Source organism: Urocampus carinirostris, chromosome 1, assembly GCF_059441175.1.
Source record: "Urocampus carinirostris isolate Australia breed hairy pipefish chromosome 1, RoL_Ucar_1.0, whole genome shotgun sequence".
Lineage (NCBI taxonomy): Eukaryota > Metazoa > Chordata > Actinopteri > Syngnathiformes > Syngnathidae > Urocampus > Urocampus carinirostris.
In genome coordinates this window covers 58,502,223-58,790,580 of record NC_142349.1, presented here as the reverse complement: position 1 = coordinate 58,790,580, position 288,358 = coordinate 58,502,223, and the positions used below count along the sequence as shown (strand labels likewise).

Sequence of the window (288,358 nt, the reverse complement as noted above, 5' to 3'; positions counted from 1 at the left end):
CAATATCAGCTTCCACTGCTACGCAAACGACACTCAACTATATCTTCCGTTGGAGGAATCTCCCACACTAAACTGTGGAAATTTGGAGGCCTGCCTCATTGAGATAAAAGTGGATGTCACTCAATTTCTTGCGTCTTAACTCTGAAAAGACCGAAATGTTAGTCATTGGTCCATCTAAATGCCGTGATTTATTCTCAAAAACTGCTGTGAACATTGACAAATGTAACATCACACAGAGTGACTCAGTTAAAAATGTAGGTGTCATATTTGACCCTGATCTAGCCTTTGAAACGCATGTAAAGAAAATTACTAGAACCGCTTTCTTCCATCTTCGTAACATTGCTAAAATCCGTTCAATACTGTCTCAGTCGGATGCGGAAATTATAATTCATGCGTTTGTTACCTCCCGTCTCGATTACTGTAATGCACTACTCTCTGGTCTCCCGAAATCTAGAGTCAAGTCTCTTCAGCTGGTACAAAATGCCGCAGCGAGGCTTTTAACTAGGACAAAAAAAGTCCGATCACATAACACCGATTTTGGCTAACCTGCATTGGCTCCCAGTTAGCCTTAGATGTGATTTCAAGGTTCTCTTAGTATTATACAAAATCATACATGGACTTGCTCCCTCTTATCTTTCAGATCTGATTTCCCCCTACGTCCCAGTCCGAAGCCTACGATCTGAGAGTGCCGGTCTTCTGGTGATCCCAAGAGCAAAGAAGTGTTCTGCTGGTTCGAGAGCGTTCTCCATCCGGGCACCGGTGCTGTGGAATGCTCTTCCCCGTGAGATCCGATCTGCAACCTCAGTGGAAATGTTTAAATCTAAGCTTAAAACTCACTTCCACTCCATAGCATCTGAATAACCTACTCTTCCCGTCAGCTGAAAAATAGTCTGTGTAATATAGTGTAATAATCTGTGAAACCATTTGAGACTCTTCGTGATTTAGGGCTATACAAATAAAAATGACTTGACTTGACTTGACTAACTCTGTTAAATACAAATTTTTATTTTTTTTAAATTGACATACAATTCAATACTCTACCATAGATTTAAACCAGACCCTTTTAAAAGGCACAATCACTTATTTTTCAAACTAATAAAAGCTCGGTGGCCTTGGGGTTAGGGAGCCCACACCGAAATTGGGAGGTTGTGGTTCAAGCCTCGACCGAGTCATACCTAAGACTTACAACATTGGTACCCATTGCCTCCCTGCTTGGCGCTCGGCAATAGGGGTTGGAATTGGGGGGTTTGCTCACCTAATGACTCCCAACACATCAGTTGGGTTGAGCGAGGGGGCTGGGAATCCCCTCCTCTGTATTAATCTCCCAGAAAGAGTCAGAAATGACTCTAGCCACCTCCCACTAGGGAGATATGGCTCCGTTATGTATGTAATAAAAGTATGGTAGACATTTTTTAAAATTATTTATTTGTTAAAAAAACCTAATGTAATGTAAAATGATAAGAAATGGAGAGACTGTTGAGCCAATCAGAATGCAGAACACAATGCTGGATTCAAATCCGTGAAGTAGCAAAACCGTGAAAAGTGAACCACATTATAGCGAGGGATCACTGTACATAGATTCCTGCACCACATTTTAGCAGTCCACCACAAGACTCCATTGAGAATGAAGTAAAACTGATTTTGTTGGTCATTATGACAATTCAATACACTTTTACAACCACAAGGGACGAGCACCTCATTAACTTGTGATTGAGTTTTCAAGTAGGAAATATTAGACCTTCGAGTTGACACAATTAAAATAATTGCTTTCCTAATGCATTTAAGCTTAGTGGCCTTGTGCAGTGTCCATTCCTGTAATTGCCAGGTCAGGGGGTTCTATCTATACCAAAGAAGAATTGCCCAGTGATCGTCGGTGATATTCGTGTCTAGTGAGGCACAGTCAGATTTACAAATAAATGAAACTAAATCTTATTCATCATTCAATTAGAGGAGCGTGGAAGCAATATACAAACTGTAGCATTGAAAAAAAGATTGTATTGTCTGACTTTAACTTACAATTGAAGCCCCTCTGGCCAGAGAAAGATATTTTTTAAGTGAAACCCAGCAGTCTATTCTTGTAAGAAATGAAGGCTATTCCATGTGAGAAATTGCCAAGAAACTGGAGATCTTCAATAACTTTAACCAAAGTAGAAAGAGAAATGGGAGGAACAACAAAGCAAGGGAATAAGTACATTTGAGTCTCTGGTTTGGGAAACAGATACATTTCAGGTCCTTAGGTGGCAGCTTGGTTAAACAGTACCTGCAAAACACCAGCGCAAACATCTACAGTAAACAGGTGACTCCGTGATGCTTGCCTTCAAGTCAAAGTGGCAAAAAAAAGCAATATCTGAGACTAGCCAACAAAAGGAAGACATTGATAATGGCATAAGAACCCAGACATCTGAAAAGTAGTTTGATTACTATTTTTGCACCAAATGCAAAATTGCACGAACCCTTACGATATCAACTGTATTACGATACCCCTACATGCCGACATTTCTTGTGTAAATATCGTGTAAATTATAACTATTATCTTATTACTAATTATCTTCTCTGTTCCTTTATCTTCTTGACTTTTTACCTCTCTGTGAATGTGCGAAACTGGAGTGGCATGCCCAATTTCGTTGTCACAATATGTGAACCAATTTTGTAACAATGACAATAAAGGTATATTCTATTCTATATTCTATTGATTAATAAAAGTGTCACTTTTTCTCCCTACCCGTCTGTCAACCCGCCTGTCTGTCTGTGTCATGAACCAGAACGGACTCTCGGATCCAATAGCGTTAGTTTCAGAGTTTTTATTTGAAAGAGTTGTTGGAGCTGGCTTGGGACGTCGGCGCTTGTTGTTCGTCAGCCTCTTTGGGCGGAACGGCAGCTCTGTGACGGATAGACGGAAGGTTCAGCTTAGTAGGTAAGTCGATGGCCGGGGCGGGAGAGTAGGTTGCAAAACGTGGAACAGAAATAGGTCAAAAACGAGAGGCAAGAGGAGTCGTGGGTACCTTGTAGTCTGGCGAAGCACTCAGGGGTACAAAGAGTATACCCGGACATCCATCTCTGGACGCAGACCGCTTAAGTGGAGAACATCAGCCAATCAGGAAGTGCGCTCCAGCGTGCCAAACAATTGCCCCAGGTGACTTCACTTAGGCAATCACGACAGTCTGTCTGTGTGTCTGTCTGTCCATCTATCTATCTAATATGATTTCATCATGACTTTCAAAACTCTTTGTATATGGATGCTATATTCCTTTATTTGATTAAAAATCTTACCTCGTAGAAGTGTCTTCCGGCGCCCTGAGGGGTACTGTCTATGTATCCTGATTTGAATACCACTGGTCTTAGACACTGAGTGGAGGAGCCAGCTTATGTTTTCATTACCATTCTCAACATCTCCTGGAGTCATAGCATGTGCCATTGTACCTTCCTGTTTCAAGTCCTCCACCATTGTCCGTGTTCCCAGAGCCCGCGGGCGTGCATTTGGGATTAGAGGTGACCCTACTAAACCTGCACACAGCCTGTTCAACAACATCCAATGTTTATGTTTTCTTGCAGGCAATGTTCGAATCAAAGTCAGAATTTGGCTATCTGAATCAATTAGAATAACCTGTTTAAAGTATTTCAGATTCAGATTCAGATCTACTTTATTGTCATTCTAGTACACGTGTTTACAGAACCAAATGTCGATACATCTGACCAGCACAGAGAGGAATGGGGTACTCCCATTTCAATGTTTTTGTTTTTAATGAGTTTGTTTATCAAAAGCATGATGTCATTACCTCGAAAAACATTACAATCAATTAAAAAAATCATTTATTTATGTCAGTCACAGTATATACCACATGGTTGCCCTTTACTTCAATAACGTTGCCACATGTGCCAAAAACACCGACTAAAATAACGTCTGTATATATACTGATAAGTTTATAGTTTACGTAACAATCAAATAGTGAGAAAATACGTCAATTATCATTGAACTTGCAAGGAGAACAGGTATGGACTGTACAAAAATCCTCAAGATGAAAATTTCTAACCTGTTCAAAAGGTTCTCCCCCCAGTCTTTTTTTTAATTCAATCTCCTAGGTTACAAAGACCACATCAGTCCTAAAAACAGCTAAATATGTCCAATAGTGTCGATGATTTAATCAGTGCCTACTAGCAGTGTTTGAAATAACGTCTGCCCGGGGCGTGTATCTTTTACATTGGGCGTACAACTTACACAATGTCTCGGCCCGGCTGGCCGACACCTTATTCAAGAAAAACAAAAAACAAAAAAAACAAAAATATATATTTTTTCCAAATCAAACGTTTGTTTTATTCCGATCTTCGTTCGATTTGGAAATTTCAGTTCGTTTGGCAATTTGCATGCTTAGCAGCCAATCAGAAGACTGCATCGAATAACTTCGTGCTTCCGGACTTTCCTGAGCATTATAAGGTCATGCATTTGCATATCATTTTCCAAAGTAGACGCACAAAGAACACAAAAAAAATGGAGAAGTGGGTAGGAATTGTTAAGATTTGTCAATTTAATAGCGCTCTGACTCGTGGTACTGAGGTAAGACGTTTTCCATTGTGTGACGTCATTACGCACGCACTATATTTCGTTTTGCTATTTGTTGATTGCCATGTTGTATTGAATAGAGCTGTGTTCTTGTTTGCATGCTGTTGAGGAATAAATATGCTTAAAGGCTGAACCACAATGTCCTGCTTATCTTCACACGCATGAGGAAACTGCACACTCTGATATATCCTTACCAAGAATCAAGCCAAAACCTCAGCCCCAGAAGAAAGATCCAAAAGAAGCTAACAAAATTGATGACGCTACAAAACGTAAACGTACATTAAAAGCATCGTGGAAAAAGGAGTTCACGTAGCTTGTAGCAGACAACCCAAAGCAAACATTGCATGAATGAAGATGAGTAAATACAGGTACATACTGATGGCAGATGGAAAACAGCGTCATATACATGCAAAGGATGTTATAAGTAGTTTTATAATAAATTAAATTTTAAAGTGTTGTTCTGTTATGTATTCTGATTAGCAATCCTTAATACTTTGCAACAGTGGTATTTTTTTGCGATTAGTCGTCTTATTGTGTTTCAAGTTGTGAAAAATGGGGCAGGCAACTTTATGGCTGGGCAGGCAACTTTTCAGAGTTGTCTGCCCTGGCGTCTGGTAACTTTTTGTCATGAGTTTCAGACACTGCTACTAGTAAAAACAACGAACAGCAGTGAGTCAAATTAAGGAACAACGCTGGCATCCTTCGCAATCTTATTTGCAGGCGTCCAATAGTAAAAACAGAACTACATTCTTTATCGTAAGGAAGCTGAATAAAAACAAATCCGAACAAGCATTAAATGATTCACTTGTTATGTTCAAATATCCCAAAGTCGCTTTGTTTTTTTAATGCATCTTAGTTGATCCCACTTGATGGTTGAGACGAGGGGAACATTCAAATTGGCTCAGCTCTCGCTCAAATTTGCACTCATCCATTGTCAAACTTTCCTGTCCTTCACTGCCACAAAAGTAGTTGCAACGCTTTCAATGTCTTTTTCTGTTGTCATAATTTGTATTTGTGCTCTGGCTTTTGTTTTTCCGTTGCACACTGTTGCCCAACATATGTAGCTCTCTTCAAAAGCTCTTCACTCGCTCCCAGAATGCCAACTGAGAATTCACAGCTTTGACAAGTGTTCTCCTCTAGTATCTATTTTGTACCTCTTGTTAGATTGTGATAAATTCGAATTTTGCATGAGATCACGTACGACATGATTTAAGTAGGCCAACTGAGAGCATAGTTTCATACTTAAGTGTCTTTGTAGTTCTATAGGGATAATTGTTTCGGCTTAATAAATTAATTTGTATCACGCTTCTTTGTAGTTCATTAATATCTGTGGGATTTCTACTTACCGCTATGAGTTATACTCTTGAAAAGGATCGACACTTGAAAGGTTCGTCAGAGGTACACGTTTTTTAGAAAATTTCCAATTCTCTCTGCTCATAAAACAACTAGTTTGCTGCAGAGAGTTGGGTTTTAAGTTAAGTTTTGACTGATTGATTTTAAAATACTTTCAGTATAAACTGAGACTTTTTTAGATATATCAAGTCAAGTCATGTTTATTTGTATAGCCCTTAATCACAAAGAGTCTCAAAGGGCTGCACAGACTACAGATTATTGCAAAACACTGTCTCATTATTACACCAACCCCCTGATCTAAAACCTACACGAGGGCAAGGAAAAATTCAAAAACCTCAACATGGGGAAAATGAAGAAAAACCTTGAGAAGTGACTGCACAAGAGGTAATCGCCCTTCCAGGAAGACCAGGCTGAAACAGGTGTTGCAATAACAAAGTATACACAGATATTGTCAACATTTTTGTTTTTCATAAAGCACTCGTAAGTTTTAAGGGGAAATACCTGAATATATTTGACAAAAATATAATTTTATAATGAAAAAAACAACATGATCTTGGTCAAGGTTCTTGTTTTAACATGTTTTTCAAATACTTTTGGAAGTATTGAAGATCATATACTGTATGTCACAAAACAAGGAAAACATTTTTATGAAATAGGCAAACTAGATCTTAAAAGAGCAAAATGATGTGACAAAAGATCGATAACATTGCACGAATAAATAGGGTGTGGTTAGCTGGCTGATAAGAGCAGGGCTTTTAAATCCTCCTTTCAGTCGTGAACTGCCATTCCTGTCGGTGTGGAAAATAGTTCTTCAGATCCCTTTCCTCACATGGTTGGTCTGTGCTTTCCCATAATTTATCTTATTTATTTATTTGTATTTATTTGTATTTGGCATTCTGTGTTGTCTGATCAGGAAAATGGGAGATTTCATTTTTTAATTGTGCATGGAATGTTCGTATAGCAGGTCATCATGGACATATACAATTACAAATATATTAAATGGTTAAATTGATTCACTGTTAAAGTTCTTTTGCATTCAACTTAAAAATTGTTGATTGTCCCATTATATTATGATTATTAGTAATACAACTAGCACGTAACATGTTACCGTGCTGAGTGTGTTTAAATGCACAGCGAGGCACGCAATTCTCTTGCCTCCTGACAGAGGGCGATAGTGAAACCAATGGTTATGATTTGGCGCACCCCTCAGTCTTAGTATTAGCAAACAAAGAGCAAGACAATACATCAATTTCTTGTGCATGGACTTTTTTTCTTTACACTTTAGAGGATTACCTATTGCATACCTGTCAACCGGTACGTTTTAACTTCATTAATGTCGAGCAACTCAGTATCTCACAACAAAATGTTAATTAACAATATATATGATATAACGAAACACATGTACAATATAACATGTTAAACTACATAAATAAACACGTTTGAAAAAAAAATATGGTGTGAGATTATTTTGTATTCTGTAAGGGAAAATACGACAGTTTGTAAGGGCATGGAGCCGTGGAGGTTGACAGGTACGCCATTGATGCCTTTATTCAAAAGGGGCAGCACATAGACATCATTTATAAGTGAATATAGGACAGTAAAATGATTTTTTTCTATGCTTCAGTGTATACATTACTTCCATGCTTGTCCATTCAATTGATGACTACGATGAAGGTTCACTTATTTGTAAATCACCAGACATGACCTCATCGAACCTTATTGCTAAAATTAACCCCCCAAAATGGATCTACTCTTTGTATTCTTATAATAGAACCAAAGAGTTGATAAAACATACCTGTCAACCTGTACGTTTTTGCCGTACAAAGTACATTTATTATGCATTTCAAGACGTGTACGACGTACAAGAGAATCTGTACGGAAAAACGCAAATTTGTCAATCATGGATACCATCCGGTATACACCAACTATCACAAAACGGCACATCAATCAAGACAAACGAGTTTGCCGCGGTAGCCTCTATCTCTGTATCGTTAACCCTAACCCTAGCGGTTTGATGCTACTGTGAGTATGCGTCTGCCACCTGAGGATTTCCCATCATGCATCATTCCGTGGTAGTTGTGTAGTGAAAGGAAGTCCGTCTCTTTTTAGAGAACCGGCTTTTTCGGCTCAACTCATTAAAGAGAGCCGGCTCTCAAACGGCTCACATGCTTTGATGCATTATATTACGAATTATTATGTTGTGTAAAGAAGTTAAGAAAAAAAGGAAGTATAAAAGGAGAAAATGGAAAAATACAGGTTTGTGGTTATCCCTTTAATCAGTATATTACCAACAATAATTTAATGCAGAAAATGAATTAATAATTTAAATAAGAAAATGTATGATTCTACAAAATTATATTTGCATGTATTTTTTTCCTTCTACAGTGAATGTCCAATCTACTTCATTTTTGAACTTTTTTTTATGAAAAACCTCATTCATGTCGAGCAACTCAGTATCTCACAACAAAATGTTAATTAACAATATATATGATATAACGAAACACATGTACAATATAACATGTTAAACTACATAAATAAACACGTTTGAAAAAAAATATGGTGTAAGATTTGTTTTTATTTTGTAAGGGAAAATACGACAGTTTGTAAGGGCATAGAGCCGTGGAGGTTGACAAGTTCACTTATTTGTAAACCACCAGACATGACCTCATCGAACGTTATTGCTGAGCGCTACACAAATAATTTAAACCCCCAAAATGGATCTACTCTTTGTATTCTTGTATTAGAACCAAAAAGTTGATAAAAACTAACAAGTTGATGACAGTTTCTCTTGATTTAACGACGTGTCACGTGACTTGGCTGGCACCTCCCACTCGTATTACCTTTACGTAACATCCTGAAGTAGCCGCTTACGCTACCCGAGGCTATATAAACAAACGGTTCTTAAAGTCATCGTAAACCTCCTAAAGTTTGCCATTCCCAACCGTCCTCGCTGTTCAAACATACACGGTAGGTTCAAAACTACACTAACTTTTGCGTTAAGTGTTTTTTTTGTGTTATTTCGACTTGTGAGACATCAGACTCGTTTGCAATACGTAACTCGTTAAATGACTAACGGGAATACGGGAAAGAAGATCTCTGGTAGGGATGATTATCAGGAAGATGTTGCCGAGCTAGCATCTAAAGCGTATTTTAATATTTTTAACTCCTCTTGTCCCATTACACACATTAAACTCGTCTTTTGTTTATTTAGGTTTACAATCAAATAAAATGCGTTATTTCTTCATTTTAAAGGTGCGGTGCGTTGTTTTAAGTGTACCTAAAAAAGTAGATAGTAGAATCTTTTTTCTTTAAGTGTATGTCAACAATCCCCAACTGAGTTCAAAGAGCCCTTATCCCCCCGCACTTATCTGCTTACCGGTTTTATCTTACTTTTGGCAAAGCTGTTCAGGGCAGAACACAGGAGACAGTAGAATTGGCTGTTGGGCGGGAGTGTTGGAGAGTGACTTCTTTCTACTCCTTGAATTTTTTTGTTAGTGTCTATTTGTTAGTATAGCATCAAAATGGTGAAAGTAAGAAAAGTTCTGATTCAGGTAAAGTCCAAACACCAACCCAAAAGATGAAAAACACGCGTTTACTTGAACATTTCTGTCTTAAGTAATGCATGTACTTGCACGTGCATCATGAACGACTAAGGTTGCAATGATGACATGAGGCAGAAGATGGCAGCAGCGAGTAAAAAAGTTCAAAATTCCATACAGGTCCAAGTTGTGAGCACTGTTTTATTGGCTGCAACTAACTCTTATTTCAATAATCAATTTTTCAAATTATTGATGAATTGGAGAGGAAAAAAACATGATTATTTTCCTCTTTTTTTATTCAAATACTGAAATTTTGTGGACAAACAAGAAAATGATACACAAAACAGAATATTTTACTATATTAAACTATAAAAAAATCTGTGTTCGTCAAATAATAAACAAAATATATACACATGAATGCTATACACGACCAAAGATATACTTTTTTATAAAAAAGGTGCAAAAAGGCATCTTTGTTGTTTAAGGGACATATTTTGGAAGAAGAAATGAATGCAAATCAAAAACCCAGTGACACGTATCGACATTAATAAGTGTTTGTCGAATAACTTGGCAAGAAACAAAAATACATACAAATCAATAGTGTTAATCTGCAAATGTATAAGATAGTCTTTTAAAAAGTTTAAAAAAATAGGTATTTTTGTTGTTTAAAAGCACATGAGCTTTTGAAACAAGAAAAAAATGCAAAAGTGAAAACCCAATGACACGATTTTCAACATTAACCAGCAAAAAGTAACCACTATCACTCTTGCTCACTAACTCACTCGCTCTTCCTTCTTTGAAAACTTTGCATTTGAATGCAAAAATATGACCTTGTCAATGATGTCAAGGATGCTCTCAGTGATCACAGCTGCTTGCTGTGGCGTGAATAATGTCTTAATCATCATGAAGCTTGTCATTGTTTGCTCTTTTCTAATGAGATAAGAACATATAGTATGAGTATTATCATGGCACAATTTACAAGTACACAATAATCACTCAGTTTAGGCCAGAAGAGTAAAACTTGATGCTTAATCTTAAACTCGTTAACACCATTGTGTGCAAGTAGAACTTTTTTATAAAACACAATTAAACACTGGCTACCCCCTTTGGGCGCATGTTTATGATCATAATGCATTTTTTGTGTTTTCGGTGCAAATAATTTTTTGTAGCTTTTTGTTGTGCTTTGCCCAAATAAACCTCATTCTTTCATTTAACTGAAAGCTCACATGCATGCAGTCACTATTAAGCTAACAAGCAAACGCTAGCACATGTCAAGTCAAGTCATGTTTATTTGTATAGCCCTTAATCACAAAGAGTCTCAAAGGGCTGCACAGATCAAAGACTATTGCAAACTATTATTACCGACTATTATTACACCATCCCCTGATATTGTCAACATAAAATATAGCACATCAAGCGAGCAACCAGACACTAACGTTACGTTTCCTCACTTAATCACTCAAACTTTTGCAGAAAATAAAAAAAAATTAAGACTTGATGCTTAATACTGCCACCATTGTGTGAAAGTGGAGATTTTTAAGGAGCACAATTATAAGTTGCTTAAGATAATTTAACTGAAATAAAAAGTATCTCACACACACACGAGCGCAGTCATTAATTAGCTGAAAAGCAAACTCTACCATCAGCTAGCTACTAGAGACCAAAGTTACGTTTCCACACTTAAAAACGCAAAGAAAGAAAAACAAAAAAATGTAATGGCGTACCCCTCTTCTGAGCTCCCTTCATCCTCGTCGGTGACTCCATGTTTTGGTTTTGATTGCTGCCTCACCATTGTGGTGCTCCCATGCCATATTACTTTTTTTGTTTTGTGAAGTGCTCCCACACTTTTGCGGATTTTGGTCGAACTGTTTTCTCCGTGTCCGTCATGTTTCATAAGTTGAATTTACCGAAGCCTTTGAAAATAGCGCCTTAGTTCGCACTCCACCTCGCTCTGTTATGCTCGCTGCGTGTGATGTCACTGGCTCCGCGACATGCCGAGTTACTCGTAAATCGCGCGACACAACGAATCAATGAACTAATTCGTTGCCAGCGCTTTTAATCACGATTTTATCTAATCGGTTTTGTCGATTAGTTGCTGCAGCTCTAATTGTTTTAACGTGTTGTACTTTTCCATCTGTGTTTTAGACCAGTCCATCCCAGAACCATGTATTTTCTCTTGGAAACCATACAAGTCATCCTGTTGTCCATCTGGTACAACCTGGAGTCCTTGATTTACTGCATCATACCCAAGAAACGGAAGAACATATCTAATGAGGTAGTTCTAATCACAGGAGCAGGCAGTGGAATTGGCCGCCTCATGGCTCAGAAGTTTGCAGCTCTCAGTACTACTGTGGTGCTGTGGGACATTAACCAGGAGGGTGTGAAGGAAACTGCCAAATTGGCCAAGCAGAACGGAGCTGTTCGTGTTCACTACTATGTTTGTGACTGTAGTGACAGAAATGAGGTTTACAGAGTGGCAGACCAGGTAAGGATTGCAGCGTTCATTTTTCTTGTTCTAGTATCCGGTCACTTAAATTCTGATGATTATCTGAAGCAGGCATGACAAACTCTGTTTGGCTCGCAGGCCGGATCCACACTTTGTTCTCAGGTGGGGCGAAACGGTAAAAACAAAAAAGTAAACGCCCAATATCTAGGTTTATCTTTCAGTACTTTGCTTTAACATTCAGCCTACATTTTTAGCCCACACTACAAATTTTAATTACTGATCAAAAGGGATCTTTTCCAAGCACGTACGTATTCACAAACAATGGAAAAATGTTTGTCATTGAATTAATCAACAATCTTATTTTAACGGTTGAGTAAATTCAGATTTACATCTGAACCAACTCACCACGAACATAAACAAACTTAAGTGGAAGCTATGAATAAAATATTCTTGCCTCAATTGTTATACAGCTTTGAAATAAATAAAATAGAGGTAAAAAAATAAATGTTTAAACTGTGGATGGGCAATAAAATCTAATCAAACTAATAGGTTGGGCCTACTGAAGCGGAGAAAATATTGGACAATAATGTCTTTAACTTGAGACCAGACTGGACGTAAGCGCATTTATACCTTATCTGCCCTCGAGCAGTGGGAATGAGCATTTAGTTTGCATTTATATACTAAAGAATTATAACTTGATGAGAGTAGCTTTTTTTTTTTTTTTCTTTTTTTTTAAATATTTATTTACTCTGAAAAATCCTGCTGGCTGAACTAAATCCACCAATTGGTCGGAACCGGCCTGCGAGCCAAATGTTTGACAAGCCTCATCTAAAGTATGGAGTGTTTGTATGATAACAGAAAATAGACATGGGTATTTCATACCTTTATGCATAAAATTATTATATATATATATATATATATATATATATATATATATATATATATATATATATATATATATGCTTAACTAGCTTTGAAATGAGCAAATTATCAGGTAATCATCCTTAAAATGAGCAATCATTTCATATTACTATTATCATATTTTTTGACATATACAACAACAAAAAGCAAAACTGCCAGGGGCTCATTATTTCTTTTTCTTTGCAGTGTATTTGGGAACTAAGTTCTGTGAAATTGTACTGATGCTTATTGAAAAGATATACAGGATTTTAAAATCCCAAGTACCCCTCAAAGTGCCTTGTACTGCTGCTGGCAAATGGCGTTACGTATTCCTACACCTGAGGTTTCAAACTTATTTTCACCAAGGGCCACAGAAGCGTAATCACAGTTGTCTGTTGTAAGTTATAAATGTAACTAACTATAATTGAATGGTAAGTAAAATAAATGTAACTACTCCTTCATGTAACAAATGTTAAATGTTTGAATCAGGGGTCGGCAACCTATGACAGGGGTTATTTTCTTCCTTTCATAAACTAATTATCTGCTTATGAGGTAGTACAGTGAAATATTTGACAACTTCATTTTCAAACATTTTTGACGGACGGTGTGCCTCTGACCTTGTTTATAAATAAAAGTGTACCTTGGTTCAAAAAGGGTTGAAAAACACTAGGTTATACGATTACAATGTATATCCATGTTGTATATTTGGACTGGTGTAAAATTACAGCTGTGTTGGATATTTAAAAAAATGTGCGAGTCATTGATCTTTGTGGCACACCGATTTACAAGGACATTTGAAAGTGGCACTCTACACCAAAAGGTTGCTGACCCCAGGTATAAATTATTATGTCACACACATTACAGTTGCATTGAAAAAAATGTACATATATAATATTTTATAAACTAAATATACCAAAATGTTCTTGGATACATCTCTATTCCACTGATTGCCATTGATATGGTAACACTGCCCTAAAGTGATGCTGAGCAGTAACTTAGGTGGGGATCACAGTCGACGGGCATTGTGGCAAATGTAGTTTTTGGTCAAAACACTTTCAACCCGTTTGGACGACTGACACTTTAAACTCTCGCGGGCCACATTTGTCCCCCGAGTCATGAGTTTGACACATGTGCCTTATACTAAGTTGTAGTTTACTCAAACACAAAGGTCATATTTATAGCCTCAGGCAATTTTCCAAAACATGCTTGAGTTTGAGATATGCCTTCTTGGCATGACAGTTTGTCTTGAAAATACACTGAGGGATGTGTACATCCAATAGTCAGTTTGGCATTCTAAACACTCTTTTGGGCTGTTACAAGCTACCTGAAATGACAGCTGGTCACATCTGACCAGCAAGCCGTGAATTTGACAAATGTGCGAAAACTACAGGTACAGATGTTGCCTACGGGACAAAGCTAGAGCAACACACTGCTGTCAAATTCGGGCCATCACAAATTTGTTTGCTAAAGAGGCTAGAAAATGCTGAATATTGAGACTTTTCAAATCTTTAGTAGATTGCATCTAATTGTATGACTTTACAAAGGTTTACGCTTTTGCACTATGCAGTCACTTGCTAACATGAAATTAAATATTTTTTGAGGGACCAAGGTTAAACAGGAGTGCTTTTAGGTTTAATGAACCAAATTACCCATCTTTACATTTCATACATTTCATATTTTAGGTTTTTATGGGTGTTCCTTAGGAACTCAGTTGAATTTGCCTCAGTATTTGTCTGGGACCGCTTCCATATGATTGCAAGCGCTGGGTGTGTTCTGCACAATACTTTAAAATAGTAATTATTAAGAGATGAACATGTCATCTTTGTTTTTCTTTTAAAATAGCACATGCTTTCGTACATATAATAGCTAAAAATGTAGAGAGCACATTTCCTGTTTGTAATTCTATAAGAACACAGTTGATTGAAAATAAATACAGCATTTATTTCTCCTATTCTTTTCACAGGTAAAGCGGGAGGTAGGTGACATCAGCATTTTGGTAAATAATGCTGGAATTGTTACTGGAAAAAAGTTCATGGATGCTCCGGATTCATTAATTGACAAAACAATGGAGGTCAACACAATGGCACACTTCTGGGTCAGTCATGAATTTCACTTTTTTTTAATGCAGTAGTAAAGTTTCTTTGGCTGCACTTATTGACAAGCGGCACTCATAATCTATATAGTAATTAATTGGTCATAAAATTGTTGATTGATAATTTATAGTTGGATTTGTGTTTTTTTTCTGCCTAGACCTACAAGGCCTTTCTTCCTGCTATGATTGCAAATAATCATGGCCATCTTGTTAGCATTGCTAGCTCGGCAGGACTTGTAGGAGTCAATGGATTAGCAGGTGCAGTATGTTTCCCTTTAATTTTCTTTTGCAATTGGGCCATATTTCATTTTCATTTTTACAACTTGTGAAAAAATCTTTTGCAAAGAGTTCTAGTCATTGTAATAACCCACTATAAAAAACGCAATTCCATGACCAGGCTTGCTAACATTTAAAAGTGTTGTTACAAACTACATGTTGGCATAATGCATAATTTTAAAAAAGGTGACATGTCTTTTCTTAAGAGGTGGGTAGTAAACGGAGTACATTTACTTAAGTAAGTTTTGGAAAATGTTGTACTTCTAGGGGTATTCTTAAATCCCTATCATTTTACTTTGACTTGATAAAGTTGTGAAAAAAAAGGGTACTTTTACTCCGTTACATTAGGCAACATTGAAGTCGTTTATTCGTTACTTAATAAATCCCCTTCACGTAAGTACGCGTCTGTCTCCGCTAAGGCGCATATATTATGATGGAGACCTCCGGCAGGCGCTACCATGTTAAACCTATCAAATGTAGCAGCCTTTTCACTTGACTATATTCTGATTGGTTGTTTTTTAAAAAAAAAATGCTACAAGTACTTGAGTATTTTTTTTCACCAAGTACTTTTTTACCTTTTACTCAAGTATCTGAATGACTGTTTTTACTTTTACTTGAGTATAATTATTCTGAAGTAACGGTACTTTTGGGTACAACTTTTGGCTACTCTACCCACCTCTGCCTATTTTTAAGTTATTCCTATTCCTTTTGATGGCTGTGCTCATCGTCTCACGCCAACTTCTGACATTGTGTACATTTGATGTCACTGCTCACACAAACTCTGGCTTTGCACTTTGCTCTCAAGTTTATCTATCAATGTGTCATCAGATACTTTGGCATTGTATATTTGGATAGGTATGCTCTTTCAGTTGATTTCTTTAATTCATAAAAAATTTAATTGACTCAGCCGTCATACAACTTTTTTAGAAAGAAATTGGTCAATGACACTCAATATTTAATTTACTTCCCCAAATTTATGGAATTATAATTTCATGGTTTTCTTGCTTGAAAGTATTTTGTAAAAATTACAGCAGCAGAAGGATGTCCTCATGTGGGTTTGGAACAATTGCTTAGTGTAATGGTCTATTTTTATTTATTTATTTTAAAATCAGGCCTGAGAGAGGTACTGCTACATAACTGTTCCAGAACACAGATGTTGCTATTAAAGATGAGCGTTGGTAACTGTGGCTGCTCATCAAACAGCAAGTGGCATTGGGCGATGGTGATGCAAATTGTCTGTTCAAATCAGCTAATCATTGGCACTGTAAATTTGTTGCGCTTGTCCATTGACCAGCATTTATTAAAAAAAAATCATTTTTTCCTTCCTGGAAACATTTAACCAAATTCCTTAATGTTGAATCTGAGATCAAGACAACTGATTGAGCCATGTAGTATGGAAGTCCAAGATTGCCAAAAGGCATGGTTAACGACATTTTGAAATAAAGTGCGTTTTGCTAAATAACCTAGGAACTATGTACTAAGGCTATTCGTTTTTTAAAAAACTGTGTCATTTTTATGGAATATGTACTTGGTTTTCTTGAATCTATTGCTTAAAAATTTCATGTCTTTGAATTGACTTTTTATGGCTTTAAAACGATTTTTTTTTACATTACACTAACCTTTTTTTTTTTTTTTACGTAAAAATTACTCCTGTGTTGTGTGTAAAAACTGTGAAAAGATGTTTTTGGGTTGTTTAAATGATATTTTTGAAATGCTGATCTTGATGCAGGCATCGATGACTGCACTTAACACATTTTGCTAACAATTAATCAATGGGTACATGTGGAATATGGACATGTGCAACTGGAACTGCTGATCATATCCTGTATTTTCATTGCTTCCATGAATGATTTTTCCATAATCCGGCATTCTGAAATTAAATAACCTCAGTGGAGAAGATGTTTAAAATATATGTTTTTTTTTTTTTTTTGTTACACTAAAAAAAACCATGGAAGTTGAAACATTGTTATGTACCGAAGTTTAAATGATAAAATGGAAAAATGGATGATATATTTATCTGAATTGTTATTTATGAAGTATTTAATGTATTAATGCTATATGTATCTGTAAGTACATATTCGATGATAATTCCTAGTTCTTTAGCAAAATGTGTTTTTAATTCAAAGGTTTGTTAGTATTGCATTTCCTCACTTTTGGAATTTCCTGCTGTTACAATTTTTTTACTGTGGTTATCATAATTTGAATGTACATTATTTAATATTGAAGTGTGGGATTCTGCACTCTTTGTGTCAAGACTATTAATTGTTTATAAAGTCCAACCTGTTAGATCTGCTCATTATTTTAAGTGATTTTTTTCACATATTCCAACCAATTTTGTTTAATCTCCCGTCCCACTCAGACTACTGTGCCAGCAAGTTTGCAGCAGTAGGTTTTGCAGAATCCATCGGACTGGAGCTCCTGGCAATTGGGAAGGATGGAATCAAGACCACTATAGTGTGCCCCTTTTTCATTAATACTGGAATGTTCGACGGGTGTCAAACAAAGTAGGTTTTCTCAATCTCAATAAGGCTAATATGTTAACATGTTCTTTCTTCCTCGATCATTTATTATTGGGTACACTTTCACTTCTTGATTAAGTAAATGCAATGGGCTCCACTTAGTATGGAGATAAAAATGGTAAATTTTTACTGTATGTACAATTAAACCACATTATTTAATTTTATGATAAATAATATTCCAAAACCTATTTGGTATATTGATAATTGTAATGGTGTTCACATTCTTGTGGCCGTCAAACTTTGTGATGATAAAGTTCCGACATCCTCTCAAAGAAAACAACATTTGGACTGAACAGTTGTCCTCAATCAGTATACACCAATTTCAAAACTGCCCTAGGTGTCTGTGTTGATCTTTAGTCTATTTGACACGTCACACTTCAGCTACCATCAAAGTAAACCACCTGAAACAGGATGAGACATTTGTTTGGATATGTGTCAAATTGTATATCTTGTAGTTTGGCAGAAACTTTTAGAAAAACGGTTCATCAGCTAATGTCGTTCATAAAAATATGCGGCGCGTCTTCTTTATTCAAACTCTTGGGTGTGTCTGTTCTTGTCTTTTGATGAAAATATTGAGTCCTTCATTGATGTCTATGGGTCATACCTCCAAATGGTTTTTCTACTTAGTGACTGACTCAATGGAATGAATGGATTTGGAACATTTTAAAGCAGACTATGCGTTAAGTACATATTCAAGTAAAACATCATATATATGCCATAATTTCCCAATTGGATTGTTTTCAACAGATGGCCAAGACTGCTGCCCATTCTTGAGCCAGATTATGCTGTCAAGAAGATCATACAAGCTGTCCTCACTGACCAGGTCTTTCTCCTAATGCCCAAGAGCATGTATATCATAATTGCTCTCAAGAAGTAAGTCTACTACCATGTTTTCCAGACTATAAGTCGGCATTTATATTTACATATATATATATATATATATATATATATATATATATATATTGGTCGGGGGTCCGACAAATTCCTGGGTGAGACCCATCTGTGAAACTATTGACACTTTTTACTGGGTATATAATTTCACATAATGTTTTCACACTAAAAATGCAAAAGGGCGCTCTTAGCCTATGTTAATAATTAAAACCTTGTCGTGACGAAAAAAGAACTCCTGAGTGAAACTCGTCAAACACTGCCCCCACTCCAGCATACGCCCCTCGCGCAAATGTTGCTAAAATGACTTTGTATCTCATTTTTGAGGTGAAATGTAATACTAAAAGTAATCTGCACCTTGTATCGAAATCACTTTTGAGCAAGTTGAAAATATTTACTTTGGCGAAATGACACCACCTTTTCTTGCTTATCAGGACTCGAATGTAAGGTGTCATTTCGCCAAATTAAATATTTTCAACTTGCTCAAAAGAGATTTGTAAAAACAATTTATATTCTGCGGATTGCAAGCTGTAAATAGTGATATGCAGCAGAAAACAAAAGTGACGGTGTGTCTGACGTAAGTGATGCCAAAGCGGAAGGCGTAAGCGGTCGGATGGCTTCTCGTGACATCATTGGATTTAGTAATTCGGAGTGAAACTGATAGTTTGGTAAGCATTATATTTATGCTAAAATTAGCTGAATAACTCTTAATATGTTGAGTTGTTACTGACATATATGAGGATGTCTAAGATATGCATATATAGGTAACATTAGTATACTGTGTTGTTGTTTTTTTTTTTAATTGCCTTGCAAGATGACAACTACGTTTTTGGTGGTTGATTTTCAAATACATTTCCCCCCAAAATGTGACTTCTTAATTATGGATTTTTGCAATTTTACTCCAGCGAGACTTATAGTCCGAAAATACAGTTTATTTTTACAATTACTTGATTATTTAGTTATTTATATTATTTTACTTTGCACTATTCACCAAGGGGCGTATTAGCCACTTAGCCCTTACATATATTCCTTACTTGCCTGTTGCCCACTTTGAATAACATGATTCTCCCATGCATAAACTAAAAATATGTGCGTAACCACCCAAGAGGCATGAATCACTAAAGTGTGAGGAAACATAACAATTCCATTGAGATCTTTATTTTTGACAAAATGTCACTCTGATTCTGAACTTGACTTGCTTGGTTGATCTGGAAACGATCAGTAATGAGCATGCAGCTCATTTGCAAATTACTTAGAAGGCTTTTTCATCCATTTCTTATTAAACCAATTTCATCAGAATACCATGCCCTTAATGGGATGCTTAGAAGACTGCACAAATTGAAAAATATTTTACAAAGCAATCGTCTGTGCCTGTACATCAACTCCTCCTCATCTAGTAGGGAAATATATTGAAACAATGTTAGTTTATGATAAAAAAAACACTAACAATAACACAGGTGTTATCTATATTGACGGGCTGACATTTGATCCTGCACCTCTTTTGCTCTATTTTTTAATCACTTCAAGACTCGTCATACATTTTATAATCCAATATTTACAGACCACGCTCATTCGTTGTATACTGCAGTCGCTCTCAGGTTGCGTAATTTACATATATTTCCCTATTTATATTTCGGTCATAAATATAATGTTAGACTTTATCATTGCAAAATAGATTGCCATCTTTCTTTCAACATTCCTCTCTCCAATGGCACCAAATTTACCCATCACCTCGCCATTATCCCCTTTAAGAAAATTCCCTTGTAAGGTCTGTTCCAATCATCTCTCTTTGTAGTGTCTCTACAATATCCCCTAGCCCACTCCTGAAATTCAGCTCTCATCGCATCAGTGGTGTATTACCTCTGAGAATATTCAATGTCACACTTAGAATAATAATCATATCATACTCTTCCTCGCTTATGCTTAAACTTGTCAATATCGTTTGGATAGTCCTTCTGAAACATTTTTTTAAATTGTATTGTTGTGTTTTCAAGGATTTAAAAGTGCTTGAATTTTGGGTGAAGTGCCTGTAATTCTTGAAATTGTTGCCATGGTTCTCAATAAGTCTGCTTAAAAATGATGCCGACTCTGCCCTCTGGTGGCTTGCCTATGCCATTGCATTTCTTCTTCCCTTGTGATTTACGGCAGCTGGCATTAGTTCGTATGGCATTGTCTTTTGAAGCGTCATCGCTCCCTAGGGGTAGTGCCCAAGAGGACAAGTACAAGCTGCAACTAAACAGAGCGCTATGAAATGAACACATTTGATACGTAATCCTTGCACAAATATACATTTATCATGGGCGTTTCCCAGTGATAATTTGTAATGGGAAGAACTTCCTGCAACTGAAAATTTAAATTACTTATTACAATCATTTTTACCCAAAACCCATATGGGGAGAGATTTTTCTCAAAAATATTTACACATGTATTGTTCTGATCCACAAATATGTTCAAAAAGAAGAGCTAAAAATCATCATTCTTGTCAAAGGCCCTCGCAAGATTAAAAATCATATTACAATTACAGAAATATTTGTGGCTCTGCAGAGTACATGGTTCATACCAGGTTTCTTTTTTTGATACTGGGGAAATTGGGAACATTATCTTTGAAAAATCATTTAAAAATTGCTTGAATTTGGCCATAAAAAAGGTGTACGAACCCTGTGATTAATTAACATTTTTACACCTCCCGTTCATCCAAATAAAGGGTTACAATTAGTTCAAAATCAATTACTCTAAGAAACAATTGAGAAAGCAAAGAATATTGGGCTGCAAGAAAAAAGCCGTAGACTATTTTGACAGTCCAAGCACTTTTCAGAATAATTAAATTATGAAACTAAATTCTCATAACACAGTAGTATGTCCAGTATATACAGTATATTTTAAGAAATTTACACATGGCTTAATATGAAGTCAGATGATAAATGTAAAGATTATAATTCCTCATCACAACAACAAATTCAAGACAACCACGCACAAAATTAGACTAAAACAATTTCGATATATGGATGGAACTATTTTTTCTACGTTCCTTTGCGCCCCAAACTTTGCAATTTCCTCATTTCAGACCTTGTCTCCATTTTGTCTCTGTTTTTGTTACTAGAAGAATGAAAAAGAAGAGTTAATCAGCATCCAATGAACCTAGTGAGCTAGGTTGTCAACCACTGTTTTCCATTTTGACCTCAAAGTTCAGATTAGATAAGATTAGATTTTGTTGTCGATGTCAGCTTTCAGCTCGTGTATGTGACTGTCATTTTTTGGAAACATTTCCTCTGTTAGCCTGTGTTTTTTAATGTCCAACCTTCTTTTGTCGCTCCAATTCCCTGTGAAAGATTTTTGTCAAGTCACGTCTCATAGTCTCGAAGGGCTGCACAGGCCGCAATTACATCTCCTGATCTGAAACTGACATGAGGACAAGGAAAAACTAAGTAAAAAAAACGCATGAGGACATTGGAAAAACTGGAAAAGTACTTAGTTAGTTGAAATTTCAAGATGAATAATTTTGACAATTTTTAAGTCATTTTTTTCACCCTACGAAAATCCTGCAATTTGATATGTTTGGGTAGATTGTTTACATCCGCAGTAGCTTGGTTTCAAGGGCATAAAATGCATCCATCAAAACACATGTCTATTATTCTCTTTTGACTGTCAGGGCCACGTCACTTTTGGCGCAAAATATTATCCATTACCACCCACACACATATATGGTGAACCTCAAAAGGATTAGAAATTATCAAGGTTCTAACCCTAGCTGGTTTCATCCTCAGTAATGGATGACTCATTGAAGCTAATTAGGGATCAGCATTGTGAAGCTATAATTGGTGGAGTAATGGCGGCCATACCTGTGAAATTGTCCTGTTCATAATGCCCACAGAGGGGTTACAGTGAAGTGATCTCAGGGCATTGGTCACTTTTGCTTTGCCATTGCTGTAGATTTTTCTTTTTTCTTTTCGGAAAACAAGACTGTCATTTTGTTACCTTTTCGCCATCCCACATTGTTGTTAATGCGTCATTAAGTGATCATGTGTTTAAATGTAACAGCTTTTACATTTTCTGATTATTGTCAACCATTGTGTCACAGGTTCAACTAAAGACTTTGGCCACATAGTGGGTTTGTACCATAGATGGGAGAGTGTTATTTTCCCTTTACCCAAATTAGCTAGCACATTTATAATCTCATATATTCGTCATTTACAATGTCAATTCTGATAGAAAATTCATTTGTCACAGTCTCCCTTATAACAGCGATTTAAAAGCGGTAAGTCAGCTGTAGCTTTTGAGAAGAGACACATAAGGGAGCCTGCTATTTTTTCAAATTTTGATAATCACTCAAGCCTTGGTACTTTTTTAGATTTTTGTGATTATATTCGTCAATGGAGGGATTCACATGAACGTTTTATTTATTTTTTGCGACTTTTTTATTTTTCATGTACTCTCATCCTCTTACACATCATATTCAGTGCTGTGTAGTGGAAGGTGACCCCACCTCTTGGCTCATACCTGGGATTTTCAGTGGGTGTAGATTGCTACAATCGCAGCCCTTGTATCAGAATGCACTAGGAGCCGATCACGATTACTTGACAACCAATCTAGTACAATGTTGGATCATCCCTCCTTATCCGGTCAAATGCTGCTCTGTTCATGGGTCATGGGGTACTTGACTTATTCTCTCAAGTTTCTGTATTCGAACACTTCCGAATGAATCTCTGGAATGGAAAATATAGCATTTATAAGGTGTATTTTTTAGTAGTAGTGTAACTCTTCCAAAGTGATGGGTCATGTGCTTGTTTGCAGAAATGTTTTGGTGGGTCTGACAAGAACCAGCTAAGATGGTTCCAGCAATATTTGGCATTTCAGGATTAGTTACCTAACATAAACAATACAATACAATTATCTTTCAACTTTAAAACTGTTTTACTGTGCACAATGAAATTATTTATTAGTATATATTGAAAGGTGTAGTAGCATTTTACTACAAGTGACCTGGTACCCCATAAGTAAATCATAGTTTAACATTAAAATGTGCAACAGGTCATTGGTCACAAATTGAGTTGATGAGCAAATTTGCAATAAGCAATGTTTTCATATCTAAAGTGTGGAATTATTTCAAGTTTTTTTTCTCCAAGGATTCTGAAAACAATTAGAAACTACAACTCATACATCATATATTGATGTAAAGAAAGTGTAGCTTTTAACATTAACATAAGTGTCGCTTTGATTATCACCACTCTTCTAGTACGTTTAATATTTTGGTTTACCAGTTATTGAACACAAATGTTTGGCGAGTTAAGAGGGTAGCACCATCAGATAATTGAAATGGGCTTGTTGGTCATCTATGGCACTTTAACATTATAGCATAAGTATATTTACAATTTAAAAAAATGTGTTGTCAAAGTGACTGAATGCCTGTTGTTCTCTTGTGTACAGTTCAGCAGCGTTATCTTCACTATCTGAAAGCTACACCAGTGTCACAATTGGATTGAGCCTGTGTCGATTCGTCATGCCCGTAGAGTGGGGCGAGGCACTATTTATTATTATTCACTCTTAATCCAGCTGTTGATATATTAGGCTTCCAGGTTGTGTTTTCAGTTTTCAAACAAAGTGGTTATAACCTTGTAGTCAAGGAATTAAAGACGCCATAACAAAGTCGATAATGCAGTATTTGCCTACGTGTTTAGGGATAACTGGCTTGGCCATTTAAAAGGTTCTTCTTGCTTGAAAATAAGGTTGAGGGTGAGTCCTAGAGCACACAGAGCCAGGTGGCATGGAATCTATTTTTATTCACCCTTTTATTACTTTAAAACTTGTGCAGCCAGCCTCCAGTCATTTGTAGATTTCTCTTACAGACACAATTCAAAAATTATCTGTATGGCAACCTTTGGAAAATAGACATTGTGAGTGAAAGCTACACAATGATTGTTTCTGGCTTTCTCATTTTAATGGAGTTATTTGCCATGTTTAATGGAGGCTGTAGGGTTTGCAAAGGTTTGGGAAGCTGACACATAGGATTATTTATTTGATCAGAAAATAAAACAAAAGTCTTAAAACCCTTTTTATATGAAAATAAGAGGTTTCAGATTAAATGCTGCAATGAAAGATGAACTAGACTTCATGTGTGGTCTCAGGTTTCTTCATTTTCCTCATGTTGAGGTTTTTGAGTTTTTCCTTGCCTTCATTTAGGTTTTAGATCAGGGGATGGTGTAGCAATAGTCTGTAGTTTGCAATAATCTGTGGTCTGTGCAGCCCTTTGAGACTTCCTGTGATGAAGGGCTATACAAATTAACATGACTTGACTTGGCTGCAGCTTAGTTTCACCAAATATACTAGCGACACAATTTGTCCATCACCAAACGCTAGATTAAGTGCTGGGTTTACAAATCCTGTTTGTCAACAGTGTGTGATATGAGAGAGTGCTGAACAAAGTCCATATGTCCCAAAGACACCACCTACCACTCGTTCCAAAGGTGAATGGATATGTAACAGCAGTCGATTGGTCAAGTGTGATATCTGCAATTCCTGTGCTCGACAAAATAATGACAATTACAGTATTTTCCTGACCACAAGACACGCCCCAATCCCCCGAAATATTTGAACGTGCGATTTATAATTTGGTGCGCCTTATATGCGGACAAAATTGGAAATGTGTGACCATATTTTCACAATTATTAAACAATTGATCGCTGACCACAATTGCATAACAATAACAAAGCACTGAATCCTAACCACCAAGCCGCTAAGGATAAGGATGGTTGTTGGCAATTGCAAACATTGAATGTAGAGGTAAGATCTTAGGCCCGAATTTTGGACTGTGTTTGGGCTTAAAATGTCAATCATTAAGCCGGGCCGGTCGGGCTTCACTCCCGCCGGTTTTCTTTTTTTTTTTTTTCCCCTCCTTCGCTGAACATCGACACCGCATGCACTTACTTTTACTGAAGCAGTTATTTAGATAAAGAAAATGCTTACCAAACTATCAGTTTAACTCAAAATCACTATATCCAAAGAGATTTTCCTCCTCGGTGTTGGGGTAAAAAACACGCGGCTTCCTCTTTCTGCCTCCCTTACATCAGATATCATTTCTGCTCCTCGCCAATAGCTTACAGGTTTTACAAACTTTCTGCTTTTGGGCCAAATCTTTCACTATTTGTATCTTGTAATCTGCATAATTTTATTTTATTTTCAGTGCCATTTTGTTCAGTTCCACTTTCGTTCGTTGAACGTCACAGAGATGTGCACTTTGCGCCAAACCGTTCATTTTAGACACTGCAGTCGCAGTGCACACTTGATTGAAGGGAATCACCCCCAAGATGCGTAGTTCAGCTGAAACGCACAGTTCGGCGCTGAAGTACGCACGGCCCGAAGTAAAGCCTCGTGTTTACTTCGGGGGCAAATTAAAGCTTCGGGTTTATTTCGGGCTCGTTTATCAAATCAAGTTAATCAGTCGGTTTCGGGCGGGTTTGGGTTTGTATACCCGCGACTCGGGTTGGGCTGATTTTTTTTTTTCAGGCCCGATCTTTTTAGGCCTCTAATTGGATGCAACTGGAATCCAACCCGATTGCGGCGTGAGAGCGCTGGATGCTATAAACTGGACTACTAAAGATATAAACAACACATGAAAATGCCTTTAGTCTTATCATCTCATCACACCATTTTTAGTCACTGTACCAAATATGATCGAGAAATGAAAAAACAAAGAGATTAAAAATCAGTATAAATTTTTGTTTCCTACTTTCTCAGCTAAAACTAAGCATTGTAAGTGACAGACGTTTTCAAATATGTGCAGCCATGTATATGTATCTGTCAGGACAGACGAATTACTTCCCACAATGCCTTCCTCTTCATTCAGTTCTGAATTTTGTGCACTTCGCAAAGACTTAGCAAGTTGACTAAACAATCCTATATTTTAGTGGTCCCCAACCTTTTCTATACCACGGACGGTCTAATGTCAGACTATATACTTGCAGTCCGGCCCAATAATTGCCTCGACAATTTGGTACCGAACCTTGAAATAGTGTGATTATGATATTAAAGCTAATGCTTTTTCATTTGTCGTCCATATCCCTTAATGATCCAGCGGATAGGATCTGGCATTTTGCAATCCGGAGAAGGAATAAGAGCTTGCTCTGTCCACTCCACGCATCGGCCCGGTATTGCAGTACCTCCGGGAACAATGATCGCAGCAAGGCTTTAGGGCTAGGACCTTAGCTTGGCCTTTTGGCTGAGAGTAAGTGTCCCGGCTCCTAGGCTTTGTAGCGTATTATGAACTGACCGATAACTGATAATGGATAATGAATTACGAAGATAGAATAATAACCCTTAAAAACCCCACACTTCCCACCGTGATCAGGGTTCAATTCCCGTTGCATTCAATGTTATGCAATAGTGATCAGTGATGGATTCCAACTGATCACTCAATGAACAAATTCACCACTTTTTGTTTTTTCTGAAACCCTAGACCTTACTGTAGTTTTGATTCCATGCGCCTTATTGTCTGGACTGCCTTATTTATGAAGGGAGGGGAAATAAAAAGACTTTTTTGTGGGGTGTGCCATAATCTGGTTTACCTAATAAAAAAAGTAATTTCTGTTTATTGTGCTTAGTAACTGATTCTACAAATAGCCAACGCGTGTGGATAAACAGACTGTTGCTTTGAGAAACTTGATGTCTGTTCATTTTAGTTGTTTATCCACTGCATTACACATGATAAGAACACTTTCTCAAGTTATCAACTCGCCTTGTTCTTGTTTTCTTTATTTGGTCCATTTGTCTGAGGACAGAGCCATTATTCTACATTAGAAAGCTTTCCTCTCTGGAACACAGCTCATACAAATGGATGTAGTGCCTCGCCTGTCACCTCTGTTAATTTCACATAAAAGCCATTGTATTCAGCCGTCTAATAATGTGTTGTTGTATTAACCATTATTGTCTTTCTTCACTTTGAAGGAACTCATTGTTAGTCAGAGCATGTCAGTCATCCAAAAGCTGCAAGCATAGAGTGTTAGAAGCAAGATGTTCTTCTGCCATGAGCAGCACCTTTCAGAAATTCTTTTGATGCTCCGCCACAAAGTCTTAACTGAATTATATTGGAGTTATTGGGTAAACCCAACAGCTGCATAATCCAAAACAAAAATGAAGATTGGTGGGGAAAACATTTTCAATTGGGGCTCTTTTGATCTAGGATGGGTGGGCAAACTACAGCCCATGGGCTACATCAGGACTGTCACTTTTTAATCCGACCGTCCAATCGAAAATTGTTTAGATAAAATGAGGGTAAATAACTTACTACTAATAAAACACTTGTTTGGTTGCTACCTTTGTCCCCAGTGTCCATCGATGTCCCCCTTCCCTGAAATTAAGCTTTAGTGTGTGTACTGCCTTCAAAGCCCACATTCAAATGGCTGACTTTCTGCCCTTGTTTTTTTCAATAGGGTGTAGCTTCAAACCTTTGAATAGCTGTAAACTGTGAAAAGTTTAAGTTGTATAATTGAGCAGAAACTCAAAATAAGGAGAAGACATAAAACAACTTGCAAGGAGAAGAGGAAAGGACTGTACAAAAATCCTCTCTGCGCTAAATTTCAAGTATATTTAAATTAACTCTCCAAGGTTAGAAAATTAAAGGGTGTGGTAATAATAGAAAAAAACAGCAACATTATTGGTTAATGGAAACAAACAAGATGTGCTTAAGAGTCAAAATAAAATTAGTGACAAATGTTGGTCAAAATAACGGACAACCCTGGCATCCTATGCAACCTCCCCTGAAGGCATCCAATATTAAAAACAGACTAAACATTTTAAAAGTTTAGTTGATGGAAAGATTTTCAAACCACACATTAAATAAAAAAAAGAGGTCATTAAATTCTGTGTTGATATTACAGAGCTACCAAAATACCAAGAATGTTCCATAGTTTGGGATTCCAGTTTACAGCAAATTACAAAATATGCATTTTATATGAAAACTATGACAATCGAGCAATGTTCATTCAATTTTGTATTGAAAATGTGGATATGTTTCAAATACCAAACCGTTATATTCATTAAAAAAATGTATATGATAGAGATTATTGATTGCTACATTACTTGCTGTTATTTTTTTTTATTAATTTGTAATAAATGTATGAAGTTCATTACATTGTCTAAAAAACATTTTCAACCTAAAAATGGATGGCACTTTTCAGTGCAACTAGGAAAAAGTTTTCCAAATCTGAAATGTTTGTCTCCTCTGATAGTAGTATCAAACAGTGTTTTAAACAATCATGATTGTTTACTTTTCACTGATCCGATAACTGCAAACGCTGTCGGGATACTACTTCCTGTGGTGTGTTTTCGGCAAGTACAGCCTGGTGGCGCCCATCCTTATCCAAGTATTTTTGGTTAGGGGTTTGCTCCCCCACATGAAACCGATTGTACTGATTCCCATTGATACTCGGAGAAACCTCCTGATTATTGTTGGTGTAAAGCAGCCATGTCAAACATACAGCCTGCAGTAGCTCATTTCAAAGGATTTTTTTATTTTTTATTTTTTTAAAGTCAAGTCAAGTCATTTTTATTTGTATAGCCCTTAATCACAATTAGTCTCTAAGGGCTTCACAAGTTATTACATATAAGAAGTTTAGGTTATTTGTATGCTATAGAGTAGAAGTGAGTTTTTAGCCTAGATTTAAACATTTCCACCGAGGTTGCAGATCGGATCTCAGGGGGAAGAGCATTCCACAACACCGGTGCCCGGAAAATAAAATAAATAAATAGAAGCACCTTGCCGCTAGAGGTTAGTAAAGGTGTAATAGAGCTGATGTCCTGCAAAGGTTCTAGCATATTCTCTGCTTTACTAGGCCCTGTCTGGTAGTTGTGGCTGTTATTTGCCCGTTTACTTCTACAACTCTTATTTTGTTTTTTGTTTTTTTTCAATATAATTCAAAGCATCTAAATTGAGGAAGGTGTATATTCATTTGTAGCTCCCAATTGAGTTTGTTCAGTGTGGTGAGTTGGTTCAAATGTCGAGCAGCATTAATCTAACTGGTAAACAATTTTCAAACACATTCAATGCCAAACACAAAATATTTTTTTCCAAATGGTTTGTGAAGAAATGTTGTGCTTCATAAAGCTTCCTTCTCATCAGTGATTATAATTTGTAGGCTAGGCTACAAATGTAGGCTGAATGATGAAGCATAGTACTGAAAAATCAAAGGTAAATATTTGCCGTTGACATTTTTTACTGATCCGGCCCACCTGAGAACATAAAGTTTGGATCCGGGCCCCCAAGGCAAACTGAGATTGATGTTTCTGGTGTTTTTGTTTTGTCTGTTTGATTTTTATTACCCAACTTTTATTTCAGTAATCATTAAAACTTATTTTATAAATTTGTAAAAACAAATAAATGAATAAAAAATGGTAAATGAGAAAATACAATAGTTAATATTAAAAATATATGACAAAAAATGCAGACAAAGTGTTCATTCATTCACTTACATTTGAGGGTGTTCATGCATTGCAGCTGTAATCTCAAGAACGGTATTTATTACCAAATTGCTGATAACGGTCGAGGCTAGCCAACTCAAAAAGCTGTAAAGCAAAGTACAGAACAACTCCGATAAAAATTAGCAAACAAAAATAAGCACAACGCTTGTTACATATGACAATGAAACCGTTAACATTGGACTAAGTTTGAGTATAAAAACAGGAATTGCAAACAGACTGACGAGAAAACAAGGCCAATAGAACATTCGGCGATAGTAGGTTTACACAGATCCGAGGTAAAATTTTAAGCCCAAATCCGAGCATGAAACAAATTCGGGGAGGGCCTAAAATGGCAATTATTAGTTCAGCCTGGGCTTCTGTCGCTGACTAAAAGAAAAAATCATTATCCACCCGTCATTGTTCCTAGTGTATTTTTCTTTGTGGAGGATTGCAATGGATTCTGTCCCTCTTCCATGCAATGCAGCTCACGTCCGCATGCTCGGCGGATCATTCACAAAAAAATTAACTAAGAATTAAGACGCCTTCCTCTGTCTCACAAAGTACAAAAAAAGGTCTTCACAAAAAACATGAAATTTGGGTTGTATTCAGGCTCGATCTCTTAAATCAAGTAAACAGGGTTTAGGCTGGTTCAGGCTCCAAAAATCGTAGGGTGGATTATTTTGGATTGTTTTTACCTCTAACACAGCCATCCATCCATTATCTGCACCGCCTACCTTTAATAGGGTCGCAGGGGTGCTGAATCCTATCCCAGCTATCCTCGGGCAGTGGGCAGGGGACACCTTTAACTGGCCAGCCAGTCACAAGGCACACAGAGATGGACAACTTGCTCACTCATTCACACCTTGGGACAATTTGGACTGGCCAATTAACTTGACATGCATGATTTTGGAATGTAGGTGGAAACTCACGTAAACAAGGGGAGCACATGCAAACTCTGCACAGGAAGGCAAACCCATGAAACTGCGCTAACCACTCCGCTGCCGTGCCGCCACCTCTAACACAGATTAATACAAAGCATTCGCCAAAATTTGAAGTTGCTGCATGAAGCAACACATTATATTGTAATCCTGTTCTGTGATGATGTGAATATTTATATATTTTTAGATTTTGTCAGTCAATGTATCATTGTAATCGTTGAACCTCTCTCATATTAGCATCCCATCTGTTCTTTATACTCCATTAACTCCTAATTGGTCTTCTAACAAACACATTCTCACCCAACAAAATGTGAGCCAAAGTTTAAATCCTGGACCTCTCAACTTTAATGCTACTGACACAAAATATAACGTAAAGAACAAATAATAGTTTTACATTAACAGTTGATCTCATTTTTATCAAATGAATGACACCTGCAAGTATTAGCACTACTATATTCAATTCTGTCCATCTAAAACTGAAATCCCTTTTTTCTCTTTCTTGTTTGCTCCATCCACGCAGTTTCCTGCCCATGAAACTGGGTATTCTTCTCGGTCACTACTTGGGAGTCTTCAACATGATGGATTCATTCCAGGGAAGAAATAGGAAACAAGACTGAGGACAGAGAAAAGTGAAGACAAGGAGAACCAAAATGAAAAAAAATCCCCGGAATTATCTCCTATAGTGTGCCTGATTTTTACCCAGTAACTCCTTATCTGTGGTTTCAATTTTTGGTCCGCATGAACTCTTATTTCCTTCACTTAGTATGCTGTACATTTTACCCGTGTATAATTTTACTTTTCAAGTGTACATGAGGGGTGTTTTATTATGTATTTAAACATTACCATTTAATAGAAATATGTTTTATACCGTCCATTCTCACAAATTACGATACAATAGGGTCCAAACGGTGTGTGAGGATAAAGTCGATATGCACATATTTTTGTAACAATCGCTTTTCAAAAAAAGCGTTCTGTTATTTTTCTATATGTTTGAGGGGCCACATTATTTTATTTCTTTAAAGCAGTGTTTCTCAATTATTTTCTGCCACGTCCCCCTTCCCCCCCTGGAAGAAGAAATCCTCTCGCACCTCCCCAAGATTGTTTTTTTTTTTTCTTGTAAATCCTCACATTATATTGGTGGGGGAAAAAAAACAATATTGATGGTAACACGTAACCTCCGTCTATGTCAAATCTTTACCCCTCGGCAGATTTTGCTAAAGAAAAATGCAACCGTATTATCAGCATTATTAGGTTGAAATGTATTTAAATGACAGCTTAATTTATATAGCTAAGTGCTGTGTGCTGTCAACATTTTTACATAGAAAGCACACTAGTCTTTGCTAAGGTCCATTTGGTAGGCCGCAGTGAAGTTTTCCGGGAGGAGAATTTTGTTTTTCTCTCGACCTGGTCTATCTTTGCCTATCTCCATCTCCGTGGTAAATATTTTTTTAATGGGGACATTTGAGGGCGTGCTACACTTCATGTTTACACTTCATACTCAATGCTTATACTATGTGCTTAATGCACTGTGTGGAGGATGAATGTAAACAGAACACCCCTGCCCCCTAGTGTAGTGGAAGTACAATTGCTCTTGATTCTGGGGGAAAAAAGAAAGTTTTTCTAAGTAAAACGCACCCCCTTGACAAAGACCCGCGCCCTATCCAAGTGTAGCCCGCCCTATTATCTGAGAACTACTGCTTTAAATAGACAGTGTGTATTATTTGACCACTAGATGACATATTGTGCTGCTAAGCTGCAAACGAGTGCTAAAAACACAAGAATACAAACTACGGAGTCTCAAAGTGACCAAACCACACCATTTTACTCTATATTTTTTTTATCCAGCCTTTCACAGGGTTTTTAGGTGGCGGGGGGGCACCCGTAGCAGCAAGATGGTCGACAAATCATGTGATATCCCTCTAGGTGAGCCTCACCTTGTGTAAAATAAACAACGTACAAATTTCTCAAACTCCAAGTATTTAAAGAAGCGCCCGTTTGTATAATGGACCATGTATTTTGGCCAATTATTTATATTAAGTTTTTTTTTTTTTTAATTAATGACATTGTTCTTTACCTCTAGGAGGCGCTAAATAATACACACTGTCCCTTTTTTAAAAATCCACTCTTCTATTGTTGTTTGGGTGTGTTTCTCTATTGGTCCTATGCCTTATACCCAAGTGCAATTTGTAGACTTGCTTGTTTAGGGGCTTGGCAAATATTTTTGGGACATTACAGTGAACCCTCGCTATAACGCGTTCACTTTTTATGGTCTCTTCATAACGCAGAATGTATTGTGTTCTCCATTCTAATTGGTTAAAAGGACTTTATTCTTTCAGTCCACATTGATGATTAGACTTCTTATATAAAGGTACAGACGCTGCCCTATTTATGAACGAGATTCTGGACTATCGTAAGTTGAATTTGTTTGTAAGTTGCTTCAGTGCTATATTTTGTATGCTTAGGCTTGTATAAGTAACCTGCATTGTTTTTGAAACTGAAAAATAAATGATAAAATAACGTGCTCTGTAACGTTGCAAAGCAGGCTGAATGATGAAGCATAGCACTGGAAAAACAAAGCTACACATTAGGCGTTGACATTCTATGGTCTGTGAAGCCCTTTGAGACTCCCTGTGATTAGATCTATACTGATAAACAGGATTTGACTATAAGGATAAAGTTAAATTTAACTTAACTTTTGGAAGAGTTAGGCGACTTCCTCCTTCGCGGTAAAAAGTGGATGAAACATAAAGCGATCCAACCATTTTCTCAACCGCATCAAGCTTTCTTATTTTTCATTTCAAAAGAAACTGCTCGCCTCTTCTTTACACTTTACACCAATTCGATATGGATGGATGGATGCTAGATATTAAACAATAAAAATGCCAAAGTACTTAGCGCACTAGAGATACAGTACACACAAACTAGGAAGTAGAGGCTGAATTTCTTCGGGGTGGATGCTGGGTGACCTCTCACAGCGCCACCACGCGGCGGAAAGAAGCACTACAGCACGATCCTCTACTTGGATAATTGTGCACACAATACAAAATCCAATTTACAGCAAAGTCCAGATATTTTCCGACATCCCAGAAATAATGTTCGTATCTATCGTTGTGCGCAAGTCCAATTGTCGTAGGCGGCAGTAGCTCAGGAGGTAGAGCGATCGTTTAAGGATTAAGGGATCCCAGTTCGAATCCCGGCTTGTCCGTGTTACATGTCGAAGTGTCCTTGGGTAAGACATTGAACCCCCAATTACCCCCAATAAGCAGGTTAGCGCCTTACATGGCTGCACAGATCACGGCCGCTATTGGGAAATGTGAAGCACAATGTAAAGCGCTTTGGGAAGTCATTGACTTGAAAAGCGCTATAGAAATGCAGATCATTTCATTTCATTTTCGTAAGTAGGGAAGCGTCTGTATAGTAGTTATTTAAAAAAAAAACCTTTATACAGTCAATGTGATTAGCAAACCTGTGAAATCTTTGTTTTTTCTTTGTTTTCACTGTATAGTAGAGTATTTAATTGTATAACTTTAAAAAAAACGTATATAAGTTAATGGACCAGTTTTGATAGAGCCTAACCAAGGGTGTACCGTACTTCCGTTTACCACAAGGTTGAAGGCAAAACATTGGGTTATGGCGCCCATCTTCAGGGCCACTCTGACTTGCACTTGAAAACACCCATCTGAGTTTGTAATGAATGAAATATAAATCGGTGAACTTTTAATGGATTTTTGAATGCACAGATACTTGAGGACAAGGTACTTTTACTGTGAGTTTCAAAGCTTCATGGATCTTTGACAGTAGAACACATTTCTGCCCAAAAATGCCACTTATACATTGAAACCACTTTTTTTTTCTTTGATACATTTCAACACATTATTTCAATTACTTTGTTTTACTTGGGACGATGTACTAAGTTACTTATTACCACTGAGAATAAAAAAACAGTAATGAAATTAAGGATATCCAATTAAGAGGATGTTACCTTACCCTTCTTGCTGTTGTATTGGATTGCCTGCTTAATCAAACGTTATTTTGAGTGTAATTACAATGCATGTTATTCAATTGTAGAAGCCATTAAGAGAGGTTCCCATTGGCAACCAAAAATTTCATTTTAGATTGCTTTCAACAGTTTCGTTTCCTGTTGCAGAGAGTGAACTGCATGAGCGTTTCCTATTTGATGAGGCACAGTTAACACTTTTTTTCACATTTTGAGATTGTGAAAGAAAAATACGTTTTGTTACTACATAATTTGTGACTGTTTTAGTAGACCAAGCGGGTACCTGAGAGGCAAATGTGGAATTCTCAAATACTTTGAACTTAATACCGAAAAACAATTTCCTCCCCAAAAGTAGGATTTTTTGTTTTTAATTGAAGTACTCTGATACATTTTGTGCTTTTATCAACATATAACTTTTAAAGTTGTATGAATGCACCTTTACAGCTGTATGTAATCTATTATAATACATTTTAATAAATGCATGTAACATTCATGGTTCACGACTTTTGCATTTCCTTGTATAGTTTCCTTTACATCAGTGGTCAGAAGCCTATGGCCTGCAATCCATATATGGCTCTTTTCACGAGGACGCCTGGCTCAGAGATGAAATGGAACATGTCTTTATACATGGTTAGCATGTGTGCCTTGTCTAATATTGTTGTAGATAATGCCCACTAGGTTGTGTTAGATTATTCAAATAGGTCACGGAGTATGTTGTCACCATAACATGAGTTTTCCATCGATATTAAGTTTTTTATTTAATAATCATAGCATTACTTCAATCATAGCATTACTCCTTTAGTTGTTATAGATGCACTTATGTTCATCCACACATTTGAATGAAGTATTTACTTGTTGTATCCTTTCATATCAGTACTTTCCCAGCAATGGTCCTCCGATGAGTCGGCCCATATCATACAACCTTCAAAATCCAGCTGTGTGCAGTTTTAACAAAGGGCTTTTGAATTTGACGTGAGTTCCTTACTTTGCCTTTCTTGGAATGCCTTTCCATCCATTGGTCCAGATCTGGCTCTGATTTTGTCTTTTTGTTTGAAATTTTGTAATAAATGTCCTCAACTGCATTGCTTCTCCCCAGCTCTACTTTTTCAAAGTCCAAATACTCTGTCTGGTACCGGAAAAGAACACACGGCGAGACACCAGAATGTCTTTTCGCCTTTAGTTGTCATCAAAGATACTTTGAATTTAAATTATTTAAAATCCCTAATCTTCTGTTGTATCATTAAATAGGAGAATCAACCGGATAAGTAACATGATTTTGATTCAGTCATATGAATCCGGAATTATAAGTGGGCCTCTTTAAACCCACTTTCTCGGGATGGCTTCTAATGAAACTTTGCTTATATCTTATTCGATCTTATTGTATTTTATTGTTTTTATTTTGGTTTGGTTTTTAATAATTGCTTCAGTTTAATTGTTATCTAGCACTTTGGTATACCATGAGAACTGTTGTAAAAGGCTTTATCAATAAAGTGCGTTTACATTTGTAAATAATGAATTGGTGGAATTCAGATTAACAAGCGAAATCTACCTTTTTTGTCTTATTGTATTGCCATTTTAGGAGGCAGACATTTTTTGCCAACTGTTTGCTGAATATGAAACAAACCATCACTTCAACTGTCATTACTTGAGTCCTGCACAACTGGATTTATAAAGGTGGATTTCATTTTCCCCAATAACTATTCATTCCAATTCCTTGTTTATATGAGGGGAAACCTACAACATTTTGTTTGAAAGAATAGCTATTGAATAAATGAAAGGAACACAAGGACATTACATCTCCCTTCCCATTTAATTTATTCTACTTTTTCAAAATTCTCTTTTAGTCTATCGGTATCATAATCTTTGTGCCGTTTCCTGCAGTCGCCTCCTGAAACGCTTACCTGACTTGATTTCACGTCTTTCAGCTCCATCAATGTGCTCGTTACACCACACAAAGATAATCAAAGGGTCAGTATTGTTTCAATGTCTTTATTGACTTTGGTTGATTTCCATTTTTCTTTAATCGGCATTCATCCAGTCATTCTCTGTAAGCTTTTCATTTCCCACGGGTGAGCTCGTGCCTATCCTATTTCGTCTGACTAGGATTGAGAGACTGGGTGCATTCTTAATTGGTACAGAACCACTCCAAAAAATCTATAAAATTATATATAGCACTTAGGTACACCGAAAGAACTGTTGTAAAGGGCTGTATAAATATACTGTAATCTGAGAAGAACCTTTTTTTTTTTTTTGGGACCCTAACCCTAACCCATCCTCCATTTCATCGAACCGTTTTGTTGTAGTCAATAAACCTTCTTTTGTTCGAATCTGAAAAACTGACTTTTGGATGCGAGTTTTCTGGTGGCTTTTTGGGACTCCCCAGGGGCTTTGGCAGACCACGGTCCCAACAACCTCGCCTAAGGAAAATGCCCGGCAACGCTGGGCTATTTCGCGTGTGTGTAAATATAGATGATTTTATATATATATATATATATATATATATATATAAAATTTGCACCGCTTTTCCTCTGTAGGGTCGGAAGGGTGACGGAGCCCATCCCAGCAGTCTTCGGGCAGGGGACACCCTGAACTGGTTGCCAGCCATTTGCAGGGCACACAAAGACAGATAATTCACTGGCTTATTTACACCTAAGGACAATTTGCTCCAGACAATTAATCTGAAATGCGGGAGGAAACTTGAGTGTCCAGAGCAAACCCACGCAAGCGCGGGGAGATCACTCTGCCCAGAAAGGCTTGTAGCTGGATTTAAGCCCATGACCTCAGAACTGTGCCGCGGACGTGCTAACCACTCAGTTACCGAGTCAGCAATGAGTCGGCAGCCTATTTACATTTATATTAATATAATTTATTTGTAATTTGCAATCCCTCGTCTATCGCTGTAAATAGGGGTCAAAGTACCCCAGTGTTAATATCTGCAGAAGAGGAGACACACACACACACATTGTTAAATTGCACTTTGACGGCCTCTGCTTGCAGCAATAGTCAACTGGGGATAATGGATCGCGGCCACACCGGTCTCAATCAGAACGTGAAAACAGCCGCAAGGCACAATACAAATTTGTTTTTTTGGGCCTCTATTTTAGCAGCAGGGGACTGGAAATTGTGGATTGTGGCAAAAACAGTGCAGTGCAGTTCACTTTAGGTGGTCTGCAATAGCACACATTAGTGGCTTGAAAACAATGCGCTCTGGCAGCCCGTGCACTAAGCAATAGCCAACTGCGGATAATGGATCTCGCTCACAACCGTGTTTTTAATTTTACTTGAGCCAGAAAGGCAAGTCTCCTGGAATGAGTGCCTTCTGCCAGCCCACTCGCAGCGATATGAAATTGGGAATAATAAATTGCGGCCGCACAAGTGCAGTTCGTTTAAAGGGGAAATAACAATAAAAGAGCTGCCAGGCCTGACAAATTTGCTCTCTGTTGGTCACACGTTGCATCATTATGCGATCGGGGATAACGCAGCTCCACGAGTGCAGTTATGATATCACATATATTATACTTATTGGTATAGGAATTGCATATTTTTTGATACATGGATGTTTTAACTCATTAACAATTATGGAAAACGAATTTTGAATATTTAGCTTACTTTCTACTGGCATAGTTTGGCCTATAATAAAATGGCAGATTCATTTCGGTAGATTTTAGCTCGTAAACTGGATGTTAAGCAGAAACCCGATAAATAGTCCCATGCTAACATGAGCAAACAATGATTTCCACACTTTATTATCCTGCAGAGCTGAAGTCATAAATGCAATAATGGGACAGATGGCTAACTCGCATGATTAGTTCCTGCAATATTTCACTCCTGAATTAACAGCCAACTGAACTTGATTATGTATACTTTCCAAACTGCATTTTGGGATAACAGAAGTAATAGGACCTTGCAGATTCAACAAGAGAGACATTGTAGGGACACAGTGAGCAACATATGCCAGCTTAGTTGAATAGATTAAAACTCAGCTGGATTCGGAAATGTTCCAACTCATGACTGCAGCTCCACAGGATTTCGCTGACTGATATGTTACATAAAATCATTCAGACAATGGTTGTTTTAGGTGAGACCAGTACAGCCTACTTGCATTTAAAGGAAAGTGTGACTGACATACAGTAGACTTAATTTACATGCAGGGATCAGAATTTGGATTTTTGGAACATTCTTAATGAATTGTTTGCATGCCTTGGGAGAAAAGAATAACCCGGTATTGACCCTTTACACACACGGGACAATGCCACGACTGATGAAAATAACCATGATAAACAGTAACCCCCGTGGGTAAGGCCAGTAGACAAAAACAACAAAACTATACTATTCAACACCATTGTCAATGACTAGTCAAATGAATATTAGTCAGCTGTTGGGTGAGGTGGCTCACCCTAAGAGTGGTATTTTAGAGAAACTGAGGATAGCATGGCTAGTGAAGAAATGTGGTAGATTTCTATCTTGTCCTTTTTTGGCATTGTATAGGTCAACAGGAATCCGCAACGTTTGTTTTCTGCTTGCCCCTTGTTCTTGTGGTTTCTTGACATCAGGTTGAACTTTGCTCTTTTGCTTAAGGTTCCAGACAATAATTTGAACTTATAGCTTGCATTGAAAATATCCATTTATAATAAAACTGATACACTTCATGTAAAATAGGTCTACACTAGCTACCGACCCATAGTGACTTCCTTTTTCACAGATCTAACCAAATCCAGTCTGCCTGACTTCAGTCCACACTATATTATAAATGGTGTATCCCTATACACCGACGCTGTTCCAAAAGGGTATAAAAGTCTGGATGCTTACCCGGTTTTCGTAGCTGGTACGTGTTGCTGCGCGAAAAGGGAGTTTGTTTCAACACTGGCATCTCAATGTTAGCTGTGTATGCTTTTGTTTTTAAATGATTGTAAGCTGTTTTAAAAGTGCACTTGTGATCAACACCTTGTTCTGTACCCACAAGCCCAGAATATTCTGTTTTATTGGTCTTGTTTTATGGTAATGAAAACCTCAACAGAACTGCTCCTCCAGCACTTATGTTTACCCGTCTCCCGACATGGATATTGATTCCAGCAAGCGGATGAAGGAATAGTTTGTCCTCTTTCAATAGGAAAGATAAAGTACTAACCCAACCAATTAAATCTGATGACTCGCAGTAGAGCCTATTGCTTCATTGGTAATCTGTGATCCTTTACATGGCTTTGTAGAACTGGAATAAGGGATATGTTCAATTTTATAAACTTAAAGAACACAGGCAAACAATTACTTGCATGTTAACGGACCTGAAGTCGCAATTTACACATTAAAAGTATTTAGCTTTTAGCTATATTTATGTCTTCTTACTCAATATTTTCCTTAAATTACAATGTGAAATGATATAACATGTTCAAATAATATATATGAGTTAAAGTCAGGCCAAATATACCAGAAAAGAGGATCTTATTCAGTAAAACCATGTCATGATATTTTTATCTTTCAGGCAATCAGCCCCCCCCTGCGAGTATATGCTGGTTCTACATTTCATCAGACAGCCTCTCATTTTCATGTGTGGGGTGCTACTGCCACCACATGTCATTTTCTTGAAAAACAGTCAGTTGCTTTGTCCGTTTGCCTTCATAACATTCAATATAACACGGACTTGGAATGAGTAAGGATGGAATCAACGTATAATGTTTCATTTTGGGGGCTGGATAAAAATATCGCTAATCTGAGGCGGGCGGGCAGACAGAAAGCATGTCTGCTTGTCTGACGGACACACATGTAGACAGGCAGACAGACAGCCTGCTTGTCTGGCAGACAGACAGATATGCATGTCTGATTGTCTTACAGACATGCAGACAGACAGGTATGCATGTGTAATTGTCTCACAGACAGAGAGCATGTCTGATTGTCTGACAGACAGAACGCCTTTCTGATTGTCAAACAGACAGACAGACAAACAGCATGTCTGATTGTCAGACGGACAGACAGACAGAAAAAACAGAAAGACAGACTTCATGTCTGATTGTCTGTCAGACAGAAAAACAGAAATACAGACAGCATGTCTGTTTGTCTAACAGGCAGATATGCAGACAGACAAACAACATGTCTGTTTGTCTGACATGGAGAAGGACATGTTTTCTTGTCTGACAGACAGACATCCAGACAGACCGACTGACAAACAGAAAGCCTACCTGTCTGCTTGTCTGACACAGACAGGCAGACCTCCTGCATATCTGCTTGTCTGACAAACGGACGGACGGATAGACTTCTCGCATCTTACATTTTAACAAATGATTTTTGTCGCTTTCATCATTTCTTACTTACTTGTCTGCTTGTTTAATCACTTTCTTACTTACTTAAAGACACAAACATATAGGTAGACAGACAGACAAATCTGTAAACAGACTGATGGACGGATGGACGGACAGATAAATGGATATTTTTTTCCTTTCATCTGAATCTTTTGTCCGCAGCATTAGACTAATTACCGTATCGAGGCCAGTCGGAGGACAGCGTGTTTAAGAAGTTTGCAGGTTTTTGGTAGTTGGCTGCGACGGCCATTTTTGGAAGGTGGCCATCTTGTCTGTATTCGCGCTTACAGGTGGAAGGTTATCCTGGAATTGTTTTTGTTTTTTAACAGAGCAAGATAAAGACAATACTTTTTATTTTTGATTTGATTCTGAGTACCCTGCCAGTTTTGGGGGGGATTTTCATTTGAATGTTTATATTTATTAGTTGTATGTTAACAAACATTGAATGACAATAATGCAACACTTTAAGAAAATATACTGTTACTCATACTATTTATAACTAGTAATCATGATTTTATAAATTAAATAAATAAATAAAATATTTTCACTGAACTGAAGTTTCTTGTCATTTAAAGGTAATCTAAATTTCAACAACGTGATTTGTGCTGAAGAGGTCTAGTCTAGTGTAATGGACGCGGATGAGTAAAGTACGTAGTTTTCAGATTATTTTTTTTAGATAAAACAGGGGAGATGCGTTTTTTCTTCTACATCTGCTCTGCATCTTTTATTTTCGTTTTTATGATTCATGGTAACAACAATATTAATGGTGATTATAATTTTAGCCATGTGTTGTTAGAAAAATAAAAATGTTATTCATTCACAGCTACGAGACTAAAAAAGGTATAATTTTTACTGTCTTTTTAATTGAATACTTTATTGAACAGAACACATACAGATTTTGATTTTTAAGCAGTTGTTCATGTTGCAACCACTTGAGTTGCGTCGAGGAAAGTACGTCCAAACGCGATGACGTAAGAGAAGTATGCGGAAGTTTATTCCTTACAATTTCTAACAGAGGAAGAGGAAGATAATATCTTAGGGTTTTTTTTTTATTGAGAATGGTCAACAATTGTTATGTATACTGTATTGAATTTGTTTTCCTTTGGTAAACCTTTTCCCAATTACTGTATTTATTTTTTATAAGTGTGTGGGCTGTCGCCACCGTTAGATGGCAATAAAGGACAAATGGAAGACGTCAAAGTTAACCGATCCGGGGAACCTGATCCAGAATGAAAGTTATTCAATGATTTCACAAAATATACTTGTACTACTATTATGGTCTCTATTCTATTTTGAGTGATCTACCATTTGTTTTAATATTTATATTTTATTCACTTTTTTTAACTGCGTGTTCTTGCCACCGTTAGATGGCAATAGTGGACCAACAACAACTAACCAACTATTTTAGGCTTGACATTCTCTTTAGCTCGGGGGTCACATGGTAGGAAAAGGATTCTTACATGGGCCGGGAGAGTAGATGAAAGAAAACGAAAGAGAGGGAGCGTGAAAAAAAGAGAAAAATGGAGGTAAGAAAGGGATAGAAGGAGTGTGATAAAGGAAGAGAGGAGAGAGAGAAAAATACAGCAATCGTGTCTTTGTGAGTGGCGCCTGGATTTGGCGGCATGGAGTAGAAATTTTTAAAACTCCAGAAACACAAAGAAAGACAAAGAAAGAAACAAAGAGACAGACAGACATAAAGAGAGACAAAGAGAGAACAAGAGACATAAAGAGAGTCATAAAGAGAAAAAGAGAGACATAAAGAGTAAGAGAGAGAAAAAGAGACATAGAGAAAAACAGTACCAGAAAGAGAGAGTGGCAGGAAGAGATGTAGTTACAGAAAGAGAGAGGGAAAGAAAGAAAGAGAGGGAAGAGAAAAGGAGAAAAAGAGTGACAATGAGAGGAACGGAGAGTGGGAAAGAAAATTTTGAGAGAGAGAGAGAGAAAACGACAGTATTTGTGTCTTTGTGAGTGGTGCCTGGCTTTGGCGACATGGAACAGACATTTTTAAAACTCCAGCTTCTTACGGCATTGTCTCGCAGGCCAGATTTAATCTGTCGGCGGGCCTGATCCGACCCGCGGGCTGCATGTTTGACACAGCTGAACTAGTGAACTAGGCAAAACCATACAGTTTGACAGGTATGGAGTAACCAAACACATCTAAGATCCTCATGCATTTGCATACCTGTCAACCTGTACGTTTTTTTGCCGTAAAAAGATAGATAGATAGATACTTTGTTCATCCCTGCAGGGAAATTCACATTTCCAGCAGCATCCCTTCGTTGAGAACAATACAATAATAAAGCAAAATGAATACAATATACAAATACCCAATGTGACGTGCTGATACCCACTGTAGCGTGTTGTATAGACTATTTAAATAGTGCTACATAAAATACACACTGCAATAAAAGTACAGTAATATGCAATGTAGGGGGTGTGGTTTAATGTGGGCCTTTACTCTAGCATGAGGAAGAAAAAATCTCTTCAGTCTGTCCGTGGTACAAGACAGTGACAGCAGTCTGTCACTGAAGCTGCTCTTCTGTCTGGAGATAATGCTGTGTAGTGGATGTGATGAATTGTCCATGATTGACCGCAGCTTTTTCAGTGCCCGTCTCTCAGCTACTGTTGTCAGGCTGTCCAGCTCTGTGTCCACAACAGAGCTCGCTTTCCTCGCCAGTTTATTGAGACGAAAGGCATCCTTCTTCATGACGCTGCCTCCCCAACACGCTGCCGCATAGAAGAGGGCGCTTGCCACAACTGTCTCATAGAATATTTTCAGGAGCTTTTTGCAGATGTTGAAGGAGGCCAGCCATCTGAGGAAGTAAAGTCGGCTTTGACCTTTCCTACATAGAGCTTCTGTGTTGGCAGTCCAGTCCAGTTTGTTGTCCAGCTGCACACCCAGGTATTTGTAGGTCTGGACAAATTCTACACCTTCTCCCTGAATGGTTACAGGAACCGGGTGAGTTTTAGTTCTCCTGAAGTTCACCACCATCTCCCTGGTCTTGGTTGTGTTCAGGTGCAAGTGGTTCGCGTCGCTCCATTGGACAAAGTCCTGAATCAATTTCCTGTACTCCTCCTCCTGCCCACTTCTGATACTTCCCACGATCGCAGTGTCATCAGCAAACTTTTGCACGTGGCAGGACTCAGAGTTGTACTGAAAGTCCGATGTATACAGAGTGAATAGGAACGGGGAGAGCACGGTCCTCTGCGGAGATCCTGTGCTGCTAACCACAGTGTCCGATGTACAGCCCCCCTGTTTCACATACTGGGGTCTGCCTGTCAGGTAGTCCGTAACCCATTCTACAAGGTGTAAGCTAATTCCCATCTCTGTCAGTTTCCTACTCAGTAGCAGAGGCTGTATGGTATTGAAGTCACTGGAGAAGTCCAAAAATGTAATCCTCACAGCGCCCTTAGCCCTATCCAGGTGAGAGAGGGATCGGTGTAGCATGTAGACTATAGCATCCTCCACTCCCACCTTCTCCTGGTAAGCAAATTGCAGAGGGTCGATGGTACGTTTATTATGCTGTTTAAGGCGTGTACGACGTACGTACGAGAAAATCTGTACGGAAAAACGCAAATTTGTCAGTTATGGGTACCATCCGGTATACACCCACTATCACGAAACAGCAAATCAAACAAGTACGCCGCTATCGCGGTATCGTTTTTTTTTTCCGTTGCAAACAAAGCGAGCGGTTTGATGCTACTGTGCGCATTTGTCTGCCGCCTGTGGATTTCCCATTATGCATCATTCCGTAGTAGTTGTGTAGTGAAAGGAAGTCCGTCTCTTTTTAGAGAACCGGCTTTTTCGGCTCCACTCTTTAAAAAGAGCCGGCTCTCAAACGGCTCACTTGCTTTGATGCATTATATTACGAATTATTATGATGTATAAAGAAGTTAAGAAAAAAAGGATGTATAAAAGGAGAAAATGAAAAAAGACAGGTTTGTGGTTATCCCTTTAATCAGTATATTACCAATTTAATGCAGACAATGAATTAATAATTTGAATAAGAAAATGTATCATTCTAATCAATTACATTTGCATGTATTTTTTACGGTGAACGTCCAAACTACTTAATTTTTGAACTTTTTTATAATAAACCTCATTCATGTCGAGCAACTCAGTATCTCACAACAAAATGTTAATTAACAATATGTATGATATAACGAAACACATGTACAATACAACATGTTAAATTACATCAATAAACACGTTTGGAAAAAAATATGGTGTAAGATTATTTTGTATTTTGTAAGGGAAAATACGACTGTTTGTAAGGGCATGGAGCCCTGGAGCTTGACAGGTATGCATTTGTGCTTTCCTCAAGTGTGTCTTTAATCCCAACAACAATGCGCCTCAGATTGAATTTAATCCCTTCTGTCTGGTGCGTAAAGCGGGGCGGCGGCCCACACACGGACTAGCATCGGATTGGACGCGGACCAGGGAGGCCAGGCAGGCCCCTCCCGGTTATTTATGGAAGATGCCGGTGCAGGCTTGAGCCCATACATGGTGGGCCTCAATCTTGGGTGACTAAGAACGCTGAACGACACTCCCCACCGGGTTCACCTCTCCTGCTCGCTCCCTACAACATTTCCCGATTTAATTCGTAGAGTATGGATTATTTTTCATTTTGCGACCATCCTGCAACATTTCTTTGCATGCGACATTTTTGGGAGGGATAATTTTACGTGCACTCGCTAGGATCTTCTGAACCGCTGAGAAAAGTTTGCCCTGATTTTTGTCTGGCGGATACAAGTGAGTACAGTAACTTCTTTTGATAAATATCCATTTGATAACCAAAACAATCGTAAAAATATTCACATACCTGTCAACCTCCAGGGCTCCATGCCCTTACAAACTGTCGTATTTTCCCTTACAAAATACAAAATAATCTTACACCATATTATTTTTCAAACGTGTTTATTTATTTAGTTTAACATGTTATATTGTACATGGGTTTTGTAATATCATATATATTGTTAATTAACATGTTGTGAGATACTGAGTTGCTCGACATGAATGAGGTTTATTCTAAAAAAAAAGTTCAAAAATTAAGTAGCTTGGACGTTCACTGTAGAAGGAAAACATACATGAAAATATAATTAAGTAGAATAATACATTTTCTTATTCAAATTATCAATTCATTTTCTGCATTAAATTATTGTTGGTAATATACTGATTAAAGGGATAACCACAAACCTCTCTTTTTGTCATTTTCCTCTTTTATACTTCCTTTTTTTCTTAACTTCTTTATACAACAATAATGATTCGTAATATAATGCATCAAAGCAAGTGAGCCGTTTAATGAGTTGAGCCGAAAAAGCCAGTTCTCTAAAAAGAGAAGGACTTTCTTTCACTACACAACTACCACATGAAATCTGATGTTGAATGATGCATGATGGGAAATCCCAGGCAGACGCATGCGCACAGTAGCATCAAACCGCTCGTTTCGTTTGCAACGGAAAAAAACAATCCCGAGATAGAGGCTACAGCGGCGAACTCGTTTGAGTTGATTGATTTGCGGTTTCGTGATAGTGGGTGTAAATTGATAAATTTGCGTTTTTCCGTACAGATTTTCTTGTACGTCGTACACATCTTAAATTGCATAATAAACTTACTTTGTACTGCAAAAACGCACAGGTTGACAGGTATGCATTCAATTGTTATATCATGTACCCAAACCAATTGGCTTACTGTCAAGTCATTTTGTGCCTTCCATAAATACAGTATTTTTTAACCATGTATTGTAAACAATGCCAATAACAAAACAATGGAGGTAAGTTTCTTTCACATGACAATTAACAATTTGTTTGTTGATATAGCATTCAAAACAAAGCCAAATGTAGCAGATTTCTTTCTTAAAAATCGAATCAGTTTGTATCGTTCAAATTTACCGATTTGATTGTAAAAAATGTTTTTTGCTTATCACTTCAATCAATATTCATAATTTTGATGAATTACGTTTTTTTAACATTTGGATGCGCTTATTAATATACACTCTCCATATGTAATCATTTAGCAGTGCATAAAATACACGAATTCCTTCATTTTACTACAAGAGTTTACTTTAAAAGTATGGGAAATTTTCACAACAAAATATGCAGTTAAAAAGGGAATAAAACAAAGTATATAAACTTGTATAAAATGTAAAAAAAAAAAGAAAAAGAAAAAAAATCATATATTTCTTGTTTTTTTTTAACAATGGACTATATCATTCGTTTTATTCTTTCTCTTCTTCCCTAGAAAAATTATATAAATGAATGACATATTTTCTAACATTGGGCATCTTTTTCTTTGTTTTTTTATACTGTCAAGTGATTTTTTTTTCCTATGCAATACTGTTTTATTCTTTGTTCTCCCCTAAAAAATAAATGTAAAACGTATCCTTAACATTATCTGTTTTGTTTTTTAAAAACACTAGACTTAAAAAGTCATATTTTTCCTTGATAATCTAAGACATTTCTGTAATATTACATTCTTTTGCTCACTGTCAAATATGTTTTTGGAGGCATTCTTTGTAAGTGTATCGTTTCCTAAAAAACATGATAAAAAAAGAATGAAACAAGAAAAACAATTTGGCTCAAGTATTTGTTTAACAAATAAAAGTACTGTGCTTTATAAACACTTTATTGTTTTACGAATAACTTCTGTTCTGTCAATTTTAATTTCAAAAATAATTTTGCTGCTGTATTGCACAACTTTATGAATTAAATACCCGATCCACTTCACTTTACATGATACTTTTGCAAAAACTATATATATATACATGTATTGTATCTTTCCAGTGAGTATCTTTACATTTTGGAAAAAGCATCAGGGATCCGCTAGGGAGCTCCAAAGACCCGCATGTGCCTCCTGAGCTGATTTAACGGCTGGGGAGGTCCACTTTTGTTGTTGATAGAAAGCATCTCCCTTTGTTTAGCCAATCAGAATGCAGAACCCAATGCACAATGAAAATAAAGGATAGCTGTAGAGCGAAGTAGTGAGGTCTGTCTGTATGTATAAAGAAAAGTATCCTGAAAAAAATAAAGTTCTCGTAAATCCAGTACTATTTCCCTAAAATACATTTTAAAAATCAAAGAAATAATACTAACATTTGCAACTTCATCCCGGCAACGAATAACCATGAACCTTTACTGACAAGTTGCTTGTTGTCGTCGTGGAAATATGATGCGTTTATTTTGTTGCATGTATTTTTTTCCCCACATGGCTTTTTGAGAGGCCAGCTTGCATGACACACTTGTGGTGTGTTTGTGGGGCAATTTGTTCTTAACGTGGCAGGGTTGCAGCATCTTAATACAACCGTCACAAAACACAGGAGCACACGTGAGAACACGGATTGGCACACAGAATACGTGTGTGGCGATTCACCAAGCATTTCCTTATTGCTTGTATAAAAGAGGTGGAATTATTTTTCAGGCAGAGTGTCTTCTAATTAATATTTTTCTTTTATAGCAGGGTTTTCTTTTGGGTTAGATAAGTGCCTAAATTCCATCTATCATAGTAGGATGGACTTAAAGTTTCCTCCGCGTGTTTGAATGACATCCGACGGGTAAAACAAGCGATGGAGTTGAGCAGTTCAATTGAGGTTTTTCATTACGATAAAACCATAAAAACAAACAAAACATCATATTGTAAAGTAAGCTACTTTTAGTTGTGTATTTCTCAGACTCCTATGCTATGAAATTAACCTGTTTTTTCTATTTTTAATATACAAGTAATCATCTCACACACACATAGTCACGTTTCAAAGATCCATGTTTTCAGTCAGTCTATTTCCATTGTTTGTAATGTAACACGCATGCGCGACTCCATTCATTTACTGTGCATGCGTGACCTTTCAATAATTACGCCTACTGAAACCGGATGTAGTCAGAGCGATCCAGCTAGCCAGACAAGATGGCTGCCGGGTCGACCTCCTACACGTGCAGTAGTAAAAACCCTATTTTTCCTGCCTCTACCTGAAAACTATGGTCAGCAATGGGTTTATATCTTTATAGACTCGACACATATTCTGGCCTTGTGAGTACAGAACAATGCTGTGATGCCTTCACAAATGCGCCTTAATAATGGCTTACATTCAGGCCATGACAAAAATGAAACATAAGTCAGTGGAATATTCCCAAAATACCAGCCTCAAACTAATCCTTTGTCTGGACTGAATCCTGTAGGTTTCTTGATAAAACACCTCGTAGAACAATGTAGAAAACTGTATAACAAGTAAATGAATAGATACTTTGAGATAAAGCAAATACATACATTTGTTTATTTGGATAATCACAAAGTACATTAATTACCCCTTAATTATCAACCTGACAAAAATATTGATGTGATGATTAAAAGAATAAAAAGGATACAACAGGAAATATATCAAAGGCTGGAACATGACAGGCTATGAAAAAAACAACATGAGTCAATGAAAAATTCCCAAAATCTCAGCCTCACACAAGTCTTTTGTCTATCAAGTCAAGTCACATTTATTTGTATAGCCCCTAATCACAAAAATGTCTCAAAGGACTGCACAGGATTACAATTACACCATCGCCTGATCTTAAACCAACATGCGGGCAAGGAAAAACTCAAAACCTCAGCGTGAGGAAAAAAAGAAACCTTGAGAAGGGGCCTCACAAGTGGTAATCCCCCTTCCAGGATGACCAGGGTGGAATAGATTTAGCATTGAGTCGCAGTGCACGAACATAGTAAACATCAATAAAAGAGAACATTAGGTCTGGACTGAATCCTGCAGATGGTTTCCTGAGACTCATGGCCACCCTCCGAACAGTAACTCAGAACACCACTTGGAACAATGTAGAGACTGTATAACAAGTATCTCAATTGATATTTTGAAATTAAGTAATGACCACCCTTGAATGCTTGGATAATTATGAGGGGCATTAATTACCACAAAATGATTAACTTACTTAATATATCGATGCACCGATTTAAAAAAAATAAGGATATAACTAGAAAACTCATAAATAAGACTACAGTATGCAGTATATGCGGTTACACATTTTTAGTATTACAACAGTCTAAAATGGTGTTTCATTAGTGCCACATTTCTGCTGACATGTAGTTTTACGATGTCATGCGGCGTCTGTTATGTTTCTGTGTGCACATGTCAAGTGTCGTTGGTCATGTCAATGGCAGCTGCCGTTGTATATGTGAAAGTTGTAACGTGTACTATAGGGTTCCATTATTGGCCAAATTCTGTCTACAACGACAGCTGACATCGACAAGAGCAATGATAATTGACATATGCACAGTGCAACAAAACAGACGCCAAATGACATTGTCAAACTACACTTTGGCATCAATTGGAATGTCATTTTATATAGACAGATAAATGGCACAAATTGAATGTCATTTTATACATAGATATTGGGCACTAATGGAACCTTATAGTACACGTTAAAGATGTACATATACAATGACAGCTGACATTGACATGAGAAACAACTTGACATAGACACACAGCAACAAACATATGCTGCTCGACATTGTTTAACTACACATCGGCAGAATTTTGGCACTAATGGAACCCCTTATTTTTTTCACCCAAATAAGAACAGAATTTTGGGACTAATGGAACTGTCGTTTTATACATAGACAGAATTTGACCACTAATGGAACCCCACAGTGTCAAGACCAGAACGGAGACAGGACCCACTTGCGTGCATTTCTCTTAGTTCTATTGGGAAGAAGGGAAAGGATAGTACACACGATCCGTAGATCACTGGTCGCGGGGAGCAGGTAGCTCAGACGTGGAAGTGGTATTTCCGTGGCGAGCGATGGCGGTGTCGAGAGCGGAAAAAACAGAACAGTAGCCGGGACGGGGGAGCATAATCGTGGTCGAGATCAGAAAAGGGGTCAGAGCCGGGAAACAGACGGGAGAGAGTCAGGGTCAAAAAGCTTGCCTAGCGTAAGCTGACGTTCGCAGACGGACTGAGAACCGGTGACAGGAAGACGGGGGTATAACAAGTGACAGGTAACCAATCAGTGTCCAAGGCAGTTGGCGTCAAAGGAGCAGGCTCAGGTGCCTCACATCGGTAATCATGACACAAAGTACATGTTACAGATGCACATCTATAACAGGACCTGACATTGACATGAGCAACGACACATGACATATGCAGACAGTAACATAACAGATGTCACATGAGATCTGCAAACTACTCATTGGCAGAATTTGGGGACTAATGGAACTTCATTTTATACATACATAGAATAAATACACTGTATACCGTATATATATCAAGTTGGTTAGTCAGGCCTAGGCTGATTCGGCTTTGATACACGCAGACCCAGTTTGGGTCAGGCTAGATTTTTTAAGCTAGACTATATCTTACCTTTAAGTCTCATACAGGAAAGTATTTGTCATAATACTTTGCAAGCTTATCAAGTGTGCAGTATTGCTTGTTTCAGTTCCATGGGTACAGATATCTCACCAATCCCAGACACACCAACGAACCCCTGAGACTGTCTCATTGAACTCCCAAGGTTTGATAGAACCACTGGACTAATGGAACTGTCATTTTATACATAGATAAAATTTGGGCACTAATGGAACTCACGGTACACGTTAAAGAGTCACATAACACAACTGCAGCTGACATCGACAGGTAGCAACATAACAGACGCCTCATGAGCCAGATTTATTTGACTAATGCAACTTCATTTTCTCGAGATAGTTTGGACACAAATGGGACTCTATATTTCTTCACCCGAACGTGAATACAATTTTAAGACTAATTGAACTATAGACAGAATTATGGCACTATTATCAATCCATCCATCCATCCATTATCTGCACCGCTTATCCTCAGTAGGGTAGCGGGGGTGCTGGAGCCCATCCCAGCTATCTTCAGGCAGTGGGCATGGGACACCCTGAACTGGTTGCCAGCCAGTCGCAGGGCACACGGAGACAGAAAACTCACTCGCTCATTCACACCTAGGGACAATTTGGACCGGCCAATTAACCTGACATGCATGTTTTTTTGGAATGTGGGAGGAAAGCGTAGTGCCCGGAGGAGACCCACGAAAGCACAGGGAGAACATGCAAACTCTACAAAGGAAAGTTCAATCACATGACCTCAGAACTGTGCCGCACATGCGCTAACCACTGCGCTGCCGTATGGCACTATTAGTACACATTAAATATCCACATATACGACTGCAACTGACGTGGGAAACACCACTTGACATATGCACACAGGAAGATAAATTCAACCTGATAACATCAAACTACACATCGAAATAATTTTAGCATTAAAGAAACGTCATTTTAAATTTAGACAAAATTTGGGTACTGACGGAACCCCAGAGTACATGTTAAAGTTGCACATATACAACGGCAACTGCACACAGTAAAATGAAAAAAGACAACTCACGACATCGTCAAACTACACATGGGAAGAATCTAGGGACTAGTGGAATGTATATTATTATATTCATATTTTTTCATAACAGAACAGATTTCTGGCTCAGATGGAACTTCATTTTATACATGGACAAAATTTGAGCCCGAATGATATCCATTGTTCACGTTAAAAAATGCACATATACAACTGCAGCTGACATTGACATGAGTAACGACACTCGCTATATGCACTGAGCAACATAACAGAAGCGCATGACATTGTCAAAGTACACATCTGAAGAATTTTGGAACTAATAGAATGTTATTTTGAATATAAACAGAATTTGAGCACAAATGGAACCCATCGACAGTACACTTAAGGATGCACATGCACAACAGCAGCTGTCATCGACATCAGCAACAACATAAGACATATACACACACAGTAAAATTATTAAAAACAGACAACACAGGACATCGTCAAACTAAACATGGGCAGAATTTTGGCACTAATGGAACGCCATTTCAAATATAGACAGAATTTGAGAACAAATAGAACCCCATAGACAGTACATTTAAAGATGCACATGCACAACAACAGCTGTCATTGACATATGCACACAGAAACATTTAAAAAACAGACAACATATGACCTCTTCAAACTACACTCGGGCAGAGTTTTGTCACTAATGTAACATCATTTTAAATATAGACAGATGCACGTGTACAACAGCAGCTGACATTGACATGATCAACGACATCTGACATATACACACAGTAAAAAAACAAAAAAATATAATAATACACACCAGATCAGGGGTGTCAAACTCATTTTAACTCTGGGGCCACACGATAGAACAAACATTCTGTCGGGGGCCGGACTAGTAGATTAAAAAGAAAGAAAAAGAGGGATAAAGAAATAAGAGAAAGATGAGAGAGGGCGGGAAAAAAGAAAGAGAGAGAGGCAGAGAGAGTGAGAAGTCGTGAGAGAAGGGGAAAGAAAGGGAGCGGAAGAAAGAAAACCAAAGAGAAATAGAAAGATGGAAGGAGAGAAAAGAGAAAAGAAAGCGCGAAGGGTAGGAAGAGAGAAAGAGAAAAGAGAGAAAAGGAAAAATGAAGTTAGAGGAAAAGAAGTTAAAAAGACACAGAGATAGAAAGAGACAAAGAACAACAAAGGAAGAGAAAAAGAAAGACACAGAGAGTGAAAGAGACAGAGAGTGGGAGAAAAGGTGTGGAAGAGAGAGAGAGAGAGAGAGAGAGAGAAGAGAGAGAGAGAGAGAGAGAGAGAGAGAGAGAGAGAGAGAGAGACAGAGACAGAGAGACAGAGAGAGAGAGAAATAAATACAAGTACAATGTCTTTGTGAGAGGCACCTGGCTTTGGCAACATCAAGTTGACATATTTCAACCTGCAGCTTATTTTTCTCTTGCGCTTCTCTGAGTGTTGTCTCGCAGGCCGGATTCAATCCCTTAGCGGGCCTGATCCGGCCTGCGGGCTGCCTGTTTGACACCTGTGCACTTGATTGTCAAACTACACGCACTGATAAAACAGCATTTTACATAAAGACAGAACTTTGGTACCGATGGAACCCGAATATTCTTTCCTCGAATGAGGACTGCCAAGCACGTATGGCCTCCACCGTGTGGATTATAAGGATGAGGATGACGGTTCTGATTACAATATACTTCTAGGTACAGTTGGGAAACGGAGCTTAAGCGCCCGCTATTTTACGGCAAGCGGTAAAATTGCTGTTTTAAAGTTCAACATAATGCAACATAATACTCTTTGTGCAATAGCACACACGTGCACCATAACAAGAGGGTCTCGAACGGGGGTCTCGAGGTAAAGGGGGGGGGGGGGGGGGGGGGTTCACAACAAGGCTGGCTGCCGTCTTGTAAACACAAGCTTGTGCTAGCCGACGCTGTAGCCACTCACAACACACGTTGCCTTATTAGGGGAGAGTGTCTACGTGTCGTGTGTTTGGTCCTGTGTGTACCCTGTCGAGTGTTACGAATGTGAAAGGGCGAGTCGTATAATACGACTTATTACAGATATATGAATAGAATATAGAATATACCTTTTTTGTCATTGTTACAAAATGGGTTGAAACATATTGTGACAACGAAATTGGACTTGGCACTCCAGTATCACATTCAGCAGTGAGGATAATATAAATATATATAGTTCATATAGAGTTTTTCAACTGGTGGGTAGTAGTCTCCTTCTCAGTGGGGCACATGCCTTTGCCTTGGCCAGGGTTGGGTAGGGTTACTTTAACTTGATTACTTTCAATTACGGTATTTTCCGCACTATAAGGCGCACCTAAAAGCCTTTATTTTTTTCAAAAGTTGACCATGCGCCTTATAATACAGTGCGCCCTATATATGGATCAATATTAAGTCGCAAAGTCTTGCAACTAAAGCAAGCAGCCGCCGACTAGATTTTCCCCCGGAGGCGAAGTCGTCCGCGGTGTATGCTGGGATTTATATACCGGCGTTCATTTCCTAACCAATGTGTCAATCATCATTTGAATCAGTCACTATTGGCTAAAGTTATTCGGAGGTAAAGGGGGCGGATCCTTTTTATCATTTACAGGCTCGCATAGGCTAAAGGGGCGAAACAAAGCCTGCAATTGGCCGAAATGATGAATGTGAATCACACGTTGGTTGGGTTGCACTACGGCATAGAGAAAACATTTTTTGATATTCTGTATTTGTAAATATTTTACTCTACTGGATTTACTACACTCACGGTTGTAAGAAGACCATGGTTATGTATCATTAATGAACGTGAAGGCTGCAAGAGAACTTAGGTGAGCTTTGCGGATTTATATTTTCCCGGTATCTTGTTTTAGAACGATCTTGATGTTTCTGTGATGAGTCTATTTTTAAACTAAATTCAATTCAAAGTGTTTATTGTCATATGCACAGTAAAGAACTCCGTTTCCCTGCACAATAAAATTATTACTTTGCTGTCCACACAGTTGCCAGCAAAAAATAAAATGGAAACTAAGAAATGTGTGTTTGGTAACATCGTACAGACTCCGGATCCGCACATGTCTACGACACGTATTTGCTTCTTTGCAAGCTTTCGGAATGTTAAGGGGGTAATAAGTTTGACTGAACTATCTGACTGTTTTGTCGACGTTCCCATTGTAGCGCCTTATAATCCGGTGCGCCTTATGTATGGAAAATATCGGACAAAAGACTATTTTTTGGGGGTGCGCCCTATAACCCGGTGCGCCTTATAGTGCGGAAAATACAGTACTTTTGGATTACTCCAATACCAAATATGCTAGTAAAAGACAAAAGAAACTAAATATGAATAAAATTATGACTCACAACACGTGGTAAGCTTTCTCTCCTGGCTTTGATCTCTTTGATCTCCGGCAAAACTAACATAAAATGCGACAGAAACAAAATGAAAATAAATCCAAACAGCTTGCCAACATCTTTTTGCCGTTCCATGTGTTCTGTTACTCCCCAAGCCTGCACAAAATTTAGTAATTTTATTCATATTTAGTTTTTATTTTCTTTTATTAGCATATTTGGTATTGGAGTAATCCAAAAGTAATTGAAAGTAATCAAGTTAAAGTGTAACCCTACCCAACCCTGGCCTTGGCAAATAAACGAAGGGAAAACTGAAGGTCAATTACACTCGTTAATATTAAGTGGCGATGATGCCTTGCTCAATCTCTTCTTCCTGTTCAGTCAATCGACCCCCCCCCCTTGTCCTAACTATGTTTGAGAGGGACCACCTCTCAATTGATTGTGATTTTGTTGGTTTCATTTCCGTTTTTCTGCGAATGATAGTAGGTCCCAAGAAAGTTAGTGAGAAGGGGGAGTAAAAGTGGGGAACAGTGACAACAAATAAGAAGAAAATGTGAAATACCAAAATGGCGTACGAATGTCGGCCATGTTTTTAGCATTTTACTAATATATTTGTTAAGGTCTGGCTGGCAGCCGTCCACCAGATTGCGCCTAAATAGTTTGTAATTGGAACAGGTGTGTCCAACCACCCCTCACCTGGCTCTAATTAGCCTGGCTCTTCAGAAGGACATTTTGAACAGCACCCAGAGTCGGGTAATTTTCGTTTTCCACCTTTGTTTTCCACCCTCACCTTTTTCCAGTCCATCCTGCTTACTGAAGTTGTTTTTTTGTTATTTGGTTCAGACAGTTTTAATGTTGTTTTTGGCCATTTGTTTGTTACTTTATTGAAGATTTTGTTATTAAATGTCATCTGTTTTTGAGCACCGGCGGGGTCACAGTTAAAACATAATAATATTAATCTTTATTGCCTACATAATTACATAATTGTTGTTGTTTAGCAATGTTTTATTACTAATTTAGGTAAAAAAATCTCAATATATGGCTAGTTTAAAGGAGTTTTTATAGGCAGTTACATGCGATGTAGGATTATTTGCCAGTATATTCGGTACTTTAAGTACTTTTAATTTTGCTAATCATTTTATTTTTTTAAAAAGGTGACTATTTTGACTCTAACTGCTTCAATCTACACAATCCTTTCATTCGATAAATTGGAGAAGTGGTATGTTCTCCCAGATATGTGTCGCAGGTTGTCATTAGGGTGGAATGGTGGGTCCTGGGGTCAGACTTGTTGATAACCACTGAAATGGAGTATACTTCATGTTGTTGGTGCTATTCTGAAAAGACATCTCTATCTTTTTCTACAATGAAAAAAGGGCAGAAATGCAAAAAAAAAGTATAAATTGCCCTGAAATGGAAATACGTTTTTTCCATATAGCTGCAATATACATTGTTATTTTTGTTGTCAAAAATCATTTATTACTCATTTTATTTTTATATTTTTGCCATTATTTTACACTGCAAATGCAAAAAGAAATTCCAAGAACAAAGATACATATTTTTGCAGTAGCAGCAATGATTATGCTATAACTGTTTTAAATATAATCAATCAAAGTCCAAAATAAAATAAAACCTGGTGTATTTAACAAAGAACAATCCTTGCTGAGGCCTTTTTCTGACCTGCCACAGGGCCCTGAAGAACATAAGTGTAAAAAAAAAACGCGTCAACAGAAGAAAGTGAACAGCGAAAAAACAGGGTGTTTTTATACTTAGCTGATTGGCAAGAGGTTATTGGCAGCAGGAAGTGTAGCAATTGTTCCAACCAATGGCGTATCAGCAACAGTGCAGGAAACTGAAGTCTTAAAATCTGAAAACACAAAACAAAGACAGTGCCACCCAAAGGCAACATGTGCAGGAATGCACAGGCAGACACAGGCAGAAAGGGGTCGAGGCGACTGTTACAGCTACTGTATAGCAAATCAGAATGCAATTTTAAAACCGCGAATAGCCTATAGCGACCCTTTTACTGAAAGCCTAAAAGTAAACACCTCATATCAACGATCCTAGATGGAATTACGACAAAAATTTGTAACTGTAGCTTGTTAATGCTAATTGACACCTACAACTTTTCAACCCTTGTTCTGTAGCCTGGGATTGATTGAATATAGTCAATTGAGCACCGAGATATCACTGTATATGGTTCCTACTCCGTGGCCAAGAACAGATTAATGACAAACATTATGGAAGTACTGTTTACATATAATAATAAAGAATAACTAATAACCACCCTTTCACAGAAATCCTGTAAGTAAACACGGCTTATCATTGATCCTAGACAGTATTACAACAAAAAAGTACCAATGCTGATTGACACCTGTTACGCTTTGACCCTCAATCTGTGCCCTGAGTTTTGTTTGACTATAGACTTGATTATGTACCGAAATTTCACTGCATATTCTAGGGAATACTGTATGATTAATAAGTACCGTAAATTCCGGATTATAGAGCGCACCTGATTATAAGCCGCACCCACCACTTTTCAGGTGATTTGCCACTTTTGTACTTACACAAGCCGCACCCTTGTATAAGCCACATGCGCCCGCATTAATATATGTGGCTCAATCACAAGTTTAACCCAGATCAGGCTGTAAGTTGCACGATTGTAACTGAATAGTTAGTAGACAATCTTGGAACCACAATCGGTATCATGAACAATGAATGATACCCGTAATTAACTTATGATGCAGACTTGTAAAGTCCGGGTCCCGTTGAAAGTAATCCAAGGAAACAAAATGTATATTTCCAAAGTTAAGGGTGGGAAAAATATATATCCACTATTGTCCGCTGTGACAACAGACAGATCTACCGATAACTCAGCTTTACCCCAATTCCCATCAGCCCGCATTTGCTCCGCCCCTTATTTTTGATTCTTCCCTAAAACACATAACAGAATAAATCTCTAAAATAAATACATTACAAAAATATACAGTTGCAAATACATATTATACATGGTTACACATATTTCCGAAGAAAGACGGTACACCTAGAGAGTTTTTTAGAAAGCTTTAATAATAATATAACTTTCATCCTAAACTGTGCCTTTGAAAGGTACCAACACGCTAGTAGGATCACGCTCGCAATGTGTTAAACGTGCCTGATAAAAAAAGCATCCCGTTATTATGAATTTCACGGAAGATCGTCCTCAACATCCTCCTCATAACTATCGCCATTAAGGTCGTCCTCCTCATTATCGGAACGTACCTTATCTTTACAGACAATGTATGCTTATATTTAGAGGTTGCAGCCTTTCTTGGCGCACATATTCTAATGGTCCTAATCTTACCTTTTAAACTCCATCGCCGCTGGTGGCCTTTAGAAAAATTCCATAAATTGGCCGCTTCACTGAATAAGCCGCAGGGCTGAACATTTGGGAAAAAAAGTAGCGGCTTGTAGTCCGGAATTTACGGTAATAGCCATTAGTGACCCTCTCACCAAAAGTCTGAAAGTAAATTCTTCTTTTCAATGATTTTAGAAGGGATTAAGACAAAAATGTGTTACCTTGCTAATCGACACATATTACTCATCAAACCCTCATATTGTGGTCTGGGTTTTGTTCGAATAGAGTATGTAAGTATCACTGTATATGGTTGCTATTTTGTGGATATAACAGATTAACCACAAATATTGTGAAAATACTGTGTCAATCATAAGGAATAGCCAATATTGCCCCTTTCACTGCAAGTCTGAAAGTAAATACTTCTTATCAACGGTCCTTTATGGGATTACGACACAAATGTGTTAGTTTGCTAATGCTAATTGACACATACGATGCGTCGACCCTCGGTTTGTGGCCCGGGTGGCAACACACCCAGCCCACGATGGCTCATGGCGTCCAATCCCCTGTCCCGCTTTTTTGATCAGCGCTGCTAATTTCTGACTGTAATCTGATTAGGCCGCTGAGCAGCTTTGGCGTCCCGCTGTGCCGTCGTTCTTCATACTCGGGTGACATTGCGACCAGTCGCCAGGCCGGGTGGTGTCGTTCAGGTGCTCGTTAGCAAACTCTCGCCTTTTGCTATTTCCTTACCTCGGAGTTAGAAAATGTTTCGAAATCCTTGGATCTCCGGTTATCATGTCAACCATGTGCAGTGCTGCGACACCGGTAAGCGATGAGTGGATGTCCACCTTCTTGAGAAAATGTCCTTCTTTGACTATTATTGCATTGTCCTGTAGTATTGGTAGGCAGGCATAACCAAAAGTCTTAGTTTCAGATAATTTTTAGGACCCATTTTCTAAGGACTTTAAGGCACAAAGATTCTGTAATGATACGTTGAATTTTGTTCAATTTTTGTCAAGTGTTTCAATCCAAAAATGTTTTTATCCAAATACTGTAGATATTTTAAATGGATAATGATTCTAAACGGATAAACATTTGAAAAAAATCTCTCTGTACCTAGTAATTCTATTCTGAGCAACCAGTTGACAAAATATAAAAATGATGTTTTCAACGGTTGCTGCAAAAATTAATTTTTTAATGGGGACCAGAACCCCCTGTGATTTGCGAAAATCCACATTTTTATCATGGGATCTGCCGGCCCTGGCTCACAGTATCAGTTAACCGTGGACAATGGATCACTGCCGCATGGTTGCTTTTCGCTTTAGGCATCACGCATGGAAAAATAGCCGCCATGAATGACACAAATTTTCTCTCTCGGCCCACGCATTAAGCAATGGTCGACTGGGGATAATAGATCATGGCCAAAATAGTGCAGTTTATTTTGGCGGACCACAATAGTAGGTTTCAGCAGCCCGACCCTGAAAAAAAATGCTCCCAATGATAAACAGCCAGGGACAAAGGATTGCTGCCACACTGGTGTTGTTCATTGTCATCAGAAAGAACAGAGAAATTCACACTCTTGTTCCTCGCTCTCAGCAATAACCGAAATGGCATAATGGATTGCAGCCAAAACAGTGCAGTTCATTTTAGGCGAGCCATAATGGCACGGTTCAGTGGCCTGGAAAAAAGAAAAGAAAAAACGCTCTCAGCAATAGTCGACCGTGGTAATGGATCACAGCCACAGTCGTGCACTTCATTTTAGAACGGCACACCTGTAGACCAAAGTGCCTTTTGCCGGTCCTAGCTTGCAGCAATATGGGATTTGGGATAATGGATCGTGACCAGAAGAGTGCAGTTCACTTTTTAATACACAGAACGGCAGAAAAAAAAAACACCTTGCATGACAAAAATGCGCTCTGCCAGCTCCAACCAGCAGCCATATGCAATTGGGGTTAAAAAATTCTGGCTGTACGGGTGCAGCTCACTCTTTGGTGGACAGAGCAGTAAAAAATAAGAGCCAGGCCGGACCAAAATGCACTCTACGGGCTCCTCGGTCGCAGCTGTTTGTTTTTGGAATAATGTATTCCAAAACATATTTCAACCCGTGATGCATGGAGGACACAAAGTACTAAGCATGAAGTAGAGAGGTATTACAGTGCAACTAACAATGTCCAAACAAGAAACAAGAAACAAGAAACCTGATGTGACGGAAAGATTGACAATTACTTGGCAGTCAAAATAAAAGCTGGGGATGCTGACAGTCAGGTCAGGGGTATTGGAAGCAGGTGTGCACAGATTCCAAACCTCCCCCCGGTTGGCGCCCTCCAAGGAAAGGTGTCGTGCCAGATCCTTACACTTGCGTTCTAGCGATATTGCATCAAGGCTAAAAAATAGCCTGAGACTTGTTCCAGGAGTGTCTGGAGCGGTAACTGAATCTGTCTGTGACAAAAAGGGAATCAACTTTACAACAGACTGCTGTGCTTGTTGTGAGTGTTGCTAGGAACTGCAAATGGAGCGACTGGCTCGCTAGTAAACGTCCCTAAAACGTCAATTTCTAGCGTTATTTGTTAGCCTGGCCATTTTCAGCGGTGCACCATGGAGCCGGGCAGTTGAGGGATCTTAGAACAGCGAACCCCCATTTGATTCCGTCTCTTAAACATTTCCGTCCATATACCGTTGCAACTTACGAGGAATGTCCACTTGGAGGCATTTGATTGACCGCCAGGTCACTGTCAACATAGTCTTTGTCGCCAAGAAGAAACTATAGATCTTTATCGCAAAAATCTATTTTCTGGTTTAAATTCTGCAGTTATCAACAGGTAAATTTTATTTCTAGTTAATGTTATTCAAAACACATCTAGCCGTCTGTCTGTCTGTCTGTCTGTCTCACTGTGTGTCTGTCTCACTGGCTGTCTGGCTGGATGGCTGACTGCTGTCTCTGTCCGTCCGTCCAAAACCTATCCATCTACCTCTCCACATATCTACTTCCCCACCTATCTGTCTGTCTGTGTGTCTGTATGTCTGCCCGTCCGTCCGTCCGTCCTTGATTCCTAACCACTTCTCGATTTTTCTTGTGTTCTCTGTGCGTCTACGTTGGAAAATGATATGCAAATGAACGACTTCATAACGCTCGGGAATGTCCGGAAGCACGGGCTTATTCGATGCAGGCTTGTGATTGGCTGCCGAGTATGCAAATTGCCTAACAAACCGAAATTCCGAAATATCCAATCCGAACGAAGATTTCGAAATCAGAATAATGAAAACGTTTGATTTGAAAAATAAAATCATGGTAAATGCGAACTCACTACCAAATGAGATCATTGAGTGCTGGTGGAAAACATCGAAGCGCACAGGGAGCGCAGTTGCTGTGTTTTGCGAAAACGTGGCTCACGTTTAGCATTCCGGACGCTAACGTGTAGCCACCCGGAGCTACCCGGAGCAATCCGGCTTCAGCGCCGCTATACAGAGACATGAAAGCCTGGGGGAATCGGAGAGGAGGCGGACTTGCTAACACGAGGTGGTGTATCCTTGGACACAAAGAAAAGATTTCCATCTGCCGCAGGGATGTCGAACTTTTGGACTAGCGTGTGATGTCATCCACTCCGCTACAAGCACCCCTAGGTAGACTGCTGGAAGTGTGAATTCCCCTACGGGGATGAATAAAGTATCTCTCTATCTATCTATCTATCTATCTATCTATCTATCTATCTATCTATCTATCTATCTATCTATCTATCTATCTATCTATCTATCTATCTATCTATCTATCTATCTATCTATCTATCTATCTATCTATCTATCTATCTATCTATCTATCTAAATAAATAAATAAATAAATAAATAAATAAATAAAAAAGGAAAGATGGTTTTTTTTTTTCCTGAAAAAGTTGTCGGCCACCCGGGCAGAGACGTTGCGAAAGTTGTACGCCCGACGTAAAAGATGCACGCCCCGGACGTCCAGGCAGACGTTATTTCAAAAACTGGTATTATGTAAAATCAAACATAAACAAATATTTGTGTGCTTTATAATGTATCCAGGTGTTGTATTTATTATTTTTAAAGCATTCCAAGGGCTAAGTTTCAGCCCAATCAACTAAATGTCTTGCAATGCTTCTCGGCGATCCATGGGAACCCTCCCAATGATGTTAATTCGCAACAAACTAATTCCTAATCCTTATCGCTGTTTTGTGTTTTGTTTTCTGGCAGAATTTGAATCCGAAACATTGGGCAAACTTTGCTCCTCAACGTCATTGCCAACAGAAAGTTTAAGGTAAGGACATAGTAGTATTCATTTCCGTCTCAAATATGAGTGTGCTAAGGTGGTAATTATTTTCCTCATAGTTTAAGCAAAACATTGTTACATGTAAATTAAAGTTAAATGTTTGCATTGGGGTTTTTGAGGTAACAGAAGCTTTACATGGTCAGGCCTGGTCAGCATTAAATGCCACTCAAGTCTGGAACAAAATATTCTCAGACACATTTGTGAAAAACCTGCCTAGCATTCCAACCATAATTCTACAAATCCTCTTTTACATCATGCTATTTGTAGTTCTTGAACCAAACTCCTTTGCACTCGAAGGGAGATACAGTACAGTATTCTATTGATACTGAGAGACTTTCAATCTGTTTGTGTCATGATTACTGCTTTGAATCGCCTCTGCGGGCTATCTGATTGGCTCCCTGTTCATATTTAAATCCATTCCTGTCTATCCCCTGTTGTCAGTCCATCTGCTAACCTCAGTGTATACTAGGCAAGCCCTTTTCGACCCTGACTCCCACCTGTCCCCTTCTTGCTCCAGTCTGTCCCCACCTATGACCTATGTTGATCCAAACCAAGTCTGCTCGCCCGTCCCGGCTTACGACCTCTTTTTGTCTCCGACTATGTCTACTCTCCCGTTCTGGCTTACGACTCGTTTCCCGACCCCTACCACATTTTTGCTCTCCCAGTCCCAGCGACTGACCCATTTTTCTGTCCCTGACACCGCCATCGCTCGCTACGGAAGATCCACTTCCGTGTTTGGATCACAATCCGAGTACAAGATAGAATAGATAGAATAGAATAGAATATACCTTTATTGTCATTGTTACAAATGGGCTAACATATTGTGACAACGAAATTGGGCATGACACTCCAGTTTTACACATAGTGAGGGTATGAGCAAGAAGATAAAGGAACAGAAGATAATGTTATAAAACAAGGGGAATAAGGCTATAGTTATCATTTACATGGTATTTACACAACAATGTCAGCATGTGGGATGTTACATACAGGGTTGTCGTGATAACGTTGTATCGTAACGGTTGTGCAATATTGCATTTGGTGCAAAGTCATCATGGTGCAAAAATAGTCCGCATATACATTGGTGCGAGCATAGACATCATAGTGCAAAAAAAGGAAATGGTCAGACATTGTGCAATTTGAGCATTAAACGTAGTGCAGTCGACATGTGCAAGAACAAGACTTGAGTAACATTATATTCGTATGAGGTAGTGTTGGCACGAGTTTTCAGTTTTTGTGCGGTGTCTGTTGAGCAGTGAACATCAACTTGCTTCCCGTGTCCAGCAAACACCGGATCGCTGCCCCTCCTCTTTCTTTCAATAACATTTTGAGGAAACATTACGCGATTGTGTCTCCCCTGTTTGCTGGCCGTGACAGTTTGTGTGAAGTGAATTTCCACAAAATTTGAGGGATCAGTGCATCACTGGTTGAAAAGTATTCTGTGATCCATTATCCTTAATGGAATATTGCTCGCAGCAGGGACAAGCAGAGTGCCTTTCTGCAAGGCAGCTCATTTTTGTCGCTCTGTTCCCTAAAAGTAGGACTCCACTCGAGTGGCCGCAATCTATTATCCCTGATCACATATTGCTGCGAGCCGGGACTGGCAGGGCACACTCTTGCTGGGCCTTGCAGCTCTTTTTTGGGCCGTTACTGAATTTCCTCCTAAAATGAATGACACAAGATTTATTGAAATTATTGAAGAGAGAGTGGGTATGAAAGACCAGAATCAGCAGGACATCTTGTTGAATCCGACAAGAGGGTAGGACGAGGGTGGAGCTGGAGACACCGGCTTTTACAGCGGAAGGAGTCTAGAAGCAAAGGAGAGAAGCAGAGAGTTAAAAGCAGTCATCGGCAAAAAAACAAGAAAAGACTTCTAAATATTTAAATTGAAACGTGAGTAAAGCATGAATTGGCTTTAGGAACCACAATGGTCAACGATCAAGCACCAGTTGCTTGTCTCCAGCCTCCTTTGAAGGTTGAAACCTTGACTGGAGGCAGCTGAAGCTGGGCCTATTATGATTCTCCCCTCCTGTGACGGTTGAGGTAGAAGGCCGGCCCAAGAACAAGTAGGAGGGACAGGGATCTTCGCAGGGGCATGGCATAGCACCTGGTAGTACCCGGTGGTCCAGGTAGAAGTCGGCGAGGTAGGCTCTAGGCACCCAGCTCCACTCTTCAGAGGTGAACCCCTCTCAGTCCACCAGGTTTTAAAACCCATGACCCTGGCAGTGGACATCGAGCAGCCTCCTGACTGAGCACACACGATCCTCATCTGTCAGGACGCTGGGGGTGGCGGGGGGTCAAAGTGAGATGGTGAGTGAGCTGGAGGCCACTGGCTTAAGCTGCGAGACATTGAATACAGGTTTAACCTTAAGTGCAGGAGAGAGGATCATACGTACTGCAGAAGGGTGACAATGCGGTCCACAGTATACGGCCCAACATATTGCGGGTGAGAGAGCAAATCTGTGTCACGCGTGGGGGCTCTTTTTCCCTTTCTTTCTGCCTAAAACAAACAGGAGATGTGCTTCCGTGATCCATTATCCTCAGTCAACTACTGCTGATAGCAGCAGCAGACAAAGCAAATTTGCGTTCTTCCCACCTAAAATAAACATCACACATGCGGCAGTGATACATTATTCCCAGTGGATGATTGCTCGAGTGAGGTATGGCAGAGCCCCTTTTAAAAATGGGTTGGGGGCATTCTTTGCGGATTTCGCATATCGCTGAGGGTTCTGTTCCCAGTAAACCGTGATAAATAAGGGATTACAGTATTTGCGTAGTGACGTTGCACGTGCTTTTACGCACCGATCGGATTCCTTGCAAATAGCATGTAGACAGGGTTTACCAGTTTGTCACTAGACAAGTAAACATTTAATTCGGATTACTCCTATCAGTTCCCAGGAAACACAAGGTAATTCTGCAAATGGTTTAAATGTTCTCAAGCGTGTTAATTGACGTACTTATACTTGGAACCTATGAAAAGAAAGGAGGCCAAAGTTGAACTGCCAAATGTTGATGGAATTCTGTATAAAATCTCAAAAATATTCTGAAGAAACCTTTTTTTTCTTTTAATAGTAGGTTTTCAGATCTAGATAGAGCTGATGTATGCCCCCCTCCAAAAGTTCAAACTAAACGATTCTGTTGGATGTGCCATTTTCACCTGGCATCACCCCTTGAAGACAGTCAACAGTTGTTTACCATAAAGCCCCTTAAACCGCTTAGCGTGGATTCACAGGTTTTTTTTTTCTCAACTGTTTTTTTTCCTTTTTTTCTTTTGCCTTTCAGTTTTCAGAGCGATTTCTCTCTGCACGAAAAGACTGCCCTGGTCAAGAGTGTGTCTGACACAGATGCCAAACTCCTGGTGGTACTTCCCAAGGGTGTGCATTGTTTCTCATTTATGTATTTAATTCATTTTTTTTTATTTTTTTTTAATTCAATAATTGAATTCATATATTTAATTACTTTCTTTATTTATTCATTTATTATAATACATTTTCCAATCCTTAGTTTCAGAATTGAAGAAGTACTTTGAAGGGGCTCCTCCGAAAGATTTTGAGATGAACAGGTACGGATTATTTAAGCGGAGTGCACATAAAACCTATATCTCAATCACAGCAGCAATATATGCTTATAAATTTCCTTACCACACACGAGAATTCGCTTCCTGTAACATACATAGCATGATAGCCCAAGGCGAGAATTATCGTCATTTACTTCACTTCTATCTTCTCTAAGAAAGAATGCTTCTCACTTAAGACATACATTCATATTTCAGAGAGGATATTTAGTAATCTGTTGTAGATTGATAAAAAAAGGATGATATTTCTGCTTTAATCTGTCTACAAGGACATAATTTAGAATTACCGTAAAATAAACACAACACGGCAGTAGACAGGAGAACTTTGCAGAAAGTCATTGACACAGCCCAGGAAATCATCAACTGTTCTCTTTCCAGTCTGTAGGACATTTCGGGCACTCGCTACCACAGCACAGTTGACAGCATTACTAAGGACTGATTTGCAGATACTGCAAGACCGATCTGGCAGACGCAACATGTCCCTTAAAACAAAGACTAACTGGCTCACAGACAGTTTCTTCCCCAGAGCCCCCACTACCTTAAACAACCTCACAAAACTGGAAAAAAAAATATATCTTGCCCGCGTATAAGAAAATCTATCTATAATTTATTTCATCTTGTAGTTTTACTTGGTTTAACTTCTTCTTTACATTTAAAAAGGAAAGAAAACACTCAAACTCAGCATGAGTATGTATATCTATGTATGCTACTTAATATCAGACTGTTAACAATACTACAATCTTTCAGGAAGGAGAGGATCGCTCGCCGCCTGGAAGGAATTGAAAGTGATTCTCCTCCAGTCCTACTACCTGGTGGTATGGTTGCCAACAGAATGCTGGAAGAAGACCCACCCCGGTACACCAGGGCCTCGGACCCCTGCGAGCCCTGCACCATGAGTGAGCTGACGCCCGACTTTTCTGGCCTTTGTTAACTATAAAATCACATCTTCACTTAATTCTGCTTGAAGTGAGGCAGTTGAGTCCGGAGGAGCTGGAAACATCCCTAAAGCCAATGACATCCCCTCGACGACACGCTAGAGGCCGCACAGAGCCGATTTTGGTGTATGTCGACCCAGTGACGTTATCCGCATCATCGCCGCCAGTGTCGCCACCCCAACCTGTAAATTCCAAGGCTGAACGTATTGCCCGCTACAAAGCGGAGAGACGGCGGCAGCTGTCGGAGCGGTATGGCATCCTCCTGGACCAGGAACCGGACGAGTACACAGCACGCTTCCGTGCCCGACTTGATCAAAATTCTGCTGCCAAAAGAAACCAGATTGGAAAGCAGGACAGACCAGAAACAACCGATTATGAAACTATTGGCCCGTACCGGTCTGGTGTTGGCAGGGTTCACATGAGGACTCAACCAGACCTTGGACCTGTAAATCCACAAGCCTCAGAAAACACAAACCAAACTCCACCCCCGACGCAAGACAGCATATTCTCTGAGCGGGAAATGGCCAAGAATGTAGAGAACTACCGAAGGGGTGGAACTCAAGAACTGTCGCAAAGAATGACGGCTCAACAGCACAATGTAGCTCCAGCCCAATACCAAATTCACCCTCAGAAAGAAAACCCGCAGTCCCATCACACGGACACGTACCATCCAAATGTTAGTATCGATTACAGTAGGGACTCCAGTTCCGCAACTGTGCCCATCTCACCCCGCACTGCACGTCGGGCTTCACTGCCTTCAACCCGCCAGGGGATGTCGCCTGGAGATTTGTTCATTGAGCAGCAGGCACAGAGCATCCTCAACAGACAGGGGTAAGTTCATGAAAAGTCACTCTGATTTTGCTCTGGTTCAAGGCAAGGGGTTATGACCTCTTGTCTGAAGGCTTTAGTAGCAACCAGGGTATTATCCATTGTTTCAAAACTTTCTATTGGGGTTCCCCTTTTACAGTTTTTATTCAGTTGTTTTCCAGTAGTCGAACAATCATAAAACAAGTATTTGTGACTATTTGACATTTTACTCAGTCTTGCTGTCCTGTCGAAGAGCAAATGGTCGCCTAACACAGATACAGAGGGCAATCCTCAGGGATTCATTGACTAGCTGTCAAGGTACCGAGCAGCAACAGGAGAAACAATCCCTTTATTAATTGTGCTTAATGAATCAAACACCAGACAGTTTGGATTCTGCACCCACCTCATTCCTAATTGGCCTTACTTTTTCAATGGATTGCCAATAGTAAGTACCTTGGTCTAAATAATCCATCAATAGTGATACTTTGATGTTTCTACCGCAAAAAAAGGTTTTACAGTTTATGTACCTTAGATCAAGAGTGTTTGAGAGGCTAAACAAATCAAAGGGTGTTTCTTTGTTTCTGCTTACTGATCACATTTTTACAATCCTTTCCCCTAAGAACCAGAGGCAGTACACAAAGACCTCCCGAGTGGAACACAGACAGAAACCACCGTGCTAGACACCGAACTCTAGACTACCCCCTCCCACATGGTCATGAAACCTCCCACCACAGGACTGTTCCTCTTAATCGGCTTAGTTTGACTCAACACCAGTTTGCTCATAGCTACCAACCTGCTTATGAAAACCAAAAGTTCCCTGCATCGACTAACAAGCTCCAAAGTCCCCCAGAGGTTAAACCACGGAGACGAGTAAGCGCTGACCAAATCCATGCAGCCCGCAAGGAGGCAAGGCTGGATACCGGGCTGGAGGCGAGGCTGGAAACCCAGCATGGCTCCAAAGAAGAAGAACATACGGAAGGTTTGTTGAAAAGCCGGAAAGCGGTGCTGCCGTCCGAGATCCGTAGGCGGGAAAAGACAGAACCTCACACAGGTTCAAGCCAGTATGTGGAGTGGCAAAACTACACCCCAGATCAGAGGACCGTAGGTCAAGATCTTGAGGTGGACTGGCGGTCACCCAGAGAGCGAAGGCGAGAGAGGAACACGGACAAGATCCGAGAGCGAGAGAGGCACCGTCATTCAGGTCATTGGACTCAAGAGGACTCAAGACCTGTGCACCCAGAGAATATCTCTAAACCCGTCAACCATCCAGACTCACTCATGCTTTCATCAGAACCTAGACTGGGTGCCAAAGAAGATCTCCAAAGGCAAGAGCAATACAACTCCTCAAGAAGGTTTCAAACAGAACCCAAGGCAAGACAAGAAGCTCATTTGAAAATGGAAATTGAGCCTCGACAGTATGAAGTTTTAGAACCCCGTAGGCTTCAAGAACTGCAAAGGATTGACTCGGCAGTTTACCTTCAGAAGGGTTCTTCTTTACCTCAGGCCAAGCACAAAAGCACAGAAGCAAGCGCAGGGCCCAAACCCAAAACACGAACACGCTCCATGTCAGATATCGGTATCAGTCAGCACTCTGTCATGTACCGGAGAGAGAGGGCTGTCGAGAGTTCTGTCAGACCTGTGCTTCAATCAGGGGTTGTTAATGCCGAGATGGGAACCTTGGACACCCGGGTGTCGGTGGCCCAGCTGCGACACTCTTACCTGGAGAACGCCAACAGAAAGCCTGACTTGTAGGTCCTTTGGCATGAGTTCTGTCATGTTCAGTTGTATGACTAACTCTTTAAGTAGTAAAGTCCATCTTTTAACAAATGGGACCGGCTCTAGAGGACAAGTCTCCGACAAGGCTAACTAACACTTGGAATGTTAAAAGGAGGCCCCATGCATTCTGCATAAATGTATCAAGTGTTTAAACGTCAAACTGTATTTTAAATCTGGATTAAAACCTAGTTCTAAGATGGGCCTTCTGACACTAAATTTCCACGGGCAAAAATGACCTTAACGCAGTTAACAAAAGTGGAAGAAAATACCTCGTGGCTGTCTTTGATGATGAACTGAAGCCCTAAAAACAAACATTAAACCTGTCTTAATTAGTCTTTAAAAGTCTATCACAGACTTGAAAAAAGATAGATCTGATTTTACGCTCTTTAACAATAAAGTCTAGGCATTTAAATGATTAGACAGTTTCTTACCTGTGATGCATTCCCACAGCAACCTAGAAACGGATAGCACGGCATGTGCTACCCTAATTACTTCCTGTATCACCCCTCCCCACTGCCCCAAACACCTTTGACAACACATCCACCTGCCATTAACAAGCATAAGTTTAGATTACGTCGTTAATGTTGTCTGAAATTTTCTTAAAGGGACATTGTGTAATATTTGACCACTAGATGGCACTGTATTATCTAATGTGAACGGAAAACAGTGTCCAATGAGCGCAGCTTAGCGGCAAGATCCCAGACAAACATGACGGCGACTTCCAGGAATGGATTCCGCTTTGTAAAAGAAATACAAATTCTTCGAGCTATGAATATTTCTAAAGAAAATAACATTGGTATGATAGTTCATGTATTTTTGCCCATTACTCAAATCAATGCTTTTTTTACTGAATGAAGATTTTTTTGTATCACTGGGAAGAACTAAATATTACACACTTTCCCTTTAAGGCGAAAAATGCATGATAGAAAATTCAACATACAAATCGCACTGGAGTATAAGTCGCAGATACAATAAACTTTGATTATAATACTTTATTACAGAACAAAATAATAATTAAAAAACTGAGCATTTCATTCAGTCAGCTGTTTTGATGCAGATGCCTTATCTAAAAAAAGTTATTTTGCTGAGAACGATTCTCACCCAGAGTTCAGATGCTTGGTAGGAGAAAACTACACCTCTACAAGGAAAGACAACCCACCACATTCTACATTGGACTTGGTTCTGATGAATCTATTGTAATAATGCTAATCCAGGTCTGGTTAAACAAACTCTGTTGAGTCACTTGTGGCGATGAAAGTATTTTGCCTTTTGGACTGTTATGTTTTGGAGAGTTAGACCCAAGCCCAGACACACAAGCTGAATGACAATAGTTTATTTTGGAGCAAAGGGAATTGACAAAAACACGAGTGGAAGAGAAAAAGACAAACAAAAAACACAGACCGGACAACACTCATGGCTGGCAAAGTCCAAAATAGATCAAGACTTTGTATACTCGGGCAGGAGATCAGAAAACATCAAGAGCAAACAACAATCTGACAGCCTTTCCTATCATCAGAGTCCTTAAATACTGGGTTCTTATTAAGAGTACGATGTGGGTGGGGAAGCAGGTGTCGGGTCCTCCTCTTCACCTAAATGTTGGTGCCGTCTGGAGGTTGGTGGTGTGCTGAATCCCAACATAGACTAAGATTTGCCACCTATAAAAACCACTAACCAAAGTCCTAACTATGTCATATTCCCCTCGGCAGAGTAATATATTTAAAGTCTAACTTTTGTTTATCTAAAACTGCACGCAGATTGTATCTAACTCCCTTCAATTTCTTCGTTTGCACTTTCAAACAAACACATTCTCTGTCCACAGAAGCGAGAGTAGCCAGTCCCCAGCGACGGAGGTAGACCCAGGGTTGGATGGCCGAGGAGACCGACCGGTTCGGAAGCCCCGCCGCTATATCACCCCTGGCGACGGCCGCGATTCGGAAAGGAGTCGGACTCAACCCATCACATCAGCAGAACGTCTGGAGACTGACCGGTGTGAAAATGAAGTCCTCATAGACTACTCGAAGAAGCTAATATCTTGATCTGACCTGTTTTTTTTTACTTAGGTCCCATCTCAGTCCAATCCACTTGGAAGATGTTGAAGGTGATTTGTAATCTTTTTGCTAACAGATCTTATTTGAAACCCAAACTACAGTTTGAATCTCTCACTCTGTAGTGGATGAGGAAAAACTGGACGAGCGAGCCAAGATGAGCGTGGCAGCGAAGATGTCTCTTTTCAGGGTAAGAACTTTCAACCCAAATTCTTGGACCCACACATTGATTTTCCTCTTTTGGCAGGAGTTAGAAAAGACGTCGGAAGGGGGCGTGCCCAAACCCCGTTCCAGGAACGCTGCCGTGGAGCGCCGTCTGCGGAGGGTCCAAGACCGCTCCCAGACTCAGCCTGTCACCAGCAAGGATGTGGTGGACGCTTGCAGGTACTATTACATTCAGAAACTATATACTGTCTTGTCAGCAGGTGGTGCTATTGCAATGGTTTTAAGACCATTTAGTCGGAACTGATCCTAAATCGTATGTTACAGGTGCTTTGTTTTGTACTTGGGGTTCCCTTAACCACACATGGGCACCATTTCCTGATGTGTGTCTTGGGCAAGTACAGCGTAGTGGCAAATATTCCCACTAGGTTTCAAACCGGGGACCTTTCAATGTGCTAAGCACTGCACTAGGGTAACACATACAAAATCAGTAAATCTTTTAAATTGATTTTTGTTTTTGTTTCCTCAATTTACTTTATGTTTTAAGAATTATTTTTAAATGTCTTTATTAACAAAATTATCTAATACCTTGGGATTTATTTTCATACATTTGAAGTTTTAAGCTTAAAATATACCCTACAAAATTGTGTGTATTTTTAGTGTAATTTTCTCTTTTAACATATTTTAACTTTGTTTCTAGTTAAAGAATGAAATGTATATTTTCTAACATATTGTTAATCATTTGGTTCAAATCAAATATGTTTTTCTGATCTTTCTTGAAAATATTCCTCAAACATGAAAGATTATCTACAATTTACTATTTAATACTTAATCGGTGTGATAAAGATGTTTTTCTCCTCCAGTAATGTGACAAAATTTCTTAAAACTGGAAAAAATACACTTAAAATAAGCTAAAAAATTTTGGCCAATGGAGTACAAATGTATTTTTGCAGTTTTTTTAACATTTATTTCATTATAAATAAGGCAAGATATATAGAAAACTGAGGTTTATTGGAAAATGATAATACTTGGAAAAGCAAATAATACCTTAACAGCAATACATTAGTAGAAAAACAAGTACTATTAAAAAGGGCTTCAAAAAAGAAATTATCCTCCACATCTTTTTGTATAGATTAGCCTTCCATTACAAATTATTATATTATTATATTTTTTATATACTCTTTATTGTGATAGGTGAATATTTTTAAAGATCAGAAGTACAAGTGACTACCCAAAAGTTGAGTTGTCATGCTAGTATCAGTGTAAAAATTAGTAGTATTGACCACCCCTGTATTTTATAATTACTCACTACTTTATACAATTTTCTGCCACCTTCTCTGATGACATGCGCTTAAAATGGTTTTACATTGACGTCAAGCTGCAATGACCATTCGAATTTCAGTGAGTCCGTGTACTTTTTATTATTGTCTCGGTTATAACCATTTTAATGATAGTTTGCTTTATTTCAATCTACTTTCACAAACTGACTCGAACCAAATAGTTCAGAATGGAATTGAGTAAACATTCAATTCTCATTTGGTTTCATGATAGAAATGTCTGCCGTAGTACTAAAAAGATGGATGCCAACAAGTATTATTGTTCAAGTAATACAATTATTTTTCCCTCTGAAGTGATCCTTCCACATCATCGCAGGCAGTGGGAAACCAAACCAGTACAATCGCCACCCCTAGTTCACCAGTAGTTGGCGTTACAGCGACGACCATCAGGTAAAACAGCACCAAAAAAAGACAATTCACATGTGATTCATTAGCCACCCCTTTTTTTGTGACAAAGCAGCATGAAGTACTTTTTGCATTCCCCTTATGAAGCTTTAATAAACCTTACAAACACAATGTATCACCTATTTACTCTCAGCAAGACAGACTGTGTAGTATAAAAACATAAGAACATAATAATTTGTTTATCAAGTTTATTTATTTAGCAGTGAAATGCTTGACGGAGGAAAACATTTGGGGTACAGCAACAATATTAACAACCTACAACTACGCTGTTCTCTGCTACCAGTCTCTAATACAATCCCGATTCGAGCCCTAATGTGTCAGGACCAGAACAGAAACAGGACCCAATTGCGTTACGTTTCTCACCAGTTTTATTAAAGGAAAGAGGAAGGGCTGTGCCCACGATCCGGTGTTCGCTAGGTGCGGGAAGCAATTCGCTCTCGTACTCGGATTGTGATCCGAACACGGAAGTGGATCTTCCGTAGCGAGCGATGGCAGTGTCAAGGACAGAAAAACAGGTCGATAGCCGGGACAGGAGAGAAAAAAAGCGTGGTCGGGGTCAAAAACGGGTCGTAGGCTGGAACGGGAGAGCAGACGTGGTCGGGATCAGAAACGGGTCGTAAGTTGGGACGGTAGAGCAAACGTGGTCAGGATAAAAAACGGTTGCATATTGCAAATTCTGAATTTTGAGCATGTAAAAGAATTTGTAGTTGATGGTAGAGAAGGTACCGTAATGAGGGCCCGAAAAACATCTTATTTGTCATCGTAAGGTGAAAAGAACAAACTAGGGACGCCAAATCCCGAAGGTCTATTGAAGTTTATTTGTTTTTTATTAAAATGAAGCAGATTGTCCACAATATTTTTCTTGGTGGCCTCTTGATGGCGTCAATGTCCACGTCTCGTCCTCCCCTCGCGAGCGGCTGCTGCACCTTATAGGGGAAAGAAGCTGCTTTGTACTCAATAACTCAGCAGTGATGATCTCCAGCATTCCCGCTTGCTGCATTCTTTGCCTTCTTACAAGGTCCAGATGTCAGGAGTTGGGCACCAAATGCTAAGCCTACACTTCACAGCTCATCAAGGGATTTGCTTTGCTCTATGTGAGAAAAAAACAACAACATAAAAACAGTCACAAAGTTAATTGCAATTCCAAGTTTTATTTTTGAAAATGTAATTTTTGGAAAACCCTAAAGTTGACTTGAAATCCTATTTCAATTTAGCATCAAACTTTAATATAAAAGCCTTGATTCGAAATCGTAAACATCTCTACAATTATCTATTTTTTTGAAACCTAAAAATTTGTTCCAGAGCCCTAACTTATTAAAACTTTAAACTCATTATGATACCAATTTTGATATCACGGTTGAGATTGATCGACGCTGATTCCGATACCGATCACATTGATTAAATGTAAATGATTGTGTTATAGTGTTTCTCAGTAACAATTATTTTAACATGGAGTTAATTCATATTCTTGTTTCGAAACATTGACTGTTTAAAGCTTTGAATTCAAGCCGATACCAATTTTGATAGATGAGTGGAAATGGTTAATACTGATTCCAATACTGATTACGCTGATTTTATGCATATTATTGTGTTGTCGTCTATCCCAGTAACAATTATTTTAACACGCAATTCTATACAAATCTTGCTCTAAAGTCATAACTTTTTCAAACTTTAAGGACAACTTGCTGTGGTTGACGGAATAATGGATTCTGGTGTTTACTAGAAAAGCCCAAAGGAGAACATCAGGCCATCAGTTCGTGTCCTCAGACTCAAGTATGATCCAAAGCACACCAGCAAGTCCACCACAGAATGGCTCAAAAAACGAAAACAAAACAAAGGTTCTCGGGTGGCCAAGTCAAAATTGGATTTATATCCATTGGGATGCTGTGGTTTGACCTAAAATGGGCAGTTCATGCCAGAAAACCCTCCAATATGACATATTCAAAACAATTTTGCAAAGAAGAGTGGGAGAAAGTTCCTCCACAGCGTTGTGAAAGACTCATTACCAACCATCATGAAGGTTTATTTCTGTTATCGCTGTCAAAGGTAACTCGCTATTAGGTTTAGGCTGCAATTACTTTTTCAAAGACGGTCAGATAGGTTTCGAATTGTTTGGGCCTTAATAAATGGAATCAAAATTTCAAAACTCCTTTTTGTATTTCTTTGGGTTGTCTTTGTGTAATATTAAAATTGGTTTGATGATCTGAAACCATTGTTAATGATAACTGTAAATATCAAATACCTTTTCACTGCACTGTACACAAAGAGAATGTTTTTCCAAAATCCAAACTTTTACCGAATCATCGTAGTATTGTTTAATTTCTCTTCGATTCAGTATCCAGGCACCTCCATCCCCTCAGCAGAAGGTCCAGGAGACACTACCGAGTGAGACACCGAATGAAGAGGGGGACGATCTTTCCACCCTTACCCTGGCTGAGAAGATGGCCCTCTTCAACCGGCTTGCACATCCTACAGACGAGGCGGCCCTAAGGGCCGAAGCCCTCCGTCAGCGTCGTGCTCTGGCCCGCTTTCAGACACAGCCCATCACCCAAGACGAAGTGCAACAGGTATTTTCAATATTTTCCACAAAAATAAGAAACTAGGCTTTGAGAAGATACATCAGGATGAGTGAATATAAAGTTGCCTTTATGAATACGTTTTAGATTATCCTAAACTGTATAACACCAAAATGGTTGACCCCGGTCTAAATGCCCGGAAATTACTGAATGGATCCCGATGAAACCAGTTACACATGTTGAAGGTCATACGTTTTATTGGTTTAATTTACACATATAAAATACAAATATTTGTTGGTTCTATGACAGATTTTCATAAAAGTTTAATATGAGTGCCAATTGTAATCATTATGTTTATTAACTTTGCCACTCGAGTGAAACTTGGCTTCATCACTAAACACTAGACGATCATCTAAATCATCTTATTTGAGTTTAGCTAGCATTTCCACACAAAATGATTTATGTTTTCACTTATCACCTTTCCTGAATGAGGTGCAGCTTGTAAGGTTTAAATCAAAATTGTTTCCTTAAAGTTTGCCAAACTGTTGTTTGTGGCAAATGGGTTTCCATGCTCTTCTGACACTCTTCCAAGGGCTATGTTGGAAGGCTCAAAGTACCTGCTCCAATGTCTCTCCTGATTTGATGGCCCTCCTGGCGATTTGGGTTTGCAAAAGCAGCCCTTTTCTTGAATCATTAGTGCCTAGGCCTTATTTGTTTTGTAGTTGGTGTCTGGTGTACTACAACCTGAGGATAAGCGCCACAGATAATGGAGGGATGGATACTGCAAACTGCATAGTATTTTGTTATTTTAATCTGGGGTACCAAGGGGTTTTAAATGCCTTAGTTCCCCTATCTTCTACTATATGGCATTTTCTCTGTACGATTCCCACCTCAGCATACAGTACAATGCCATATCCCGGGGGTTTACTGTATTCCATAACTAAACAGCTGTCCTCACAGGTCTCTGACCCTCCGGTTGGCTCCTCAGTGGACCATACTCAGTCCAAGTCTGAAAAAAATGTAAGGTCCCTGAAACTGATTGGATGCATTTGAGTGAGCATCTTGTCTTTTGATAGAAGTGATCTTGTTGTCTGATGAAAGGAATGCTATAAATTTTGCAAGGTTTGCTGGCTTTGGTGTATGACAAGCATGATTGCTTTTCAAATGTAACAAGAAAATAATTTTACATTTTGAGATTTTTAATGCATACCGTCGGATGTAGTGCTTAAAGAGGGGCTTGTTCAAAACCAATTTGATGGCCCATTAATAAACAAACAAAATAAAAAAGAACATGTACATATAAAATTTTGCATGTGTGTTCTTAGATGCATATCGGAAAAATGGGATACCTATTTTCCTTTTGTATTGCCAAGGTATCAGATCAAGACTCTGTATAGGCAGGTTCAAGCTGGCAATGTTCTTCTTGGGAAGACTGGAGAGCAGGGCATTACAATAATCCAAACAAAATAATAGAAAAGCATGCATCAGCACCCCCTTGTTTGACTGAGAAAGGAATGGGCGGACTCTGGCTAAATATGGCCAGCAACTCTAAAAGTTTGCCCACCCTTTCTTTCTGCAATTTCAAATATTTATTATTTTTCATTCATAGATAAAACAGAGCAGTCAAGTGCGACTAGAGCCCCTCCCTGCCTCCATAGTTCGCTCAATGGCAGCTTCCCCCTCACATGCTTCTGTTGCCACGGTAACCATGATGCCCGCTATTTCCTGCGAGGGGACCCCTGCCACCCACCAACAGACCACCACTGCAGAACACCAGGAGAGGGCATCGCGGCACCTCTCGGTGACCCACAACTCGGGGGACCCGTGCCACTCATGGCCCCTCCCCATTAGCTCCGAACAACCGGGGGCTCCCCCTTGTCCCGCCCCTTCTTCCAGCAGTCTTCGCCGGCACCAGCAGGAGGCAGACGAAAAGGAGGAGGCGCATCCCATCTCAAAAGAACTCAGTGATCCCCGGGAGGAGAACTCGGAGGAAGGAGGAGAAGCGGCAGGAGGAGACTGGGGCGCCCCAAGCCGAAGACGATTCCCAGGTAGGAAACGAGTTCAGTGTGAGAACAAAAGGGAGAAAGGGCGGTGGACTCTCTTCATTATCTCTTTCTGTGCTCCCACGCATCAATGCTCAACAAGCACACACTTGCCTCAGCCTTCCCCGCTGAGGGGAGAAGGTGGGGTGGCTGGATTTATTCGGGTGGCAAAAAGAGAGTGAGGGATTTGTCTCATTTGTATTCAGCACAACCACATGGATCTCTTTGTCCCAAAGAGAGGGAGCTAGCAAAGCATTTCATCCTGAAGGTGGCATGTTACCGTCAGTGGGATTGGGCAAGGACACAATAGGAGTGTCAAACCAACCAGCGTTTGGAATCGAGAAGAGTCAGAGTAACCTCTGCCTTTTGGCACCCAGATTTAAAGTTGGACTTCCGTGCCTGAATGATCTGTCACTGATATTAGAGTGGTCTTTATTGTCATTGGTACCAACATATTGATCATTGTTTGAAACAACATTAGACATGGCAGTTCAGGAGTAACATGTAATAGAAGATTTTCAACAAAAAAAACAAGATACAAAGGACTATTACAATGGATAGTACCACCACTCTCACCCCCATCAACATCCCAGTCCTTAAGGAACCAAAGCCCGTGACAATATTTATTCAAAAATGGCATGAGGGTGCTGAGGTGAAGGACTGCTTTCAACAAACTTGTTGGGAGGGGTTTGAGAATCAGGACCTGCAGGAGTACACTAACACTGTATTTCCTCTTATGCAAACACTGTATGGGTCAGTTTGGTGTATGTGCGCTTTTAAGAGTTAAAGCAATTTTTAAGATTTAAATAAAAGTTGAATAGCAGTCCGGAAAAACTCATGGCTGGCAAATTTTAGGAAGTCCAGGATCGATCAAAATGGTCAAGAAACATACACCGGCAGGAACATCAAAAAGGCAATCAACCATCAGACAGCTTCTAATGTAGGCATAGCCCTTAAATACACTTCTCCTGAGTATAGTCAGGTACGGGTAATGAACAGGTCCTTCAGTCTGTCTGCATGTTGGAACCCTTTGGAGGACAGTGGTGTGCTGAATCCTAACACAAAGATACTAAAGAAAGGAATGCTATTTGTAAATATATTATATACCACAGCCATATCCCCCTAGTGGGAGGTGGCTAGAGTCTTTTCTGACTCTTTTTGGGAGATTGATTCAGAGGAGGGGATTCCCAGCCCCCTCGCTCAACCCAACTGAGGTGTTGGGAGTCATTAGGTGACCAAACCCCCCAATTTTAGCAGGGAGGCAACGGGTACCAATGTTTACGTCTTAGGTATGACTCCGCCGAGGCTTGAACCACAACCTCCCAGTTTCAGGGCGGAAGCCATACCCCCAAGGCCACCGAGCTGGTTTTTGTAAATATAAAATTGGGAAATTTCTTTCAATAAACTTGACACGGTATCACAGTAGATTGCTTGAAAATCACTGCATTTTAGTCGGGAAACACTGCTCTAAGATGCCCGAGAAGAAATTAAAGTCCTTGTATTAGGAATCAAGCTTTTCTGTTTGATTTGCTTTACAAGTTCAGACAACCTTTCTGTGTCTTCCTTTCAGACCTGACGGATGGCACCGCATCACTCCAACCTCCAATAACTAAAGTGTTCTCCTCAACGACTCAAGTGTCAAGCATACAACAGACTCATCCTTTCATCCAACCTCCCACAACCCAACCTAGACCGTCCCTGCTGCAGACTCACGCTGAACTTCCAAAACCGCCATTATTGGCATACCACAAACCATTCACTCATCCCCAGCAGAACCAAGCCAGAACTCAGGAGGACCACTCTAAGACTTACATTCAACAGGACCTTCATTCCCCACCCAGACTTCAGGTTCCTCCTACACCACCTCCAAAACCACAAGGGTTTCCTCAAGCGCTGGTCAAGTCTCAGTCACTAGAGTTAGAACACAGCCACGACTTTGACAGTCTTGGAGTTCATTCCTGTGATCTTCCGTCTCCCACCGGCTCCACCGAACGTCTTTTTTACAACATGTCCGGCAAACAGATGTCCATCAAGGAGAGGTGAGCAGATGAAATGGCGTACTCGGCTGCAAGACCTGGATTTTTACATTTTGTGTAGAATACATTTAACATTAATTCAATTAATAATATATACTCTTATTGAACCTTCTAAGCTTTTTAGTGACACCTTAGTAAAACCTAACTAAAAATAAACAAACAAAAAAGGAAACTGACATCCACATCTAATAACATCTACTTTGGGAAAGGTATTCCTTCAAATTAGCAATATTAAGACACAAATCATTGTGAAACCCATTTCATAAATAAAATATCACTGCTCCAAGTGACCAATTTCCCCAGTTCGTGAAAAATGATCCATTTTAGTTGATTTCAATTGCATCATTCTACAATTTTATCACTGTGTGTACACCATGAATTGAGGGCAAGTCACTGGGCCTTAAAGGCCAAAGTGAGCAAGTACAGTAACTAATAGGTTTTACTTTCTAGCAGGGGATCCTCAGGATACGACATTAATTGGTTCTGTGTTGGGGATCGCAAGGTAATACTGTCATATGGCGGGGGATAGAAACTCTAATTAGCTACTGAGTTCCAAACTCCCAATAATCCAGGTGAAAACATTAAAATTGTATATACATATTAAACATTAGTAACAAAACAGTAAATAGCAAGTGTTACTTGTGTAATACATGTGTATATGATTAAATAGTATTATGTATAAAAAAACATGTAATTGTCTTGTTCTATCGTGTTACGTGAGCTGAACTGGCTCAGTGGGGTAAGTGGGTGGATGCAGAGGAAGACGGAGGTCGTGGTTTAAAAGAATAATTTTAAAGCTTTAACTTGCGAGGATTGTCTTGCCCTTTCAAGACTTTGTTGCATTATGTGCCTCTTTTTTTTTAATAATTGTCCAGATCGTCGATTACGGCCCTATTCTTTTGCGAGGGTAACGATGCTTGTTCATTCTTTGTATTTTTTGATGATCGCAAAATCCGTTTCCATGGTTATAATGTTTTTGGTTCTCCTGTCAACTATATAAATTAAATTTGGTCACGCAGGATTCATGCGAGAAAAGGGAGCATTGAAGAAGAATTGAAAATTAATTCCATGTAATTGTATAGCTATAGTGGGATATACAGAACATTTATGAAAAATATATGTTATAATTTTTTTCTGTTTATTTTATTAAAAGTATGAGTGATATCAGTGATTGCACTGTTAGGTATCAACCTGAAAAAAGGGTTACACAACATTCCTACTTTTTTTATGTTTTTTCGCGAGGAGACAAAAACAAAAAAGTATTCATCCCTGATCCCAATTGTTACAGTCCTGGAGATTTTAGAGCAGCTACTGTATATATATTTTTTGCACATTTCAGAGATAGTAAATTCGTTTTTGTCAGGGTGGCCCTTCTAAAGAAGAGCGGCGAGGAAGACTGGAGGAACCGAATCAACAAAAAGCAGGATGTGGCGAAGGTTGCGTCCGTCGAGGTGCCCCAGCAAGAGGAGGCGGAGCCTCAGAAGAAGGTGTGGTCTCAACACACATTTTCATTTTTCAAAAGCGTTATATTGCTTGCTGCTCGAAAATTGTTACAATAAAATCGTCATATATTGCCTTTTTTGTAATCCTTCCGACCCCATAAACCCGCCACTCAGGATGAAGAGGCGGTCATCAATGACCACTCTGCAGTCTGCTTATCCGATCAACTTTGGGTAAGACCCGCCTAACAGCCAATCACATTCAAGTGGGCGTTCCTGTAGTCCGATTGCATGTTATTATTCTAATCATTTGTTTTTCAATCGCAAGCCGTTTCACAAAATCAATTCATCCCTCAAGCAAGCAATTGAGAATGTTTGCATCCCCTCCCTTCTTCTTCTCTCATTCTCTCATCCTTCCACCTCTCCATCCTCAGGAGCCCGTCTTCTCCTCCACTTTCACTCCTCCTTTTTCCCTTGGACAAAAATGTCAATATGTTGACCAGCACGCTCAGGTAAGCTAAGGGGGTGGCTGCTTTGCTGTGCCACACTTTTTGTGCAATCATTCTTGAGTGAGTCCCATATTGTGTGTTTTTGTTTTAATGCCATTCCTGACTGCTTCGAGACTTCGGTTAGAACTGGGACTGTTTCCTTATGGTACTGATAAGTAAATTATCCAGAATGTCATGGTTGTAGTAGAGTAGACCACCGGAATACAGCTACCTTGCGTTACAATGCCAACCCCAACGCCCAAAAAGAGGCCGTCTAGGAAAGTCACCGTACTTGCACACGCAATAAAAGATCATGGCAGTGGTTGATTTCAGCCAGAAGATGGCATCAGCAAGTAGAATATTTTTCTATAACCCTTCGTCCAAGAATTAACCTGGTAATAACATAGTAACAACATAGTAATTACAGGATAAGTTGTTAATTTAGAAATGCATCTCAAACTGGGTACCCTTTGCGCGAATTGCTAACAAAAAGTAGCTCTTAGCTTCAAAAAGTTTGGAGACCTCTGCTCAGCATGCTTGAATAATGAACCTGACATTCCATTTCAGGGTCTATTCTGTTTTTGTTAACAATTTCAGCCTCAGCCAAGCAGAAAGGAGGTTAAAGATGCTCAGATGACCATCGAGGAAAGGAAGCAGATGATCTCCATGCGGGAGGATGCCTGGAAGAACAAGGGAAAGGGAGCAGCTAACGATTCCAGCCAGTACACCGTGGCGGCACGCATGGTCAAGAAGGGTCTGTAGAAAATAATGTTTTGGCTTTTTAGTTTTCGTGAAGCAGCATGTGGCTCACCCTTAGAGTTTTTTTTCTTTTCTACCTATTCTATTTCTTCCTGGGGCACAGGATTGGCTAACTCCACCTCAGCCGGGCAGATTAATCTTCCAGTCTCTACCAAGCTCAAGAGCGGCACAACCATTGTCGGGAAACCTCAAGAGAGTGCGTTTGAATTTTCTTATCAACATGTTAAACTACACTTGGGCACTCCGGTCCTGAAGGGCTGCATGTCCTACCTGGTTTTTGAGGTTTCTCTGCTCCAATACAGGTGAATCCCAGGTCCTGCCAGCTTGCTAAACTCGTAATTTGTATCAGCAGTTGGAGGTGAGAAACCTCCAAAATCATGCAGGACATGCAGCCATCGCAGACCGGAGGGCCAAGGTCTGCGTTAAACGATTTGGAATAAAACCTTTACTTTTTATGTAGACATCGAAGCCAAAGTAGACATGGAGTCGGATAAAAAGCTGGACAAGTTGGAGACCTTCTTGGGCCGCATCAACAGCAAAGGTATAGACAGTGCAAAGGAAAAAAAATCAGAGCATTTTACTCATTTTAAAAATACATGTTTCTTATTTCAATTGTATTTGGTTTCTTGAATAAAATAAGTAAAAAATTGAAATGAGTGAAAGTATCGTACTTCGCTCTTGGTGGATAATTTCCCTCTTTGAGAAATATTTTTTACCTAGATTACAAAAAGATAATGCGTAAAATCTAGCATCGGGTTTATAGTTTTACTCATTTTCAGGTGGTCATAAATTTTTTTTCAATCTTGGTAACAAATTATTTGAGCAGAATTTAAAAAATATATTGTGCCCGATTAAATATTTTGCTTTATTTATTTATCCTTTTCTTATTATTTTTGTCATATTATAAAATATGAAAAAAATCCCTTAAATGAGCAAAAGTAAAACTGGCCAATGCGGTAAGATTTGATTTTTACAAAGTACACTATTCATTTTTCTTATAATGTTTTTTTTATGTTGTTTCTCAAATAAAAAGGAATATTTATACTTGAAGTAAGCATCTAAAAGTTAATGTTCTTCCAATTTTTGAGTGAAAATATTCCTTAAAATGAGCAAAACTATTTTCAATGGAATAGATAAGTTAATTAAGCTTATTATAAAAATGTTTTTTATCACCTTATTCAAAAAAGGAGACAAAATCTATTCGTAAAATTGGCTAAATTATCCGCAATATGACAAACTTTTGTCGTGCAGCTGCAAAATAAGACAATTTTGCTTATCTTGATAATTGAGGAAAAAGTTACATTTATTAAAACTAGTTAAGTCATGTTTATTTGTATAGCCCTTAATCCCAAGGAGTCTTAAAGGGCTGCACAGACCACAGATTATTGCAAACCACAGACTATTATTACTATTATTATATATATATATATATATATATATATATATATATATATATATATATATATATATATATATATATATATATATATATATATATATATATATATATATATGGGATTATATATTGAGTAGTATGTTAGTTGCCAATTTTTCTCTTTTACCCTCTTGTTGTCCTCAATTTCTATAATCACCCCATGTCCTCTGGGTCAAAAAGACCCTTAAGTGATGACACTAATCCTTCAAGGTGTGCATAATGATTACATTTTAAACACCAAATTTTATATTGCCTGACAAATCACTTGTCCTTTACTAAAATATGTGTTGCAAAGTTCTCCTTCTTCACCTGTTTTGAAAAAAAACAAACTTTGGTTCACACAGTGGCGGGTCACTTTGACCCAAAGACAATAGGAGGGTTAAAGTATCTATCTATCTATCTATCTATCTATCTATCTATCTAAGTCTAGTGGAATTTTATTCCGTCATTACATTTTCTGTCAATTTCTTTTAGTGTTTGAGCCGCAGGAGAGTGCAACCCTGTCCGTCACAGAGAAGTCGGTGAAGGAAGTGATGAAGCTGGACGACGAGATCTTCTCCAACTTCTACCGCAGCGTGGCCCAAATCCCCAACATCTCCTCGCGTATCCAACCCGACGAGGACTTGGACGCTATATTCGGCTCGCGGCAGGGTTCGGGCAGGCTTACGTCGGCCGCCGTGCGGCACAAGCGCTCCGTGCGCCCGTCCAGGAACGTGCAGGCCTCCCGGAACCCAGTGAAGATGCTGGCCGCCCGCCAGGACATTCGTCACGAGTACACGGAGGAGAGGCTCAACATAGCTCAGCTGGAGAGTAAGAGGATGTCTTCAGACAAAGGTGAGTGCAGGGAAGGCACTGACCCTAATCCTGAAGCACAAGGGTTGTCATTTAGTTTTTTAAATTGTGACTAACGGGTTTGTAACTCAGCAGGTCCAGACACAAAAATACTTGGAACACTCAAAAATACAATAGAACCCCGGAATACAACAGTAATTTGGGAATGCTAGATGAAATCTTTGTAGAGTAATGTAATTAGCTAGTGCATTCCAAACCTCTAATACTCAAAATAAAACCATCAAAGTAGCAAAGTAATGTAAAGTAATATACAAGTACATGATAAAATTATATCTTAAAAAAAGGAAAAATGACATTTTGTTTGCCTTTGGTATCACGTGACTTGAGTTGGTAGAGTGGAGTTCTGGGTGGATGCAGAAGAGGACACACAGAGAATTATAATTAAAACTGATTTTAAAACGAACACATCTGAGGACTCATGCCCTTAGAATTGTTTTTGCTTGAAACGCCTCCCTATTCTTAATAATTGTTCCATATTTCTAACCAAGGGGAACAATGTGGGTTTTTTTTTTTTTTTTTTTTTTGGTAAGCGCAAGTTTCATTTCCAGAATAATCAGGTTTTTCTTCACCCTTTAGCATCACTTGGAAGTCTTGGAACCTATAGCTACACAAATCAAAGTTATTCACACAATATTTTGAACCGAGTGAAAGGGAGGATGGTGGGAAGTAGTTCACCATAACATATTGGCATCTTCATGATGCCATGACGCAACAAATAGCAGATCAGCATTTTATATAATGTTAGGTTGCACACAGGCATCTCAGAGATGGACAAACACCAAAAAGTAAACAATGTTTTTGGGCACACGTAACAATTATTTGTTAGTGGTGTATAACGGTATGGTGGGGTATAATGGTGTAACAAGGGGGCAAAAAACAATGTATTCTCCAATGTAATTTTTGTAATCATTGTAAAGTATTTTTAGAACGTTCCTCTTCCTGTGTTGCAGTGACCAAAAGCTCCGAATATTCTGACGCAGCTCTGGCGGGTCTGTCCAGTAAGGAAAACTACAGTTCCGTCACTTTGCGCAGTGTCAACATCGCGGAAACGCCCGCATCCAACAACAGCGCCCTCCCTTACAAAAACCTCATGCTGCTGCACATCAAAGGTAGTTGGGCCCTCAATAGAATACTCTATTTGTGCTTTGGTCTCATCCGTGGGCTTTTCTTGTAGGCCGTCGCCACGTTCAGACCAGGCTAGTCGAGCCCAGAGCATCGTCACTGAACAGCGGGGATTGTTTCGTGCTGGTGACGCCGGAGCACTGCTTTGTGTGGATTGGAGAGTTCTCCAATGTCATCGAAAGGGCAAAGGTGATCTTTATTGATGCCACAACTGAGCTACCAAATGTAAAAGTTTCTATTTTTTTTTCAATATAATATTTTCTCTAGAAATTTGACTTTATTATACAGATAGTGCTTGTCGATTAGTTCGGCGGCTAGTGCCACAGGCATTAGAATTAGCATCTGTAATTAGCATTAGCGGCTAATTTCACCGCTTACCTTAGGGTTAAGGGTTAGGGTTAGAGGGTAAAGATTAGGCTTGGGAGTTAGGGTTTACAGTTACAGTTAGGGGGTTAGGGGTAGTCACTGTCACTTTATTTTTTCCCTTATTGTCTTAACTCATCTTGAGTTAATCTTGTATGTCTCTCTTTTTTATATTCGTAATATTCTTATTACGTGTCTTATTATGCCCCACGTTGGGCGCCACTTATTTTGGAGGGGACGTCGTTGGGCGTTGCCCCAAAATATAAGCATTCAGCAACGTTCAAGCCATGTTCAAAATTTGTTTTATAATCTGTTCACATGAGATCACATGATGTTTTTTCCCGGAATCGAAAGTGTTTTTTCTCGGAATCGGCTCGCTTAGTCAACAACTTGTGATTTCTTGTATCAACATTATCTCATAACATCCTGCCAGATGTCTCTTGTTAGCTTGAAGGCTGCTGACTTACAGTTAATCCACAACAATACATGTCTATAGTTTCTTAGTTCTGTTACTGTGTGGCCAGCAAAGTAAGAATTTCATTGTGCAGGGACAATAAACACTTTGAATTCAAATTTGAATTTAAGAGTTTATGGATAAGGTTAGGGGGTTAAGGGTTCAGGTTTTGGGGCTAGGGTTAAGGTTTAGGGTTATGGGGTCTAGGTTAGAGAAAACAGCATGTATACAGGGTTATTTGTTTGTCACTAGTCAAGGAGACAATTAATTCGGATTGATCCAGCCCCTGGGAAACAGAAGGCTGTTCTCCAAGTGGTTTAAGTGTAAAGGTATTGGTAAAATGACACGGTACTTCCACAGATGACAGAATTTATCCTCAGAGCCATGTGATTATTTCTAAATTGACTAACAAATGACGGCTATAACGATATAAGACATCATAATGAGTTAAATGATTGATAAAAGAAGCATCCAAAATGATAAAGGGGCTGGGTCTCCTATAAGCCTTTGGCTTCAACCCGTCATCTATTTTTTTTCTTTTGTTCATTTTCTGATGTTTTTTGCAACATGCTTGAAAAGTATGACTAAATGTGAAAACAAGAAATACAATTACCTATTAATAGAAAAAAAAATGTCATGCACCGAAGACTTCAAATACGAACCGAGAAATGGCGAAGGAACACTGTATTGTTATTACATGTACTAACAATTTTGGATGATTTTCTTCAGGCAATGGATCTAGCGTTGTTCATCCAGACGAAGAAAGACTTAGGCTGCAGGGCAACCAAGGTACAGACCATCGAAGAAGGCCTCCATGCGCAGACTCCGGATATGCAAGAGTTTTGGACCATCCTGGGGGGACACAGTGCCTACCAGCGTAAGGGAAAAAAACAAGATTAATCTACAAATTGAGCAAAGGATACCAAACTTCGTGTTTCTGTAATTAGCTGCCGGTCCACCAGAAGAAGACGACCGCTTTGAGAACGCCATCGTGGAGACCAATTGCATTTTTCGCCTGATGGATGACAAGCTCATGCCCGACGATGATGAATGGGGAAGGGTTCCTCGATGTTCTTTGTTGTCATCCAAAGAAGTAAGTGCTTGTCTGCCAGTAAATATACTGGACTACCTTCCATCCCTAGTTTCAGCATACCAAGGCAACGTTTTGAATTTTTGTTGACATTGTTTCATGGTCTGCATTCCAGGTGCTGGTGTTGGACTTTGGCAGCGAAGTATACGTTTGGCACGGCAAAGAGGTGACGTTGACCCAGAGGAAGGTGGCTTTTCAACTGGCCAAACACCTCTGGAACGGTACCTTCAACTACACCTGCTGTGACATCAACCCCTTGGACCCTGGAGGATGCAACACCTTAATACCAAGGTAAATGTCACAAGCCAGAAACGGAGACAGGACCCAATAGCGTTCATTTTACTCAGTTTTATTGAGAAAGAAAGCAGTGCTTGCTTCCACGATCTGATGATCATCGGACAAGGGTAGCTGATGGCAGGAACGTGGAAGTGGCACTTCTGTGTCGAGCGAGGATAGTTGTGGGCGGCAGGAAAGCTAGTCGATAGCCGGGACAGGGGAGCAAGGGCGGTAACGAGTCCAGAAAAAAAGGTCGGCAACAAGTATCAGGCAGGAAACAGGGCAAAACAGGTCTATGGTCGGGACGGAAAAGCAGGGCAGAAACAGGTCCAGAAACAGGTCGGCAACAGGTAACAGGCAGGTGAAAACAGGGCAGGAGATTGTCGGAGGGTACGGAGCTTGCCTAGCAAAAGCGTAGGTAGGCAGGACGGTCTGACAGCTTCCTCTTGGGAGCCGGGGGTTTAAAAGGAGTCAGGGAACCAATCAGCGCTCAGGGCGCCAAATGAATAAATATTTAAAGGAAAAAAAATCATTTTATTTTACTTTGGTGTTACGTAACTATCTGGCAGAGAGCAGTTAGTGGGTGGATGCACAGAAGGAGCGGCAGCGGATTAAAATGAAAACCGATTTTAAATCTTGGACTTGAGAGGATTGTAAATGCCTTTAAAAGACCTTGTTGCTTTAATAACCTCCTTATTCCTAATTATTTCCCGATTGCCAATTGGTTACGGCCATATTGCTAGGCAAGGGTAACAATGAGTGTGCCTTCTTTATATTTCTTGATGACTATTCTGTCAGGACCAGAACGGGAACAACGGGTCAGTAGCCAGGATAGAAGAGCAAAAATGGGATCAGGATCAGAAACTAGTCGAAGGCCAGGAGAGGAGAGTAGACATGTTTGAGATCAAAACAGATCGTAATGGGAGACAAACAGGAGCAAAAAACAGGACAGACGAAAAAGGGACTTGCCGTGTAAAACCAGAGATTCGCAGACGGACCGACAAAAGGTGACTGACAGGACAGAGTTTAAATACTGACATGGAGCCAATCTGTCAACAAGCTGCAGCTGGCGCCACACGGGCGGGGCCAATTGGGCGCCATGGCAACCGTGACACACACTGGCGCGGCCAATTGGGCGCCATGGCAACCATGACGTATTGAATATGTTTCATGTTTTGCTTCTTCCTACAGCATCAAGTCTTGGATCTATAACAAATAAATATAGTATTTTGTTAAACTTACTAGCGTAGTTTGAATTTTATAGGTTTTTGGTGTATTATTTTGAAATTATTGTAAAGTAGAGAAGCCTTCAGTTTATGGCAGAAAGAGCAATCTGCTGCTACCTACTTGATGATAAATAATATCAGTTACCGGTACTTGACTGATTGCTGAAAATCTTTAAACATACCTATCAAGAACGGCACAACTTTTGCAGATAATTATCTGTTTCGTAACGACCAATCAAATGATTTTGGACAATGTTTTGCGGCACACGAACTGAAGTCTCACAGAACACTTTAATTAAATGGATAACGTTCTTGGTCAGAATCCACGCTTTTACTAACTCTTTGAGGAATCGTTTGGCTTTCAAACAACCTAACCAATATCCTAATCTATTACTTGTACTTTAGCATCACTCTAAACAAAAACGTTTCACCTAAAACACTCAACTCTAACCCTTACACTTAACTGTAACCCTTAACCACAACCCTACATTGACACCTAACCATTTCCAGGTTTTGGACAACTTAAAACAGCCCCAAAGATTTTGACTACACAAATACAGCAAGTTTACTTTGAACTTATTCGCCTTTACCTGTCAGGACCAGAACGGAAACAGGACCCACTTGCGTAACAGTTACCACAAGTTTTATTGAAGGAACAAGGAAGGGGTGCGCCCACGATCCGGTGTTCGCTCTCGTACTTGGCTTTTGATCCGAACACGGAAGTGGATCTTCCGTAGCGAGCGATGGCGATGTCAGGGGTGGAAAACTGGTCGGTAGCTGAGACTGGGAGAGCAAGACGTGGTCGGGGTCAGAAACGAGTCGTGAGCCGGGACAGGAGAGCAGAAGTGGTCGGGATCAAAAACGGGTCGTGAGTCGGGACGGGAGAGCACACGTGGTCGGGATCAAAACAGGTCCTAGCGGAAGACAAACAGGAGCAAAAAATGGGACAGGCGTGAGTCAGGGTCGAAAAAGGCTTGCCTAGTATAAACGGAGATTTGCAGATGGACTGACAACAGGGGATTGACAGGACTGAGTTCAAATAGTGACAGGCAGCCAATCAGAACCCGCGGTGGCAATCATGACATTACCAGTCTCATACTCTCCACAGGAAGGGCCAAGGTCGTCCGGAATGGGCGATTTTCGGCAGGCTGACGGAGCACAATGAGACAATCTTATTCAAGGAGAAGTTTGTGGACTGGTCCGAAATGAAGTCACCTCTGTCACCGACGGGAGGGATGGAGCTGCTACCAGAACAACCGGTTTGCATCAAACTTTTTCCAAATCACAATTGTTTTCATACATTTTTTTACAAATATCCTTTCCCTTCAGAAGTCCACGGGGCGAGAGTGCCGACCGTATGACGCTAGCCTGATGCTGCCGCTCCTCCAGTCGCCGGTCGCCAGCATCTTGGACGGGGTAAACGTGGGCCGAGGCTACGGTCAGGCTGAGACCGAAGACCGCATGAGGACTCAAGAGATAAGCACCGTCTCGGTGGACGTGTGGCACATTCTGGAGTTCGACTACAGCCGTCTGCCGCGCCAAAGCATCGGACAGTTCCACGAAGGCGACGCCTACGTGGTCAAGTGGAAGTACATGGTCAGCACCTCGGGTAGGTTTTACTTTTAATTAAGCGGTGGATCAATATGACTGAAGGATTACTGTGTTTAGACAATCATAAAGATTGTTGGATTGCCTTCAGGGGCTTTTCTAAAAGATTCCTATGTTTAGAGTTCCAGCAGCCGATGGCCACTAATGCGGTCCTTGCAAACACTAGCCAGTGGTAATAGCACCCAGGATACCGGCTGCTAGCATTAGCAGCCAGTGCTCTTACTTTAGCTAGCGCAACTCAGTATGTGTAAGGGACATTTTTTGGTCTCCTGTATCCAAAAAGTACAATTTTGATATCTGAATAGAAACACATTGGATGGTTTTGCTCTGTTTAATAAGTGTTAAGAAATTTTATAAAAAACAATTTGCCTCATTATTTTGGTCGTATTTCGTTAGACATTTTGTCACTTCAAAATTTCACATTTGCACGTTTCAAAGTAAAACATGTTCATAAAGCATAGTTGCATTAAAACATTTTCCTAATATCTAACATGAAATTTCCTAGCTAATAAATAAAAAATAATATTGAATGCAAGTAAATAAAAATAAATACATTTAGATAAATGTTTAAAAAATTAAACAGTAAAAAATAATACATTTGAGTGGTATAATGATTAAAAAAATACTATAATATGTCCTAATTCATCAAATTCATCCATAATACTAAACCTTAAATATAAAAAATACAAATTAATACATTTGAATAGATATAAAAACAAAAAACACAGACAAAATGTAAACATTTCAAATTTAAAAAAAATAATGATAAAAAATTAAGAAACAAAATAAAAAATAAAAATAAAAGTGACCGAAAATAATAAGAGAAAAACAACATTCCTAAAAAATATTCATATTAATCTGAACAACGGCCACGTTTTTGCTCTCCTGTTCCGGCAATCGACCAGTTTTTCCGTCCCTGCCACCGCCATCGCTCGCTGTGGAAGATCCACTTCCGCGTTCCGAGCACAATCCGAGTACGAGAGCGACTTGCCTCGTGGGTCCAGCGAACACCGGATCGTGGGCGCAGCCCTTTCTCTTTCCTCCAATAAAAACTTGTGAAAAACGTAACGCGATTGGGTCCTGTTTCTGTTCTGGTCCGGTCCTGACATGGAGCTTGTGATTTTATCTATCTTTTAAAACATGATAATATGTTTGCTAGATTGCCGCTAATAATTCTTCTTGTATTTTTCAGTGGGACGCAGAAACAACCCAGAGGTGAGGAGCACCGGCCCAGGCCGTGAAAAATGTTGTTACTTCTTCTGGCAAGGCCGACATTCAACTGCCAGCGAGAAAGGAACATCGGCGTTGATGACGGTTGAACTGGATGAGGAGAGAGGAGCACAGGTAGAAAAAAATCCAATCATATTTGCCGTTTAAATCAACAATTTGTCAGAATCCATGTACACCAATGTTGTTATTTTCATATTGTTTATTTACACTGTCTTCATTTTTTTGCGTTTAAAAAGGTACAAGTGCAGCAAGGCAAAGAGCCGCCATGTTTCCTACAGTGTTTCAACGGTGGGATGATCGTCCATGCCGGAAAGAGGGAAGAGGAGGAGGAGAACACTCAAAGTGAGTATATTTTTAGTCCCGAGTGTGCTCTCTCTATTGATTTGTGGCATCAGACTTTTTTCCCAAAGCCCCAGCATGCATCATATAGCGACCGCCAGTAGTGTAAAAATACTTCATTTATTTAAATATATTGCTATTGATTAAAATAATCAGCAAAAACACATGTAGTAATCGCATAGGCATTATTTTCTTAAGACTTTAGAAATTCATCATTCATTTCAGGCAGTTACATTCCTTGTGAACACATATAAATACAACTTCAATCATAACAGAATACCTGAAAGGGAGTGGGACGAAGAAAATCCGACCCCTTACCTATACAGTGTACAGTAATCCCTCTGTTATCGCGGTTAATGGGGACCAAAACCACCCGTGAAAAGTGAAAATACGCGAAGTAGCGACGCCCCTTCAAAAATGCTTAAAAAAAATTATTATTATTATTATTTTTTTAATTATTTTATTTTATTATTATTATTTAGACCTGCGAAGCTCTGAACCACGAAGTAGCGACGCCCCTTCAAAAATGATTAAAAAAAATTAAAACTTTTTTTTTTTAATTTTATTTTATTATTATTTCTTAGACCCGCGAAGCTCTGAACCCGCAAACGAAGTAGCGAGGTCCCGCTAAATATATATATATATATATATATATATATATATATATATATATATATATATATATATATATATATATAGGGCAGCACGGCAGCGCAGTGGTTAGCGCGTGCGCGGCACAGTTCTAAGGTCTTGGGAACCTCCTGCGTGGGTTCAAATCCAGCTACCAGACTTCCTGTGCGGAGTTTGTATGTTCTCCCCGTGCTTGCGTGGGTTTCCTCCGGGCACCCCGGTTTCCTCCCACATTCCAAAAACATGCATGTCAGGTGAATTGGCCGGTCCAAATTGTCCCTAGGTGTGAATGAGCAAGTGAGCTGTCTGTCCCCGTGTGCCCTGCGATTGGCTGGCAACCAGTTCAGGGTGTCCCCTGCCCACTGCCCGATGATTGCTGGGATGGGCTCCAGCACCCCCGCGACCCTACTGAGGATAAGCGGTACAGCTGATGGATGGATGGATGGATATATATATATATATATATATATATATATATATATATATATATATATATATATATCAAGCCAAAACCTCAGCCCCAGAAGAAAGATTCAAAAAGAAGCTAATAAAATTTATGACGCTACAAAATGTAAATTTACATTAAGAGCATCGTAGAAAGAGGAGTTCACGTGGCTTGTAGCAGACGATGCAACGCAAACATTGCATGAATGAAGATGAGTAAATACAGGTACATGCTGATGGCAGATGGAAAACAGCAATGTCATATACATGCAATGAATGTTATAAGTAGATTTTAATAAACTTAATTTTAAAGTGTTGTTCTGCTTTATATTCTGATTATCAATCCTTAATACTTTGCAACAGCGGGTTTTTTGCAATTAGTCGTCTTATTGCATTTCAAGTTGTGAAAAATGGGGCAGGCAACTTTATGGCTGGGCAGGAAACTTTTCAGAGTTGTCTGCCCTGGTGTCTGGAAACTTTTCGTCATGAGTTTCAGACACTGATATACATGTACATATAAACACTACAAAGATACTAAAATGCAAGTACTTCAAAATAGTTCTATAGGAATACTTAAAAAATACCACTGCTGTAACACTATAATACAAAAATTCTGCTGCGTAAATATTATGACTGAAATGCAACAAAATATATCTACAGTAATACTACAAAAATACTACAAAAATTGTCTAATGGAAATATGACGGAATACTACTGTGGAAATACTACAGAATACTTCAAAACTAAAGTACAGTAATACTATTTAAAAATAACTCAAGTGGGTTCTGTAATTCAGACCAATTCTGGTTTTAGTAGCTTTTCCCGCTAGCATTTTAGGTTACACCACATACACCAGCTCTGACCAACTCCAGCTATTCGCTCTTTACAGCCTCACCGGTTTATCCAGCTCGCTCTGTCTGTCTTTTGTTGCTCACACTAGCTTTCATGTACTGTCACTTGCTGAGAATCATTCTTCGAATGCACATGCTTCAGCTCCATCCAAAGCTACAAAAACCTCTAATGATGAATTATTACACACTGTCACATTAAGGCGAGTGGCGTCTGTACTGCGTGCGTGGTGAAGTGCCGGTAGAGGGCCACCTGCTGGAAGTGGTGTGCCACTGCAGCAGCCTGCGCTCTCGAGCCTCCATGATCCTGCTCAGCGTCCAGAAAGCGACCATCTATCTGTGGAACGGTTGCAAGACACAATCGCACACCCGCAGCGTGGGCAGCACGGCAGCCCTCAAGGTCAAAGAACAGTAAGAGGCCTTTCTTGAATGTATAAATGGATGGCGTAGCAAAATATTCAGGAGAGTTGGTTTCTTTTGAGGTGTCCTCTTGAAGCTGGACTCCACAGCAGCAGTAAGGTGACTATTCATGAGTGCGACGAGGGCATGGAGCCGTCTGGTTTCTGGGACGCCATGGGACATAAAGACAGAAAGGCCTACGACTGCATGTTACAAGGTGATGATGGGCATCTTTTATGGTTTTCATTCATGTATGTAACAGGGGTCACCAACGTGTTTCCTTCGCACACTGGGAAGCCGCCTAAGAACACATATGTAGTCCACAGACGAGTACTGAAAATAGCTTTGAGTCATTGTGATTTTCTAGGGGTTAACCTATAATAATTACAAGTTTGTAATAACACAATAATGTTTTGGTAACAACATAGTAATAACATAAGTTTTTGTTTTTGTTTTTCAAATGCATACCAATGGCCCTTTGCGCTATTCAGTACAGTAACCAAAAAGTATCACTCAGTTTAAAAAGGTTGGTGACCCCTCATATATAGTGACAATGCCTAGCCCTTAACGGGACGGACAGCAATGAATGAACAGTTATTACAGATGTTTTAATTACAGAACATCCCGGCCACAAATAAGTCGCAGATAATGGCTGCCAACAATTCACAAGTGCAAAGACACATTGGCTTACTGTCATTCTCACAATAAAAGGGTGGTCCATTAGCAGAAATGAAGCTTAAACTTAAAGTCAAGAAAAACGAAACTTAAGGTACAACGATGGAAATTTCACTGCACGACCCTTTGTCTTAACCAGTTCCAGCGAATCAGATATGATAGTGCTCAAAGGAAGGGGGGGAGGTTACATTGTCAGGGAGGGAGGGAGTGAGGTCAAGCGGTAGGAAGGAAGGAAGGAAGGATGCAATGAAGGAAGGGAGAAAGGAAGTGAAATGAAATGAAATGATCTGCATTTATATAGGAAGGAAGGAAGGAAGGAAGGAAGGAAGGAAGGAAGGAAGGAAGGAAGGAAGGAAGGAAGGAAGGAAGGAAAAGAAGGGAGGAAGGAAGGCAAGAAGGATGACTCACTTTTAACTTTTACTGATACAACTGAAGGGTTAAGGCAGAAGCAAAGAGCTGTTTTGAAATGGATTTAAGGAGCCTCTTTACTTGGCAAGTAGTCATCTGCATTCAATACAAGAAATCTCTTATTGTGCTTGTTGTGCACAAAATCTGACCTTGGGATGTGAAATTTAAGGTGAGACAACTTTATAAGAACCAAATATTAATTTTGTAATGTTCTTCTCAGACCCTGGAAAATTCAACTTCACTCCACGGCTCTTCCAACTGACCAGTAGTTCGGGAGAGTTTACAGCGACAGAATTCTTCCACCCTTCCCGTGCTCCAGACCTCGTCAGTTCTCAGCCCTTCCTGCAGGAAGAACTCTACAATGTGGCTCAACCCGGTGAGCCTTGCTGATAAACGGGGCGCCCTTTTTCTTATGTTGGGTTTTGCTAATTGTATGTATTATCCAGCGCTGTTCCTGGTGGACAACTTCCATGAGGTCTACCTTTGGCAGGGCTGGTGGCCTCAGGACAGCGAAAGTACTGGATCAGCTCGCATGCGTTGGGATATGGAAAGGAAGTGCGCCATGGAGACTGTGCTACAGTACTGCAAAGGTCATTCCCTGTCCTCACTCTAACCCTAACATTAACTCCATCATATCCCTCTTTCAATGGTTTATTTTTTTGTCAAAGGTTCTCTTAGGAATATAAAGGGTACATTAGTTGGGAAAAAAGACATTCCTATTCCGCACTGGAGTATAAGTCGCATTTTTTTACCGCTTGTAACAACACAGAAAAATTATTTTAAAAAGAAAAAAAAAAGACTTAGACAATTTTTCCAGAGGTTGACAATTTTCTGCTTCGAGTGTCTTTTGTAAAAACAGTTATGCTACTTTTTAGCGCACTCTAACCACAACGACACATGAAATATGCACCTCTGTGACTGTGTCTGTATCTGTATCATGCAGGACCATCCAGTTAAGAAGGATCAAGGCAACTTTTATCGCGGAAAATACTGTTATTTTTTCTTATTCTATCTTTCATTCGTTCATCCATTATCTGCACCGCTTATCCTCAGTAGGGTCGCGGGGGTGCTGGAGCCCATCCCAGCTATCTTCGGGCAGTGGGAAGGGGACACCCTACACCAGTTGCAGGGAACACATGGAGACAGACAACTCACTCGCTCATTTACACCTTGGAACAATTTGGACTGGCCAATTAACCGTAAATGTATGTTTTGGGAATGTGGGAGGAAACTCGAGTGCCCGGAGTAAACCCACGCAGGCCCGGGGCGAACGTGCCAACTCCGCACAGGAAGGCTAGTTTAGGTGATTAGTTTAGGTAATATACAATATTGAACTTGGTTAAGTTTAGCATAGCCTAGTTGAGCTTAGTTTGAATTATTTTAGCGGAGTTTAATTGATCTTTGCTTAATTTAGTAGAGCTTAGTTGAGCTTATCTTAGTTGAGTTTACCTACCGTTTGCTTGGTTTAGCTTAGTCGATCTGAGCAGAAATGTTTTAATCTTTTCATAGTTCAGTTTATTTTAGTTGACTTTATCTTAGCTTTGTTCAATCAAGCCTAGTTTAGCATAGCTTCGGTTAGCTTTGGTTCACTTATCTTCACTGAACTTTACTACGCTTTGCTTCGTTTTGGTTAGTGGCTTCCGAATCACAAAAATAGGGAACCAAAAATATTACATCACAATAAAAAAAAATGAATAGGTACCTAGGAAATTTCAAATCGCCTCCACCACCCATGCCACCTCCAACCCCCCCCAGTTTCTTTGGGGGTCAGACAGATAGCTTCAAGCTTCAAACAGGTCAATAGAATCCCTGGTGTCAGGAATAATTGTTTATATCCTTATCTTGACTACCCACAATCCCTACCCCTAAACATCCCATAACCCTGTTTTTTTGCAGAGAAGAGTGACAGGAAGCCTCAGAAATCCTACCTGATCCATGCCGGATTGGAACCGCTCACCTTTACCAACATTTTCCCCAGCTGGGAGCATCGGGAGGATGTCGCCGAGATCTCAGAGAGGGTAATACTTCCTGGACAGAAAGAATTATTCATGTATTTATTTTATTTACATTGAGCCTTACTGTTACCTTCCTAATGAAAGATCGTCTTCATGTTAGATGTAAGATTCATTGACCATTCGCAGACATGAAATATTCTAAAGTATAATATTTTCTGTTGCTGTAGGAAGCAGAGGTGTCCAACCAGATCATCCGGGTGGAGGACGTCCTGGCCCGGCTCAGTCGAAACACGTTCCCGCTGGACCAGCTGCTTGCTAGACCGCTGCCAGAAGGTGTGGACCCGCTACAACTGGAGATCTACTTGTCCGACCAAGACTTTGAGGTCAGGGAGATGCATTTTGATGTTGTTCTTGATGATAATGGCAAAAGTTTTCACTTTCTGTCCAAAATAACAAGAAAACTGCATTTCAGGGGTCACCAACTTGATACCCCTGGAAGCCAGGTAGCCCATTAAGAGCACCTGACTAGCCCGCAGACCAGAAAATAGCTCACCATTGATCTTGTGATTTCTAAAAATAATGAAAACATATCTTATATATATATATATATATATATATATATATATATATATATATATATATATATATATATATATATATATATATATACACTGTTCCTTCTGTAGATTATATTGGTCATTCAAAGAAAAATAAATACATAGATAAATGAATAAATGAGTAAATAAAAGTAAATAGCTATACATACATACCGATACATACAGTACAGTCATGCATACAGTACAGTCATATATACATACAATACAGTCATACATACATACATTCAGTACAGTCATACATACATATAGTACAGTCATACAGTACAGTCATACATGCACGCAGTACATACAGTCATACAGTACATACATACATACATACATACATACATACATACATACATACATACATACATACATACATACATACATACATCGCACAAGCATACACTTTAGCTCAGATATGCAGCTTCATGTTTACCTCGGGCCGGGTCCCTTAAATCAAGTTAATCATTCGGGTTCGGGCTTTTATAGCCGAGGGTCGGGTTGGGCTGGATTATTTTAGGGTCCGGCTGGATTTTTTTAGGTTTGATCTTTCTCTTGAGACGCAAACATGCATACACTTTTTGCAATAAAATAAATAGTGAAACTGTGTCGTGGATGGTATTATGTCAGTTAGCAGATAGTGGCATCACAAATTGGTCAATTTAAGGTCCAGAACCATTTTAAGACACTTTGCCACTATTATTTTGAACTCATTTCCAGTTATATGTCTCCTCTAACTCATTTTTCAGAGCAAGTGCTAGATGAATTGAGGTAAGATTACCCTTTGAGTTTTCAAAGTGCAGATTCACAAATGAGTGTGCACGATGAACACACTTGAACTGCAAGTGCATTGTGGTCATCCGCAGCCGTTCTTTCTGTTTTTTGTCTTGCGTGTTGTATGATACACACTCGCATCTCTCTTCTTCTTCCTGGAACTCACTTTTTTCCGGGGCATCGATAAATGAATGCATCACTCCTGGATTTGGGAAGCATGATGAACAAAACACCGGAATGATGAATAGCAATCGGTCAAAATGTATTTTATTTTTGCATGTCACATATCACACAAGTACTTTCACACTTTTGTTAAAAAATGCTAAGCCTTGTAAAATCAACAGCACAGATTTGAAAAATTTATCCAACAATGATAAAAGGATATATATGCGACCTCAGTGCATAATATCCTGCAATCAATTATCCCCGATTGTATATTGTATTGAGCAGAGGCCAGCAGGGCACATTTTTGTCAGGCCCTGCAGTCCTTTGTTGCCTTTCTGTCCACCAAAAACTGAACTACACTCATGCGGCCGCGAACCATTATCCCAGAGCCCATATTGCTACAAGAAGGGACTGGCAGAAGGCAGTTTTCTTGGCCATCCAAAATAAAATACACGGTCGTGGCCGCAATTTATTATCCCTAATCGACTGATGCCGAGAGCAGGAGGCTTTTTTTTTTTGTACCGTCCAATGAAGTGCGCCATTTTGACCTACCTAATAGGAACTGTCCAGTTTTAGCCATAATCCAATATTCCCCGTTGACTAAAGCTAAGAGCAGGACTTAAGAGAGCAAATTTGTGTGGTGCGTGGCAGCTCTTTTTTTTCTGTTCATTCCCGCTAAATGGAACAGAACCAAAGCGGCCGCAATCCGTTATCCCAGCTCGACTATTTCTCCGAGCGGAGTTTGGCAGACCAAATGATAAAATGGGGGAAGGGGCTGCTTTACTGATTTTCCCACATTGCGGTGATTCTCATTCCCATTAACTATTGTAAAACGTCATATTACATTCACTTAAATATTTAAAGAAAAAAAACTGTTTTTGTACTCATTTTATTCAGAGGCTTTATATTTTAGGTGGGTTTTATGTTCAGTTTTTTTTTCCCAGAATATATTTTTCTCCTGGAGATGGGCCTTTTTACTGCTATGGGGAATATTTTGTAATTTAAGGGGGGAAACATATGTGAGGAAAAAGCAGCTATTGTATTCCAAATCATAACGTGAACATTTTGAAATGCAGGGAAACCGAAACCCGGGGAGCTACTGTATTTGCCTAACTAATGGGATGTATTCTGTGTCTCTTTGATTTTTATCTGTCACAGTCAGTTAAAGTTGTTGCTGTTGTTATCACTTGGCAGGAAGCTTTGGATATGAAGAGGGACGAATATGAACGTCTACCTGGGTGGAAGCAGGTCAACTTGAAGAAGGCCAAAGGACTGTTTTGAGCATGTTGCATTGAAATATGAATCAAGAAGTGCACAATAGTAAAGAAAGAGAGTGATGGAGATGAACAGGAGAAGGACAGGAGAGGCACTGCCTGTTCTGTGTCACTCGGGATATCCCAACACCAAGAGTGTTGATTTTTCCACGTCGCACAAGTGTGCAGTTTTAACGCTGTAATGTAAAGGGTTGGTTTTAAATAATGTATAGTGCCTTTGCTTAATTGTTTGTGTACAGTTTATACCAAAAAATGTGTGACGTCCTTTTTGGCATCATGTAAACGCATTTAGACTCCAAAATGGAGTCATATTGTGTTTCCTGCTTAATAAATGAAACGCACTTTGAGCTAAGGAACTGAGTGACATTTTTTTTCATTTTAGTTTCAATCAAAATAACTAATATGAATAGAATAGAATAGAATAGAATAGAATAGAATAGAATAGAACTGTTTAAATCTAGGCTTAAAACACATTTATATTATATAGCATATGAATGATCTATATTTCATGTGGACAATATCTGTTTATTATTTGTTATTGGAACATCCATTGCACCCTGGTCAACCTTTGTACTTTATTTTTCATTTTATATTATACTTTAATTATTTCATATTTAATTTCATTTTTTTATTGTTTGTTAATGCAACAGTCATTGCACCCTGGTCATCCTGGAAGGGGGATTACCTCATGTGCGGTCCCTTCTCAAGGGTTCTTCATTTTCCTCATGCTGAGGTTTTTGAGTTTTTCCTTGCTCTCATGTAGGTTTTAGATCAGGAAGTGGTGTAATATTAGTCTGTAGTTTGTAATAGTCTGTGGTCTTTGCAGCCCTTTGAGACTCCTTGTGATTGGGGGCTATACAAATAAACTAGAATAAAATAGAATAGAATAGAATAGAATAGAATAGATGTCATAATTACTTATGAAATTCACCTGTCCCCGCTCGCTGGGCGCCAGCTGCTGATGGTTACCTGATTGGTTCCCCGTCCTATTTAAGCTCAGTCCTTTCACTTGCCTGTTGTCAGTCCGTCAGCGAACCTCTGTTTTCACAAGGCAAGCATTTTTGACTCTGACTCCCATCGGTCCCGTTTTGTCACCCGTTTTCCACTCTTCCATTCTTGATTTCCCCGTTTGTCTCCTGCACAACCCGTTTTTGACACCGACCATGTTTTGATCTCCCGTCCTGGCTAACGACCCGTGTTCTGATCCCGACCACGTTCTGATCTCCCGTCCCGGCTAAAGACCTGTTTTTCCGCCTAACTACGCTACGATCTCCCGCTCCGGAAGATCCACTTCCGCATTCGGAACACGTTCCAATCCGGTGAGCGGCTTGCTTCCCGCTTCCAGCGAGCGCTGGATCGCTGGCGCTGCTTTTCCTCTATATTTCAATAAACCTGTGAGAAATGTTACCCAATTGGGTCAACCAGTTGTTCTGGTAATAGAATAGAATAGAATATACTTCATTGCCATTGCTTGCAATAGAGTTTACATTGCTTCTAAAAAGAATAAACATGGCATTCCAGGTGAAAAATATATAAAACAATATCAGGGTGCAAGGTAGTGGTTATAGAAAAGACTAGATTGTAAGTGCATTAAAAAATAGGGCAATGACAACAGCAAAATTATATTTTAAATTCATTTTGGGAGGAACAATGTTTTTTTTTTCCACCCCACCTTGAAAAAATAGTGATATAAGTGCCCTTCACGTGAAAGTGACAATTTATTCTTGTAAAAAAATATTTTAAAAACTTTATTACAGGACTTTTAATTACAAAAAAAAAATCATAATGTTACAGTATTAAAAAAACAACAACTAAATAATCCGTCATGCTTTTCAATTAAAAAAAATCAAATGAATGTTTTTTAGACTATATACATTTGTCTGTTTTTTATTAATGGCTTTACTTTATACAGATTTTTGCGCTTAAAGCATTAAAACAAAGGATTATTTCAGAACCACCTGTATGAACGAAATAAACATATTATTGGCGTTATTGTTTATTGTTGTTTTTATATAAATATATATATATTTATGTTAATAATAATTAATAGATAATAATTATTACCGGAAATACGCCTCTACAGACCCGGAAGTCTTTTATTGTCCCGTGGGGAATGAGGAGGGTGGTATAGTAGTCACGTGATGCTGATAAAGACATAAAAAGGGTGGCAACTCCATATCCGTTCTTTCTGTGGTTTGCTGATGTCGGTGGTCGGACGTGTGGGACTGCCACATTTAAAGCGGTATGTTAACAATTTATAGAAGTCTTTCTCCAAAAACTAGTCTGTAATTATTGGAGTTTACTTGTGGTGGCCAGTGTATAGAGTCATTTCCGTGTTTTGTTGGGTGTAAGTTCCAGCATTGCCCCCCCCCCCCATCTCGTGGGATGCCTCTAGCAAGATGGCAGCTAAAGCTCACGAGGATTATTTCGGCTTTTATTTTTATTGATTTTAAATTATGGTTTGTTAGTATTTCCTTTCCCAGTGAATATGTCAAATCATTTGAGTCAGCGCTCGATTTAACATCGATGAGCGCCACCTGCCTCAGAATTAAGTTTTAGACTTCTAAAATGTCTGCCACCTTTTTTAAATATTTGTATTTAGATCTTAAGTCACTTTCTTTGGTCAAACTCTCAATGATGATTTGCATGTGGGTCCGTGTTTCACCTGAATTTGATGATTATGCTCCACTGCGCTGATGAGTTTGACCTCATTCAATCGAGGGACAGGGTTATTTTAATTGGTGTAGTTCTACTAATTTGTATCATTTTGTTTTACTTCCAAGGTTTCCTGTGTTGATGGAATGAGGTGAGTTTTATACTTTTATGACAGTGTTAAAACCTAAATGAGAGGATTCACGGGCTTTGATACTTTTTTCTCCCTAGGGTAATTTCCATCCAAAATAACACAAGTTTGATTTATTTGTGTGTATCTTTTTAATCTAGTTTATTTCTGATTTCTCATAGAGATCGGTACATTTTAAAAGCATTGCATTGTATAAATTTGCCGAGTTATCAATTTTTTGGTTTTACATTTTGATCCCGGAGTGTAATGGTTGATCTTATGCTGCGGCCATTCTCATTTTCTCTCGCTATTTGCCCTAGGCACTTGGTTTTGCAAGTGTAATGTGTCCCGATACTCTCAATACCGAGGGAGAGGGGCCCTTCAATCCATAAATTAACACCTTCAGATTGGGGGTGGGGGTCAGCTTACTCGGAACGAAGTGACTTCCCAGAAGACTGCAAATTCTCAATATTTGTAAATGCAAGTCCTTTTCCACAACTACGCAAGCATTTGCAATGAAATATCTTTGTCTTGGACATGAATGCAATACAATACCTTTCGTGTTAAAACATGAACGTTGGTAAACCGCCACTTTACACAGTGCACAAATCTGAGATCTAAATCATCCTAACCCGTTAGCTGTTATGTTTATCCTGTTTAAATAAATACACATTAGTCATGTTACTGAGTTTTGTGATTGCAGAACCTAAAAATGTTCAAAACTGAATCGGGCACTTACAATGGAGAACAGACTGCATCAAACTGGCGTTATGAGGCCACGTGTGCAGTTGTCGGTGGTAGGCCATCTGTTGACCCACCAGTATTGGTGGCGTCATTCACCCCACCTAAACCCACAGAACCTCCAATGGTAAGTTGAGAGGAGCAGGAACTGAACCCACCACCCTATACACATGTTTTTGTACAATACACTGGCATTATGTAATTGTTTTTCCCGCCCAACCTAAAGGTCAATTCAAAATATCCTGTGGAAGAGCTGGCCGCCATCACAGCTACCACACCACCGAGCATGCTGTCTGCATCTTCCACTCTGGCACTAAATCACAAATCATCCAGAAAAAAGAAGCATGATGCACTCTTTGACCTTTTCAAAGAAGAGTTTGCCAGAGAGCAGAAAAGGCATGAGGAATCTGAGGCCAAAATGGAGCGGTTCCTGATCCTTTTTGAGAAGCTTGTGGACAAATCGTAAGAGCAGTGATGTCTGTGCAATGTTTCCTTTGTTTTATTAAAGGAACACTTTATTTTATTAACTCAATGATTTTCCAGTTTTATGGAAATATTGATTTATTTTTGTTACATTTTGTGACTATTTATTTACTGTCATCTGTTTTGGACCGATGTGAATTTGTTCTTCTGAAACTAAATTATTATTTAAACCAGAGTGATTTGTAGGTTTCTGTCCAACACACGGTTTACACACACATTATGACACATCATGAACTGAACAAAGTGTTTCTCAAAGAAGTTTACTGAATAGTAGTTGTATTTCGGGAAACGGTATACCAAATGCACATGGTGTCTCAAATCGTCTTTCCTCTTATCACAACCAGCCAAGTAGTCAGGACAATTCAAAATATGAGGTGGGCATCAATCATATGTTTTCTAATAAAAGTGTGTTTTGGTCTAGATTTAAAAATTTCCATTAAGGTTACAGATCTATCTTCCGGAGGTATAGCATTCCATGGTACTGGGGCTTGGACGGAGAACGCTCTCGAGCTTGCAGACCTCTTGGCTCTTGGAGTCACAAGTAAACTGGCATGTTCCAAGCAAAGGCTCCTTGCAGGAACATGGGGAAATCAAATCAGAAAGATAAGAGGGTGCAAGTCCATGCAAACATTTGTATGTTAAGAGAACCTTAGTCACATCTTAAGTGGAATGAGAGCCAGTGCAAGTTGGTTAATACAGGAGTAATATGTTCACTTTTTTTGTCTTAGTCAAAAGTCTATCTGCCGCATTCTGAACCAGCTGCAAACTTGATGGTAGACATTGGGAGACTAGAAAGCAATACATTACAGTAATCAAGCCGAGAAAACTCATGAATTAAAACCCCTGCATCTGATTGGGACGGCATCGAACGAATCTTAACGATATTACAAAGGTGGTAGAAAGCTATTCTAGTAATATTTTTCACGTGTGACTGAAACGACAGATTAGGATCAAATATAACACCTAGATATTTGACCGAGTCACTGTAAGTGATATTACATTTGTCTAGGTTCAGGGCAGTGTTTGAGAACAACTGATGACAGTGAGCTGGACCAATAATCAACATTTCAGTTTTTTCTGGGTTAAGGTGTAAAAAAATTAAGTGACATCCATCTTTAAATCTCAGTAAGGCAAGCCTCCAGACTTCAACTTAACTGTCCAGTTGTCTCCAGTGGCACATACAGTTGAGTCATCTGCATAGCAATGGAAACTAATATACTTGCGGATAATGTCACCAAGGGGAAACATACCTGTCAACCTCCACGGCTCCATGCAATGTTTCCTAACAGCGCCGCATCTCTTGAGGTAGGACAAGGTTGCAGAGTGTTTATTAAAGATTTCTGAGATGTACCCTGTTGACTATGCAAACATGCAGGAAAGCGCAGAATGCAAATGTGGGTCTGACCTCCAGAGCCTGAAACATAGCTTTGGGCAATTTCTTTCATATTAACTGTGCGACCCGGTGGCTAATTCTGTGTACGGTGGACCTAAGAACACTGAAGACCTGTGACACCACATGGTAGGGCAGACTGTGAGCCAGCCAGTGCATGTAGATCAGGACCGCCACATGGCCTTGCTCAGCCCTAAGTCTTGCATGAGTTTTGACTCCACATCGAACCATAAGCACAGGATGGGAACATTCCTGTCCTACCTGTCCACGCTTATGAGATGGACACTCTGGAACACATTAGATAAGATAAACAATATAGACATAAATGTGGGCATGGGAAAGAAAAATGACCGCTTTTACTGTGATGTATGTATGCGTCATGAAATAATGTCTGAATCTTTTTTTTTTAATATATCATGACAACTCTTGAATTAAATTATTTTTTAACAAAGGTGTTTGGGCGCTATGAAAGGTTTGGTAATGATACGTCCGCTTAAGGGTCAGGTGGACTGTTGTTGTGTTTGTTTACTTTTCACCGTGTCACACGTTAAAGACCCCTACATTATTTCTTAAAATGGCATTAAAATACTAATAAGTAGGTTATCATTTATGTCTACACAAACATGGGGCGTCAGTAGCTCAGGAGGTAGAGCGATCGTCTTAGGCTTAAGGGATCCCAGTTCGAATCCCGGCTTGTGCGTGTTACATGTCGAAGTGTCCTTAGGTAAGTCACTGAACCCCTAATACCCCCAATAAGCAGGTTAGCGAATTACATGGCTGCACAGATCATGGCCGCTATTGGGAAATGTGAAGCACATTGTAAAGCTCTTTGGGAAGTCATTGACTTGAAAAGCGCTATATAAATGCAGATCATTTAATTTCATACGGTATTATGTGAACGTGGGTTGTACATTAACTCTTAGTGTATTTGACCAACCGCGTCATTTTTCTAATGAGTGGACGTACCTTGTAAAGATGAATCAGCGCTACATAGTGCCGAAGCTGTCTTCGGTTTAGCGCATTTCTCCACCTGCCCTGAAGAAACTGTACAACCAAGTCATATTCATTGTCGTATTCTCGAAGAGTAAAGTCTGCACAACTACCAAAGATTGGGTCGAGTTAAAATTTCGGCTTTTTATTCCTAGTACCACAGCATAGTAGTTGCAACGGACAATGACTAATTTATTTCAAGAATTTGTACAGGATGTCATCAATGGAAAACATTTTTTTTTTATTTCATGCAGACATGTTATTGTCAAATTACATGTTTTATTTAATAATGATTAAAGTATTTTTGCAATTCTTTTGGTTTTATTGACTTGTTTAAAAGGTTGGTGTTATCAGGTAATAGTATATTTTACACTACTCCCTCCATTGTTCGTATTACAATGAGATGTCTTTATTTTAAAAATGAATCAAGTTTGATGTAGAATACCACATCGATATTGATGATGTAAGAAGCTCTTAGAGTGGTGAAGAGGTCTCGACTATATAAATTAGATTAACCCCCACATTTTCATATTACCCTATTTTAATTACAGTGTGTATTTTCCGTTGCACTATTTCAATACTCTATATCAACACGTTATATTGGGTATTTTTGTATTCTATATCTTTTATTATTTTATTTTTCAACACAAGGATACTGCTGGAAGTGTGAAATTCCCTACGGGGATGAATTAAGTATCATCTATCTAATGTTCTGCTGTTGGTCATAGGTGTATATTATGTGTGTATAACTAAAACTGCTTCTTCTGAGGTGTAACCTAAGTGATTCCCTATAGATATATTGAATGGCTTCCTACTTAATTACCTGGAAAAAGAGTTCAACCCCTTGAAAATGTGGGAATAAAATTGACAAACTTGTTCTTCCCCTCAATATTAAAGTTCAGTAATTATAGGTCTTGATTTTAATTGGTTTAGACTGCACAACACTTTTTTTTAAGCTGTCGCAATCTAAAAGTATGAAAACTAGCATTTAATGTGAAACAAAACTGGTTGGTTAGAACCCTTAACCATTCGGATGTTAAGGGTATCATTTTCTGTGGTGTGTCTTAAGAAAGTACAGCCTGATGGCGCCCCATCCCTCTTCATGCCGACATAGGTTTTCAAAGTCTTGAATCGGGGACCCTTTGCATGTTAAGTGAATGTGCTAACCACTGCACTATGGAAACCTCTAAAATTAAATTTGGGCAACAGGTTGAACTGCTGTTTTACAAAATCCAAGTAATGAGGTAACATTTAGTGCATTTGCCATAATGACCCTAAATAGTCATGTGCCATACCTACCTGCATGTTAAAATACAACATGCTGTGTTCCAGTCAAAGTCCATTTCTTGAGTCTGACTGCTGTCTCCTATGCAAATTATTTATGACCATATGTTCCAGTGAAGCTGAATTTTCACCAACCCCAGCTGAAGCAACCCAGTAAAAGGGATCTTTTGTTCAGTAGATGTAATTGTATTCACATGGGATAAACATTAACAAATGAAAGTTATGCAAAAAGAATTCAAGTCAAGAACAGAACTGGCAAATGACTACACGACCACTGTGTGGTATTACTCAAGGGTTAACTTTTTAAATTTGGTTTCTTCCTCGTGGTAGTATTAAAAGTGGAATATATTCAACTGCCTGGGACTGGCTGGCAACCAGTTCAGGGTGTCCCCGGCCCACTGCCCGAAGATATCCGGGATGGGTTCCAGGAACCCCGCGACCCTACTGAGGATAAGCGGTGCAGATAATTGATGGATAGACATTTTTAACAGTGAAAATTTGAGCAGAATGTTCATTTCTAACCTCCGGTTACTGCCGTTGGTGTGTTGAGAAGAACGTTAATTGGACAGAGATGTAAAACATGATGAGTTGATTTGCCCTATCCCTGTGTTTAATGGAGGGCGGTCCGAAGTGTAAACGCAATAATTGTATATATTTTGTCATCTCAAACAATGGTTTTCGTGCCATGGTCTGGTGTTTGATTTTCGAGAAGGTTTGTTCAAACCTCACTTTGTGTTTGCTGTTAAAAACGTAATATTGGAATATAATATTGTGAATGTGCTTAATTGCTGTTGAGATTGTCATGATTGTTTTCTGTTTTTAGTGTCAATAAATTTGTTCAAACCAAAAAAACCACCAGATTGTGGGTCATTTGTTACCAGGCCACACAGAACGAAAAATGGTGTGTTTAAATTATTCAATTTGGTTCCCATGGGCACAGATGCTTGTAGGGTGGTACCCCTGTCACATTATAAGCGAGGATCCCTGCTCCTGAAAAATTCAGCAAAAAATGAATCAAACCGGATTTCCACGCTTTAGCTGAGCCTATAACCAATCATGAAGAATGGTCAACTGCTGTCCAATACTTTGTTACAAATCAGATAAACTAGTGGTAACGGAAGAAAGATCGATCGTTGCAGTTCAATGATGCGTGGAATTCCTACGTCTAGACTCTAGAGCAGGGGTGTCGAACAAGTTTGACGCAAAGAAACGAAACTTTTAACTTTGAGAGTCAAAGAGCCACACCACGCACTGACCGGCATTTGACGTAACCTACGCAGATGATTGGCAGTCAGTTATGTGTCCGGAGCAGCATAAAAACAACAAATCTGCCAAATTAATTTCAAAATATTATTTATTATTTGTTATTAACTCTGATGGATTCAAGAGGGGGGAAAAAACTAAACATGAAACAAGGCAAACAGCCACAGTATATAGAAAATATGATGAGGCAAAGAGCCGCATGCGGCTCTAGAGCCACGTGTTCGCCACCCCTGCTCTAGAGCCTGACAAGCAGAGCACGGAAGCCACACTACAGCCACAACAACTTGGCAAGGACTTATTTGGTAAGTTTGCATTTGTGATTACTTGTCATGTGGTATTTCGTCTCAAAAACTATGGCTATGTATCATGTTACAAGAACACTTAAATATTCCACCATTCGCGCATTTACCCTGATTGCTCTTTTATTTTAGAAAAAATCCAAACATGTCCAACACCAACATTGGGCCCGGATGTGAAAACAATGTCGGACACTAAATCGGTCATTGGTACAGAAAGCTTTAGGGATCAGTGATTCTAGGGAAAGAGTCTGATCTTACAGTCACTGACATACAGTACATCATCAGACAGACCCATTGGTAGGAAAACAAAATTCACACGGAGATAAATAATTTCACACAACTCAGGATCGCTCACAGGATACAAATGAAAATACAGCCTAGAAAGTTTTAGAACCGATTATTGTTCCATAACCAAATGTCTCCATGTTTACTTGTATTTTAATTTCTGTGGTCCAACACTTCAGTTTATTCCAGGCTCCTCATCGTCCATTTTGTACCGCTGATGAGGAGTCCACGTTGCTGAGCGTCACGTCTTTGCCTCGCTTGGTGGCTGTCTGGTCCAGTGACGTCCCTTCGAAGAGGCGTGCCATGAAGCCCAAGCCGTTTTTCTTGATGTAGGATTTGCCCGCAAAGGTGTAGAGGACAGGGTTGGCGCAGCTACTGATGAAGGCCAAGGCCGACGTGATTGCACGACTCGTTTGGTAGATGCGGTCCAGACTGTCGAAAGAAAGATGCGTCAAACTCAAGTCAACTGGTCAAAGGTAAGCGTCTTTATTTATTTAACTTATTCAGTGCCATAACGTATAACATTTTTATAATCATTGACACAGAGGGCCAACACGTAAAAATGTTTTTTTCTCCCTTTTTTTATACTATTTTTAAGGCTTTGGCGCTCCTGATCAGTAATTATAAAGCCTCTGGGAATTGTTTCAGTTTGATAAATCACCACTAGATAACAGGAATAGCTTTGATATTTGTCCACACATTGAGGAGCCCCCACTTCCTTGTGTTGCTTTGCTTCCTCTATCCAGTGATTGAGAGTGTGGGCATCTCCCGTGTGACCGAAATCATGTAATCACATCACCAGAAACATTAGGTGATAAAAGTTCTTGCAAGGTTCATGCATGAAATTTTATTTTACAAGAAAAGTGCCCCTTGTATTTAAAAAAAAACATTGTTTAGATATTGGAGACATCACAGATACATTAAAAAAAAAAAAAAGAGCCCGGAAGTGAAAGTTCTCCTTTTAATGCATTCTTTCACATAAAGACATTTTTCTCGGCCTTCTTGGCAACGAGTATTTTTAAGTAACTCAGTAATGTTCAACTGTTTACTAAACAATGGTAAAGGCTAGAAAGAATATTTTTATCTGGATTTGCCTGGATGAGGGATTAATACATCCGACCGAGCGCTAGGCCACGCCCACCATAGTTATAGTATCCATGTATCTCACACGGAGCAAATTGAGAGGCCCAAAAAACAGCGAGTGACTCTTTAGTCGATATTCCTGATAGCATAGCCGTATAATTTCTTCCTTATTATGCAAACTTAAAAGAAAGTAGAAAAGGGTCTCATTTTTCTATGCAGAGTTATATCCATGACATAAAGGTTTCCAAAGACGCTAATAACTGTTTATAGGTGGATGCTAAATGATGGCGATCTATAAGAAAGTCAGAATCCCCGTACCAACTACACATAGAAATAGATTCAGATTTGTGAGAGATAATGGTACATAGAGGATATAGAAATAAGTTACGCAGCACATCCAAATCACGAAAGAAGAGGTGCCATCTCCACCCGTTTCGAGTCTCCGGCAGAGGAACATATGGAGACTACAAGCCTCACAAACCTGATACACTGATCACGAACTGCACATCCTACCCATCCCATAATTTACAAATTTTACTTTAATGATGAAACGCGACCTTCGCTTTTATTCTTGTCATAAGCTAATGAGGGCACAGTGATATACTCAAAGAATGTGCAAGTAAAGCGGCCACAGTATCTTACTGACAAATTAACCGACCCAACAGTAAGTGTCCAGCAGATGGCACTCATGCACAGTAAATAACCAAGGAGCGGTAAACATTGTCAATACAAAAATGAGCATCGCATGATTATTTTTCCTCCCACTGTTCTTTGATTTAGTTGAAAGTGTTTATTTATAAAATGAAAAGAATTGATCTGCATTTATATAGCGCTTTTCAAGTCAAGACTTCCCAAAGCGCTTTACATTGTGCTTCACATTTCCCAATATTGGCCGTGCAGCCATGTAAGGCGCTAACCTGCTTATTGGGGGTATTAGGGGTTCAGTGTCTTACCCAAGGACACTTCGACATGTAACACGGAGGAGCCGGGATTCGAACTGCGATCGTTTGATCCCAAGACGAGCGCTCTACCTCCTGAGCGTCGCCCATATTTAGTGATATGTCACTCGATAATCTTAAACAGGTGGTGAATACGGCCAAACCGACTACTTGCCTGTTTGACCCGCTTCCGGGTTCTCTGATTAATGGTCTTTTTGGGGTCCTTGGACCTTCAGTTCTAAATATTGTAAACATATCACTCTCCTCAGGTGTAGTTCTAGCGGCTTTTAAGTCCGCTGTTATTATACCTACACTGAAACGACCCAATCTTGATCCAGAAAGCTTATGTAATTATAGACCTGTATCAAACTGTTTCTTTCTAAAGTACTTGAAAAGTTGTGGCACAGCAGCTGAATTATTTTATATCCGATAACAATCTTTTTGAATCAATGCAATCAGGATCAAGGGCCAACCACTCTACTGAGACAGCCCTGATTAAGGTAACCAATGATCTTCTACTGGCAATGAAATCCGACGCTTTATCACTCTTGCTGCTGGACCTTAGTGCTGCCTTTGACACTGTGGACCATAATATCTTACTAGAACGTTTGGAAAAATGGATTGGTCTCTCAGGAACCGTCCTCTTATGGTTCAGATCCTACCTCTCAGATAGGACGCACTGTGTTAAATATGGTGAAATGACATCTGAGCCCTTTAGTGTTACATGTGGTGTTCCGCAGGGTTCAGTGCTTGGCCCCCTTCTTTTCAGCATTTACATGCTTCCATTAGGTGGTATTATTCGCAAGTATAATATCATTTTCCATTGCCACGCAGATGACACTCAGCTATATCTTCCAATGGAGGAATCTGCCACACTAAACTGTGGAAATTTGGAGGCCTGCCTCACTGAGATAAAAGAGTGGATGTCACTCAACTTCTTGCGCCTTAACTCTGAAAAGACCGAAATGCTAGTTATTGGTCCATCTAAATACCGTGACTTGTTCTCAAAAATGTCTCTGAACATTGACAAATGTAATATCACCCAGAGTGACTCAGTCAAAAATTTAGGTGTCATATATGATCCCGATCTGTCCTTTCAAACACACGTTAAGAATATTACTAGAACAGCTTTTTTCCATCTATGCTGTCTCAGTCGGATGCGGAGATTACAATTCATGCGTTTGTTACCCCCCGAAAGTTGAACTGCAAAACGGCAAGGAATTACTGTATTGCATTGCATCATCCAGTTAATTTTTACTTACATTTCTCGCCTGGGTGATCCCTCGGGGTACCACTCAGCCGCCACCTAGGATCAAACCAAAACATAGTTCAGGGTTCGCTCAAAAGATCAAACGACGATCAAAAGACAAAAGCTGCTACATGAGTCAAACCTGTATCATGTTGATAACGTGGTACGGCAACCAAAAAAGACAAAACATGACCACGATGGCCAGAATGAGCTTTTCGCTGCGGACTTTCCGGCGGAATTTGGTCTGCCGCAGGCGTCTTATGATGAGCACGTAGCTGGTGATGATGATGGCGTAGGGGAGGATGAAACCCGCCACAGTTTCAAAGGAATATTGAAACCGTACCTGCAGATAGAGACTTTCGTTAACATCTAGAGGTGCAACAATCCATCGATGCTTAACCCATTATCGAATCCATCAGAAACCAATTTTTTCCTTAGTGGAATTATCAGATATATTTTTAATGAGAAATCCAAAACCTCAGCTTCCACTGCCAACATGCACTCATTTTTATTCTGTCTTACATAACATAATAATAATATTTTCATTGTAACTACTTCAAAATTTATGTCTCGCTAGTGTCGGTTTGGATCTTGAGAAGATCGAAATCCATTCAATTTCAATTTTGATCGAAACTATTAAGTCCACAAGACTCGTTTTAAACCAGGTATGTTAAAGTCAATTGGATGGAAAATCCAAACAAAAAATTAAACAAGCTGGGGGCGGGGCTGGTTAAATGGTGAAAAATGTTAAAATGATAGATAGATAGATACTTTATTCATCCCCGAAGGGAAATTCACATTTCCAGCAGCATCCCTGAGCTGAGAACAATACAATAATAAAGCAAAAAGAATACAATATGCAAATACCCAGTGTGACGTGGAAATGCCCACTGTAGCGTGTTATATAGAATAACTAAATAGTGCTACACAGAATACATATTGCAATAAGATTGCAAAATGAGTCGCAAGTTGCAAAGTTCTATTTTTAGCTACAGGCCGATAACTGGAAAAAAAAAGGAAAATAATGCAAAAAATTAGGGCGGCCCGGCAGCTGAGTGGTTAGCGCATTCGCGGCACAGTTCTGAGGTCATGGAATCGAATTCTCCAGAAATGAAAACTTGTTAAACAGTATGGATATGACCCTTCAAAAATAGGTATTTTTGTTTGGACTTGGTTCTGACTTGAGAAGTTTCAACCTCAAATGTGACTGTTATTTCTGATCATTATTTAATTACATTTGAGGTGCTGGCTAAATGTTGTATTAAAGAAACTAAATGATTTAGCAGCCCCAATATTTGCACTGGTACAGTTTCTGAGCTCTTTGATCTGTTTCCAGTGGTAGTTGTGTCGTTTCCTTTATAAAAAGGCTCTATTGACTCACTCATGAATGATAATGCTACTTTGGCTAGTGTCCTGGATTCCGTGGCGTCTAGTGTAACAATCTGTGAAGCCCTTTGAGACTCTTCGTGATTTAGGGCTATACAAAAATAAATGACTTGACTTGACTTGACTTGAAAAGACGCACGCCTTGGTTTAGTCATAAAACTAGATTGCGTAAACAAGACTGCTGGATATCTGAACGAAAATGGCGTTAAAGTATAACCCTTGCCTCTGCCAAATCAGCCTATTTTTCGAAGGTGATTGCGGCACAAAAGAATAACCTCAAAATCTTTTTCGACAATACCATCGCTAACAAGGATACAGATTGTTCCGGATAGTTCTAGCCATTCAGCCCTTGACTTTATGGTCTTCTTTAATAATAAGATGTAATAATAGTCTGTAGTTTGCAATAATCTGTGGTCTGTGCAGCCCTTTGAGACTCATTGTGATTAAGGGCGTCCCAAATAAACATGACTTGACTTGACTTTGTATCAGGGGTCACCAACTATTTGATTTTTTTTGTCATTATTCAGCGTGCAGAGCTACCAGTTTGACATGCAACGCTGAGGATCTTGGGTATCGAGGCAGCGTGTGATCGGGTGCGCACTCGGATCGCGTCTTGTTGCGATTATCTCTGTCTTTACGTTCTTGTTCAGAACAGAGGTCATTAAACTTTTTCATTTATTTATTTTTGGTTAGTAATTAGCAGCACGGCGGCGCAGTGGTTAGCGCGTGTGCGGCACAGTTCTAAGATCTCGGAAACCTCCTGTGTGGGTTAAAATCCAGCTACCGGACTTACTGTGCGGAGTTTGTATGTTCTCCCCGTGCTTGCGTGGGTTTCCTCCGGGCACTTCGGTTTCCTCCCACTTTCTAAAGACATGCATTTCAGGTGGATTGGCCGGTCCAAATTGTCCCTAGGTGTGAATGAGCGAGCGAGTTGTCTGTCCCGGTGTGCCCTGCGATTGGCTGGCAACCAGTTCTGGGTGTCCCCTGCCCACTGCCCGATGATTGCTGGGATGGGCTCCAGCACCCCCGCAACCCTACTGAGGATAAGCGATGCAGCTAATGAGATTAGGTTAGTGATTAGCGATTCGATTGCCAGTTCGATATTCATATCTAAAAATAACTTGTCGTGTAATTACTATGTTAGTATTATTTTCAATGATAACAATATAGTGAACATTGTTTACAACGTGATTAGACCTAGCACTCCAGAATAAAGACTTTTCTACTACTTAAAAGTAGAAAAACTTGAAAATAAAAATTTCCCAATACTTGTGGTTTATTTTCAAAACCGGTCAGCAAGCTACTTGGGTGTTTCTGGGGGTCTGACGAGCATCAAGTTTGCGACCCATGGTTTAGAACAACCCCAAAATTGTCATTTTTGTACAAAACAACCAAGGGAAGGAACTTGTCTGGTTTTCACCCAAGGATTAGATTAGATTAGATTATCAAAATAGGTCACTGGGTATGTTGTCACCATAAGAGTAAGTTTATTGTTTGATCATCACATCATTGCTTTGCTGATTGCATTGTTCATTTAGTTGTTGTAGATGTGCATCATGTTTATCCACATATTAAGTGTTTACTCTATCTGTATCCTTTCTTATCAGTACTTTGCCAGCAATGGTCTTCCACCATTATCTTATCATACAACCTTTGACGTCTCAGGAATGTGCAGTACTAAATCTTGTAGAGGAACTTCTCCTTTAATTTGCCTTGTAATGCGAGATCCCTGTTAGTTTCATGTTCCATATTACAAATACACTCACCTTTCCTATTTAAACTGTAGTTTAACAAATTTTAAAGCCTTTTGGGGGAAATGCACTCATTATCAATATCTTGGTTGGAGTGGTCCGAGTGCACTCTGATTTTGTCTTTATTTTGAAACTTTGTCATAAATGTCCTCAATGGCATTGCATTTCTCTAGCTCAGGGGTGTCAAACAGGCGGCCCGTGGGCCGGATCAGGCCCGCCAAGGGATTGAATCCGGCCCGCGAGACAACGCTGAGGGAAGCGCAGGAGAAAAACGAGGTGCAGGTTTAAATATGACGGCTTGATGTTCCCAAAGCCAGGTGCCTCTCACAAACGCTGTACTTGTATTTCTTTCAACCTCTTTCTTTCTCCCTCCCTCTCTCTCTCTCTCTCTCTCTCTCTCTCTCTCTCTCTCTCTCTCTCTCTCTCTCTCTCTCTCTCTCTCTCTCTCTCGCTCTCTCTCTCTCTCTCGCTCTCTTTTTCTCCTTTTCTTTTCTTTTCTCTACTTCTCTCTTTCTATTTGTCTTTGGATTTCTTTCCCTCTCTTTTTTCCCCTCTCTCACTATTTCTCTTTTTATCTCTCGTTTCTACCAGCTCGGTGGCCTTGGGGCTATGGCGCCCGCCCCGAGACTGGGAGGTTGTGGTTCAAGCCTCGGCCGAGTCATACCTAAGACTTAAACATTGGTACCCGTTGCCTCCCTGCTTGGCGTTCAGCATTAGGGGTTCAAATTGGGGGGTTTGGTCACCTAATGACTCCCAACACCTCAGTTGGGTTGAGCGAGGGGGCTGGGAATCCCCTCCTCTGTATTAATCTCCCAGAAAGAGTCAGAAATGAGCCACCTCCCACTAGGGGGATATGGCTGCGGTATATATATATATATATATATATATATATATATATATATATATTCTTTCTAACATTCTCTCTCTCTCTCTCTCCCTCGCTCTCTTTCTTTTTCTCGCCCTCTCTCTCGATTTGTTACACTCTCTCTTTTTCTTGCCTTCCCTTTCTCTTGTTTCTTACTCTTTTTCTTCCTTTCTCGCTAATCAACTAGTCCGGCCCCCAAGAGAATGTTCGTTCCATTGTGTGGCCCCCGAGTAAAAATGAGTTTGACACCCCTGCCTCTCGCTCTATGTTTTTCAAAGTCCGAATTGGGTCTGGTCCAGCAAAAGAACATGCGGCGAGACACCGGAAATGTTCATTCGCCTTCAGTTACCAGGGCACAGGTCAACTCTGAGGAACTTACGTATCGAGGCAGCGTGTGATTGGGTGCGCACACGTTGCGCGTCTTGTTGCGGTCGTCTTTGTCCTCGCGCACGTCCCGGAACACTAACGAGGGCAGGGCGCTCACGGCCACCAGCAGCCACATGCCCAAGATAACCCGGCGCACGATCTTGGGGCTGAGCCGGGCCGCCGTCTTGCGGGGTAGCGCCACCACCACCAGCCGGTGTACGCTCATCAGCGTGATGAGGAAGATGGAAGCGTACATGTTGACGTTGCACAAGTAGAAGAGGCCCTTGCACATGGCCGTGCCGAACACCCAAGTCTGCTTGGCCAAGTAGACGATGAAGAAAACGGTAAGCGCCATTAGGAAGCCGTCTGCGCATGCCAGGTTGAGGATGAGGAGAGTGGTGACGGAGCGACGCCGTGCTCGAGCCAGGATGCTCCATACGATGAAGAGGTTGCCTGGCACGCCCAGTAGGAAGACTAGACCCAGGATGAGGGCACCTATTGTGGTGGAGTAGTCGTTGCTCACCACGCTGTCATCTTCGGGGTTTGGCATGGAGCGCCTGACCACTTCACTCGCGTTCATGCTGGTAGGAGAGATTTTTTTTAATTGATATCTGACTTCTGTCTCTCTTGACTTGTCTTTGTATTACAGCATTCCCTAACTTTTCTCGGGTGAAATAAGATCCTACATCAGGATTCTCCAACGTGGTGCCCGTGGGCACCAGGTAGCCCCCTGAGTAGCCCACAAACTGCAAAATCGCTCGCCAATGGTGCGTCTTAGTGATTTTCTATAAAATCTGATTTCTATCTGGCATGTAAGAGGCACTGGTGAACACAAGTCAAGTCATGTTTATTTGTACAGCCCTTCATCACAAGAAGTCTCAAAGGGCTGCTCAGACCACAGAACACAACTTACAATTCCAAGAGTTCTGCTACCATTGTTTAAATTTTAGGTAATTTGTTCCAAAGCCTAACTCCAACCTGGGACAAACTGGTGTATGGTGCGACGCCGACCCATCGCGGGCCAATAACCCGTTGTGTCTTGAACCCAAAATGCTCCGAACTGAAAGGAAGATGTCAGCTGTTGTAGGTTAAAATGATGTATCTTCTAAATACACATGTACATGTATTTTTTCACATATTTCAAGAGGATTTTTGGCATCAAATATTTTTTTTTTTTTTTTGGATAAGAAATTGGCTTTTGGGGGGGTTGGTTGGCTCGGGGGAATATTCTGTCCTGGGTTACCACAGATCCTTGAAAAGTCTTTTGTCATGTCCTGCACGGTTGTCATGGCGCCCAGCTGGCCCCGCCCCATGACACCGGCTGAGACGCATTGGACTGATTGCGCTTGGAGTACTTAAGCGCGCTCCTTTGTACTGTGCGTTGCTGGAACGTTTGTTAAACCTGGTTAAACTCCGTGAGACTTCTGTTAAAACCTGTTAAATGCCTAGTTCTGTAAATCTGCCCGTATTTGATCCTGTTTTGTTTTTGGTCCGATCCATTTGTTTGTTTTCGACAACTTGTCTTTTGTTTAGATTTCTAATCCACTCCGCGACCATCGATCCCCGGATCGAGTTTGCGCACCCTCCTCATCCTTCCCCCAATAAATTGTGAGTACGTCTACGCGAATGGGTCCTTTTTTCCTGTTTCCCGCTCCGTGTCGTGACATCTTTAAAGGCATAGAATTCATAATTCTAAATATAAGGCCTTAATTGGAATTAAATTGTTTTAAATCCATTTTTCGAAAGTCTTAGAAAATGTGAACTCTGTAAGATTTATATTTGTTTTAACTAAAATGTTTAGTTAAAAAGGTATTTTTCATGCATCATGATCAAAAAGCTTCATGAATGTGGCAGAAGAGTTCATTGGGATTAGTACTTATCTACTAGTTTTTAATGAGGATCCATGATGTACTGTAAACATCTTTTTAATTTATTGTTTTCCATGTCAAAAACTTTAGAGAGTGCTATGTTTTTCAGATGGAAAGTTTTCAACTGGACCAAAATGTTATAAAAAAAATTATATTTAACACTTTTTAAAAATTGCCTTTAATTCATGCTGCGTTTTTTCTTTTGTTTGTTTCACTTGTGGGGTTATTTGTCAAATTGGTCTTAAATTCTGACTCAAAAGGCATTCAAAAAAGTCCTAAAAAGTCTTGAATTTAACTCGCGTGTGGATACCCTGTCTGTCTGTTTTCCTTTTTTTAATCTTGGGGGCGGCAGTAGCTCAGGAGGTAGAGCGATCGTCTTAGGATTAAGGGATCCCAGTTCGAATCCCGGCTTGTCCGTGTTACATGTCGAAGTGTCCTTGGGTAAGACATTGAACCCCCAATAAGCAGGTTAGCGCCTTGCATGGCTGCACAGATCACGGCCGCTATTGGGAAATGTGAAGCACAATGTAAAGCGCTTTGGGAAGTCATTGACTTGAAAAGCGCTATATAAAATGCAGATCATTTCAGATCATTTCAGATCATTTCATTTCATTTCTTGGGTAACACCAGCCGGTCATAAATCATTTTTTGCGCGATCTGCTGCAAAAATTGTATGTACTTATTGCTGTGCTGTGGCCGGCTGCTAAAATAGTCCGATAGGTGTTGCCGGCTGCATCCACTGGAAAATACTAAGCTTCTGCTAGCCGTGCTAGTTGAGCACACGTTGGATGTTACCTGTATTGACTCGTACTTGTTTTTTGTTTTGTTTTATTAACTTAACGTATTTTCCGCACTATATGGCGCACCATGTTATAAGGCGCACCTTCAATGAATGATATATTTTAAAACTTATGCCATACATAAGACGCACCCCATTATAAGGCGCTATAAGTGCATGCTGGTTTAAGATCAGGTAATTGTGCAATTTTGTAATTGTAATCCTGTGCAGTCCTTCGAGACATTTTTGGGATTAAGGGCTATTTACGGTAAATAAATGTGACGACTTGACTACAGTAGAGAATGTAGTTACTTTATGCAACCTCTAGATGTTGCCACGCTCAAGGGAATGTCAACAAAATATTCAAAAAGGTCAAACTTTATTAACAAACAAGCTTTCCACAACTCCATTCACTCCCAAAATAAATAAACAGCCGTTTTATTATTTTCTCTGAGGTAAAGCATTTTCGTGACACATCTTTGACATCTTTGAACAACATCGACATATCATTTTATTTTTTGTCCATTTAGTCAACACGCAAAGAAAAAAACGTCTGATACTGTTATTTTAAATGAAACGTTAGTGCAATCGCAATAAAGTGACACTCGTAATGTGCAAAAACAACGAGTGCAAAGCAATAACATAATAACTGTAAAATGTAAAACGTAAACACACAAAAGAAAAACAAAGATCACTCTATAAGCTCCTCATCGACGAATCCCTCGAATTCTTCTTCTGCTGTGTTCGAATTGACCATATCTCAGTGAATGGGCCATCCAACACGTCCGGTGTTTTTGTGCCAGCGCTGTTGCCTTCATACGTATAGTTATCGTACTGACACTTCTGCTTGCCGCTCTTTGTTGAACAACCCACTGTTCAAGTGTCTCCTCTAACTCTGGCCATCTTGCTTTATTGCCACGGAAACTTTGTTGAGTTTTCCTTACTTGGCGGAGCTTATCTTCATCCTTTCTCCACTTCCGTACCATTGATTCATTTAAGTTTAACTCTCTCGCTGCCGCTCTATTGCCGTGTTGTGCTGCGTGACTGATCGCTTTGAGTTTAAACTCGGCGTTGTACGCGTGTCTCTTAACAGGAGCCATTTTCTTATACAAATGCACGTATGAAAGAGAATCTCGCTCTCTCTCTCTCTCTCGCTCTCTCTCTCTCTCAAACGTGACATTCTGAATAATTCTGCGTTTGTTTAAGGTAAATTGTGCTTTACATCTTCACCAGTCATAACCCTGGATTCAGACAAATACTGTATTTGTTGAATATGAATTAAGCAGTTTAATGGGGTAGCCATTTTGCCACTTAGTAAACAAATACAACACGAGCCCCGGCAACTACCAATCGTTTAATATTTCCCAGTATGCACAGCGCGAAAAATGGAGTCGGCGGCTGTTTCTCGTAGTTGCGAGACCTTGCGAATTTAATATTGAGCCATATATAAGGCGCACTGTGTTATAAGGCGCATGGTCAGCTTTTGAAAAAAAACAAGACTTTTAGGTGCGCCTTATAGTGCGGAAAATACGGTAGTTACAAAGTTTATGATTATGCTGTAAAATTGATTTGGAAAGATTCCCGTTCTGTTTTTTTTTTAATCTGAGTCTTCACCCTCTTTTGGGTAGTTATTTATTTGGTGTATTTTAGTGTTTTCTGTCATTGGGTGTATTTCATATTGGGAGTATTTCTGTTTTTCAAATGTTGCCACAACCAGCAAACAGGTTAGACCCAATCTCGTAACGTTTTCTCACAATTTTATTGACAGAGGAAGGGCAGCGCCCGCAATCTGATGCTTGCTGGATGCAGGAAGCAGGTCGCTCTCGTACTCTAATTGTGATCCGAACATGGAAGTAAATCTTCCGTAGCGAGCGATGGCGATGTCTGGGAGAGCAAGGCGTGGTCCATAACTGAGTCGTAAATCAGAACGGTAGCGTAAACATAGTCGGGAACAAAAATGGGTCGTAAGCCGGGACGGGAGAGCAGACGTGGTCGGGATCAAAACAGGTTGTAGCCAGAGACAAACGGGAGCAAAAACAGGACAAGGTGGGAGTCAGGGTCAAAAAAGGCTTGCCCAGTATACACAGAGGTTCGCAGACGGACTGACCACAGGGGATTGACAGGACTGGGTTCAAATAGTGACAGGGAGCCAACCAGAAACCGTGGCGGTTGGCACCAAATGAGCGGGCACAGGTGAATCACATCAGTAATCATGACAATTGTCCCCCAAATGTTTTGGATATGTAGGCCTAATCGATGCTATTCTAACATATTTGATGCATTTAGTAACTTGTTTTTATAAAGCTTTCTTAACTTTTAAAAAAAAAAACTGTTGTGATCCAACCCATCATAAGGGAATTTTAATAGACGAACGGTTGTGACCATTTCTATTTTTGACTTTAAAATTGTAAAAAAAAAAAAATGCGTTGTTATTTTTTCCTGTAAATATACCACTAGCCTGACGTAGTCTCGGAAATATTCACACAAGCTCTGGATGAAACCGTTTCAGTTGGCATGCTAAAACATGCAGCTCTGCAAAATTCACTTGCAAAATGTCTATTACCATCTTTGGTGAGTCCTTGAAAAAAAACCCAGAGACTATTGACCATAATTTTGACAATTTGCTGACAAAGTGACTCTTAAGTTATAAACAACCTGCTTGAGAAGTTCATTTTTAGGTTTATCGCCCAAATGCGACCCATCATAGACAAATTCCATGACAGGTTCTTATAAATGAAAGCTGAACGGCAGGTAGTTTTATTTCAAATGAAATATCCATCTCATAATAAATGTTAAATGTTATCCGATAATAGTTAAGCTTTACTTTGGGATAGTGCCATATCGATAGTTTAATTTCATTGTAGTAATTCTAGATCAATCAGCGACCAACATTTATTAAGTATGTAACATTAAACAAAATTGAAGTCTGAAAGCCAAACATTTTTAAAGATACGGGCATAGTAGAATAATATGAAGTTACTCTGCCTTGAGTTACTGACCTTTCGGGAAGCGATTTGTTGTCAATATAAAAATATTCCTCTGGTCTTGGTCCGTGCCGTGCCTGTTTCCTTGTGGGAATGCCATGGCGCTCCATCATAAAGTGAATCACACACATACACGCTGTGACATGCACGTAGGCGTGTACACTTCCCTTTTACTATAAACACATTTGAATTTTACATGGTGTAATGCTCTTCTTGCTCAACTTTCTTTTTTTTCTACAAATAAGGTTTTACGAAAGAATCCCGGGATACTATATGAATCCAATCTGAGGTGGCGAGCTCAAATTAAATTGCTCGATGTGTCATGATTGCCGAAGTGAAGACCCCTGTGGCAATCGTTTGGCGCACTCGAGCGCGCTCTCTGATTGGCTGACGTTCTCTTCTTAAGCGGTCAGCGTCCAGAGAAGGACGTCAGACCGTACTTCTGTGTTCCTGTGTGTTTCGCCCGATTACCAAGTACCAAAGACTACTCTCCTGTTTTGATTCCTGCCTTCGGTTCTGACCCGGTTCTGCCCCGCGTTTACGATCTACTCTCCTGCCCTGGCCATCGACCTGCCTGCTAAGACGTATTGATTCTGCCTACCTGTCACGGAACTGCCGTTCCGTCCAACGCTGCTAGCGACCGACAACCATCGACTTCCAAAGCCAGCTTTGTCATCTCAATCCAAAAAAGATTCCTTTAAAACGAACGCAATTGAGTCCGAGATTCCATTCTGGGTTGTGACATGATGGCAGGTGATAAAAAAAAAAAACTTTGGTAATTGGTTAATGCGTTCCGAACCCCTGGTACCGCAGATCACAAAATTATTTAAACAAAGTTGTATTTACTAAGTACTACTTATGTGTCATATAATTATTTATCATTAAATAACAATATATATATATATATAAATATATATATACATCAAATCAGCTGAGTTGTTAGCATGTCTGCGGCACATATCTGAGGTCACGGGTTCAAATCCAGCTACCTGCCTTCCTGTGTGGAGTTTACATGTTCTCCCCGTGCTTGCGTGGGTTTCCTGCGGGGAGCTCCGGTTTCCCCCGACATTTTAAAGACAAGCATGTGAGGATATTTGGTCCAAACTGTGTGGGAATGAGCGAGTGAATGGTTGACTGTCTCTACTTGGCTTGTGACTGGCTGGCAACCAGTTTAGCATTCGATGGGAACTGGACACTGCCCGGAGATAGCTCGGATAGGCTCCAGCACCCCGCGACCCTACTGAGGATAAACCATACCTGTCAACCTGTAGGGTTTTGCCGTACAAAGTACGTTTTTATGCATTTCAAGACGAGTACGACGTACAAGGAAATCTGTATGGAAAAATTTGTCAATCGCATGCATCTGCTGCCTGGGGATTTCCCATCATGCATCATTCCGGAAAAAAAAAAAAAATATATATATATATATATATATATATACATACAATATATATACATACAATTATTTTGTATTTTGTACGGGAAAATACGGCAGTTTGTACGGGCATGGAGCTATGGAGGTTGACAGGTATGATAAACGGTGTATATAATGGATGAATGAATATTTATAAACGTGTTGAGGAAAAAAGAAATTGTAGTTATTTTGGGTGTGAAGTGACGTGAGCTGGTACACTGGAGTTGGTGGGTCAAGGTGGATTAAAATTAAAACTGATTTTCGAACTTCTACTAGCGAGGATTTCATGCCCTTTGAAGATGTTGTTGCTTATTCTTTATTGACCGTATCGTCGATTGCTTACAGACACATTTCTTGGAAAGGTTAACAATGTGTGTCTGCCTTCTTCCTATTTCTTGATTAATTGCAAGCGTTTTTTTCCATGGTTATCATGTTTTTGCAAGTCTAGCTAATACAGTACAAAAAATACAGTATCATCTTGACCTAACTCGTAAAGTCTTTATGACGCAGGCAATATTCAAATATTCACCATCACGTTTCTTAAAATGTTGTTGCAAACATATTGGGTTTGTGGAATTTGAAATTACCAGTAAACTATTTTTAGCCATCTCAGTTAGCGAGCGTTATGCCATTCACCGTCAACTGCAAATGACAGCACAGTTGAAAAGGGGATAACAACATGTGAGCCCCCTTCTTCGTGTTTCTTATTTTGCAGAGGTTTCTGAGTTTTTCCTTCAAAGCATACCAGTTTAAGATTAGGGTATTGTGTGATTGTGACCTGTGCAGCCCTCTGAGACATTTTGTGATTAAGGGCTAAACGAATAAATGTGACTTGACTTGACTTGCTCTAGTAACAACCAATTATAGCTCAGTTTTACAAAACAGCTGTAATTAATAATAGCAAAAGTTGTTTTTCAGTTATTTTTCAGTAGACAAAAACCCCTTAGATTAATCATAACGGTTGAATGTGGCTAATTAGTATTTTAGAAAAGCAATATTAATCAAATTCTGTATTTGTACTAGTTGTGACGCATAGAAGGTATTTGGAGGACATTAAAAAAAAAAATTCTGATGACACCAGTGTGTGGGTTTGTTAAGTTAGTTTGACACACTTAATTTGTATAGCCTGCAGGAAGCAATTCTGATTGAAACAATAATCTTCATGCACCGCACGCACACACTAAATTATTACGCAATAGTAACGTTTGGAAAGCACTCACTTGTTCGAACAAGCCAGGAATGTTGCTTTTCCACAAGGTTGCCATGATAGTCATTTTGAATGAAAACATAGAATACACTCTGTTTCTGGGAATAATTTAATACATACTCCAAAAAATCCCTTTATTTAAAAATACAAACAACATACCGTTAGGGTCCAATGTAGTTATAGTCATAATCAGATACAAATTTGAATACCCAGCAATGAGATAAACAGAGCAGGAAATTGTGCTATATAGCAAGTGCATTACACAATGGAATGATGCTGTAGGGTAACATCATTGTGGCAGCTCGTCCGTGGTTGAAGTGAGCTTATAAGACTCCAAGTCCTGCCCAATATACTCCGACACTGTGGACCAAGAACAAAAAGTTGTCATGTTTTGATTTTGCTAAAGTTTACAGTCCAATTGTTATCATATACAATGGACTATTACGACTATTATTCGTATGTTTTATATTCCAGTTTAAGATTTAGATAAAGATCTCATTACTCTCATTCACCTTCCTCAAATGTGATGGGATGCATCGTTGTAGAACTGGTGAACTCCACAGGACACTCCTGAATTTTGGCATCCCTTTCATCTCCCTGCCCCATCCCCAGAACCCTTTCCGGGGGCTCCCAATTCTCATAGTAGGAGTAAGGCACCGGACACATGTCCTGGTAGGCGCCCTGGTTTGTTGGAGGCGAGGGACACATCTTCTGAGGATAAGCAGAGTAGTGGGGGTATTGTGGGGTGAGACTTGGAGGCAATGGGGATAAGGAGACGGGACTGCCGGCCGGGAAAGGGCTTAGAGAGGCCGAGTGGGAGGGAGATGGTGAGGAAGACAGGTAGGGTGAGTCTAGCCAGGGGGACGGAGAGGGTGGCTGTGGACCGCGAAGGTACATGGGTGGGAGGAGCTCAGTGAAACCTAGCTCCACGTTCTCGAAGCTGGAGTGGTGTTCTGACATGGTGGAGCCCATCCCACTGGGCTCTTCCCTGGCACTGTCAACATTGTAGTCTTCCTGGAAAGCTACGCTAGTGGACGATGGGGAATAAGGCGATTGGTAGGAGGACCGGTGAAAGCCCAGGCCTGTCTGATCTTCTGCCATGGTGTCACTCCTCAGGTTTATCCTGGACTGACCCCCCACTGAAGAACACACTACCCCTGCATCCAGATTGGACCCCTGAGGCCGGGGCAGCAGTGCGTCTTCTTTCTTGAACATGACTGCAGAAAAAGCGACATATAACATGCACTAGTAGTATAGCGAGAGTTTCTGAGGTGAATACTAACCCGGGACGTATTTAAAACAATGAGTGCTGCTCCTTTTCCTCTTTCCATTGGAGACGTAGAGATGGACCGACACTGGGCGAGTGATAGATAGGTCATAGTAGGATGGCACTCTCGCTAACAGCAAACTCTAGTGACAGAAATAAAATGTTCATACTTAATGAAACTCATCTATGTTTTCATTTGGGCTGCATTTAACAAATATTTTGATATTCGATTGGGCAGTTGTTCATTCTTTTAAACCAAAGGCATGTAAATGAATTAGGAGACCCATGGTATACAGTGACCCTGCTTTACGATGTTTTCAGCCCCTCATTATAACTTTTCCCCTAATACGATATCAACAACAACTTATATAGCCTGCCCCAAAAAAACTAAATTTCAAACTTCATCCATATTTAGTTGTTTTTGAAATGCCTGACTGCCATTGGTTGACTTCATGTAAAATGCTGGTCTGCTATTGGTTTGCATCACAACATCATGAAACTGACAATATAGTTTAGGCTGAACTACCCCCAAATGTTTTTCTTTTCATTGTGTTTATGTGCTTCTCAAAGACTTTGCAAGTCAACAATACAATATTTAATTTTTTTCAATTTTTTCTATGGGCCAAATGCTTGCAGTGATGTTAAAGGGGGAAGCAGGAGCATAATAACCATTGAAACAAGGTTAAAATATGAAGAAGATTATCTTGATTCGTCAACTAATTGGTCACTGGTTGCATCTCTCTCTTTCCACTCATAAACTGTTGAGGAGAGGAACTTGACCTTCCATGCTTAGGCCGCTGCCCCTACATCCACTCTCCATGGCTTTCCCAGGTATTCTATCCTTCCAGGAAAAGATCCCCCAGAAAGCTAACCAGTGAGGTGGCTAGTGGGCATTCTAAACAGGATCTCAGTGACACTCTCAGTGAGAGTAGCAGTCAATTTTGGACAAGTTACTACCAATCCTGTAGAAGAAACTACTCTTGCATATGTGATCTTCTGAGCTTCTGAGCTGAGTGAAGGTGGACTCAAAGGCAGAAAACTCCGCGAGATGGTACCTCGTTGCTGTTGTCACGATCCACGTGGGCTTCCTCTTCCCACTGAAGCTTGCCATCTGAATATTCAGGAGACGTAGTATATAAAAAACAGCTCGATTTAGTTACTGTCAAACATAATAAAAATTATACAATTGTTCATGAGGATACAAAAGGTAAAGGGCTTACCGGCACTTCTCTCCATTAAAAAAACTCTGGAGATAGTTATGAAATTGGTGCCGTTAAGCAGAAGCTCCTCGCCTCCCTCTACTGAACAGGAAGCAATGCTGATTGACTCGATAACAGGCAGTTCCTGCGCTGACCGCTGGGCTATGGTGGAAACAAGAAAAAAATTGGGGTTACGTTTTACCATTGGCAGCCATTGGGAAACGAGCACTCACAGCATTCGATGGGAACTGAAGCCACCTGCAGGGCTAGCACCCGACCGGTGGGGATAGCAGGTGGTGACAAGGGGAGGTGTGTGCGGAAGACTAAGCGAACCCGTGTGTTCTTTCTCCCAACGTCGGTTTCGCCCTTCCTCAGTTCAATGTCAGAGTTCCTCAGTTTGAGAATCCCCGCGCAGTCTATGCTGCAATGTTTAAATACGTGACTTTTGTTCTCTTTCAAAGACAATAAGAGTTGACTTACAGAGCTGTCATGTGGTTCTCAGGATTCAGGGGGATGTCTAGTACTTTTGTTCCCCCTTGGATGTTCTCATGACAGGTGGTGCCCACCATTTTTCCAGTCACCCTGTAAAGTGAAAAACCCTTTGAGGAATTAGCCAAACTGTATTTACTCCATTTATAAACAATATTCATGTTACATTGCTCTAGACTTCTAACATAAGATCCTTATCACCTGTGTGAGGGCTACCTGTGTATCTGATAGAAGGGGTGTGGCCTTATAGAGCGATCGTCTGCAGTTCCTACGAAAACCTGCAGAGAAAGCGGTTTCCTCTCATTGTATCCAAAGAGCTGCAGAGGACAAATCAGAGACAGGAATATACATTGAACACATTAGAATTTATGGCTGCGAAAAAAACTCATTACTGAAGTCACCTTGACAACTGGATGTCCAGCCGGAGTGGATTTGACGGCTCCTCTGCTCCCCTCAGTTTCGTAGTGGGCTCGGTGGTGGGACCGGGGTTGCACTTCAATGCGTAGCTCGTACTGGTCAAACTGGGAGGGCAGTGGCCAATCGAGCGGAGGCAATGCATTAGACCTATGTGCGTTCACATCAAAAGGTTACACTAGAAGCATATGCAATAGCCGATCAGATCTCAACATTTTGCACTCTTTAGACTTAAAGAAGTAAAATGATCACAGAGTGGAAGATTTTTTCGAGACTCCTTGCCTGAAAAGAGGACTGTGGGCATTGGCTCTTGCCCGGCCCCAGCCCAGGGCAGGTGGAACAGAGAGATAGTCCATACTCATTGTGGGGGGATCTCTTCTGGTCTGCAGATTCTTTTGCTGTTGTTGCCCTGGGGCCTGCTCCTGATCTCTTGGAGACAACTGCGAGGAAAAAGGTTTGTTATTGTGAAGTTCCCCTGTGGAGTCATACATTTCTTATCAAATCAAATCTAAAATGGACAAAATCTAAATGTTAATTAGATGTCTTTAGATGTGTGTGTAGATAAGCTTAGGTTTTAGCCTTGGTATCTGAATTCGTAACATGGTAGTGTTTGGGTTGAGCAAGGGTATGTATAATTATTTGCATCCACTGGTACCTGCTCCATAGACGTCTTTCTGGTTTTCTGTGGAACGCTGAGCTCACAGCTGCCTGGCGAACCCTGCGACAGAGGCCTGGGGTCTCCCCCCTCAGGGGGTCCTCCTTGCAGGTCCTCAGAAAAGCTTCCCCTGCGTGATGAACAAGGTGACACTAGAGGCGAGTTCCTCCTCTTCTTCCCACCTGGGGAAGTTGGCCGGGAGGACGGGGAAAGCCCAAAATGGAGATTGGCTTCACTCAGATCTTCTTCTTCCACCAACAGGGAATCGCAGCTGGAAGCCGGACTCAGCCATCCACGGGACGAGGGACTGGAGGCAGGACTGGGACTGAGCGAACCAGGGTACTTATCACGGTAGGTGAAGGGATCCATCAGGGGGAGATAGAGGTGTTCTCTATCCCACCGACTACTACTCTCTACGTCCCAGGAGAGGGCAGGTGCTGTATCATCTTCAGGTGAGATGGTGGTGATCTGGATGCTGGGACACTCCACCACGCGGGACTCTGAAACCTGATAGGTGCTTTTTTTTTGACAGTCTCCTTTTTCTCGTGACAGTTTTGCAAAGTTCTCTAACCTGAATGGACCGGGCTGGTAGGCTCTCGTAAGTCCCGCTGAATTCTCTGGCTGGCACTCTCCGTGGAGGTGGAGAATGCATTCCGGCCCGCTGATTGGCCGAGAGTGGCGGGCTGGGTATGCTGAGGGGGGAGTGCTCCACACGAGAGCGAGTACAGCGGCTGTCTGCAGCTAATAATTGAAAATGAATAGTAGAAAATACAGAAAAAAATTATAGGTATGTAACATTTATTGCAAAAACCCTAAGATCAAGTAGTGGCCCCTCTGCATAGAACCTACTCTAGTTACGAGAAATTTAAGGGACTGTATGAGATGTCTTTCAAGCAAAAATCTTGCTCGACATAGAATAGAGAATCTACATTTCAAGAATTTCCAGAAGCTACCACTAGAGACCGCTCATAGCCAGCATGCACTTGTCCCAGTTAGCACATGCGTTTCCAGCCATACAAACCTGATCCTTTAACCGTGCTCCCTCACTCCTCCACCACTATGCATACACCTCAGTGAGCATTCGCCAAGTTCCTTAATGGTAAACGCGCATACTAAAGTCGATGTTTAGGTTATTAATTTATCTTATTACTTTATTTTTATGTGCAATTGCTAGTTGAATGTGTATTTAGTGATCAAGAATATGTGTTTTATCGATATTTAGCCTAAATTGTGAGGATTTTTTGGGAGACCCTGAACATATTAGTTTGTTCACAGTTATTTCTTATGAGGATCATTTGTTAGAGATATGAATTTTTTTTAGATACCAGCTCGATGTCAGAGTGAATTGATCTCGTATGTAGAAGCTCCACTTTACTTCATGTTCATCGTGTCAAGTGACGTGTAGCATGTATTTATTTTTCCTGCTTCTAAGGCACACAATGAAGATTTCCAATATCAACATCCCTCATGAGAAAGCTTAATTAAAAATCCATTGAATGTGATAAACATCATTAAGCTTATCCAGTGCAAGTGTATCCATTTTCATCATTGTTAGCCATGCGTCAATTTCACATGGTTTGCTGGAAGCTAATTGTTGCCAGACAGGCGACTCAGTTACCATATTGAGCGCGACCCTTTTCGGGTTTTTTGTACATTTTTAAGCATTCTTTTACAAAATAAGCAGTGTTGGGCACGTTACCTTAGAAAATAGTTAGGCACTCACTACTTCTTTCAAAAAGTAACTGAGTTATTAACTAAATTACTCTGTAGTAAAGGTAACTAGTGTCCAAGAAACGTAACTATTTCCGTCACTTTAAAAATAAGTTGACGTTTTATGAGCAGTATATGAGTCAGTTAATGGAGAAGAACAGGTAGTCATGTTATAAAATCTTGTAATATTTATTGCGCCTCACCAGCAACAGATTTATCCTACGCTTGAAGTGCAAACGAAATAAACAGTCAACAATATAGAATAACAATCAGTGGTAAACAATAAAAAGTGAGTTTTATAGATTTTATCTAACTCTAATAACCTACTGGTCAGAAGAAAATAAGTATTTGAACACCTGTGTATCATCTACAAATGTATCTTCTAGAAATCATGGAGGGGTCTGAATTTTTTGTCGTTGGTGCATGTCCACTGTGAAAGAGATAAACTAAAAAGAAAAATCCAGAAATCACAATGATTTATTAAAGATTTATCTGTGTGGTGCAGCCGTAAATAAGTATTTGAACACCTGTGTATCATCTACAATTCTGACCCTGAAGGACCTGTTAATCCGTCCATCAGAAGTCCACTTGCACTCCATGTATCATCCTGAATCAGATGCAACTGTTTGAGGTCGATAGCTGCATAAAGACACCTGTCCACCCCATACAATCACTAAGACTTGAACTTGTAACATGGAGAAGACCAAAGAGCTGTCCAAAGACACCAGAGAAAAAATTGTACATCTCCACAAGGCTGGAAAGGGCGGCGGAGCAATTGCCAAGCAGCTTGGTGAAAAGGGTCCACTGTTGGAACAATCATTAGAAAATGGAAGAAGCTAAACATGACGATCAATCTCAAATACTTATTTGCTTCACTGTGTATATATACTATATGCATACATCGGAGCCGTATCCCCCAAGTGGGAGATGGCTCGAGTAGAGAACACACACATATTCTTTACTCTTTCTGGCAGATTGATACAGAGGAGGGGATTCCCAGCCCCATCGCTCAACCCAACCGACTTGTCGTTGGGAGTCATTAGATGACGAAATCCCCCAATTCCAACCCTTAATGCTGAGTGCCAGGCAAGCAACGGGTACCAATGTTGTAAGTCTTAGATATGACTCAGGGCGGGCACCCTACCCCCAAAAAGAGTGGTAAAAGAAGAAAAAAGAATAAACTTTACGTTTTTATGTCACAGAAAAATAGATGAAAAATAATTAAAATATTCATAATTCTACCCCTCGAAAAAGATAAAGTACCCCAAAAATGTTAAGCTTTTTATGGTCAACAAATTTAAAGTCAACAACATGGAATCCCCAAATTTTGCATAGTGACAAATCAGAAGAGAAAAAAGGCATCTCTGTTGAGTGGTTGGGAGCCGGCTCCTTTTGTTCACTTCCAAGAGCCGGCTTATAGAGACGTTTCGTTCGCGAAGGACAGGAGTCAGTTGCCGCAGCAATGACAACAGCACTGGTGCTCTTAAATATAGGGCTCAGATTTTTCGCGACTCAGCCCTCATTTGCATTTTCTTTCGGAGCATTAGTGAATACTATATTCACAATCCCCATCTATATAAATGGTAGTCGCTATTCTGAATGTTGACATGATCCGAAAAGACGTGACGTGAACAACTCGGAGGAGAACAGAAAACCACTTTATTCAAAGTAAATCACTAATGTAGTTTTGACTGTTAGTAACGCTAATGGTGTTGCTACAACGGAAATTTTCGTTTTTGTTTTATTACCTTCTTACTGTAAAATGTAACTTTGTTACATAACTCATTACCAAGACTGAAAATCAGAATATAGACATGTGGAAAAGAAAAACATCTCAAAGTTCAATATTTTGGACATGGTTATTTTGCTACAGAGACAATGGATTGAAGTTTGCATGCTCATGAGCTAATAGATCATTTTGCTCTTTTTAAGTTCTCGGTATCTTATTATTTGGACATTACAAAAACTAACCAAATATAAATATACCGGTATATCACTCAAGATATTTCTATGGCACTGTGGTAATGGGTTCGAATTAGCATGCTAACTAAAGTGAAAGAGTCACTTAGCTCCAAAATGACCATTATAGCACTAAACCTACATCTGGTTATTCATATATTTTAACTTTTACATTTTGTGGTACTTATGCTCACTTTTGCTGACTTTGCATGAGCGACTTCTGTATTTAGCAGTTCCGAAAGAAATCCAGGGAGTTTATGCTGTAGATCCCCGAGATATGGCGTCCCCGCCCTATGACTTTTTCACTTTACAGCCCTTCTTTCTCTATGTAACTTCAACAACAAAAATTGTCCGTGCCCTAAAACGAACAAAATTCAAATTTTGTGGTGCCTGAGCATATGAGTGTGCGTACTGCATCTCTTTGGTTCCACTGAATCATGAAAATACCATTATGATAATGGCTGAATTACTTTCCATAATGCATTTCCTTCATTCCGTTCAAAATCGTGTGCACTTCATAAATACTTAGTGAATTAGCGATACAATCCTTTTTTCGTACTGTATTTATTTGCAGTGATGCTAAACAAAGAAGAAAAAACATGATGACCATAAAAACGAAGCTTCTGGATCCTGTTTCCTGTCTTCTCTTCCTTCTGCATCCATCGCTACTTCAGTCAACCAGCTCAAGTCACATCACACCAAAGGCAAATAAACCTTTATTTTTCCTTTTATTCATAATATTTTATCACTATAATCATATGATAAACACAAATAGTACTTAATACTGTATGTATTATTTATTTATTTTTTTTTTTTATCTGAGGTGCCGTAATTTGGAACCCAATAGCTAATTACCATAGTTTTCTATCTCTTGCTATTCAGCAACTTTACTTTGCAATCCCCACCAGAACGTTTTCATGCCGTATCCTGGGGTACTGCTGTTCGTTGATGTAAATTGTGTTTTATACAAATTTGTAGCGTTTTGATCAGATTAACACTGGTAACCAGTGTGCCCTGATGGCTAAAATACATTTTCCGGTGGATTAAAAACTCAATTTTATGGTCTGCTAATCTCTGTTTGGCCAAAACAAATGCAGAAAAAATAAACAGTTTGTAAACTTTGTCTGCTACCACCATTTAAGTACACAGACTATTTCACGGAAATCGTTTTAAAGAGCCCCCAATTTTGGCTGCCCATGTCAAACTTTATTTCATCTGATAAGTATAAATGTCCCATAAATAATAGAGGCCTTCTAATAATTCTGCATAGTCATATGGAAAGCATTTATTCAAAAGGCGCTCACACACACGCTATATTTTTTTTCCCTTGTTTTATTTTGGCCCCGAAAACAAAGACTCAAAGCGCACACGAAATGTTGAAACTTACATTTGGCTCGCATGATGCGGCCGCTAATTATCATCAGCTAATAGTGATTATTCACACCATGACTTCCTGTCATTTAGTTTTATTTTCATTTCTTTTCTTTTTTTTTGTGGTGTTCAACATTGACGTACATCAAGTCAATTAAGGTGGGGGGGAATGTTTCCTGGCAATAGCAATATTTCCAAGTCATTAAATCTGCTGCAGAACTGGATATTTTCAGGTTAAAGAAAATATGAAATGAAAACATATTCTCACAAAAGAAGATTTTTTTGAAAATGTGAATAATTAAATAATTTTTTTAGATAAATTGATACAATTTTATATGCATTTAAGACATTTTAGAAATGTCCTTTTGCTCATCAAATAAACGATGAAAGGAAAACCTGTCATTATTACTGATGTGACTGAGCTGTGCCCGCTCCTTTGGCGCCAACTGCCGCGGGTTGTGATTGGCTCCCGGTCAGTATTCGAACCCAGTCCTGTCTGTCCCCTTTTGTCAGTCCGTCTGAGAACCTCAGAGAAGACTAGGTAAGCCTTTTTCGACCCTGACTCCTACCTGTCCCGTTTTTTGTTCCCGTCTGTCTCCGGCTTAGACACGTTTTGATCCTGACCACGTCTGCTCTCCTGTCCCGGCTTACGACCTCTTTTTGTCCCCGACTACTTCTACTCTCCCGTTCTGGCTTACGACTCGCTTACGACCCCAACCACGTTTTTGCTCTCCTGTCCTGGCTCCCATCCCTGACACCGCCATCGCTCGCTACGGAAGATCCACTTCCGTGTCCAGCGCACAATCCGAGTACGAGAGCGACTCGCTTCCCGCATCCAGCAAACACCGAATTGTGGGGACAGCCCTTTCTCGTTCCTCCAATAAAACTTGTGAGAAACGTAACGCAAGTGCGTTCTGTTTCCGTTCTGATCCCGACGAAACCTAGACTAGTTTTGTAATAAAAGAAGAGAAAAAAAAAACTGGAAAAATATGCAAGAATGATCCTATTTAGTAAATAGGTGACCATTTGGCTTATTTAAAGAAAAACGTTTCTACCTCATAAAATAATCATAAAATGAGCAAAACAATCTATCGTCTGCTAAATACTGTATTTCAATTTTGCTCATATTAGATGTAATTGTTTTCATTTTCTTACAAAACCTGTTAAAAAATCTTAAATACTACAAAGAAATACACTCAAAATGAATATTCAATCAACATTACCATTATTTGCCAGTATTGTAGTCTCCTTGTAAAAAAGGAATATACAGATCTGTTTAATACTACAAATAAAATCTTGTCCCATCGACAAGAGATTTTGTTTTTCTCCATTAATTTTTTTAAATAAAAATTGTGTTACTTGTTTTTTTGTATTTTATTATTTTTCAATAGTATTCTCTATTAGGCTATTTTCTTTTACGATGAAAAATAAGTTATTGGTAGTAGTTTTCTTATTTTACGGTATTTTTTCATGCAATAGGGAAAATAACATGCAAAGGTGGGGATCGCAAGGTGAAATTGTTGTTTCGTGCAACTCCACTACTCCAGTTAAAAATACTAAGATATCTTAATGATTTACTACTTCTGTTGATATAATTATATACTACTTTTGTGTAGTAAATATAGAAAATTATTAAGTCACATTATAAATGAAAGCATGCTGTGCAATGGGGAAAAAAATACATTTTCTTCTCACTTATGGTGTTAGCTGACTTGAGCTGGTACAGTGGAGTTTGTGGAAAGATGCAGAAAGGGGCGGGAGACAGCAAAGACGGGTTACAAATTGAACAGTTTTTTTATAACTTTCACTTGCAAGGATCGTCAGGACCTTACAGGATATCCTTGCCTTAAGCGCCACCCTAATTTTAATGATATTCTCGGTCGTCGACTGGTTAAGGCCATGCAACTTATCGAGAGTAGCCTTTTGTGTTCCCTCTTCGCATTTGTTGATATTGCAAGTTTTGTTTACATGGTTATAATGTTTTTCTTCTTTCTTTAACATTACTGTGACCCTCGGACCCATTGCGAATAAATCAATTAGAAAAAATACAGTATTGTTTCACTGACTCGCAAAGTCTTAATTGAATGAAGACAGAGAAAGGCATTGTGGGAGGTAGTTAAACTGATAGCAGACCCGTATTTTATGATGTCGACCAAGACGGGCAATGTTTTTACAGATTTTTGGGCGTGCAAATAAATTTGTTGTTGAAGTAAAGGAAATACCTTAAAGGGAGAACGAAAAAACCTCCTATCCCACACCGTAAAGTGAAAACGTCGTAAGGCAGGAATGCCGTATCCCGGGGATCTACTGTATTTGTGTGCGTGTGGTGAGCGTGTGGAGGTTCCTCCTCACATGGCAGCTGTTAACTCGCACGCACGCCTGATTGGAAACACATTGAGTTTGCATGCACATGTGAAGTCCACCACACTTCCATATGTTCCCATGCCTGTCAGACCTCCCGGGGAGGGTCTTCTTTCCCCAAAATTGAGCCCTTGTAACTCACCAGCAATGCCGCCACTGTCAGGGGGCTCCGCCAAACCCGAGCCCTCCTCCTGCAGCCGCAGCGTGTCCTCCTCGAACACCAGCTTGAATTCAAACTCGCCTTCCTCCCAGCCGGGGCCTGGCGCGGCCCCCATCGGCAAGGAGAATCCCCCCCCAGAAAGAAAAGTTTTCGTCTGACCTCTAAGCGCACGTCATGATGCAAACCACTTCCGAATTTTCCCAGACGTCGTCTTCGAAATATCTTAAGGTTTTTTTTGCCAGTTTGTCAGTCTTTCATCCTCACGCCAAACAGAAAAAGGAAGAGAAGGAAGAGGAGGAGTAAAAGAAGTTGATGAAATATTTTTCCCGTCCTTTACCCTTAATTGCCTTTGGGCGGGTTGACGGCCCAGTCCCGGCTCCCCATAGGGTCACCGTCCCTGTCAATCGAAACTCTAATCCGCCTTCTTACCCCCAGTTCACTCACATCCTCCTCCTCTCATCAAGTTTGCCGTGTGAACACCAGGCCCCTAAATGCATCACCCCCTCCTTTTTTTGGCCGTCTTTCTTCCTTCACCGCCCCTTCCCCATTCCCCTCCTTCTTTTTTTTCCCTTCCCTTCCATTCCTACTTTATGACCCCCCTCCTTCCTCTCCATCTGAGATCTGTTTCTCATTATCCGCTGCAGTCTGTCTGAGTCAGGAGACGAAAAACTTAAATAAACACCCCTTTCTCCGACTTAGACCAGCTCTTTGAGACCAGTCCCCCGTTGCTGCTCGGGAATCATCCAGAATCTTGTTGGGCTACTTGAGGGGTCCCGTTGGCTGACAAGCCCAAAATGAGTTGTGAGCGTTTGGCCATTAGAGGCTTGTAAAATGTACCCTAGCCCCGATGACAGAGACACTATTTTGTCACGCTGGAATGTGTAAAGTAGGACAAAATCCTTACAAGGAGTTCATCGAGGAGAACTGCTCCAAACTGTCATGTCCTGTGTTTCTATATGTCTTTCCCCTAACCTCATGTGTGTTGTCCATATGTGTCATTTTGTCTCCACAGTGAGTGTCCAATCTTGGTGTTTTTCAAAGTTAGAATGTCTCGAGACATCGTACATATGATAGGGACCTCAGAACAGTGTTTTGAAGTTCCCCCGTGCTACGGAGCACTTCAAATATTGCCATTACTATTTTTTAGACTCCTACATTTACTTCACAACACTTGTTTTTTAACCTTTGCACATTTGATAATCAAACTTTTCTCTGATTATGTCCATGCTTCCCTGTTTTGGGGTCCAACAGAAATTTACAAAATGGCACTGGACTTCCCAACTTTTCTTTTCATAGTATTTGCAAACTCACAAACATAAGAATAAAGGAGAACCATTCAGAGAGTCATCAACAGAGCCCAGAAAATCATTGGCTGCTACCTGCCCGGTCTGGAAGACATTGCAGCAAAGCCAACCACATTACTGTTCTCACCTTGGCCACTGCCTGTTTGACCTGCTGCCCTCTAGCAGACGCTACAGGATCCTTAGACCAAAAACTAACACACTCAGAGATACTTTCCCAGAGACATCACACCCCTCAACAAGCAAGAATGTTTGGTTGTGGACTATGTGGCTGTGGCCAACGGCAAGCAACCAAGGGAAGAGGGAAACAAACAAACCCAAAATGGCAGCTGTGTGGAACAAATGCCTGGACGCTTCAATTAATCCCGTTCTTGTAGGGTTAAAACATCGTAAAATGGCAGATTATGACCTAAGAACCGAAGTGTCAGATTTAGAGGTTTGTCAATAAATTACTTCAGTGATAGTTGGAGATCAGAACTTGGAAGAAGCCAAAAGGTTAACATAATCTGCAAAAAGACTGACTGAGATGCAATGCTGAGCCACTTAAAAGAACCGGTATTTAAGTGCAACGTTGATGGAGTCCAACCCTAACTGCCGGTACTACAGTGTACCAAATTCCGACCCTGGTCGTACAGGAACCCAAAACCCGTCTCAGGTACCCTGGTACCCTGTACCCCTGGAGAGCCATTTTACTGAATTCCCAGAAGGACATTGTTGAACATCTTCTGACAGGTTGAGTAAACTCCAATGCAACCTCATCAGGCATAAAGCTAGTCGAGTGTTCCGATACTGGTATGAAAACCCCTCCGCTCCGTCTGATTTAACATTTGAATTACTGATTTCAACCCCTTCAACACCGCTTGAATAGATATTACCAGGATGGCTAAGGAGTGTGATAGAATATAATATGATCATCTTTATTGTCATTATTGACATAGTAGTGAACATTGAGTTGGAAATATACCTTCCACCTCCATTCCTCCTTAAAAAGACCGCCACTCCAGTCTGCAAATGTCATAGAGGATTTTCAAGTGTTACAGCTCAACATTCAAAATCTTTGCGAAGTCCAGGAGGATTTCATCCCACCGAGGAGCTCTTTAACCAACTTAGTGGCTTCATCCGGAAGGATAGGAGAGCCCACCTTTTCCCGAACTCTGCAATTTAGTGCATGTCGCTATAGTTAAGCATTGGAGATTAGCTATTTGTGAATTGTGTTGATGTGCTAATTGTCTTCAAGACTGACTCTTAATTTGTCGCCCCATGGTGGTTGGCTAGAGGAACTATTGTTAAAGGTGAAGTGCGTAGTTTTAGGTGTGCTCATAAAGTTTAAGATTAAGTATTTTCTCAGTTATGTATTAACAAGGTCTAACTGAGTTTTCTCACTTTTATCATCTGTGCATTAGGCACGTGCTGGTTGTTTTCATTTATTTTAGGATGAAAATGGTGGGAGTAAGAAAAGGACTGTCAACCCGAACCCCCGAAAAGATGGAAAGAGAGACATGTCCCACAGGCAGCCAGACAAAGGCTGCTATGATCATTTTATCCTGAAGATGGGGTTAGCAAGTAGAACATTTTTAATGTTGCAGACACCACCTTAAATGAGGTGTATTGAAAGAAATGTTTCAACCCTGGCACTCTAAAAAGGCACTGAGTATTATTTGACCATTAGGGTTCATTGTATTATGTAGTGCAACCAAATATAAGTGCTACAAAGCATTTGGAAGAATCCAAAGTGATCAAACTGCGCCATTTTCCTTATTTTTTTTGTAAGTTTTTTGGGGGTACTTGTAGCAGCAAGATTGCAGACAAACATGTCAGCTTCTTCTAGGTGAGCCTCATGTTATGTAAAATGAACACTGATTTTTCAACTAACAAATGTTTCAATAAAATGCACATTTAGATGATAGTTCATTCATTTTTGTATATATATATATATATATATATATATATATATATATATGGGGCAGCACGGCGGCGCAGTGGTTAGCGCGTGTGCGGCACAGTTCTAAGGTCTTGGGAACCTTCTGTGTGGGTTCAAATCCAGCTACCGGACTTACTGTGTGGAGTTTGTATGTTCTCCTCGTGCTTGCGTGGGTTTCCTCCGGGCACTCCGGTTTCCTCCCACATTCCAAAGACATGCATTTTCAGGTGGATTGGCTGGTCCAAATTGTCCCTAGGTGTGAATGAGCGAGCGAGTTGTCTGTCCCTGTGTGCCCTGCGATTGGCTGGCAACCAGTTCTGGGTGTCCCCTGCCCACTGCCCGATGATAGCTGGGATGGGCTCCAGCACCCCCGCGACCCTACTGAGGATAAGCGGTGCAGCTAATGAGATGAGATATATATATATATATATATATATGGGCGGCAGTGGTTAGCACGTGTGCGGCACAGTTCTGTTGGCATGAGATCGAACCTCCTATGTGGAGTTTGCATGTTCTCCCGTGCTTGCGTGGGTTTCCTCCGGGCACTCCGTTTTCCTCCAACATTCCAAAAACATGCATGTTAGGTTAATTGGCCGGTACGAATTGTCCCTAGGTGTGGATGAGCGAGTGAGTTGTCTGTCTCTGTGGGCCCTGCGACTGGCTGGCAACCAGTTCAGGGTGTCCCCTGCCCACTGCCCGAAGATAGCTGGGATGGGCTCCAGCACCCCCGCGACACTACTGAGGATAAGAGTTGCAGATAATGGATGGATGGATGGATATATACATTACAGTATATATAATATATATATTTGTGTTCATGCATCAAAAGACAAATTCCTTGTTGGGGTGTTCTTTGAATTCTTACCAACAATAGCTGATATTTATTTTATTTTTTTACAGCCTCTGAGTACAAATTGAAACATTTGTTAACAATGTTTGCTTTAGGGGTCTATTTTTTATCATTATTATTAGCGTGTTGGGGAGGCAGCGTCAAGAAGAAGGATGCCTCTCGTCTCAATAAACTGGCTAGGAAAGCGAGCTCTGTTGTGGGCAAAGAGCTGGACAGCCTAACAACAGTAGCTGAGAGACGAGCACTGAAAAAGCTGAGGTCAATCATGGACAATCCATCGCATCCACTACACAGCATTATCTCCAGACAGAAGAGCAGTTTCAGCGACAGACTGCTGTCACTGTCTTGTACTACGGACAGACTGAAGAGATCTTTTCTTCCTCATGCCATGAGGCTCTTTAACTCCACCCGGCAGAGTAAAGGCCCACATTAAACCACACCACCTACATTGGATATTACCGAATCTTACTGCAATATGTATTCTGTGTAGCACTATTTAGTTACTTTATATAACACGCTACAGTGGGCATTTGCACGTCACACTGGGTGTTGTATATTGTATTCTTTTGGCTTTATTATTGTACTGTTCTCAGCTCAGGGATGCTGCTGGAAATGTGAATTTCCCTTCAGGGATGAATAAAGTATCTATCTATCTATCTATCTATGAGAAATAGTTTTCTATGAAAATAAATAGGGCATAGTTTTCCGTGGTTAAAGATTGTTACATAAAAGCTTATTTTTTCAAGCAACCATCTACTCATTGTCCTTAAAGTCTAAGCTTTTTAAAACGAAACAAAAAATACAATAAGGTTTGAAGATATAATTTCCTAGGAAAATGCGTGAATACATGTCTACAATATTTAGCTTATTGTTTTCCTGGGAAGGGTCCTAAACAAAACAAAAAATATGGGTCAATACAGCCACATCTAATGGTCAAATAACGGTCCCTTTATGCAAGTCGTTACTTACAAAAAAAGGATTTTAAAGATGTGCTTGTCGTATTTCTTCTTTGTGTTAAAAGTGCTCATCTTTAATTTCAATGTTCCCAAAAAGGTTAACGTACTTTGCTCCATTTAAATGTACATATCAGTCACAATTTACCTTCACGGAACATTAACATCATTGAACATTTGCTTGTTCCTCACTATTTATACATTTTTATTTAGAAAAGCTATCAACACGTGGCCCCCTCTGAAAGCTGTCTTGTGACGTAACAGACTTGATGGTGGAAAGCCGGCGTCACTGCTTACTTTGCAGAGAAACCGTTCTAATTTTTCGGGATGGAACATGACGAGTGGAAGAAACTAACCATTCGGAGGCCTCTGGAATTTGGGACCAGGCACCACCTCTCAAAAACCATCAACTTTGTATTTCACATTGGTACATTCACTAGGGTAGAATGTACTGCAGACCCCTAGTTCACGCTATGTCAACGTTACGATGCTTTTGCAGCATTTTCACCACGATGCAACATGCTGTTATTATTTTGTGTTCCCAAAAACTTACAAAATTCTAACTTTGCAATGGTCGTCAGTATGAGTGATCAAATTACGTGCCTCATAGGCCTCTAAGGTGCCTGTCTGCTATTGGTCGATGTCATTTAAAATGATGGTCTGCTATTGGTTTGTGTCAAAGATTCAGTTGTGTTGTGTTATTGGCTGAACTATCTCCCACTATACATTTCTCTTCATTCAGTTCTGAATATTGTGTGCTTCGTAAGGACTTAGCAAGTTAGCATGATACATCACTGTATTTTCGTACTTTATTTATTAGCTATTGGTCCCAAGACATGCAGTGATAATCATGGGAGAAGAAAAACATGATAATAATTGAAACAAAGTCTGTGATTATCAAGACATATGGAGAAGACACACTCATGTTACCCTTGCCAAGGATTATGGCCAAATGACGATGGGGAAACTAAATGGACATTGTGTATTATATAGCGCCTCTAGTGGTAAAAAATAAATAAATATGTAATACTGCATAAAACATAAAAATATAAAAACTATATGTACCAAATTTTCTAGACTATGAGTCGCAATTTATTTTTCATAGTTGGGCCGGGGGTGCGACTTATACTCTGGATGCGACTTATATATGTTTTTTCCTTCTTAATTTGGCTGGTGCGACTCACAATCCAGAGCGAGTCCGGAAAATACGGTATTTATATAATAAGTAAAAACACATGAACTGATATAAACGTGCACTTATTTTTTTTAACACTTGCAGGTCATATTTCTCTCGTGCAGTGGTTAGCACATTCGCCTAATAAGCGAAAGGTTCCCGGTTAAAACCAGGTGGAAACATGTGTTGGCCTGGAGAGGGTTGGGCGCTACCATGCTGTACTTGCCCAAGACACACACACAGGGAACGGTGCCCCTACGACCCTAGTGGTTAAGGCAGGGGTCGGGAACCTTTTTGACTCAAAGAGCCATAAAAGCAAAAAAATATTAATTTTATTTTGGGAAAGAGCCACACCATATATTATGAGACAAATTTACTAAATTGCTAGACCGGCGCCCCAGACAAAAGCTTAGTCTTCAGCACATTTATTTTTGATGATTTGATAAAAATTATGAAAAGAGAATAATGCCAGAGCCCCTGTCCCAAATTCAACAAACAGACCACTTTAAACTTGTCTCTTTCTTGCAATTACTCAAGATCTGTTAAACTCCTTTTGACCCTTTTTTTTCATACATATTGGTTTCAAAACCAGATGCAAGCATTTATTTTGTAAAAACGTCACAACATTCTGAGAATAGGGAGCCTTATGTGCTTACCTTTGGCGAGAGATGGGAGGGAATGCTTGTACTTTTTGCATAGCTCCACCCATCCTTCCCACTCACCCAATCAAATGACTAAGTTCTCTTCCGGTGTTTTGGCGTATTTACAGTTCTGTGGATTCATCATAAAGTATCTGAACACTGAACACAGATTATATAGTGAACTTTTAAATAAAGGATTCTTTAGCGTTGTACAGCCAAAACGAGTTTTTTTTCCCCCTTTTTTTGTGTGACACCTTGACTGTAAATTGTAGTGAAAAACGTGCCCTATGTATACTGCGAAGTGTTTCCTTCAAATTTAGCTTTGGTTTGGCTCTACGTGTACCTGAATAGGATAGACACCTCCGGTTTTGAACAAGATGGAGAAATTTTGCATGCAATCAAATTGGTCTCTGAGCCACAGGTTCCCGACCTCTGGGTTAAGGGATCCAACTAAGCAATTCAAGTCACCTAGGAAGCCTTAAAAGCAGTGAACAGTAAGTGACACCGGGGACAAGAGTAGCACCAAAACATTTTCGTTAGTAGTACTTTTCCTAACCGTTATATTTTCGATTGTTATATTTTTTACCACTTTTACTCGATGGGCCGCATTAAAAGGCCTGACATCGCAATGCTCTCAAGTTATTTATTTTAAATCCCCCGTGTATTACCCCTGTCTGCTTCTACCAATTACTCCACTGTACCTGCTCGAGGCACCTCACATCAAAAGTAAATACAATTTCATTTTTCTTTATTATTTATTATGCGATTGAATCACATACACTTATTGTCAGGGAGGACCAGAACAGAGCAGGAGACCCCAGAGCGTTCGTACAATTCTTTATTTGGGGAAGCGTAAGGGTTAGCGGGAGACGTGATCAATCGTAGCGTGGGACGAAGGCAGGTCGAGTTTACCAGGACTGAAGAGAAGATCGTAGCGTGGACGGAAGCAGGTCGGATCGAAGGCAGAATCAAGTAAACAACAAGGCAGGTAATCGGGAGTGTCTTACGAATACAGGAGTAATCCTCAGACACCCATGTCTCGGTGTAGAATGCTTAAATAGCGAACACAACCCAATCAGAAGGCGCACTCCAGCGCGCCAGATGATTACCCCAGGTGGCTCCACTTAGGTAATCATGACAGAACCCCCCCCTCAAGGGACGGCTCCAGAAGTCCCCCAGAAAAAAAAATAATAAATTTAACCCAAGACACGTCACAGGGAAACACAGGCAATCGGGGAACTATGTAACAGCACAGTACCTCTCAGAATCCTTCCGAATGGAGGGAAGCCCCCTCCTCAGCATCCGAAGGGGCGGCAGAGGGTGGGTCCGGAGGGCAAACAGGCAGAATCAGATCAGGCAAGACAGGAGAGGCGGAGACAGAACAGGCAGAAAAGACAGAATCAGAACAGGCAGAATCAGGGCCGGCAGCGGAGTCGGAGTGGCAGGCCGGAGAGTCGGAGTCAGACGGGCAGGCTTGGGAGTCAGACGGGCAGGCTTGGGAGTCGAACAGGCAGGCATGGGAGTCGAACAGGCAGGCCTGAGACTCATTGCGCAGTCATAAGGCCGATTGGGTGACAGGGAAGGGGCCTTAGCTTTACTGAAGACTTCCCGTAGGTGGTTGTAACGAACTGGGACCTTGGACAGATTGGGTGAAGCTCTTATGGAAGTGGAGTGACCTGGGTAAGGAGCGGCTCGCAGACAGGTTTGGTGACAGTCCCTGCCCCATTCCAGTATTGACCCAGTGCGCCAGTCGAAATGGGGGTTGTGTTGGACCAACCATGGATGACCCAAAATGAGGGGTTGGCTCGGGGAGTGGAGTAAATGGAATCGGATCTTCTCTTGGTGATTTCCAGACAGCTGTAATTCTATAGGTTCAGTTATTTGAGACACGGTGCCTAACAGGTGACCATCTAAAGCCCGAGCAGATATCGGATTAGGAAGGGGTTTAACAGGTATCCCCATTTTGCGTGCGAGGGACAGATCAAGGATATTTACCTCAGCGCCAGAGTCAATCAGGGCTGGGAATGTCTGCGTAGAATCGGGGAGGAAGAGAGAAGCCTGGATAACGGGTCTAGCGTCTTTGGGAGCAGATACAAGGACTGAGTTCAATCGGACGCCCCTTACGTCCGACGAGCGTTGGCCTTTTACCGGACAGGTGGCCACGCGATGTCCCTTACCACCGCAGTATAAACATAATTGATTGACAAATCTTCGCCAGCGTTCCTCGGGGGAAAGAGAGACCCGGTCCACCTCCATCCTTTCTTCGTTGGGGATGACCGGGACCTGGTCCACCTCCATCCTTTCTACGATGGGGCTGAACAGAACCCGGGGGTTTGGTACATTATTAGCTTCTTGAACTTGCCTGGTGACGGATTGGCTGGGACCCTCCCTCTCTCGGCGTCTCGCCTGAACCCTACGGTCGATCCGGGCGGTCAAGTCAATAGCTTCGTCAAGTGTTGCCGGAGGAGCGTGGGAGACTAATTCATCCTTGAGATAACCGGACAGACTGTGGAGGTAGGCGTCGACCAGCGCCTCTTCATTCCACTCACTTTGTGCTGCTAGCGTACGAAAGTCGACAGCATAGTCGGCAATGGAACGTCTCCCCTGGCGGATGTTCATGATCGAGCGGGCCGCGTCGACCGATGAGGAACCAGAGTCAAAGACCTTAATCAGCTCTTGAGCCAAGAGGTTGAATGACTTGCACGCCGTAGCACCTCTCTCGTAGGCGGCCGTTCCCCAAAGACGCGCTCTTCCCGTGAGGTGATTAATGGCAAACGCTACCTTAGCTGCTTCCGTAGCAAAATTGCGGGGCTGGAGATCAAATATTAATCTACAATTTACTATGAATGGGCGGATCTGAGCGGGATCTCCCCCAAACTTTTCTGGCGAGCCCACTCGCGGCTCAGCGAATCCCGCGCTGAATGAACTGGGAAAGGCCGAAGGTGGCCGGTCAGTGTTGGGCGCCGATGAAGTGGCTTGATGGGTTATTACTTTGGAGAGATAGGACCAGTCCCGACCTAACAGATCCCACTCGAGCCGTAACTGACTCACTTGCTTAGCCAATTCCGCCACGTCGGAAATTACTTGCCGAACTGCACCTTCTAAAGGGGGATTGGGCTGCTGGTTCTGACTTTCATGGTCGTCAGGGGGCACTTGTACGAACGCGGGGTCCATTCTGGTCTGAGGATTCTGTCAGGGAGGACCAGAACAGAGCAGGAGACCCCAGAGCGTTCGTACAATTCTTTATTTGGGGAAGCGTAAGGGTTAGCGGGAGACGTGATCAATCGTAGCGTGGGACGAAGGCAGGTCGAGTTTACCAGGACTGAAGAGAAGATCGTAGCGTGGACGGAAGCAGGTCGGATCGAAGGCAGACGGGCAGAATCAAGTAAACAACAAGGCAGGTAATCGGGAGTGTCTTACGAATACAGGAGTAATCCTCAGACACCCATGTCTCGGTGTAGAATGCTTAAATAGCGAACACAACCCAATCAGAAGGCGCACTCCAGCGCGCCAGATGATTACCCCAGGTGGCTCCACTTAGGTAATCATGACACTTATATTACCTGGGTAGTACTTGGTTTATTCTATTTTGTGACTAATATTTAATATGTATGTACAATTGAAGGCTTTTAACTGGGTTAATGGGGGGTTTATCATAGGTTTGTGTCCCCTGCGATTAGATAGAGATAGATAAACACTTTACCTTACGATCCCCACCTCAGAACGAAAAAATGCCATGTTCTGGGGGTATACTGTACTAAAACTGCTGCATTTAAACCCATCATCTGTTGATAATCCTACAAAACCCTAATGAAAGCCACCCTTTTCAAATAAATATTTATTTTATAGAAATTCCTACTCAATTCTCACGAGAGTTGCTCCTTTTTGTAGTCAAAACAATCTGCTACATTTTCGAGGAAATCCTCGTAAACGCCCTTTGGGGCTTTGCATTATGTAAGAAGTTAACCCTGGAGCGCATGAGAACAGACGCTTTTCTCAAAAAATGTTCGATGACGCGACAAAAACGAGAAAGTTTACGTACAGTGTTTGCATAAACTACAAATTTAATTTGTGCTGCATCACAGACTGATGAAAAAATGAGTCAGGGAATTAAAATTAAGGTATCATTAGCATAAGAAATGAAATACAGATTTTAATATGCAATGTAGAGTACTTTACAGTTTGTAGTAATGGGGACTATAATGACCAATGGTTACACACATATGTTTGCGAACCCAAGCCTCAATGTTACCGCATGTCTGTGCTAAATTGGCAATTATTGCTATGATGTTATTTATTTGAGAACTCTTTCACAAATTCATCCATCCATCCATCCATTATCTGCACCGCTTATCCTCAGTAGGGTCACGAAGGTGCTGCAGCCCATCCCAGCCATCTTCAGGCAGTGGGCAGGGGACACCCTGAACTGGTTTACAGCCAGTCGAAGGGCACACATAGACAGACAACTTACTCGCTCATTCACACCTAGGGACAATTTGGACTGGCCAAGTAACCTAACATGCATGTTTTTGGAATGTGGGAGGAAACCGGAGTGCCCGGAGGAAACCCACGCAAGCACAGGGAGAAGATGCAAACTCCACACAGGAGGTGCGATCTTATGACTTCGAAACTGTGCTGCACACGCGCTAACCACTGCGCCGCCGTGCTGCCACAAATTCATGTCGAGAAAAAAGCGGTAGCTATAGGTGTGCATTGGTTAAATGCCCATTACTTTAAGGAATGATCTGAATGAGTTGGTGACCAGGATAAGAATTGTCCAAACAGATTTGTCCCTGTTCCTGGATTGGTGCTTGAAGGCAGTCAGCTCTCCTTTATGCCATAAAATTTAGGAAAAATATTTCAAGCAACACATACATTAAAGAAAAAAAACATTTTTGCTTTGCTGTCGGATAATTTTGGTTACCTTAAGTATTATTTTTCTTATCTTATTAGCTTATTTTATTTGTTACGTATTCTGTAGTTATATTATTCTTTTTAGTTATTATTTTCCTTTTTCCAAGTGAGACAGACAACCCACTTGCTCACACCTATTGACAAGTTGGACCGGCCAAATTCACTGGACATGCATGTTTTTGGATTGTGTGAGGAAACTGGAATACCCGGAAGAAACCCATGCAAGCACGGGGAGGACATGCAAACTCCGCACATGAGGATTCGATCCCATGACCTTAGATCTGTACTGCAGATGCGCTAACCCCTGCCAGCCGTGCCACCCTGGCTTCGTAAGTGGCTTCGGAAATTTTAATAGTTTATAATTTTGATTTTAAAAATAGAACTACAAAATTGAAATTGCAAGATTCCAAAACAGCGTGAAAATATGTTCTTTATAGAAGCAATAAAATTTCTCACTTTCCTGACACCGTCTCTAGTTCGCTGATATGATCAAGTCAAGTCAAGTCATTTTTATTTGTATAGCCCTAAATCATGAAGAGTCTCAAAGGGCTTCACAGATTATTACAGTATATTACACAGACTATTTTTCCAGCCGACGAGAAGAGTAGCTTATTCATATGCTATGGAGTAGAAGTGAGTTTTAAGTTTAGATTTAAACATTTCCACTGAGGTTGCAGATCGGATCTCAGGGGGAAGAGCATTCCACAGCACCGGTGCCCGGATGGAGAACGCTCTCGAACCAGCAGAACACTTCTTTGCTCTTGGGATCACCAGAAGACCGGCACTCTCAGATCGTAGGCTTCGGACCGGGACATAGGGGCAAATCAGATCTGAAAGATAAGAGGGAGCAAGTCCATGTATGATTTTGTATAATACTAAGAGAACCTTGAAATCACATCTAAGGCTAACTGGGAGCCAATGCAGGTTAGCCAAAATCAGTGTTATGTGATCGTACTTTTTTGTCCTAGTTAAAAGCCTCGCTGCGGCATTTTGTACCAGCTGAAGAGACTTGATTCTAGACTTCGGGAGACCAGAGAGTAGTGCATTACAGTAATCGAGACGGGAGGTAACAAACGCATGAATTATAATTTCCGCATCCGACTGAGACAGTATTGAACGGATTTTAGCAATGTTACAAAGATGGAAGAAAGCGGTTCTAGTCATTTTCTTTACATGCATTTCAAAGGATAGATCAGGGTCAAATATGACACCTACATTTTTAACTGAGTCACTCTGTGTGATGTGACATTTGTCAATGTTCACAGCAGTTTTTGAGAATAAGTCACGGCATTTAGATGGACCAATGACTAACATTTCGGTCTTTTCAGAGTTAAGACGCAAGAAATTGAGTGACATCCACTCTTTTATCTCAATGAGGCAGGCCTCCAAATTTCCACAGTTTAGTGTGGGAGATTCCTCCAACGGAAGATATAGTTGAGTGTCGTCTGAGTAGCAGTGGAAGCTGATATTGTACTTGCGAATAATATCACCTAATGGAAGCATGTAAATGCTGAAAAGAAGGGGGCCAAGCACTGAAACCTGCGGAACACCACAGGTAACATTAAAGGGCTCGGATGTCATTTCACCATATTTAACACAGTGCGTCCTATCTGAGAGGTAGGATCTGAACCACGAGAGGACGGTTCCTGAGAGACCAATCCATTTTTCCAACCTTTCTAGTAGGAAATTGTGGTGCACTGTGTCAAAAGCAGCACTAAGATCCAGCAGCAGCAAAAGTGATGAAGCGCCAGAATCCTTTGCCAGTAGGAGATCATTTGTTACCTTGATCAGAGCTGTCTCAGTAGAGTGGTTAGCCCTGAATCCTGATTGCATGGATTCAAAAAGGTTATTCTCGGATATGAAATCATTCAGCTGCTGTGCCACTACTTTTTCAAGTACTTTAGAAAGGAAAGGTAGGTTTGACACAGGTCTATAATTACTTAAGATTTCTGGATTAAGGTTGGATCGTTTCAGTGTGGGTTTAATAACGGCGGACTTAAAAGCTGCTGGAACTACACCTGAGGAGAGTGATATGTTTATAATAATTAGAACTGAAGGTCCAGGGACGCCAAAAATACTTTTAATAAGTGAACCTGGGAGCGGGTCGAACTGGCAAGTTGTCGGTTTGGCCGCATTCACCACCCGTTTGAGATCATCAAGTGACAGTTCACTAAAACCGGACAATTTCCCTGGACAGCCACCCTGTCGTGCATCTGTAGATTTCAGCCCTTTAATATATGTGGTATTAATAATTTCTTTAGCAATTTCTTCCTGTATGCATTGAATCTTCTTAGTAAAGAAGACCATTAAGTCATGAGCAGAGTGCGTCGAACTATCTGCGATAGTCTGTTGCCCTGTAGGCAATGCTACAGTGTCAAAAAGGACTTTGGGATTGTTCTTTTGAGACGCAATCACCTTCGAAAGGTAGGCCGATTTTGCAGAGGCAAGGGCCGCTTTATACTTTAACAAGCTGTCACACCAGGTTTGATGGAAAACCTCAAGCTTGGTAGCGCGCCATTTTCTTTCCAATTTCCTGCGTTCTTGTTTAAGGGTTCTAGTTTCATCAGTAAACCAAGGCGTGCGTCTTTTAGGACGTGATTTTAGCTTTATGGGCGCTATTGAATCCAGGACACTAGTCAGGGTGGTATTGAACTCATTCATGAGTGAGTCAAACGAGCCATTCTATGAAGTAAAGGACGCAACTGCTCCAGTAAGGAGTTCAAAGAGCTCAGAAACTGTGCCAGTGCTTATATTGCGTCCGCTAAATCCTTCAGCTTTTTTAACACTACATTTAGCTAGAACCTCAAATGTAACTAAATAATGATCCGAGATAACAGTAGTTAAAACTCCTCGATTCAGAACCAAGTCTAGCGTGTTTCCATCTTTATGGGTTGGCAAATCAACCAGTTGATTAAAACCAAATGCATCAATTAGAGACCTAAACGCAATAGTAAGTGAACTGAGTGGGGAGTTCATATGAATGTTAAAGTCCCCCATAATTATAATTTTGTCTGCATAGGTTACTAGTTCAGACAAAAGTTCAGCAAATTCGTCTAAGAAAGTTGTGTATGGCCCAGGTGCGCGATAGATAGTTATTACATAAATTGACAATAGAGAGGACCGCATCACAAGAGCCTCAAACGCCTTGTAATTATTAGAGGTACGAGGATTAAATTTGAGTGATTTTTCAGAAATGAGCGCGACACCGCCACCCTTTTTCAACGTGCGTGCTACATGGCTACTCGCGTAGTCAGAGGGTGAAGCATAATTTAGCGCTAAATACTCATCCGGGCGTAACCAAGTTTCACAAAGACCCATACAGTTAAGTTTATAATCACGAATAATGTTATCAACAAGTAAAGCTTTAGGAGCAAGCAATCTAATATTTAAAAGACCAAATTTTAGCTTTACTGAATCATTTGACTTAGCTGAAGTCTTTGTAGTCTTTGTAGAGATCGTCAAAAGATGCCGCCGTTGGGGCCGTTCGTGAGCGTTGAGTGTAAAGCGTCGGTTGTCCGGCGAGGAATGAATGGTGGAATTAGTCACATCCTCGCGTCCTTCTTGCTCCTTAGACTTCGCACGCTTCACACATCTACCCGCACGGCAACCACGCTTCTGTTTTCTGTCTTTACGGCGCCGTTGTCGTCGTTTATTAGGAGGAATAGTTGTCCACAAGGATGCCGGATCTCTTTGAAGTTTGCTCGGTATATCATAGGCGGTGTAAAAAGTGCCCGAAAAGTCGAAATTTAGACGCCCACCCAACCGAATAAGTTCGTCCCTACTGTAAGTATTTTTGGCCACACATGTGTCCAAAAATGAAAGCAAAAAAGACAAGAGAACGGCAATAAATAGAAAATTGGCTGGAGAGCAACTAGCCGCAGCATCCATGCGCGCCGCCATGTTGAATCCAAGAAAAAAAAAAAAAAAAGATACTTACCGTATTTTTCGGATGATAATATGCACTTAAAAAAAATGCCAGAATTGTGTAAGGGCGCGTCAAAATCCAGTGCCCCTTACAGTCAGGAAATTACGGTAATCATTCTCATTCAGTTGTGCTGCCATGGTTTCATTTTACAGTCTGCTTGATGCTCATATTTCCCCTTTGCACTCCAAACTAATAAATGAGACAAGACAGTGTGTTGAATGTGTTTTGTTTTTAATTGAAATGCAAAAAAAGGTTACATTTTCTTAAAACACTGATGCGGTGCGCACGCTGGAAAACACAAAAAAACGGCGTAATACAAAAGTATTAAAAAATAAGTACAACAGCTTTGAGAAACCGACGGAGCCCTTGATGACGTGCCAGATAGCTTTGAGGTTATGTCGTGCACACATACACTTGTTTATATACGTCCACTTGTGTTAAATCCACTCAAACTCCACATTTATAAATGGCGACGTGCATGTTTATAGTGTGCACGTATAATCACTAAACATTAAATCGCTTTTTCATTCTAGCGGTGCACTGTTTCAAGTAAAAGAACATTTTTAAATTTTAGCTGGTTATTCACGTTCATAAGGATTAAAAATGTAATAACAGTGCCCGACAGAATTGTTTTTTTTTACGTTCTTCATTAGCATTAGCATGCTCCGGTTTAACTTTTTCAATATACGGACACAAAGCACACATGTAAACATATGTAGCGAAACACCCCCTTGTTCCCGTCCTACAAAATAAAATCTGGTAAAATTCCAATTGACTTAAACCTCCCAAAACTTTTTTAATATCTCCCAGCTTAAATGTATTTTATTCATAATTTTGTGGTGGTCTCAATTTTTTTTTTTTTTAAACCTACAAATTGATGAGTCAGAGTTGTTATAACTCAAATTGTTATTTGCCATTTAAAGAATTCTCCTATAGATTATTGTAATGCCTTGCTCTCCGGACTCCCACATAAAATGTTGCAAGTGATGTTTTTTTTTTGTACTTTGAAGAATTTAGTTGAGTCCACTCGTTTGTCTCCCACGCAAACACGGAGGAGTTGATTCTGGCTTTTATCTCCTCTCGTTTAGATTATTATAATTCCTTGCTCTCCGGGCTCCCCAATAAGAATGTCGCAAGCAAGTGTTTTTTTTTTTTTAAATCTATGGAAGAATATAGCCATGGTCCTCCTATCTCTCTATCGGCCAAAAACGATAGTGCTGATCGATGCTTTTAGCGCACTCGTTTAGATAATTGTACTTCCATGACATCCATACTCCCCCAATAAGACTGTCACAGGTGATTGTTTTTAATCATCAGAAAAATATACCCAGAGTCCGCCTGTTTCTCTAATAGACAAACACGGAAGTGCTGATAAATGCTTTCATCTTTTCTTATTTAGATTATTCCTTTCTCTCCGGACTCTCCTGAAAGAATGTAGTAAACAATTGTTTTTTTATCATTTGAAGAATATAGCAAGAGTCTGAAAATAGATTATTATATTTCTCTGCTCTCCGGTCCCCCCAAATAGATCATCGCAAACCTGCAGCTATTGCGAAATTCTTAGTGTACATTGAATGTTTTTATACAGCACTTTGAGTTAAATTTAATTGTCTGAAAACTGCTGTATGGACAGATTTCGATTTTATTTTAGACTACTAGTGGCCCATATAAAATATAATTAATTTTATGAATATAATTAACTTTAAAGAACAAATTGATTATGTCAGTTAAGTTGCCAATTCTCAGAAGATTTTGCCAGAATTTCAGATCATTCCACCTCTCAGGAAACTGTGTCCAAGCGGAACTGTGATCTCAAGCACTGACAAACACCAAGCGGGCCGAATAGATGAGGTCAGCCAGGTAGAGGATGAAGTTGACGGCCGTGAGCACGGCCACGGCCATCAGCTTGTCCCACGTGCACAAACCTGGCGAGGATCCGCAACCGGACGGCCTCTGCTTGTTGCCTCCGTGCTTGGGGTCAAAATTGAAGATGGGCCAGACGATAGTCGCCGACAGATAGAGCACTACAGCCAGGAGGGCGTACCCGGACAGGAAGCGAGCAAAGGGGAAAGGCAGGCAGCCGGTGCACTCCCCTACGCATAGCAGGATGACGGCTGCCGACAGGATGAAGCAGATGCAGTAGACGGACATGCAGTATTTCAGGGCGTCATGGCGGTCGTACAGAACCGGGTCGCTGATGAAAACAAAGATGACGCACGCCACGAAGGTCTCGCACACTTTGAGCAGACCAGGAGCCGTGGCCATGTAGCCGGCTACCTCGCCCGGACGAGCCTTGCTGATGCTCACCTCGCTCATGTAAGCGATGGTGGCCAGGCAGGAGAACACAGTGGACACGATACGGTAATCGCGCACCTGGCTCGGTGCCATGGAACCTTTCAGGTAGTAGAGCGGGAAGATGATGGATGCTGACAAGCACAGGAGGGCAGCGTAGCAGGCAAACGTGATGGGGAAATTCTTCCAGGAGACGGGTGCTCGGGTCTGCAGGCCGAAGAGCTCTACCAGCAGCACCAGGAGGGTGCCGGCGAAGCTGAAGGCCCAGCAGAAGATGCACCAGTCGCCCGTTCCATGGTACAGGCGCCCGCCGTGGACCGCCACCGAGAAGGCCACGCAGGCGAAGATCAGTGCCGCCAGACGCGTCCACAAGAGGGGGGTAGAGTGCAGGACGATCGCCATAAGGGTGCTAGGTCGATTTGCAGAGGAAGAACGTCAGGAACTCGGGAAGACGAATCTGAAAAAAGCAATCAAGGTTTATGTGGGTTAGGCATCTAATTATTCTGTGCTCGGGGAATTTTACATATGTCATTTTAGTTCCTAACCACACAGCACCGAAAGATTTAACACACTGACTTTTCACCTAAATTTGGTCTAGAAATGTTGTAGTTCAAGGAAAAAGACATCCAAAGTTATATTGTGTTCATCGAACATGGTCCCATTTTTTATCGAAAATAGTTGCCGTGTTTTCCTTGTCTAATTTCGTCCAAACTAAGTCTCCAAAAAGTGATTTTTTTCTTTTGAATTTCCAAAGCCTTGAAAAATACTTTTCCCCCCTTGTCTTGCCTTTTTCTAAAATAGCTCACCTGTGATGGATGATTATGTTTTTGGGGGAAATGTGAGCCTATTGTAACCCTAATACAATAACAATAATAAATCATAATAACATAACAATTGATTTTATAAATTAATAGAAATTGATAACCACTCGAGCTGATAGAAAAACAAAAAAGCTTAGCTTAAAAAAGGTTGGTGGCCCCTGCAGTAGAAGGTATATGACGCACATATTTTACCATGCTCTAGTTTTTGCAGTACCCTGGAGTTTCAAAGGTGGTTATCTAAAAAAATAGAAAGAAATATTATGCTCCCTGTGACCTGCACACAAAACTACAGCTAGTGTGTCTGTTATACTTTAAATCAAGCTCGTCTCAGTGGGGACCACATCTTAGAAAGAAAAACAATAAAAACCTTGTAACATCTAGGCCCAGTGTTTATCCACTCCTCGTAAAAAGTTTTTTAAAATAGCTCAACAAGGCCACATGAGGGCGACGGCTTGCAAGTCAACAACATTGGCCCACCCCGAAAAGAAAAAAACACAGCTTGCACACACAAGAGTGTTATTGTGTCTCCAGCACAAATAATGACTCCTCTGTGGTGAACGCATTTACATCTGCTTGGACAATCTGCTGAGAATTGGCTTCTCTTTTCCTTTTTTTTTTTTAACGACTTTTTTTTTTAACGACAGGAGTCTGCAAGTCATTCCTGCCGCTCAAAGACTTGGCCAGCCTCCCTCAAGCATTCCATCCGTGTTATAGTTCTCGATGGGCGTGGTCGTGAGTGGCGCCCTCTACTGACCCCTCAGTGTATCTGTCAACCGTGAAAGGAGGAGGGACGTCCTTTTGGAATTCCCCTCTATGTATTTCAGGCACTGTATTTGGGTAAGTTTACATGTAGGTAATAATCCGATTGGAAATGGAGTATTCCCAGAATTCCGATTATTTAAACACACACGGAAATCGGCAGTGGCTCAGGAGGTAGAGCGTTCGTCTTGGGATTAAGAGATCGCAGTTCGAATCCCGGCTCCTCCGTGTTACATGTCGAAGTGTCGTTGGGTAAGACACTGAACCCCTAATGCCCCCAATAAGCAAGTTAGCGCCTTACATGGCTGCACGGCCGCTATTGGGAAATGTGAAGCACACTGTAAAGCGCTTTGGGAAGTCTTGACTTGAAAAGCGCTATATAAATGCAGATCATTTCATTTCATTAAGGTCTGACTGCGAGTATTATGACTGTGATTGTTGGGTTCATCCTTTAATTTTTTTGATTACGCATGCGTGTATACTGTCTGTATCGTTCCAATTTTAGTATATGCGAGTAATCTAATTTCTTATAATAATATAATAATAATAATTTCCTTTGTATTGTCATTCTTTGTAACAATGTACACAGAACGAAATGTCGATACACCTGACCCGTTGTAGCGAGTCGATGCAGCCGCAGCCAACAGAGGGCGCCGCCATTATACCAATTAGGTATGTCTCGGCCGAGGCGCGAACCAGCGACCTCCCAGTCTCAATGGGTCCCGCAGTTTCCCTCATCCTTGACATTTTCATGCCGCAAAGCAATCTAGGATTTGTAGTACAGAGAAGAATGAAACACTACAGTTTACTTGCTAAAAAGCCTCATGTGCATTGGTTTGTTTCTCCAAGACATTGCCGTTTTACTTTCTGCCCACATAGCGAAGATTTCACTGTTGTATCCGTCCATATATAGTGTCAATGTATGCTTCTGGCTTGCCACAAGCTCATGTTGTAAACTATGGATAATGCGGACTCAGGAGTACAGTTAACATTTTTTGGTGGGAAGACCTCACAAAATTGCGTTCAGGGGTAATGGATGGTGTAAATGTACTGTTGCGCCAAGTATCGAGGTACTGCAGTACAGAGATTTCTCTGTTTTCGCGATTAATGGTGACCATGACCAACCGGGAAAAGTGAAATTAGTCAAAGTAGTGTCACACCTGGGCAGCATGGCGGCGCAATGGTTAGTACGTGTGCGTCACAGTTCTGAGGTCATGAGATCGAACCTTCCTGTGTGGAGTTTGCATGCTCTCCCCGTGCTTGCGTGGGTTTCCTCCAGGCACTCCGGTTTCCTCCCACATTCCAAAAACATGCATGTCAGGTTAATTGGCTGGTCCAAATTGTCCCTAGGTGTGAATGAGCAAATGAATTGTCTGTCCCTGTGCCGTGTTTAAAATTAGTCAATAATTTGTTTTTGTTTTTTGGGCCCTCTTTGGTTAACCTTGCTGACTGAGAGCAAGAGAGAGAGGAGAGATGGATCATTTAGGCAGCATAACGAAAGGAGCGGGACACAAACTCTTCTCAGCGAAATGCAGAATGCAGAGCAGGTGTCCGGCCACAGTACAGTATGAAATACGCTGTGTTATGAATTGGCCAATCGACATCGGAGATGTCAAGTCAAGAAGTGCTGGCCAATCGGCATGAATCTTGGCTGTACAAAACATTTCTCAATTGGTTGTTTTTGTAAAGTTCCTCTGTGGTGCAGGAAGAATCGGTAGTCAGTTTTTTAAATCTTTTTTTTTCCCTACGAAGGAGTGAACTAGCGATAACTAAAGCGCAAAATAGCGAGAGGTCTCTGAATTATGATTCCCACAGTAGTAATCAGCTAACTGTTAGCGGCTAAGTGCTAACGGCGGCCCAGGTCCCCCACTTAACGGAGGAGCTTTGCAAAATAACGGTGTTTTCTGCAACAAACAGGATTATCCCCATGCGGTCCGCGAGTAGTAAAAAGTTCGCAGATGCGTGCCACGCCCGATAACTCGGGACGATTCGCCACTTCCCGCCAACTCCGCCCGACCATGTCATAAACAAGACAGCTGCATCTGCTTTGCTTTTAGATTTATAGTCAATGAGATCCACTTGTTAAAAAAATGTGACTTCATTAGAAACGATGTCATCTTTTCCAAGCCCGCTTTGTGTATTTACTGCAAGGCAGCCGTGTTTATGTTACCGCAGGAGACGCACATTTTCACGGTTTTATTAGGGTGTCGTCTCAGGACAAGTCATGCTTCGGCTGGGTTAGTTCTTGGTTTCTTGTTTAGGGTTCTTGGAATTTTGGAGTTTCTTGGTCCCTGTTGACTGGGGGTGTCAAGCTCATTTTAGCTTGGGAGCCACATGGTAGAAAAAAAACTCTCGAGGGCTTGAGTAGTAGACTGAAGAGAGAAGTAGAAGAAGAGACAGAGAGAAAGAGAAAAAGAAAATAAGAGAGAGAGAAAGAGAATGAAAATAAGAGCGAGAGAGAGAAAAAGAGGAAGTTAGAGAGAACAAGAGAGGGAGAGAGAGAGAGATTAGGGCAAAATTAAAAGCAGAGAGGGAGAGCGAAAAAGAAAAAGAGAGAATTAAAAAGAGAAAAAAAGAAAGCGGGAGAGAGAGAGCAAGAGAGAGAGAGAGTGCAAGAGAAAGAGAGAAAGTAATATAACTCCAGTGGCTTTGCAAATGGTGCCTAGGTTTGTCAATATCAAGCGAACATATTTCAAACTGCAGCTGATTTGTCTCTTGTGCTTCGCTAGGTGTTTTCTCAAGTGCCAAATTAAAAACCTTGGCGGGCCTGATCTGGCTTGACACCTGTGTTGATGACTATTTCTCTCCTGATTGCTCATGACTTTTGTCTGGTAAATTGAGCGTTTTATGGTCTGGCCATTATGCCACTCCTGTTATTGTGTCATCCTCTTTTCATGTTTTGTTCCGTTAGATTAGAAACAGCTGGTATTCTAACATATTCCTCCTGGTCTTACTTTTATGTTTTGTTTAGTTAGAGGTAGTTACTGTTCCAACATTTTCCTTCATGTTTTCAGTTGAATTAGCTATAGTGTGCTTGCATTATATTTCATGATCTTGTCACCATATACAGTATGCTGTGTCTCTTTTCATGTTTTGTTCAATTAGACCTACGTGCTTCAACAATATGTATCAGGAATGTGTAGTATAAACTATTGTTTAAAATGTATTTATTTTTTAAATTCAAACATACATTTATAAATACATTGACAACAAACAAAAATATTTTAATTTTTTTTTTTTTAAAAGGTTTTTTGTGGGCAGGGGATTAGGTTTCTATGTCAATTAAATGCTTAGAGGGATCTAATTTTAAGGATTGTACTAAATTATTATTTTACAGTATATTTGCACTTGTTTTCATGCAAAACAAAAAAAAGACATTCTATAAAATGAGCATTTTGTTTTACTACAAATGTTCAAAATAAGTCAGAAAATAATCATCTAAATTGTGTTTTACTTTTAGTGGGGAAAAAAACTTTTAAATTACATGTACATTGATAACAGAAAATATATATTTTTATTTATTTTCTGGGATTTGTTTTAGGGGTGGAAGTAGTGTTTAGTTTATAGTGTTGTGGAATGCTCTGCGATCGGCAACCTGAGTGGAACTGTTTAAATCTAGGCTTAAAACACACTTCTATTCTCTAGCTTATTACTGGCCTATATTTCCTGTGGACAATATCTGTGTATTATTTGTTATTGCAACATCCATTGCAGCCTGGTCACCCTGGAAGGGGGATTACTTCACGGTCCCTTCTAATGGTTTCTTCATTTTCCTCATGTTGAGGTCTTTATGAGTTTTTCCTTGCCCTCATGTAGGTTTTAGATCAGGGGATGATGTAATGATAGTCTGTAGTTTACAATAATCTGGGGTCTGTGAAGCCCTTTGAGACCCCTTGTGATTAAAGGTTATACAAATAAACATGACTTGAGTATAGTGTCAATAGAATAAAATCGGAAAATCACAGTTAAAAATTGAGTTTTTTGGGGAAAAAAATGTGTTTTGATGGAAAAATAAGCAAAATTAGATGTTTTTCTTTAGTGTACAGTGTCAATGATGCTCAGTGAATCCCTAGTAAGGGTTACCTGCTTGAAAATATATTACACTTTGGGAACAGCAATGAAAAAAAGTTTTACTTCTCGGTCATCTCAAATTTGCCTTTCAAAACTTCTTGCTAGCTTGCAACTTTCGACATTCTTGACTAGTGGAAAAGGCAACGTAATAAAACACCAAAAAGAAAAAAGAAATGCAGCAAGTATCATTGGAACCACACTGTCTTTCTTCCCTCCTCTCTCTTGTATGCAAACATTAATCACTTGCTTGCTTCTCGCCTGCTATCCCCCAGAGTTGCTTATAAAAAGCCTTGTTTACATTAGCCGCCATTTACGGTCAGGGAGGTAGAAGGCAAAAAGAGGTGAAGAAAGAAAGAAAGGAGGGTGGGGTTGGGGCAGGATTGTGAGGGAGGAACCCGGGGAAGCCCTGAGCTCAGGCCATCACGACACACGGAGCTTGGTGATGGAGTAGAATAGCAGAGCGTTGAGTCACCATGGGGCCCCTTCCCTTTTTCTCCGCCCACATTATTCCGAAAAAAAGAAAAAAAAAAATCCTACTTACTGATGTGTTCCAGATGGTCGTCTGGCTCCTAACTTTTTTATTTTACTCCAATTTCTTTCCTTTCTCTTAGTGGTGTTCCTTCCTCCCCTCCCTTTTCCCCTTGCTAGCGTTTGGAGCAATTACACGTCATGTCCATGACGGCTTTTCCACTGTAGGGCACGGAAAACTGAAAGAAGGCCTATGCAAGGGGGGATGTAGGACTGGGGTCGGTAACTTAGAATGTCTAAAGAGGCATATTAGACCCAGAAAATAAGAAAAACAAGTTTTGATCCCCCCAAAATTAAAAGCCTTACAAGGAAGGCAACACATACTGTACAAATATATATGTATATTAATTGGAAAATGTTAAGAATATTTGTGTCCTGTTTGACCACCTACCCAACGAAATAATTTTCCATTATCAAACCTTTTTGAAAAAGTGTCAGGGAGCCCTAGGGAGCGCCAAAGAGCCGCATACAGAAATACTGCAAAATGTACTAAAAATTATTACTACAGAGATACTGCTACAGTAATACTTTTATACCGAAATACTACAAAAATACAACCACATTAAAACTAAATACAGAAATACTATCCACTGTACAACAACAAAAATCTATTCCAGAGATACGACAAACATTCTACTACAGGAAAAACTACAAAAATACAACTACATAAATACAATATAGTACTAAAATCTTACTCAAAAACATACTACCAAAACCATACGACAGAAATACTAAAAAAATACAACTACAGTAATATTAAAGAAATATACTACTACAGAAAGATTAATAAACAAATACTACAAAAATACTCCTACGAAAATAGTACAAAAATCTTAATACAGAAGTACTACCGAAATCCTACAACAGAATTACCACAAAAATACAAATATAGTAATACTCCGAAACACAATAACAAACGAAGTGCTTAAAACATGGATCTAATATAATATTTAGCCTTAATTCTGAGTGTTTGAAAACCAATTTGATGGAATGCAAAAAAAAAGTACACTAAATATAACATTTATAAGTTTGCGAGCATATTTATTCATAAATGCAAATTAGAAAAATTGGATAGGTGTCCAGGCCCAGGCCCCCTGGCCAGATTTTGGAACCCAACGCGCTCCTGGGTTCAGGAGTCAGTGTGTGTTGTGTGAGGGGACAGGGGGGGCTGTTACTTCCCCAAAATGGCCAAGGTCCGAAAATAGTACTCACAAGGATAAGAGTACATCAAAACAGGACGTGAGCTGCCCCCGCGGCCTCTGACCGAAGTCGTCATGAGTCAGGTTGCCATGGCGACATGCGGCTAACCTGATTTCATCCTCCTTAATTCGTTTACGGGCCAAAAGCCGAGACGAGCACGACGCTAAATGAACGCTGGGGAGACCGCACCAAATAAATCTCTCGGCGGGACAAAGTATACTTTGTCTTTTTACGAGGAAAATTTGTGGCGAGGCTTTAGAATGCTTTCAAGAGTCTTGAAAAAAAGCGGCGTAGGAAAAAACGTATTTTAAAATTTAAAGAGTAGGAGGGGCGTGGTCTTCTTTGACCAGTGGGCGGGGCTCACTCTGAATTGGTTGCAAAATTATCTCAGAATTAGTAGATATGCCTGAGAAATATATCAAAATTGTTATTGGCATATCATCGGGATCGATCTGGACCTATCGGTATCAGTGGCTATACAACCCTTATTTCAAAGTATCGGTACTCATGACGGTGACTGATACCGGTATTGGCTGTTCTCTACTATCAAGTATGAGAAGTATAAGAAATGTGTATTATTTATCTATACTATTTTAAAAGGAAAATATATGTTGGGATTTATATGTAATCTTTAAAGAAAATAAATCAAAAAATTCAAGGTACGAGTGATATCTCTATTCGTATCAGTATCTAGCTCTAATGAAGAGTTGGATATACTAATTCAACTGAAAAAAGTGGTATCAAACATCTTTAGTGTTCGGTATCGGTATCCGTGACGACTGAATCGTTGAATCTCGTATCAGTTTGAAAATAGTGGTATCGACGCTCTAGAGTGCCATGTATTGATACTACTCAAGAGTATGTTGGAGTTTGAAAATATTTTCCCCTATTTTTTTCTTGGGTGTGGAGGAATATGTATTAGTGATGTTGGCAATGATATCAAGATGGTGGTATCCAATGATCTGAGTGCGTTTTTGGCATCAGTGTTTATGCAAAATACTCGTAGTAGAAATGCATGTTGGGTTTTAAAGATTTTCTTTAAAAAAAAATCTATTTGGAAGTTGAGGGGGTTCAAGAATTTATCTGATGGTGATATTGGTAATAGTATCGGTATTGATGACTAATCAAGAGTTGAGTATCGTTATCAGTCAGAAAATCAATGTGTAAGTGAAAATCCCTAGTTCTTAGTGTTGGTATCAGTGACTACTCAAGAATTGAGTATTGTACAAGTATCGATTAGAAAAAATATAATTGGGATCGGTGACTACTTCAGAGTTCAATAATAGTTGTAGTAGTAAGACGATTTTTTTTTTTTTAATATCAATCTTTTTGCTTGGGTTGGGTTGAGGAATTTTTTGTTATACTTGTTATGTTATCGGTATCTGTGACTGCCAAAAAGTTCAGTACCGTTATTGATCTGTGGGGAAAAAAATTACATTCAACTTTCTAAGTCATCGGTATTGGTATCGTGCTGAGTATCATATCTGTATCACTCAGACAAAAGGGGGCATCAAGAGCTCTATGTATTTGGTAAATTGACCTCTCAAAGTTCAGTACCAGTATCTATTACAGTACTGGTGAAAAAAACATCACTAAACAAAACAAATTATCAAAAGGTATAATGTTATGTATCAAATCGAGTATTAAAATGTGTTCTAGTTATTTTAATAAACAGTAGGTGGCAGCAAATCAATGTTTTTTCTGTGTGTATACCAATTATCTAATCATTAAATCAAGTAGAGAAGGCTCTTGCATATAATTTTGTTGATGTATTTTATTTACCGGTAAAAGAAATAACACGTAGTTTTTCAGTTTGAACGTAATATAAAAAAATGTTCCACTAGCAGATACATATTTTTAATTTGATTATTTTGGGGGTATTGTCAGAGAGGGAAAACTAATAAAAATATATAGTACAATTAAAAAAAATAGGTTAAAGTATTTATTAACAGTTTTAAACAGGTGAATAAATTGTATTTCCCCCTAAGTTATAGTGACCACAATTCACCAAAGCTTGAAAAAACACATGAAATTGGTGCCAGGAATCAATTTCTAATAATTTTCTGTGTGCCTCGATTTTTTTAAGAGAAAAAATGGGCCTTGGCTCCAAAAAGATCGCGAAAAACTGACCTACACTGATCACTGTAAAGAAAAAAGTAACACGTTGAAAAGTGTTTGGTTACCAATAATTACCATCATACTTACTGGCTTTTTCTCCTTCTCCAACTATAATATTTATCCAATGTGGTTTTGGGCTTTTCGGAGGCCCCTTCATTCATTAAGAGCAATGTTGTGGAGGTGGGTGTGCCGCCTGCCACGCCCTACATCCCCCAAACACGCACACACAGACTCCCTTCTTTCACTGACGCGTCCGTGCACATTTTAACTCCAATCGTGTAAATATTATGGGGAAAAGAAAACACACAAAAATAAAACGACTTAAAATAAAATCCCCAAATTGAAGCAGCATTATTTCTTTACAGTAAGTTAAATACATTCTCAGCATAGAAAAAGAAACTTGACTTGATTTTGATCAACTCACCCGCTCCGACTAAAGGCGAGTTTTAAAGAAAGTGGGGGAAAAACGTGCATATTTGTAACAAGACACGACAAGTTCTTTACCTCGTGTGCTTCGTCGCAGCGTTTACAGCAACATCCAGCGTCGGAAAGCTGCTCACACACAAACGGAAGGCGAGCGAGTGCAAGAAAAGCCGAGCTGACTCCCACTTGACTTCCTGGCCAGTTGAGTTCTTCCCTGGCCCGCCCCGAGCTCCAAATTAGGCATCGAATGTCCTCGTACCGTTACTCACATCTGGACGGGCCGCGCCTCCCTCCTCACAACATCCTCCTCCTCCTGGTCGCCCTTAGAAACCCTGACACACACACTCAAAATGTGGTGCAAAAGTTCACCACACGCACTACTTTTAGAACACTCATGGCTTCTTTTTTTCACACTTATTTTTTTGGTAAATCCATGACTACAAAACACACCATCAAATACGGGGGCGGGACAACTTTGGTGCTTGAGGGCCACATTTTAGATTGCTCAAGTTTTTAAAGGTACCGTATTTTCCGCACCATTAGGCGCACCTAACATCTGTTTTATTTTTTGTTCTTTTAAAGCTGACTATGCGCCTTATAATGCGGTGCACCTTATATATGGATCAATATTGAGCCGCGACAAGTCTCGCAACTTACGGTAAGCAGCCACCGACTCAATTTTTCGCGTAGAAGTGCGCTGTGCATCCTGGGAAACATTAAACAACGATTCTCTTTTATTTGTGCGTTTGTATAAAGACCCTGAAATGGCTCCTATTAAGAGACACGCTTACAACGCAGAGTTTAAACTCAAGGCGATCAGTTACTCAGTAGAACACGGAAATAGAGCAGCAGCAAGAGAGTTTAACATTAATGTATCGATGGTGCGGAAGTGGAGGAAGCATGAGGATGAGCTGTTTACGTTTTACATTTTACAGTTATTATGTTATTGCTTTATTGTTATTGTTTTGCAGTTCTTATGGTTTTTGCACATTACGAGTGTCACTATATTGCGATTGCACTAACGTTTAATTTACCATAACAGTATCAGACGTTTTTTTGCGTGTTGACTAAATGGAGGAAAAGTAAAATGTTGTGCTTTGCTGTTGTTCAAAGATGTTAAAGATGTGTCACAAAAATGCTTTACCTCAGAGAAATTAATAAAACAGCTGTGTTTCATTTTGGGAGTGAATGGAGTTGTGGAAAGCTTGTTTGTTATCTATTAATAAAGTTTGACTGACCTATCTGACTGTTTTGTTGACATTCCCTGTAGCGCGGCACCATCTAATGGTTGCATAACGTAACTACAGCCTCTACTGCAGCACCTTATAATGCAGTGCGCCTTATGTATGGAAAAAGTTTTAAAATATATCATTCATTGAAGGTGCGCCTTATAACACGGTGCGCCTTATAGGAAAATGCAGTACATTGAGTAATTTTCGGTGTTAAAAAAAGTAATGAGTTACAGTTACTCACTACTACTTCTAAAAAGTAACTGAGTTAGTAACTGAATTACTCTATAGTAGAGGTAACTAATGAAACAGGATTGTGGATTTGGATCTTGTCCTTCTTGTCAGGACCAGAACGGGAACAGGACCCAATTGCGTAACTTTTTCTCACAATTTTATTGAAAGAGGAAGGGCAGCGCTCACTGGGCGCGGAAAGTAAGTCGTTGCACTCAGATTGTGATCCGAATGCGGAAGTGGATCTTCCGTAGCGAGCGATGGCGGTGTCAGGGGCGGAAAAACAGGTCACTAACCAGGACACGGAGAGCAAAAGCGTGGTCAGGTTCGGAAACGAGTCGTAAGCCAGGACGGGAGAGTAGACGTAGTCGGGATCAAAAATGGGTCGTAAGCCGGGACGGGAGAGCAGACGTGGTCGGGATCAAAACAGGTCGTAGCCGGAGGCAAACGGGAGCAAAAACCGGAGAGGCGGGAGTCAAAAAAAAAGGCTTTCCTTGTATAAACAGAGGTTTGCAGACAGACTAACAAAAGGGGACAGAAAGAACTGGGTTCAAATACTGACAGGGAGCCAATCAGAACCCACGGCAGTTGGTGCCAAATGAGCGGGGACAGCTGAGTCACATCAGTAATCATGACAGTTCGTTGGATTTCCGGTGAGGAGAATGTTGGTAAATTAAGAGTCTAGAATGAACTGCTTCTCTAGAACTTTTTATTGGCAGAATATATTCTGGAGACCACCACAATACAAGTCTTCAATCGGATAATCTTAGCAATAGTATCTCTATGACATTTTGAAGCAAGTTTTTATACTTTTCATGAGGCGTTGTATAGGTCAACAGGAAACCACAACTTTAGTTTTCTGCTTGCCACTTGTTCGCACATTTTTGTGTTCTCTGCCAATTCTCAAAGTTTCAGTTCGGTTTTTTTTGCACCTCAGTCTTGTGGTTTCTTGACATCAGGCTGATCTTCCGCTTAAAGTTCCTGACATTAGTTTGAACTTGTAGTTTGCATTGAAAATATCCATTTATAATAAAAGCTGATATATTCCTTCCACCATAGGTCAACACTAGTTACCAGGGAGATTAGTCAAGTCAAGTCATGTTTATTTGTATAGCCCTTGATCCCAAAGAGTCTTCAAGGGCTGCACAGACCACAGATTATTGCAAACCACAGAGTATTATTACACCATCCCCTGATCTAAAATCTAAATAAGATCAGTTACTGTCAGTTACTTTAAAAAAAAGTTGTATGTCAAAGAATTTGAACATTTCTGAGGTGACGTCTTTGATCAGAGATTTTGGAATTCTGACTATTTTTAGAGAACATTTTTTCAGCAGGCTGACTAAAAGTGCCAGCTGTTTTAGGATGCCAAACGGCTCTACAGGTTGTTGTCGTTGCTTTAATCCCTACATTACCAATTATTATGTAACATGATGCACGTAATTAAAAAAGGAGAGAAATTACAAAAAAGACAAATGGGGGAAAAAAAATTAAATGAAAAAATATAATAAAAAAGGAAAAAGAGAGATAAAAGAAGAATAAAGAATAAACTTTCCATTGTTATGTAAACATTTTAACACTGAACAACACAGGCAATTTAGTTAGAATATTTATATATCTAAAAAAAGCATAAATACAACACAATTTTATATTTTTATGCTCAAAAAATTCGAAGTCAACATTAATATCAAAAACAGAATAAACATTTCAGGATTAAAAGGTATTTCTTTCAAAATATAATTTTTATGAGGAAAAAAGTGGTAAGACTAGTGACATATATAGTGGTATTGGTAAAATCTTGAACATATTCTGTTCTGATTTAGATATATTTCTTTCAAAATGTAATTTTTTCGACTGAAGGTATCAGAACCCGAACAGACGGTGGACCCAAACGCGTAATGTTTTCACACCAAGCTTTTTTTACGGATGTGGGGCAGTCATGCGCAGACAGGATCGATATCGGATACAGGATGACGGGGCTTGGATCAGGGATCGATACAGGATACAGGATACGGGACAGACTGGATCAATACCGGATACAGGATACAGGAAAGTTCGGGAACAGAATGGAGCCGGAGTCAAAATGCTTGCCTTGCAAGTGCGGAGCTTCATTGACGGACTGATAAGGAGTGAATTGAGTACTGAGTTTCAATAGGAGGGGAACCAATCAGGCAACGAGCAGTAGCTGGCGCCAAACGAGCGGGCACAGGTGAGGGCAATGGGCAATCATTACAGAAGGAAGTGTTGTATACTAGTGATATCAGTAATGGTATCTGCACTGATGACTAATCAAATGTTGAGTATCGTCAATTTGGAAAAAGTGTTATTGACAGTCCTTAGTGTAGCATTAAGGACTATCAATAACACAAAAAGTGTTATTGACAGTCTTCAGTGCTGCATTAAGGACTGTCAATAAAAATGTTGTGGTTGGTCAATAAAAATGGGTATCAAATGTCCTGAGGCCTATGGATCTGTGTCTACTCAAGAGTTCAATACTAGTAGCAAAAAAGGTATAATGGGATTTAATGATATTTCCCCTAAAATATACTTTTTAGGAATTTTTGGTACTAGTTTTCTTGGTAATGGTTTCTGCATTGATACATAATATAGAGTTAAGTATCGCTGTAAGTCCGGAAAAGACGTCATCGACAGTCCTTTGTGCTCAGTGTGGGTATCGGTTGCATACCAGTCTGAAAAATGTAGTATCGAACACCCGGATTACTCTGTATCGGGATTGGTCACTCCTTAAAGGGTTAAGTATTAGTAGTGGTAATAAACAAATAAAAAGATATTAGAATCAATCATAGCAATGACTACTCAAAATGTGTGTATCGATATAAAAAAAGGAGTATCAAACAACACTATTCACATTTATTTCACAGTGCGACGTTTGATGTTTTGATGAAATCTATGAACTAATTATAATGGAAGAGCCTGTGTTTCATATCAATTTAAATCCAATTACCACAGAAAAGGTGTCTCCCTCCTGCAGTGACTTTAGAGTGTTGAGACTCCTTTTGACCGTCATTTTTTTCCTAATATGTTTTCAAAACAATGTGCGAGCAAGTTTTTCTGTAAAAAGATGACAAAATATCATCGTACTTACCTTTGGTGCGCACATTTGATAATAATAATATCAGGGGATGGTGTCACAATAGTCTGTAATAATAGTTTGCAATAGTCTTTGATCTGTACAGCCCTTTGAGACTCTTTGTGATTAAGGGCTATACAAATAAACATGACTTGATTTGACAATCATTCCAACCGCCCACCCAATCAACTTACTCTGGGTGCCTTGCTAGAGTTTTGGGGTGTTTACAGTTTGTATTGTGGGTTTTCAACATAAAGTGTCACAGTAGTGAAAAAAAGAATGTTTAATGACCTTCCATATAAAAGATTATTTTGCGATGTACAGCCAAAACGGGGTCTGTTCGTGTGACACTTTGACTGTAAATTGTAGTTAAGACTGTGCCCTTTATATACTGGACCAAACCACATTCATATTCAGTAGTTTCCCGGCTTTGGATGTCCTAAAATTGCCTTCACATGCAACAGTACCATTAATGATTCCGCATGTTCAATTTGATCCCCGAGCTTATTGTATTTTTAAAGGAAGTCTATAGTCTGTTCAGCTCTTTTGGACTTCTTGTGATTCAGGGTTATACAAATAAAAATGACATGCCTAAACATTTGAAACCAATTTTTAATGAGAAGATTAAATATTCTTTGAGCTGTCATCATCTCTGTTAGAAACTGCACAAAAAAGCTTTGAAGAAACATTTGGGTCCTAGAAGTGTAAATACTGTGAAAATAACATGGATTAAAGGACCTATAAAGATGAGGAAAACGAAACATTGGAGGAAAAATGAAGTCTAAATAAATGTAAAATACAGAGCCACTTCCTGTACCTTTAAAGATGAAAGAAAACAAAGGAACGTGGTCTTTAAAGAAAAAAAAAAAATACAAAAAATATCTTGTATGCAGCGGCGAAGCCTTTTCTTCTAAACTTTAGTAGAGATGATCCTCACTTGGAAGTGTGGAACTAAAGTTGCTGAGCAACTGGCCTCCTCCCACAAACGCAACTACTGTAGTTGTTTTCTGCATTGGACTTGTAGTTCGTCTGTTGGTTGGTCGGTCGGCCGGCCGGCCTGCTGGTCGGTCCGTCCGTCCGTCCGTCCGTACCTCCATCTATCTAAAGTCCTTCTTCAAAACCATGTGTTCAAGTGAGAAACCAACCAACGTGAGGGCAAGGAAAAACTCAAAAACCTCAGGATCGTTATAGGAATACTACAGCTCATGGTGATGCGCTCAGAACACATCCAGTTGCCTGATGAAGTGGCTTGGATATGGCGTTAAAGGGCCTCCAAGCAACTCCCTGCTGAGGTGATTTGGACAACTTTGGGTACCCTGGAGAGACTTGGGGTCTCCTGCCTTGTCTAGGAAAACCTCAGAATAAAAGCCTTAGAACCTGTAGACCAAACATATTCAACATCAGTAATGAACATTTAAAAAGTTTTCCATGTGTACCTCTTCTAACACAGTTGATTTGATCAACAGGATCGTTTTCTGACAACTACAGCTCTTGATGAGTTCAGAATATATCAAATATATCAAAGTGTATGATGAGGTGGCTCAGGCATAGGTTAAAGGTTAAGGACCTCAAACACCTCTGTTCTGAGGTGTTCTGGTTTCGAGGACAACCTGGGAAACCCTGCATACAATTAATGTCACCTGGCCTGTCTGTAAAAAAATCAGAATGAAACCCCTAGAAGAGCTGGACGAAGTGACTTGGGAGATGAAAAAAAAAATCTGTGATTCATTTTCCTCCCTGTTTTCCATGGCTCCCTCTTTTAACACAGATTATTTGATCAACAGGATCGTTATCAGACTACAAGTGTCATGATTGCCAATTCAAGGCACCTGTGACTACCCAATTGGCGCCAACAGCCCTGAGAGCTGATTGGCTAAGAGACTCTTTTTAAACCCCCGGCTTTCGAGAGGACGCCGTCAGATCGTTGCATACCGATGCTCCCAGCTCGGCAAGCTCTCACGTTCAGACACTTTTCCTGCCATGTTTTTCTCTGCCTGATACCCGTTGCCAACCTGTTTCCAGACCTGACTCTGCCCTGTTCTGCCTTCCCGATATCCGACCTGTTTTGCCCCGCTACCTGCCTGACACCTGTTGCCGAGCTTGTTTCCGAACTTGATACCGCCCTTGCTCTCCCGTCCCGGCTAACGACTAGTATTCCTGTAATCTACGACCATCCTCGCTCGACATGGAAGTGCCACTTCCGCGTCTCCAGCCACCTGCTACCCTTGTCCGTCAAGCATCGGATCTTGGAAGCAAACCCTACTCTCCCTCTTCATTAACAAAAACTGAGTACACAAGCGCTATTGGGTCCTGTGTCTGTTTCCAGTCTGTGACAACAAGAGTTTATATGATGAACATAGAATGAGTGGAATTTCTGGATGAAGCGGCTCCGTCATAGGGTAAATGGGCCTCTAGGCTACTTACTGCTGTGACTCAGACCAATAGCAAACAGGCATCTTAGAGACGTTACTTTACATACCACAATGTGTAAATTTTCCAATTTATTTAGACACACGGCTAATTTTGTAGTTGATGTCGGATAGTGGCTGTTGTCATTTGTAATTGTGTCACTGCATATATAGTTGTTGTATTTATTTTTTTCATTTATAATCTCTTTATTAATTCAGTCATTTATATCTTCTTCACTTATGTAGTCGTAATTAATCAACCCAATTAAATTTCATTTATTGAGGATAATTATTTGATCTCTTGACCTATTAAAGTATTCTGTTGTTGTTCAGTTTGCATATTGTTTCATTGCAGTTACAAGATGGCCTTGTACGTTATCAATACTTGCCAGAACTAGTTTAGCCAAAGGGGCAAATGTACAGTGGGATTTAGTAATACCGCTGTGCTTTTTTCCGTTTTCGTCAGGACTCGCCCTAGTATAAAAGTCATTCATTTTGCTCTTTGCACTTGTAAAACATAAAACCTGGTCCTGTACCTCATCTGTGCCCAGAATATTCTTTAACAAAAACCTCAACGAAACTGCTCAGCTCCGGCGCAAACTTTACTTGTATCACAACCCGGATGTTAACGAACACGCGGAGGAAGAAAAGTCGTGTTCCTTCTTTGAAAAGGCTGGAAAGAATGGCAGGGGAAAAAACCCTCTAAATACATATTGTAAAGTGAAAACGCCATAAGGTGGGGTTTCCATTTCCCCAGGGTACACTTCGCAGTGCAGTATAGTTATTTCCATTCCATTCTCTGTGGTTTTCATTCCACTTTCCCTCTTTCCCATGACAGCTCAATTTAAACTAATCTGATGGATTTTCCTGTACGTGATGAGCAGCCCATGTGTAAGATTCCAAATAATGTTTCAGAAGAAGCAGAAGTTGACGGCAAAAAGTTGCTTCAAGTACACTTCCTGTACTGGAAAAGTGTTGTAACATAATGCTCCGGCACAGCCGTGATAACTCACTTGGCATGTCGGTCATTGTGACGCCCTGACTCACGAGCAGCTCATTTGCTTGTTTACGAAGTTTGCCTAGCAACGGCTCGACATCCCATCTAACAATAGTTAGGATTTTGTGATGGACGATGTTGTTATTCAGAACAAGACGTATAGTGGGAAACTTAGCATGCACATTCCTGTAGATTTAAACAATTTGGTTTAAATTGAGTTATTCAGTTGACTGATGTGTCAATGGTTCTCTTTTTCCTTGCAACAACAACTTGATTCTCTCTAAAATCCAAGAAAATGTTCTCTCTCTCTCTCTCTCTCTCTCTATACAGTATATATATATATATATATATATATATATATATATATATATATCTATCTCATCTCATCGGGCGTACCGCTTATCCTTATTAGGGTCGCGGGGGGGCTGGAGCCCATCCCAGCCATCTCCGGGCAGTGGGCAGGGGACACCCTGAACTGGTTGCCAGCCAATCGCAGGGCACACAGGGACAGACAACTCATTCGCTCATTCACACCTAGGGACAATTTGGACCGGCCAATTCACCTGAAATGCATGTTTTTGGAACGTGGGAGGAAACCCACACAAGCACGGGGAGAACATACAAACTCCGCACAGGAAGTCTGGAGCTGGATTAGAACCCACGACAGGTTCTCATGACATGAACTATGCCGCACAAGTGCCAACCACTGCGCCGCCGTGCTGCCCATATTATGTATATATATATATATATATATATATATATATATATATATATATATATATATATATATATATATATATAAAACCATGTTTTTAATTTATCAGCTGTGATGTATTTTTTTGGGTTGGGGGGTGTTGTTGCATTGGATCTTTCTATTTGATTGGTTTGTTATTTTATTCGCTCAATTCTCTCTATTTTATCTTTAATTTAGGTTGGATCGGACTTATTTTACTATATTTATTATTTTTTTATACTCTTATTTTACTTTGCCTATCTGTTTGTTTGTGGTGTTTTTACCATGGCTCATCCCAAAAAAACAACGTCAGTATATCCATCCATCCATCCATCCATTATCTGCACCGCTTATCCTCAGTAGGGTCACGGGGGTGCTGGTTGCCAGCCAGTTGCAGGGCACACAAAGGCAGACAACACACTCGCTCCTTCACACCTAGGGACAATTTGGACCGGCCAATTCACCTGACATGCATGTTTTTGGAATGTGGGAGGAAACCGGAGTGCCCAGAGGAAACCCACACAAGCACGGGGAGAACATGCAAACTCCATACAGGGGGTTCGATCTCATGACCTCAGAACTGTGCCGCACACGCGCTAACCACTGCGCCGCCGTGCTGCCCAATATCAGTAAACAATCACATTTATATTACGTATGATTTTTCTATTATTTTAATGCACAAATGTATTTTTTAGTTTTAGTCACTCGGTCTTAAACACGTTTCCCCTTATTCACCGAAAGAGTGCGCTCCACGCCATTGTTGACGTCATATTCACGCGACTTTTGTCTATACTACGTACCTCTTGTGGGACAAGCTGCAGGAGAGTGGAGGAGAGTCTGTCATGGCGTCCGCTGCTGGAGAGTCTGAAGGTGGCTGCGACGCTGAACTGGACGAGTTACTTGACAGTACGTTAGGAATAATACAATAAATGTGCAGTTTAATAAAATGAGGATCTAGGGATTCGGTTTTATTCTTGACTGTGGGAATTGGCGCTCGTTATATCTCGGAACCTATTCTCGTTGAAGTTGTCAAACTAAAGTGAAACATTTACTGTCAAAAATGTTATCATGTTCTTTATATTGAGTCCAACCAGACGCGATCGCTCATCATTATGTATCGCTCTTCTCTACAACACATGACTCCTATTATTTGGTGTTTTTGATAAAAGATTTTAAAGCCTCTGTTTTTATATTAGGTGCACTGGATGATTTTGACAAGCAGTCTGCGGCTCCAGAAGCCAGTGCTCCAACCTCCTCGACCAGCAATGGAGCAGAAAAGGTTATACCATCTTTGTTTATTTTAAGTCAAGTCACGTTTATTTGTTCAGCCCTTAAACACATAGTTCCAAAAGGCTAATAGGGACAGTTATTGAAGTTACAACATCCCCTCATTACAAACCTGCATGACAGCAAGAAAAACTTGAAAACCTGAGCATGACGATTATCTATTATTATTATCATTAAAACATAACCAAACAATAATAATTAATGAAATGTGTACATAACAAAGATATAATGAAATGGAATTTATTGTCATTGTAACATTGGTAAATGCCCAATGAAATTAAAAAGTGCCATCCTGGTGGTACAACAATATTTAAAAGATAAAATTCCACAGTTCAAAATATGATAAAGGTAATAGTATGAAAATAAGTCTTCCTTCCATCCATCCATTTTCAGCACCATTCTCAGTAGGGTGGCGTGAGGTGCTAGAGCCCATCCCTGCTATCTTTGGGCAGTGGGCAGGGAACACCTTGAACTGGTTGCCAGCCAGTTGTGTGGTACACAGATACAACACTCTCACTCAGTCATACGTAGGGACATTTTGGACTGGCCAATCATCCTTAATTGCATGTCTTTGAAATGTGGGAGGAAAACCCACACAGGCACAGGGAGGCTGCTGGAATTAATCCCTGGACCTCTGCACACAGACAATATGTTAAGATGGACTGAATTAAACATAATGAAGTTATTCCATGACACTGGGGAACGAATGAGGAACACTCTTTACGCTGAAGATTTCTTAATAACTATGGATTTATTAAGTAGTCCAGCATTTTCTGATTAGAGGCTCTGAGCACAAATAAATTGCACAACTATATCAGAAAGATAAGAGGGGCCTAGACCATGCAAACTATTATATATTACTAACAGATAGAACAACCAGAGAGCCAGTGCAAGTCAGCTAATATTTGTGTACTTTTTAAAAATATAAAAGTAAGTATTTTAAAAAAGTAAAAACGTTCTTGCACGTTTCCCTACAACTACAGCCACCACTGCTTGAAGACTGCAAGCTTTTTGAAACTCTCTTTGAGGGAGACATGGCAGCGCAAGCCCAGCAGGAATGGGAGAAAGCCATGACGGAGCTCGCCCAAGAGGAGCCCGATCTGCTACAGCACTTCCAGAAACTCTCTGAGGCAGCCGGCAAAGTTGGCGAGTTGGATTTTTTCGTAAATAATGTACATATATAAACCCCTAGTAATAAAGTATATTTTGGAACTAGGAACTGACACTGCTTCCCAGCAAGAATTCACCTCTTGCCTCAAAGATACCCTGCGTGGCCTTGCAAAGAATGCAGATAATTTGCAGGTAGACTTCTTTCTTTTACCATATCCGCTTAGAAAATTTACAGAGCTTCTTTTCCCGCAGTCTTCTGGCCTGGCTGGAGACGATCTTGTGAAGGCCCTGGAAGGTTTGGGTTTAGACGAGGGCGGAGAGAGCAGTAAAGGCGGAGCTGACGACGCCAACATCCTTCCTATTATGCAATCCATCATGCAGAATCTACTTTCCAAGGAGGTGCTCTACCCATCCCTCAAGGAGATCACCACTAAGGTTTGTAAGCCTGGTCAATGCAAAGTATCGCTGATGTTTAAATGCTGACATGACAAAACCCATTTGTCCTCAGTATCCAGAGTGGTTAAATGCTAATAGATCCAGTCTGAGTTCAGAAGACATCAAACGATACGAGGAGCAGGCTAAAGTCATGGGAGAAATTTGCCAGCACTTTGAAAAGGATGAAGATAGTGACAAGGTCTTTGAAGGCATCATGGAACTTATGCAGAAGGTAAGAAGACTCATTTCAATACATTCCTCTCAGTTCTTTGTATTATTATTTACTTGTACCTCCCTGTTCTACCTCATAGCTGCAGGAACTTGGACAGCCACCTAAAGAGCTTGCGGGAGACGCTGTAAGTCCATGATCGATTGACATTTAAGTCAGTTGGCAGTTTTTTTTAAATGGGGGAGGAGTTCAGGGTAGAAAAAGAACCTGGCTGTAGTAAAGTACTTACCCCACTTGGGAATATTGTCATGTGCTTTAGAATATTTCCTTGGTCTATGTCTCCTTAATAATGGGCCAGATCATCAGTCGGTTGTGACCATGCAACAAAGTGATTTTGTACCTTTTTGTGTTTCCTGATAATCTGTATATTTGTTTCAATGGTTATCATGTTTTTGCTTCTCCCCAAAGCATCACTGCAAGCTTTGGGAGCAATTACAAATTAATTCGTACAAAAAATAAGATATTAGATCGCTGACTTATAGTCTTTACAAAACGCACAAGATTCTGAAGTGAAACAATTTAAAGGCATTGTGGGAGAGAGTTCAGCCAATAGCATATCAACAGTTTCACGAAACTGTGAGACAATCCAATAGCAAACCAGCATCTTATATGATGTCTATCAACAGCAGACAAGCATCTTTTGAGATGTAACTCGTTGTATGAACTAACATCTTAAGGTTTTTGGGTATGTGGACTATTTTTTTAGTTGATGTATAGTGTAGAAAATACGGTAAAAAGGGCCGAAAAAAAACATCTTATTCCACACAGAAAAGTGAAAACGTCATGAAGCCAAGATCTACTGGGCCTGGATGTTGCCAAGCTCACAAGACACTATTATTTTGGAAAATAGTTTAATCAGGTGGGTGTTAGGTGTATCGAAATGTCAAGTCAAGTCATGTTTATTTGCATAGCCCTTGATCACATGAAGTCTCATAGGGTTGCACAGACTATTACAAATTAGACTATTAATATGCCCATATGTAGATATTTAACCTACAGTAAATTGTTTTAAGAGTCTATTTTTTTCTAACATTGATTTTTGTTTGTTTTAGGGGGCTAAAAAGTCAGCAAATGCACAACTTTATGAAATCCTGTTTTGAAAAAGCCATTCTTTGTGAGAGAACTCTTTGTGTGGAAAAAAGGGAAACACGTTTTAAAATCCCCTTTTGAGAGGAAAAAAGAGTCTTCGAAAAGTTATTGCAAAAAGTTTAAATCTTAGGGGAAACTCTAAGTACTGGTAATAGTTTTTAAAAAGTCAATTTTCTTCTGTAAAAGAAAACACTGTACATTCAGACTTCCCCTGAAGGCAGCATGCAACTAAATGATAATCCATACAAAGCTCAATATTCAGTTGACAGGTTGTTTTTCTCCCTTTTTTAGCCTCCTGGCTTCAACTTTGACATGGATTCCCTCAACCTCCCGGGCGGCTTGGGGGGTGCCGGGGCTGCCGACCAATGCTCCATCATGTGAGGAGACGGCAGATCCACCCCAGCTACAGAAAGGGGCCACGCCCTCCAGGAGTTGAGTGGCGGCATTGTGACCTTCCCGTCACAAAAACTCGCCTTCCCGTCCCAAACACGCAAGCAGATGTCGATGAGGTTGAAAAATCCCATGCTCGAATACATCTTTGCGTTGTTCTTGTTCTTGTTTTTTTGTTTTTTTTGGGGGGTTTTTTTTTGTTTTTGTTTTTTTTTACAATCTAGCACTTTGATTTTAGCTAATTTCCCTAATGCAGAAATATGATTCTGCAAACCTGTCTTTGACCCTACTTTTATGTCAGTGGTCTTACACTAATTATCAAAAAGTCCTAACAACAAGAGCCAGAAAAAACTATTATCACTATTATCGGTACTTAACATTTGAGTTTATTTTTAGTTTACTCATAGATCATGCTCATTAAGGATCATTTTTCTCCATTTATATTTTACGTTAGTGCAAAACAATCTACTGTGTATAATACCAAGAAACAGTAATTGTTTTCCAAATTTGTATTTGTGCAATTATAAGCTTTCTGTCAACTTAGAGAAAATATCAAATTATTTTATAAAATACAGGTATGTTAAACCCAGGTGTGTAAAAAGAACAATACACTCGGTTACCTATTTAAATATTGATGCAATATTTTTTTTATCGTTTCAGATCAATTTTACCAGAAAAAAAGGATATAATTATGGGGAAAAAAAATGATCTACATTTTGTTTAAATATATATTTGTTTAAATATTAATTGGAACAACAGAATTACAAATGGACAGGTACTGTAAAGTCAAGTCAAGTCATTTTTATTTGTATAGCCCTTAATCACAATAAGTCTCTAAGGGCTTCACAGATTAGTACACTATGTTACACAGACTATTTTTCAGCCGACAAGAAGAGTAGGTTATTATTCATATGCAATGGAGTAGAAGTGAGTTTTAAGTTTAGATTTAAACATTTCCACTGAGGTTGCAGATCGGATCTCAGGGGGAAGAGCATTAAAAAGTCTGAAATAGAATACACATACTTACTAATACTGTAACCAATACCATATACTTAATGTATAAAAAAAGAGTTTTGGGTAGGAAAGTTAATTTTGTTTGGACTATTTCCACCCAATACGAGTACAACTAACTACAAAGGGATAATTGCATTTAGAAAATATACTCGTAATCGGGATTTATACATGTCAAGTTTAGATACTACAGAACATGAAATTAGTATTTTCAATTTTTTTTTTTTATCAGTTCTTTCTCCTGTTAAATTTGATGTGAACTGTAACCAGAGGTTGGCAATGAGTCTCAAAAGGTGGTTAAAAAAAGCAAGTCTTTTTGACTAGCAATAAAAAAACGGTTAAGATGGGTCAATTTGACCTTTATGTGACCAGAGTTAACCTATGTGTCTATGTCCTCATCATGTGTATTGTGCAGTGTAATAATAAACAATGGCTCGATATTAATCATTATTTGGAGAAAAAAAAATAAAAAAAAAAAAATATATATATATATATATATATATATATATATATAATTTATTCCCACAGTCCTCCTGGTATAAAGTGCTCGAAATGATTATTCCAGAATAAGGTTGCCTGGCAAAAGTGCTTCCCGTGAGAATGTGTTGTGTGTCTTTTTTTTTCCCCCATCGTGAAGATAGATGTTTGTTTGAGTGGATGGTTTAAACATTCTCACTTAAGAGGTGCATTAACAAAAAGCCTGAGCACTTTGTTTAAGTGAAAATTACAAAGATGTGTCTCGTGAGAACAGGGAAAACTGCTTTAAATGTAGTGTGGAAAAAGCAGAAATAATGTTGCGTTGATTTAAGTCCTTTGTCTTGTCACCAATTCACGGTTATTTTGACCTATTTTTTTGTAAATATGCATACTTAATTAAAGAAAGATATAAAGAAGATGAACTGGCTATATCTATTTGTCCTTTTAAAGTACGGGTCACCACCTTTTTAAATCTTGGAGCTACTTTTCTGTTATTGATTAGTGCAATGTGCCAATTTGATATGCATTGTTAAAACAACAGCTTATTCTTTTACTATGTTATGAGTGATTGACAGGTTGTAATTATTAGTAGTAGGGTTTAAATTGACTCAGTAACCAAGTCAACATGTTTATTTGTATACCCCTCAATCACAAGAAGTCCAAAAGGGATGTACAGACAACAATTACACAATCTCCTGATCTAAAACCTACATGAGGGCAAGGAAAAACTCAAAACCTCAGCATGACGAAAACAAAGAAACCTTGAAAAGGGACCGCACATGAGGTAATTCCCCTTCAACTAAAATAAGGGCACTGAGCGAACTACATATTTACATTTTTTTCTAGTTTCAAAAATAATTTGGGAAAACAACACAGATCATGCTATTAGACATCGAATTTCTTAGAAAGTCACAATGCCCCATCACTGGTGATCCATTTTCAGAACTAGAATACACTTTGAGATAATGGTGAAAAACAAAGTAATTACGTGCAGTTTTTCAAAACTAGAATTGTGGAGATTCATAGTATAACATTTTTTAACATAATCGTAAAATACCTACACAATAATAAAAGCCTGGATTAGAGATAAGAGAAAATATAGATATTTCATAATAATTTATAATGACAATAAACACATTCAATTCAATTAATGTGTTTTTTTTTGTTAAAATCATCCGAGATTAATGATCATTAGTAGTATGACATTTTTATGTATGATTGTAAAATACTTACAGTAAAATCCTGGATTATTACTGTTGATTTCACATTTTAATGTTTATACTTATTTAAATCAGTTCTTCCAAACTATCAAAAATATAGTCTTTTTACTCGTAGTTTTTGGGCTTTTCGGGTTTCCATATTCAAGCCACGGTGGAGATTTGTGCGTCAAATGTTCACTGTTTGACAAACCTTTATTGAAAAAACCCGGAAGACAAAACAGCAGACGTGTCAGGAAGTGAAGAGCTCCATTTTAAATGAACCACCGCCGCATATCTTAAGATTTATGACAGTACATTTGTTCCTTCTTTACACTCCTGCAGAAGAACAGCTTGTACCAGTAACACATTTGAAGAGCAAATTGAGCTGTTTTTTTGTTGGTCATGTTGACTAAATTCGAAACAAAGTCGGCCCGTGTAAAAGGTAAGCACCGCCTTGCTAAAGCTAAGCTAATTTACTCGACCTGTCGGATAAAATAAAGTACTGAATCACGCCTCTAATTGCAGAATTAATCGTTGATTATTGAACTGAATTAGTGTATCTTGTAATTTCTGGGAGTATGTTCATTGCTTTTAAAATGACATTTCTGGTACAGCGGTGCCTCAGAATTCGTACTATACGTTCCAAATTTAAGGTCGAGGTCTAAGATTTCTTTTTCCCATAAGAAATAATGGTAAAGACATTAATCTGTTCTTGCCCAAATGGAAAGTTCACTTTTTTCAGGAAAGCTTGTATCTCACCAGCATTATATTCATAAAGATGTAGAATGATGTATAAATACTCATGTATAAAAATCACACTTTAATGTAGTATGTGACGTTATCACATCTGCCTCATAGTACAGAGATCCTGGGTTTAGTTACAGCTACCTGTGTGGAGTTTGCATGTTCTCCCCGTGCATTGGTGTGGTTTCTCTGGGCCCTAGCCCCTGACTGACTTACTTCAAAGCATTGAATCCCTTCTTGTCTTTGTTATTATTTTAATAAATTAACAATATCATTATCATTTCAGGCCTAAGCTTCCATCCCAAGAGGCCGTGGGTTCTTGCAAGCTTACACAATGGTGTCATCCAGCTGTGGGACTATCGCATGTGCACACTCATTGACAAATTCGACGAGCATGATGGTAAAAAAAAAAAATAATCAAGGTTTTGTTGGTATGGAGGATTTTGCAAGAAACATTTGGAGAGATTGATTGTCTTTGGAGGCAACAAATTGCAAACCTAGCACAGATTAAAAAAAAAAATCTTATCTAGAAGATTGTCTTTATTAATTACAACATTGTTTACAGTGTGTTTAAATGTGGTAATCCAGGATAAACATGTAAGATAATGCAAAAAAGATAAAAAGAAATATTGAAATATGTATATTTTATACACTTGTGGTTGTAGACTGGCCTAAATTGTAGGTATTTTACGGGATAGTTTAATTACATTAGCAGTATAATTGTACAAAAGTAAGCTAAGGAAACAAAAACAAGTGAACTTAATTTTTCTAGATGGACTTAATCAATTAAGCCTGCTGTTGTATTTGGATCTAACTTACTTAGCTGTGTTCGCCAAAAGGTCCCGTTCGAGGCATTGATTTCCACAAGCAGCAGCCCCTGTTTGTATCTGGAGGAGACGATTACAAAATCAAGGTAGCCCTGTGGTTGTTTTTACTTTGAGTATAGGCTTTTTTTAAAACTCCAAAATCGCTTGTTCTCCTTTTTTGAAATGCTTTTCTTATCATCCCATTTCTTTATTTGACAAGGTTTGGAATTACAAGCTGAGACGCTGCCTCTTCACCTTGCTTGGACACTTGGACTACATCAGGACTACCTTCTTCCACCATGTGGGTTTTAAAAGCATCATTTTTTAAATTTATTGTCAAGAATGTACAGAAAAGTCACTTTCTATTTGTAAATGTGTGTAAGTAGCTTCAGGGAAGCTACTTAATATATTTTCACAAGAACATTGAAAAAGTATCAACATTCATATCCTACTTTTCTAGGAGTACCCCTGGATTCTGAGTGCATCTGATGACCAAACCATTCGTATCTGGAACTGGCAGTCAAGGACTTGTGTCTGGTAATATATCCGATACAAAACAATGGTGTTCAAATGTAAAATCTTCACCCTCACAGTTGCTTCTTTCCGTGTCTTTAGTGTTCTGACTGGTCACAACCACTACGTCATGTGTGCCCAGTTCCACCCCTCGGAGGATCTGGTGGTGTCAGCCAGCCTGGATCAGACTGTGCGAGTGTGGGATATCTCCGGTGAGGGTTTTGAAGGGACAACGTAGGAAGGTTGGGAGGTGTTAAGTGGGTCTTGGAAGTGAACACAATATGGTCAATAACATGTTTTTAATGATAATGCAAGTAAATTCTAGATGTTGAAAATAAAAGAAACTGATTTTATTGGGTTGGGGAGGCTGAGCTTTATTTTAGATGAGTAGTATTCATTTAAGCATGTTTTGGCTTATTTTGTTAAATTATTTTTACATTTCTACTACACAGATTTTAGAAATAAAATATCATACCTCTAGGCATAAATCATTTGCAAAAGTATGCAATACCTTATTGAAGATAATTGCTTCTGTATATGAAGATCCAGGTAAAATGTGTAAAAATTAAAAATGGACATATATTCAAAAAGATCAGGTGGAAAATACAATAAAATGTCAATACAGAAAATAAAAAATGGAATTTTAATGCAAGTGGAGAAAAAAAAAAACAGACTTTGGAGTAGTAGAAGAGGGGTCCCATAAGAACAGATGAGTAACTTCAAACAGGATCTGATAATATCTCACCAGTGATGGGTCATTGTGATTTTCTTGGAAATTTGATTTCTAACTGGCATGAGAACCTATTGACATGATCAGTATATTTAAATACACTACCAATTCTTCAAACAGTATTTTAAAATTAGCTTATACAGTAATTTATATATGTGAATTACTTTGTGCCCTCATACAAGGCAGTTAATTTAGTAGTTAACAGCCTATTTTAACCCAACGTCTAATTATTACAACCTGCTACCAAGATAATAGTAACAACATAGTAATAACACCAAGTTATTTTAGAAATGCATGTCAAACTGGTACTTAGTTATTTTAGAAATGCATGTCAAACTGGTAGTATTTACTTATCAGTAACCAAAAAATAGCTTAGGACCGCGATTCCTGTTTGTTAGAAAATGTAATTTTTTCCAAAATGAGAAAAACCTTTGTTATTCACATCGTGTTCACTTCCTGTGAGAACTAGGGTGGCTCTGGATGTCGTATTGTCATCCCAAGCTATCCTCTTTCTCTGATGTCTGTAGGACAAACTCTGCGGGCTTAACGCGCAAACGCCTCTTCCCACTAAAGGCATTTTTGTCTTTACAGGAGGTTTTTGTGTGCATTTGCATGTTTCTTTGTGTCTTTGCTGATTGCTTCTTTTTGTGTGTGAACTAATCGATCTCTCCTCTTTCATGCCATTCATTTGCTTGAGAGCTAACTTTAAATCACTTGCACTGACATTGTCTTACTGTCCACTCACACTTGAATGATAGAATACTGCACATTTTTAATTTCTGATACGAACCCTCATTTGCAAATAAACAGCATCTGGGACTACTCTACTTGCATTTCTGCACTTGGTACAATTTGACATTTTCAGGGATTTATTTAGCATGTTTTGTGCATGACATTTGCATTAAGCTAACACAAAGGAAAATTGATATTCTTGTAATATTGAAAGTTACTTTTATGCTATGTTGTAACTAATAACCATGCATGAGCATTCAAGTAAAATAACCTAGTCTTCACAAGTGAAGCCCCATCAGAGCACGTCTTTACAAACGACAACACACTCCCTCCCTACATGCCCATTTATTCACTGCCCTCCCTGGAAACATCTACATTGGCACACAGGTTCTTAGTTTCATCCCATTTTCTGTTCATTTTCTTACTGCTGAACCAGACGCTCACCACCTTATTTGTTCAGGCGGGAACCAGCATCAATGTCAGCTCTGCCGTTCAACCCAATCGTTGCTATTCCAATAAGACCCCTTGCTTGGGAGAGCGAACGTTTGTGATGATTCCATCCTGAGTGCGTGTCCGCTGGTCCAGCAGTTGGTCAAAACTTAGCTGTCGCTGCTTGTTGTGTTTTACTTTTTAAATCATTGTTGTATTTGATTGTTCTGTTGACTATATTCTTCCCTCCTAAATAATATGTCCGCCAATCGCCACGCCGCGAAACCCGCAATGCTGATTGTCCGTTGCAGGTCTGAGAAAGAAGAATTTGTCACCCGGAGCCGTGGAAACTGAGGTTCGCGGTATCTCTGGCGTCGACCTGTTCGGCGCGTCTGATGCCGTCGTCAAGCATGTGCTTGAGGTATAGCCAAGATTTTGCGCGTATGTTGCTTTAATAATTTAGGAGCCCTATTGTGACTAAACCGTTTCCGGGATGCTCATTGGCCTTGGTAAAATGAATATAGAACAAAGTGTGTGGATACAAATTTAATTTGCAATCAGATTTTTCATTGAGGCTCCTGTATGAGGCATGGTACTTGAATTAAACCTACCTGGGATACATGTGTTCGTCCAAACACTATTTATGATTTAAACTGAAGTATTTAAAACTTTTTTAACTGAGGAACACTTTTGTTAATAGAACAAATTCTCAAGACATTCTGGAAAACGTTTAGAAAATTGAATTATCTGCTTCAGTTTCATTTTCTAAGTTGTTCTCATTAATTTGTCTTGCATAACAGTCATTATTTGAGGAGCAGTAGCTTTTGGTTTCCTCTTTGTTAATTCTTTTTTTATTAATACATGTTTACCTATTTTTGTCTAAGCTGTATTTATTTTACAACATTTCTCCAATAAAAGCAGATAAAATAATCTAAAATAGCTGCCAGCGTAGGGAAAACTATTTGTACTTGCAATTATCTGTGGTCCGTGCAGCCCTTTGAGACTCCTTGTGATTGAGGGCTATACAAATAAACAGGACTTGACTACCTGATTTTTACCCTTTTTTTTAAATTACTATGTGGGTTTTTTTGGATTGTAAACTCAAACGTCACCTCTCAAGAAAATGAGTTAACAAACACTTTACCCGTTATACCGCTTTAGCAGATTGCTAAAATACATAATTACTTAAGCACTGATGACAACTGCAAGACCATACATCTACTTGATGCCTCACTTTTTTGTAATGATTAAGAATTGGTTGTCAGTATGTAATATTTAATGCCTCCTAGTATTACAAAAACACTCATCAGTAAAAAGAAACATTAATTTCAATAATAGGCTAAAACACATGAACTATATCATTTTTTAATCAATATTCATAGGTTAAGCAACTTGTATTTTATTTACATAGCAGAATCCCTACCTAATAGTCGCTGCCCTGTTTGTCAGCCATCTTGCTGTTACACTCACTTGGCACTGGTATTCATTTGCATTAAACAATAGTGGCCAAATATTACACAACGTACCTTGCAGCAAGGACTCAAGGCACACAAGTGCTCGTACTTAATTGTTTGGAAAAAAACTGCAAAAAAAAATTACATGTATCTCAAACTCTTTCAAATGATAATTCTGCACCAGTGTAGCTAAGCATTTTTTTTTAATTGCTGAACTTTGAGGTTGGAAAATCATTTAAATGTGAAACCCCAGGTGCTGAACTGTATTTTTTTTAATAATCCCTGTCTCGAGAATTAGCACCCCCAAGTTCAGTTTATTTCAATGCTAATAAAAAGAAGTACCTTAATTTATACAATCTGTGAACAGATTTAAATACTGATGCTTTTCATCACCAGTAGGACTCGTGCTGAAAGCCCTCTTTTTCCTTTAGGGTCATGACCGAGGTGTGAACTGGGCCACTTTTCATCCCAGCATGCCTCTCATTGTGTCTGGTGCGGATGACAGGCAGGTCAAGATTTGGAGGATGAATGGTAAGAATAGAATTGTATAAAAATGCCCATATTTGGAGATGATGATGATGATGATAATAATCAATTTCATTTCCTTGGTATGGGTTGACATGAGTGGCCAACATTAAAACATGTTTCCCTTCTTTAGAGTCCAAGGCGTGGGAACTCGACACATGCCGTGGGCACTACAATAATGTATCCTGCGCCGTATTCCACCCTCGCCAGGAGTTGATCTTGTCCAACTCTGAAGACAAAAGCATTCGGGTGTGGGACATGTCCAAAAGGACCGGTGTGCAGACTTTCCGAAGGGACCACGACCGCTTCTGGGTGCTGGGTGCGCATCCCAACCTCAACCTCTTTGCCGCAGGTATGTAGAGTGGCGTCACACAACCTTATTTTGAGCAAATGTACAATTTTGTCATTTAAAACATTTAATTCAAGCCCCAGTGTGTAGTATTTGACTATTAATGGATCTGTTGAATAATTGCGAACAAAGACCAGTGCCTAGAACACAGTGTAGCAGCAAGATGCCAGAGAATCATTGGGGCGATCTCTGGGTAGGCATTCCACAATGTAGAAAGAAGTACACATTTCTCAACCTATGATTTTTATTTTTTATTTTTTAAATAAAAATTTACATTGGTATGATAACTCATATATTGTTGCCTAATATCCAAATCAATGTTTTTATTTTCCTGAATGAATTTTTTTTGTACCACTAGGAGAGCCACAAAGTATTACACACTGCTAGTAAAAATTAGAAACTAAATTGGAAACACCGCTTGATTTGTTATTTAATATTTCTCTTATGAAGTTGCGCTTTAATGTAACCTAAATTTACATTACAAAGTTGCTCTCTCAAAGTGACTCAGACTCATTATTTGTGGCTCAAGAGTTTAGCACAAAATGTAAGCTTTTTTTTCCACCCGTTGTTTGTCATTTTCCTCCAGGCCATGACAGCGGCATGATCGTGTTCAAGCTGGAGCGCGAGCGACCGGCATACGCTGTCCACGGCAACATGCTGTACTATGTCAAGGAGCGTTTCCTGCGCCAGTTGGACTTCAATAGCAGCAAGGACACGGCTGTTATGCAGCTGCGCAGGTAATGATAGGAAAAGTTGCTATAGTTTAGAATGTCTCTAATGCAAGGGTCTCCAACCTTTTTTCAAGCAGAAAGCTACTTCTTGTTACTAATTAGCGCAAGTGGCACCCATTTATGTATACATTTATAAAATGACAACGTATGCTATTACTATGTTTTTACTATGTTATTACCAGGTTAATTAATGGAGATGGAGTTAAATAGACTCTGTACACCACTAAAAGAATAATTTTCCAAAATGACAATGAACGAGCACTGGCAAGCTCCTTTAAGAACAGGTCCGCGGGCACCTCAGTTGGCCTTGGGGGGGCACCATGTTGGAGACCCTTGCACTAATGCATACTTGGCTATATTATTTTTTAAAAAACGCCTTTGGGCCTTCATTAGTCAGTTTCATAATTTGCAAACAAAATTGACCATGTTTTTTTTTTTTTTCCAGCGGCTCCAAGTTTCCCGTATTTAGCATGTCCTACAACCCCGCAGAGAATGCTGTGCTACTTTGCACTGTGAGTCACGTAGCTCGTAGATGGCTACCCTGCCCAAGAGAAAAGTAATTTTATTATGATATGACACTAATCCATTTGGAGGTGTGGATAAAAACATGAAACTGTTTCATAGCAAGGTATATAAACCTATGGTAAATAGCTGATGTGTTACAAACCCCCGGTACCTTAGGTAAAAACAATAGAACTCTTTATACATATCAAACATTAACTAGATAATATATAGGAAGTAGTAATTGTATGTTGTTTGTGTATATGATTAAATGACATGATAAACTTGTAGAGGAAAAATAGTTTTAATTACATTGGTCTGATGTAATGCAAGCGGTACAGAGGAGTTGTAGGTGGGTGCAGAGAAGGAAAGAGTGGATTAATATTAGATTGGCATGATCTTGGGATACTTTCCTGCTCCAATTGCCTCGTTATTCTTAATAATTGTCCCAATCGTCAATTTGTTACGTCTATACAGTATTCTTTAGGAAGGGGAACAATGTATGTGCCTTCTTCATATTTCTTAAGTAGCTTTGTTTCCATGGTTATCTTTTTTGCTTCTCTCTTTAGACAACTACATAAAACACAGCAGTTATTATTCTCCGTGTTAGGAATTTGTGTATTCAGTTATGGGAACTGTACTCAGACATCTTATTTCATCTTTTAGAGGGCGACAAACCTGGAGAACAGCACTTACGATCTGTACTCAATCCCCAAAGAGAGTGACTCACAGAATCCAGATGGTACGCAAATGGGACAATGAGTGACTCCCCTCCCGAATCAAGAAATCATTGTTGGTCTTTCTTTCTCAGCACCCGAAGGCAAGAGGTCCTCTGGCTTGACAGCTGTGTGGGTGGCGAGGAACAGATTTGCTGTCCTTGACCGTATGCACTCTGTAAGTACTGAATAATAAACACTTCTCTTGATTTGTTTTTCAGGATCCAAAACACATTTCCCCAGCGGCTATATGTTGACATATTTAATGTTTTCAATTTGGAAACAATGAATGTAGAAATTCTAATGTAGAGTTTTACACCATTCATAATGTGTGATGAACAGTGGTTGTCACAATCGTGACGTTTCAAACACAATATCGATACCCAGGAAAATACCCTATATCATTTTGGTTTTAAAAAAAAATATATAACTCAGAACGAAATAAAAGGAAAAACATTTAATAAAGGCTTGAATTCATTTTATTCATTACACCTATAAAACATAATGGCAAATAAAAAATGTCAAATTGGGAAAAAAATATGTAGAAAAATAATCATATAAAAAGAAGACTACCACTTTTGAATGTATAAAGAAAATAAATAAGCCAATAAAGACTACCTCATTAAATGCATTGAACTGCACTATAATTTACATATATTGAAAAAGTTAAATTAACAATAGCACACAAACGTGAAGAAAATAAACTGCCACAATGTAATGTGCTGGCTTATTCTCATCTGCTCCTCATATTCCACAGCTTCTGATCAAGAACCTAAAGAACGAGATTGTGAAAAAAGTCCAAGTGCCGAGCTGCGAAGAGATCTTCTATGCTGGCACTGGCTCGCTCCTGTTGCGCGATGCAGATGGCGTGACGCTCTTTGACGTGCAGCAGAAGCGCTCACTGGCTACCGTCAAGATCTCTAAGGTCAAGTACGTGGTGTGGAGCTCGGACACCAGCCACGTGGCGCTGCTGGCTAAGCACGGTAAGGGCTGCCGCCTTAAATCTGATTTTAGTGGGCGTGACAAGATGCCAAATTGTTCTTCCGCTTGGTTTGCCATCAGCCATTATGATTTGCAACCGCAAGTTGGAGAGCCTCTGCAACATTCACGAAAACATCAGAGTGAAGAGCGGCGCTTGGGATGAGAGCGGCGTGTTCATTTACACCACCTCCAACCACATTAAATATGCCCTCACTTCGGGGTATGTGCACATCCTTAGAGTTCACTTGCTAGCGGTATATAGTATTATAGTTTATTGAATGCGCCCTTCTCTATTGAAATCGCCTTATACAAACACACAACTTACTACCAAGCTTGGAGTTGACTGCACGGGTCAGATTTTTCTCTTTAAAATCCTTTTAAGTTATGATAACCGTACACCCATTAATAAAAGAGAAAACAAAAATTATGATTAAAAGGGATGCACAAAAATAACAATTTGGGGGCGAAATCTAAAATGCGTAACCTTTTGGCTGAAATGTATAAAGTGCAAACACCCAAACAAATGGTATTGTCGCAAGGTTGTTCTTTTTTTTTTTGTTTTTTTTTTTTTTTTAACTCTAGTATGAAACCGTAAATGCACTTTTGGTAATTTTCAGCATTAATATTATATCAGCATTCTTTAAAACATTACAATCTAAATTTCTTTGCTGAAAACATTTTCTAGCAACTAGTTATCATATTTAGGATTATTTTCTTTTCAGGGTTTACCAAAAGAAATGTCTTTATTGCAAAAAGCACATTTTTGACCAGTTTCCACTCATGTTTTACTTAAACAAAACATCTTAAAACGTCATTTTTAGTTTAATTCAAATCTTTTTTAAAGAAAAATTTGAATGCTTCAACTTCAGGCTAGAATGCAAACACGCTAGAATAAGTGGAATGTGGCCGCTTCCACTATACTATTATTAGCATTAGTAATGTCTGGCACATTGACATTAGCTGCTATTTATTGCCCATCAATCTCAAAATTGATGGTAGCAGCTTAAACGAAAGCTAGCCATGAAACCGATGCTATTTGCAAATGCGTCTCGGTTACAGACAAATTTTGGCTAAATCCAGTTCAGGGCCATCTGTAACAAAATAGTATAGGCCCCAGAGATTAGCTAACAATCTTAAGATAGTGAGATACTAACACTGCCAAATGTTTCGAAGTATCTACGACTACAACTGAATAAATGCATGCTTCTTTTGTAAATACTGTTTGAAATTTACATTACATTCACAACCAACGTTAAGAAAATAATATTGTCAATGGCAGTGAAGGATTTAAATATTTTAATTGCCTGAAAATGCTACGTGTTGCGTTTTTTTTCTTTTAGCTCCTTCCACTAATTAAAAAAAACATTCCTAACATTTCCACATTGAAAAATGTGGACTTCCAACTTAAATTCGACCAAATATCAGGTTTGGAACACTTCTTGACATACATTTTTCTATTTAGTGATCACGGCATCATCAGGACACTGGACCTGCCCATATACGTGACCCGTATGCGAGGCAACAACGTCTACTGCCTGGACAGGGAGTGCCGACCACGTGTCCTCACCATCGACCCCACCGAATACCGCTTTAAACTGGCTCTGGTCAACCGCAAATATGACGAGGTGTGTTTTAACTTCTTGACTTTACAGAAGTGTTGTATTAAGAAGGTTCTTACAGGTTCTTGAAATCCGTGAAAACACGTGAATTTTAATTATGTGTTTTCAAGGGTTGAATAGTACTCGAGTTTTGGCCAAAGTTCTTGTAATGGATTGAAATTGTTGCCATGTTTATCATTAAGTCTACTTAAAATGACACCAATACTGCTCGATGGTGGCTTTGTTTTGCCTCCGCATTTCTCTTTTCGTGATTAACTGCACCTGGCTTTTGTTTGTACAGCATTGTCACATGAATTGTCAATGCCGCCTATGGGTTGCGCCCAAGAGGACAGGTGCATGCTACACCTAAACAGGGCACTGTGAAATGTGTATTCGTGCAAGGATTACGTATCAATTATGGACATTTACTATGGGCGGTGCAAAAAATTAAGGAATCATTTTTTCCTGTGTCAAATCATAATGGAAAGAACTTCCTGCAACTAAAAATATAAGCTACATATAATTTCTACCCGATAACTGTAGGGGGATAGATTTGCTTTAAACACAATATCACAATACTCAATATCTTTGCAATATACTCAGGTTCTAACAATCATATGTTTTGATAAATGCACACACAATATGTAGATTTCAGATATATTTGTGACTGTAAAAAAACATGATTCGCACCTTTTTTTCTTTTAATGGTACCGGAGAAAGGTTGGCTTTGAAAGTCCTTAAAAATGCTTGAATTTGGCCATGAAAAATGTATACAAACCCTTTATTAAGATATGTAAACACTTTCAGGTTCTTCACATGGTCCGTAACGCCAAGCTGGTGGGCCAGTCTATCATTGCTTACCTTCAGAAGAAAGGCTACCCTGAGGTGGCGCTACACTTTGTCAAAGATGAAAAAACTCGCTTCAGCCTTGCTCTGGAGTGCGGAAACATCGAGGTAACATCACAAATCCAGTTAGTCCCGTCCTCAGTAAAAAGCTGCGAGTTCATTGCCTGTGTCTCTTTGTTCTTGCTAAAGGTGGCGCTGGAGGCAGCAAAAGCGCTGGACGAGCGCAGCTGCTGGGAGCGTTTGGGCGAGGCGGCGCTTCTGCAGGGCCACCACCAGGTTGTGGAGATGTGCTATCAGAGAACCAAGAACTTTGACAAGCTCACCTTCCTTTACCTCATCACCGGAAACCTTGCCAAATTACGAAAGATGATGAAAATCGGTACGCAAGGACCATTTAACAGTCGTGTGATAATTTTTGCCACTAAAAGGTTTATTCTTTGGCCAGCTGAGATTAGGAAGGATATGAGCGGCCACTATCAGGCAGCACTCTATTTGGGTGATGTCAGCGAGAGAGTCCGGATCCTGAAGAACTGTGGGCAAAGTGAGTGAACACAAAAATCAGTCACATTTGACTGAACTAGTGATCAATGTTGTTAGATTTTTAAATTTTTTTAAATATTGTAAATAGTTTGAATGTTTAATTGAAAAAAGTATTCTGGTTAGATGATTAAGTAAATCATAGCTTTGTACTGAATACAATTGATTTTGAAAACCAGCAATTTTAGATTTTGCTAATTTGTGATATTTTGAGAAGAATTTAGGATTCTGTGCTGATTATTCAAATATTTACTCAGTCTTCAGAACCTGAATTGAGTGGTTTTTAAGACTTGTTTACAATGTTTATTAAAGGCTTGATTGTGGTTAGGCACAAGCTACAATTAGCACGTTTTTTGGGCACAAACTATTCATGTAAATATTAAATCTAAACCTATTTACATTCTGTTATTGTCTAAACTTTCTTCACAGGATGTTTTTTGTAAAAAAAAATCAAATAAAAGGGAGGGGGGTATAACTTGAAATTAAAATTGTTCGGTTGTGTCAATTTTGTTTATGAAATGAAATGATCTGCATTTATATAGCGCTTTTCAAGTCAATGACTTCCCAAAGTGCTTTACAATGTGCTTAAACTTGATAAAAATACATTTGAATATATAATATTGTTTTTTTATTATATTCTTATTTCTGTTTTTGTTCAATTAAAAAAATACAATTACTGATTTTAGTTTAATTAAGTTTATTTTTATTTATTTGATTTAAGTGTATATATTTAATTGAAATCATAACTAAACAGATTAATTGCCCAATTTTTTTTATTTTGGGGAAAATGACTGATGAAAATAACCAAAACTTAAATGTCTGAACCCACAAAGAAAACTAATCACATTTTTAGTTCAGAGCAAAAATGGTATTCCAACTAAAAGTAGTAATTTAATATTCTAAACATTTTTACAGCTTTAAAAAACGTTAATAATGTTTGTGTCGTATTTGTTTACAACAATATTTCCTTTCCCTCTCCCATCTTTAACCATTTTCAAACATTAAAAAAAAAATAGGGGTCCTCTTAAAGACCCACATCAGCTGTAGAGACGCAGGTGTCTGACTCCCGGCTTAGCCGTGGGCTAAATACAGTTGTTGTTCTTTTGTAGAATCTCTGGCTTACCTAACTGCTGCCACACACGGACTGGATGAAGAAGCAGAAGCCCTCAAAGAGACATTTGATCCCGAAAAGGAGACTGTATGTTTCTTCTCCACCTAAATTTGTCACATCACAATCTTTTGCATGTAAAACTTTCTCCCATTTGTAGTTACCAGATGTAGATCCCAATGCCCAGCTCTTGCAACCACCACCACCCATCAATCCTCTAGACACCAACTGGCCTCTGCTCACAGTCTCCAAGGGTTTCTTCGAGGGAGCCATTGCAGCCAAGGGTAATGCCAGAAAACGTAATTTGGCAGATGTTGCGTATTATTTAGCAACTTCGGATGTTTTTTAGGGAAAGCAGGTCAAATGGCTGCAGACTTGGACATGGACGCCTCCGGAGCAGAGGGCTGGGGAGACGATGCTGAGCTACAGCTTGATGATGGTAAGAAAGGCTGTACTGGGAGTGTCCATTTTCAGACCTTGTCTGTTGTGTTTTTCACCTTCCCTCAGTAACAAACAGTGATTAGTAATGGTGTGTTCCTCAGATGGCTTCATGGATGCCCAAGATGGCTTTGGTGAAGATGGAGGAGCCAAAGAGGAGGGAGGGGGTTGGGAGGTGGAAGAGGACTTGGACCTACCACCAGAACTGGTAGGAAAATGCTCAGTCGACTGCATTAAAACATTGTTTGAAAAATGGATGAATGTAAAGGAGCAAAAACAAGATAACATTTATTTTCTTTGCCCCATTTTTCTGTATATCTCAACTACCAAATACAGCTAAAAACAAATATCACATTTAACAGTCTTGCTTATTCACTGATTTGCATTTTCTTCTGCAATCTGCTTGGCTAAACAGTCATTGAGAGAGTAGGTATTTAAAAAAACAGCTGCAGTATACACAGTTTTTTTTCTCCAACAATGTTTTGGTTATATTACTAGGTTTTAATGTATTGGTGTTTCATTCTCTAAAAATGGTAAAAATCACAAATAAAGGTGACAACTTCATGTATTTCTCCTATCGCGGGCTATTTTGGGGCTTAATTGAAGACAAAAACAACGTATTACTTTTATACAATTTATAACAGCTTAAAAATTGCAAACAACAAAATTTTTGAAATAAAATCTGATATTTTTCCTTTAATTAACTACAATCTTTATTTTACACAAGATGCTAAAAAACCATAGGTTTTCTTTTAAAGAGATGACCCCATAAAATATTGTATAAGTAACCTGTATTGTGGAACACTTTTTTAAGTACATTATGCTTTATATAACCTGAGTAACTGGCGAATTCGTTCTAAAAATAGCTCACCAGTCATGGGTGATTGTTATTTTCTAGGAAATTTGGTTCCTAACTGGCATGTTTTGGTGGTTGCCTCAGCCTGTTTTAACCCTCCTATTAATATTTTCAACACAGTAATAACATGCTTAGAACATGGTAATAACATGATGAGTTTTCGTATTAATCAAACTGGTAGACTTTTGTGTTAATCTGTAACAAAAAGTAGCTCTTGGTTTCAAAAAGGTTGGTGACCCCTGTGCTACAACTTTAGGACTTGCCAGCTGGTGGCTCGACAGAGGACGGCTTCTTTGTGCCGCCGACTAAAGGAATAAGTCCCACACAGATGTGGTGCAACAACTCGCAGCTGCCTGTGGACCACATCCTTGCAGGCTCCTTCGAGACCGCCATGAGAGTATGTCTCCGTCTACCTTACATCTATTTTTAAGATGTAACAATGCTATTAAAGTCTTATTCTAAAATTTCCCTCCGCAGCTGCTCCACGACCAAGTCGGAGTGGTCAACTTTGACCCGTACAAGCCGCTCTTCATGCAGACTCTGACCAGGGGCCGCACCTGCTACCTGGCCCTGCCCTCCCTTCCGTGTCTGCGGGGTAACCCCCAGAGGAACTGGAAGGACTGCGGGGCCAAACAGGGGCTGCCAGCCGTGGGCCTTCGTCTGGCCGACCTGATCAGCCGTCTCCAGCAGTGTTACCAATTGACCACCTCCGGTCGCTTCGAGGAGGCCGTGGAGCGATTCCGAGCCATCTTGCTTTCTGTGCCGCTGCTGGTTGTCGACAACAAACAGGAGATTGCTGAGGTAAGCCGACGACGAGGCTGTGGTCATGATATATTAAAAAGTGCTCACATTTCTCTTGCTTATCAATTAGTTTTTTTATTGAAATAAAAATCTGGAGTATAAGTCGCACCAGTGAAAGAATGCATAATTAAGAAGGAAAACCATAATTCGCATTTCTAGGGGGAAATGCATGTGATAAAATCCGACACAGCACGGCAATGTTAAAATTGTCAACATACGCCTAGAGTGACCTTTTGTGGTTAAGTGTGAAAATAACACTTGAAATGCTTTACCGGTAATAATAATATAAAACTCAATGATATAATAACGTGTTACTAATTTCACAAACGTCATACAACAGTTTAAGTCGCGCCCCCAGCAGAACTATGAAAAAAAAACTGCAATTCAGTACAAAATACGGTATATCTTAGGGAAAACTGTACCCATGTGTGATAGATTGATATTATTTGATTTTTATTTTTGGGTTGTATTTTAATGGTACAAACGATTTTATAATACACACAACCCTTTTTGGCTCCGGCATATAATACTTAAAATATTGGATAGCCGCAGCTCTGCTTTAAAAACTAAAAATATTTTAGATAATTTTATGAAAACGCAGTAAAAATTTATTGTCTGCAACAACAACAAAATAAATTATATAACAATACACACACAGATGTTCCTCTACCTACGAACGAGATGGGTTCCGGAAGATTGTTCGTAAGTTGAATTTGTTCGTAAGTTTTGTATGGGATGTATGTTTAAGGTTCAAATAAGTGTGTTTAAGGTTTATATAAGTATGTTTAAGGCTTGTATAAGTAACCTGTATTGTTTTGTACTAAGAAATAAACATTTATTAAAATATGCTCTATAAAGTGAAGTTTAACTTATTTGTGGAAGATGGGCTTCAAGAGTTGGGCGACTTCCTCCTCCGTGGCAGAAAGTGGCCGAAAAAAAGCGATCCAACAATTTTCTCAACCGTATCAAGCTCTCTTATTCCACTTTCATTTCAAATAAAACGGCTCGAGTCTTCTTTACACTTCACACCAACCATATTGAATGAATGCACGAGATATTAAACTATAAAAATGTCAAAGTTCTTGGCGCACTGGAGGTACAGTATGGAATGCTTACACTCGAACTGGGGCTGTGACAGGAAGAGGAAGCCGGTAGATGCTGGGTGACTTCTCAAAACATCACACGCCGGTAGCGGCAGAAAGAAGCACCACCGTAATGTCCTGTACTTGGAAAAAGTTGCACAATACAAAATCTAACTTACAGCAACATCTCGAAAAAAATATTCGTATGTACCGTTTATTGTAATTCGAATGTTCGTAAGTAGGGGGGCGTCTGTATATGTAAAATATATAAAGACAATTCATGAATTTGCTCATTTCTGTTAAACAATAAACAAATTTATTTTCTGAATTTTTTTAACTTCATAAAATTAGGGGTAAATTGGAGTAGTCAAATGAATGTTACACATGTAACTACGGTTCTTTGTTTCCGCTTCTAACGGTCAAGGGTGAAGAAATAGAATCATAAATATTCAAATGTTTTCCTGCCAATGAATCCGATATTATTTTGGGGTTAATTTCACAGATGCATAAATACAATACTTTGGAAATATGTTAAAAAGCTTTAGTAAGTTAACTTCTTAATTATTATGTTCCACAAGAGTGCAATTAAAGCCCAAAACACTGCAGAGGATCACTTGATATTTACTAAACACAATGGTGCATTAGTTAATTGTGATCTTACCTTTGTTGCAGGCTCAGCAGTTAATCACCATTTGCAAGGAGTACATCGTGGGTCTGACCATGGAGACAGAGCGGAAGAAGCTTCCCAAAGATACACTGGACCAGCAGAAGAGACTTTGTGAGGTTAGGGCATTTCTTGTAGCATTTTTACAGGGTTGGGTAGGGTTACTTTAACTTGATTACTTTCAATTACTTTTGGATTACTCCAATACCAAATATGCTAATAAAAGACAAAAGAAACTAAATATGAATAAAATTCTGACTCACAACACGTGGTAAGCTTTCTCTCCTGGCTTTGATCTCTTTGATCTTCGGCAAAACTAACATAAAATGCGACAGAAACAAAATGAAAACAAATATAAACAGCTTGCCAACATCATTTTTGCCGTTCCATGTATTCCGTTACTCCCCAAGCCTGCACAAAATTTAGTAATTGTATTCATATTTAGTTTCTTCTGTCTTTTATTAGCATATTTGGTATTGGAGTAATCCAAAAGTAATTGAAAGTAATCAAGTTAAAGTAACCCTACCCAACCCTGCATTTTTATAATGAGTATTTCTAGGTATGCACGATGATTATCAGTCCGAATATTATCGCAAAATATGACGTCACAGTTAGCGGCCTGATAGGGGGAAAAAAAACATCTAATAATTAATCATTTGGCACCAGGCTTTAACATTCAATCAGCCAACACTCGTTAGAAAATTATGTTCCTCTATAGCAGGGGTCTGGAACCTTTTTGGCCATAATAGTAAAAAACATATATACATTTTTCTTTTTTTTTCAAGAGCCTACCATATATTTTAAGACAAATTTCAGCAAAACCGCCTAAATCACTCTCCAGACAAAATCTAATTTTTCAGCGTATTTTATTTCACTCCGTGATGTTGAATGATTTGATCAAATTAATGAAGGAATAATACCAGAGCTTGTGTCCCATATCATCAAATATACCATTTTATACTTGTCTACCTACCACAGCAACTTAAGATCATTGAGGCTCATTTTGGTAATAAATAATGGTTTCAAAACAAGATGCAAGCAGAGTTCTTTAGTAAATATGTCACATAATACCGCAAACGAGGATACTGACGTATTTACCTTTGGTGCAGACGGCACTGGGCATACAGAAGTGCGCTGTGTGCATAGCTCCGCCTACCCCTACCGCTCATCCAATCGAATTGCCCTGTGTTCTTGGCTGGCATTTCTGGCGGATTAGTTTTTCTGTGGGTTTTTGACATTGAGTGTCTCAACAGTAAAGCTAAATGGTCTAATAAGCTTCCATATGAAGGATTCCTTAGCCACGTACAGCCAAATCGGGGTCTGCTGTTGTGACATTTTGACTATAAACTGTTGTAGGGAGTATGCTCTTTGTATACTTTACCGAACCATTCTCAATACTAGTGCTATGTCAGCTATGTGCAGCAATTGACTACACTCCGCGCCGATTAGATTTGGAAGGCTACAGGTTAAATTTGCTTGAGCACAATTGTATCTCCGAGCCATACGTACTCATGCAAAAAAGCCATAAATGGCTCGCGAGCCATAGGTTTCCGACCCCTGCTCTATAGAATAGATTTTGATTTTCTACAGAAGTGGTAGCACAATTTGGCAGCGTCTCCTATACCTCCTCATAATGTGCTCCAGGCATTGGCATGCTCAGCAGTAATCAGTCGTCCACATATTTTGATTTTTTTTTTGAATGTTTTAACAAGTCATTACTGCGATAAATTTGCTACTCGTGCGCCGCTACAAAAAACCTTGGCCAAACTTTACTTTTGCCTTGTAGTTTCCTCTCTTTTTGTCAGCCTTGGTCTATTGATTTTTATGTATTATATCAATTAATATGTAGAGCTGAGCTAGTGCCCCTTTATTAGAATGAGGGGATATGGTTTTTGGAGCAAAGGCACATGTATTGGAATACTTGTATAATGTTTAGAAGTGACATATTTTCACACCAACAATCATATATACTTTCTGTATCATCTATACGTCAGTGTTATTGTGCTCATAACAATAGATTTATACTTATTACAAAGTAAGTATAGATCAATTGATTGATAAAGTTAAGCTTTAGTCTCTCAATGTTACTTTTGGACAATTGTTTTTTTTTTTTTTTCATGTGCTATAATGTCATGTTTTTTCCAGATGGCGGCCTACTTCACCCACTGCAACCTCCAGCCCGTCCACATGGTGCTGGTGTTGCGCACAGCTCTCAACCTCTTCTTTAAGCTGCGTAACTTTAAGACTGCCACCGGCTTTGCGCGCCGCCTGCTCGAGCTCGGCCCCAAGCCTGACGTCGCGCAGCAGGTGGACCAAGTTTGCATTTGCATGCCTCATCCCACCAAAACTCTCCTTAAGCTTATCCAGAGCATTTTAAACATCCCATCACCCAAGTTTTCGGTATAATCTTTTCATTTTCATGACCCACACAGACACGCAAGATTATGGCGGCGTGCGAGAAGAATCTAACGGACGCTCACCAGCTGAACTACGACCCTCACAACCCGTTCGACCTGTGCGCCGCTTCTTTCGTCCCGCTCTATCGCGGACGTCCTGTTGAGAAGTGCCCCTTGTCCGGGGCCTGCTACTGTCCCTCGTACAAGGGCCAGGTGTGCAGGGTTACTCAGGTAAAATGAACGGAAAGTACACTGTGCAATTTTGGAATCCGTTAATCATCCCACTTTACTTTTTAGGTGACTGAGATCGGCAAGGATGTCATTGGTCTGCGAGTCAGTCCTCTTCAGTTCCGTTAAGATGGGAAGAAATTCAATAAAATAAAAAAGTATGAAAAAGATTAACTAATATGTATTCCATCTCCGCAATGTAATCCATCCGTCTTGATGGAAAAACCCTGCAAGACTTTTTTTTCCTAGCCTTTATCATATCTTGTGGAAGTGGCTTTCGTCAGCCGTTTATTCTGTGAAGCTATCCCAATAAAATATCCATTGTAACAGAGGAGGTGGAAAACAATTTTATGTGGATTGTGTTTTGGTCTTCGAATGAAATGTGAGTAAATTCTTGCATTTAATATTTACGCAACAAAACCTTACACCAAGGCCTGGGCTTAACTATGAAAACAAACTTTTTTGAATAGAATACAATATAATTGTCTTTGTTGTCATTTATTATAAAGTAAATGAAATGAAATGAAATGATCTGCATTTATATAGCGCTTTTCAAGTCAATGACTTCCCAAAGCGCTTTACAATGTGCTCCACATTTCCCAATAGCGGCCTTGCAGCCATGTAAGGCGCTAACCTGCTTATTGGGGGTATTAGGGGTTCAGTGTCTTACCCAAGGACACTTCGACATGTAACACGGACGAGCCGGGATTCGAACTGGGATCCCTTGATCCCAAGACGAGCGCTCTACCTCCTGAGCTACTGCCGCCCCCAAGTAGTGTACAATGTTTACAAAAAAATTTACTGTTGCAAAGCAGATCACCACATAAAAAAACACTTAAAGGATAAAGTTATAAGAATTCAGCTTTTGCATAATTGCCACCTTATTGTACTGAATTATATCTTTTTAGATGATCCCTCATATTCCAAAATAAGTACTGAGCGCAACTGACAAATACAAATTAAAAACTCTTACAAGACGCTGCCTTGTAAAGGAAATACAGTACTTAAGAGTATAATAAAATTGTCCTGTCATTGTTGAAAACGTGTTAAATCCTCAGTGCAATTTGACGTGGCATTACAAGGAAACATGTAATAAAATACTTAAAAGATAAAAAATAAAATAACACAGATAGGTATTACATGATACTTGCTCAAGATTCAAGTCTTTGTGGACATGAACATAAAATGCCAATGCTTTTTGTCTTTGAAACCCCGGTGTACAATCAAGTCATGTTAATTTGAATAGCCCTTAATCACAAGAAGTCTCAAAAGGCTGTACATGGTATAGACTACTGTTACACCATCCCCTCATCCAAAACCTACATGAGGGCAAGGGAAAAACTCAAAAACCTCAGCATGAGGAAAATGAAAGAACCTTGAGACCGCACATGAGGTAATCCAGGTTGACCAGGCTGCAATGACTGTTTCATTAACAAACAATAAAAATAGAAATAGAATATAAAATGGTTTGAGTATGATAGAAAATAAAAAGGAGGACCAAGTACAGTGTAAGAATTTAAAAACAATGATACAATGAAGTAAAATATGCACATACAAAAACGAAAGGACTATGTAAATGGATACATGCACAGTACTGTATTCTGTGTTGAAAATGTTATGTTCAGTACATAGACCTGCCTAAATTGTACGTACATAAAGAAATAGTGCAATGACATAAGCAGCAACACTTTACAAAAGTACGGTACTAATAAGGAAATATGCATTTATATTCTTTCCAAACATAAAGAGCGCTTAGTTCATCATTCATCATCATCTCATTTTTTGACATTTTTGTTTATTTTGGTTGATTTGATATTTTTTTAGGTAGGACGGGCGTCAGCAACCCATGGCTCAGGTGTCGCATTCGGCTCTTTAGCGCTGCGGAGTGCCTCCCTGGCGCTTTTCCTCAAAAATGTTTAAGAATTGAAAAAAGATGGGGGAGGGAAATATATGTTTCTTTTAATAAGGTTTCTGGAGTAGGAGAAACGTGACACAAACACTTTAAACGTTTAACAACGCTGCAAAATTGCTTAGAAAAAAATATTAAATTCCAACTACTTTGCCGCTTCTCTCCTGTGCTTCACATCCATCCATTATCTAACCACTTATCCTCAGTAGGGTCGCGGTGGTGCTGGAGTCCATCCTAGCTATCTCCAGGCAGTGGGCAGGGGACACCTGAACTGGTTGCCAGCCAGTCGCAGGGCACACAGACAGACAACTCACTCGCTCAGTCACACTTAGGGACAATTTGGACCAGGCAGTTAAACTGACATGCATGTTTTTGGAATGTGGGAGGAAACCCACGTGAGCACGGGGACAACATGCAAACTACACACAGGAAGGTTCAATCTCAGAGCTGTGCCGCTCACGCGCTAACCACTGCACTGCCTTGCTGCCGTTGTGCTTCACATGTGTTTCTCTATTACCTTCTGCGTTTACGAGCGGAGCACAAGCTTCACCCCCAGGGGCAGCTGTCAGAAATGAACTCTCCTCCTTTCAACACAGAAATCATATTAATCGGGTAAGAACACCATCCTCTCAGAGGCACGTTTTTAGTAACAAAATAGCTGTTTTTATCAAGTGATTTCTAAATTTTTGTCAGTATCGTCACATGTCGCTGCCCGTTAATGCGGAGGTTGCCTCATCTCTGTAGAGTGGGATGACGCATTACACTGAAAAACAACAGCGACCAGATGATGAAGGTGCTGCCAACCGTGGAAACCGGTGCTGTTTCATGTGGGGGACCAAACCCCTACCCTAAAAAACTGCCTGTACCTGCCCAAGACACCACAGGAAGTGGTGCCCCTACGACCCAGGTGGTTAAGGAATCCGTGAACTGTGATACTATTTGTTTTGTATTATTTTGTTGCTTAAGTCCAATGATGGGTGATTTGGTTTGGTATCAAAATAGAGAAAAGGATGCTATTTCGTTTCACCCATGCACCGACTTCTTTGACATTTGCACAGAAATCAAACAAATTGGATTGATTTTATTTGATTCACTTCAAATTGTCAAAAGGCTGGTGTTTTGTTTTTTAAAATCCATGGTGCATTTTATTACACTTTTTTTCCTAAATAAGGGACACTGTATGCATCTTCCTTTTTATTTTTTCAAATCCTCAAAATAAAAATTACATCAAATATTAGATTTCTTTATTGCATTTTTCAATTTGATCAAAGCAATGGAACATTCTGTAATTCATTATTTTATTATGCTAAACATGAGTAACATACAATAGAGCAGACCTGGGGTAATTCATTATTTTATTATGTTAAACATGAGTAACATACAATAGAGCATCATTCTCCACAGGTTACGCTGCATCCATCCATCCATCCATTATCTGCACCACTTATCCTCAGTAGGGACGCGGGGGTGCTGGAGCCCATCCCAGCTATCTTCGGGCAGCGGGCAGGGGACACCCTGAACCGATTGCCAGCCAGTCGCAGGGCTAAGCTGCATCTAATATGTCATTTTAATAGTAGGCTAAAATAATTACACACAGAATGTGTTGAGGCCTATATAAGGCTCCCGACAAATTAGCTTTTTGTTATTTTTTTGGGCTAATATGACTCTTCTAACATTTTGAGTTGCCGACCTTGGTTCAGGAAAAAAACCGAAGCGTGTCGGTCGCAGACCGAAAATCAAACACCGAACCCCGGAAGTCTTACTCACAACTTCCTGTTGTCTTGCTCATCTTTGAAACCAGGAAGATGGATATACTGGCCAACAAATGGCCTTTTAACTTTCTACTGTGTACGTTTTTTATCGGTAAGTCGACATCACTTCAGCTTTTACGTAACACACCAAAGTTTTTTGAACACTACCAATATGTATATGAGACAAAATACTTCGTTTGTTCCGACTTCTTTTGTGAGTTGGCTAGCTTAATGCTAGGCTAGTAGCGAGCCGACTACTCATTGAAATTAACATGGGTGTAAAATGCCTTTTTGTGAGTCTGTTATCTTGGTGGTTCTATTGTCAACGTTTTGTGGGTGTAAAGGACAAGTAATTTAAAATGTTGCATTTAAAATTCGGATTAGCATTTCTTCAATGGGCGTTTCATCTTGAGCGTGACTACTCGTGATTCCCACCCGCCTGGGGCTCAAGTGCAACCTCCATTCATATTCCATTCACTATTTATCCTAACTTGACCGTGACAAACTTTAAAGGGATTCTTCATCCATCAATTGTCGATAAAAGAAAAATAATGTCCTTGCACCACCTCAATGTTAAAGGCAGCAGTTTTGTAGATTTGTACGTTCATTATTGTTCCATGCATTCCAAGAAACTGTTTCAATTACAACTACAGATGAATAAAACCTGAAAAGTTTGAAATCTGGACATGCAAAATTATTTCCTATTCCTATTCCAGGTATTTCTTCTGTTCTTCTAATCTACAGCACCTTTACTGTTAAATGGTCAATCTAACATATAGTTAACTTAAATCTAAACGGCTGCTAATCTGACTTTTTGCACTACTGGCAGTTTTTTATAGCTTGCCACTCATTGCACATTGCTCTCTGCACTATGGTAATTACAGCGTTATTGTTACAGTGTTAATGTTACTGTGTACCTGACTTGTTAACCTGACTGCCCATTTTGCACATCTGGTTAGCTACTCTTCTTGCACTATCGGCACTATGGTAAAATACTATACGTAGCCAATTACAATACAACTTTATTTATATCTGTACATTCAAGGAAACTGTGGGGGTCAGATGCATCGACATTTCGTTCTGTATACACGTGTACTAGAATGACAATAAAGTAGATCTGAATCTGAATGTAGCATTGGGGAGACTACACGATCAAAACAACAGTTCTGTCTAGAGAGATTTGATTTTTGCGTTTGCTTGGATTGAACACATTTGAGAGTGGCAGGAGTATTATTAAGTTTGATAATGCTAACCTGAATCGACTCGGGAATCCAGTATCAAACTGCCTTGTGTGTCACGGATTCACATTCCTAACAAATGTATTAACCGCATGTTTATTTCTGCTTATATCAAATCAAATTATCAAATTATATTATTATCAGATAAACCTCCAAGCTGCAATCTTTTTTTTAAAATGAGAAGTAAACAAAGTTGTATCAGGACCCCTTACTATCGCGGTATAGCGCTTAAATAACATAGATGCTCTTGTAGGTGTTGGCTGTACATCAGTGGAAAAGAAAATCTACGTGCACCTCAACTACACCATCCCATGTGTACGACTCCTCAATGCAACACATCAGATTGGCTGTCAATGTAAGTAAATCCTCATAATAAATTGAAAAGTATGCTCCACCCATGGCTTGCTAATCCATGAATTTGTCCACTAGCCTCGTTGTCTGGTGACGTGGGTGTGCTCCATGTCCTGGAATCAGAGGAAGACGTGGACTTAGTGCTGCGCACAGGTCTCCACCCGCCCTACATGGTTATCTTAGAACACCAGCTTTTCACGAGGTGCTTTTTTGTTTTTTGGTACACTAGACTTAATTGGTGGATACAGAAAGGGGAGTGGTGGGTTTAGAATCAAAACTAATTTTAATAGGTTTTACTTGCAAGCATTTTCATTCCCTCAAAGACTTTTTGCATTAATCATATCCTTAATTTTAAAAACTGTCCCGATCCTTGATTACTTATGGCTAAATTCCTTCCCGAGATTAACGATGTGTGTGCCTTCTTTGTATTTCTATACTATGTCAAGCTTTATTTCCATGGTTGTCATATTTTCTCTTCTCATTTATCACTTCAAGTTCATGGACTCACAGCTAAAGTTTGTTACAAGATATGCTGAATGAAGCGAGAGAGAGGTTTTGTGTGGGAGAGTTCAGCCAATAGTATATCAGCATCATTATGATGCCAACCAATAGCTGACTAGCATTTTATGTGACCTCGACAAATAGCAGACACATCTTAGAAATGTATGAGGGGGGTGACTCGTGCAGTCATGCACATGAACAGCATAGTTCGCTTTTTCTAATGTTTTGGAGCAAGAAAAACAATTTGTTGTTCATGTCCAATGTCGGGTAAAATGAGAGTCTGACAAAAAAATCTTATTCCACATCGCACTCAGATGCTGTAAACTAGAGGTCTACTGTACAATATCTATCTTTGCACAATATTTATCTTTGCATAATATTGACATGTTTGTTTAAATTTGTTCTTGATGACTAGCTACGAGACAATTATTTCATGTTCCAAAATATTTTTTCTTTGACCATCAGGTCTATCATGATGAAGCTGAACAATGGCTCCGGCAGGGTGGCGGGCGTTGCTGTCATAGCGCCCAACGAAAACCCAGCAGACGGTTTCTCGCCACATAACAGATGTCCCAACGAAAACACCGGTGCGTTTTTCACTTTCATTTTTAGACAACTTTTAACACATATTTTCCGGTTCAAAACACACACAAAATTGTAAATTTTCAATACTTTTAGTAAAACAGGAGAAAACTATTGTGTTTTTAACCATATTTTTAATTCATATTTTTACCATTTATTTTTGTTTCATAAACCTGGAGTTTTCAGTAAAGCAGAAAAATGTTTCATGAGGGAAAATGTACCGCCTTTATTTTATGTAATAAGTTTTTATAAAAGAACATCCTGATGTAAAAAGTATACAATGAAAACATTTTTTGCGTCAAGTGTCGAAAGGTATTACATGATAAAATACTGAAAAGGTTTTTAATTTGCAAATTGGAAAATACTGCAACTGTAACAAAAATCATGGGCTACAAAATGTTTTATCCATTCTCTTTTTTTCCCCATTTTGTGATGAAACACAAATTGCAAATGTTATCGTAACTTTCCATTTGTCCTAGGTGATAAGGTCCCCAAAAAACTGGATTTTATCGATGATTACAATCCTTTTGTTGAGTAAAAATTACATTTTGTTGCAAAATGTTCGAACAAAAATGAGTGAATTTGATCAGTTAGATTGCAAATCTAACACTCACAACTCGTGCAAAAAAGTTGATTGCTTGCTTAAACTGTTCATTAATCTGCACCAGGTAGGAGTAATTAAAATAAAACTCACAAATTCCTACCATCAGTGTCCTGACTTGGCAAATGTTCAAATTTTCATTTTCATTCGATTTATTGCTCAGCAAACCAGGGCTCTTAAACCTAATTTAGTGGGGGCCACTGGAACTGGATTATAGGTGAGGTTGGGCCAAATTGAGTTTACAACACGAACATTTCTAAGGAAAACATTACACTGTTGTCAGATATCGTTTCAAAACTTTCTACACAAAATCAGATCTGTAAATAAGGAAAAAACATGAATTTGAATGAATGTGAAAATCACTCAACCAGTAATAAATGAATCCATAATTTGCCTGGACTGCGCTTTCATTAAATTTATAGAGTAAGGTGGGGTTAAAACTCGTAGCCCTTTAAGATGAAAACTGAAACACCTTTTCATGTCTGAAAAAATCAGCTGTCAAATCGAATCCGAATGTATTTGCATAGCACATTTCAGACAGGGCGGCTAAGTGGTTAGCTTAGTTATGTTCTCCCCATGCCTGAGTGGGTTTCCTTTTACAACTAGTTAAAAAGGGATTTTTAAATTTATAAAAACAACTAAACAAAAATGGCTCAGAAATGATGGTAAGATTGTTTACCATGACAGTGACACAGAGGATGAAAATGTCATTGGATCTAGTGATTTGGAGTGAAATTGATAGTTGGGTAAGCATGTTATTTATGCTAGAGTTATTTTAATAACTCTTGATATGTAACTTTGTTACTGAAATTAACAGGCATTTCAATCATCTAACGTTTATATACCGTACAAACGTTTTCAACCCATTGTTTTTTTATTTTCAATTACCTTACAAGAGAACATGGAGGTTTTTGGTTGGGTTTTATCAAACAAATTTCCCCCAAAATTGTGACTTATACTGCAAAGCGACTTATAGTCTGGAAAATACTATATGCATTTTATGGTTGGTGCGACTTATTCTCCGGAGCGACTTATATTCTGCAAAATTCGGTACCTGTGGTACTTTATCAAGGAAAAAAGCTTTTGTGGCTTGTTTAAGACCCACTCTATAAAATTTGGGGCGGCAGTAGCTCAGGAGGTAGAGCGATCGTTTTAGGATTAAGGGATCCCAGTTCGAATCCCGGCTTGTCCGTGTTACATGCCGAAGTGTCCTTGGGTAAGACACTGAACCCCCAATACCCCCAATAAGCAGGTTAGCGCCTTACATGGCTGCACAGATCACGGCCGCTATTGGGAAATGTGAAGCACAATGTAAAGCGCTTTGGGAAGTCATTGACTTGAAAAGCGCTATAGAAATGCAGATCATTTCATAACAACCAAGTAAACTTTCACACTTATAACACTATAATCAGCGTGCTACTTCAATCACTTTGAAATAATGTTGTTCTTGTTAGGCGTGTATTCTGAGACCTACGACCCAGGCTTGGCTCACTGCAATACATTGGAATGGAACCCTTTGGGCAACGGCTTATCCTACGAGGAATATGATTTCCCCATCTTCTCGCTGAAGGATGACAACGAGACACGCCTCATCCAACAGGTAGGTGGCAAACTCTCATGCTGTCTTTCACCTAGAACAGCGGTCCAGACCCTTATTGACCCAAAGAGCCATAAAAGTAATATATATATATATATATATATATATATATATATATATATAATTATTTTTTTTAATTGAGAGCCACACCATATATTTTAAGACAAAATTCTACCAAAACCACTCTCCAGACAGAAGCTTATTTTTCAGTGCATTTTGTTTCACTGTGTAACTTTAAATGATTTGATCAATTGTATTAAATAATAACGCCAGAGCCTGCATCCCATAGCAACAAATATACCACTTTAAACTTTATTCCATCTGAAAGGGACAGTGTGTAATGCCTCCTAGTGTTGCAAAAAAAAAAAAAACCTTCATTCAGTAAAAAAAAACATTGATTTGAATACTAGGCAAAATAAATGAATTATCATACCAATCTTAATTTTTATAAATATTTATTGGTCGAGAATTTATTATTTATTTTACATAGCGCATTCCATTCCTTGGTAGTGGCCACCATATTTGTCTGACATTTTGCTGCTATGCTGTGCTCATTTGGCATTGGTTTTCTTTCGCCTTAGACAATACAATGCCATCCAGTTGTCAAATATTACCCAATTTATCTTTGAGATGGTTGAGGCTCATTTTGGCCGGTTTCAGAACAAGGTGTATGCAGAGTACTTATGGGGAAAAGCCGCAAAATACTGTAAACGTAAAGTATTTATGAATGTATTTCCCTTCAGCGAAGTGGGCGCGTGTCAGATGGGAACGTGCTTTGTGTGCAGATTTCAGCTCGCCCAATGAAATCGCTCCGGGTACTTAGCTGACGTTTTTAGGTGTTTACACTTTGTTCTGTAGGTTTTCATCATAAAGTGTCTCAACAGTGAACATCAATTGCTTAATGAGATTCCATATAAAAGATTCCTTACAGACGAACAGCAAAAACAGGGTATGTTGGTGTAGCAGCGTCACTGTAAACTGTAGTTAAGACTGTGCCATATATATCCTGGACCAAGCCCATTGTTGAAAAACTTTGATTTGGCTTTTGCTTTGTCGAAGTTGGAACGATTTATAGAAGATTATCTTGGACCACATTTTATGTCCGCGCCAGATGTACTTGTGAAAAGAGCCATATCTGGCGGACGAGTCATAGTTTCCCAACCCCTAACCTAGAACAACAAAAGTTTGATATTGCCCGGCTTTTTTTTCAGTGCTACTTGGACCACAACCGCGCACTGAATGGCAGTGTCCCCCAGTACCCGCTGTGCGCAATGCAACTCTTCTCGCACATGTCAGCCGTCACCAACACTGCCACCTGCATGAGGAGAAACGACATCAACTTCAGCATCACGCCAGGTAACTTGGCTCGAGTCAACTTGCGGTTTAGCAGAGCAGATTAAGTTAATGTTCATTCTCCGCGTAGAGTTTGTTTGCGATCCACTGGGGGACTTCAACGTTTGGGCCTCCACCAGGGCGCTCAACAACACGGCTAAAGGACACAAGACGTCTGAGAGTGTCGTCATCGCAGCCGCTCGAGTAAGTTCATGAAACTTGTGATGAGCCCTTTGTGACTATTTTTTTTCTGGATTTTATTTTAATCTAGGGAATTGTTCCTCAACCTTTTTGAGCCAAGGCCCACTTTTTCATTTTAAAAATCTCAAGGCACACATTTTATTTAAGTGACAGTATCAAGTTTTTTTTAGCATTTGTGATCACTGTGGCTCAGGAGGTAATACGGGTTATCCATTGTAGTTATTAGTTCATGATTCACGGATCCCTTAACGGCATGGGTCGTCGGGGCACCAATTAGGACTCAACTCTGGATATCTCTCTCCACTGTTGATGCTTCCTGGCCTGTTGGCACCAGTCCATTCCTCAATGTTGTGGGCCTAGTTCTTTTTCGGTCTTCCTCTCCTCCTGACTCCTTGGAGTGTGCCCTGAAAAAATTACCTTGACAAGTCCCGATGCGCTTGTGATATGACCATACCGTTGAACCAACTGTCTGCACATGGTTGACTGTAATTTTTAAGGACCTCAGGGACTCGCTGTGTCCATCTATTCATGATCTCCTTTTCTTCAGTTAGCTTACTCCCTGCCTCATCGTGAATGCTTCTGAGTTTTGTCTGTTTTGTTTGTGTGAGGTCTTTTACAATCTGGGAAGCTTTCTTTTAATTGTTCTTGTTAAGGCACCCTTCTAAGTCTGAGCCTTGGTCTTCAATCCATTTTTCCTTTGCTTCTCTCAAGCTTTTTTCAGTTTTCATCCTGGCTGCTCTATACTTTGCTGCTCCTCCAGGGCCATTTCTTTTCTACTTTAGTTCTTGCCTCGTGTCGTCCATTTAAAGGATTTAGTTTGTAACCCACGGCTTTATCTCTTATGGTGTTTTTCTACATTTTCATCCAAGGCGAGTAAAGAAGCCCACTTCCCGCTGATAAAGGCCTGAAAGCCCTCGACCACCTGTGGGTCTTTTAGTCACTCAAGGTCAAACTTGGTTAATAGATTTGCTTTAATTTTTGACTGTGTTTTCAACCTGTCTTTCAAGCTTGACTGTATTATAATCTTGTTTTTCTGAATAAATAACAAAAATTATTATCTATGAGCAGAATTATCTGCCAGTTAAACTTTTTCTTTTTTTTTTCTACGTCACGCTCTAAAACCTTTTCAGGTTTCTGTATGAAAAATCATGTGCAAGGTTTTTATTTTATTAGGTTTATTTTATTATTTTTGCAGTGCAATCTTAAACGACTTCATCTAACAAAATACATTGTTAAACAATATTCCCTGTCACTTGAACAGATAATGAGTATGTACTTTTTTCATATACCTCCTTTAATTGAATAATATTGGTACTCTCATGTAAATGTCTAGTTTCCCAAATTTTTTTTTAAATGGAAAAACAGTTGTTTCCCCAATATTAATTTGGGAATTTTTTATATGAACAGCACATTTAATTTTTAATTTATTGTTGTTTTGCATGTAAAGGAATTAAAGAAACATTGTTGCTAATGTTCAATGGAAAACATCTTCGTCCTTATTTGTGTACAAATTTGTACTTTTTTTTTGGGCGGCACATTTTTTGTTTATGTTTTTATCCATCTAAAAAGGTTTAATTAAAGTATTTTTATACAAATGTCTTTGCAATTTAAAAAAATCCAACATCAAGTTTAAAAATATGATTCTTTTATGTTATAAGGGCACATTATAATTCCTTTTGAATAACTTTCATTTTCTTTTCATATCTAAGAATAAAATTTTTGTGAAACTTGAAAAAACAGTTTTTGTTGATTTAAAAAAAACACGCTTTTTGGAATTAATTTGAAAACCTGAAGAGGTTAACGCAGTTATAATCTTTTTCCCCACGTGTAGCTGGACAGCCGATCGTTTTTCTTCGACATTGCTCCTGGAGCGCAGAGTGCCGCCTCGGGCTTCGTCGCTTTGCTGGCAGCCGCCCATGCCTTGCGCAATGTCACCCAGGAGGCACCGCCCAACCGCACCATCTTCTACACTTTCTTCCAGGGGGTCTGTATGCCATAATTCACTTTAATATATTTTTTTAATTTTCATTTTGTACAGTATGCCCCCGAAATACCACATATATCTGTTCTGAGGTGGTGGGGGTCACAACGTGAAATTGCCATATAGCGGGGGATAGAAATCCGTGGTAATGTTGGTAATTCTCGGTATCCCAGATGAATACATTAAAATAACAAAATAGTATATAATAAGTACTACTTGTGTGTAATATATGTGTATGTGATGAAATACAATTATGATATACATTTTCAGATTTTTTTTAATTGATTTTAAAACTTCCACTTGCTATAATTGTCACACTCTAAGAAGATTATCTTGCTTGATTTCCCTCCTTTAGTAATAATCCGGATTATCGAATAGTTCCGACCATGCAATTTAGCAAGGGTAGCGATTCAAGTGCCTTATTCGTATTTCTTAATGATCGCAAGCTTTTTTTTCCATGGTTATCATGTTTTCGCGTTCTGTCATTAGCTTGACTGCAAGTTTTGTGACCCATAGCAGATAAATACATTTAAAAATTGGAATGGCCTTGCGCCATTAGAGCATCACTTGTGTTAAGATGCAAAAACATTTTTGGGTGGCATTTCACTTTTTGGCAGGGTCTGATGTAGAAAACGTGTGAATGTATTATACTAGAAAATAATAGGAACAAAACAAAACTATAATTTTCAGTTGCATATATAGATAACCTGATAGAAAACTTCACTGAGTTAATAAAAATGCTAATGTCTTAAAAAAAACACAGTAATATATTTTTGTGGTGACTTTTTATTTACCACAACCAGACACATTCGAATGTAGACTTCCGTAAGTAGAGGTACCACTGTTCTCCAAAAAAACAGACAAAAAATGTCTATAAAAGATTACGAACCAAACAAAACATAACTGCAGTCGCTACGGTTCTATGAGTCCCATACAACCACCAGAGACGGTGCTTCAAAGTCAAAGTCAGCTCTATTGTCAATTCTGCAGCATAAACAGAGAATTGAAATTGCTTTACTTTCAACCCTCAGTGTCTAGAAGATTAAAAAACACTATGTTAGGACACACTACACTAAGACACACAAGTCGACAGTAAAACACACATAAATAACGCGGACACATAAGTCATAAAGTGCATATGGTACCTTTGTAAACGAAGGTGCAAGCTCTGAATGTTATCATCACGCTTGTGCAGTTGAAGACATGCATAACAAAACATTAGTCACTCCCATCACACCCATTTCATTAGGAACGTCTTTAAATTCCAGTCTCATCGCTGGTACGTCACCTTCAGAATCGAGAGTGACACAATGCTGTGGCGGTCGTACGGGACTCAAAGGACCGTAGTTACGATCATAATTTTCATTCTATTTCGTCCCTACCAACCACCAGAGGCGGTGCTTCAAGCACTGACTGAGTAATAACAGCGTAGTCACAAGGAACCCCAGATACAAACATCAATTAGCAGCCTTGGCTGGACCAAAGCGGTGTGGGGGAGACCCCTTCAACGCTGTAGAACCTGGCAAAAGTGCTTGGCAACGCCGAAAAGGCGGCAGCACAGATGTCCACCAAGGACAACCCTCCAAAGCGGCCCCAGTAGAATGGCAGCACACCCCTGAAGGCACAAGGCGGGCACATGCGGTATAATCTGGCCAACATTTCCTGCAATTTAGCTGGACAAGCACCACTCAGACCAAACAAACTCCTGACAAGCCATCACTACTAACAAAAGCCGACCAGACAGATGAAAACCCGCCGTTGGGACAATGTGGCAGCGCAACACTCGCTGAGGGCACAAGAGCCCCACCCAGAATAATTTATTTTAATTAATATTTTCTATATTAAATATGTGTTAACTATGCCCACCTGAATTCAAAGAGCCTTTTTATATTCATTTATTTTTTTCACCACGCCCATCTGCTTTTATCTTCGTTTTATCATTGGTGTGGCCGCAAAGTTCTTCAGGCCGAAGGGAAGGAGGCAGCAGTTAAGGGCGACAGATTGATATCATGCGCTTGGTCTTGGTTTTCTTTAATTGTAGGGTGAAAATGGTGAAAGTAAAAAGAAGACTGTTTCAAATACAGTCCAAATGCTAACCCAGACCCTAAAAAAGATTAAAAACGAAGAGTTTATTTGCGCAAATCTAATAAATTCATAACAATTGGAGCTGCAATGACGATTTCAGCCAGAAGATGATGTTAGCAAGTAGAATAATTTTTATTTTACATTCACCACTTTTAAAGTGGAAATATCATAAGGCGGGGTTGCTGTGTCCTGGCGATCTAATGTATTTGAAATCTTCACTGACTTTTTGCCATCAACCAACAGGAAACTTTTGACTACATCGGCAGCTCTAGGATGGTGTTCGATATGGAAAACAAGCAGTTTGTGTTGGACTTGGACAATGTACACTCTTTGTTGGAGGTTGGACAGGTGGGTTGACCTATCCGTGTCAAAATATGGTCACAAATGTAGTAGGAGCTTGATTTGAATGGTTGCTCCTAGGTGGGCCTGAGCGCCAACTCTCGACTCTGGCTCCACTCTGATCCTGTATCAAGGAGGAATACCAGTGTGGACATGGAGGTTTGTCTATCACCCTTCCCACTTTGACACATCCCGCTAGGCCTCCTCTCTTATTGTTTTTTCGTGTGTCAGGTGAAGACGCTAGTGGAGAACATCCTGTCTTCTGTGACATCTTTGAACATATCTGCAAGTGAGCCCACCGTATCACAGCCACTCCCGCCTTCATCCTTCCAGCGTTTCCTGCGATCGCGGCCCATCCCTGGCATAGTCATTGAGGACCATGAGTTGTCTTTCAGCAACAGGTGAGAAAGGGAGCTTGGGGAACCTTGAATCAGGCATATAATCCGTTTTCTTCCTAAATAAAACCTTTCCTCTCATTACTCATTGTTTGGTACAACAACAATCATACGCTAACAGTAAGTAAAGACTGAAAAGTAAAGTGATTAATCTTTTGCGATAATAGATTTAAATCTAGATCAGGACACCGCCACACAATATTTAAGTGAGCATAACTACCTCGACTGATTTTTTTCTCAACAAAAGAGAATTTTTATTTGCTAATAGAAAAATTGAAGTGCACTTATTGTAAAAGTGAGAACTGAATTTATTTGGTATGCTATCTCATCATCCAGTGGTGTACGATTTATGGCCCTGGGGGTAATTTTAGTGGCCTGTGAAAGGTTCTAAAATTGACATCTGCTTAGGGAGAAAAAACTCATGCTGAAAAGGATTTTAGAAATGGGCAACATTTCAAAATAAATATTTACACCTAGGTGTGTCTTGTATAGCTATCCCTGATGTTGTAAAATGATTTATTAATTTAAATAGTCAAGTTATGTTTATTTATATAGCCCTTAATCACAAGAAGTCTCAAAGGGCTGTACAGATTACTGTTACACCGTACCCAGATCTAAAATCTACATGAGGGCAAGGTTCTTAAATAATACACTATTGATTTGAATATTAAGCTAAAACATATTTTTTAATTATGAACATGATTTCTTTTTTTTAATACTCTTAGGCTTAGAACTTTAATTATGTGACACAACTGGAGATGCGGACATGTTTAGCCGCCATTATACTACTATAAAGCCTGGACAACCATTTTGCGAAGGTAGCTTGTCCTAGTGGTGCTATTTTAGCACCATCCACAGCTGAGATGTGAATGTAATGGTCACCAAGTCCCATGATTCGGACATCTGGCTCGTCATCTTCGACTTTCTTTTCGTGCGGTTTCCTTCTCAAGCCACTCATGTCAGTTACTTGACTGCCGGCTATGGCTCGCTGTTAGCTGCGATTGTTAATTAAGGTGCTTTGCAAATTTTCAGTAGGTGAACCTTCTGAGGAAAAATGTGGACACTGGGCATAAACTTTGGGTATAGCCAATGCACTTCATATCCTGAACAAAAAAAACCGACTGTTGCACTGAGTAATATCCCATAGTTGATTATAACGTCAAGTTTATAGAAAAGGTTTTCCGCTTTGTAGGTTCTACCAGAGCATGTACGACAACGCCGAATACCTACCTGTGTCGTACCCGCAGAATATGACACAAGAGGAGAAGCTACAGTTTGTTACAGAGACAGCTAAGGTTTGCTTTGTCACCATCAAAAGACTATTTTTCACTATGTGGTTTGAGTCAAGATAATGTTTGTCTTTAAGACTCTGGCTGAAGCGGCCACAGTGATTGCTCGAGCTTTGTACAAGCAGGCAGGAGGAGATCAAGCTCAACTGAATAGCATCAACGCCGACGCACAAATTGTAAGATCAATTTAAAGGACTATTTCCAACCTTTTTAGTTTTTGCATCACTCATCCATGTATTTTTTGCCTTTAGGTGTCTCGGATGCTTTACTCATTCCTTATTCAGTCTAATAACAGCTGGCTGCAGCAGATGGTCCCCGCCGACCTTGCAAGCTACCTGAGTAAGTTGTTGGAAAATCATTAAAAAATGCTTAACTTTCTCAATCAGGCATTTTTGTGCAATTTTGTATGTTAACATGCAGGCAATAATCTTCATACAAACAGAATATTCTGATTATGTAAAACCATTGAATTGCCCAGAATAATTTGATTAAGGTCTAAGTCCCACTCAAAGTAGTACAATATCAAGAGTTGGGTAAGTCCTTTCATTTTCTGATTACTTGTGCATGCATACGCATTCAAGTAATCTGATTGGCTGTGCACACGCGCAGTTCTCATCATCTGAGATTTTTTTTATGCCCCAAAGCACTGTGGGACTTAAGGTATTAAGACAAATGATGCACACAAACTTCCTAAAAAAGGAACCTTTGGGTTCATTTCTATGTGAAATTTCTATTTTCCTGCCCTCTTGTTGAAAATGCCATAGCTGTATCCATTTTTACATAGGGTTCACAATTAGATCCTTTTATAAATAGAGTAAGCTCCAGAAATCAGATATTGTGTTACCGATGGGATTATTGCTTGCATGTAAATGTATTCTTTGTTTCATAAGACCTGTCATATTACCTTATTGGAGAAGTTAACCAGTTTAGGATAGGACTGCATTGGCACTTTTGTACTTATAGTCCTGGTAGCTATTAGGGCTGTATGATTCACTGAAATATAATCAATATCGTGATGTTACGTAGTGTGATTGTTATCGCAAGACACTGCATTTTTTCCAAGGATTTATAGACAGCAAGCCTACCAAAGCCCTCCAAAAGAAGGCGCTGTTAACGTAAGATTAAAGCATGTCACTATTATTAACCCTTGGGTGCATAGGGCTTAATATTGTCATATTCCAGGTATTCCTCATAAAACATGTTTAGTATTTTTATTTTTTTGGCCACTCATTTTAACACCACTCATGGAAGAGTATGTACTCTTAGGTCATGGGTTAGGTACTCACAAAAACAAAACAAATCTAGCGCAGAAAATGCACTTTTCTTTTAAAATCGAAAATAGAATCGAAAATTGGTCTGAAATATATCGCAATTGGATGTTTTCCCTAAATAGTGCAGCCCTAGTAGCGACATCTTTTATTTTCCTCCCATTTGTTTCGTTAATACCAAATCATATCGCTAAATAAAGACTTGAAGGAGTTGTCGTTCTCGTAGATTTTCCTTAATTCTTGTTCCATCCATCTATCCATTATCTGCACCGCTTATCCTCATTAGGGTCGCGGGGGTGCTGGAGACCATCTCGGCTGTCCTCGGGCAGAGGACACCCTGAACTGGTAGCCAGCCAATAGCAGGGCACACAGAAAGAGACAACTCACTCGCTCATTCACACCAAGGGACAATTTGAAACGGCCAATTCACTTCACATGCATGGTTTTCGGAATGTGGGAGGAAACCAGAGTGCCTTGGGGAAACCCATGCAAGCACGGGGAGAAAATGCAAACTCCACACATGAAGGTTTGATCCCATGACCTCAGAACTGTGCTCGTGTTCCAATTTTCCAAATTAGTTTTGTTATGCTTATTTTTGGGATGAAGACTCACGCGAGTTACGAAAATGATTAAATAACAAAGCCATCGCGACTGCTATTGACCACAACCAGACAGCGATTATTCATTTTGGTAAGATGTAAGACTCTGAAAGATATTTTTCAGAATAATGTGAACATATGTATTATTTTTATCAGTTTTTTATTGTGTTTTGTGTTTTAAAAAAATGTGTTTTTGTGAAAGTTTGAGATGTAAACTACAAAATTTTGGTAAAATGTGCTTCAGGGGCTAAGATGACATTGATTCATCAGTCGTTGACTATAAAGTAAGATAAGCTCAGGTGTTTGTGGGAAGGTCCAAAGCCTCTCTGGCCTGAGAGACATATAGAGCGTGATGCGTTCATCCTTAATGGATCAAAACACGTCGCAGAGGATACATGTTCGCAGTTCATTTGGAACAATGTTTCTGTGATGTGCTTCAGAGGATACGGCCACAAACTTCTACGTGGGTGTGGCACAACAAGTGAGCGAGCCCACTTACCTGGTGCAACACTTGCTGGCCAACTTGACTGGCAGCGTGGTCAACGTAACTCAGCCAGACTGCCAGAACCAGCGGATGGAAGAGAATGATACAGAGAGCAAACATGTGAGTGGTTGTCGTGGAAAATAGCAGGACAATCCCATCTAAAATAACTTTAAACTCCTCATTGTTGCCTTTATCAGAATTACACTTACACATGGGTCCAAGGTTCCCTGCCGCCCAATGCCACCAAGCGGGAGGGCTACTGCGTTCGCTCTACTGTACACCTCTCCAAGGCTTTGTCTCCTGCATTTGACCCTCTGCAAGAATTCACCTCCACAAACTACTCCACCTGGACTGAGTCACGTTGGAAGATCATCAAGGGACGAATCTTCCTTGTGGCCAGTCATGAGCTGGAGGTAAAATAATAAACACTGCATCGGGTATATTTGTTGTCACAGACTTGGATGAGTGATATTTTGCACATTTCAAAGTCAAGATGCTTGACTTACTATTGGAAAATTGATTAGTTCATTGATTTCTGTGTGGTTGCTAAGAGTTTTGGATCTATATATTTGGCCTAATCACTATATTTTAATTTTTAAATGTTGGCATCCAGTCAGTCAACTTGTAGCACTGCACTTAATTCTATATTACTAGTTTTCTGGATACAAGGCGCACATAAAGACCTCGAATTGGCCAGAAATTTGAAAGTGCGCGTTATGATCTGGTTCGCCTCTTATACAGCGGGGTAAAGAATTATTTAGTCAACCACCAATTGTGAAAGTTCTCCGACTTGAAAAGATTAAGGACGCCTGTAATTGTCAACATGGGTAAACCCTTTACATGACAGACATAATGTGGACAAAATTACAGAAAATCACATTGTTTGATTTTCAAAAAATTTATTTCCAAATTAGAGTGAGAAATAAGGATTTGATCACCTAAAAATGAGCAAGATTCCTGGTTGTCAAAAGGGTCTAACTTATTCTAACGAGGTCTAGCAAAGCTCCACTCCTTGCCTGTCTTAATGTCATGTCTTTGAACCTATTATCAGTATAAAGACACCGTTCCACAACCTCAGTCAGTCTCCTTGTAGACCTGCACCAGGCTGGGAAGACTGAATTTGAATAGGTAAAGGCATGGTCACACAGCCTTTCACGGGCGTATCGCAGCTGAATCACGGCCAGAAGTTTCTGCCCGTGAAGCAGGCGCGGTGGAAAATGTGCAAAATTGGCTAAACCCGCTGTTTACCCGTGGTATGCCCGTGAAACAGACGCTGGCGACTGTTCCGCGTCCTTATCGCGGGTAACCGCGGCTGCATCGCGTTTGACCGTGCTTACACGCGGTACACACGCTAATGCACGTGATAACACCGCGATACAGGCGCAGAACAAACGTGCTATGGCCGTGCTCCACCCGCGATTACCCGCTAAAATTTCGCGTCCTACCCGCGTGTAACCACGTCTTGGCCGTAGCACGTTCGTACCGCGTCTTTACCTCGTGTGTACCATGTGTGCCGCCCGCGGTTACCCGTGGTCTAAAGTTTTGAGCAGCGCAAAACCTTTTCGCGCGGCCAGCCGCGTGGGAATTTCTTACCGCATGTAAAGCACTGCTGTATCTCGTCTGTATCGCGATCTCAAAGCGTCCAACAGCGTCTGCTTCACGGGCAGAAATTTCTGGCCGTGATTCAGCCTCGATACGCCCGTGAAAGGCTGCGTGACCGGGCCTTAAAACCTGTTGTAAAGAGATCAACTGTGGGATTAATTATTGGAAAGTGGAAAACATACAAGACCACCCCTCGATTAGTGCCTCCATGCAAGATTTCAACCTGGTGGTGTAAGATAACAAGAGCGGTGGGGTAAAATCCCAGAACCACACCAGGGGACCTAGTGAATAACCTACAGAAAGCTGGAACCACACTAGCAAAGGCTACCATCAGTAACACAATGTGCCGCCAGGGACTCAAACCCTGCACTGCCAGATGTGTCCATGTGCTGAAACCTCTAGCATTTGAATAATTCAGAAAAGGACTGGGAGAATGTGTTATGGTCAGATGGAACCAAAATAGAACTTTTTGGTAGAAAAACAACAGGTTCTCATCTTTTTAGGAAAAAGAGTAAAGGATTGCATGCGAAGAACACCATACTTACTGTGAAGCATGGAGGTGGAAACCTTATGCTTTGGGACTGTTTTTTTGCAACGGGACTAACATGACTGATCTGTGAAAAGGCACGACTGAATGATGCCGTGTGTCGAGAGAATTTGAGTGAAAATCTCCCATCAGCATGAGGATTGAAGATGAGACATGGCTGGGTCTTTCACCTTGCCAATGATTCCATACATACAGCCAGGGCCAAAAAGGAGTGGCTTTGTAAGAAGCATTTCAAGGTCCTAGAGTGACCTAGGCAGTGTACAGATCTCAACCTCATAGAAAATATGTGGAAAGAGTTCAAAGTCCGTGTTGCCTAACCACAGCAGCAAAACATCACTGCTCTAGAGGAGATCTGTATGGGCAAACATACCAGCAATAGTGTGGGAAAAGCTTGTGAGGAGTTATAAAAAATGTTTGGCTATCTTTATTGCTAACAAATGGCACATATCAAAGCACCTCTTGACTTGAGATCTCAGATGCCGAGTGCCCAATTCATATAATAGCATCTTTCATACTGTATGTCGACTGGACACCTGCTGTCCCTTTTCTGCATTTAATATACTACTCCTGACTTTACAGACAATGAGCTACTACTACCCTTTTCCACAGTCTTTGAACACAGTTGCTGCTTATTTAGCAAATTGGCTTACATATTACAATTTTATATGTGAAAAACACAAAAACGCTAGCTTTCAATGAGAAAGTGACGATGTTTGCACTAATCGCCTTTTGTGATGAAAATTTAATGCTATATTGTTGTGAAGATTGTTAATTTCTCGTTGCTTCTGACTAGATGGTGACTCTGGGAGTGGGTATGGCTGTTCTGCTCAGCTCCCTGCTGCTCACCTTCCTGCTCAGCTCCAAAGCTGACATCCTCTTCAGCTCGCAGAGAGAACCCACCAACGCCACCTACTGACCACAAGCATCTCTATTACAATTAGTACTACTACATTTACCTGCCGGCAGACCTGTTTCTTCACGAGCAGGTAAACGCCCCTCTTGAAGGTTGTTTTAGACCTCAAACACGGCGGCACGCGAGGGTCCCCCAAAATATGCCTGGTCAGGTACCAGCCGCAGGGCTTCGGATGTGATGTTCATATTTCTTTCAAAATAACGCTCTCGCTTTTTATTTGGATTCGTACGAGCGATGACGAATTTATGTCCTGTACTTGATTGTGTCTGCACAAGCGTCGATAAACGAGCGCGTGAAAGCGATTGTTGTGTGCAATACTGTAATCTTTGTTGTAAATATCTGTAATTACAGTCAAAGTTGAGAAACCACTTTTGAGACGCCATGACCAAAAAAAGTTGCATTGTAGAAGTTTTGTTCATAAGTTCTAGAATATTCATGTTGGGGTTTTTTGCACTGCTTACTTCCACTTGGGATGGACTTCTTTTGGTTTATGAATTCAATATTTCACAATTGTTGACATCAGTGGCTGGAATCTTTTGAGCTGCTGTGAGATCTTGACGAGAAAATAAAGACAGGTTTTACACGTTTGACTTTCTTCAATGCATCACACCAAACATTAAAAGAGCATCTGTTAATCTAAAACCTTATTTTTCAAAAGAATGCCTTGGTCAAATAGTGTGCCATGAAACCTTCTCTGGTGTGAAGGAGGAAACTATTGAATTTCATTTTCTTCTTACAATCACAACGCATTGGAACATTGTGCCTGTCTGGCCAAAGCACACCACAAAATTTGTATTAAGTTTGAAAATATACACATCACACTTTCCGTGGATAAATCAGAACTGAATTTAAAATGAATGTAATTTACTTCATCACTTGAGGGATTATCGGTTGTTGTTTCAAATGACGTGTGTGCTGGAGAAATCTGACAAAGCTGGGTATGTACATAAGAACAATGGTGAAGTTTGGTCACTGTAAGTATCCAGTTTGTATTCTTCCTGGTGCATTTTAGCACTCTTTTTTGTATAACACAATAGTAACATATAAAACAGTGTAAAAAGCGTCTTTTCTGTAAAAAAAAAAATCAATAAAAACATTCAAAAATGTCTAAAAATTAAATCTTTTTTTTTCATACATTTTAGTTTGTTAATGCTTATTTTCATAAATTTTATTGAATTTTAGTTGAAGTAAAGCATTTAAAGGAAAAAAAGATTAAAAAAAATGTTTAGTACATTAGGAATTTTAATGTACCTAAAAACAACACAGGGCAGCACGGCGGCGCAGTGTTTAGTGCGTGTGCGGCACAGTTCTAAGGTCTTGGGAACCTCCTGTGTGGGTTCAAATCCAGCTACCGGACTTACTGTGCGGAGTTTGTATGTTCTGCCCGTGCTTGCGTGGGTTTCCTCCAGGCACTCCGGTTTGCTCCCACATTCCAAAGACATGCCATTTCAGGTGGATTGGCCGTTCCAAAATGTCCCTAGGTTTGAATGAGCGAGTTGTCTGTCCCTGTGTGCCCTGCAATTAGCTGGCAACCAGTTCAGGGTGTTCCCTGCCCACTGCCCGATGATTGCTGGGATGGGATCCAGCACCCCCGCGACCCTACTGAGTATAAGCGGTGCAGCTAATGAGATGAGATGAGAAAAAAAAGTAATGAGATAAAAACAACACGGATTGTAGTAAAGATGGAAAAAGAATGCAGACTTTAACTAAATACAAACTGGAAAAAACATCAATCTACTGTAAAATAACATTACTTTATAAAACGATTATAGGCTCGGGGAAGTAGCACCAACAAAGAAGAATGCTTATTTTAGGTATTTTTCTTTTACTACAAGTTCAAAAAAATTTAATTTAAAAATCTTTAGAGTAGTGAAAAATCTTGCTCGCTTATTTCGAGTGTAGAATAGAATTTATTTAATTTCATTGTATCTAGTTAAATGCGCAGCAAAATTTTAAAAAAAGAGTCATCTTGATGGCGTAAGAGCGTTTACAGTATGAGAAGCCACAGTTATGAGAAAATATAAAGTTGAAAAATAGTTAGAGTGGTGAAAAATGTGTTTACATTAGGGTCCCCCCCCCAAAGTTTTCCCACAGATTACCGATAGTTAAAAAATGATTAGTGGTGAATAATTATGCTCATTTTAAGTATGATAGTTCAAAAGGGGGCCGCACGGCGGGGCAGTGGTTAGCGCGTGTGCGGCACAGTTCTGAGGTTGTGAGATCAAACCTTCCCCTTGTAGAGTTTGCATGTTCTCCCTTTGTTTGCGGTGGTTTCCTCCCACATTCCAAAAACATTCATGCCAGGTTAACTGGCCGGTCCAAATTGTCCCTAGGTGTAAATGAGTAAGTAAATGGTTGTCTGTCCCTGTGTGCCCTGTGACTGGTTGGCAACCAGCTCAAGATGTCCCCTGGCCACCGCCCGAAGATCGCTGAGATGGGCTCCAGCACCCTCGTGACCCTACTGAGGATAAGCATTGCAGATGGATGGATGGCTAGTTCAAAAGATTTCAAAAACATTTGTTTATATATTTAGCGTTGTAAATAGTTTTTCTTATTTTAATTGTATCTCAATTTACATAGAAAAGTTAAATAATAAATACATAAAGGACATACTGAATGACATTTATTTTAACATTCAAAAGTTTAAAATACGAACCTAAGCCCCGCCTTTTCCGCCTAGCCTCCCAGTAGCGAAGTAGAGATGGGCGGGGCCTAGAGAGTGAAGGGGGGGCTTCCACGGGGCCGAGCTGAAAGAAAGTGGAAAGTGAGACAAATAGCTGCATGGACACTCTGCCTTAAGTAAGTGCCCCTTTTACCTTTCAAACGTCTTCAAATGCCAGGGAAGAGGGCTCGAGAGTGGGCTACGAGCCATGGGGTAGCGGGGGAGGATGGAAAAGCTTGAATGAGCGTAGAGAAAGAGAAAAAAGGGGGCAGGTTTGCTTCGTCGTGGATGGGCTCAACAAACAATGGTGGGGAGGACGCGACGGTGCCTTTTTTTCCTTTCCACTTTTTTAAAGCCAACCTAGATAAGGACGCTTTCTTGTTATCCTCCTCGTAATCTTCGGCTTTTCCGCTGGGATATTCAGCCTCTAAGACACGAGGACGGTGAAGTCGAAAATTGGGCCGACGCCGGAGCACAGTTTGACCGTGGAAGTCATTCATTTTGCGGGGAGGGGAGCAAACATTTCGGGGCGTGCGGCCCATTGTCTTATCGCCATAAAAACACATTTCTGTTTTCTCTTATTTTAATTGCTCTCCCCCATCTTCTCTTTACCCCCAAGCAAGCATACCTCTGCTTAAATCTTTGGAACTAACCTTCCTCCAGCACCAGACGTGTTTTGGACGTTGTATTTCAAACTCTCGTCTGTTTAAGACTTGATTTAGACAATGTATTGGACTTCTAAAATTGGCTTGGATTTGTTCCATCCTATCAAACGAATAATAAATTTGATTCAAAATACTGTTGATCTGTTCACCTTAAGTCTTTGACTAACGTGTCCCAAATGTCGCCCCGGAAAAAAGACGCTTTTTCGATCAAATCTTTTCTATGTTGTGTTTCGGGCTAAGTTTGGGTTAGCCTTTTTGAAACTTGATTAGATCCACAAATATAAATCTGAAATTGGGTTGTGCTCACCCCATCTGACAAAGAACAAACCTTTTTCAAATATAATAGTCGTTGATGAGTTCACTTTGACTACTGTGGTCCAAATTAGGCCCCACAAAAGTTGTAGTTTCTACGTTACCTTTTCAAGAAAATAAATCCATCTTCTAGACGTCGGATGTGTTCACTTTGACCAAATTGTGATCCATATTAAGTCCCCCAAAACTGTCTTTCCAACCAAAGAGATATCTTTTGGACTTAAGTTTTGTCTGATCTGTCTTTGACTTAATTATGTCCAAAAAATGGAAGTCTACGCTGTTATCGGTTAGTTTGTGTGTAAAAGGGGAAGTGTGAAGCACATTGTAAAGTGCTTTGAGAGGTATTCATTGACTTGGAAAGCGCTATATGAATGCAGGACATTTAAAGTTGGATTCTGTTCATCCCATCTGATGAGGAATACATTTAGTTCAAAAAGTGCATGTTTTCACCTTGACTAAATTGTACAAAAGTAACCACCCAAAAGCTGTAATTTAAACGTTCCCTTTTCAATTTCGACTTCTTTTGGTCATTGAGTTTGGGGCATGGTCTGGTCTGTTTAAGACGTGATTCACAAAGGAGGAAAGGACATGCAACATTGGGTTATGTTCAGTCTCTCCGACGTAGATCAAATCTAGTCAGTAATAGTCAATGTAGTGGTAAGCACATTTGCGCAGGGTGGAAACATTTGTTGGCCTGGATAGGAATGGGTGCCACCAGGCTGTAATTTCCCAAGACACACCACAAAATATGGTGCCTCTACGACCATAGTGGTTTAGGGATCCAAACAACCACATAGTACCTCATTTAATGTGGTCCTACTTAAGCCTCCCAAAAGATGTCTTAAAAGTCTTGAAGCTGTTTCAACTGCCACTTTTCAAGCAAATAAAGACACCTGTAGATGTTAGATTTTGGATTATATCTATTTTGGTCTGTTCTCTACCCGGCTTTGTTGATGTGTTTACCTTGTCTAATTTGGTCCAAATCTAGCCCCCAAAAATCTGTATTTTAAATGTTTTGAACGAGGCGTTTTATCAACTTTTTTTCTGAATAGTAGTCTTTTGGATGTTTGACTACATCGGTGTCTTGTTTTTGGACATCGGTTAGTAAAAAAAAAACATTGTCTTCATCTTGACTAATGTTGTCCAAATCTGGCCCCAAGAAGACATTTTATCCAACAAAATAAAACATATTTGGGACAATTAGATTTCTGGTTGGTTTTAGACATGATTTTGTCCCAAAAATGGACTCCTAATATTTGGTTGTTTTCAGTCAAACCAATATGAGGCTAAAAAAAGTCTATCTGTTCATCTTGACTTGTGTGGTCCAAATCAAGCTTCCTTTTTGACGAAGTCCCAAAAGGGTTTTGTAAACCTCCACTTTTCAATCAAATATGTCCTTTAGACAATGGACTTTGGATCTAGTAAAGGCATAAAAATCTCCCACATTTTAAAATAGTCACTGTTTTGAAGAAAAAAGGGAGAATATGTAAATTGTATAGATCCCAGTAAATCAGACTTTTTGGGTAGTGCTTTCTAGTTAAAAAAATTTTGCGTTGGCCAAGTCCTGTATATTTTTTGTGTGTATGGTTTTATCTCATAACATTATTTTTACGGTGCCAGAGATAATTGTTAGAGAATGTAGAAAACAGAAAGCGGTCCTATATGAATAAATGCAAAATGAAGCACAACAAGGGAAACGACTCTTTGGTGTATATGAATTAGACTTTGAAGGATATTAAATAAATGCATTATAAGTTTTATGTTGGTATTGTGGTAATAGTTGTCAATAAATTACTTGAATCATGGCCACTCATATTCCACAACTTTCGCCACTTCCAGTGCCTTTTTTGAGCTGGGAAAAAGCCAAACAAAATTTTATACTGACTTTTAATACAAAATTAGAGGTGCACGTTATACACAAATAAATACGGTATTTCCTCCCCACCCTTCTCGCCTTTAAGCCCTGACCAATATTCATACCTGATCTCGTCTTAAGAGGGCGTCAAAAATTGTGATATGTTTAGCCCACCAAATTCTGTCAAAAAATAGTGGATGTGTTCACTTGGGCTCACGTGGTCCAAATTTAGCCCAAAACAATGTTTTTATTTTTCAACCAAATAAAGACCACTTTTGGCGTTAAACTTTGGACTAATATAGCTGGTCTGTTTTTTACTCATTTACACAGTTGGTCTAGTAGTAGTATGAAAAGGCTACTGGACAGAGCTGGGCAGCTTTGCCTTCAGGGCAGCTGCCATCTCCAAGCGTTTGATTTCCTCCATGGACGTGTCTTGTGACCAGAGACGGAGCCTAATTGAGACAATTAGCATTCCAGCCGAGTGTGGCGACGGCTAGTTTCACTGAGGCACAGCAAGCATTTAGAGTCAAAATATTGTAATAGCAAATTCTGATATCCAGAACTTCATGGGCTATGATGCATTCTTTTTTTTTTTTAATTAAAGCCCAATTGTATTATATATAGCAAACTTGATTGTATTAAAATACTTAATTAATTTAGATAAAACCCCATTCATTTAAATGCCGAGAAAATACACATGCATTATCTCCAAAACAAGATTTGTTTCCAAAGACTTGTAGGTTTTAAAAAAATGTGGTTGTATTTCGCACCCTCTAAAGCACAGGTGTCAAACAGGCGGCCCGCGGGCCAGATCAGGCCCGCTAAGGGATTGAATCCGGCCCGCGAGACAACACTCAGAGAAGCGCAAGAGAAAAACGAGCTGCAGGTTGGAATAGGTCAACTTGATGTTGCCAAAGCCAGGTGCCTCTCACAAAGACACTGTACTTGTATTTATTTCTCTCTCTCTCTCGCCCTCTCTCTCTTTCTTTTCCACCCCTTTTCTCACACTCTGTCTCTTTCACTCTCTGCATCTCTCTTTTTCTGTTCCTTTATTGCTCTTTGTCTCTTTCTCTCTCTGTGCCTTTTAACCTCTTTTGCTCTAACTTCCTTTTTTCCTTTTCTCTCTTTTCTCTTTCTCTCTTCCTACGCTTTCTTTTCTCTCATTTTCTCTCCTTTTGTCTTTCTATTTCTCTTTGGATTTCTTTCTTCCTCTCCCTTTATTTACCCCTCTCTCACGACCTCTCTTTTTATCTCTTTTGTTTCTCACACTCTCTCCCCCTCTCTTTTTCTTTCTTTGTCCTGCCCTCTCTCCCTTTTCCTCCCTATTCATCTTAATTCTTTATCTCTTTTTCTTTCTCTTTAATCTACTAGTCCGGCCCCCGACAGAATGTTTGTTCTATCGTGTGGCCCCCGAGTAAAATGAGTTTGACACCCCTGCTCTAAAGCTCTTGCTACTACAGTAGCCCAAACGAGAATTTTGACATCATTAAGGCATCTTCTACTCTTTTGCCGCACTGTTTCCTTTCCTAGCCACTCATGTTAGCCAATAGGCTAGCCTCTAAAGTTGGCCACTTAACCAGGTCTTACCAACTCCAGCTATTTGCTCTTCTCAACCACCCCGGGTGGATCCAGCTTGCTCATTATCTTGCTGTTGCTCGCGCATATTAACAGCATCTCTCAAGCCCTGTCTCTGACTGAAATTAATCCTTGCTCACGCAAAAAAGATGGAAGCAGTCTTCTAAATTTTGCCAAGTATTATCCTTCGAGCTTTCGTAGTCTGTCTTCTTCGAATGCAAATCCTTCAGCTTCATTCTAAGCTACAATGACCTCTAGTGGTGAATTATTACACTTTGCTATTTTAATAAAACAATGCATTATACATTTATTTTACATATCTATACCTAAATTGAATTTTATGTGGATAAACTGCTATTGTCCTTAGAAAAATGATACTTTTTAAAGTTTTTTTTGTAAATGAAACACTTATTTGTACATTTTATATTTACACATTAACCTCATGGTCTGTGTTTTGGTATTGTCTGTTTTTGGATCTTTGTTGAACTTTTGTATGTTTTCTTGAAAAAATTGTTGTTTTCGATAATACCTTTTTAAGAAATGAAGAACAATTGAGTTGATTGGAATTAAAATGGTGACCTGTTTCCACTCTATTTTGAACTTGGTAAACACGTTACAGCATTGCGGAATGTTTGATTTGTTTATTATAATCATTTTTAGTCGGATTGTATTTTTCCTATATTATTATCCATGTTCAAGTTTAATTTAACTTAAACTCAAATGTTTTAAACTCAATGTTTTAACTTTTAGATAAAAGAGAAAAAAAATATGGTGGCATTTTATACACTGTTGAGTGAAGCCTGCACCAGTACATGTTATAGACATTAAATATGATAAAATGAACAGATATAACTATTTCCATAAGAAATATACATTATATTTTGTATTTTTTTTGAACATTCATTTTTCTTACACAAATTGCGTAATAAAATTCCTATTCAAACTTCCCTTAGCAGATACCTCTCCTCAATAAACTATTGAAATTATGTTTATGGTGATCGATATGGAATTGCCATTGAACTTCGATAATGATTGATGGCCCATAGATCAACAGTACAGTACTTGTATTTCATTTACGACAAACTCAAAATGGAAATACAACTCTGCATTCTTGGAAAGTGCTTTTGCTTGGTGGTTCATTCATTATCTTGGAATAAACAGTGTGGTCCTGCTTGTAAATCACCCTAAGAGCTTTTTTTGTCTAATGTTTTCCCCTGAAAGCACGTTTATAGGCTTTGCCGTTACGTTCTTTGTAATAATTCATGTGCTACATTATCAGCAGGTTGTCAGAAGACTCATGGGGGCAGTTTTTGTGGTGGGCTTGAGTATCATTGCACTGAGTGTATTTTTATGATCAGTTTGCACCTGGAACACTTTTCTAGAAAATAAACGTTTAGTAAAGACTTTTTGATGTGCTTGTTACTTGCGTAGATAGGAAGGCGACAGCTAACCGAGTAGGACGCAGTCATGAATAGGCAACCCGATACACATCACGTCTGGACCACACCTGCTTGGATCAAGTGTTGGATCACATTCTTAATGACACTTCTTGCCGGTTCTTCCAAATACTGCAAATCTTCCGCAGTGTGCTAACAAGTTCACAGCAAATTACTAACTGTATAAAAAAACTCATCTCATCTCATCTCATCAGCCGTACCGCTTATCCTCCTCAGGGTCGCGGGGGGGCTGGAGCCCATCCCAGCCATCTCCGGGCAGTGGGCAGGGGACACCCTGAACTGGTTGCCAGCCAATCGCAGGGCACACAGGGACAGACAACTCATTCACTCATTCACACCTAGGGACAATTTGGACCGGTCAATTCACCTGAAATGCATGTTTTTGGAACGTGGGAGGAAACCGGAGTGCCCGGAGGAAACCCACGCAAGCACGGGGAGAACATACAAACTCCGCACAGAAAGTCTGGAGCTGGATTTGAACCCACGACAGGTTCCCATGACATGAACTGTGCCGCACAAGCGCTAACCACTGCGCCGCCGTGCTGCCGTATAAAAAAACTATGAAATTGAATAAACAACCAATACAGAAATGCTCGTTTTTGTATTGACATTGATTGTTCCTTGGTTATTTATGGTAGTGTTTCTTAACTGGTCGAACTTAAGGACCCAACATTCGACCCAAATGACAAGTTGCAACACAAATCAAGAACATATTTCCACTTCTCAAAGTTATCGAATTAAAGGATTGTGCAGTTAACACCAGACATAGTAGAACGTGTTCACCTTTTTTTTAATGAACTGACGAACGAAGCAAAAACAACTTCAAGTACCGCGTACAGCCACATACTAAAATACATTTCTACCCCGGTTTTTAATAAAAATGTGTACCATAACATCAATAATTATTTAATTGTGTAGATAATATAGATGAACAGTCTGCTAAAATGCTAAAAATATAATATTTTCAAATTGTTTACTGTACCTTCCAGCAGTGCTTCAATAGAAGACACTTGTTACTCTATTCTCTTATTTTGCAATTGTTTCCTTCTTTTATTAGATTGCTGTTGTCACTGTTTTACACCTTTCTTCCCTTTATCACTAACGTTCTTCGATCCCATTACGGGAAGAAAAAGGAAATGAAACAAGCAAAATCCCAATAATGAGATGTGGTCCCTCTCAAATACTATTAGGATGGCATCGATTGACTGGACATGGAGAAGAGATCAAGCTTGGCATTATGACCATAATCTGTTAAAGAGTGTAATTGATCCTCCATTATTTTGCCATATATTTTATAGATCTATATTTGCCATAGATTATATAAAGGTCATATAGATTGGTTGGTAGGCAGTTCAGGGTGCCCACTGCCCAAAGATGCCTGGGATGGGCTACAGTACTCCCGTGACCTTAGCGAGAATAAGTGGGGTAGAAAATGGATGGATTATTTTGTCAAGGCAAAGGCCCACACCCACTAAAAACGGGTCTACGACCCATTTTTGGTTTCCGACCCACCAGTTGAGAAACACTGATTTATGGTGTTTTGGTGCCATCTTCGGGACACCTGCAGTGACTGCAGGTCTAATGTGTGGTTTCTTTTAACTCTAAGAATGACTCTACGAAAAAATATACAAAATCTAAAAATTCTCTCCATCCATTCTGAAATAAAATATTAAATGTTTGGCGGCTCAAATTCTTGTACATTTAAGACAATAGTATGTTTCCACGATACCCGCATTAGTAGTTAAGGTCTATGACACTTGCATTGGCTGATGATAAATTATTTTGCAGTAACTGCAAAAATAATTATATTACCTACAGCGAAGCTAGTTGCCACAGTGATACTATATGCTAACAGTGCGAGTGGCTACATTAATGAGAATTTGTGCTGGATCTGGCCATGGATTGCTGGAACAGAATAGTTTAGGCTCCAGAGATGAAGACTTTTTCATTTTAATGTAAATCTCCTTTAAGATCTGTTATCATCATATTGCCCAGCTTTATATCATATTTACAGGAATTCCTTGCTATTTTGACTTTCGCATCCTCTGTGCGTCACTGATTTTATTTCTCTTAATAGGTTGTCTGGATAAAACTTTGCAGGGTTATGGCGTCATTTTACAAGTGCCTTTATACTCAAACCAATCGCAAAACTGCCTACTGTTTCCTGGGCTATGATCTGAGCCATGTCATTCCACAAATAGACGTTGTTTCTGCCAGTAACTTTGACACTTAGTAAAGAATGATTTAGTCTGTCACTCACCAAAATCAACTAAATACCATACTTGCTTGCCCTCGCTTCCAAACTCTCGCTCCAATTCTGCCTCACGTGTGTTTCCAAGGTGTGCTCTTATATGGTTTACCGGATACATAGACTTACACAGTATATAGATGGATACAACTGGAATTTTTCACTTTGTGGGCAGAAAGTAAAACTGATCAGGAGAAATCAATCAATGATTCGTCCCTACTACAAGTCCATAGTGTTTTGCGGCATCAAAATATCCTCGGTGAGGTAAACTAAACCTTTTCTAGTATTGCGCACAAATAAAGTATTGTTGGCATAGCCAAAAGGTCATGCTAACTTTAATGTGTTTTTTTGCAAACAAATTGTCTTCAATCCCGGTTTAGTAGCATCTTAAATGTTTTGTTTGTAGTACTGAAATGATATAATTCAGGCTTTTCTCTCTTAGTCAAGCCAGAAATAGTCGGTCAGTTCCTGTCCTTTTTACAGTTTAGTCTACCTTTGGGGCCCTTCCCTTTTATACGGCCCACATGCGTCTCATTAGGCGGCCTAATGGCAGCGTGACGTGACTGACGTCATGATTGCAAGAATATGGCAACGCTTTGAAAAGTCAATGCCGAGATTCAAAACGTGAGACGTCTGGATTTAAAACAGGAAAGTTGAGTGCAGCAGTCATGTGGAAATTGTTTTTAAATCATGTAATGCTTAAGAATGAGGGAGCTCTTTGTGTCAAAAATGTTCCTTTGTCCTAAAGTGCAAACATCACCTGATTGGTACAAATTGCATTTAAACACCTAGCTGTTGGCCAACACAACAGGCAGGAATTTTGGGGGGTTTCGGGATGAACATGGTTTTCTATGAAAGCCTCTTGTTTTGCTAAGTTGTAAGCATTCAAATTCCAGACATAATTAAGCATGGACATCAAAAAGTGTTATTTTTTGGGGGGACCAATTTGATTAAGTTCTTTTCATGTTTTGCTTTTGCTTGGGTAGAAGAGTTGACGATTTCGTATGGTGCACTTGAACGTACAACATTGCATCGGTACCAATGTACTGACCTCACTTCATCATTTTTGTGTAACAAACTATGAAAATTGCCAAGTTTAATAATTTTTAAAGTAATTTTGCAGGGTTGGTGGTATATTTTCCCTAGAATTAAGTTCAAAGTGGGATTGAATTCTTCTTTCGAAGCCAGAATTTACAAAACAGTAAAATACAGTTGAAACCTTTTATTAATGTAGATTTTTATACTTCACCCTATCTTGCTAATTTTAATTTAAATTCACAATGTTTTTCATGATTTTTTTGAAACTTTTTTTTTTTTTTTAAATAACAGGCTTACCCCCCTTTTTACATTTTATTTGAAAAAAATTAACTAGTGATGAAGGCTAACTTTTTTTCTACTGATACTGATAAGTGATAAAATCCTGTGATTCCATATCTTTTTTTAACTGCATGCTATATTTACGTAAAAAATAGAAACATGAATTACTTTTTTGCGTATTTAATTTTGTTTACAATAATCATAAGATTTTAAAGCTTCAGTAAAGTTGGCTCCAAAAAGTAGTGTTGGAGACAGCGCATCAATCAATTAATCAGCCAATTCTCATTTTGTCAAAAATACTTATAATGATTGACTCAAAAAATTGTTTTTAGCATCATAATACTCACATATTAAGATCACAAGGTTCAAATGATTATTGGTATGTTCATTATATAAAAATATTCAAGTGCTCTAATATTTATGTCACACACGTCTCGGCTTAGAAAAAAATATATATAAATGTATACAGTGCATACATACTCAATGTTATTTAGTCACATTATTTTTTATGTAAATATTAGTATAATAAGTAAAAATAAATATAAAAATGTAACCCTTGGTCTATAATAGCAGCGCATGAGAAGCAAATATCTGGCAGCGATGATTAGCCAAACATTGTACAATAAACTTTGTGTTTGTCTAGCATAGGAAAATAACACATCATGGAATGATTAAGTCACTTATTTGCATTTGTCATTCTTGAATGAATGAAACCTGATTTTGACCATGATAAAAAACAAAAACAAAACGACAGGTCAAAAAACCAAAACAATGTTAACGTCACATGTCTGAAAAGGAATAGGAAGAATCATGTGCCTATCTATTCCCACCCCTCCGGCTTCCTTAATATTTGTCTCTAACAGCTAGATCTCCTGTGTACTTACATGTAACAAACCTCTAGTGAATATACATATTTTCATAGGTTCACTTTTTATCTTTATAATCACCATGATTTTTTTCCGTCATCATTGCTGTCCCCATACATTTTCAGCATTCTATATAATAGTTTCTTTTATAATAACCATAATTCTCATGGTGCTTATGGTGATAAGTGACTGTTTTGTGGTGTGTCTTAAACAGCCAAGCCGGTAATTACAAACAAATGACATTTTTTTTAATGATAATAATAATAGTAAAATATCTGGCATTAATAAGTATGAATTCAATTAATGAAGCAAACAAATCTGTAATAAACAACACAAAACTCACTGTACTAACAAGCTTAGAAGTCCGTATAATCAAAGGAGCGCTGCATGCAACCTTAGGGATGGCTGAGCTTTCCGGTGCCTTGTGCACATTGCAAATTTGTAGAGAGTCAACCTGACTAATTTGTGCTACCATCTATAGTTAGAATTTTTCCAACAATTTGTCTTCAAGTAATTATCAGGTGTTTTATCGGTCTGATATCGATTGTGCACCCTTAAAATTATTGTTTACAACCCTATGTCAGCTCAAGAGTTTTGGTATTGGCCCATACCATAAGTGGATTCTTAGGCAGGCGTGAGTTCAGGACGCCATTGTGTTGTTATTACAGGGCTTAATTTCTCCCATAAGGCCAATGGGCAGCACCCTCTGAGCCACGCCTTAGTTTTATCTACTAACCAGCGTATGACAGCCTGGCATCCATCATAGCCGCCCTTCTATTTTGCTCTATTCTGTGCTAGTGCTGGGGGGGGGGGCGTCCTCGCGCAGGGCGGTTAGAGGTCACGTCACCTCGGCAACTGTCAACCTCCGACCGCCTCCGCCCCTCCCCTTTCATCGCCATGGCAACAGTGAGGCCAGGTTACCACGGGGACGGGCAATGGCACTGAGGGAATGCGAGACGGTGTGCGGAAAGGAAGCAGGAGAGGCCGAACGAGTTTTTTGTGTGAAAACGGTGTAATCCAAAATGGATACTTTTGTTTCGGTGCTAACGCCGGCGTCACGAGATCACCGAGCGCCGCCAGGAGCGTTTTGGCACTCGCACGTTGCCCAAACAGAAAGTTTTAGTGGGTTAATGTGCCACAACGCTCACTTTGATTCCCACGCAGGGGGTGATGAGAGACACGGCTTTACTTAATTTTTCCCCTTCTCGTGCCATAGTTTCCAAAGCGAAATTTTCACCAATATTTGCAAAAAAGGATACTGAAGCACTCAAAAATTCAGACGTTCAAAATAAACCAAAACTGGGTCATACACTAACCTACTGCTATTGTCAAATTAAGGATTTCTTAATTTAAAAAAAAAAAAAAAATTTTTGTGGTGACTATACTCATAACAAAAATAAAAATGTTTTATCCAATTAGTGTATCTTTAACCGAATTTTATTGAGATTTTCCCAACTGTCTCCTCAGTGATTTTTTTTCAGCGATTTCTTTCGTTCTGCTTTATTCCTCGTTTTCTTCATTTCTCCTAGTGGAAATGTTTTCTGACGCGTTACATTATTTCAGTTGCCCAGTTCTCATGAAAAACTGATCTGGGTCTATTGGATTGATGCTAAACCATTTAGTACAGGAATGCAATGATCAACACAACTGTAGTCCGCTCTGAGGTAGGTATACCAGAGTGAAATTGATTTATGGCGGAGGATAGAAACTTATGTGAATTGGCAAATGCGTTCAGATCTTTAGTACCCCAGATAATTTTTCCTTGCTTTAATCGCTTCATTTTTAATCATGGCCAACATCGTTAATTGATTAGTCATCCAACATAGCAAGTGAAGCTCCGGTACCATGGTTATCATGTTTGCTTTGGAATACATAGCGAATAAATACAGCACAAACAATAGATTATCTCAAAGTCGTTACAAAGAACACAAGATTCTTAACTGAATAAAGAGAAGGTCATTGTGATAGGGATATGACAACATATAGTGCCAGATTATGTGTGCATCTGAGTTGTCATGCAAAACACCAGTCCAAGTTATGAGGAAGCTGGTGTAAACATGTGACTCAAATGTACAACTCATTCAACTTTAATTTCTTCAACTGTTAATTTCTTCTTGTCAATTATATTTACAAAAATGTGTTTTGTCTTCCAGATCACAGCCGCCTTGTGCTTTCCCTGCTTCGACTCTCCTACCCACTGTCCACTCCCGCCCCTCTCCTCCTTTTCCTCCTCCAACCCTGCCTCTCTCTCCTCATCTGCAACCTTCTCCCACGGCCGCCCCTTCCTCGGCCTCCAAGATAGATTCCCTCAGGAGCAAGGTTGACCTGCTCAAACTGCCGTTGGCCCTCTCCACCAAGTCATTTGCTGAGCGCAAGAGCCAGCTGGGCGGCTTCGGCAAACCGGGCGACCCGGGCGGAGGAGGAGGTAGCGGGGCTCGCAAAGCCCGCTTGCCGCCCGCCCGAGACATGGACAACGAATCGCAATACTCGGGATACTCATACAAGTCCTCCCACTCCCGAAGCTCTCGCAAGCATAGGTAGGTAGTAAAGCTGTGCATATTTTTCTCCTTTAAATGTATTCTTAAGATTTAACTCATTTTATGGAACAAATATTGAACAAAATGGTTTGTATTCACACAATTGACCCAATCATGGTGTCTGGCAGGGAACGGAGGGACCGACATCGCTCAAAAAGCAGAGATGGGAGCAGTCGAGGTGACAAATCGGTGACCATTCAGACACCTGGAGAGCCGCTGCTTGATGCTGAGTCCACTCGCGGAGATGAGCGGGTCAGAGAACTTTGTGTTTCATGATGGCTGATTAACATTTAGCTTAAAGTGTAAAACCATGGCTTAAAGCATATGTCAAACTCAAGCACATCATTTTTTGCGGCCCGCAAGAGCTTGAAATTTGTCTTCGAATAAATCGGTCAAGGGAGCTTTGACCAAAACCTATATATCCCACACTGCTTGTCAACTACCTTACCTGTAAAGTGACAGCCCAACATAGCTACATAGTAGTGTTTCCAGTCAGTGGAATTCAGATTCAGTGTTGACGAACTTGTGTTAATAACACCCACCGCCTTTATAAACATCAGTATTTCCCGGTTTCTCAAACCGACAGGGTAGTAATAGCAGATTAATTGTGCTAGCTCCATGACAACATTGCCATTTCTGATTGTTAAATATAACAGGTGTTTCCTTTTCATTTACCAGAGCTTTTCTCATGATTAGGAGATATTTTCTAGTAATTAAAAGAACCAACATGAAATTAGGTGCCCTAAATGTTATCCAAACACAATACCTTCTTCATGCAAAACACTAAGCACTGCGACGCTGTGTCCAGTTACAAATATGGTGACAACAAAGCACAGTGGTGTCTTCCTTTAACGCATTTATTTTTCCTTTCCTGGCTTATTCGGCTCCACTCAGCACCTTTCTGTCCTCCATCGTACCTCACTCATATCAAGTCAAGTCATGTTTATTTGTATAGCCCTTAATCACACAGGGTCTCAAAGAGCTGCACAGACCACAGATTATTGTAAACCACAGACTATTATTACACCATCCCCTGATCTAAAACCTACACGAGGGCAAGGAAAAACTCAAAAACCTCAACATGAGGAAAATAAAGATACCTTGAGAAGGGACTTCACATGAGGTAACCCCCCTTCCAGGATGACCAGGCTGCAATGGATGTTGCAATAACAAATAATTTAACAGATATTGTCAACATAAAATATAGGTTATTCATATGCAATAGAATAGAAGTGTGTTTTAAGCTTAGATTTCAACATTTCCACTGAGGTTGCAGATCGAATCTCAGTGGTAAGACCATTCCACGGCACTGGGGCCCAGATGGAGAACGCCCTCGAACCTGCGGAGCTCTTCTTGGATCTTGGGATCAAGAGTAGACCAGCATTCCGGACCGGAACATAGGGGGAAATTAAATCTGAGAGATATGAGGGTCCATGCATGATTTTGTACTCTACCAACAGAACCTTGAAATCACATCTTAAGCTAACAGGGAGCCAACGCAGGTTAGCTAAAATCGGGTTAATGTGATCAAACTTTCTTGTCTTAAATAAAAGCTTCGCTGCAACATTTCATATCGTTTTGTGTAATTTTACCGCTGCAGAAAAAGAAGAGTGGTGGTGGGCCCAAATTTGTGAGGGAAGAATTCCCCCAGATGGTAAAACATACCTCATCTGCTTTGATGTTGGGGTTGCGCTGAATGTGCCCGAATAGCTGACTAGAGAAGGAATGCACGAGTAAGGTTCAATAGTTCACGAGACTGATGCATGTTAAACTGATTTTTCCCATCCAGCCAGCGCAAACAAGACCTTGACATTCGCCAGCGCTTCGGGAAATCTTCAATTATTCCAGCATTGCTGTGATTGTTAATCTTTTGAATATTAGGCTGAAACAAAGGATTATTTTAATTTCTCATTAAACAACCCTCTTTTATTAATAATCAATTATTTGCACGAAGTAAAACATTCTCAAGTTTATGATAGTTTGAAAATGTCTATAAACTGATCTATTTTGACTCGACATATTTAGTCTTCTATCATAGAGGACAGTAGAATGAATTAACTAGAGAAATTATTTCAATTCAGTTTTTAATCATGTGACCAACACCTTTTATGTATTTAAGTCAAGTAATTCAATTTATTTTTTAATTCATTCAAACATTTAGCGCAGTGGTCACCAACCTTTTGAACCTGAGAGCTACTTTTTTTATGACTGATTAATGCAAAAGGATTACAGATTCTTATGTATAGCTACAATAGGAAATCATGTTATTACAATGTTCTATTTATAGCAGGTCGTAATTATTTAATTTAATAAATGCGGGGTCAATGATTTATCATGCCAGTTGGAATCAAATTCCCTAGAAAAATACAAGGACTCATCACTTGGTGAGCCATTTTCAGAACTTATTTGCGAGGTACTCAAGTGTGCACTGCATTGATCACCCCTCGGATAGATGTTTCACTTAATGTCTTCACACTAAACCACGCATGTCTGGTTGGTGCACAATAGCTTTAAATAGCCACATTGGTGATGAAACATCTGAAGTATTATATATTAAAACACGAAAACCTTTCCAACATAGACTTTCATATATTTTACACCTCTTAACTGAAGGTGCAGTTTTTTTTATATTATTAATTGACAACGTAATGTTTCAAATGGTTACCAGTTCCCATTTTTCATGTCGGTTACACCAAAATCCAACTCACGATTATTTTCATCTCCTCCGCCAGGATGACAACTGGGGCGAGACCACCACAGTGGTGACGGGTACCTCAGAACATAGCATCTCCAACGAGGACCTGACCCGGGTAACCAAAGACCTGGAGGAGTCGACGCCTCTTGAATGCAAGCGTTTCCTTGGCCCGGCGTTAGGGGGCTGTCTGAGCTTCTTCGCACTGGTGACGCCGCTGGCCTTCCTGGTGCTGCCGCAAGCGTTGTGGCGCGACGCTTTGGATCCGTGCGGCACGCCTTGCGAAGGCCTTTACGTCTCGCTGGCATTCAAGTTGCTGGTGCTGCTCATCTCCTCCTGGGCGCTCTTCCTGCGGCCGCCACGTGCCACACTGCCACGCTTCTTCGTCTTCCGCTGCCTGCTCATGGTGCTGGTCTTCCTCTTTGTGGCATCCTACTGGCTCTTTTATGGCGTACGCGTACTGGAACCCCGTGAGCGCGACTACCGGGGCATTGTGGAGTACGCTGCCTCGCTGGTGGACGCGCTGCTGTTTATTCAGTACTTGGCGCTGGTGCTGCTGGAAGTGCGCCACTTGCAACCTGCTTTTTGCCTTAAAGTGGTACGCAGTACGGACGGGGCCAGTCGATTCTACAATGTGGGACACCTCAGGTGAGTGCAGCATCTCTTTTTATAACGCCTGTTTATAATATATGTCACATAAAAATGACAATAACATTTTCTTTGCAACCCCAATGTACATTGTTGTTAAAATAAGTTTAACAACTAGGATACAATTAAAATAAAATACATACATACAAAAAGGGAAACAATATGTCCATATATTCTGTGTTGGATTTGTACATTACGGTGTGGCTAAATGTAAAGACTGCATTATAGGTTTTCAAGGACAAAATGAGTAGCACATGAGCCCGCTTGATAATTAGCTTACAAGTCCGTTGTCGAAGTGATTATATGACAATACAAACTTTGGCAGAAATTTAAATAATTAAAATGTTCAATATATTTATTATTTATTCCGAGAAGTCATTGAAACACAACATTTTAGCAACAAAATGTAATTAGAAAATTATTAAAGAAAACTAAGGCCCATGTGTTATTTTTAAGTTTTATAGATCAAATTTAAGACTACAAAAAAGTAAATAAACATGAATAAAAGTCCTGGATGTTCTCTGCAACAAAGTTCAGTTAGGAAACTGGGGAAAAAATATTACGAGTAAAATAATCACAATTTCAAGTGTGATTATCTCGTTCCACTTTTACACAAATGTTCTGATTTTAAATATTGTATTTTTTGTGATATTTCACGAATTTAATAAAATAAAATAGTAAACATTTTAGTTATTTTTCTTTGTATTTGTTTTAATCCTACTACTGTAAGAGGAAGAATATACATAAAATGAGCAAATTAGCTACCATCTCCCATGTTTGCTAAGATTATAAGTGTTGATATTGTATTTTACTATGGAGTTAAGGTACGATATTGTTCCTGCATTAGTTAACCTTTGACATTATTTAAAGGATGATTTCATTTATGTAACTCGCTAAAATCAACCAAGCACCATGCATGTTTGCTTGCGCTCCAAAAGTGTGCTCCACTGAGGTCCCATTTTCATCAGAATAAAAACAAATGAGATTCTCATTGAGCAAGTCAGACAACTACAGTATATATACAGTTTGTGCTAGTAAGTTTGAAACCTAGCCAAAATTAAAAGAAACAATAAAAAACTAAATCATTGTTCATGTGTCTTCTAGCATCCAGCGGGCTGCCGTGTGGGTGTTGGACCACTATTACAGTGACTTCCCTGTTTACAATCCAGCCCTGGTCAACCTGCCAAAATCCATTCTTTCCAAGAAGATGACAGGCTTCAAAGTCTACACGCTGGACGGTAAACATGCCTGCCTGTTGAAAAATTAATGTCCCGCAAAATTCACACTTGGGATTCATAATGCGGGGCTTGACTTTGACACAGAATAAATCATAGATTTTGAAAAGCACAAAGCATGTTTTCAAACATTTTCCACTGTTCCCTCAACATATCACGATTCGACTTTTGCATCCATTCTTTCAATTGGTTCCTTGGATAAATATCTGACTGTAAGGCGTACCCAATACATTTTTAAAGGAATAAACATTTTGTTGAGACAGAAACTACACCTGGCTATAAGCCGTACCTGCTAAGTGGAAACACCTCAACCATCTGCTCTCTGAGTATTCACCCAGATTTAAAGTATTTGTTCCAATTCAGGCCACCGGCTTTTGTTACCCCTGAAAGCTTCTTTTTTTCACTTTTGCCATTGCTTCAGTTCTTCCCCACTGCTGTTTCCACCATTGATTCATTAATGCGAAGTTAACTCGATTGTTTTTAACTTGAAAGCTGTGTCATATGGTTTTCTCTTTGCATTTTCAATGATGAGGGTCCTTTTATGCCAATTTCAATCATGTACAAACCACATTTACATAGGTTAAACTTCTGTTATTAGCAGTTGTGACTGCTGCGCCTTTTTAAACACTGCCTGTTTTATTCTTACCTTTTCTGCTCAAGCCCCCCTGCCGGCCGTTAAGAAAAATGCATATATTAGCCGCATCCCTGCAAACGCCGCAAGGTTGAAATTGTTTGGCAAAAGTTGTGACTTCTAGTCTGGAAAATACACTACTTGAAGTTATAGGCGGCACTTTACATTCTCCAGTAGACTGAAACTTATTGAAGAAATGCCTTTGCTTTACTGAGCACAGATAGGAGCAATCAGGGTGAACTGTTTACATAATTAGTGACAAATGAATAACCCCTTGTAACGTATATGCCGTTGGCCAGCAATCCTATCAGGGTGGGCAATCACGAGCGACGTCATTATGAAAATAGACGTTATTTCCGCATTTAACTTTTGACATTTATGAAAGATTATTTTCATTCATGTCACCAAAATCAATTAAGTACTGTGCTTGTTTGCTCTTGGTTAAAAGTGGGCTCCATTGCAGTCCTTTTATAAGGTGTGCTCATACATTGATTGCCGGAAGCATAGACTTACACTATATAGTCAAGTTCTAGTCATCTTTATTTGTATAGCCCTTAATGACAAAGAGTCTCAAAGGGCTGCACAGACCACAGATTTTTGCAAACTACAGACTATTATTACACCATCCCCTGATGTGAAACCTACATAAGGGCAAGGAAAACTCAAAAACCTCAACATGAGGGAAATGAAGATTTGCCACGCATGTGTCCAGAAAAGAAAGCAAAATAGACAAGAGAACGGTAATAAATAGAAAATTAGCTGAAGAGCTGTGAGCCGCTGCGTCCATGCGTGCCGCCATATAAGGAGGGTTCCGGGAGGAGTATTTGAATGTTGCACTTGTCGATATCTACATATATAATTTTATATATATATGTATATAAAAGTTCCTACTTGGCATAATTTAACTTTATACAAGGTTGTTGATTATTAAAAGGATTAGATGCAAAAATGTATTTTACTTTTAGCCCTGAAAGACCCAGATCGTGGAAAAACTAAAGGCATTTTAACCACTAATATGGTGTTTAAGAGGGCCTTTTTGTACATACATTCAGGGTCCTACTTGCCCTTTTCATGGCCAAATTCAAGCACTTTTTAAGGACTTTCGAAGCCAATTTTCCAGTACCATTAAAAGAAAAAATCTGGTTCTTAAAGTGTATTTAGCAGAGCCACAGATATACCTGCATTTACATGTGCCATTTTTATCTTGCGTGTGCATTTATCAAGACATGATTTTTTTTTAGATTTTGAGTTCTGTAAAATTGGACTATAAGGAGCACCTGAATATGTGCTGCATCCAGTAAATTTTAAAAGAAAATAAGATTCTGTACATAGATAGGCCGTACCTGCGTACAAGCCACATGTGCTCACATTGAAACATGAGATATTTACAAAGAAAGACGTTTCACAGAGTTTTAATAATATACGGTAACTGAACCCTTTAACGTTCCGGTGGGCCGCCTTACTTTTGATAAACAAACATGTGACTGTGTGATGTCACCAGTCACGGAAAAACGTCATGCCGCATATCATTGGAAAGCTTCAACTCTTGGGATTCAAGCTATTTCAAAATATACTCATCAGAGAAACCTCACGATCAGTCTGAAAGAAGATACCCAAAAACTATAAAGCCGGCGAAACTCACCATTACGTCCCCTGGCCATATATTAGCCTCATCATTGCATAAGCCGCAGGGTTGAAAGCTTGGGAAAAAAAGTTGTTGTCCAAATTTTACGGTAATGTTCCTCAGCCAAAAAAGTTCTGCACCCGTGGGCCGGGCTTTTACACAAATTTCTCACCTAGAAACATTGTGAGTCTGAACAATGTCTCCCAATAACGATGTTAATGTGAAGGGAGTCAACAACGACAAAAAACTTTCTACTACCTCTTGTGAAAAAAAATATTTTTACAATGATGCGTCTTACAGGGTTAACAGGTTTAATTGGACAATTTTCAATTAAATGACTAAATGGTTAATGAAAAATCTTCCATTTATCTGCCATTTGTCTAATAAGTATTGCTCCTCTAAATTAGTCCTGTTTCGCTCCACAGAAAGCCCCGCCAACAATTCGACAGGCCAGTCCCGCGCCATGATCGCCGCCGCGGCCAGAAGGCGGGACAACTCCCACAACGAATTTTACTACGAGGAGGCTGAAATGGACCGCAGGATCCGCAAGCGCAAGGCCAGGTTGGGAGAACGAAGCCCATCATCATAATGAATGGCTTGGGCAGACGTTGTCTTATGTAGCACCTAAATATGTATCAGGCTGGTGGTGGCGGTAGAGGAAGCCTTCACGCACATCAAGCGCCTCCACGATGACGAGGCGGCGTCCAGCTCATCACCCAAGCATCCGCGAGAGGTGATGGATCCCCGAGAAGCGGCGCAGGCCATCTTCGCCCCAATGGCGAGGGCCATGCAGAAATACCTGAGGACCACACGGCAGCAGGCCTTCCACAGCATGGAGAGCATCCTCACACACCTGCAGTTCTGTATCACGCACAACATGACACCCAAGGTAACAAAAACATATTAAAGCTGCCTTTAAGTAAGAGGTGTATGTACTTCACAATTCATTATCCCTGATCACACATTGTGGCGCATGGTGATCTGCAAAGCACACTTTTTGGGGCTTCACAGCCTATATTTGACCTCCACCTAAAATGAACTCCACTTGTTTGGTTGTGATCCATTATCTACAATCCCATATTGCTGTTTAGCAATGCCTAAACTGAGATCCGTGGTTAAGTCCATTATCCCTATCCGACTATTGATGAAAGCAGGTGCGCTTTTTTCCTTTAATCGGGTTGCTGAAGCACACCATTGTGGTCTGCCTACAAGGATATGCACTGTTTTGGCTGTAATCCATTATCCTTGGTTGACTATTGCAGTGAGCAAGGGCTGGCAGAGCAAATGTTTAAAAAGTCTATTCGGTTTAGACATTTGCATATTTATTTATACAAAACGTTTTAAAAATTGTATTATTATTGCATTTACCTTAGATTATCCAGAAGATCCCAAGCTCGACTTTATAAAATGAGAATCAGTCGTATAATATTGAAGGAACTGCATTTGTGGTTCATTGATTTTACGATGGCTTTCTTATTCTGCCAAAAACAAGCAAAAATTAGTTGGTAAACATACAACTAAATTTATTTAAACTGAAGTCAATCTTCAAACATTTCAACAAGATTAGAATAGGAATGAGCGGATATCTGGCATGGTGGATTTATTGTAAAAAATGGAACTACCTTGGAAAAAAATGCTTAAAGCGTTTGACCGCAGCACCAAAATTGGCAGTTTTTTTCTGTTTTGTAGCCGTACTTTGAGAGACGTGTAGTAGTCAAGGGCATCACCCTACAACTATTATCAAATGTATCATTTTTATAATCATAAACCTTAAAATGTTTTCCCCTGTTATTTTGGACCGGAGGTTGTGCAATATTTTGACGAAGACGAATTCTAATTTCCAACCTTATGCAGGCCTTCCTGGAACGTTACCTGACCCCAGGCCCCACCATGCAGTACCAGCAGAACAACGACCGGGGGCGCCAGTGGACCTTAGTGAGCGAGGAGCCCGTGACGGCGGCTTTACGCCAAGGCCTGGTCTTCTCCGTGCGCCGACTGGACTTCTCCCTGGTGGTCACCGTGACGCCGCTCCCCTTCATGCGCATCGGCGAGGAATTTGTTGACCCCAAAAGTCACAAGTTCGTTATGAGGCTACAGTCCGAGACCTCCGTGTGAGAAAAAAAACTCAAATGGGCTCCAGATGCCTTTGACTTCAAGTGGCATCGTAAGCAAGGAAAATGGTGTTTTTAAAGGCGCCTTTTATTGTTTATTGTGACCACTGAACTTTTTCGTTACCACGACGACGACGTCACCTCAAAAACTGTGATCGCAGCGCCACTGCCCCCGCGGATGCTCCTTTACTGTTTTTGTACAACTTTTTATTGTTTTTCTATGAAACTAATCGAGAACCATGGTGGTTCAATGAAGTGGTTTTCGAAAATGTTGTCGGAATTAGACAGCAACATAACCAAACAAAATAATATTGTTAAAAACATTTTTTTTTTACTATATTTGGAACATTAAAATAAAAACAACATGGCATATACTATTAGGCTGACATTAAAACTACTTTTCTTTTTCTTTTAATGAAAGTTTAAGAGAATTAACTTGCATTTTTGGGTGTGAAGTCTTTAAAATTATATTTTAATATTTTTCAAATGTAACATTTGTAATGTAATTTAAAAAAAAATTGCGTTCTTTTTTTCATTTTAAAAGCGGAAGTCAACCCAAATATTCCCAACAATAATATGGGTCAAAACCCGGCCATCCACTCTGTTACAAGTCACCATGTTACTACATATACTGGATAACCGCTTTGCTAGCTAGCCGTTTGTTGCTTCTTAGGCTCAACTCTCACTGGCCCAACCCTGTGCTTGTTGAACGTCCGCTAGCACTCGTTTGGGAGGGAATTATTTTTCCTTCAGCATATCCTAGCCTGCCTTACTGTTTTAAATGGCGGAATAAGAACGGTTCATACAGGTGCTTGAAATACTAGAAAATGCTTAAATATCAGGATTTTTCTTCTGACACTCCACACACAATCCAGTGTTTTGTTCAAGGCACTGTGTCCAATCTTGTCAATACAGTCTCCAGACTTCTGTTTTTCCCATCTACCCTTGCCGTCCAAACATTTCTTTGAATTTCATACAGGTGTCCAGGCTGTGGCGATTGGGAATTTCTGGAGACGATTAATTGTCACACAAATAATCAGATTTCCAATTTTTTTCCTCTATTATACGTGACTATTATAATATAGGCTTGATATTACATATAGTGTACACCTTGTTAAAGAAGAGCAATTTAATGGTCAAGAAATAATGAAATTATTGTTAAATTAACATTCGGTTCATTTGACAATGTCCTGTTTGTGTCCCGTGAATCGTGTGTAAACTTCACGTCCATCCAGTTGACAAGCTGCAACCTGTGGATTGATTGCCTTTCTTCCTTAGCTGACTAGGCGAATTGTACCAGCTGCCTGGAATCAATGCTGCTTGAGATAGGTTGTAATGGCTCCTTTCACTGTCACCATCTTGAGAAAAAGTTTGCAGACCACTTCTGTATTTTGGGGCTAATGTTGTTGTTCAGTATATACAGAAAATGTGTCCAAAATACTGAAGTGGTGCATGGATTGTTAACTAAAAATTGAACTGACATGTCAACCGCACACAAAGTGTTGGTGTTGTCCGCTTCTACGTGTTCCTCGTTGCATGTTGCCATTTATTCATTTCAGTCAAGTGTGAGTCACATAGAGGGGTGGAGAGAAAAAAAAGTAACTGCAAATGTGAAAAATATTCTCAAGTATAACATATTTGTATTTGTGACAGCCGAACAGATGTCACTCTCTGCTCTCTCCGCTGTACATGTGCTGTAATTTCTGATGAATCCTCCCTCTATACATTTAGATTCTGCTCTGCTAATGCTTACCCGCATTTCTACCCTCCTGAATTTGCGTTTTCATTATAATAGCGCCCCCATTTTTTGGGTGTTTAGGTGGTGTAATTACAGGTCAAATTATTGGCAAAGATTATATGACAATTGTTATCGATATTGTCTTCTTGCCCAGGCCAAATGTTGTAATTGGTGTTACTCCACTAACAACAATACAACATAATATTGTTTGGGAATTTTTAGTTTGACTTCCGCTTTAAAATATGCAACCTGACTCTTATTCAAAATCAGATTTTATGGAAAAATGCTTAACCCATCGTCTTGAAAATTAGACTTTTTATTTCGTTTTTAACCTGAATCTCCTTATCAAAATTGTTATTTTCCTCAGATCCTCCTCGGTACTCTCTTCAGAATGTAGCAACTTGTGCTTTCACGTCACACTTTTCCCAAATATGGAGAATTTTTTCATCATGTTTGCGGTTAGCATAGATCAGGGGTCACCAACTTTTTTGGCACTGATTAGCATTAAGGGCAGTTTTTAAAATCATGTTTTTACTATGCAGTTACTATGTTATTTCAAGGTTTCAAACGGTCTCAGTTAACCGTTGGGGGCGGCAGTGTCTCAGGAGGTAGAGTGCTCGTCTTGGGATCAAGATATCACAGTTGGAATCCCGGCTCCTCCGTGTTACATGTCGAAGTGTCCTTGGGTAAGACACTGAACCCCTAATACCCCCAATAAGCAGGTTAGCGCCTCACATGGCTGCACGGCCGCTATTAGGAAATGTGATGCACAATGTAAAGCGCTTTGGGAAGTCTTGACTTAAAAAGCGCTATATAAATGCAGATCATTTCATTTAACCATTAAACCATGACAATGATTCCTCATGCCAGTTATAGATCAAATTTCTGAGAAAATCACAATAACCCATGACTGGTAAAAACTTTTCAGAATCATCCCACGTGCTACTTACCTAGAGCCCACGAGCACCACGTTGGTGACCCCTGGCATAGATGTTTCACTTTAACACTTAATATCTCTTCACACTAAACCACAACTGTCAACTTGGTGCACAGTAGCTTTAACAACATTTTCTAAGTGTGTTTGTTTTGGTGACTGACGCGCTCACGCTAAGCTAATTTATTGTCTCTACATGCAAGTTTTTTCGTGTGTGTCTGTTTTAAGAGACTGCATATCATTAAACGAGATGCCTTAAGTGGTCCGATGTTGCGCATTTCCAACATCCGAACGGAGCGAAATCCTCGCCAGGGCTCTGAAACATTTTTTTAAATGTCATTTAAAGGGTCCTGAAATTGTGATGCAATTTTATCTTGAATGTTTTTTTAAGAGTGGCCTGTAAAAAAAAAATCAAAAATGAATGATAACGTAGATTTTTTGTTCTTTTATCTTTGTATCTGCATTTTTGTTTTTAACTCTTGTTAGCATTGTATAGCTTGTTTTTAGTATTTTTCCAGCATTAAACTCCTATTCTGTACAAAATGTTAACCTTGAAGGCTTTATTGCACATATTGCTGTTAAATAGAAAAAAAGGTATATTCTCAAAGAATTCCTTTTTTTTTCCCCTGAGAAAAAAAATTGTCAGAATAACTTTTTTTTACATTTATACGTAAAATCGCAATACATATATTTTGACAGTTTGGTCGCTTTTGTTTAAAAGAATGGGTGTTAATCGAAGCAAATGATCATCTTAAAGGGACAGTTAGTTTTTCTTTTATTAATGGTAATCCTGTTTATCAAAACCCCATCATCTATTTAAATAATCTGCCCATATATTGTGCAAGCTTTATTAGGGCGTATAGCTGTTTGAATTTTTTAAATTTTATTATTTTTTAATTAAAGTATGTTCTCATTTACCGGTAATTATGTTTTCTTTCTTCTTTTCGAATTTTTTTAGGAAAAACATATTTTTTTCTCAAAGCTACATTGTGTAATATATTACACCTTGATAGCTCTATATTGTCTAATGCGGAAATAAACCTTCCCCAAATGAGCATAGCATAGCAGCAAGATGCTAGCCAAACTTGGCGGCGTCTACTAGGTATGAACTCCCAATGTAAAAGAAATCCAAATTTCTCCACCCATGAAAAAATAACATTGGTATGGTAAATCATGTATTTTTGCTTATTCAAATCAATGTTTTTTTTACTAAACCATTTTTGTACCACTAGGGGGCACTAAATATTGCACACTGTCCATTTAAATAAAAGTTTCAATCGTAAAATCAGACCTACCAAAAGTTCTTTGAAACAAAAAAAATCTTCAGAGCAGGTGTGTGGCTTTCTTTATAAAATCATGATCTGTACATATTTGTAACCAATTTCATTGCATTTATGAAAAAAAAGATCAAATCAATGTATTAAAGGGACAGTATGTAAATACTGTATATATTTTTTAACTTACTAACTTAGTTCCTTCAGTTTTTCATTAGTTACCATTATATAATATGACTTTTTATCCAATTAATTTCAAAATGAAGTTGTTTTGCTGCTATACAAATAAACGTGACTTGACTTTAAGGAAATATATTTGGATCTATAAAATCACGTTCAATATTTTTTTATGTTGCATTAGTTTAAAGAAATGTGTTTTTACAAAGTTAACCAAAGCAACTTGGTATATCAAAGTTGAGCGTGTGTGAAAAGAAATCTGTTGATTTTGAAACCCCAGTTTCCATTTGAACAATTAGTACAATATGTTATATCGCATGATTGGGGATTTTAATATAATTAAAGCTTTAGTGCTTATCAATTGTTACCGTTTTTGTTTCTCTTATAAAAAGCATTTTTCGGTTATTAATACTCAAAGGATACTCAGTCTTGGCAAATGTTTTAATTGTAGTCTCTCTCGGTCACTGTACAGCATTCCTTTAAGAATTGATTAGTTAGCCACTAACAATTTACACACTCTCCCTTTAACATGAACTTTTCCTTGATTTTGTTTTCAGTATTGCTGAAAAGATTACATTTTAACCATTTTCACCTTTTATTTTACAAAAATAGGAATCTGACTGGAATAATAGATGGTAAATGACTCAGTTGAGTCTACCTATTACCACCTCTACTCCGTCTTTCCAGAATAACCCGACCTTTAGTGGTTGTTGTTGCTTTTCGGGCTAACTATGATCTAACTCGCCCTGCAAGCAGACTCACTTTAGAAGTATTTTTGGCCTCTTAGTTTCAAAATTCATCAATTGAAAGCGTGTATATCAGATATGTCCAAAGTCTGGCCCGGGGGCTAGTTACAGACAGTGATCAGAGTTTTATTGCCCTGCCAGTAATGTTGAACGCAGCATAAAATACATTAGTACAAAAAAAATAAATAAAAAAATCACTGTTTCAACATAAATGTATATACGTTCGGATGGGGTTTTATTTAAAACTGAATTGCTGATAAGGAAATTCAGGACAAAATGTTACTTGTTGAGTGACTCATCCCTCCCAAGTCTGTCATCGTTTCCATGCTATCCTGATGAAAATACGGCAACTCTTAAATGTAGGATAGTTTTAGTTAAACCAAAAACTGTTTCGGGGGCGACAAAATATTAAATGTGATATTTTAGTTACTCATTCCTCCCCCTTCTGTCGTTCCATGCTAGCATTAAAATAGGGCATCCTATTAATGTTCAAGGCGGCACGGTGGATGGAAGTTAGCGCCTCTGCGGCACATTTCTGAAGTCATGGGATCAAATCCAGCTACCAGCCTTCCTGTGCAGAGTTTGCATGTTTTCCCTGTGATTTTGTGGGTTTCCTCTGGGCACTCTAGTTTCCTCCCACATTCCAAAAACATGCATTGTACCCAGGTGTGAATGAGCGAGTGAGTTGTCGGTTTCTGCGACTGGCTGGCAACCAGTTTAGGGTGTCCCCTGCCCACTGCCCAAAGACAGCTGGGATGGGCTCCAGCACCCCCGCAACACTACTGAGGGTAAGCGGTGCAGATAATGGATGAATGGAATGATGTTCAAGTAGTTTTACTCATATCAGACACATTTTAGGGGGGTACAAAATGTGTCAGTTAAGTTACTTATTCCTCCCCATTCCGCCACTATTTGCATAATATTTCCATTAAATTATGGGAATATATAAATGTTTGAGTCGTTTTAGGTAGTTCAGAGACTGTTTCGGGTGCATAACAATGTTAAATCCTCCCCCATCTGCAATTGTTTAACCGATAACTCTACTGACAAATAACAAGACCAGAAAAATTGTGCTGATTTGTCAGAACATCAGAGGACTAGTGCAATGAAATATTCCGCATTAGTGAAGTCAACTTATGTTTATTTGTATAGCCCCTAATCTCAAGGAGTCTCAAAGGGCTGCACAGACCACAGATTATTGCAAATCACAGACTATTATTACACTCTCCCCTGATCTAAAACCTACATGAGGACAAGGAAAAACTCAAAAACCTCAACATGAGGAAATACAGAAACCTTGAGAAGGGACTGCACATGAGCAATGAAATGAAATGATCTGCATTTATATAGCGCTTTTCAAGTCAATGAAAGTCAATGACTTCCCAAAGCGCTTTACAATGTGCTCCAAATTTCCCAATAGCGGTCTGGTATTGCAGCCATGTAAGACGCTAACCTGCTTATTGAGGGTATTAGGGGTTCAGTGTCTTACCCAAGGACACTTCGACATGTAACACGGACAAGCCGGGATTCGAACTGGGATCGAGCGCTCTACCTCCTGAGCTACTGCCGCAGCAATATATTTTCAGAATAAGAGTAGAGGAATAAAATCGTAGTATACGCCGTCACGAATGGCAGCCACTCCAGCAGCTCCCGTGTTATTTTCGATTGTTCTCGATTGTTCTCAGCTCAGGGATGCTGCTGGAAATGTGAATTTCCCTTCGGGGATGAACAAAGTATCTATCTATCTATCTATCTATCTATACATTTTTCTATATATAAGTAGGATATACAGTACATATATTTTTCCCGCAGTCTTGTTAGCTTGTTTAGGATTGTGACAGCCCTGGGAAAAGGCCTGAGTCAAACAGACTCATACAGCTCCTAATTAAGCTTTAATTTTCATTATTCCGATAAACTGTAAACACCACCATTGAAATATGAAATATCCTACTATGCATCGGCACCCGAACGCCCCGTTGACTCAGGTTTGTAGTGGGCGCGGCCTCAGCAACACACTTACAACAGGTGCGGCGGGTAACGCACGCACTCTATCTTCGGCTTTATTTTTGTCAATAAGATTCTCTTTTTTAATTTATTTTATTTAATTTACTATTTTTTTCTAGTTACTGTTTTAAGACATGCCATTATAAACGAGTAACAAAAAAACCTAAAATGTAAGACTTCCTATTTTTTTCGAACTGGCGTGGATGATCACTTAAACGCGTGTCCATAAAACTGATACAGTATGTCAAAAATGTGTCAATTGTTTGGGAAAAAATGATTTTTAAGATCTAACGTGATTGTAATTGTGAAAGCGGAATGGAAATAACTCCACGAAATGTCAACTTTTCGTCGCTGCTTGTTTTCCTCTTCGGTGAGTATTAGATGTTGTCTTCTCGTACTTTCAGACTTTTGACAGCTTGCTTTTTTATTTAAAAGTATTTCAAATCTAAGTTTTATATTTCTCTTTCTATTGTGCTTGTGAACTCGTGTAATAAATGCGAAATATATTGATTAGCTTGCCGACTGATTGTAGCGCCAATGCAAACATTTGCAGTGACACAGTGTGGCGTGGGACACAAGCGCGACTCCTAGACAAACATTTGTACTTTGAAACGCGGTTTTCTTTGTTTTTCTCTCCCTTTTAAACCTTCGATAGTTACTGATTGATCATCACGTTGATTAATGATTATAAAACAGATAGGGGCCGAACAGAAGCCCCGCGTGGGAAACGTACGATAAAAAGTGAAGACATTCCCAAGTTCGCTTGAACGCACCACAGTTTTGCCGCCACACTGGCTTTTCCTGTTCTTTAACTAACAAAAGGTGTTTTTTTTGTGGTCACGAACACGATAATTGTGTTTTTTTTCAAATGTATATAATTGCTGTGATATTAAGGACACGCGTAAAACCATGAATTAAAAAATAGCCGAAAGGTTAACAGGATGAAATTTGACTTGAGGTTGATGCTATTTGTTGCGTTTATACAGCTATTCAATATGGAATACAGATTTTTTTTTTGTATTTCATTTTGTTTAAATTTGTAGTGACTCCACTGAGATTTGTATTCACATTCAATCAATTTCTAAGTTATAAAAATATCCCTAGTTAATAATTGCTTGAACTCAAGAAGTTAAAAAAAATGTAGGGGGTTTCCTTTTTTTAAATCAGTGGTCACTAACATGGCGCCCGCGGGCACCAAGTAGCCCGTAAGATCACTTAGGTAGCCCGCAGACGAGTTCTGGAAAAAAAACAGACCTGTGATATATATATATTTTTTTTTGGGTAATAGGAAATTTTATTTCTAATCTATTTTAGCCCACTTAAACATAACTGCGAATGATCACAACATGGCAAAAACATAATGGTAACATAGGAATAACATAGTAATAAACTTTTTTTTTTTTTAATAGAAATGCATATTAAACTTGTAGCCCTTTATGCTAATCAGTAACAAAAAAATTACATCAGCTTAAAGGGTTTTGTTAAATGCAGAACATTTCATAACATTTTTATTGACAAATAGTTGACCTATTTTTTATCTATTTGCACGCAAGACGATATTTAAATGAACACCCATATCAAATGACAGAAAATATGTTCAAATGTTTTTTTCCAACAAAAGTATTTCTTACAGCTTGTAATTGTTGTGTTTTGGGGGGTAGAAAAAAATGCCATTTGTTTTTAGGGCTTATAATATTTTTATTTTGTTTTATTTCCAAAATTTTAAGAAATCAGACCGCCTCCAATGACTCCCGTGTTATTTCTTTTTTTTTTTTTTTTCATTGCCTTAAATAGCACTTCAGTGACTTAAATTTTAGGTAAAATAATGTTGGGATAAATTTCCTCAATGTTCTCTGTTTGATTGATGATAGTCAGCCTGGATTTGGCGATATCCAGAAGGCATATTTAAAATTGCCGGTCATTGACTCATTTTACTCTTGTGATTCTCTCAGAATTTTCTCACGGGCCACATAAAATTAGTTGGTGGGCCATAAGTTTGACACATCTGTTCTTTATCAACCGGAATTATTTGATCAGAGCCTTGAGAAGGGACCGCACATGAGGTAATCCCCTTCCCAGAATGACCAGGCCAAAATGGATGTTGGAGTAACAAACAATAAAATTAAAAAAAATGTCAAATAATCATCAAAGTATAATATACAATAGATAAAACGTAAAATAAAATAAAAGGATTACCAGGTTGCAGTGGATGTTGCATTAACAAACAATAAAAATAAAATGTTTTCGTGTGTTTCCTTGCCCTCATGTAGGTTTTAGATCAGGGGTTGGTGTAATTATAGTCTATGGTTTGCAATAATCTGTGGTCTGTGCAGCTCTTTGAGACTTCTTGTGATTAAGGACTATAAAAATAAACATGTCTTGACCTCGTAGTGGGTTTTATCAAAATAATATTAAATGCCAAACCATTAATAAAATATTGTGTGCATGTGGTTTTTTTTTGTCAATTATTTTGTTTGAATCCATACATTTGATTGAAAAATGTGTTCTTTTTTTCATTTGTACACGAGCCAGTATTTAAATCAATACCTACATGAAAGAACTTGAAATATATTTTAAGATTCATAATTTTGTAGTTTTTTTGGGATGTTTGTAGAGAAGATGCACATTTTGTGTTCAAACTTATTTTCCAACCTTAATTTTACTTTTTTTGTAATTATATATTTGTCTTTTTGTATTTGCTGTTTTTTCAAGTTTTAATTTAACTACTTTTTTGCTCTACTTAATCTTTTGTAAGAGTTTTGAAAGTTGACTAAAGTTGAAAACCGAAACCAAGCAATGAAATAAATATGACTTTAAGTGATGAAAAATATAGTCAACAAATGTCATTAAACTTGTAATTGGTTGAAAAAAAAGAGAAATAGTATAAGTACTCCTTCCATTTAATTTCACTCATTTTTATTATTTGTTATTACAGTGGAACCTCGGTTCTCGACCATAATCCGTTCCACAACCCTGCCCGAAAAAAGATTTGTTCGATCACCGAAATCATTTTTCCCATTAAAAATAATGTAAATCGTTTAAATCCGTTCAAACTCCCTGAATGTTTACCTTGAATTTTTAACGGAAATATAAAGCTAACCCAGGCTAACCGTACGTCCGCGTTATCGTAATCTTCGGTACGAAAGATTACGCTAACATGAATGTGTAAAAATAAAAAAATCAGGTTGTTTACAAGTCATTTAGCACCCGGGTCTCCACAACAAGTGGTGAGCGGTTCATTGGAAAGGGGGCTCTGTTCCAACACCCTGAATTTTGGGCTCAGTTTCAACACCCTGAATGTTTACCTCGAATCATAAAGCTAACCCAGGCTAATCGTACGTTCGCGTTATCGTAATCTTCCGTACGAAAGATTACGCTAACATGAACGTGTAAAAATTAAAAAAAAAAGGATAAAGAAAAGAATCATGATTAGGATTTCTTACCTTTGTGGTGGTCAGCCCCCCTCGGATGGGTCTGGCCTTGATGCGGCGAGGGGGCTTGCGTGTTCCAGTGACCCTGGAGAGCGATACCGTCGGGAGCTTGCTCCTGGTAGGGTCACCCATGGCGGGCCGGTCTCCGGGGTAGGTTCCAGACAAACAAAGACCCCAGCGTGTCGGTACGCTGTGAGGTGGCAGCCCCACCAACCGACTATCCTGCGGAGGGCTAACAACTCACCCAGGAGAAACACACTTTGTTACGAAACTGACCAGAGAAAGAAGCCGGACTGACCAACACGGTAACGGACCCCAGCCTGCCCCCGACCAACGAGTACGGATCGATCTTCGTCATAAGACCCGTGTCGCCACCTGGAATGTCCAGACACTCCTTCGCCCCGGAGCTGCCACCCTGCTGTCCCGAGAGCTCTGTCGCTATAACATCACCATGGCAGGGCTCTGTGAAGTACGATGGCAAGGCAATGGTGAAACAACAGCTGGCAACCATTGCTACATCTGGAGTGGCCCCGAGAGTCGGACCGGCCTTTACGGTGTGGCTCTTGCCATTCCAAAAGCCCTCCGGAGGTCCCTCATCAGCTGGACACCAATAAGTGACAGACTACTGTCTGCTCGATTCCTCCACCATCACGGCAAGATGACAGTGATCGTCGCCTACGCCCCCACCGATGTCGCTGATGAGGATGCGAAGGACGCGTTCTTTGACCAACTCCACCAGGCTGTCAACCAAGCCCCACCACACGACGTCACCATCATCCTCACTGATGCCAACGCCACTCTATCCAGCATTGATCGGTCCCCCGGCTCACCTGTCGGCACCACCTTCGTTGACAGCACAACAAACGACAATGGCAACCGCCTCCTCCTCCTCTGCCACCAAAACAACCTTTGTGTTGCTGACACCTGGTTTCCCCGGAAATGCATCCATCACTGGACGTGGTACAGCCCAGATGGCAGAACCAGGAAGGGATTGGACCACATCCTGATATCACGACGCTGGAAGTCGTTTGTAACCAACTGCCGGGTGTTCAGAGGAGCACAGCTTGGCAACACAGACCATCGTCTGCTGGTGGCCCAGCTCAAGCTAAAGCTCCGAGCCAACCAGCACAAGACTCTGCCTCGCCCCGACTCCTCCCGACTCAGCGACCCCAACATCGCCAGAGACTTCAGTTGCTCCATCCGCCGCTCTCTTGATACCCTGGCTCCTGACAAGCTGACAGACTGGGCGGCCTTCAAGGAAAGTGTCCTCCAGTCTGCTCACAATGTCCTCGGACGCCCGCGATCCTCCCCGAGAAAGCCCTGGATATCAGAGAGGACACTAAACATCATAGACCAGCGGCGTGAGGCCCGACTCCGAGGCGACCTCACAGAGTATCGGAGACTGAATCGCCTGCGCAATGTGGCCATTGCTGAAGATAGGGAGAGGTTTTGGCAGGCAGAAGCCCAACAGCTTGAGTCCGCGGCCAACAACAACAACATGAGCCGCGTATTCAGTCTACTACGCCAAGCCCGTAGCGGCCCACACATAAAGACAGCCCTGGTAAAGGACTCAGACGGCAACCTCATCATGACAGAAGCCAACTGCCTCGAGCGCTGGAAGGAGCACTTTAGCCTCCTCTTGCAGCACAGCACCATCCCGGCTGATCCCACCCTCCTACGGGCTGCGAGCACAGCACCTCCTAACGACACCTGCTGCACAGACCCCGTAACACCCGAGGAAGTGAGAGCTGCTCTGAAGAAGCTGAACACCAAGAAAGCCCCCGGCATCTGTGCCATTACCGGCGAGATGCTCAAGGCCGGCGGTGATGGCATGGTGGAGTGGCTAACCCGCCTATTCAACCAGGTGTGGGAATCGGAGCAGCTGCCCACCGACTGGACCAGAGGAGTCATCTTGCCCTTCTGGAAATGCAAGGGCGACAGGCTTGTCTGTGGAAACCACAGAGGCATAACCTTACTCTCCATCCCGGGCAAGGTCTTTACCAGGATCTTGCTCAGCCGTGCCCTTCCAGCAATCAGAAGCTGCCGCCGTCCCCAGCAGGCTGGCTTTATGCCCAACCGCTCCACAACGGACCACATCTCTGCCGTCCGTTTGCTGATAGAAAAGACCCGTGAATTCCGTAAAGATCGCCATCTATATATCGGATTCATTGATCTGAAGGCCGCCTTTGACACCGTCTGCCACTCTTCACTGTGGAACATCCTCCAAGCTCTCAGAGCACCACCCAAGATCATAGCCCTGTTCAAGCTGCTCTACAGCAACACAGAGAGCTGTGTCCGTATCAACGGCATTGACTCCGACTGGTTTGCTATCTCCAGCGGCGTTCGCCAAGGCTGTGTGGCTGCTCCCGACCTTTTTAATTGCATCATCGACCATCTGATGTTCAGGGTTAGTGAGCGCATCCCCGGAGTGTCTTTCGGCAACTACCACCTGACTGACCTGGAGTATGCTGACGACACCATCATTCTCAGCACTTCCTACAGCCAGCTGAGAGACGCTCTGGGCATTTACAGCGAAGAGGCAGCGCGGCTTGGCCTGCAAGTGAGTTGGACGAAAACCAAGTTCATGTATGTCGGTGATGGACCAGATCCACCTCCCATCCAAATTGGTAGCGACATCGTAGAGCCTGTCAAGAGCTTTGTATATCTGGGGTCCATGGTGACAGACAATGGGGACCTAAAACCAGAGATTCTCCGCAGAAGAGCCCTGGCAGCATCTGCTCTGCAGTCTCTCTGGAAACCACTCTGGCGGCACCAGACCATCGCACGCAAGACGAAGCTCCGCATTTACAACCTCGCCGTACTCCCTATCCTGCTTTATGGCTCAGAAACATGGCCCCTGAACGACACCCTGGCCACAAGAATCGATGGTTTTGATAGCAGGGCTCTCAGAACCATCGAGAACATCAGGTGGCCCCAGCGAGTCTCCAATAAAGAGCTCAGAGCCCGCACGTGCCAGCCCCAAGCATCTTCCTTGGTCGCACAACGCCGTACCCGCTGGTTTGGCCATGTCCTTCGTCTACCACCAGACCATCCGACACGAGCCATTCTCCAGTTTGACCCAAAGGCCGCAGGCTGGAGACGACCACGAGGGAAACCCCGCACTCGATGGCTCGACGTCGTTGCGGGCGACCTCCAACAACACGGAGTTGCCGTAGAGGATGCAGAACAGCTGGCACAAGACCGCCAGCATTGGAAAAACCTGGTTCATCTGGTCGGCTCAACGCACAGGGACGGGACCCCCCGACCTTCGCTGGAGCAATAAGTAAGTAAGTAAGTGGTGGTCAGCAGAAAGCGCAGGTGGACAGTAGGGTATTCCCTAGCAAGATCAGACACTCGCGCACCTCCTTCATATTTTTCTATTATTTCTTTCTTAAATGCAATAGTTGTACGCACTACTTTTCTTTTTTTTACCTGTAGCAACTTTGCTGCTTGCACTGACTTTCTTTGGAGGCATAATTAGGGGCTAAAACACTACACCTATATTAAAAGCGAAAGCAAAACCAAGCACGTCCGCACGCGATAACAGTTGGTCAAGAAAAGAGGGATCTACACCCGTACGCCGCTTAGCATCGCACCCTAGCGTACGCACTCATGCATTACTGGCATTCAAACTCTGATTTTTTTGACCGAACAGCAAAGCAAGAATTTCTCGAAGTTTTTGGTCAGACTCCGATTTGTTCGAACTGAGAGGCGTTCGAAAACCGAGGTTCCACTGTATAGTGCAAAAGGGCTACCAGTTTGATATGCATTTCTAAAATAACTGTGATTAGTATGTTATTCCTATGTTATTACCATGTTATACTTATTATAAGTAGAGTTTAAATCGACTCAGTTAACCACTAAAACATCCTGCCAGTTAGAAATCACAATTCTTAGAAAATCTCAGTAACCCATCACTGGTGAGCTATTTTCAGAACCAGTCCATGGGCTACTCAGCGGTTCCTTGGGGGCTACCTGGTGCTCCCGAACACCATGTTGGTGTCCCCTCTTAAAAAATTTTTTAACATCTGTAATTTGATGGGTTTTTTTTAGTACGTGCATAAAAAACACTTTTCTTAGTTTTATTTTGACAATAAAAGCAACCATATTAATGACTGACTGACTGACTGATTAAGAAAATGATTACTCTTCAAATAGTGCATAGACCATAAAGGGACTATTAACAATGTCCAAACCCCAAATGATTATAATTCGGATCAATGGTATTACCGACTTTCTGATTAGTATTGGGTTTATATAATCCAAAGGTATCTGCAAAATCCCGATTTTTGTAAAATCAATTTGGTTGATTTAACACGGTTTGCCTTGGAGGAGGTAATGCACATGCTGAGCCGAGTTGTGCAAGAAGTCTAAGAATGCCACACGGCTGCATTCTGTTCTGCTGTGTTGGTTTTTTCCTCCACGCCTGCTGATGCGGACTCCGCTGAAAGTAACGTGGGCGTCCGAACGCATCATTATCAATGCATCGGAACAGTAAAATCAACAAACAAAAGAAAAATAATTTGATTTATCAACTACGTTGTGTTAAACAACAAATCAGTGCAACAATCTAATACATACAAAGTAGTTCTTCAAGCGGCTGCTACCTTTTTGGGATAAAAAATTTCTGATCATTAAATGCTGAATTAATTGTATGCAAATCTCTATTGAGCAGTAAACCACTTCCTGCTTCACCATAAATCATTATCTAATCATGTGTGTATCTTAACGGGAAATTGAGAAGTACAATGGACAATACATTTCAAGTAAAGTGAAACTATAAAATGGATTTGTAGATACAGTATTCCCTTGCCGTTTTGCAGTTCCACTTTTGCACCCTTGGTACATTGCAACATCCATCTATTCCTCCATTATCTTCTGCTTATCTGAGGAGGGTCGCGTGGGGCATCAGCCTTAGTATGGAAGCTTAGACCTCCCTATCCCCAGCCACCTCATCCCGTTTATGCGACATGATCCGAAGGCGTTCCCAGGCCAGTTTGGAGACATGGTCTCTCCTGCCGTTGGGACATGCCTGGAACACCTCCCAATGGAGACGCCCCAGAGGCATCCTTATCAGATGCCAGAGCTAACATTAAGTCCCTCCCAAACGACCAAACTCCTTACCTTATCTATGGGGAGGAAACTAATTTTAACTGCCTGTATCCTGGATCTTGTTCTTTTGTTCATGACCATGGGTGAGGGTAAAACCGTAAATGGACCGGTAGATCAATAGCTTTCTTTTTTGGCTTTGCTGCTTCTTCACCACGACTGATCGGTACAGGGTCCGACAGCCGATCTTCCGTTCCCTCCTACCCTCGCTTGAGGACAAGACCCTGATACTTAAACTTCCCCACTTGGGGCAGAATTATATTACCGACGTAGAAAGAGCATGCCAACCTTTTCAGGCTGAGAACCATGGTCTTGTATTTGGAATTGCTGATCTTCATCCCGGCCTCTTCACAATCGGTTGCGAACCGCTCCAGTGAGAGCAGAAGGTTAAGGCTAGAAGAAGCAAACAGCACATCATCTGTGAAATGAGATCCAATGCTGAGGATTCCAAATCGGACCGCTTCCCCGCAAAGGCTGCACCTAGAAATTCTGTCCATAAAAGTAATGAATGGAATCAGCAACAAAAGGCAGCCTTGGCGGAGTCCAACTCCCACTGGAAACTAATTCGACTTACTGCCGGCAATGCGGAACAAACTCTGGCTCCGGTCATACAGGGACTGCACAGCTGGGTTAAGACTCTCCAGTTCCTTATACTCCTGGAGCACCCCCCCACGAAGAACACGTTCAAATCCATTCTCAAAGTCCACACATGTAGACCAGATGGGCAAACTCCCATGCACCCTCGAGTGTGTACAGCTGGTCCAATGTTCTAGGGCCAAAAACTACACTGCTCCTGACTGAATCCGAGATTTGACTTCCTGGTAGACCCTCCTTCCAAGTACCCCCGAATAGACGTTACCAAGGAGGCTGAGAAATGTGATTCCCCTGTAGTTAGGACACTCTTTTGGTCCCTCTTCTTGAAAATGGGGACCACCATCCCAGTCTGCCAGTCCAGAGGTATTGTCCCAGATGTCCACGCAATGTTGCAGAGGCGTGTCAACTATGACACTCCAACATTGTCCATTAATGAACTCCAGGCGCATCTCATCCACCCCTGGGGCCTAACCACTGAGGAGCTTTTTAACCACCTCAGTGACTTAAACCCCAGAGATATGAGAGCCCATCTCAGAGTCCCCAGGCTCTGCTTCCCGAGGGAAAGACATGTTTGTGGAATTGAGGTCTTCAGAGCATTCTGCCCACTGCTTTACAACGTCCCTGGTCAAGGTCAGCACCACCCCCAATTACCACTTTACACAGTGATAATGGCACACCGCTCCCTAAGATGCCGGACAGTGGACATATTTTCCTCGAAGCCGTTCGAAAGACGCCTTCCATGGCATTGCCAAACTACTTCAATGCCCGACTGTTTGCCTTGGAGACTGCAGAAGCTGCGTTGGTCTTTGCCATGGAGGAGATTGACTAGGGTTGTGGACCAGGGTCTTTTATATACTGTAGATAATAAGTTAAAACAGGTGCGGTACAGGTAGACCTCATTAGAAGTTAGAAGACCTCTTTGATAGCCAAAAATCTTACTTGTTTGTAGGTGACCAAATACTTATTTTCCACTTTAATTTGGAAATTAATTCTTTAAAAATCAAACAATGTGATTATCTTTTTTTTTCCCCACATTCTGTCTCACACGGTTGAGGTTTACCAATAATGACATTCAATGGCCTCTTATCTTTTCAAGTTAGGAGAACTTGCACAATTGATTATTGACTAAATACTTGTTTGCCTCACTGTAAAGTTAAAGAAGAATTGATTTACCCTGGCTTGCAGCCATGTTGGTGTTGGTAGGATTAATAAAAATGCTCACCGCAATTAATCAGTCATTATTATTGTTTTTAACAATATAATAATAACTTATTACTTATTTGAGGAAATTGGAAATTTGACTTTGAAAGTCCTTAAGTGCTGGAATTTGGCCCTGAAAAAGGTGACAAAAACTGAATATTTATCGTCATATGGGCAAGCGCTGATGAAAATTTGTCCTACAGCGGCGTGCACTCGGGGCGTCTTCATCGAGCCCCTCCGGGCCATAACGACTCAGCGCTCGCTGGCCGAGAGCGCCACCCGACTGCCGTGCCGCTACCAACCCCAAGTGGGGGAGAAGGTTGTGCAGGTCACCTGGTACAAGGAGATGCGGGGCGGTACCAAGGATCAGATCATAACTGCACATTTTAATGACGGACACACAGGTAAGGAAAATGACTTCTTTTTATTATTGCTCGGATATTTTACTGTTTTTTTGCTCGTCATCAAAAATGAATGGAAACTTTTTTCCACCATTAGAGAATTGCAAATTTGCGGGGTCACTCTCGTCAAGCTTTCTTTAATTAATATTATTTTTATTGGTTGGATCCCTTAAACACCAAGGTCTTAGCGGCACCATTACCTGTGGTGTGTCTTGGGCAAGTACTGGTGGCACCTGTCCCTCTCCAGGCCAATATGTTTCTACCAGGTCTACAGCAATTCAAATTCAAGAACCGGAATCTTTTTTTAGCTACCTGTATTTTTTTTATTTTTTTTCAAATTTTGGACTAAAATGTCCAAATAGATGCGGGTTTGTGCATGAATCACGATGCTATCCGATGCAATGTAAAAATGTCCTCTTAAGCTAGAATGTTTTTTAGTGAATGTTTTTTTCCCCTCATTTTCCAATACTGTAATTTAAACTTTTTTTTTCTAGTGAATTTAAAAACACCAAGTGAAAAACACATTATTTTACTTTTTTAATGTTTTTTTATGTATCGCATTTTTTAATTATATAAATGATTAACATTTTCTATTCAATTACCTTTTTGAAGTTATTGTACATAAATATTTTTTTAAATTGAATAAAATGAAAATAAAGACAAAAAACATTTTTGTTTATTTTTAGCTTTTTTTATTTTAACCATATTATTCTTTTACTTTTTTAAATTTTGTACTGATCATGTGCAAAATATTTTTTCTTAGTTTATCTTGAGTTGAAATTGGTTTTATTTTACTATTCAATATTTTGAAATGAATAAAGCAACATCACATTTTGCTGATTTTAGCTATCGTTCATTGTAACTGTGTTTTTACTCAGTTTAAAAAAAAACTAACTTTTTTTCTAAAATCATACACATAAGCAAAATATTTTCAAAATGTATTGCTGGTTCAAATTATGCTCATTTTAAATTTTCATTGTCTTTTTCTTAATGTAAAATAATGTGAAAAAGTATTTAAATTGATTACGATTGTGAGTAAGTTCAAGACTTTCCAGGAAAATATTTTAGCAACAATTTAGTAACATGTTAAGCATTTTTCCGATTTGACCATATTCGAACCAGTTTCTGTATTAAAATAAAAAAAATCACTACATTGCTCCGTCTGTTTACAAGGTGTGCTCGTTCGTGGCTTTCCAGAAGCATAGACTTACATTCTATATGGATGGATACAACCGGCATTTTTGCCAAAGAGGCAAATAATAAAATTAAAATTTCGACCAACATTTTTCTAGCAAATAAACTAGTGTGAATGGATGATTTGTCTCTGTACTACAAGTCCCAGAGTGTTTTGAGGCATCAAAATATCCCAGATGAAGGAATATGCACCAGTAAATTGATTAGTTTTCTTTTGCTATAAGATATAAATGTATAGAATATATGGTTCCAGATTAACCACGAAAATCAAAAGAATGTTGTAATGCCAAATTTCATGATGTAAGATGAAACGTTTTTTAAATGTGGTTGAAATGTAGCCAACATCCCAAAGGCATCCTGGCTTTTTGAGTTGCCATTTGCAGCCCCTCCGATCCGATAAGGGTTCGAAGCCCGCCCCCTTTAATATGAAATGTTAAAGTGCAGAACATTTTTACCGATTGGTTTATTCTCTTATTAATCCTTAGTTTTTTTGTAGAAAATGTGCTTTATTACTTATTTGCTGAATTGTTGTTATATTTATTACTAACTTAATTGTTTTCTTACTAATTCTATTTGGGGCTTCAACAACGAATCGATAAAATCGATTATTAATAGCGTTGACAACTAATAACTTTTTGATTCAACGTGTGCCGCGAATTATGTGCCAGTAAGCACGTTAAATCAATACATGATTGCATAGGATCTCGTTATGAAGTTGTACAGTTGTAGTACCAAGGCAGAGGGCGCCCTGAGACAGTTTTTAAGAAAATGTCTTACTTTTTTTAAATTGTTTTTTTCTTCAACGTTGCATCAATACAAAACAAAATTAACATGAACCAGTCAAACACTACAATGTTAACAATTTTCAAGGGAGTAGAAATACTTAGAAAATAAATAGGAAAATAAATGTTTATCCTAACTCAATTGGCAGATTCTTAAGCATATTGTATATTATATGCACATTGGGAATGTTGACCATATTCAAAGATTTAACAAAAAAAGAAACAAATTTGTTAACAATTTTTTTAAAAGGGGGTTTTAGACTTTTGATATTTTTTGAGGATACATTTTTGCTTCATATAAAATGTAATTTATTGCCCTTTTTTGTATGATAAGTCTAAATATAATATAATCTTTGGATAATAATAATAATAATTTCCTTTGTATTGTCATTCTTTGTAACAATGTACACAGAACGAAATGTCGATACACCTGACCCGTTGTAGCGAGTCGATGCAGCCGCAGCCAGAGGGCGCCGGTATTATACCAATTAGGTATGTCTCGGTCGAGGCGCGAACCAGCGACCTCCCAGTCTCAAAGCGGGCACACTACCATCAGGTGGTAGAAAAGAGTATCTTACACATTTGCACAAACACTTTTTATTGTTTTGTATTACAGAATATTCTGTTTTGTGCACTATTTTTTTTATCCGTCCAAAACTTCAATATTTGAATCAAGGAGGAAATTAAAAATGTGTTTCTTTAAAAATCGAATTAATCGAAAGGATAATCAACCGATTCATCGATTTTTAAAGTAATCGGGAATTGCAGCACTAATTCTAATACTGTTTAATTTTTATAACTTTATTTAACATGGGGAAAAAATAGCTTTAAGGACAGGGAAATGTTTTCATCAGATTTTCTTTTGGGAAACCCGATTTGGCCCCACCTCACCCAGACTGTAGCTCAGACAGGCGCCATGAAAATGGTTTGATACCCCTCCTATAAAGGGTTCCCTTTTCTGGTCAGAATTTGGGCGCTACGCCGGTCGCATGAGGTTCGAGAGCGACAACCCGATCACCAACTCTGCGCTACTCATCCCCAACACGGAAGAATCGGATGACGGCACGTACGCCTGCCAAATCGCAACTTTTCCGAACGGGAACTTTGAGAGACGCATCACGCTCACCGTCTGGGGTAAATACACACAAATGCATCAATTTGTCATCATCAATATGGTTTCAATTCGTTTTTAGCTTCATTCTTTTCAACAGGGTTCGTACGGGTGCTTGAAATCCTTGAATTTTATAGTTGTGTTTTGAAAGTCAGGAAATGCTTGAATTTTGGGTGAAGTGCTTAAAATGCTTAGAATTATTTCCATTGCTGTTTCCATGCAGTATGACACGATAAAGCAGGTTTTTAAATGAAGAAAATAAAAAAGGGAGTAAAATGACGCTGATAGTGGCTCCAGTCCACATGATCAAATATTCATGTGAAGCGTTAATGCCCCATACGTCACATCAAAGAAGACAGGTGTATCAGATTAGTTATGGGAATTCTGTCTTTTTCGATGAGTGTCTCTTTCTGCTCTGCTCTTTTGGCTCTCTAACTGCTCTTTTTTTTTTTTTTTTTTAATTGATGTATTATCAATAATATGAAACATTATGCACCTCGGTTTTTAATAATTTGTAATTTCATATGTTTTGCAGGAATGTCCTAATATAAATACAAATATTAACAGATCAACAAAAAATTGTAAAATACAAAACAATTTTAGATTTTTAGTCAACAGATTTAAAGTCAAACAACAACACAGAATCCCGAAAAATGCAAAACAAAAAATTTAAATTATATTAAAATTATAACTTTAACTCTTCAGTGCTCTAAATAGATGATGAAATGCAAAAAACTTTACAATTTTATTTGAACCGATTTAGACACAGATCTGCTAAAATAGACGCAACAAAAATATAAATTAAAATTAGTTAAAAAAGCAATAGATCAGCAGCAAGATTGGAAGATTGGTCTGAAGCAGAGTGCATTCAATCAATATCATTAAAATGAGTCCAAATTAGGCTAATATTTCTGCTTTTTATACAAACAGTAAATTCTTACTTTTAATTCCATTATTACCCAACACCTATTGAGGCCTTTTCATGTTTGTTAACAAGTGTGATGTAGCCAAGCTGCGCGTGCATTATTGAAGCAGAATGGCAGAATTCATGTCAGTTTATAGCAACCCATTGACTCGAAAACCTCGAAGTATTTGCTAGAAGCAACATACCGACTTTATTTTAGTCATTAAAGTGAACAAAAACATAAAACCATTCTTTGATTGGCACTGGATTTCTTGCTTATAAGGTACTGGAAAAAATTGAAAAACGGACCTTGAAAGTGCTTGAATTGGCCATGACAAAGGTGTACGAACCCTGCGTTAATCGCAGGTGGTGGCACAAAGGGCAGGGTTGCTGTTGTAACTTCCTGTTTCTGTCAAAGTTTTGCGGTTTGTGCATGAATCACCATCGTGTCCAACCAGTCGGTGCTGGAAACCAAGCATGCACAAATGTGTTTATGTCTTAAACAGTTTCAAATGGGACCGCTTGACTTAGTCGTGCGCGTGCACACATAGACAATTGGTGGTGCTCCAGCACCTGCGCCGATGAGAAAAGTGTTCTTTTTATTCTATTGTTGAAGAAGCTGTCTTACTTTGTTGTCTATCTATATACTATAGCAGTTTTCTTTTGGAGAAAAAAAGCTAAAAATATATATATTTTTCAAAATGACTCCTTTGTGGTGGTTGATTTTAAGTTTCTGTCAAACCAATTAGGAGTCTTTTTTTTTATCTTTTGTTTTTTTTTCTTCCCAAGATTGAAACTATATCTCTCTTCTTCTCTCCCGTCTTACTTCTTCCACTCTTTTTTTCTACCTCCATATTATCTTCCTCTCTTCTTCCATATTTTCTTGCGGTACTTCATCTTCCTCTCCTTTCTCTTTCATTCTTCCCCCTTCTACCCTCTTTTTTATCTTCTTTGTCAACTTTGCTTCTTCCTCTCCCTTTCCTCTTTTCTCTTTCTCTCTCCTTCCACTTCTACCCCCTCATCTCCTCTCTTCTTTGTCTTCCCCTTTTCTTCTTCCAGCCCGATTCTCCCATTCTCTTCATCTTTGTTTTCCTCTTTGTTTCTTCATATCCCTCTTCTTTTTTTCTTATTCCCCTTCTTCTGCCTGTCTTTCGCTCCTATAAATGTGTGCACAACAACGGTGTGTGTACCGGCTCAATTTTATTTAACGAAACGCTACCACTTCCTAGTGGTGAGTACATTCAATAAATGTAGCTAACAATGTTCTGATAATAATTATAATTGTGATGATATTGTGTCCGCGACCTATAGTGAGGATAACGGTGCAGTATATGGATGGATAGTATTATGCGGATGGGTGGTTAGCGGGCAGCCCCACAGTGTGGAGGTCCAGGGTTCAATTCCAGCTGTCAGTTTGCATGTTCTCCCAGTGCCTGTGGGGGTTTCCTCCGGGCACTATGGTTTCCTCCCACATTCCAAAAACATGCATGTCCGGTTATTGACCAGTCCAAATTGTCCCTAGGTGTGAATGAATGAGTGAGTGAGTTGTCTTCTACATTGTGCGGTGCGACTGGCTACCAGTTCAGTGAATCCCCTTTCCGAAGATGGCTGGGATGGATTCCAGCCCCCCCGCAGAAAATGGAGGGATGATAATATTGTATTTTTTTAATAATTTTGATTCTGTTTTCAAAAAAGTTGTATACACCTTCATCATCAAATACCTAATATTATCTGGTATGGAAACAAATGTAAAGATGTCAAGATATATATTTTGGGAACTCCTTCGGGTCCATTTTCACAATACCTAAAAGGAAACGTATCAGTTGACTAAAGTGCACCTTATTTGAATGCAGTTCTCCCCATTGCCTCGGTGGAACCGGTAGTGCTTGTGGAGGGCCAATCCTTCCGCGTGGCAGCCACGTGTCGCGCGGTGGGCCGCCCGCCCCCCTCGCTCACCTGGGAGTCGGCCGTGCCGGGTCAAGCCCAGAACCGAACCAACGAGGGCGGTTCCGTCTCCAGCTACTACTCGCTGCATCCGTTGCGTAGCATGAATGGAAAGCAGCTGGATTGTCTGGTGCGCCACCCGGGCTTCGAGCACCCGCGGAGGATCGCCAACCAGCTGGTGGTGCACTGTGAGTACGTCCGAACCACAATGCCCCCTAGTGGATTGGAGGACAATGGAATGGAATGATTTTTGGGGGATTGGTCGTCGCTAGGCTGAATTTGTGGACAATCACTGAAAGTCAAACAGTAACGATGTAAGACTAATGAAGGCGGAGCTACAGCTAAACACGGAAAACCGAGAAAGTAAGGGGTTAAAAGAGAGGTAACAAGGGTTTTAAACTAAAAAAACGTCCAATACATTAAAATTTAGACTTGTGTTTTGACATCCTGACCATGACTTAGTCTGTCCAATGTACACAAACACAATATGTATTTTCTGTACTTTTTACGCGAGAGCTTAGTTTGTTTGGTAGGATGGGCTCCTGCTGATACACAATATCAGTATAGATACCAAAATATATTTAACTCATTCAGGACCAGCCCATTTGAAAAGAAATATGTGTCAATTTCACTCTCGATAGCATCAAGTTAAATATATTTTTAAATATATTTTTCGTAATGGATTCACACTAGCCTATTTATGAAAAATAACTAAATTGGACGTAAATAGCCAATTATGGACGTCAGCAAGCTCAGGTACCGATATCAATATCAGCCAGCATCTAATCGTTGTGCAATCAGAAACTAAACTTGTGAAATTATAGTAAACTGCTATTCATTGTTTGCAATTAAAAAAATATATGATTTCTTTATTTAAAAAAAAAAAAAATCAGTCATTTTGTTATTGGTTCAAATTACTACACAAGAATTGAATATCAGTATCTGCCTAAGAAAAATGTGTTAAAGATTCGTATTTTTTGTAATCAAATATAATGAAACTAGGTATACTACTAAAGGTTTAATATTGCTTTCTTTTGGATGGATCACAACGATACGGATGCGTTAATATTTATATACTTACATTTCACAATGAATCATTGTACTCAAAGACCCATGAAACTGCAGTAATAGAGCACCAATCCCTGTCTCCCTTAAAACAAGGCCAGTATCAACCTGATGATTCTTGAGATAGGTGGATACTGGTACAGGGGTCCTCCACCAACCTTATTGAATCAGAAAACAACTTTTGTTAGCGATGAGCAACTAGTTCGAGATGTATTTCTAAAATAACAATTTCTCATGTTATTACTGTGTTGTTACTCTATTTTTCTTTGGTATTTATAAGAAGTTAAAATTGGGCTCAAGCACCCACTCAAACACAATGCCAGTTCGAAATTTCATTTCCTAAAAAAATCACAATGAACCTACCATAACCAGTTCTGTGTGTCGTCGTCTCAGATCCCCCGGACGCCACCATCTCAAGCACCAGTGACGACTGGTTCGTAGGTCTGGAGGAGGCGACGCTCTCCTGTGACGTCACCGGCTTCCCCCCGCCACAAAATATCACCTGGACATGGTGGGACAAACACACGTTCACAACAGCAACACACAGTTTGAAGTAATATGTTGTATTATCCTTGGACAGTGTTTGGCACGTTGCTTTAAAAAAGTAATTGGTTATAGTTACTCACTACTTCCAAAAAGTAACTGAGATAGTAAGTGAATTACTCACTGAATTACTCCTAGCAGGGGTAGGTAACCTACTGTATGGTTGGTGAGCCATATACTGTATGGCTCTTTTCAAGTCAAGTCACATTTATTTGTACAGCCCTTAATCACAAGATGTCTCAAAGGACTGCACAGGATTACAATTACACCATCCCCTGATCTTAAACCAACATGCGGGCAAGGAAAAACTCAAAACCTTAGCACGAGGGAAAAAAAGAAACCATGAGAAGCGGCCTCACAAGTGGTAATCCCCCTTCCAGGATGACCAGGGTGGAATAGATTAGCATTGGGTAACAGTAAACAAAACATAGTGAACATCAATAAAAGAAGACAATCGGTAATATGTTGTAATTTGTCTAGAAAGTCCTTAACAGCAGCTTGCCATCTCTGCCGGATGGTCGATGCAGGTGTTGACATGCTTCAGGTCCAGATGCTGGTCCGCTAACTTGTTTCAAATCGTCCTTCTCCCTCGTATCACCAACAGCCAGGCAGTGTCTGCCTCAGAAATAAAATAGAACTTACACATTTTGGGGGGGGAATTTGTATACGCACAGCCGATTAGGTCGTGTGCAAAGCCAATTCAAAACTGATTGACTCCAGGGTTCGGTCCAGTATGTACAGGGAACAGTCTTGAATGCCGTTACCGTTTTGGCTGTACAACGCTAAATAGTTTTTATATGGAGGCTCATTGAACAGTTTATGTTCATTGTTGGGACACTAAAAAATAAAAAGCCACTTATCAAAGTGTAACACCCAGAAGCCGTAGCAAAGCACCCAGGGCAATTTGATTGGGTGAGCAGTAGGAATGGGTGGCGCATTCCTTTTCCTCTACACTGAAGGTAAAGACTTTGGTATCCTTGTTTGCAGTATTTTGGGACATTTTTACTAAAGAACTTTGCTCGCACCCTATTTTTAACCACTATTTAGCACAAAAGTGACAGTCAAACAATCTTAAGTAAATGCGGGAGGGATTGGTAGACATATTTACGTTGATATGGGACACAGGCTCTTATATTATTATTTCATACAGTTCAAACGTAACACAGTAAAATAAAATGTGCTCAAGAATTAGTCAACATCACAGAATCCAAAAAAGCATATTGACCAATTATTAGAGAAAGAAAATGTCTCAGAAGGAACCAGCTGTTGATTGGTGGGAAACCGGTTCCCTTCGTTCACTTCTCATTGGCGAGCGACACGAGTAGAGTGCTGTCAAATCTAGGGCTTTTATTTTTTGCGGCTCCGCCCCCATTTTTCTTTTATCTCGGTGCATTCGGAAATACTATATTCGTAATTGCTATCCAACTATATGGAAGTCGCTTTTTTGAATGGTATAATGATCTGAAAAGATGTGACGTAAACAACTTTGAGGAGAGCGGGCGTCTGCGCCACTGAAAACATTGTAAGGTGTGCGGGGACACGCCTCAGTTGGCATTCTGCAGCCAAAGGTAACACACTGCTTTTGACTGTCAGTAACGGTGACAGTGGAAAAAATAATAAATTTGATTACCCTGAAAAAATAATGCTTTTATGTAACGGCGTTACTCCCAACCATGTCTTTGGATCCATCCATCGATCCATTATCTGCACCGCTTATCCTCAGTAGGGTCACCCTGAACTGGTTGCCAGCCAGTTGCTGGGTACACAAGGAGACTGACAACTCGCTCACTCATTCACATCTAGGGCCAATTTGGACCGGCCAATTAACCTGGCATGCATGTTTTGGGAACGTGGGAGGAAACCGGAGTGCCCGGAGGAAACGCGCGCAAGTACGGGGATAACATGCAAACTCCGCACAGGAAGGCTCGTAGCGGATTTTGACCCCATGACCTCAGAACTCAGCCGCCGTGCTGCTCCATGTCTTTGGATAACACCTAAATGCTGCTAGCATTAGCAACACAATCATTAGCTTTTACATATTAAAAATATCAAATACTGTATCTGAACTGTGTAGGCTTGCTTTGAGTCTGTAAATGAGGACCAACATCATGGGTGTTCAAACAACAGCCCCGAGGCCATTTTAGGCCCGCAAATTATTTTCTCAGAGGCCCACAGAATACGCTATTAATCATATTTGCCCGAAAAATGCCAAAGACGTACATTCATATTTTCCTGAATTTTATCATTATTGGTCAAATTATGAAATAAAATTAGAGAGACTAGTTTACAAACAAAAACATAACAAAATAATTGAGTTTGGGAAATAACTCAATTATTTTAAAGTATTTTCTTTGGAGCAGGGGTCAAATAAACTATATGCGATAAGAAATGGATTAAATATTTGAAATATGTCTAAAATGTGTCAATAGTGTGACAGCACCAAATCATTTTCACGGACGGCGTGTGAGTAACTCTGAAAAAAGATTGACCACAGTAAAGCACATATTATCAGAGATATTTACATAAGTGAATTATTACAATATATGATATTATACAATTATTATAACAGCACTGTATATAATCAAATGTAGAGCATTCAAAGGTAAATGTTTGTTTATATTTGTTTTCTTAGCAGTCATATATCTGAAAAGTCGATGAAAACTTATAAAAATGATCGAATTATGCAAATGGTCTCCCAGGCTCTCCTTCAACTGTGTCTTTCAAATTCAGCAGGTTAGGCTGTTATTTACCCACAGGAAACGTGAGCCGGCTCCATTTTGGGCTGTGGTGGGATTTTCGGCGAGGGGGGAGACGCTTAAGTGATACGTTTGGTGAAACTGTGGGGGGCAACCTGATCCAACCTCCTCCATTGTGTGTCCTTTCATCAGACGTTTAGAGAAAGTGGCTGAAGTTTTGTGGTGCGGTTTTACAAAAACTGAACACCTTCACATGAAAATTCAGTTGGTATGATGATAATCGCGATTACATAACAGCGTTAAAAAAATATGGTTGACCCGGAATATATTATTCTTTTCTGAGGGGATCACAAAGTGAAATAACCATGTCGTGGGGGATAGAAACTCTACAGAACTTATACAACTAACTTATATTTTAGATATACACATTCAGGTAACAACATAGTATGTAGTAACCACTCGTAGGGGCACCATTTCCTGTGGTGTGTCTTGGGCAAGTACAGCCTGGTGGCGCCCATCCCTCTCCAGACCGACAGGTTCACACCTGGTCTCAAACCGGGGACGTTTCACATGTTAAGCGAATGTGCTAACCACTGCTCTACGTAAAGTACTCAAGTATAACATACATATGAAAGATTAAATGACTTTATGAATGAATATGTATGTGAAGAAAAAAAATGAATTTTATTTACCTTTGGTTTGCTGTGACTTGAGGAGGAGTGGAGTAGCAGAGATTGAATAAAAAGAGAAAGGCATTGTGGGAGGTAGTTCAGCCAATAGTATATCAACATATTCATGATGCGGGACCCCATAGCAACACAGGTTTTTATGACATTGACCAATAGAAGACGGCATCTAAGAGTTTCATATACATTAGCACTGCAAAGATGAAATGGTATACGTTTCGGAAGGGGTAAATAATTTGTTGTTGTGAAATTACCTTAAAGGGGGGGCCGAGGAAGCGCCTTTTTTCAAATCAAAGCAGTGTTTGGAATATAGACATAAATAACGGCGTTATTTTTTCAGTAACTGGGTAATCTATTTTCACCGCTGTTATAACACTGTTACTGATGGTCAAAAGCGATGCAGTACTTTGAATAAATTAATAATACAATTATAAAATTAATAAATAATGGAGGTGTGTTGACATGGACGGCTGTTTACTTTCACGTGATTCAAATTGAATCTTTTCTTCCGGCGCCGTCACGAATGGCAGCCACTCCAGCAGCTCCCATGTTATTTTCGATTGTTCTCGATTGTTCTCAGCTCAGGGATGCTGCTGGAAATGTGAATTTCCCTTCGGGGATGAACAAAGTATCTATCTATCTATCTATCTCTATTTATGTCACTCGCAAGTAAACCATAATATACAACTGTAAACATCAGTGCCACACTGAATGCTTACTAACAATGGGACATTCTGTGTAATGTAGTTCCTATTTTATTAAGCCCATTTCATCACAGGGATGGGGATTGGATAGTCACTTTATATCGTGTTGCTTTTGTTGTGAACAAAATATTTGAAGTGCCTATTCTACTTGACCAGTGTTTCATGTTGAGAGAGTTTGGTTTACTTTGTTTACACTGCAGTGTTAAACACACTTTATATTGTTGACTTCTTTACTTTTGTTGTGTGAAAATACTTGACGTACAGTAACATATGTCGACTAAAGCAGTTGTCTGACTAGAAATTGTGATTTATTCTGTCAAATGAAACTTTATATTGTTTTACAGTTGTTTTTTGTTGCGAACAAAATACTTGAAGTACAGTAGCATATGTCTACTTGACCAGTTGACTGGATTGAATTTATTAAACTATATTGTTCACTGCTGATTGTTACTTATTTAAATTGCGTACTGTTGATTTTTGTTGCACTTCAAGTGTAGGATAGATCTTTTGTTGTTGTTTAAAAGTTCTATAAAAAATAGTTTTCAGAAAATGTAAACATTTTTGACTTACAACAACTTCTTTTTAAAGTAACATAAATGATTAATTTCCCTGGTATCTAGTTACTTTTACTCTAGAATTATTCAGTTACTGACTTAGTTACTTTTGGGAAGAAATGGTGAGTGACTATAAATACTTTTTTAGAGTAACGTGGCCAACACCGGTCATAAGGCTGGGACGCCATATCCTGGAGGTCTACAGTAATGAGACATTGAGCAAATTGGAAACGCCAAAGACTTCAAATCAGATCTGCTGATTGACATGTATGATGTCCAGGAGGGGCGGGTCTTTGCCGGATGGCGCCACTGCATCGGGAGGGCGGATGACGTTCCACAGAGGACTTCGTCTGGACGACAGCGGACTGTACCAATGTGCTGTCAGCAACAGAGTGGGCGTGGCCAAGGCTGATTACTTAATGAAGGTGACTGGTGAGTGTTTTTTTATGATTATTATTCACAGGCGGGCTGTGAAGTTTACACCTAGGCCTTCAGCTTGAATCTGAATTGGTGATGATGTCTTGCGCGAACAAACCGGTTGTATGAGCAGGCTCTCGGAAGTCAAATTTCTTTTTTTATTTGTGAGGAGAGGTGATTAGGGAAGACCCTGGCTGCCGTCACGCCGCCGCTCCTCCAGGTCTTGCTGTGGCAAAGGATGCCGCTATGCGCGATCCAATCGAGCCAGCAATGCAAAGACTGGGCGAGAGGGACAGGGGGTGTTCAAAGGGCTTGATGCCGCATAAATGCGCGACGTGTAAAGCCCGTCTTCTGTAACTAAATCTAAGTTGAACAAGATTGTATAAACCAAAAACAAAGAATAATGACCGGTGGATAATAATTAAGAAAAACCTCAAGAAAAGCTTGACAACCCAAACGTAATAATTGATATTTTAGGCCTGACCGGCCCAAAATTTTATGTTTATTAAATAATTGATTACAGGTATATATATTTTACATACACTTAATGTATTCCGTTTTATGTGCATTTATTCCATGAATTTTTTAACTAAAAAATATTATTTAAGAGTCGTATATATTTTGAGTTTAATGTATGGACTTTGACATATATATTTTGTTTGGTTTATTTAAAAACCTTCTAAATTAAATTCATCTTTAAGTTGTCTCTGAAATATTATTTCCAATAGCCCTTAGGTAATTGTATCTTTGTTACATTTATTGCATTTTTTTTTTATTTGGGGATTTTTAACAAAAAAATTAATGTGATTTTGATTTGTACAAATACTTTCCCTTGAAAATATAGTAAGATAATATTAAAACAAGCACTTTTAAAAACGTGCTTAATTCCGTACACAAATATAATGGCCCCATCATAAGTAAAAGGGAAAATTGAATTGAACTATCAAAAATAAAACCGGTAAATTGTATTGTAAAAAGTTCATGTTAAATGGAAACCTATACAGTAGGCCTTGGGATATGGTGTCTACGCCTTATGAAGTTTTTGCTTTACAGTGTGAAATAAGATGTTTTTCAAACCCTATATAGGCCATGTTTGTCTGCTATTGGTTTGAGTCACTGCAGCACTAAAATTCCACTATGCGATTGGCTTAATTACCTCCCACAATGTCTTTCTCTTCGACTGAGTTCAGAATCTAGTGTGCTTTGTAAGGACATGATGCTAAAGGAGAAGTGAAAACATGATAACCATGGACATGAAGCTTGCGATGATCAAGAAATACTAATGAGGCACACAAATCGTTTTTGTTATCTTAATGTTTTTATCTGCAGCATTGGGGCTTCAAAACATATTAGCAATGCATTACCATGACATTTCTATCCCTCACCATACGCCAATTTCACTTTGCAATACCCATCTCAGAAGGGATTTATATCATATCGCAGGGGTCTACTGTACTTTCATTTCAACGAGCCAAAGTTCTTTAAGTAACCGATTAATCCGAAGCCAGTACGTAACAAATTGTCCACGCTAGTCTGCGAAAGGGGTCACCATGTCTGTTAGCGTCTTTCCTTGCAGAAAAATCTCAGCGCCAGTCCAAGTTGGCAGCCGACTCCAACCTGGTCATCATCATCGGCGCTTCGGCCGCCGCAGTCGTTTTGGTCATGGCCGTCGTGGTTTTGCTACTGGTGCGTCACCACCGGCGTCGCAACAAAAAACTCCAGAGGCAGCTGAGCGTCAAAACGTGAGCACGCAAGAAAACGTCTGGAGGTTTCGATGCAAATTGCGACTGAAGTTGTTTTCTTCCTCAGAGAGGAAGTCAACAATCTGTCTCGGCAGGCTTCCTTTAGGAGGTTCAACTCGGTCGGTTCGGATCCTCGAGCACAGGTGAGAGGAACCCTACATAAGCAAATCCATGACACTTTGATTATTGAAGGCAAAGACAATTCCGATGTCTCGCCGCGTGGTCTTTTCCTGGACCAGACTGAGTGTTGGGACTTTGAAAAAATGAAGCTGGAGAGAAGCAATCCAGTTAAGGACATTTATTACAAAGTGTTAGAATAAAGATGAAACAGAGTGCACTCTGGTCTAATCGATGGGAAGTGCGTCTCCCACCATTCCACAGTGATCTATTTTAATAATCTAACAGTATCAATCTGAAAAATGCATTATATTGATCTAGCGCAGTCAAAATTTAAAAGGCTTAAACTTTCATTTGGGGTATCAGCTTTAACCCAGGCAATGAAGCAGCTTTCCGGCGTTAAGTCCATAGCTTTGACTTTGAAAGTCTTAATACATTTGTTATTTTTGTTTTGTTATTAAGTCATTATTACCGTTTGATTTTATTTTGTAAATGTACCTTGCTTTCTTCTCATGCTCCAAAAGCTGCTACATCACTTCTGTTAACAAGGTGTGCTCGTACATGGCTTGCCAGAAGCATAGACTTACACCAAATATGGATGGCTACAACTGTTGCATCCTCTATATAGAGACTAGCATTTTTGCCTTGGGGACTGGAAATAATCAGAAGTATCCAAGAAAAATCAATCATTCAATAAACGGGCTTTTTTAGCAAGTAAGGCTGAGTTTGCTCGTACGATTTGTGTCTGTACTACAAGTCCCACAATGCTTTGTGGCATAAAAATATCCTGAACAAGGGAAACTGAGTGTGTGCACAAGTAAACCGATTTTTTGAGTTATGCTGCAGTGCAAGTATATACAGGGTGATTTAAAAAATTAATATCCTTTGAGATGAACAGTACTGTACAATATATGGTTCTTACTCTGCCAAAATGTGTGGTAATAGAACAGATTAACTGCGAAAATAGAGTCAATGATGTACAGTTTATGCATTGTATTTAAAATGTAGTGAGCCTTATGCATGCTTGTCTTTGTTTGCAGTCTGAAGACTACGCTCTGTTGAGATCAGACAGCCGGTTGAAAAACAGTCAAGTGTCTCTGGTCAGTTCCCCTTGTCCTCCCTGGGGCCACCTTCATTCTGACTAATCATCTTGACAATGTACTGAATTCCCATGCAGGAGCGACCCATCTACAGAGGCAGCCAGTCCACTTTGGGTGGCAGGTGGGCTCCCCTTGGAACTTTGGAGGCAGAGGGCCCAGGGTCCGGTCGTCCAGGGGCCTGGCACGACGAATGCGACAACGCCAGGGGCCCCGTCAGCGACGTGGAGGCGGAAGACCCCCGCAGGAGGACTGATTCCTACCAGAAAAGCAGCAACATGTCGCTGGTACTGGTCAGCATCTCTAGAAAATGATGTGCCTGTATTAGTTTATTCAGAAAGTCCTGTGTAGGTTAAAAAAAGACATTTTAATTAAATTTGAACTTAAATTATTTTTTGTTTTTTAAATGCAATGTTTACTTAAAGGTAGGGTGCATCATTTGAGGTGTTCTTAAAAAAAGTTAAATATTTCCTTTTATGTGTGTGTTAATAATGCTCAAATAAGTTCAGTTCAGAGTCCTTATGCTTCATTTTCCTACGCGCCAATCTGCAAAGGTGTTTGGGGCGGAACACATTGGTTATGCTGAATGGGGGTGGAAGGAATGCTTGAGAGTGACGCCCTAACAATTTTTTAAGTGTAGCTTGAAAACGGTGAAAGTAAGATCGACCTTCAAGTAGAGTCCAAACCCAAACCCCAAGAAAGATAAAAAAGGAAGATTTTATAAGAGCGTGTCTACGAAATGCACGTACTTGCACTCACATCATGAATATGCTTACTGAGGCTGCAATGATGACACAAAAAAAGATAAAACATACATATTTCGTACCCAATTTATATTTCTACATTTCATATTGGTAAATGGTCTACATTTATATAGCGCTTTTCAAGTCAATGAAGACCTCCCAAAGTGCTTTACAATGTGCTTCACACTTACCTATTCACACACACACTCACACACCAATAGGGAGGCAGCCATGCAAGGCGCATACCTGCTTATTGGGGGCATTAGTGATTCAGTGTCTTGCCCAAGGACACTTCGACATATATAGGTAGGATTTGATTCAAACAATCGACTGGATAAATCCTTGAATTTAGTTCGATATTAGAATAATGGTATACAGCAGGGGTGTCCAAACGTTTTGGAAAGTGGTCCAGATTTGGTAGGTCAAAAAAATGTGAGGGCCGACTATTCAGCCTGGCATGCTTTGAACAGTCTTCAATAAATTCACCCTCTGTGAAAGGTTTGTAGTGCTTGACGATCAGCGTCCTGATCTCGTAGCTCGCCTTTGTAGCATTTTCATTTGACTCGCAGGGTCTTGTGAAAAAGCGCTGCTGTGCCGTTAAACGGTAAATAATGTCAAAGTTTATATAGCGCTTTTCAAGTCACTGAAAACAATGTGCTTCACACTTACCCGTTAAAACAGCTTCCTGTTGCTTTGCCCTTTCACAGCATTTCCAGTCAGCTTTTGTAGTCTGGATGTTGCGTCTGGCAGGGCCTCTCGATATTCTATTCTTTGAAAACAGCCAATTAGGCAGACGCAGTTGCTTCAGATTTCGGTGAAAAAATACTCCAATTTGCACTTGTCCTGGAAGCGACGGCCCTCAAAGTCATCTTTCCTTTTTTTATTTGCAGTTACAATGTTGGAAATGGGGTGGGCTAAAATTTTCATAGAAATCCAAGGGCAAGGTGGCCAAAGGGCTACTGCCATAATTTGGTGAAAGGTTCAATTAGCGTTTGTACAAATGTATTTTATACTGCGGTCAACATTAGTGGGGCGCCACATATTTTTGATTTTATGACTAAGGCCGCAGTCCAGTAAGTTTAATCACTGGCCATAACTGGCCTGGGCCGGACTTCGGACTTGCCTGGTATACAGAAATATTTATATTTATTCCATTACAACTTTCTACTAGTGATGGATTTATTGTATTGAAATGGTTTTGGAAAAATAAAAGAAAATAAATTTCAGTAGTCATTTACATATGCTTTACAGTGAATTAAAGTTTAGTCTGTTCTGAGGTGCGGATCACAAGATAGAATTGTCGTATGGTGCAATAGAAACCTTTGGTAATTGTGTTCCAAACCCTCAAAACTGTGAATACATATTATGCATTAGTAAAATACTATGTGGTAAGTACTATTTATATGTAATATATGTGCATATTGAATAACATTATAAATACATATACATAAAAAATGAAATGTATTTACATTAAGTTGGACATGACTTGAGGTGGTACAGTGGAATTAGTGGGTGGATGCAGAGGGTGGAGGATAATACGGATTAAATTTTAAAATACATTTTAAAACTTCCACTTGTGAGGATTATTATGCCCTTAAAGCAACTACGTCTTCTAACTGCCTTCTTATTGTCCAAATTGTCGATTGGTTATGGCCATATTCCTAAGCAAGGGCAACAATGCGTGTATTACTTGTATTTGTTAATAATCACATTTCCATGGTTATCATGTTTTTGCCTCTCCCTCTTCTTGGAACCCATAGCTCATTCAGTACCCCTCTCAGATACTCGGTCTTTATGAAACACATGTGATTCTTAAGTGATGGAAGTTAGAAAAAGGCATTGTGGGCGATGGTTCTTCCAATATTTTATCGGTCTCTTCATGTAGCAGACAGGCGTCTTAGACATAACTCGCACAGTCACATACAGGAGCACTAAAAAGTTTGAATTTTGTGATTTTGTTGAAGTCCTTTGGTGGGGAAAAGGCAGTGAAGAAGCCCTGAAAAACAACTTTTTCAACGTTGTAACGTGAAATCATCGTAAGCTAGGGATGCCATAACCCCTGTATTAGAAATAAGTCAAGTCATATTTATTTGTACAGTCCTTAATTTCAGAGGGCTGCACAGACCCCCATTACATAAACCAGAAAACATTTTTTATTCAATGCTGTTTTTCCATTTACTTGCAGGATTCGGGCCTTCCGTCATCTCTTGTTCCTTTGAAAGTCCAGCCAGACGACACCTTGGGTCCGAAAGATCAATCGGACATCTGTGAAGTTCCCCTGCATCCACCGGAAGAAAACTGGTGCCCGCCGTCTCCTTTGGCGCCCCCCACTGGGGAACCTGAAGGCGGAGACGAGGACGAGGACGGGCATGGCGAGTCATTAAAACTCTCCCAAGCGCTCACCAATCACTTCTATTACAGCAACGGCGTCCTCCGACCGAGGGCTAACACTAATGCCATCTTGTTGCACAACCACGCTCAGATTATATAGTGATATCTTATTTTATTTTTTTCCTGGGTTTCGGCCAATTGAAAATACAAACTGGAGGGTTTGACCTTAAGTACTTTGACTGTTCCAGCTAATAAGTGCAGTTGTAGAAAGCCATGGCTCATTGTATTTACAGTAGAACCCCGGGATACAACTTTAATCCATTTGGAGGTGAAATTGCGATATAGCGGGGATAACTGCAGGCCCACTCCCACAATGTGCACAGTCTCAACCTGCAAACTCCCTGGTAGTTCTGCAAACACATTCCAAAAAATTCATTTTCCATCTACAACACGCTGAAGGATGACAGAGTGCCAGCCTTTCCTCTTAAAGTAGTACTCCTGTGGTGCCAAGATGCTACACCCTTTACAATGTACGTCACACTGACCCATTCACAAACACACACTCGCACACTGATAATTGAGTCAGCCATCAATAAGGGAAGGTAATGGCTGAAATTTGACATTCTTCCTATCACATTTGGGTCATTTTTAGTGGGATACCCCATTATTGCCTTCTGGTTGCATTTCTCATCTATTATAAACTAAAATGCTGATCGTGTCATATCTAGCCAAAATTTAATTTTACGTCTTTTGTTTACAGCCAATGATGGTAAAACATCTTACTTTTAGAAACGCAGTTGTCTCGTCTGAGCTCTGATTTACAATTTCTTAAAGATTCTGGGGCTTTTCATCGTTATTTGCCTTGCTGCCTTCAGCTGCTTGTCTTTTTTTGCTGTTACAATAAACAGCCACACACAGAGTATCAAGTACACTATCGTCTCCATCCAACCATCTATTCCCGGGTGAGTGTGCTTCTGTGTTGATGACATGTGAAGAGGACATCAAGCCAAGGTACGATGCAGGACCACCTTGTAATGGAAAACGAGACTCGAAAAGTGCTTGGTACCAGTGGTGAGGTGAGCTGGAACGTGCCAATCGACACTTGTAGTAATGCACAGCTAATGCGTTCTTAATCCCAGGTATCCCAAATAAAAACATTAAAATAGTCTTTAGTTATTACCTGTTGTATAATATGCATGTAAAGGAAAATGGCATTTTTGTTTACCTTTGGTATGACATGACTTGAGCTGGTACATTGAAGTTAGCGGGTGGATGCAGAGGGGTGAAAGACTGACGGCAGATTAAAATTGAAAATTAATTATAAAACTTCACCTAAAAATGTCTTCCCCTTACAAGATTTCCCTGCTTTAATCGCCTATTTGGTTTTTATTTTAGTCACAATTGTTAATTGGTTAAGGCCCTGCATCTTAGCATGGGTAGCTATTCGTGTGCTTTCTTTATCTTGAATGTTGTTTTTGCGCCCCCTATTAGCATCACTTCGAGCTTTGGACCTGTAGAGAATACAGTACAAACAATACAATATTGCATTGCCAACTCACCAAGTCTTCACAAAGCAAACAAGATTCTGAACTAATGGAAGTAAGAGCAAGGCATTGTGGGAGAAGGTAGTCCAGTCAATAGCATATATGCATTTTCATGATGCTATAATGCAAACCAATAGCAGAAAGGCATCTTAGAGACGTAGATGTGCATGACTAGGGCAAATTTACAATTTTAGAAGTTTTTGGGAATGCAAAATAATTTTTTTATGTCATATCGTGGGGAAAATGCCGTAAGAGGAAACTAAAAAAAAACATCTTATTCTACACAGTAGAGTGAAAAAGTTGTATGGCGGGGTTGCTGTGTCCCGAGTGTCTACTGTTAAGTGCGCTATGTAAATCCAGTATATTGTCCATGGGGGAAAACAAAATCATTTAATAGACTAGTAGATCCTAAGTTTTTTTTCATTATTGTGATTCTTATATTTTTTAAACCACCTCATGAAGGCAGACCATTTCCAAAGGTCAAAGAACAGAAATCAGTGCGCATTCGTACTGTTACAAAAGGATGCATTACGGGAACTTTACACCCTGGTACAAAGAATCTTTTAGGGGAGATTTCTGGAGCCTGTGTCTATGTGTGTGTATATACTGTAGTGTATTTTAGGACAGACAAACTGCTACGTGGATTGCTACGTTCCAAAAAGTCTTTTTGAAGATTTCCTGATGAACTCTTGGAGGACTGTTCCGGAGTGCTATATTTTTTACTAACAGGGTCCAAAGGCCTCAAAACTGGAAGAACACCGGAAAGGAAGAACTTTTGTGGGTCCTGTTTTCGTAACGCGGAACCTTTTCTATGGATTTGGCAAAGGGATCATCTACATCCAAAACAATGAACTTTTTTAAGGACTGTTATTTTTCTGCTTGAGATTTTTAGAATTCAATTCTGGGAACTCCAGAGAGGACAGTTTTTGGTATTTTTCTACCTTCAGTACATGAAAGATTATGAACATAATCCGCTTTGACAGGTCTTATTGATGAGTTTATACTTTATATGAGCTGTGTTAGAGGAGGGAGACACAGAGGCTGGAGTTGCTGACACTTGCACCACCTAGGCTATTATATTTAATGGCAACTGGAATGGTTTACGTGTAAATGTATATCTTTTGAAAGTACAATTTTAAATGTATGTAAAAATACATAGGAAACTTTTTTTTTCTTCCGGGATTTGAAAAAAAGGTTAAAGTTTGCTCATCTTGATAGTTAAGCTCAAAACTCTTGAGAACATTGTTGAATTTTGTTTTAAAATATTTGACTCCATCTTACCTATTTGATGAGATAAAGAACATGGTTTTAAAGTCAGCTAAACTAGCTACCTAGCTAAACGCTTTGAGTAGAAACCCACCCAGATGTATTTTGGATTTTGGACTCAAATTGGTCTTATTTCGACATAAGTCCCAAAATAGACACGAACATTTGTGTTTAGCCCAATCTCCGTGGTCCAAAAATAGTTCTTTGCCTTATATGTGTATTTTAAATGTATTCCCAAAAAGTTGTTTACAGACATATTTTCTATGCCTTAAAGGTTATTTTAACCCCCCAACTTTCACCTCGAAACCAAATAAAGGTTTTGGACAAAACTTGAGTGTGTTTTCAACCACTTTTTACTGGATAAGTGCAATGTCTTGAGAAAGCTCATTTGAAATGACCTTTACTAGCTGCTTAGAAGCACTGCGAGTTAAAACCGTTGCTATTGGCTAAGATAGGTTAGCCAATCTTGACTTGTAAATGTTTTGAATTTACCTTCTTGATGCCTAGGTATCTGTGAAATCAACCACAATGTGTACATGTGTCTTATTTGTTTTTGGTACAGTAGGCCCCCGGGTTACTAGATAAATCCGTTCCGAGGTGGAAATCAAAAGAGAAAATTGTCATATATAGTTGAGGATAGAAACATGGTAATTGGATGATGCATTCCGAACACCAAACTTTTATAAATCAATAGTAAGAAAATACTATTAAGTACTATT

At 39.6% G+C, this 288,358-nt stretch overlaps 11 protein-coding genes across 13 annotated transcripts; 8 read left to right on the top strand and 3 right to left on the bottom strand.

The window, feature by feature from the left end:
* The first annotated feature begins 8,751 nt into the window (after positions 1-8,751).
* LOC148376402 (epidermal retinol dehydrogenase 2-like) lies at positions 8,752-35,447 on the top strand. The gene is made up of 7 exons (XM_088346805.1): positions 8,752-8,878; positions 11,596-11,935; positions 14,760-14,891; positions 15,047-15,146; positions 17,524-17,668; positions 18,431-18,556; positions 31,478-35,447. The coding sequence occupies exons 2-7, from the start codon at positions 11,615-11,617 to the stop codon at positions 31,572-31,574; spliced, it is 921 nt and encodes a 306-aa protein (XP_088202931.1). The 5' UTR covers positions 8,752-8,878; positions 11,596-11,614; the 3' UTR covers positions 31,575-35,447.
* A 24,494-nt stretch (positions 35,448-59,941) lies between these two features.
* LOC148376401 (supervillin-like) lies at positions 59,942-102,389 on the top strand. The gene is given in 39 exon segments (XM_088346795.1): positions 59,942-60,087; positions 63,469-63,532; positions 66,824-66,915; positions 67,046-67,103; positions 67,863-68,011; positions 68,083-68,881; positions 69,092-69,175; positions 69,478-70,605; positions 72,453-72,620; positions 72,694-72,731; positions 72,804-72,868; positions 72,926-73,062; positions 74,472-74,567; positions 76,918-77,149; positions 78,708-79,146; positions 80,711-81,179; positions 82,540-82,663; positions 82,793-82,849; positions 83,050-83,127; positions 83,701-83,857; positions 83,966-84,058; positions 84,323-84,403; positions 85,772-86,131; positions 87,100-87,258; positions 87,324-87,460; positions 88,818-88,965; positions 89,036-89,181; positions 89,294-89,469; positions 91,789-91,939; positions 92,010-92,289; positions 93,481-93,632; positions 93,755-93,860; positions 95,983-96,190; positions 96,262-96,395; positions 97,482-97,637; positions 97,708-97,851; positions 99,158-99,279; positions 99,444-99,599; positions 101,949-102,389. Coding segments are annotated over 39 exon segments (7,491 nt in total). The 5' UTR covers positions 59,942-60,026; the 3' UTR covers positions 102,036-102,389.
* Positions 102,390-104,177: 1,788 nt separating this feature from the next.
* Positions 104,178-106,209, top strand: LOC148376400 (uncharacterized). The gene is made up of 3 exons (XM_088319739.1): positions 104,178-104,270; positions 105,514-105,678; positions 105,778-106,209. Exons 2-3 carry the CDS (start codon positions 105,523-105,525, stop codon positions 106,015-106,017), a joined length of 396 nt encoding a protein of 131 aa, XP_088175865.1. The 5' UTR covers positions 104,178-104,270; positions 105,514-105,522; the 3' UTR covers positions 106,018-106,209.
* Positions 106,210-111,034: 4,825 nt separating this feature from the next.
* On the bottom strand, positions 111,035-124,914 carry ltb4r2b (leukotriene B4 receptor 2b). Its single transcript, XM_088346783.1, has 5 exons — positions 124,829-124,914; positions 119,197-119,764; positions 114,958-115,158; positions 114,829-114,872; positions 111,035-111,977 (listed from the first exon to the last, which is right to left on the bottom strand). Exons 2-5 carry the CDS (start codon positions 119,761-119,763, stop codon positions 111,740-111,742), a joined length of 1,050 nt encoding a protein of 349 aa, XP_088202909.1. The 5' UTR covers position 119,764; positions 124,829-124,914; the 3' UTR covers positions 111,035-111,739.
* A 2,615-nt stretch (positions 124,915-127,529) lies between these two features.
* Positions 127,530-139,453, bottom strand: nfatc4 (nuclear factor of activated T cells 4). The gene is made up of 13 exons (XM_088346771.1): positions 139,002-139,453; positions 132,030-132,199; positions 131,459-131,965; positions 131,086-131,243; positions 130,791-130,953; positions 130,606-130,706; positions 130,381-130,482; positions 130,134-130,321; positions 129,922-130,062; positions 129,757-129,812; positions 128,718-128,844; positions 127,947-128,651; positions 127,530-127,794 (listed from the first exon to the last, which is right to left on the bottom strand). The coding sequence occupies exons 1-13, from the start codon at positions 139,132-139,134 to the stop codon at positions 127,724-127,726; spliced, it is 2,622 nt and encodes an 873-aa protein (XP_088202897.1). The 5' UTR covers positions 139,135-139,453; the 3' UTR covers positions 127,530-127,723.
* A 15,459-nt stretch (positions 139,454-154,912) lies between these two features.
* myadmb (myeloid associated differentiation marker b) lies at positions 154,913-167,179 on the bottom strand. The gene is made up of 2 exons (XM_088346759.1): positions 166,992-167,179; positions 154,913-157,447 (listed from the first exon to the last, which is right to left on the bottom strand). The coding sequence occupies exon 2, from the start codon at positions 157,390-157,392 to the stop codon at positions 156,511-156,513; it is 882 nt and encodes a 293-aa protein (XP_088202885.1). The 5' UTR covers positions 157,393-157,447; positions 166,992-167,179; the 3' UTR covers positions 154,913-156,510.
* Positions 167,180-176,385: 9,206 nt separating this feature from the next.
* On the top strand, positions 176,386-182,043 carry pex19 (peroxisomal biogenesis factor 19). The gene is made up of 8 exons (XM_088346743.1): positions 176,386-176,505; positions 176,796-176,878; positions 177,870-178,032; positions 178,103-178,188; positions 178,249-178,431; positions 178,505-178,663; positions 178,743-178,787; positions 180,041-182,043. Exons 1-8 carry the CDS (start codon positions 176,442-176,444, stop codon positions 180,128-180,130), a joined length of 873 nt encoding a protein of 290 aa, XP_088202869.1. The 5' UTR covers positions 176,386-176,441; the 3' UTR covers positions 180,131-182,043.
* Positions 182,044-183,058: 1,015 nt separating this feature from the next.
* Positions 183,059-202,922, top strand: copa (COPI coat complex subunit alpha). Its single transcript, XM_088346730.1, has 29 exons — positions 183,059-183,268; positions 183,857-183,970; positions 184,410-184,483; positions 184,597-184,677; positions 184,837-184,913; positions 184,992-185,101; positions 187,092-187,201; positions 188,666-188,765; positions 188,893-189,111; positions 189,695-189,845; positions 190,285-190,351; positions 191,007-191,082; positions 191,152-191,234; positions 191,814-192,039; positions 192,119-192,257; positions 193,500-193,662; positions 194,443-194,589; positions 194,671-194,860; positions 194,927-195,022; positions 196,128-196,216; positions 196,287-196,410; positions 196,476-196,565; positions 196,669-196,772; positions 197,677-197,817; positions 197,898-198,221; positions 199,976-200,086; positions 202,113-202,274; positions 202,400-202,594; positions 202,661-202,922. Exons 1-29 carry the CDS (start codon positions 183,229-183,231, stop codon positions 202,718-202,720), a joined length of 3,663 nt encoding a protein of 1,220 aa, XP_088202856.1. The 5' UTR covers positions 183,059-183,228; the 3' UTR covers positions 202,721-202,922.
* Positions 202,923-206,212: 3,290 nt separating this feature from the next.
* Positions 206,213-224,739, top strand: ncstn (nicastrin). The gene is made up of 17 exons (XM_088346719.1): positions 206,213-206,363; positions 207,743-207,844; positions 207,919-208,042; positions 208,807-208,928; positions 210,979-211,124; positions 212,333-212,477; positions 212,545-212,657; positions 214,486-214,638; positions 216,964-217,068; positions 217,141-217,218; positions 217,291-217,460; positions 218,647-218,749; positions 218,821-218,919; positions 218,995-219,082; positions 221,051-221,214; positions 221,292-221,507; positions 224,037-224,739. The coding sequence occupies exons 1-17, from the start codon at positions 206,306-206,308 to the stop codon at positions 224,157-224,159; spliced, it is 2,109 nt and encodes a 702-aa protein (XP_088202845.1). The 5' UTR covers positions 206,213-206,305; the 3' UTR covers positions 224,160-224,739.
* A 2,133-nt stretch (positions 224,740-226,872) lies between these two features.
* vangl2 (VANGL planar cell polarity protein 2) lies at positions 226,873-251,812 on the top strand. Its single transcript, XM_088346707.1, has 8 exons — positions 226,873-226,955; positions 239,267-239,650; positions 239,779-239,902; positions 242,383-242,990; positions 244,095-244,228; positions 246,906-247,041; positions 247,120-247,369; positions 248,335-251,812. The coding sequence occupies exons 2-8, from the start codon at positions 239,580-239,582 to the stop codon at positions 248,593-248,595; spliced, it is 1,584 nt and encodes a 527-aa protein (XP_088202833.1). The 5' UTR covers positions 226,873-226,955; positions 239,267-239,579; the 3' UTR covers positions 248,596-251,812.
* A 3,636-nt stretch (positions 251,813-255,448) lies between these two features.
* On the top strand, positions 255,449-287,968 carry nectin4b (nectin cell adhesion molecule 4b). 3 transcript variants are annotated; one of them, XM_088346667.1, is made up of 11 exons: positions 255,449-255,834; positions 266,002-266,202; positions 269,142-269,309; positions 272,044-272,322; positions 273,593-273,710; positions 278,663-278,814; positions 280,361-280,541; positions 280,609-280,684; positions 281,699-281,758; positions 281,836-282,048; positions 284,684-287,968. In XM_088346667.1, the coding sequence occupies exons 1-11, from the start codon at positions 255,780-255,782 to the stop codon at positions 284,987-284,989; spliced, it is 1,809 nt and encodes a 602-aa protein (XP_088202793.1). In that variant the 5' UTR covers positions 255,449-255,779; the 3' UTR covers positions 284,990-287,968. The 3 variants fall into 3 exon arrangements, with proteins under 3 accessions (XP_088202793.1, XP_088202812.1, XP_088202803.1); XM_088346686.1 differs by having other exon boundaries at positions 255,451-255,834; positions 280,376-280,541; XM_088346677.1 differs by having other exon boundaries at positions 255,453-255,834; positions 281,836-282,042.
* The last annotated feature ends 390 nt before the right edge of the window (positions 287,969-288,358 follow it).

Bases quoted from the DNA above. Each gene is read 5' to 3' on its own strand.
- vangl2 (XM_088346707.1), top strand. From the start codon at position 239,580: ATGGACAACGAATCGCAATACTCGGGATACTCATACAAGTCCTCCCAC. The intron at 239,651-239,778 runs GTAGGTAGTAAA...GGTGTCTGGCAG, and splicing joins CGAAGCTCTCGCAAGCATAG to GGAACGGAGGGACCGACATC. The intron at 242,991-244,094 runs GTGAGTGCAGCA...TGTGTCTTCTAG, and splicing joins TACAATGTGGGACACCTCAG to CATCCAGCGGGCTGCCGTGT.
- ltb4r2b (XM_088346783.1), bottom strand. From the start codon at position 119,763: ATGAACGCGAGTGAAGTGGTCAGGCGCTCCATGCCAAACCCCGAAGAT. The intron at 114,873-114,957 runs GTTTGACTCATG...GTTTGATCCTAG, and splicing joins ACGTTATCAACATGATACAG to GTGGCGGCTGAGTGGTACCC. The intron at 111,978-114,828 runs GTAAGTAAAAAT...TTCTTTCGACAG, and splicing joins GGATCACCCAGGCGAGAAAT to TCTGGACCGCATCTACCAAA.
- LOC148376400 (XM_088319739.1), top strand. From the start codon at position 105,523: ATGTTCAAAACTGAATCGGGCACTTACAATGGAGAACAGACTGCATCA. The intron at 105,679-105,777 runs GTAAGTTGAGAG...CCCAACCTAAAG, and splicing joins AACCCACAGAACCTCCAATG to GTCAATTCAAAATATCCTGT.
- myadmb (XM_088346759.1), bottom strand. From the start codon at position 157,392: ATGGCGATCGTCCTGCACTCTACCCCCCTCTTGTGGACGCGTCTGGCG.
- nfatc4 (XM_088346771.1), bottom strand. From the start codon at position 139,134: ATGGGGGCCGCGCCAGGCCCCGGCTGGGAGGAAGGCGAGTTTGAATTC. The intron at 129,813-129,921 runs GTAAGCCCTTTA...CTGAATATTCAG, and splicing joins TTTAATGGAGAGAAGTGCCG to ATGGCAAGCTTCAGTGGGAA. The intron at 128,845-129,756 runs GTACCATCTCGC...TTCTGTCACTAG, and splicing joins ATCGTGACAACAGCAACGAG to AGTTTGCTGTTAGCGAGAGT.
- LOC148376402 (XM_088346805.1), top strand. From the start codon at position 11,615: ATGTATTTTCTCTTGGAAACCATACAAGTCATCCTGTTGTCCATCTGG. The intron at 11,936-14,759 runs GTAAGGATTGCA...TTCTTTTCACAG, and splicing joins TTTACAGAGTGGCAGACCAG to GTAAAGCGGGAGGTAGGTGA. The intron at 18,557-31,477 runs GTAAGTCTACTA...CCATCCACGCAG, and splicing joins ATCATAATTGCTCTCAAGAA to TTTCCTGCCCATGAAACTGG.
- ncstn (XM_088346719.1), top strand. From the start codon at position 206,306: ATGGATATACTGGCCAACAAATGGCCTTTTAACTTTCTACTGTGTACG. The intron at 206,364-207,742 runs GTAAGTCGACAT...ATGCTCTTGTAG, and splicing joins ACTGTGTACGTTTTTTATCG to GTGTTGGCTGTACATCAGTG. The intron at 221,215-221,291 runs GTGAGTGGTTGT...TGCCTTTATCAG, and splicing joins ATGATACAGAGAGCAAACAT to AATTACACTTACACATGGGT.
- pex19 (XM_088346743.1), top strand. From the start codon at position 176,442: ATGGCGTCCGCTGCTGGAGAGTCTGAAGGTGGCTGCGACGCTGAACTG. The intron at 178,189-178,248 runs GTAGACTTCTTT...CTTTTCCCGCAG, and splicing joins AGAATGCAGATAATTTGCAG to TCTTCTGGCCTGGCTGGAGA. The intron at 178,788-180,040 runs GTAAGTCCATGA...TCCCTTTTTTAG, and splicing joins AAGAGCTTGCGGGAGACGCT to CCTCCTGGCTTCAACTTTGA.
- copa (XM_088346730.1), top strand. From the start codon at position 183,229: ATGTTGACTAAATTCGAAACAAAGTCGGCCCGTGTAAAAG. The intron at 184,484-184,596 runs GTAGCCCTGTGG...TTATTTGACAAG, and splicing joins GAGACGATTACAAAATCAAG to GTTTGGAATTACAAGCTGAG. The intron at 202,275-202,399 runs GTGGACCAAGTT...TGACCCACACAG, and splicing joins AGCCTGACGTCGCGCAGCAG to ACACGCAAGATTATGGCGGC.
- nectin4b (XM_088346667.1), top strand. From the start codon at position 255,780: ATGGAAATAACTCCACGAAATGTCAACTTTTCGTCGCTGCTTGTTTTC. The intron at 266,203-269,141 runs GTAAGGAAAATG...TTTTCTGGTCAG, and splicing joins TTTTAATGACGGACACACAG to AATTTGGGCGCTACGCCGGT. The intron at 272,323-273,592 runs GTGAGTACGTCC...TCGTCGTCTCAG, and splicing joins CAACCAGCTGGTGGTGCACT to ATCCCCCGGACGCCACCATC.